At 49.9% G+C, this 274,067-nt stretch overlaps 2 protein-coding genes across 5 annotated transcripts; one reads left to right on the top strand and one right to left on the bottom strand.

The window, feature by feature from the left end:
- Nucleotides 1-18,583: 18,583 nt before the first annotated feature.
- Nucleotides 18,584-123,975, bottom strand: PAX5 (paired box 5). Its single transcript, XM_065656974.1, has 10 exons — nucleotides 123,930-123,975; nucleotides 116,757-116,922; nucleotides 112,247-112,444; nucleotides 108,230-108,294; nucleotides 106,719-106,847; nucleotides 76,396-76,571; nucleotides 57,428-57,484; nucleotides 51,678-51,807; nucleotides 19,001-19,102; nucleotides 18,584-18,690 (listed from the first exon to the last, which is right to left on the bottom strand). Exons 1-10 carry the CDS (start codon nucleotides 123,973-123,975, stop codon nucleotides 18,584-18,586), a joined length of 1,176 nt encoding a protein of 391 aa, XP_065513046.1.
- A 31,823-nt stretch (nucleotides 123,976-155,798) lies between these two features.
- On the top strand, nucleotides 155,799-273,772 carry ZCCHC7 (zinc finger CCHC-type containing 7). Of its 4 annotated transcripts, XM_065656791.1 has the most exons (12): nucleotides 155,799-155,823; nucleotides 156,447-156,486; nucleotides 158,996-159,105; nucleotides 161,149-161,254; nucleotides 162,707-163,411; nucleotides 235,129-235,172; nucleotides 236,398-236,520; nucleotides 236,833-237,003; nucleotides 247,927-247,962; nucleotides 265,334-265,429; nucleotides 272,052-272,169; nucleotides 272,615-273,772. In XM_065656791.1, exons 5-12 carry the CDS (start codon nucleotides 162,724-162,726, stop codon nucleotides 273,028-273,030), a joined length of 1,692 nt encoding a protein of 563 aa, XP_065512863.1. In that variant the 5' UTR covers nucleotides 155,799-155,823; nucleotides 156,447-156,486; nucleotides 158,996-159,105; nucleotides 161,149-161,254; nucleotides 162,707-162,723; the 3' UTR covers nucleotides 273,031-273,772. The 4 variants fall into 4 exon arrangements, with proteins under 4 accessions (XP_065512863.1, XP_065512866.1, XP_065512864.1 ...); XM_065656794.1 differs by lacking the exon at nucleotides 161,149-161,254 and having other exon boundaries at nucleotides 162,723-163,411; XM_065656792.1 differs by lacking the exon at nucleotides 161,149-161,254.
- Nucleotides 273,773-274,067: the final 295 nt, after the last annotated feature.

Raw genomic sequence — 274,067 nt, 5'->3', positions numbered from 1 at the left:
GTGGATGGACCCTCTGCTGCCGGCAGAACAGCACCATCTGCTCTGCAGTGCTGCGTTGTCCACTCTGCAGCATGTTCTCTGGGGATTATCAACTCACCTTTACCAGTCTGTTTGGTTTTAAGGTAAGCTTCCTGCAAGATTCCTTTGTGATATACAGAAAAATTGAAAAGCATGAGCTTAAGAACCAAGAGATGAAGAAAGAGATTTCACAGTGTCTTTCAAACTCCCCTTACTTTAGAGAGCTGTCCCTGCAGGGGATGGGGGGGATGCAGGCATCTCTGTGCACTGCTGCTGGATGTGGGAAACCCTCCTCCGCTGCCAAAAGGCAGGAGGATGGGACAGCCTGGCAGCAGGGACAGCAGACACTGTTAGATGGTGGCTGAGCTGTGGGACAGACACAGAGTCCATTTCTGTCAGCTTTGGGTTTTGGCAGGTGGGACAGGGAGGCAAATTGTTTGCATTCTATTTTTTTTAAACATGGATATTGTAACCACAGAGTAATGTAAGTTGGATGTGGCCTTTGTAGGTTACCTACTCCAAACCCCTGCTCAAAGCAGAGCCAGCTTTGACATGGGCCATGTGCAGCCAAGGTGTGGAAATCTCCCAGGATGGAGATTTCACATCTTCCTTGGGCCCCTGCTCCACAGCTTGGCCACTGTCATTGCTCACCATGCAGAGCACCTGGTTGTGGTCCTGTGAGATAGCACAACAGTAACGAACGTGTCCTTTAGCCTTGTCTTTTTAGGACTGTCTGGCATGCAACAGCAGCAGAAACCAGCAGTCTAGTCACACATGGAACATGCTTGTTACCCAGCTGCTGGTACCCTTGGATTCAAACACAAAATACTAACAAATACCCAGTAAAGAAGTTTCAAATGTCACTTCCAAGTTCAACATGTTCCTCCTGTCGTCAGCATCTCACAAGATCCTGTGAATCATAAGCTCCAGAGCCAGTACAGCTCAACCAGAGCCAGCTACATGAAGTGTTTGCACACTTTTCACTGCATTTTCTTAGATATCAGGCTTTGCATTTGAGATGGGGAGAAGCCACCAGGACAGTGGGGGTGAGCGGTTGTGTCTGTATGATGGCTGCAGATGATACAATATGCAGGTGGTACGATGTGCAGGTGGTACAATGTGCAGGTGGTACGACATGCCTTCCTCCAACCATGACATGATAGTTCCCGTACAAAGGGGAGAGTGACCACAACCCCACGACTGTGCCATCCCTCCTGCTGCTGGTTTTCTTCATTAATTCTGGGTTCTTTTGCCATCCAAGCTTCAGGTTTAGGATAGTGTCTTATATAGCCCTTCCATTTGGCAGAAAATTAAAACATACAAGGAAAAGTGGTGTTTGATAAATGCAAGTGCATGAGGGACAAGAATAGGAGGTGGTGGGATAAAAAACAGAGTCCTGGACAAGAACAGCAACACTTCGTCCATTTCTCACTGGGGTCCTGGGCAAGTTCAAAACTAATTGTCTGTGCTTGTTCCTAAGCTGGGCCCCTGCAGATGAACCCGTGTCCCGCTCCAGCCCAATCTCCCGGCAGGGGCCACAGGTGCCTGTACCTTTACTTTGTGGCAAAAACTTTACTGTAACTTTTAAAAAATAATATTCTCATAGCTTTTGTTTTCTATTGTTTTCTTTTGTGGAAGTAGTCACACGGATCATAAATTTCTTAAGCGAATTCCAATAGCAATCATTACCTGGGTGCCTAAGACATGCTCGACTGATGGGGAGTGGGTCTAACACTGCAGTGAGCCCCACAAATGCACCCAGCACCTGCGTATCATCAGCCAACATCGTGAAATGACAGCTAAATCAAAGGACAGGGCAGCTGCCATATGGGGAGAGGCTGAGATAACTGGGCTTGTTCAGCCTTGAGAAAAGAAGGTTTAGGGGACAACTCATCACCATGTTCCAGTATTTAAAAGGTGGCTACAAAACAGCTGGAGATCCCTTTGTACAAGGAGTCACGTTGAAAAGACATGAGGTGATGGGTACAAGTTATTCCAATTGTACACAAGAGAGAAATTTCTCCCAATGAGTACAACCGGTCATTGGAATAATGTCCTCAGGGAAGCGGTGGATTCCCCACCATTGGACATGTTTAAGACTCAGCTGGACAGGTGCTGAGCCAGCTTGTCTAGATGGTGCTTGTGCCAGGAAAGGTTGGACCAGGTTATCCTTGTGGTCCCTTCCAACCTGGGATTCCATGATTCTATTCAAATGCAGCCTTGAAATCCATCACGCCAAAGTCAGGTGTGCAATAGGGCCAGGCACCAGCTGTGCTGGAGGTGGACACAAACCAAAGGACAGCAGGATAAGTCACTTCTGACCATCCACCAGCACAACGCAAGAGATTGTTTCATGGTCCAGCACCGGGGCAGCATCCCACATAAAGTCAGATGGGGTCAGCGTGAGAGACCTGAGAAAAGCAGGAAAACAGCCTGGCCTCTCTGGTGTATTTTCCCCATGGTAAAGCAAATCTGTCTCTCTGCAGAGAGCCGTCGTGGTGGCTCAGGTGAGAGAGAAATTGGTTTGCAGCCCTGTCTGGAGAGCTGCAGCCTTTGAGACTGACAGGGACTCACTCCCTTAGAAGTCTTCTCCATGCACAGGGGAGCTGTGAAACACTTTTCAGTTAAAACTTGCTTTCACATTAAAAAGTTGTTTCACGTCACTAACATAGTTTTGCAAATTTTTGACAAAATCTTTCAGATAAAAAGACTTTTTTTTAAATCAGAAGTTTTCCAAACAAATCTTATTTTTCTTTTAAATTCAGAGAGATGTTAAGTTTTCAAATTGGGTTCAGTGAGGCTAAAAAAAAATTCAAAAATCTCAACTGGAATATGCACTGCATCTTTGAAATAAAGTCCACAGTAATTCTTATTGTCATTTTTTGTTTTGATTGAACCTTGGATTTTCTTCCAATTCTAACATTTCATTTGCAAACAAGAGAATTGGTGATTTACACTGCTCTAATCTGTAAATATCAGCTGCATTTAGCCTGAGAGACTGGAAAGTCATGGCACACCACGGGTGGAACACCTGTAATCTGCCGGGTCTCCTCCTGTTCCCTCATCTTTTCTTTGTCCACAGAAGTCCCGGAGGAGGAAGGACATGGATAACTCTGCAGAACAACCACACTTGGCCATTAAACAGCCTGCTCTAGACTGAGCAGTCTATGTGCTACAAAAAACAGAAGTGCAAAAGAGGGAAAAATTACCAAAAATACAGCCCTACTCAAACAAAAATGTATATTTCAGAAACAATGTTCCCCCTGGGAAGGAGTTGAGCAGGAAAATATATTATGTATAGCAAAAGCCCATCATGTTCTACCCAAGTTATCTCAGTGAAAATACACAGGTGATAACCAGCTAAGAACCTCAGGATGAGCAGGCAGGATTCACAGGCCAGTCCTCAAAGGGCAGGTTTGGGAAATTTTTCTGCGATTGTGTTACCAGCCCCACTGGAGGCTGCTGGGGGATGATGGCGGGACAGGAGGGGGCTCAGTAACACGCACTCCCGAGCCTGCACTGTGCCAGGGCCGGTGTGGTTTGTGGTTGGAAGGAGCTTCAACCAAAAACAAACTTTTCCCAAGGGGACTGAAAAATGGCATTTTGGAAAACCTCTTCAATGAGCAGTTTTGAAAGAAGAAAGCTGCTTTTCAAAGCACCTGAGATCTTCTGCATCAAAATGTGAAGCTGCTCCTGGTCTCTGGACCCTCACCAGCAATTCATCCATTCCCACAGGAAAAAAGTGAATAAAGCATTAATAAATTGAAAAGGGGAAATGCTTCCTGCACAATTGCTATTTTTCTTTTTTTGAGGATGAAATAGAAGGTAATAGATTTCAGCAAAAGAACAGCCCTCAGAAATTATTTCCAAGTAAAACTTCCCTTACACAGAACAAAATTCTCACTTTTTGATTTTCAACGAGGAAAAAAAAAAAAAAAGACAAACACTGAGTTCTGAGCCCCGAAAGCCTCTACTTGTGTTTTTCAAACACAATATGAAAAAACCGTCAAAAATTTCATCCAGCTGAAGCCAAGACAGAGCCCCTGGAGCTGCCATGTACTGCAAGAGCCTGGCCAACCATGGGCACACAGTCACTCACGGGATCCCAGGTAGTGCTATTAACGCCACACAATTAATTAGATGGTGTCTGTACTGTGCATTGAAAGAACAGCAGTGACATGCAGCGGTTACTGTTAATTGCCATGGCTGTGGTGTAAGCAGCGTTCTGCTCCCACAGCTGAGCACCTGTAACACCCTCCTTGAACAAGCCTGAAATACCTTTTGCTCATCAAAGCTCATTTCTCTCCTAAAAGCAGGAGGGACAACCTGCTGGCTGGAACCTCAAAATGCTTCCTATGCCCTTCATGTTCATTTATAACCTCTTCCACCAGCACACTTACACTCACCAAAAGCACATCCCACTCATGTCTGTAATGCCTTGTAGCCATTGATTAATGCTTCAATGAGTGGTCCAGGTACAACCATCACCTGAACTTTCACACATGTGATTTTGAAATTAAATTAGCCTGTACACTAGCCAATTTTTGCTGCACGTCAGCCAATCAGAAGTTGATTGCAGTTAGGGCTGGAAGGCACTTGGTCACATTCAGACACCGTCCCTCCAAAGTTCCCAGTCCTATCAAGACTGCCAATTAATTCCTAATCAAGGTTGTATATAATTTTATGATCATACAGATTGGGCAGTATTTCCCCCTTATTTTATCTTTATATTAACTAGCATCTGCTCAAAGATTTACAGTTTTATTTGTAATGGTTCTAAGTAGGCTGTCATACTTGAAGAAAACAGTAACATGCAGATTTTTGTAGCACTACCTCATTTCCAAGAAGCTACAAGGCACAGAAATCCCATCAATGACTAATGAGTTGTAGGTTAAGGTGGACGTACCTTGCTGTGAAGTCACTGTACTATTCTCGACCCGTGCTGCCTGCCATAAAATTTTAATGTTGCTTCTGACATATTTATGAAATACCTCACCTAGTCTTTGCAAGATGACAAAAAGATTTACATCTGCAATTACTGCAAGCACATAGGTTTTAGCTATGCACTTTAAACTTCTGTACACAAAGGTATTTAACTTTAATACAACAAAGGTAGGTGGTGCCACAGAGCAACCATATTGGTACTGCATTAGGAGAGATTTATCTCCCTGTACCAGGAGGACAACTGCCCAACTCATCTGCATAGAAGATGGCATTGCAACTAATGACGATGAGGAATCTGCCCTTTTCCTCTCCCAGCTCCCTCCTGCAGAGTCACCTGCCCTCCCCACCAGCCACCAGGAACCCGGACAGGCCCAGCACAGCCAGTGACACCAACCCAAACCAGTGACATGAGCCACACGCGGGGCCACGGTTGCCGCAGGGCCAGGGATGCCAGAGATGCCGCAGCTCCTGGCTCTCCCCAAGCCCAGTCTGTGGGGCTGCCCACGACCTTCGCAAAGCCCCACTTCACCCAGCGCCCAGGCAAGGCAAGGGACATGGGGTGGATGAGGGTCATGGAGTGGTTCCATCCACACAGGGCACCGCTTGCTCCTGCCCCTGTGCCAGGCTCTCCGGCCTGGCACCATTTCATCTTCTCTGCCGTGGACTGAGCAGCTGGTAGTGCAGGTGGGATGAGAAGGAAAACTTCTGTCTTGCAGAAAATATCAAGCTAAATAACATGGATTCATTCCACATGGGTGCAAAAAGTGCCAAGAAGTATTTTGTTGGATGGAATTCTCCAAACTATGTAACGGAAATGTTGTATTTGGTTCAGATGAAAATATTCCACACCATGCTTTTTCCTGACTTTGGTATTTTTTTTAGAACTTCTGTCTTCATGATGATAATGTAATGTGTAGTTACTTCCAGGAATTATACAATAATTTAGCTAGTAGCAGAATTAGGTAGAATGTTACAAGCCGTAATAATGTAGCTACACTGTGGAAATTGTGAAGTCTGGAAACTGAATGTTTTGGTAGCTTGATGAAGGCAGGTTGCTGCAGAAACAGAGCAGTCTTCAATTATCTGCAAACACAGGTGTGAACAGGGGCAGGAAAGCATCTGCAGAGCTGAGGGAGCATCCTCCCACACCAACATCTTCTCAGGCATCCCACCGGTGTCCCAATCCTCAGTGACCACATCAGACCACACCAGGGACCAGCCACAGCTCTGCTGGGACAGGGCAGCAGCTCCGGTGACACGAGGCCCAGTCGGGTCCTGCCTGTTCTGCTGAGTTGGCATCACTTTGATGGACCAAAAAGCATCTTGTTCTGGTGCAAACCCTCTGCGTGGATGAGCACTCCCAGCTGAGACACCCAAAACCTCAGCACCTTAGCCCTTCTGTCTGCAAGACCAGCTTTTGAGCCGGACTCCAGGTCTCAGCCACTCTGGACTATGGCTTTAGCATGTCAGCAGGGTCTGCTTTCCCCCTCTGGTTCTTTCTGTCATTGAGGGGAGCTTGCGCAAGCTCGAAAATACAGAGACACAGCCCCAGCAGAGATGCTGGTTTTTCTTTCTGACACCGTACACAATGCAAATGAATGCCTGAGTGACAGAAGACAGATAATTTCTCACTTGATTTTCATGGCACTGCTTTAGTTTTACACCACATCCACGTTACAGTCATCCTTTTAATGCAGAGAAAATACGTGTCAGCTGATCTCAGGTCAGTCTCCGGGAGCACAGCAGCTCAGTCCTCTGGCAGGTTGGCTGCTCTGCTGGCAAATGCTTTGTAGCCAAAGACATTTCCAAGCAGAGCTGCAGACACTTAGCCTGGCCTGATTCGGCTGAGCCAGCCAAAAATTGTGCTGAGGAAGAGAACATGTGGTGAGGAAGGGAAGACAGACGGAGTGTTTTATCCCGCGCAGAGCAGGCTGATGCTTGAAGACACGGTGGCTGCCATGACACATCCCCCAAGGGGACTTGTGGCTCCCCACGCATTCCTACAGCCCCAGGCACATCTCCACAGGACCAGGCCCCTTGCTGAGGGCTCGCATTACGTTTCCTGACTTCAGTAAATGTGCAAGATCAAAGACTAGACAGCCTGGGCTGAGGTGGCTCCTTTGTACTGAAGGAAGCTGGTAGAAGGAGGAGAAGATGGGGCAGCACCATCACCTGCTGCCCAGTGCCTGTCACCAACACAGTAAGCAGCCTTTGTCCTACCTGGGCAGTGCTCACCCCACCCCCAAGCCCATGCACACCTCTCCATGTCAGTAAAACATATGTGTAGGCTTGGAAGTTAGTTATTCTGTGGAAAACCTCCTGTGTGGCAAAGCAACCGTTGCTGCTGCTACCCGAGACTGATGGGATTTCATGTACCTGCTGCTAAGCGGACATCGAGCGGGGACCGGAGTGCTGATTTTAGTCCTTTTATGTAGGAATTAAGAGAGTTACATTTAAATTTCCCAACTTACTCTGCAGTCCTTGCAGAGCCTAATCCCAAATCTACTGTGGTCATAGGTGACATGATTGATTAACAATCAATGTACCCTGTGCCACATGTGCTGCTAGAAATAAGTGAATGCATGTTTCTGGGGACTTCTCACTTCCCCACCCAGGCTGTCCCTCTTCTCCTGGTGCAGCCAGGCAGCCCATGAGCAGGGCAGGCATGAGACACATCCTCAGACCCTTCCCACCTGCACCTTCTGTGCAGGGGTTGTGCACACACAACAATTTTCCAGCACAAACACCAACTCCTACAGTTTGATGGCCCCCATTTTAAAATGTGTTTTCAGAGGAAAGTTCTGCTGTGGAAACGGGGCAGTCCTTGGAGCACCTTCCATTTTTGCTAAGGTGTGTCATTCATTTTTTTTACTAAATTTGCCTTTCCATTAACCCATTTTGTTTCTTTTTCTCTGATCTTATTACATTGCGTCATACTGCACTGCAATTTATTTTAGTGTCTTGGCATTTTTGCTTGTTTTGATAAAGTCAAAAAGAGAGAGAATACTTAGTTCTCAAAATATTTCATTTCAATTTTTGCCATAGACATCAGTTCTGTTATTGTAGTTTACTGCAGGACAGATATTTTATTTTCAAACAGTGCTAACTGCAAGCAAGCTCCCTCCAGCAATCAACACACAGAAATCAAGTCTACAGTCTCAGAAAACAAGGCCAGTGAGCAGTAAAAATGCTAAATTCAGAAGTAAATCTCTACAGGAGAATGGCTACGAACTCCCCCCACCCAAACCTCTGCACGGGTCATCCTGCAGCAGTAAATGGGGGTTTGGGGTGCAGGGGTGCCTGGGGGGTGCTGGGAGGTTGGGGTGCCTGGGGGGTGTGGGGAATGGGGGTGCCAGGGGGTGCGGCTGTGCCTGGACACAGGTCCACGTCTCCAGCGTTCCCTTGGCCATGCAAACACTGGAAGCAGGAGACAGCCAGTTCACCACAGGACAACTTGGCAAATGCTTCCTAATGCCATGAAGTTGGGCAGATATTGATTCCCCCAGTCTCTCGCTCAGAGCCAGACACACCTTTCAGTATATGCAGAAACCCAGGCTCAGGATGCAGGTGAGAAGCCACCTCCAAACTGTGCTGAGTGTGGGGAGCAGACGAGCCAGCCAGAGCCAAACGCCTGGGAGAAACGAAATGCATCCTCCCCAGGACCCATCACACAAGGACAAACTTGGCAGCTGGGCTGCAAAGCTGGGATGTGATGGCAACACAGGCTCTGCTCTCCCATCAGTGCCACTGGCTGCTGCCATCGGGGTGACGCCAGGCGCTCCTGGCGCAGTGCAGTGCAGGCAGCATCGTGCAGGAGCACAGCGGCCACATCACTCTCCTGCTTGCGGACACAGAGGTCATGAGATGCTTTCCACTCTTCTTACTTTGGGGATCTCAGTTCTTGCTCACAGTCAAACACAGTTTGTCAGGAAACTGCCTGATTGATTTTGGTGGTAGGGCCTGGCTCCTGCATGCACCCAGCACACGAGGGCAGAGCCACTCCAGCACCCAAACCATCACCAGCAGCTGTGACAGACGCTGGGCACACCAGAGTGCTCAAAGCTCAGGGAACTTGCTGTTCATAACCACCATGCTTCTGTAAACTCACATTTTTTTAAACTCTGAGTACTGACATAAAACAAGGAGACATAAGTGTAGAGAAAGCTGAATGCTCAGAAATCATATCACATTTTGTGTGCTCTCACATCGCTGCTACACTGGTCTGAGAAACCTCATCACAAGCAAGGGGGTTGGGCTCAGCCCTGCAAGCACGAGCCAGATCGGGTCAGCGCTGGTCACTTCTCTGCACCTTGGAGGCAGCACCTGCGCACGGCCCAGGACCAGGCTCTGGGTGCTCTGCTCTGCTAATCCGAAGTACAGCTTTCCAAAACATCAGCTAAATTAGACCTCATGGCTCCCTAATTACAGTTAGCTTTTTCCTATTGTGTTTCCACCAACGGACTGCCATCAATAACAACAAAGCCAGAGCAGACAGGAAAGGACTTGTGGAGGACCAGGGATGCAGCCGCACGCCTCACCCGTGGCATGCTGCATGCCGGCTGGACACTGAGCTCCAACCGCCGGCACATCATGGGGCACATCGCCTGGGGGCTGCTATCACCGCTTGTTTTGAGAGCCAGGCAGACAACAATCTGTGAGGAAACCCTTTGTAAAGCAGTTCCTGCCTTCCCGGAGGGGGAGGACAGTGGTGCACTCCCCAGGTCCTGTGCAGAGGGGACACTCCAGGTGCCTGGAGGAGACCTGGGAGCTGCCTTGATGGGGGCAAATGGACTTTGCGCAGGGCAAACTCTGCCAACCATGACAGGCAGTTCCCAGCACCAGGTCCTACAGGGCTAATGCAAGCGATGAGCAGAGGGTGAGCTGTTTCATCTGCAAGCTCCTCATCGTTAAATTCCTGGCTCTGGGTATTTGGGGCAGAGATTCATGTTCATTGTTGCTGTCAATGTGATGAATCCCAAACACAACTGGCTTTCAGGAGGCAGAAAAATGTTTAGTAACATAAAAAATCCAATAACGGCAACAAAATGCTTTTTAAATTCTCACTGTTGCTTTTATAACCAGCAGCATTGCTTAAAGGTGGGCAGAGCATCAGACCCGTAATACTGAATGATCCATCACCAGGGAACAGCGTCTGTGTTCAGCTGCCACCAGTGTCCCTGTGCAAGCACCTCAGCAAGCTGCAGAGAGACAGGAGGGGAAGGGTCTCGTGGTTCCCCCTGGGCACAGGATGGACCCCCCTGCCACTGGCTGATGCCTCCAGCCCTCTCCTCCCTGCCCAGTGGTGGGGGTGGCTGCAGTGCTGGGGGCAGTGTCCCTCGATGCCAACCACACGCTGCATTGCCCAGCATAGCATCCTGCATGGTGATGGTCCACAAGATCCATAACCACAGCCAAGCCAGCAGCCCCGGGCTGGGCTCCAGAGGGAATGACCACAAACCCCAGCTTCCACTCCTCAGCACTAAACAGCCTCAGAAGTCATGAATTGGCCACAAATAGCTGCTTAACTTGGCAATTCCCATCTGAACAGACTAATCCCCTGTCCCACGGGCGGGCAGCATTGCTTGGCTGCTGGAGCCCCAAACCCCGGTACCATGCCATGGTGTGGAGGGGATGGTTTCAGTATTGAGGTCTGGCTGGAAACAGCACCACCAGCCCCACAGCCCTCGACATTGCTGCATGCCACTGCCTGCTGACGCAACTGATTGATTTGACTGAAGGTAGCCAAACTGTCACTCAGGAGGTGCCCCCTTGGTACCTCTTCTGGCTGGATCTACTTGAGGGTGGGATTGCCTGAGCCGCTCCTGTCAGGGATTTCAAAGGGAACAAGCAGCTGAACGCGGATCTGACAGCTCAGCCACTGAATTAGGGCTATTTGCATGCTAATTTCCACCGTGCTTAACTCACTGCCAGACCTGGTGCGAGAAGCAGCCTCTGCATGTTTGGAACAATGCTTGACTGATCTAGCTGCGTTAACGAGCAAATTATGGTAATTTTGTTATTACAAATGCATAGAAATTTCCAAAGAGTGGAGCAATACAATATGTTTTCTCTCCTCCTCCTCACTCCTAAATACGGACCCTTTTGTTTATACACACTTCGCCTTGCTTACTTGTGTTTAGATATGCACAGCATCTCACCTCAATAGGAGAAGGCAGAAATTATGGCCAGAGCAGAGGGAGCCCGCAGAGCAGACGGGACCGGCTTTGCTGTGCATGGGACACTTGGGACCCTGTCCCCAGCTGGTGTGCAGCAGCAGAGCCTCAGTGGTCAGGGGTTGGGACTAACTGACCCCAGTTGAGGACTAGGTCTGTAAGGGGAAAGTGGGTTTAGGAACAGCAGATCTAGAGGCTGTTGGCTTCCCAACAAATCACCTTCTTGCCCTCTCTAGTGTAATTTCTAAATCAATTTAATGAAATAATATGTGACAACATCATATTGAAAACAATATAAATTTCATCTATATTCTGTGCAAGCGTGGTAATTACATTCCTGAGAGATGAACACCAAAACATTTCTGCAGGCTTCCAAGATGCTGGCAGACCCTCATTCAAAATGTACATGAGCAGTGGATAAACATGTACCATTTACTTAACTGCTTCATTATTAATTAAGGGAACCATTTGTCAGTCGATTTGCAGTCTGATATTGCCTCACGACAATTGTGATGGCACATCACTTGCTCCATCATATGTGGTGAAACTTCTCTGGGATTTGTCTTCCAAGATTACAGGAGGGTGGAGCAGCCCTAGAGGTGGGATGAAACAGTAAATTCGCTTAACCAGAAAATGCCAAATGTCAATATTTCAGTCCTTTGGTGGTGGGTCTTTTCTGGCTCTGGCAGTGGAAGCTGTGGGTGCTTCTGTGAGCATCTGCAGGGTGAAGGGGTGATCCAGGTGACAGCTGGGTTTGAGCTATGTGAGCTGCAAAAAGTCACAATAATGGCACAAAAAAAATGCATGCCCATAATCCGAGCAGAGATACATGTCCCTGTTGTAGCAGCAGCATGAAGCAGGGAGGGCAGACAGCAAATGGACTTAAGAGTCACCTCCAGGCTCTAAGGAGGTAACTTGTAAATGTTCCACTTCATCAAAGAAATGTTAGGGTTTATTTCTCAGTTGCTTTAAGTCTTTCTAGGATAAAGTACCTCATTTTACTCTTACTGGCCACAATGGCATCACTGTCCAAGTAACCCAGCAGTTCCAGCTTTTGGCTGTGCGTCAGAGGAAGACACAGTTGAAGCTCTACCACCGATGCCCTCTGTCATCAAACATACCGTAATTCACTTTCTCTGCCTCTCCTTTTAAGTCATTTGCCTCCCGGTTACCTTGCTTGCAAATATTTACTGCTGCATGTCAGGAGGTTATAAAATGCTATCACAAAACTTTGGCAAAGGCAGAGCCAGAACAAATAACATGAACACAGGAAAATAGCTATGAATAAAGACTTCAGAGTGCTGGAGTAGGGACCAAGCCCCACCAGTCCCTACAGGCTTTATTCCAGAGCTCAGACAGCTGAACTGCTGTGTCCCAGTCCCACTGTGACGTGGGGCTCACGGTCCTGCTTCCCCATGACCCTCACTGCCCACTGGGCTCCGGAGGGGTGAGGGACAGTCCTCTCCTGTCCGTCACAGCTCAGGTGGGAGAAACAGCCCTGACCTGGAAAGTTACAATCTCACTTCTCCTCCACATTAATATCTGTTAGCCACAAGGAAAAAATGCTCTTGGAAACCATGTGTTTTGTTTCCCAACACCATCTCCTTCCATTTTGCATGTTAGAACTAGCATCTTCTCCAAGATAAAAGATTGCTAATGACACTGTTGCTATTTTTTTATGCTTTTCTTTTCAAAGCCCCATTTTGAATGTCACTGTTTTCAGGTCCCTTTAGTCGGGTAATTGCACATAGACTTCATATAAAGGAAATTCATTTGTTCAGGGTCACGGCATGGTTTTTCATTAAAAACAAATTACCGGTGTTCAGAAAGGACATCTGGGTTTCGAGGGTCCCATTAATGACTATATTTTCAGCATCACTATTCCGGACAGTCTACCCTTTCCTGTCACCCAGTGTGCAGGGCCCTCCAGGAGAGGAGGGGACATGGTGAGTGACAGACCGGGGAGAGGAGAACGGGAGGCAGGGCACGGAGTCCATCCCCAGAGATGGGAAGAGGGAAGAGGGGGGTACACAGAAACCAAGGGGGCAGCAGGTGCAGCTGTCCCAGAATTTCTAACGCAAGAATTGGAATATGTATTTAAGTGAACAACCATGGCTACTTGTGCACAACCTCTTTTCCAGCTCAGCCACAGAACCACGAGCCTGCTGGCCAGGGCAAGCAGATGCTGGTTTGCCCAAGTCCCAGCCTGGTCCTTGCTGTCCCGGTCATGGGAACTGCCATGAGCCCCCTGCCCTGGCCAGGACCCAAACAGAACATGGCTCCTGGCACGCAAGCTGCAGCTGCAGCACTGCTCCTTGTGTCACCTCCTCTGTCCTCTGGCTGATGGCCACCAACTGCCCCATACACAGGAGAACACAGACCTTCAGACACATCTCAGGAGTTAATCCCACAGACATGAGAAGTCACCCATGGCAAGAGACATCACCCAGCACTGGAAAGAGTCTGGTGGTGTGTGGAGCAACAGAGGACCAAGAAAAGAGTCCAGGTGAGCTGTGATGGTCCCCATCCCCATGTCAGCCCCCAGCCCACACAGGAGGAGGCGCAGAGCTGGAGAGATAGTCCAGCCTCCCAAAGGTGAGGGAAATACAGCAAAGCTGTGCTATTTGTGACCAGCAGACCATTGCTGTAGCAGCTGCACTCCCTTTCAAACACTTCACCTAAAAAAAGGGTCTGGGTTCCCTACATAGGTCATGGAGTAAAAGCCCTGAAAATGTTGCATTTCCCAGGGGTGTGCTCCCAACCAGCTGCTGCTAAGCTCCTAAGGCCAAATCTGCAAATGTGGGGTAAAGAGAGCAAAGAGAGCAAAAGTTGCAAGCAGAAGACAGCATCACCTCCATTAGAAGAGTCAACCAGCCCTGGGAATGACTCTTTGGAAAGGAGTCAGCAAAGGGGGATGGCACCAGGCTCCAGGCTGCAAGGACTGGGTGGGATGGAGAAGATGTCGCTTGCTTCTGCCTGCTCTTCCCAGGAGTCAAAGGGAAGGCTGCTGGGGAAACACTGCTCTGCTTTTCCAAAGTGACAGCACATTAGGGGCACGATCACAGTGTGAACAAATAATAGCAATAATATCAAATGGAAACCAGGAGATAATTCCTGCATACAGCATCTCATTAACCTGTGGGATCCTGTGCCCAGAGGTAGTACTGAGACCACAAATCTAGTAGGAATCAATAGTGGATTAAACCTCTAAATAGATAATGAGAATGACAGAGACCTACACTAGACAAAATAAACATTCGTAAGGGATATAAACTTTCCTGCTTCAAGGTATAAACCAGTAGACAATGAGGATTAAAGAGAAGTGTCCACTTTGGGCTCTGGGAGCTGCTGTGTCACCTGCCCCAGTTGAGGATGGCAGCTCCCCAGCTTCCTATGACAGATGCCAACTAATGCTGCTGATCTCCTGCCTACTCCCAGCACACCCAGGAATATCCACCAAAAGTCACAACTTTATGCTGTGTCCACCCACCTTCCCCCTCTCAGGCCCAGTCTCTGGTGGAGGAAGGAGCTAAGATCTGGGCACGGAGTCGGGGTAGACGGGGATGCTGAGCTGGGGTCTGGGAGCTGGTGCTGCCAGGGCTGCGGAGGGGCGAGACCCTGCTTACAAGTGGGACAGGGAACATGGAGGGAGATTTCTCCCAGCACCTGTGTAGACACTAGGCAATGTCCTGTGATGGGGGGGAGAAGTGCCCCCACAGCTCCCTCCAGCCTCCGAGGGGGATTCATGGCTCTGTGGTTAAACAGTGGTTGGGGTCTAGGGCAGAGCTGTCCCATCTGTGCACCTGCATGGACTGCTGGAATCACTGCTTTCCAGAGAGGGACCTGTTCTCCTCTTAACAGCTTATGGACTCCATGTCTGCTCACAGAATCAGGCAGAAGCATATGAACTCCTGATTCTGCAGCACATTTTCAGTGGTGCCATAATCGAAACATTGAGTTATAGAATTAGGGGGCATTTCAAGATGGAATGGGCTCCAGGATGCTTGGGGCTTCATCCAGCCTGGCCTTGAAAACCCTCAAGGATGAAGACTGTGCAGCCTCTCTGAGCAACCTCTTCCACCACTGGAGCCTCCTCACGGAGGAAAAGTTTGAAGCTTTTCCTCATACCTAGCTTACAACTTGCTTGTTTCAACTTATGCCCATAGCCTCTTTGTGCTGGTGGCCCAAAACTGCACTATTCCCACTGTAAATCCATGAGTGCCACCTGAGAGTACAATCCCTTCCCTCCAGCTCCTGGCCCTGATGCTGCTGGTTGTCCTCGCTCCAGTGCACTCCACAGGATGACACTCTGCTCCCCGTCTGCCCGCATCCGCTCCAGCCGTCAGTCAGTCCTCAGTCTGTTGCAAAGTGTTCCCTTCCCTGATGAAGGTTTTTATGTTCACTCTTGTTGGATTTCATATTCCTTCCCAAGCCTACCTGGATGCCTCCAGGTGACAGCCCTACCCTGGAGCACACTGACGGCACTCCTCAGTGTGGGATCATCTGAAAACCTGAGGAGGTGGATGAAGAAGACAAACAGGACAGACCCATGGTCAGACCCTGCAGCACCATACATGCTACCGGCATCCAGCTGGAGCATGGCATCAGCCACCACCTCCAAGCTTGACCACCCAGCCAGTTGTTTTCCCATCCATGTGCCCATCCGTCTGCACTGCAGCATTTTCCTTGTGTCCTGTGCGACCAGAGCACTGTGGTCTGCTGGGACTGCAGCACCTCTCGTAGAACTCCTCTCTGGTCACATTTATAGAGTGACAGCTACCAAAAGGCAGCAGAAGTGTGCAGGGTCTTCCATCTGCAGAGGAACATGTTTACAGGAGCATTGAGTGATGACAGATCACAGAATCACAGAATGTCAGGGATTGGAAGGGACCTCGAAAGCTCTTCCAGTCCAATCCCCCTGCCAGAGGAGGAACACTCAGATGAGGTTACACAGGAAGGCATCCAGGCGGGTTTTGAATGTCTCCAGAGAGGGAGACTACACAACCTCCCTGGGCAGCCTGTTCCAGTGTTCTGATCTCAGTTCATAAGCTCTGGCCTGAAATCAAAGTCACATGTTTGTTTGGTTGGTTCCTTTAGAGAAAAGTATTTGATTAATTTATGCTCTAGGCCAAAGCAGACATTCATGAGCCACATAAAAAAGGAAATTCCCTATTGATATACAAGTCCCTGTTTTTGCAGAGAAGGAAGAGAGGACGTGGCAGCGGTGCAGTGAGATGCCCTGTGTGCGTCCTTGCCCTGGGGAGCAGCAGGGCAGGAGCAGGGCTGGCGGCGAAGAAGCCTTTCCTGTTCAGGTGAAGAGCGGGGAGCTGGAGGAGAGATAAGCACAGAGCGAGCAGCGGAATCTGCACACCTCCTGTGTCCAGTGTCCAGCCTGTTGATGCCTGGGAGCTGGAGCATGTCCCCTGCCCTGCAGCCCAGCTGCAGACCCACAGACACGGGACAGATGGGGACAGCGCAGCCAGGGACGGGTTGCTCATAGCAGCAGCAGCGATAGCAGCAGCAACAAGCATGCGACAAAACACAGCCCATGTCTTATCGTGTATACATTTCTCCCACGTCTCTAAGCACTTAACTCACACAATTACTTAATTATGGCAGAAATTCATGGCTGATTATTAAAAATCTTATCAAGGAAGCACATTTCTAGCACAGGCTCTGAAAACTCTGATGAGGCAGCAGCAGGTTGTGAAACGAATCCCTGAGACCTGGTACAACACACACGCTCCCTTGCTTGGGCGATTTCAGAACAAGTGGGGACGTGTCAACGGTACCAGACCAGACCTGTCACCTGACGCTGGGTTCTGGGTCAGCCCCTCAAGAACTGTGGCACTTTTCCCAGGGAGGCTCTGAAACTGGTCCTGCAAAGGGCAGGAGTCAAAGAATTGAGAAGGTATTTTGGATGCTGGTTAGCAAATTCCCACTTAAATGAGGAGAACCTACAGGAATTGCAGCTGACCTTCACACTAGCTGGAGCAGAAGGTTGTTATTAAAGGAACCAGTGAGAGCAACAGTGCAGTTATTCAATATAATAGGTCACACAAGCCTATGTGTAGTTAAAAATAAAATCTATTACCCCAGAAAATCAGCTCAGATGACTCTACATCACCGAATCCTCACTGCATCTCCTCTGGCCCTCCAGTTTTGCCACTTCACCCTGGCAGCTGCCCCTGAACAGTCGGTAACCCCTGATGTATTGGTTTCCCAGTACCCCAAAAGAGAAGGAAGAGCAAGTATTTGCCTCAGCTGGGGAAAGAACTGGGGGTCACAGTCAGGTTTTCAGAGAAAGGTGCTCTAAAAGAACATGGTAGATTCCCATAAGGTCTCTAAAGGCCTCTAAATGTATGTGTTTGCCAGGAATGACGCATCAGATGGTCACCCACAGCAGGAGGATGCCCCTGGGGTGAGGAGGAGCTCAGGACATCAGTAAGGAGCCAGCCCAGGAGGGACCAGGCAAGGAAGGGACTGGTCGGGCAGGATGTCACACCCCCGGACACAGAGACGACTGACCCCTGCTGCTCCAGGCCTTACATTGCAATTACAACTTGAGGTCGAGCTGGAGAGCTGATGTGAGTTCAAATCTTCACCTGATGCCATGGCTGTGCCACGGCAGCCAGGCAGGCCTGGCGCGTACCGATAGCAGTGTCCACATGTGTGTGTCCATGAGAAACAGCAGGACGAAAGGACAAAACGTCATGCTCTTTTCAAACAAGACTTGCTTTCAGGTGTTCACCTTTCATCCTCACTCCACACACACTGCATCTGGTACCCTCACAGCAGCTCTTTCGGACATTACATTTTGTGGGTAGAAATTGCTTTCTACACAAACTATGATCTAACGTCCGTAGCTAGTTTCTAACTCTAATACATACATTAAATGGCTGATTTTTTTCTTAACTCCTTAGAATCATAGAAGTATCCTTAGCAATCTCATAAAATGCAATTTGCAAAACATAAAGCTGGTGACAAAGATTTACCCCAAAAGAGCCTGGATATCAAATTACTGTCACCAACTCACACTTCCTATTACAAGCATTTTTTTCTAATTCACCACCTCCCAGAGCCATGTGATTACACACAAAATTCTACTTTAAAGGGTTTTTCCTCAGTAACCCTCTGACCCTCCTGAGTCCAAAGAGCTGGCTCAAAGAGCCTTATGGGCTTGGAAAGCAATAGGAGAAAGAAAGAGAATCTTCAAGTTATCAACACTTTTAAAATCATACAATACTTATGGGCCAGATTCATAACTTTTATCATAGGTATTTGGGCCTCAGAACACCATTTTCCCTCATGACCAGCACCTTCCGCTCCCACTGGCCACACAGAAAGTACTATCCATACCACCCGCCATTTCTCACCGCGACACTCCAAAAAGGGAAGGAAATTACAGAAATACAGCATCCTGAGGACACCTCGCTGTCCCCCAGGAGTCAGCTGGGTGGGCACAGTTTTTCACAGAGGAACGTTGAGGTCAGGATGTGTCCAGCCCCAAGGGCCAGTGACCTCCCCACGGGACATGGCAGGAGGGACACAGTACCTGGAGAAAACAGGCGGGCTGGAGCAAAGCCAGTGTCACACGGGCAGAGCCTGGCACAGCCCAAAACAGGGGATCCCCCAGCTGCATGGGCAGAGGCTGCGGCCCTGTCGCATCCCGGTGTGAGGGACATGCCCTGGCTGTCTCCAGGCTATGTCACCTCCATGCTGTGCCTGGTCCCAGGGCCCCCCCACCCCTCCTACCAGCGCTGCGGCCTTCACGCAGCCTCCAAGCACTATGCTTTCCTCATGAAATGCTGTCTTTTTCCTTTCCTTTTATTTTATTTTTCCCCCTCCTTGTTTCGAAGACTCACCAGGCACCATTCCTGTCAGCGCTGGAGCAGAGTAGCTGCCCTGTCCGGCCGGGGGGACGTGCGGGGGGTATCCTGGGAGGGTTGTGCTCGCCAGCTCACGACCTGAGGAATCAAACCAACAAATCACCGCGTGAGCATCACGACGAGCGGACACGGGTTCACATCTCCCCGAGCGCCCGGAACACAGCCATGCATTTGTCATCGCCGCTTTGCGAGGACCACCGTGGGATTTCCAGGCTGGCAGGGAGGGGAGGGACAGTTTTCTTTCTCTATGAGCTGCCACAAAGCTCCAATGAAGTGAGAGACAGGAAGGGGAAGAGCAGAGCTCTGCAGGGAGGAGAACGCACCCGCCTGAACTCTGGCTGCTCATCCCTATTCCCAGGTTCCTCCAAAGCTCAGATTTGTAAAGTCAGAAACAGTGAAATGTGAAATAACACTGATCTTAATGACACTTTCCCAGAAAACTCTCCAGAAAATCACAGTGCATTGGCTGATGGTTTGCAGAGATCTAAATAGAAAGTGGGACATTGTTTCTATCTCTTATTAAAGCCACTTACAAGAAAGGAACCAACACTGGAAATTAAGACATGAAGTCAGTTTAAAATATAGTTTGCTGGGGTGCCAGAAGAAGGGATCAGATTCACAGACAGCCTGATGTAGCACTCTTTACTTAGATGGCAGAAACACCTCTTTTTATTCAAGTACCCACAGGTCTTACATGGAAATAACCCCGCAGAAAGCCAGCAATGGCACCTCCCTCATTTCCCTCTGCCCCTGGACCAGGGTCACCTCTCTTCACCCCCTCCCGGATGCAGCTCCCGGGGACACGTCGCTGCTGCGGAGCCAAGACGGGAGATGCAAACAGCACAGCTTGAAAGTGATGTCCCAGACCTGCCCGGACCCTTCTCCTGCGTGGGGGCCCCAGGACAGACCCCGTCCCCGTAGGCTGTTGTGGCAGGAGTTCAGGTAAATCACTGTCTGCTGTGGCCACAGGTGGTCTGACAGGAGAAAGGAATGCTCCTCTGATCCCACCAGGAAGGATCCATCCCTCACCACAGAGGGAACACTGGAACCCACCTATGGTCTTCTGCACTCCCACGGCATCCTTGGGCAGATCACTTATACAAAGATAAGTTGCTTCCCAAGAGCCCTCAGGTGCATGATAGCACCTACCCTGGGACACCACAGACGGGTCTGCAGCAGGACACAAGCGCTTCCATCGCCTCCTGGAGAGCACCACACTGCCCTGGCTACAGCTCTGCTGCGGGGATCTGCTCGATCCACCACGCCAGCAGCTCTGCCATCCTGCCAAGTGGCTCCGTCAGAGGCCGGGGGAGCGAGGGGACCCTCCTGGCAGGGCTGGCCCCTCTGGCCACACTGCAGGCTCGGGGGCAGCAGCAGCATGCAGCATTGGGCTCTCAGACACAAAGCATGTGTTTCGGGAGAGAAAGGGACCCCGGCTGCAGGGATCTACAGCCCCCCAGGGGTGGTCCCTGCCCCTCTGATTCCTGCACGGCAGCAACCACCCCGGCTCCAGCTGGCTCCAAGACATTGTTGGCCCAAAACAGCTCGTTATCCAGAAAAAAATCACTATGAGTGCAGGTCCCTTCATCAAAATATGGCATGTCAGATCAACAAGAAAAGTTACGTGACTTTGTTGACTTTAGCACCACTGACAAGAAGAAATGCACAGATTCTCATGTTCAAATTGTTTTCCAGAGGCATTTGATTTTATGACAGTGTTTTTCTCAAGTCTCTAGAGCTTGGAGAGGTTGAAACTAAAGGTTTTCCCATGAGCCAAAACCATTTTTTGAATTTTGCTTGGCAGAGATTTTGAGCCATGACTTAATTTCAAACAGACCTAAAAATAAAATTTTAAAATCTTTCTTTTTTTGTTATCATCGAAGAAATGAGTCCTCATCTGATGAGTCAGGAGACAGGAATGTGAGTTATTGCAAATTGCTGCTCACCACCCCCGGGTCACGGCCACGAAGGCCACTTTCCCCACCACCCCGCCAGGCAAAGGGGTCGGAGTTGGAACGCTGCAGTGATCTCTCAGCACGTGCCCCACTTTCCTCGGTGCTCCGCATCCACAAATCGGGATGCGCGCCGTTCCTCTCAGGCCCTTCCTACAGAATATTTATGGTGCATCCACATCCTGAAAGAATTTAAGGTTCAAAACAATTGATTAATTTGCTCTCCAGTTCTACGGGGAAGCCAGATCCCTTATGGAAGGGCATCATGAATTCTAATTATTCAATGCAGGCAGAAAATGGCTCTTTTAGATTAAAATGTTCTCCCCTCGTCTGCTTCCTTCTCTCTGGCACAAAATTAAACTCTGATTATGACACCTTAACAGCCTGGGGAAAGCAAAAGTATCTGTGATCTACTTAAATTTGGTTGCAGAGCAAAGCTGACCTGCAGCACTGGCAGGGAGCACCCGACTAAGGGTTGTCTCTAATGCAGAAAAGCATCTCACGATCTGACATCTGTGCTGGTACCACCATCCAGGAGCCCTCCACAGACCCCAGAAGGGACATCACAACTCTTCCCTTCCTCGACAGTGTGGTGTCACCATGGACTGGCCTAATGCCACGCCTCCTGAAGGTGCTAGGACGGTGGGCGACATCCCCATCCTGACCTATCCCACACTGACTGTGCCCCACTCCTCACTTTCCAATAGCTATTAAAAAAAGCACCATTGCCCTACAACTTATTTCAATGTATTGAAATATTAAAACATTTTTCACTTTTCCCAAAGCTACTGTCACACCCAGCATGGTTAGGATCACTGTCAAGGGCACTGAGCAATGTAGCCACCACTGAAGACACCAAGAAAAGCAAGACCTCAGCTCCTCCCTAAGTGAAGACAACACAACTCATGGTCTGTTCTTCAGATCTGGTCTGCTTTCCACCACATTTCATTTCTAAATTCACTGTTCTGGCATCTGCTGACAAATCTTCACAGCAGGGTCACCACAGCCAGGACAGGGGCAGGAGCTGGGAGGTGGCCAAGGGGGGCTGGCAAAGGACACAACTGAACGTGCTGCAGCCCCACCTCATCCTCTTAATTGCATGGAATGTGCTTCCCCCCAAAAAGAGTGGAGTATTACTGTCCTCTATGGCATTCTCCCCCAGTATTGGCAAGCTTCAATTGCACTGAAATTATTGATTTCAGACAAACACTAATAACCTTGGCACAAAGACAGGCAGAGAAGCAGACTCTGCCCCAGGGTGTTCCCACCCTGCTCTTTCAGGCAAAGCAGCCAAGAGGAAATGAACATCTGTATTTCAGCAGTGGGCCACGGAGACAGACAAAGGTCCTTCAGGACACACTTTTTCCTGATCATCTTTGGTCTGGGCTTTTTTAAGGTTATTCCGGATTGCTAAAGTTGGAGATGGGGTACAAGCAACTGCAGGCAGAGCTGACTCGCTGCTTGGCCCACTGGGCTGGTGTTGTGCAGGACAGGCCAGCTCCAGCCTACAGGCATGCTCAACTAGAGCAGAGCTCAGCAGGACTTTCCAAGAACAACTTCTGCCAATGCTATGAGGCTGCTGCCTAAAGCTTCACCTACCCAAATACCTCACTGGGTCTTGCCTGGAGTGGCATCCCCATGGGGAGTCTGGTAGCCCCAGAAGTGCTGGTACCTTCAGCAGTATCTGCTGGCCTGCAGCTGGCATGCCTTGGTGACAGGGGGGACACATGGTAGCTCTTGTGCCCATTGAGCTTGGAAGACGCAGCGGGAGAAGAAGACTCTGCCTTCTCCTTCGCCCCACCACCTCCTCTAGGCCACCTCACCAAGCTCCTCCACATCACTGGAGAGCATCTCCAAGGGGTGCACCAGCAAGGCAGCTCAGACCCATCACTCGTCCAGCTCCCAAAGGAGAGGGGACCTTAGGGCAGAGGGTCTAGGTGACCTGTGTGAGGGAGGTGCATTCAAAACACACACCATACACCATGCTTGTGTTACTGAAGGCAGAATAGGCGCATGTTCTTCAGGCAGGATGTGGTGAGATTGGCAATGTCCTTCTCAGAATGGGAAGCACATCCCTTTCCCCATCACAGCCAGATCCGGATCAAGCTCTATCTCCTCCATAGGTGACCTTGCCACAGATGCTTCCCACCACACCACAGGAGTGAAGCTCCATCCCCTCACCCTCAGCAGCACCTGGGATACCCCAGGCATAGGCTGCAAAGGCCAGAAGGTGAGGATTTGGAGCTTTCAGCTGGAGTCAACATATTCTGGAGGCTCAGGAGAGCATCCAGCTGCCATGTGTGATGCTGAGAAAATGGGCTGCCACTGTATAAGCATGCCGTGCTGCTCGTGCCACCATTCACCAAGACTGCAACTAAGTCAGAGACTAGTCTGATGGAGACAGGATAAAAATCGTATTAACACCACAAGTTGTGTTTGGACAAAAAAAAAGGTGGGGACAGCATAGGCATGGGCATTGTGTGTCCCCATGGGAGCTCACACCTGTCCGTGCCACAGACCCAGGCCTCTGCCAGGCTCTGAGCAGCTGAAGCACTTTGCAAGACAGAGCGTCTGCACAGCACCATCACTGAAATACTGCAAGGGTTGCGACACCCCGTTCTGCTCCAAGGAAAGCGCTCAGCCTGGAGCCCCAGTTCTCTGCAGAGCCCCAACAAGACCATGTGCAGTCACCGCTGTCATGGCACTGCCAGTGCCGCAGGGTTCAGTTGCGGCTCCGGGGCTCCCCAGTGCAGAACCCGCATTGCAGAGCCTCCCTGCACAGGCCTGTGGGCTGCCTGCACTGAGAGGGAGCACATCTGACTGGGAACACCCAACACCGTGACAGAAAGGCCCACCCGGAGAGGGGCTGGGGCTTGGGACCGTGCGGCTGGACAGCGAAGGGGTGGGCAGCACCAGCACCCGGTTGGCATCAGGGAGCCGAGCCAGCGCCTCTGTTACAGCCACTCCTGCATTCACACAGTCATCACAAGCTCTCACAGAGAGGAAAGGTTGCACATCAATTTCAGTTTTAGGCATATCTCTGTCAGAATTTATCCTGCATTACTCCAAAAAACAAAATATGATGATGCCGAATAACAACAATATCAACTGGCACGGCGGGGCTGGAGGGCACAGCCACGTGTCAAAGTGCTTGGCTCTGCACACACAAGATACGCAATAAATGTCCGTCTCTCCATTCACCAGGAGCTGGCAGCGTGCTCACACTGAAAGCAAATTATAATTTAAAAAAAAAAAGTGCAAAGAAGTAATTTTCTTCCATAAAAGAAATTATTTTGCAGCCAGCTGCAGTAGAGGTCGGCAACCTCCCCGAGCAGACATGGCAAGCAGCGCTCGGGCACCAGCAAATGCCCCTGCTCCAGCACAGGCTGCCCAGTCCGGCTGGGCAAACAGCTGTGTGTGCCAGCAAGGGATGCTCCTGGCTCCAAACCATGGTGGAAAAAAATGAGGGAGTGGTTTGGAAACATTCTTTGGTTCACCTACCTTTAAAGAAAAAAATCAAAAGGGGGCAAAGAGTGTTTCCAAGTGTTTCTTTGTATACTACTGTGTGTAAACTTGAATCCAATTAACTTCAGATTTAACTACTAATGAAATTATCTCATTTTGCTATCAGCTCAGCTCTCATCCATGGCAGTAATTAACCACTGGGGGTTGTCATTCCCAGACACATGACACGAGGACTTCCCCAAGCTCAGGTGCTTCAAACCCTTGCAGAATTCATTACCCTGACAGTGTGAAAACCCTTCACTTTCAATACCACAGGGCACCAACATGTTTTTTTTCCCTTTATCTAACTGATTGCCGGTAACAGTGTGAAAGAAATGAACCCACTGGAGAGGTAATTAATTACTGCAAAGGATACATTAGAAAATGCAGGGGTCCAGGTGGTGGGGAGGGGGCTCACTGAGCCCCTTTGCTGCTGCCTCAGAACCAGCCACTGCCATGGTGGGGTCAGTGATTCTCCCCTCCAAGACGAGCAGCACCGAGGGAAACCGAACCCCCACCCGCTGCCCCGCACGTACCGCAGACGTGAAACTGCTGTCAGCTTGGAGCGTGGTCAGTGGTCGGCTGTGCAGGGTTAACGGGTGATCCCTCCGATCCAAAGGGTCAACACAACAGGTTGGCAGCACCGGGTCAGCCAGCCTGGCAGTGCTGGCAGGTCCCCGCTCCCATTGCCAGCATCACCGCAAGGTGTCAGCCCGTCTGAAATGGCCACCCAAGGCAGCATGCACCCCACATCATGCCCAGCATCAGGGTGCTCCACCAGCAAAGACCAGCGGCTCCCTAGGGTGCATCTCACACACACACCCCCTCTCCACCCCTGCCCAAAGCCCCCCCAGCTCCCTTGCAGAGGCTGCTGCTTCACCTGACTCTGCGAGTCTTTACAGAAAACAATTTTTTACAATGTAGGTTTATGCAAAGCGAAGTGGAGATGAAGGGATGCCACCACAGGGGCACAATGTGACCTGCCCATGGGACTGCTGAGGAGTGGGGCAGATGCTTCCAGCAGCCCTGCGTCCACATGTGCCAGGAATCCTGATGTTTCACATGGGGATGCTGTGTCACAACAGTGCACCAGCAGAACAGGAAAACCCTTCCAAAAGGCAGCCAAGTGGGATGGATTGGACTTGGCTTTCGGCTGCACTCCCTCAGAAACGGCCTCACATGGTCTCAGATCCCACAGTGCGATGGGAGCTCCAGCTCCTGGACCTGGCACATGGCACCACCTCCAAGTGCCCACAAACGCTGGTGGCAGAGAAAGGGCCCTGCACTGGTGCTGCTCTGCTGCCAGGTCCACAGGAACCATCACCCTGTCCCTGGGAGTCAGCATGCATCACTCTATCGATGGGCTTTGGCAGCGTCCCCGCCATGCCAGGCACAGGCTGCCCCAGCAGTGAGAGAGCGGTGCCTTACAGACAGGGATGCATTGCTTCACACCAGAAAAAGAAAAACAAAAGCAAAAAAAAGAGTGGTAGAGGTGGTGTTTTGGAAGCCACTTCATCTCTGGGAAGCAAACCCAAATTTCCAGCCTGTTTCAGTCAAACCTCTTACCAGAATTGACTTTTCTTCTCAAAATTCCGGCTCCTGCTTAGAAAAGCTCTTCCCTTCCCCAGGGAAGACTGTGATAATGCTAACCCTGTTGTTTCAATCATTAACCTGAAGAAAATATTTTGGCCAAATGCACAACCCTATTAGCAAGAAAAGCACCTGACAAGCTCCATCACCCAGCTCCAGCTCCCCCGCTGCCTTGGGACACACATGTCACACCCAGGGTCTGCCCAGGGCAGAGGCACAGGGCAGTGAAGCACCCCAAACCAGAGACGAGCATGTCTGGAAAGTATCTGGTTTTGTTGTGTACAAAACACTGCTCCACACTCAGCACCGCAGCAGCACAGCATCTCCATCATTACTGCTTTGGATTCAGAGAAACTGGACATGGCTCCGGCATTCAGTCCTGCCCGAATACAGCTCAGACTTTGCATCCCGCCAACGCAACTCATTGATGCATCTCCTCAATGCATCCCACCGATGACCATGGGATTGCATCTCGCCCCGTTATGCCAGGAGAGGAGTCAGTGCCGACAGAGGACCCCGACATCGAAACACCGCTGCTGGTGAATAACTTCCCTCCTGTGCTTATCTGGCTCTATTTGCGGACATCAAACCTAGTGCGGGATGCTTACTGCAATGAGTTACTTCTCCTGCACCTAATTAGAGGCAGATAAAACAGTGGTAACACACAGCTCACCTGTAATGATTTTGCTGACTCGATTATTCTTCTGACAATTAGCTCTGGCTGCCAAAGCCTCACAGGAATGTCAAAGTCTACTTCCTACAAAGCAGGTAATGTCACAGGTGTGACCATGAAATCAATAATGAGGCATAGCTCTTGCAGAGGGCATCCAGGTCAGATGGAACAGCCCTTAAATTAAACATTGATAAGCAGAACACAATTATCCATCATGTTTAAGTGCCTGCGTGAAATTAGCAGCCAGGGAATGGGATCAGTGGGGGAAAGATTAGTGGAGGAGGTATTGAAATGCGCAGTGTCCACCGTGACTGGGGCTGCAAGGGCTTGTGACAGCAGCACAGTAATCTGCCATCAAAGCCATAAAATTCAGATTAAGCACACTGCACTGAAACAGGGGTTGCAGATGTGGGCCTATTTTCCTCCTCCTCTGCAAGGCAGTGGCAGATGTCTGAAGGAGCCCAGGGCTGCCCTTCATAGCAGGTGCGTCTGCTACTCTTCCCATTGACACAACTATACTTTTGATATAGAGGCATGGCAGGGAAAAGAAAAAGGAAGGAAGAATGTTACTTTCTGGTAGAGAAAAAATGCAGTGGAAAAGTAGAGATGAATATTCCAGTCTGTTTTCTCTGTAAATTCTAAGCAAGACTCCAGGAACTGCAGAGTCCTTTGCCCTCACTCTCATGTCTTCTGGACAACCTCTTTCGGCTGCTGCTCTGTAAAACTCCTGTGCATCTTCCTTGCAGCCATGGAGTTTTTGCACATTATGAACAACTCAACAGTCCAGCTTTGCTGGGTTTTTAGGGTTGCTACTATGAGAAAGCTTTGTCTGCACACTTGAGCTGAGCTGCACTGTCATCCACCTTGATCTTCAAAGTCTACCTGGGTCTTTCCCCACCCATAACACAAGCAAGGTTAGAATTCCCTGGTTTGACTCCTCATTTAACACACACACAAAGTATTGGAAGAGACATCTGCGTGGAGTCCGGGAAAAAATACCATAAGTGGACAATGTCTCCGGCAGAACCCACCCCTGCCCTAATTCTTGTATGGTCAACAATTGGCCATGTATTATACAAAAATGCATCAGCATAATTTAACCTTTCCCTGTGTCCTGCTAAGTGAAACCTTCACGCCTCGCAAGATCTCTCTTCATCCAGCTCAGCACGGGCAGTGCAGCAGGCACGGCGTGGTTGTGTCTCAGGTGTGCAGCCACATGTGTGGAGGGATGTGGGCAGCGTGGGCATGGCGGCAGAGAGAGGGAGAGGGTCCCACTACACTCCAGGTGCACAACACTGACTGCAGAGAGGACAACTATCCATTGCTGGCACTGCATCTGTGAAGGAGGCACCAAGAGGAATGGAGGGCAGATGGAGGTGAGCATGAGAAGGATGAAACCTTGTGGGAGGACATGCAGGGGTCTGGAGGCATTTTATCAACACATCCATTAAATTCTTTCTGTGGGGTCCTTCCCCTCCTACACCTGCCTGGAGAACAGCAGAGGAGCAGCAGGGCCGGAGCAGCTTTGGGATTGTGCTGCAGCTGGAGCAGCACCCGCAGGAGAGGGTCCTCTGGGCTCTGCCTGGCACAGCCTGCAAGTCCACATGGGCACTTGACCCTGCACGGCTCCTGCAGGCTCAAAACCTGTGAGCACCTCTCTGTCACTAAGGAGAAAAGTCACTCCCACAGGAGGTATGAACGGGCAGCTGCTGGTACACCCCATCCATGGCTAGGGCCATGGTACTGCCAGCACCACCACAGACTTTGCTCGCGCATGGAGAGACACGGGAAAAGTGTGCTCTGGTGCCGTATCACTGCAGAAATACCCAGCCCAGCAGCACTAGGCAAGCACACGGCTTCCTGAGGTGGCCAAGCTGTGGTGTCCATGCTGGGGGTGCACACAGCAGGCCCGGTGCAGGAGCCAAGTGCAGCACAAAGCAGGGTCCTGGCTGGGGGTCTCACCGTCCCCCAGCACCACTTGGCTCCATCACAGGTGTGTGTACCCTCACTGACGCTGCCCCTCACTGAAAGACACTGTAGGCTTTAACCAGGGCTTCCAGTTCTCTCGACTCAGCATTGGCAATGTGGGATTGTTGTCATCGCATCATTTTCTTCTGCTCAAAATCAGAGGAAGAAGAAAGAAGAGGAAAGCAAAGCAAGCAGGGGCCAGCATGCCCAGCTGCATGGCTTGGGATCAGGGCTGTGGGCAGCACACAGCAGAGCACAGCCTTCAGGTTCACCTTTCTGCCAGAGCCAGACAAGACCTTTTTAAATAAAATATTTTCATTAAGAGATAGAAATGCCAAAAACCATTTGAACTGTGGAAACCTGGAGTTTATGCAAGTAGAGAGGCTGTTCAGTTGGGCATTTTAACTCCAAAAGCTTCTAGGAAAAGCTTCAAAGGTACTAGAACATCTGATTTTCCATAACTCTTAAAAAAAAAAAAAGACTTCCCTTTTTCAAGACTGGAATGACTCCTCTACATAAAATGTAAACTACTGACAGCAGATACAAAAAGTGGTCCAAATAAAAACAATAGGTGCACACTGCTCTGGGCAGTTTTTGCCTTGTTTAGTACTTTCAGTTGTTAAACCTTATTTGGATTTTTTCAAACCAGAAAATAGATCTGAAAAAAAAGTTAAAAACCTGAATATTTTTTCAAGACAGGAAAATCCATTCCCTGCCTCCAGTCTTTCATTCTGAGTACAACTAAGAATGCGTATTCTTATTCGGCAGCAGTGGGGACTGCAGGGCTCTGCCTCAGCCCAGGGAGGCTGGACCCCCGTGTGCTCAGCCCAAGATGGGGTTATCCTCCCGAGTAGCCAAAAAGGACTATGGGAGCATGAGGACCTGCCAGCCTGAGCACGGCAAAGCCCCCGCCGGCTCCTGGTCCAGGGCTCGGTCTCTCTGCCAGCATGGAGGAGAAGCACCTTCCCAGACCCTGGGTTTTGGGAGTAGGGGAAGGCGGCTGGTCCTGGCCCCAGCTGGAAGGGTCTGCTGGTGGAGACCTCGAAGCCAGGACCTCAGTGTTCTTAACACTGAGGTTGCCAGAGATGTTTCAGGTCTGGGCACACCTTCATACAGAGATGAAGTGTAAAGGTGAAAACTGGCATCCCCTGTTCCAAGTGACAGCAAGGAGGGGATTGAGGCCTTGCTGAAAACAGCCCAAATTGGCACATCTCACCATTTGCATTTCAACAGCTCATGATGCAAGAGGGAAGAGGCAGCACTGCAGACAATTAGCGTGTGGGAATTGATGAAGCAGCATGAGGCAAGACAAGCAGCTTCCAGGGGCTGTGGAAAGAAACCTGAGTGGGGAAAGGCCTGGAAGGACGGACGTGCAGAGGTGTCCATGGGACCAACGGACACCGGCTTCCCCCAGCTCCGGTCAGACCACAGGTGCCAATTATCCCCATCTGCAGTTTTCACTCTTTCAAAAGGGATTCACTGCACATCAAGTGCTCTGCTCAGCAATCTGCCTTAGTTTGGAAATGACATCAAGTGTTGCCTTCAAAGGCAAAAAACCCCATGTGTCTACTTATCTGAGAGACCAGTTAGCCTCCTCCTGTCAAACAGACGTGTTAAAAGCGAAGAGAAAAGAAACCTCACACAAAAATAATGGGCTTACTACCATGGCAGATCTTAGCCTAGAAAATATGATTTTTCAGACAAGTGCAGTTCATCATGCAGTGTGTTTTACAAGCAGCAATGAAAAGAAACTTTACTTTAAAACAGAAATAATAAAACAAACTTCAAATAGTTCAGAACTTAAAGAAATGCAGAACTTAAATAAATGCAAAAGAAAACAAAAGAAAACAAACCAGCAAACAAAAAAAGAGTCCTTAAACAAAACACCACTTCCTGCTAAAATGCAGAAAGGGGCAGTCTGGCTCTTTTGCTGCTGTGTATAACATACTTCTGCATTTCATATCCCCTCGCATCTGAGGTCTGAACAGCCCTTACACACCTCACAACCACTACCAAATTAAAGATTTTTTTTTTCATTCCATTATTTCTAAAGTGTACTCCAGCCAGCACACTACATGCAATGAATGAAAGAACTAGGAGAATTAAACCACACTATGAAACAGCTTTCTGACGAATAAAGCTATGGAAATTTTAGGCTCCATTTACTTCTCAATCTAATTTTGCCCTCCAATGCACATTATGTCTGAAATGGGATCTCATGTGGTTTGATCAGTGCTCTTAACGCATGCAGAAGCAACATATTCCCTTTATTGTTGTTTCCTTTCTGCAGCACAGCAATACTTCTAATAAGAGCAGCACAGCAGGCTCTGTGAGACCGTCTACAGTAATCACTGTGCTGCTGAAGGTGTGAGATGATCAAGAGGATCAGCAGCTCAAAAAGTTTGTGGTCCAAGGGATCCCTGTTCCCACAAATGCAGAGCTAGCTGTTCAGTACTGCACACTACAAAAACTGTGGGAGCAAAAGAGTTATCACAAGATGCTCAAATAAAACACTTTTTCTTTTTTTTTCTTTTCCAGTGTTTGGATTTTTGCATACACCCAGAAGCTATCTTCTAGCCTGTCTTAGCAACCAAGAGGACTAGAAAGCTAATATCAGTTTGTGAAGAATTACAAACTCCTCTTGCTGTAACAGCACTCCAGACATTTGAGCTACAACAACAACAAAAACAAACACCAGGAGCTGCAAGGTGAAAACAAGAGCATTGGCAGTATTTTACTGTGGAGCCACAGATGCTCCTGAAAACAGGGATGTCTATGAAGAGAGGTGGCTGGCCTCCAACTCCTCGCTCTTCAAGAAATGAAAATCCAGCACATTTCAACCCTTCGCTGCAGCTTCACACCTATTTAGCAAATATTTAGCAGTTAACAAAAGGAACAACCTCTCAGAGGCAGCTCCAAGGAGGACAGGTGGTTCTACACACTCTTTGTTCTCCAGGTCACTCTTTAAGTCCAAAGCTTTCCTTGGGCCAGGGAGTTGCCCTGGGGATGGAGGAGCTGCTGACAAGAGGCAGCACTGTGCCCTTGTAGCCAAGAAGGCCAACAGCAACCTGGGGTGTATTAGAAGGGGGTGGTCAGTAGGTCAGAGAGATTCTCCTGCCCCTCTACTCTGCCCTGGTGAGACCTCATCTGGAATATTGTGTCCAGTTCTGGGCCCCTCAGTTCCAGAAGGACAGGGAACTGCTGGAGAGAGTCCAGCGCAGGGCCACGAAGATGATGGAGGGAGTGGAGCATCTCCCGTGTGAGGAAAGGCTGAGGGAGCTGAGGCTCTTGAGCTTGGAGGAGACTGAGGGGTGACCTCATTAATGTTCATAAATATATAAAGAGTGAGTGTCACGAGGATGGAGCCAGGCTCTTCTTGGTGACAACCAATGATAGGACAAGGAGTAATGGTTTCAAACTGGAACACAAGAGGTTCCACTTAAATCTGAAAAGAAACTTCTTCCCAGTGAGGGTGCCAGAGCCTGGAACAGGCTGCCCAGGGAGATTGTGGAGTCTCCTTCTCTGCAGACATTCAAACCTGCCTGGACGCCTTCCTGTGTAACCTCATCTGGGTGTTCCTGCTCTGGCGGGGGGATTGGACTAGGTGATCTTTCGAGGTCCCTTCCAATCCCTAACATTCTGTGATTCTGTGATCTTTCACCAGGGCTAAGACCTGCAAGATCTGGCCAGAAGACCCTGCTGTCCACAGAAAGTTCAGTTTCAGCAGCCCACGAGTGCACTGGTGTGCAGGCAGCTCCCTGCCTGTACCAGGCAGGACAGCCAGCAGCCTCCTGCGGCAACATCCGGCATGGCCGCAGCATTGGAGGAAAGCTGCGGTGACAACCCCATCACCAGCCTCCACCACCATGGCTCCAACTGGAGAGCACCCACGGATGGTGTGGCCACTGCTGCTCTGTCGTACCGTCCTGCTGGCAGCGGGGCTGCTGCACCTGGGGACACCAGGCTGTGACACCGGCTTGCTGGCCACCGACCCAAAGAGGCCTCATTGGTACCAGCATGGCTCAGAGCATCTCCAGCAGCAGGTGAGGAACAGGGCAGGACAGCCCCCTTCCTCCTCCTCCTCCTGCCAGCCCTGCAGCTGGGGGATGCTGCCCCTGAGGGCCGAGGCGGGGACACACAGAGGGTCCCAGCAGCCACGCAAGCCTGTCCTGGGGGGCCACTGATTCCCTGGTCCCTGCCACGACCCACCGGGCTGGGATGGCACTGGTGGTTCAGGAGCTCTGTGTCTCCCACCCGGCACGGGAGGGCAAGCAGGTGGCCTGGCAGCAGCCAGAGGGACCAAGGCCAGGACACCAGGCAGAAGAGGAGTGGGTTTCCAGACGCTTTGCAAAGGACAGCAGTGACATCCAGAGGGCTTTTGGGAGCAGTGAGAGGTGGAGGAGAAGCCCAGAAGCTGGGCAAATCTGCCTGAGTGTGAATCCTGCCGGCCACAAGCCAGCCATGAAACCCTTTACCAACACCCATCCCAAACACCAGCAATGCGCTGGCAGGTCCCATCGCCATGTAGGTCCCGTCGCCAGCCAGGACTTCAGCACATCCAACCAAGGAGCCAAGAGCCCCCGGCGAGGTGGGGACCAAGGGCTGCCGAAGCTCAGTGTCACCATCTCACCGTCCCCGCTGTGTGACAGACACCTCCAGGGCAGGGCAGCCCCACGCATCAGCACAGCCAGCATAGTCGAGGCCACCAGTGCAACCAGCAGTGGGAAGAGCAGAGCGATTGGCAATCAGTTATTTGGCTTGCTGGATAAGCACCACCTTCCACCAGTCTGTATTGCAGAGACATTAAACCCATGCTGAAATCTTCCATCTCACAAGAATCAATATTTATGATCTGCATCTGGAATTAATCTGAGATAGAGACATTTCCAGCTTAAGGATCATTGCTAATGTCATCAGCAGTTTTCTGTTTCTCACAGGAAAAATATTTACACCCTAGATTTTAACATCTTAATTAGGGCTCGACAAAGTCCGGATTGACAACCCAAGTGTGATTTTTCTGATATTTCAATAATGTTATTTTTATCCTGGAATAAGATGAAAAGCTGAAATCAGGCATTTTACCTGGTTTCTGTGATAGAAAAAGTGAAGCTGTGGAAATGTTGACATACTTGGGTTTTGGTATTTTTCCATCAAAATATCTTTAATTGTCAAGATGGAAATATTTTATTCTCTTTAGTTGAAAGAACCTGAAACACCTCATCTGAAATCACTTTAAGACAAAATTGCATTTTTCATCTGCCCTGTGAAGCAGCAGGACCAAGTTCCTGTTTCCAAGTCCCATCTTCTTCCCTGCTGCCTGGTGGGCAGAGAGCATCTCCTGTAAGGTCGCCAGGTGTGTAGCTTAGCTGATGTGCCAGGTAGTTCAGTAAACAGTAAATATATGGATTACTTTATGGAGAGTGTCCTCCAGCGACTTCAGTCCAGAGGACAGAATGAGATATGGAAGTACAACTCACACGTAGCATGAAACACAGGAAAAGCTCTAATACTGTGCTGGAAATACTTCATCTTGGCCCAGGAAAGTATTGGGTTGACCAAAAATGCTCCAATGTGATTTTTCCATCAAAAAACGTGGCCGCCCTGTGGGACCACACGGCTGCTTTGCCGCCTTTTCCTTGTGCCTCACCCCAGCACCTGCAGAGCCCAACACACATGTTGAAGGACGAGGTGTGTCTGGCAGTGTTTCATGCTCTGGTGTGTTTGCACTTTCCCCAGCACAACAAGGCCCAACACCAAATGTGGCACCCTGGCATCCTGGCAGGAGCCACCTCAGCCTCTTCTCCTGGCCAAAGTGGGTGACTGTGGGGTCCTCAACGCCAACAGATGCCATTTGCGCCAATGCTGGTTGGTCTGGGGTTCATGGCTGGACCCAGCTGCTGAGCAAGCAATGCAGGCACCAAGCCGCCCTGCCTGCGCTCTGCCTGCGCCCCACCTATGCTCTGCCTGTGCTCTGCCTGCGCCCTGCCTGTGCTCTGCCTGTGCTCTGCCTGCACCCCTGCCTGTGCTCTGTCTGTGCCCTGCCGGTGCTCTGCCTGCACCCCTGCCTGTGCTCTCTGTGCCCTGCCGGTGCTCTGCCTGCACCCTGCCTGTGCTCTGCCTGTGCCCTGCCTGTGCTCTGCCTGCGCTCTGCCTGCGCCCTGCCTGCACCCTGCCTGTGCTCTGCCTGCGCTCTGCCTGCGCCCTGCCTGCACCCTGCCTGTGCTCTGCTGGTGCCCCGCCAGCACCCTGCCGGCACCCTGCCTGTGCTCTGCCTGCACCCTGCCGGTGCCCTGCCTGCACCCTGCCTGTGCTCTTCCTGCGCTCTGCCAGTGCCCTGCCTGTGCTCTGCCTGCGCCCTGCCTGTGCTCTGCCTGTGCTCTGCCTGCACCCCTGCCTGTGCTCTGTCTGTGCCCTGCCGGTGCTCTGCCTGCACCCTGCCTGTGCTCTGCCTGTGCCCTGCCTGTGCTCTGCCTGCGCTCTGCCTGCGCCCTGCCTGCGCCCTGCCTGTGCTCTGCCTGCGCCCTGCCTGCACCCTGCCTGTGCTCTGCTGGTGCCCCGCCGGCACCCTGCCGGCACCCTGCCTGTGCTCTGCCTGCACCCTGCCGGTGCCCTGCCTGCACCCTGCCTGTGCTCTTCCTGCGCTCTGCCGGTGCCCTGCCTGTGCTCTGCCTGCGCCCTGCCTGTGCTCTGCCTGCGCCCTGCCCGCTCTTTGCCACCAGCGAGGCGTCTCTCTGACACTGGCAAAGGAAAAGCATTGCCAGCTGCCAGCAGCATCAGCTGTAGAAGGCAGCACCATGTTGCTTCTGCTGCAAAAAACACAGGTGACAAGGGCACCAAAGTCACTAAAATGCAGTCAAAAATGCAGTTAGGATACCTACACATTAAACAACATGTCTTTTTGAGGGCTCTTGCACGTTAAAAGCAGCTGACAGGATTTTGCTCCCAAACCACAGTGGGTTTCCCCTTCTGCCACATTCAGAGGGGACCAGCCCAGTTCTGCCAGCGCAGGACCAGGACTGGGGGATGCTCCGGTGGCCCAGGGCTGGGCTGTGAGCATCTCCCCTGCGCCGGGAGCTAGGGGTGCGCAGGGCTTGGCCCAGCCCCTGGCCACCACCTTCAGCACAGGAGCTGCCAGTTCATCCCCCTGCCCACTCCCCTCTGAGCAGCAGAGCTGAGAACAAGAAGCAGCGACAAAAAAGAGGGGTCGGAGAGTGGCCAGAGCAGGTCCCTGGCCCACAGTGCCCGTCATGGCATCAGGATTTATAACTGTATTAAATGGCATGACAGTCGGCCACAATAAATCAGCTCCTCTTCTCCCCAAATCACAGACAATAAAAGCTTTGGCAGTGAAAGTCATTCATCATCATAAAGACTTGAGACATTCCAGCCATCAATTTCACTCACATCCTTAATATACTGGAGAGGAGTGCTGGAGTTTTAGGGGGGAAAAAGGAGAGTGAGAGAAGAAAGGGAAAAATAATTAAAAGAAAACATGAAGAAAGATTGGACTGGAATAATTACAAGGGTCATGGAAAGGAGTCGCTTCAGGACAGCACTTCTGATGACGGCGCAGAGCTGCCCTGCTCTCCACGGAGTATGTGTGATGCTGAGCAAGGCTGCAGGACATCTCTGCCCCCTGAGGGGTCCCCTGGGACCACGTCCTGGAGGGGCGACCAAATGCCACACTGCCTGTCCCCCCCCCAGCCCCACCTCCCTGCGTGGTGTCACCACCAGGTCCCCGCTGCCTGTGACATACTTGTGCTGCCAAGGTGACAGGTCCAGAGCAGGACTGGGGGACGGAGGTGGGCCCAGGGGCTGGCGCTGTGCTGGCAGCGGGGACAGTGCCGCAGCCACCGCTGGGGCTGGGGGCCACCATGAGTCCCCACAGTGGGAAGGGGGTGGTGTGCAGTCCCCCAGGTCTGTGGCAGCCAAAGGAACTTGGAGCAGCCACCACAGGGAGGGAGGACCTCGATGAGGATTTGCAGGCAGGGCAATGCAGGGGAAAGCACGGAGGTGGCCCTGCTGTCTGTGAACCCTCGGGTGACAGTGGCATTGCATCGCTCGAAGGGGCCAAGCCCGGGGACCAGCCTGGCTGCCCAGCACGTGCTACCAGAACGTGGCTCCCCCAGCAACAGGAGCCACAGGTGAAGGGAGATGAGACATGGTGGATGAGCTCAGGGTGGGCTGGCTTGAAGGGCAGCAGAGGTCATGGCACAGGGGTCTCCATCGGGGCTCTCAGGGCCACCTCCTGCTCCTCAGCCACTACCACCTCAACAAGCTGAGGTTTGAGACGAGCCCACACCATGCTCAAAGGAACTGGTAAGTCCACTTCACCACCGCTTCAGTAGCAGAGCCACTAGCCATAACGCCCCCGAGGAGAGTCACAGAGCTACTCTATCCATGTCACACTATGGCTAACCAATATCCCACTTATGTCTCAAGACCTTAAGAGCTCTTACCATTAAAACCTGGGCTGATGAGACTTGCAGATGGTGAACACCCCAGAAAGAGTATAGACAAGAGTACAGACAGCTCTCCTGAGCCATGAGCACACAAAGCAGCCTGCAGCAGTGCATCCCTGAGCCTGATAAGCAGCAATGAACACTTATACAATGGACATGGGTGGTCCTGGTCATGAGGAGATGATGCTACCTCTGCAAGACCTGATGTGCCTCCTCCAGCCTTGAGGATCCTCACAGCAAGAGGCTGTGGCAGCTGCCTGCACCTCTCATGCAATGGAGAAGGCAGTCGGGCTTGGCGATGCCAATATCACTGCACAAACATCTGCTGCAGAGTGCGCATGGGTTACTCCAGGGTGAAAAAAACTGGGGGGATGCTTCAGGACAGGATGTGGGAGGTGTGTGTGGTATCTCCCAGGGTCACCTCAGCAGCTGCAGGCAAAGGCACACAGAGCAGAGGCACAGCTCTGCATCCCTGCACACTACACACTTATGTATGGTGTGTGATGTGTGTCCCATGTGTCCCTGTCACACAGTTTATCACCAGTAACCACTTGTTCATGTGACAGTTGCCCTTTGCTTGCCAGAGAACGGCCAGCGCAGCTCTGCAGGGAGTGACCAGCGGCATGACCTGGCACACTCAGGCTCAGCGAAGCCCTGGCTGGCACAGTCAGGTCACGTTTTGTTCTGTTCCAGTGTCTGTCCGACCAGCTTGGCCGTGTCCGCACCAGCGGGACTAAGCCGGACTAGGACGCATTTGGTTCTGGCTGTGCTAGCTGGCACACGCAGGCCAAGCAGTTCAAGAATGATTCTGCCTGGCAGGGAACAGCCACCAGATCTGTTCAAGACTGCATCAGTGTCTGGGAAGAGTTTCTGTCCATTTTCCATCTTTATTAGAATATTAACAAGGAGAGAAAGAGCAAAAACAAGCCCTCTGTTTAGAACCAAAGAACAGATTTGCTGACAAAGGGAGTCTCATACACGTTCCCAAATATCCCACACCTCTTATGGATTTTGCAATTATTGCAGCTGCAGCAACATTTGCTGGCTTCCCACCATGCTCTTGCAAACCCTCCATCCTTCTGCAGAGCCTCAAGCCCCAAGGGTCCAGGACCAGCCTTGCCATGGAGGATGCTGACCTCTTGGGAGGAAACAGGTCCGGACCCTCAACTGCCAGGAACGAAACCTGCTGGGGAGGTGACAACTCACATATGTCCCCTCTGTAGAGGGATACTACTGATGCACAAGCCTTTTTATAGGAATTAGTGCTCAAAAAAGGTACAGCATAACCACAGGGCTGAGTTCAAGGAATTTAGATTGTTGCAAAGAATGTACGATGAAAAGAAGGAAAACTCCAGTGGGACCCAGATGCTCCTTTCATGCTCTCACTGAATTAACTTTTCAGCCACATCTGTGTGGAAATCCCCAGTCAGGTGTCAAGTCTGTGGCAGCACAGGCAGTCCCTGTCCCTGCTGATTCTCACAGGATTTCCGCAAGCGATATTCCTCACTGTTGGTAGATGTGCCAGTTTCATCAAGCTGCTCAAAACCAGCAACTTGTATTTTGAAGAATGCCAGTGACATTTCCTTTTTTCCACTGCCTTTTGCTTTTTGCATTTTCTTTTTTGTTCATTACTGCTCAACATTTTTATGAGAAATGACATCAAAACCTGAAATTCACACATTTTTGGCCTTATGTGATATGAAGTAATAAATTAACAACAGTCCATTACAAAAAAGCCCCAAATCATTTTATAAAATTCTCTGTTCATTGATAGCACAGTGTTTTCCAGGACCAGAATAACAGAAAGAGCTCTTTCAAATAAGATAGTAGGGAAAATAAACAAGATCTTTCCTTCCTACTCTAGGACAGAAACTGTTCCCCGTCACCTCAAATGTGCTACAACATCAGTAAAACATCTGGATCCTTTGGCTTTCTCTCCCCTGGCTCAGCAATTGGCACTTTCGTCCTTTCCCAACCGGGAAGAGCAAGGAGCCATCAGTGGAACAGAGCTGTCAGAGCTCCGGCAGCACCAGCTCAGCCCCAGATGTGGCCCTATGCCGAAGCCACCTCTGATGGCCTCCCGGAGACCACAGCATGACACTGGGGACCCCGTCCCCTCTGATGGCTTCCTGGAGACAACAGCATGACACTGGGGACCCCGTCCCCTCTGATGGCCCCCTGGAGACCACAGCATGACACTGGGGACCTTGTCCCCTCTGATGGCCCCCTGGAGACCACAGCATGACACTGGGGACCTTGTCCCCTCAAGCTCCACAGGGCTCCTCGGAGATGAGCCTGTTGAGAATCGCAGAATCACACTGAATGGTTGGGGTTGGAAGGTACCTCTGGAGATCATCTAGTCCAACCCAACTGCTAAAGCAGGTTCACCTATGCTGCTCAGCACTGGCGGCAGCGTCACCCACCAGGCTTCGTTCTGACGCGATTATGGACACTTTACACTTTGCAGCTATTCCTTCTTGAGTCCTCCTAAACTTCTCCTAGATTTCTCCTAGATTACATAAAAAAAAGAAAAAAGGCATGTTCCCATTACTAGGTGATGGTATGACAGCATGAACTGATGGCAGACAGCAAGTGTCCTCATGGCATGCTCTCCACCACCCAGCGGTGTGCACAGCCTTCCAATGGTCTGTTTTACCATTCTCGCGACTCAAACCACCAGTCTGACAACTCACTGTCCCCTGTGTAAATAACTCGAACCTCCCACATGGTCAAGTATCAGATGAGAAGTAACTCATATTTGGTCAACTAAGGCCACCTATCATCAGTGACGCAGCAAGTTTGGGGATGTCTTCAACCACTGTCATCAAAACAATTACCTTGTCCTGGAAACGACATCTGTAGCCTGGCTCGGACTACCACTGGACTTTATTTTTGTGCCGTGCATATGCACAGATGCCAACACGTCCCTCTACCCACCTGGAAATATCGTGTTAGTGGATTGCACAGACACTCTTAGATGTTTAACTGTTGTTGCAGGCCAAAAAAAGCAATTTAGGAAACACTTATGCTAACTGGAGCGGGGTTTTTGTTTTTGTTTTTTTTCTTAATTTATTATTTCCAATCGGAGATCTATGTCAGATTTACAGCATTTCTCTGGCAGCAAAAAATGCCGTCTGTGGTCTGAACTGGCGGTTGATGCCCTCGATCAGCGGGCTGCCCTGCCAGCTCTGCACCAGAGCCCCCACAGCCCCACACAGCAAGTGTCCCCAGGACACCGACACCAGTGAGAGATGCTGCAGCTGCAACCAGAAAGGTGTTTTCTACCCATTAGTGCAGAGCTGGTTTGACGCCCTTTTTTATCAGGGTATTTTGGACGAAGGTGAGCATGAGATGCTGCTCAGGGCATCTGCAGAATAAGCCCCAGCCCCACCGCAATCAGGACCAGCACAGGGGCACTAGAACCCGCTTGTCTTAATCCTCCTGCCACGGCTGCTCCATTTAAAATTGTATTTATTATCCATACCACAGCGGTACCAGGGGTGGGGGGAAACAGATTTAATTAATTAACGATTGCAAAATCCTTAAGTAAAAGATGCTATGTAAATGCAAATTGTTATTATACATGCTTTGCACCAAAACATGTTTACCATAGTTAAATTCAACATTTAAATCCACAGTCAAACTCCCAGCAGAGTCAAGCTGTACATCATCAAAAGAGGCAGTTAATAGCCTGGGTCTTAGTGGGGTACAAGTGGCCTCGTTTGCTTTCTCAAATGCGCTTGTTCTTTTTTAATGGCAAGATAAGAATTCATAAAAATGGAAAAATTCAACAGTGTTTCAGCTAGACTCTGTCCTGTCATTAAAAATGACACTTTTGTTTTTCAGATTGGCTGCCTTTCCACAGGAGTTTATGTGGCCTTTTTTCAAGTCTTTAACATGACAGGGCCTATTGGGAGTGACGAATAGATTATTGGAAAATGCATCTGCACTTTTATCTATTAAATGTAGAGACTAAGCTGTAAATCTAGCCTTATGCTACACTAGAAACCAGCTATCTACCAACACCAATTTGCACTTCAAAACAGTCCCACAGAAATTAAAGTATAATTTGGTGATAATGTTTAAACACTGATCAACATTTCCACGTAGAGACAGATTACATGACCAAAACATAATGGCCTCAGAAAAAGACTTATTCTTGCTATTAAAATTAGCCAACAAAAATTTTAACAAAGCATTTTTCCAGAAGAAAAAGCAATTCTGAAAACAAAATAATCAAAATCCTTTCATTCAGCTAGTGAAAACACAGCTGTAAGACTGCCACTTGCCAATATTTCAGCAAACATCAGCTGTATAATTATACCACCCAGGACCCCCTTCAACCCTTCCTCTCCATGTGCAAGTCTGTCCCACTCATACAGGTCTGGCTTATCCAAGTGCTCCTTGACTCCTCAATAGTCACCGGAAAGAAACAGGCACCCTCTGATGAGGATTCTTAATTTTATATCAAAAAATTCACAGGATAAGTCACCTTTTGCAAGTGCTTTCTCCCTTCCACCTAGAGATCTCACTGCTGTCATGACCAGCCACTGACCTCCTAAATGGTGAGAAATCAGTGAAGAGATTCCATTGCTACCTCATTCTTAAAATGCACAGTAGCACATGCATTTAAGGGACAAATAGTGCTTCCTAATGAAACCAGGCTCTTTCATTATGGTCAGCAGGACCTGAGTTTAGACCTAAATTCACAACAATAAACAAACTACACCTGCAGAATCAACTAGATAGAAGATTTGGGGGTTGATTTTTCTTTTTACCACAGCAATACACAAATTAAAATAAACATCCTCATTTTCCCCCAGGAATCACCAAAGGCAGATTTCCCAATCCTTTTCCCAGAACTACTAACGCAATTTTGGACCTCACATCAATGAAACATTGACCGTCTACCACATTTTTGCATCTCTAAAATAATAGTTGTCTTCACTGTGAATACCAGGTGTGCAAGAAAGAGTGAAAAGTCCTATTTCATGACGTATTCCTCAAAGGTATGTATTGGGAGCTTTATTTTTGCTTCTGAGCTTCACATTATTGTTTCTATTGGACATTAAAAGTACTTAGTTGTCTCAGACCATCATCAAAAATGGTCCATAAAAGGCAGATCAACTAAGGCTTAGGCCAAAAAAGAAGCATCCCTTTCTTGGCTCCTTCCAGCACCCGTTCCAGAGAGCACACCGGTGCTGAAGAAGGAAGAGCACTGGTCATCAGTTAAACTTCTGTCTTGGCAATAGCAAGGAGAACGTAAAGCTTGGAAAGATGCGGTGGCTCATTCTGGGGGGATGAGCGCTCAGAATCCAGCCAAGTCTTGGCAGAAAGGGGCCTTTTCCTTCAGGGTCCACCTGGACCTTCACCAAAGGGTTCAGCCTGTGGCCGTTTCCCATCTTATCTATCCACACTGATTAAACACTACACAGAAATGTACACACCTCACCGCACACCACTCCTGCAGCTTCTTACTAAGACTAAACTCTTTATTTCTCTGGTGTACCCCTAAGACATCTAATTTCCAATCCATAAAAAGAAATAGGCCAGATTCCAAGCTGCTTAGACAACCCCAATATCCTCTCTTCTCCAGAGGGACACAGCCTTACAGTGTTCATCGGAGAGCTTGAGTCAGGTCAAGAATCTCAGGGAAAGCATTTGAGAACTGGCATGTTTTCTGGGTGAGCAGAGAACAAGGGATGAGAAAGGATGGGGTTGGGAGAGGAAGTGAAAAAACCACACACAAAGCAAACAAGGGAAAGCAGCAAAGCAAACATCTTTTCTTGCATGTTTTGGTGTATCTAAAGACTGTTCCTTTAAACACATATATAGATAGGGGAAAATAAATGGATGAGAAAGCTTCCTCACCCACCTGCCCCACTTTCAAGCACATTCCAGGACAGGCAGACCTTCAGAAGGTACCAGTGGTCCCAGCTCCATGGACTGCAAACTGCCCAAGAGCCAACCTGGGCACAATCCCAGGAATGTGGAAGCACCATCCCTACCACAGAAACACAAAGCAGCTGAGGTCAGAAAGCAACTCTGGAGCTCACCTAGCACAACTCTCTTGCTCAGAGCAGAGTCACCTAAAGCAAATTGCCCAGGACCATGTCAAATCGGGTTTTGGACTTCTCCAAGGAGGGACACTCGACAGCCTCTCTGAGCAACCCGTGCCAGCGTTTGACCACCCTCACAGAAGAAAAGGTTTCTTCTCATGTGTAAGAGGAGTTTCCCATGTTTCAGTTTGTGCCCCTGGCCTCTTGCCCAGTCACTGGCAGCACTGAGAAGAGCCTGAGTCCCCATCAGCATTGATGCATCCAGCTAAGGTTCCTTCTGCGAGCCTCCTCTTCCCAAGTGCAAACTCTCACAGCTCTTGCAGGCTCACCATCACCACTTCCAAGCTTGCATACAGAGCTTCTGGCCCCCTTCTCTGAATCCTTCTGCGTGAACAGACGCATCTTCTGGGTGGTCCTGCTCTTGTTCTCTGTTAGGTGCACTCCAGTCCTGTTGCTTGCATAGGACCCCTCCTTAGCATCACTCAAAAAGTGCTTGATCCTTCCTAATCAGGAGGCTGGAGAACAAAGCTCAAAGCACCTTCTGATCAGGATTACCACAATCGAATGTGTTATGACACACTCAAATGTGGGTTATGCAAAAAGCAGATGTCTAATCCAAACTCAATGCCTAAGCTTTAGTCTACGGAGAGGGGATGGCATCTTGAAACTCCTCCACCCAAAGGCTGGCGTCTGGGGTTGTTCAGAATAATCTTTCTCCATCCACAGGTTGGGAAGGATCTGGAGCTATCCTTCTGGAGGTGATCTGCATCCTACATACCACTTGTTTTCTTGTTAAAAAAAACCCAAGAAGTTATTTCAGATTGTATTGAGCTAAATGCTAAATAGTATTGGTGTTTAATCCTGGCCAGAGATCAGCTTCAGACTTTAGGGGAGCGCTTCTTCCTCCTTGTTTTTGGAGGCATCAGAATCCATGCTGTCTGCAAACACTGACCTGCTCGGGAACAATCTGGTTTTGGCAGGGCTTCCAGTTCAGCTGCCTTGTCACCATCTCATGCCTAGCTTCAGAAGTGACCAAAAATATCTGCCATTTAACAAACCCTGGTGAAACAGAGGCTCACAGATTTCAGTCATAGCACGATGGGACAAATGAAGCAGGAGGAGGAGTCAGGAAACAGACTTCTGTGAGATTGAGTCCTCCTAAGGGAACATATGCTGAGCAGCCAGCTGAGGACGGTGTGTTACAGCAGAACAGCAGCAAGAAATGGCTTGTCTTTTGACATGCATTTAACCCTTTTTAGCATTTTCGTTTTCTAACTATGAAAATTTGACAAAATATGCAGAAATATGGAAGGTTAAACATATCCCTGCTACCTGCATTAGCCACAGGCCTGTGCCACCCATGAAGAAATAACCGTCTGGCATAATATACAATACCTAAGGTGCTGGATTCACCCACACTAAAGAAAATGCTGATCTTTCCAAGAGTGGAGGAGTCTGCCCAGCCTGGTGCACTTGTCCTATATTCCCTATGTTCAGTTCAGCCCGTAGTTTAGGATTGGTTATACCCGGTGCTGAGTCTGGCAATGCCAGACAGAGCAGGTGACCAAGATGACAGCCTTTGAGAGTGTCTCTCCTTCCCCATCCCTCCAGATGACAAATGGACTCTGCTCCTGTTGTTCTGTTTCTTCTCACCTTTTTGCTGTGCATACAAAATGTGCAGGAAAGCCAATGCATTTGGCTCTACTGGACCATTGTTTCCAAGGCTGACCCCATGAAGGAGCACAGAAGGTAATACTTCTTCTGTGGTGTGGTTACATGGTTGAGTGTGGAGGATAAGGACAACCTGTCTGTATTTGGCAGAGTCTCCATCTCTCCTGCACGGGTGTGCAAGCTGCGAAATGCACTGCAGCCTCCTCATCAGTACAGTTGCAGCAGGACGCGTGCATCAGGCTGGAAGCCAGCACATCCAAGAGTGTCCTGGCAGCGACGAGGAAAGGCAGGCAAGCAAAGGGCAATGGAGATGTCCTGGCATGGAAGAGGACCAGGCCCCCCCATTCCAACATCTGCCAGAGGAACAAAACCAAAGACCGCTGCCAATGCTTGCCCTGCGCTGCCTCTCCTAACAGAGCGACACAGAGTTCACATCAGACCCCACTGCGGTGAGAGGCGATTCTGGGGCTCTGGGTGTGCTGGTGACCATGCTCCTGGCTCTGCCAACACCAACCGTCCCTGTGGCTGGCACAACTGGGTCTGCCACGCGTCACTCCGTCCGCCCAGCGCCACAGCAAGGAGCACGCAGAGATGTCAGTTTAGTGTGACTTTGTTCTCTCAAAGTGATACTGACCACGCTGAAATCAGCAAGCCAGAGCTGGGAAAATGCATCTGCAGGCAATTAGTAACAATCACGGGCTGCTTGGAAACTGCTGACTGCAGCAGTAACGAGCTGGGCACCTGTCACCAGCTTGTAAATGGAGAGAGCACTCATGGACCGTGGCAGCAAGCAGTAAGGGAATCAGGTTTTTTTAAAACTTAATATTTAATGTAGCATAAAAACAATGGAGAGAAATCAAGTGGTTCTCTAATCAGAGGTTTGGCTCATGGTCCATAATAAAACAGAGTTCTCACAGGTACTGAGAACTGTCACTAAATTTTTCCTTAGACATACTCTAGCAGCAAGTGCCAGCATGAAAGCCAATGTTTAAGCAACACTTTCATCTTCAAAAAGTATCCCAAATGTTTTGATCTACCAGCTTGCTAAGAAATAGAAATCTTACATTTTCTACCAATAGATCATAGAGGATCTTTTGCATCTCAACTCTCAATACTGTTTTGCTGCCCACACCACAGAGCAGCAACAAGAACAAGGGAAAGACTGTGATCATAATTCACTTAGGGCCTTCCTTCTCAGTTTTATTTGCATTAAATTCTTTTATGATCTGTCTTACAGACTTAAGACAGAAAAAATGAACTAGATTTAGGTCGCTTTAAAAATGGCAGCCCAGGAAGTCTCCAGACTTTGTCATAAAAACTGATTAAGCTTGAATGGCAGATACCAGCTATCAAAAGGACTTTAGTATTCTTAGCTCAAACCCCTGCATGTCATATTTCAAGTTCTTCACTCCCAGAAATGTGTCTTTTCTGCCCTATTCCTACCAATAGCTGCACCCTGTTGAAGCACCATCCATCACACATTGACTGTTCTGCTTCACACACCAGGGGAGTCCCTGGTACAAACGTTTCCCACCAACAGACTTTTCTGGTTACTACCACTCACTTCCAGTGTTTTAAGCAGCTCTTGTTCTCATGACAGTGAAGGTGTTACAAAAGTGTTTATAATCTTGAATGTGAACTGAGAAATGAGGTCAACCTCTCAAGCCATTAGCACCACCAGACACAGACTTTGGAAATTTTGTGGAGCTTTGTCCAGCCAGCCCTCACTTTTACAGCTGAAAACACACCTAGCTGGCATGACCAAAACAAGTTGTCCCCCAAGTCTTTCAGTCTCCTGCTCTCAGTTTGCTTGGACACATCACAGTATAGCCTGTCTGGAGAGAGGAAGAGTAGGAAAACTCAAAAAAGGATGCAGAAATTAAAAGCAACCCAGCCTTCTGCATCTCAAGAAAAGACTGGAGTTCAGGTTGGCCATTCTGTCTCCAATGTGGAGCAGTTTGCAGGAGAAATACCACCACGGATCTGCAGGGTTTGGGTTCTTGCCTGCCAGACAAGGAGCCAAGCAAGGCCCAGGACATGGCTCTGGCAGGACTTCTCTCATGAGTCCGTTTCTGACCACCAAAGTGGGGCTGAGACAAAGTAAACTTTCTTTCAGGTGTCAACTGCCTTGTCTACCGCCTGCCCCCAGCCACCCACTCTTGACCAAACTTAGGAACATTAAACCACAGAATTTCACCATAGCTTTGGGCAGACCACAGACAACAAAAAAGTTCCTGTGTGCCAGAAGACAAGCCGTTGGGGAAGGAGGCCAGCCTGGCTGAATAGAGAGCTGTGGCTGGAACTTGGGAATAGAAGGGGAGTTTGTGACCTTTGGAAGAAGAGGCAGTCTACTCTAGAGGAATACAAGGATGCCCTGAAGTTATGCAGAGAGAAAATTAGGAGGGCCAAAGCCCAACTAGAGCCAAGCCTGACTGCTGCTGTAAAAGGGAAAAAAAATGCTTCTACAAATATATCAGCAACAAAAGGAGAGCTAAGGAGAATCTCCACCCTCTTGTGGTTGCAGGGGGAGCACAGTGATATGGAATAAGAGAAAGGTTGAGGTGCTAAATGCCTTCTTTGCCTCAGTCTTTAATAGTAAGACCAGTTGAGCTCCAGCACACAGCCTCCTGACCCAGAAGACAGGGACAGGGAGCAGAATGAAGCCCCATAATCCAAGGGGAAATGGTTGGTGACCTGCTACACCACTTGAACACCCACAAGTATATGGGGCCAGGGAGAATCCACCCAATGGTGCTGATGAGGCTGGCAGAGGTGATCACCAAGCCACATTCAACTATTTCTCAGCAGTTCTGGCTAAGTGGGGACATCGCGGTTGACTAGAAGTTGGCAAATGTGACACCCATCTACAGGAAGGGCTGGAAGGAGGATCTGGGGAATTACAGGTCTGTCAGTCTGACCCCGGTGTGGGGGAAGTTCATGGAGCAGATCATCCTGAGTGCCATCACATGGCACATACAGGACAACCAAGCCATCAGGCCCAGTCAGCATGGGTTTATGAAAGGCAGGTCCTGCTTGATCAACCTGATCTGCTTCTATAACAAGTTCACCCACTTAGTGGATGAGGGAAAGGCTGTGGATATTGTCCACCTGGACTTTAGTAAAGTCGTAAGTGGTGTTCCCTAGGGCTCAGTATTAGGGCCAGTTCCATTTAATGAAGGATCCTTCCATTATGAAGGATCTAGATGAGGGGATCGAGTGCACCCACAGTAAGTCTGCAAATGACACCAAGTTTGGTGAGAGTGTTGATCTGCTGGAGGGTAGGAAGGCTCTACAGAGGGATCTGGAGCAGCTGGATTGTTGGGCTGAGGCCAATTGTCTGAGGTTCAACAAGACCAAGTGCCAGGTCCTGCACTTGGGTCACAACAACCCCATGAACACTACAGGCTCAGAAGAGTGGCTGCAAAGTGCCTGGTGGAAAAGGATCTGGGGCTGTTGGTGACAGCGGCTGAACATGAACCAGCATGTGCCCTCAAATCCTGGGGTCAGTTTTAGGCCACTCACGCCAAGAAAGCCCTTGAGGTGCTGGAGCGAGTTGAGAGAAGGGAACGGAGCTGGGGAAGGGGCTGCAGCACAAGTGTGATGGGAGCGGCTGAGGGACTTGATGGGTTCAGCCTGGAGAACAGGAGCTGAGGGGAGACCTTCTGATCTCTGAACTGCCTGAAAGGAGCTTGGAGCCAGGGGGGGTCAGGCTCTGCTCCCAAGGAACAAGCGCCAGGACCAGAGCAAATGACCTCAAGTTGTGCCAGGGGAGGCTGAGGTTGGATCTTGGGAACAATTTCTTCCCCAAAGGGCTGTCAGGCATTGGAACAGGCTGCCCAGGGCAGTGGTGGAGATGAGGTTCTCAGGGACATGGGGCAGTGACAGGGCTGGGTTAACAGTTGGACTTGATGATCTGGAGGTTCTCTTCCAACCTACATGATTCTATGATTCCCATAAGGCAAGGTATGTGATGTGTCAGCAAACGTTTGTTGGATCTCATGCTCATAACCACCATTGTTTGTCACTACATTGTTCCTTAAAATTTTCAGTGATATCTAGTACAGATGAATGGCCAGTAGCAATATGCAGCTCTTGGTTACAAGGGAAAAGGGGCCAATAAATGCGCCTCCTCTTCTGAACCCTCTGTCCCACTACAAAAACAGGGTGAAAAAAGAGATGTGACTGACAAAGTGAGTTAATTCTTGGGAGAAAACGGAGAAGTTTGTCCAGAGCTATGGTGAGAAATGCGCCACCAAGTGCACCGTAACTTACATGCAATGCACATTACAAAGTATGGCTTGCACTTAAATCTTCTTGCTCAACAGTCTGCATGTCCCCTCAGCTCATTAGGAAAGCCTCAGGGTGACTCGGTTGTGTCATATATGGCCTCTATAGTGCTATAGGACCCAGATCGTGCTGGGGGCTTCTGGGCGCTCCCAGAGCATGAGCAGCAGAGAACAGTTGCTAGGGGTGTTAGAAAAGGAAAAGGGAGGATGTCAGGCAACCTCCTCCAAAAATATATCAAAAGACACAGGTTTTTAAAGGGTTTTGATATGCTTGTGTAAATCTAAGTTTTATGAATGCAGGTGTTAGAAAACCCTACAGCAATATCAAATTAAAGATATAAATACCTCCTGCCTTGTAAAATGTGTTCTGTTATAGCCCTCACCCTGTCACATTTAAGAACAATGGCAGGTTTTTTCTAGGCTTGCTACTCATAAAGCCTGCTCCACAGTTTTGATGAGAACTAATAAATTTAACATTTGGAACTTTTGCTCAAGTGTAGGTTATGTCACAGGGAGAATCCACATGATCCATAGCAAGCTCTGCAGCATCTTTTCTGTAGCCACTTTTGCTGTAACAAACTTCATCAGTCAACTCACCAAATTCCAAGGAAGTAGTAACATAAGAAGTGCTTAAACCAGCATAAAAGAGAAAGATCTGCTGGAGCATCAAATTAAACAACAGCTTTTGGCTGAGTCTGACGGTGGCCAGGTGCAAATCTTGGACAAGCAGTTCCTCGGGAGACAGAAGCAAGGAAGCACTCAGCCCCTCTGTCACCTGCCTTCCAGGCTTCCAGTCCTCCAACATGCAGCTCTTGCTGGCTGGTTTCACCAGCTCTTACCAGCTCCTGCCCCGCGCTGGGAGCTGCGGGTGCTGCCAGGCAAGAGAGCCCTGGGCAGTGACGCTGACGGCCCTGTGGCACAGATGCGTCTGCTGGGCTGCGCTGGCCACAGAGAACACAAGTGTCCCCAACGGCATCATGCATGTCACAGGGCTCTAATGGCATCACGTGTGTCATGGCACCCTAATGGCATCGTGTGTGTCACAGGGACATGGGCTCGGATGAGCCAGAGAAACCCTAGCAGATGAATGAAGGGCAGCTGGACACCCGTGATGTGCCAGTCAGCTGGGTCCTTTGCAATGAGCAGCAGCTTCAAAGAAAGCTGCAGGGTGCTCTGTAGCAAACAATTACAGAATAATTTGCCTTGGGAGACACTTCTTAGACTTTCATAGGTTGAACATGTGGCTTATGACCCCAAACAAGATGGTTCATATTCCTTCGTATACATGGACATGCTTTCTCTCCCTACCTGTTCTAAGCCACAAATATCCCTAACTCCCTCTTTCTGTCCATCCACCCACCTCCAGACACCTTTCTCATCTATGACTCTACCTCTTGAGCCACCCACCCATTACCTGAGAGTTACTTCAATGTCTGTCCCCTCCCACTTTGAAGTAAACACAGATTTCCTTACGGTTCATGTAACTGTTATTTCATTTGAATACTCCTAAACTTTTGCCAAGAAAAGCCAGAGACTGGGTTGGGTTAAAATACTTCAGTAATAACATTTGTTTTCAAAACTGCTCACCTGCTAGATGAGATGGTATTGCTTTCAAGATACAATATTACTATACTAAAAACAGTATTGCCTTCCATTTTAGCAACAAAATAGAAAAGTAAATCCAATCTTTAGCAAAATAGAGAAAATCCAGTGATGAAATCTGCACGAGTTATATACAAGGACAGAAGTAATACGCAGAGGTAACACGCATAGGAAACACAGAGCCTTGAATTTTAAAATCCCTTTTTCCTGATTCTCACAACTGCTTTGAGACATAATTTTGTCATTTTCTTACCATTTGGGCAGTCTCCTTCCAGATGATGTGGTCAGTCCCAAATAACTAGATGACCACAGTATTTTTCAAATTCTACCTGTTCCTTAACTGCCGCCCCATGCCTGCCACATAAATGCAGATGATGCTGCATTCCTTGAACAAACAACATTTCTTTTTCATTTAAATGCTGAGCCCTGGTGCACAATTAAAATTCCAGAATGGTATAAAATAAATGACATTTGTAGAAATCAAAAGCATCCAAAATTCAGGCTAGTCTGAACTGTCATAAAAATCCCATCCAGTCAAACATGCCAGGCGCCTTTATGAAAAACAAGCAACAAAGCCCAAAAGCAGCAGGAAGCATTCTGCTTTTCTGCTGCATCTCGGTATTTGGGATGCAGGTTTGGGGTGGTGGGGCAGACCCCTTCCTGGACAGGGGAGATGGATGTTAGCTCTGTTGGCTCCAAGCAAACACAACTGATTTATACACACCATGCACTTGACTGTCAACAGAGCTGCTATAAAATCGCAGTTTAAAAGACTTTTTGAGCAAATGACTCCACATCTCACACAGCTCCTCCATAAAGGTCATCGCCCTGCAATGTGCACACACACACACTCCACACCACTTATGAGTGCTGGAAAATTCCTCACCTGTGACAATGGGGTAGGACTGAGGCCCGGGAACACTGGCTCCCAAATCTGCAGAAGTAGGGCTGGTTATATTGGCCTTCATGTCATCTAATCCACCAGCTAACGATGCCATGGCTGAGTATTCAGTTGCCTGGAAAAAGAAACAGAAGGTATTTTAGCGATAATAAATGTACTATTCAAGAGCTTTTGCCTGTATGACAAAAAGCAGATGCAATGTAGAACTCAAAAAGTCCCTTTTTCAGTCTGTTTTAAAGCAAATACCCATTTGCACAGGGCCATTAAGCATTCAAAATGCTCAATAAGTGGGTCTGGGCTTATCACTGGTGTTCTTGGAAAACACAAAAATGGGCTTTCTTTATGAAACCAAAGTCAAACACACCAATACATAACAAAACTTTCCTTAAAGAGGTAATCTTGTAGAGTAACAGGAGCTGTAACTTCTGAGTGCAAGTTACTTGCTTATTAGAGAAAAAATGCTCCTGTCAGTTAGAATCATAGAATCACAGAATCACAGGACGGTTTGTGTCGAAGGGACCTTCAAATCTCCCCCAGTGCCACCCCTGCCATGAGCAGGGACATCTTCACCAGCTCAGGTTGCTCAGAGCCCCGTCCCGCCTGGCCTGGGATGTCTCCAGGGATGGTTCATCCACCACCTCTCTCGCCAGCCTGGGACAGGCCCTCACCACCCTCAGGGCCAACAACTTCTTCCTCATGTCCGGCCTGAATCTCTCTCCTTTAGTTTAAAACTATCACCCCTTGTCCTGTCACAACAGGCCCTGCTCAAAAGTCTGTCCCCATCTTTCTTATGAGCCCCTTTTAAGTCCGGAAAGGCCACACTAAGGTGTCCCTAGAGCTTCTCTTCTCCAGACTGAACACCCCAACTCTCTCAGCCTGTTAACCTGAACTCTCCTTATTTCCGTGGTGGCACCTGAAGAGACAGGCTCTAATGAGCAAGTGGGAACAGGCTGTCCCATTCCTCCCCTCTTTTCTTGGGAATGCTGCATTTCCTCATTATCTCATAAGAAATAATGTGTACATAAAGTGTTTGCTTAATGGAGGGATTTGTAGCCAACTGTTCCTAAATCCAAATTATCTAAAAACAGTTTGTAAGGATGCTCTTTCATCTCATGGTAATTTTTAATCTCATTAGCCAAAGCTAAGGTAAATGAGCACAGGTTCCTCAGAAATCAGACTGTTTCTGTCTTATAATCCTGCAAAAGTCCACATAGCTCTGGCAATCTACAGCAGGTGAGGCCAATACTTATATCAAGTAGGACTTTCACATACATGGCAGAAAGCTTATCTTCATTTGCCTTTTTTCCATGATTTCTTACTGTCAGGATCATTCATACAAAACTGGGAAGTTTCCTTTCAAAGTTCTTCCTTCCCTGTTGCTGTGTGCACTTCAGGTTTTCATCCCTTATTTGTGAGATTGTAATCATGCACACAACAGCCAGAGGATGACGACTTTAAGGGAAGAAGAGCAACAGGAACAGACAAACTGAACTACTCCAAGGCTGATCCCTGCTGCGTCTCTGCACACCAAGCCAATGCAGCAGCTGTCCAGAGTTGAAGTAATGAATGGGGAACCCAGGGCCTTGTGATTTTTTTTTTAAGTCACCAAATAAAAAACTTTTTTTTTTTTTAAGGAAACAAAAGCTATGATGACTGAACATATGTTTCTCCCTTCCTTGCAAGTTTCTTGGAAGTGTCCAAGAGGCCAGCACACAATCTGGTATTTACCACGAGCTCAGTACTTTGGGTCAGATACGGTTTAGATGGATAACTCCATATCAGGAGGTTTGTATTAACACACATGTGTTTCTTCTGAGGATGAAACCTGCCTGAGGCACCAGTACACCCTGTCACCTTGAAGCATCCCCCATACACAGCTCTTTCAGATGAGCATGTTAAATGCATTTTGACAGTGACAGCTGCTGCCACCCTGTTCCTTCACCCAGCCCATGGATCAGCAATCCAGGGTGCTCTGGACCAAAGGCTTCTCAGCCAGCACCTGTCTCCTGTGCTCCTCTCCAGCCTCTGCATTAAACTTCTATTCCTCAGCCTTTCCACCTTATTCCTCCTCCAGCAACTTCTGTGCCCTCATCTTTCCCACATCCTCATGCAAACAGACACTTTCTTCTAGCACCACTGCCTCAAAGACACAGATGCCCACATTTTCAATGCTCCTGGGAATCTGGAGAGGTCCCAGATGACTGGAAGCTGGAAAATGTTGTCCCAATCTATGAGAAGGGCAAGAGAGATGACTGTGGCAACTACAGGCCTGTCAGCCTCACTTCTGTGCCTGGCAAAATTATGGACAAGATTGTTCTGGGAGTTATTGAAAAACATCTGAACAACAATGCAGTCATTGGTCCCAGCCAGCATAGGTTCATGAGGGGAAAATCTTGCCTGATCAACTCAGTTCCATTCTACGACAAGGTTACCCGCCTAGTTGACCAAGGGAAGCCTGTTGACGTGATATTTTTGGATTTCAGTAAAGCCTTTGATAATGTCTCGCACAGGATCCTCCTGGTCAAGATGTCGCGCACACAGCCGGGTAAACACTCAGTGCAGTGAGTGAGCAATTGGCTGACAGGCCAGGCTCAAAGGGTTCATGTTGGACTGGTGACCAGTCGCTAGCGGGTTCCACAGGGATCCATCTTAGGGCCAGCACTCTGCAATGCCTTTATAAGTGACTTAGACTCAGGACTTGAGGGATTACTTAGTAAGTTTGCTGATGACACAAAATTGGGAGGAGCTGTTGACACTTGCAAGGGCAGAGAGGCCCCCCAGAGGAATCTGGATAAATTGGAGAACTGGGCAATCACCAACTGCGTGAAGTTCAACAAGGGCGAGTGCCAGATTTTGCACCTGGGACACAGCAACCCTGGCTGTACAGACAGACTGGAGGACGAGGTGCTGGAGAGCAGCTCTGCAGAGAGGGATCTGGGGGTTCTGGTCAACAGCAAATTGCACATGAGCCAACAGTGTCCCAGCCGCCAAGAGGGACCCGTGTCCTGGTGCATCCAGCACAGCACGGCCAGCCGGGCAGGGAGGGGATTGTCCCGCTCTGCTCTGCGCTGGGGCAGCCTCACCTGGAGCATTCACTGCGTGCAGGGCTGGGGACACAGGATAAAAAGGAGATAAAGCTACTGGAGAGTGTCCAGAAGAGGCTACGAAGTTGGTGAAGGGTTTGGAGGGGAAGCCGTGTGAGGAGCGGCTGAAGTCCCTGGGTTTGTTCAGCCTGGAGAAGAGGAGACTGAGGGCAGAGCTCATGGGGCTGCAGCTTCCTCAGCAGGGGAGCAGGAGGGACAGGGCTGAGCTCTTCTCTCTGGTGACAGTGACAGAACCCAGGGAATGTCAGGAAGATGTGCCGGGTGAGGGTCAGTTGGACATGAGGAAAAGATTCTTCACCCAGAGGGTGCTGGACACTGGAACAGGCTCCCCAGGGAGGTGTCACGGCCCCAACCTGACAGTGTTCAAGAAAGAGACCAGACAATGTCGTCAAACACATGGTGTGAACTGTGGAGTTGTCCTGTGCAGGGACAGGAGTTGGACTCAATGATCCATGTGGGTCCCTTCCAACTCAGGACATTCTACGATTCTATGATCTCTACTTCAGCTCTGCCTTGTGCTTGGGCAGGACTGCCACAGGAGTATCCCTCCTCTGTGGAGGATGCCAGCAATGGTCCCAGCCCTTCTCCTCTCTACAAGTGCAACTAAAGCTGCTGCTGCTCATTCTACATGCCACCAAGGTACATATTTCAGCCACCCCACACCACTCCATGTTATCTGACATCCTACGTGCACATGGGGACATGCACATGCTGTGGCACCATGGGGCGTTTTAGCTTCCCAAAGCCCTGATCTGACCAGATACCAAGGAAAAACAGCACAGCTGCAGACCTGCAGAGCTGTCCCAAGCAGCTGGTGAAGCACGAGCCATGTGAGACAGGCTGGTAGCACAGTGCAGGAAAGAGCTGTGCTTGTGCATTGCTGTTTGGTGCCTGTGATGTCTGGAGAAGAGCACACATCACTCCTCGGGGAAGGACACCTCATTTCACCCCTGCTGCTCTAAGAAAGCCGCAGCCACACCATATCCAGACTAGAAAATCTCTTTGTATCTTCCCACAGCATGTGGATCCACCGCTCCCCATGGGCAGCGTGTGACTTCCAGCTTATGAAGCAGGAGCTGGACACCAGCTGTTCAGGAGGAAGCATCCAGCTTTGCCACAGACTGGGTCACGTGTGGGGCTGGGGCAGGGGGTGCATGTCCAAATCCTGCAGCCAATATGTGGCTTTAGGGGCTTGTCGCTACTTGCACCGAGACCAGATCGAGTGTCTGTCCACAAACTCCAGAGATGGGGGCCTGGGGCAGGCTGCAGATGTCAAAACACCACCGCTTGCTTCCTTCTGCGGTCCATGGACCTTACGCAGGAGGAAGTAGGATGAGATCTCATACCTGAACTCTAATGATCTGAGAGCACCATGTCAACAAACTGCAAGCTTGGCCCTTCAAGCTCAGAGGGACTGACCAGTTTCAGTCTCAGAGGGAAGCAGCTGTCAGGGTGCAGCACACCCTGCCAGGGCCAGGACGGTGGTACCTGAGCCCTCCACACCGCCTTGCCTGGGGTGATGCAGGGATGTGCAGCAGCATGACCCAAACCATGGGACCAGGGGGACTGGGAGCATCATGGCTGCCTGGAATGGTGTGGAGGGAGACCCCATGGTCAGGCAGCACTGCCACAGGGCTCCAGGAGACATAGGCATGAGAAATGGAGATTTGGGGTCCCTCCCAGCTTTCGGTTCCAGCAGCATGCTGCAGGCAGGAGCCGCATCGCTTTTGTAATGTCCCAGCAACTTTTCCTGGAGGTAAGAAGAGTGGAATTTTCAGGGATTTTCATGCTGCTTTCCTGTTCCCATGGCAAAACTCTGCCCACAGCCCTCCTCAGAGCCACCAGCAATTAGCCACCAGCAGTCACATCAGCCATGCAGTGACCACCGTCACTGCACCAGCACCTGGCAGAGCGAGCCCAGGCCATGGGGCAGCCCCAGCAGCTGCTGATACCCCACCTCCTTGCACAGCCCTAGGGGAGGAGGGAGCCCCCGTGTCACCCCCATCTCTGCAGTCACAGTTCCCACAGCAAAGCAGTGGAGACATGGCAAGGGCAGCAAAATACTGCGCAGAGCTGTGGGCAGAGAAGGAAAAATGCCACTGCGAACGGTGTCCATCACCACCCTGCTGCATGTAGGAAAGGGTCAGCAGAGGCACCTTCTGTCCCCAATGGAGTGGAGACCTGGGAGTGTGGAGCAGAAGAGCCTCCATTCCCGAACCGACCAGCAGGTGCTGCCTGCAGCCCCCTCATCCCCATGCAGAGGCTGGGGGATCACAGCACTCTTGAAGAAGTAGCCGTGTCTCCTCTGCCCGCTCCCCCGGGCAGAGCCCATCCTTCCAGATGCCCTGTCCGAGAGGAGAGAAAACCCTGGGAGGAGGTGGCGCTGGTGGAGCAGCCCCTCACCTCGCAGACCCACCAAGACCCTCCCCAGGAGCCTCTCCAGCCACTCGGTGAGACAGCAGAAGGGGTCTCAGGTTTGGCTCCTCCACTGGTGCGATGGTGCTGCTGCCAGCCCGGAGCAGCCTGGGGTGGCCAAGCATGACCAGGGTCCCTCCCCATGCAGGGGGAGCCCGACCTGCTGCTCGGTAGGTGAAAAAGCAAGAGTCGGGTGTTCAGTACCCTAGAAATTACCTGAAAAATGACTGCCTGCGGTTGTACCACGCACTGTCTCATCAGCATGGAGCACCACTGCCATAGCATGGAGGAGAGAAAACACAGACATGTGAAATGAGGAATATATAAAGGAGAGACCGAGAAGGACAAACTGAAAGGAGGGTCAAGACAGGGTCTCCTGTGCTCCCTCTGCCCCATCCCACTTGTCCTGGGTGGATGGGAACCCTGGCAGAGGTCAGGGCTGGCCCCAGCAGGCTTGGCCTGCCTGGGGGAACGCATGGGGGCGCAGGAGGGGAGTCTCTGTGCCCATGGGCAGCAGCACAGCCCATGACAGGCAGCAGGGTCTGCTCAGTGCTTTTCCTGCCAGCCATCCCTGCAGAGGGCATGTGGGAAGGTTTCTGCACTGGGAGAAGTTTCACGTCCACTTCCAGTGCAAAAGCTTTTTTTTAAATATTACCCCCCAGAGAGGAGGAAGTGATGGGCAGATGAAGGGAAAAGGAGTGCAGGAGTGTTTCGGTACCATTTCCAAACAATTCACGTAGCATGGGAAGGGGCAGTCTCTGCCGTCTCCTACTACACTGTAGTGAAGTGGTGAGACAGGCCATCACCAGCTTCACCCTGCACCTTTCCCAGGGAAGATGCCTGAAAATAATCCACCGAAACATCAACCCACCCTACACCTATAACAATTTTCTCTTCAAGATTTACCTGGAATTTTATCCCAAGGTGGCAGACAAAAACGGACACACAGTGGGGAATAAGACCACTTCCTAAACCAGCCTGGTTCTGGGTGCTGGTGTGGGAAACTGAGGAGGTCCCAGGGCTGGGACAGGCCCTGCGGCCGTGCTGCAACCGGGCGGTGTGGGAAACATGCGTCCCGTCCTGCCTCATCCTTTCCAGACACAGACCCCCCGCCCCCTCGAGGGACTGTGCCGAGCAAAGGCAGAGCAGAGGCGTCTGCTGCGCAGGGCAAGCGGCTGTTACCAGGAGCCAGCTGGTGCCCACGGGACGCACACGTGTTGCTTTTTGCGTGTGCTTGGTTTTCCAGACCACACCTGCAGAACCCTGGGCAGGCACGATGCGGAGCCTCTCGTGGCTCCTGCTGCTGCCACAGCCACCTGGGCCTGCAACACCACCGGCAGCCACGGTGACGGGGCTCACAGCATCATGGCAACGCACCGGCCAGGGCCGCGGGACTCGAACAGACCTGCACAGGCTGTGCCAGCTTCCCTGCCAACAGCCACGGCGCTCCCAGCACTCTGGGAGGCTGACAAGATAATGTCTCTAACATTGTGGCAAAAACAGCTCTGTAACATCCAGCCACAAGAGATGGGACAAGGACCAGGAGATGGGACAATGACAAGGTGAATTGCGATTTATATTTCAAAGACAAGCTAAAGAGCCATGAAGTCTGGCTTGCTGACACAGGAGGTGGGGGATGTGTTGAAGGGCATGTAGCCCCGTGTCTGATAGGCCCAGCATGGCAATAAGGGAGAAGACCCCAGACTGCCAAGATCTTCAAGGTGGCTGAGACCCTTCGGGACTCTTCCATCTTTCACAATCACCCCCCAGTGACGCCTGCACAACAGATCAAAGATTATGCAAGCAAGCAATCCAGGGGACTATAAGAAGCCCACTTACACAAGCACTGGGTCCTGAGGACAACTGCGCCCACCAGCCTCACCGCAGGGACTGAACGAGACACCGGAGAACACTGCACATCGCTGGACGTGAGACTACAAATCCCATCAGACACAAAGCAGAGCTATAAGATGGTGAAATATCTCTCCTTTCTTTCCTATACTTCTATTCTTTTGCTTTCCTTGCTATAACTCATATAGTAACATAAGATTTACAGCCCCACATGTGCTGCAAACTTTTTATGTTTACCAATTCAACCTAAATCACGTAAATCTTTCTGCCACCAAATCATTTGCCCATTGGGCCAATCTGCAAAATAAAACCCTCTTGTTTATGGACCTTAAGTATCCTGTATACTCTTTTACACCCAAGGAGACCAACAAATCTGAGTCACCTCTCCCCTCCACCCACACCTCTGGGTGGGATGTGAGTAGCGCCTGCGCTACCAAAAAACAATGAAAACAGCACTTCTCCTCTTTTAAACCAGGTGTTAATCTTAGATCTCTGAAAGGCACAGTGGTGTCCCCTGGGTCACGACCACCAAAACCCGTGCTCGCCCCTCATGCAGCAGCATGAAAGACCTCACACCTCACGTCTGCAAGTCATCACATAGCAATATTTTCAAATTAATAAATAAAGGCAGAAGTGGCGCGCACTAGGCAGGCTGTCCACAGACAAAGGGAAGAAATTTGTAACATTGGATATGGTTCGAAGAGTTTAATCCAAAGCAGCTCTAATTAATCTCCCCAGGCTTTCAGAAACCCAGCGCCACTCGCAGCTGCACAGGCACTGGTGCTGCTCTGCCTGAAATTTTATGGGAATGGAAAACCCATCCGAATACCCTCCTCAGCCTCGGATCCAGATGGGAAAGGCATCTGAAAACCAATATATCAAAGCCTCAGCAGTGCTGCCACCAGCCATCCCTCCATTCCATAATTTACATCCCGTTCCCTGTGCTACCCACCGTGGCCACCAAAAACAATCCCGCTTTGGAATAAAAGCTATTGCCACAGCTAATTGGGCCTGAGCCCCAGTTTCTCTTTGTTTTTGGCAACGTTGGGCTCTTTGCTGTCTCACAGGGCATGGGAGTTTGATTTCAGTGCTATAACCTTTTTTCCTCCATTTAAACTAAATACTTATGAATTTCACTTTCACAAATTATATATGTTTTTTAAAAATTAACAGCTGTGCTTTGTTTTAGCCCAAATCCAATTAGGATTGTGCACATCCCCAGAGATTCCTCTGAAGACAGTGGGAATTAACTAGTGCACCCTGCCATGAACACATTTACCCTCATACTTCAGAATAACTGACCTGGTTTTGACCCAATCTTCAGATTATCTGCATGTGGGAAGCGACATGCTACATTTTACACTTCCACAGTGCAATCCATAAGCAGACGCAGTCGTTCTCGGATTTTCCAAAGGGACCCCCAAATCCAATCTAAATGCGTAGAATTTACCTGTTGTCTTTCTTTTATACGTATAAATGGCTGCATTTCCATTCGCTCTTTGTTTCTCATTTTCATTTTGTTCTAATATCTGCATGTAAATGTCTGAAAATAGCATCTGTAATTGAAGATTATGAAGTATAGCCAGCTCCTGACAGGCTGCTAAGGAAGATGGATTATCCTCATTTTTCTGTAAATTTTGTCAATTTTGGAATTCATAAGCTATCAACACTGATCAAAATGTGACCGCACAGCTGTGTCAAAGCGGACAGCGCGGCGGCAGCGCGGCAGCAGCGCGGCTGCCGGGGAGGACGGGGGCACGCGCTGCGGGAATCGTCCTGCCAGCGCCCCGCACTGACACCCCACACCCCTCAAAAAATTCAAATAAATAAATTGAAAGTACACAAATTCTCTGGTGCGCTGATTCACATCACAAAGCATAATTTATTGCATGTTCTCCCTTTTTATTTATCCCTAAGTAGTAAACACGATTTCCATTCAGGGGGTTCGTTATGTTCCACTCCTACCAGACAATCACGGCACACTTGAGGCAATTGTTTAGCCTCTTCCTCTCAATTTTCCCATTACTGGGAGTAAGTACTGTTGGGACTCTTTAATAGCCCGACTGCAGCCCATATCAATAACAGATGAGGTTTAATCGTCCAACACAAAAATTATTTAGGCTCAGTAAGGACATTCAATGTCATTTGCATAATGGCATTTCTATCCTGAGCACCTAACCCATCGTGCATAAACAAGGCCCCGGGACCATAAATAATAATAAATCATGACGTCCACGCTCCTCTTGCTGTAATAGGAGCCTCTCTTCGTAGAAATTATTTCAGCAGGAAATGGGCACTGTAATTTTAAAGACATGTGGCATTGCATAGGCCAGTAAATCACACCCATGCACACACACGCACACGCGCTGCAACAAGGCTGCCGTGGTGAACAACACCCCACGAAACACACCACAGAAAACGGCCTGGTTTGCTGCTGAAGTGGTTCCTTTTTCCTGTTATTATTATTTCCTTTCGGAGCCAGCAGATGAAACAAAAGCAAAGTCTGCACAGCATGTGTGGTGTCCGGGCATGTGTGCGCAGGGACGACGGACTCACAACCCTGCACGTGCCCGCGCAGCCGCCCCCATGCCACTGTCCCTGGATGGCTCCAGGAGGGTCTGCGGGAGGACAGCAGGGACCTGCAGACACTCGCAGGTGTTTCCAGCCGAGGTCTCCACCAGCTACCACCACCCCCATCACCTGGCCTGCAAAGGAGGCTGGTGGATTCTTCCCACTGGCTTGCGAGCAGAAGCCTGCAAAGAAAAGGCCAGTACAAGGGAGGCAAATGGAGATGTACGTCCTGGAGAGCGGAGGTGGCCATACAGATTTCAGCCTCATCAGGCCAACAAGTGCCTGGATGAGAAGCAGCAGCACAGCGGTGGTGAGAGCTGGTCTCTGCTGCTGCCAGGATGGAAACATTTCACCATCACACATTGATCCTCACCAGCTCCTTCCTCCGACAGTGCAAACCCTCCTCAGTTTCCTCCAGGACACAAAACGGAGCGAGGACTCACCCCAGGTCCCAGCTGCCTCACCAGGACTGCCCGGGCTCCAGCCGTGCTGCCACAGCCCCTCCATCTGCCCTTCCCCAGCCCCTCCATCTGCCCTTCCACGGCCCCTCCATCTGCCCTTCCACAGCCCCTCTGTCCACCTTTTCACCACTTCCATGCCAGGACCTCACAGTTCGGTTTACTGAGGAAAGCAGAAATTGCACAACAAATTCTGCAGGAGCCTCTTTGCAGTGCCAGCATTGCAGGTCTGCTGCGCCACCGCCAGCCACACAGGCATCTCCTCCCCGAAATGGCACCTCCTTCCCCAAACAGCATCTCCCTGGCCCCTCCAGCCTGTCTTCTCCCAGCCCTCTTCCTCCTCCTTCTTCTTCTTGCATGGGCAGCTCCTGCTTGCTGCTCGCCACCCATCTCTGGGGACCATCTCCTCCTGTCCTCCCGCATCTCCTCTCACCGCAGCATGAATGAACCGACCACCTCACAGCCCTGCCAGCAGCCTCCACCATCAGACACACAGTGCCAGAAGAAAGGGGCACCCAATTAAAATAAAGCATAAGGCACCCAATTGAAATAAAGCATATGACACCTAATTAAAATAAAGCATAAGACACTGAATTAAAATAAAGCATGAGACACGCAGCTGAAATAAAGCATAACACACCCCAGCCTGGTGGAAAAAGCACTTCGCTTTTTGTAAATCCAGCACATAACCACTTTGTGACACTCATTGCCACAAGGTATGGCTATAAAAATGCTGTTTCTCAGGACACAAAGTGGTCGTTTCACCCCCAGCCATAACAATTTCAGCCACAGGAGGGAAAATGGACAATTCTCCATCGCGGTGGCTCCACTGCTGCCACTGGAGCACCTGATGTGTGTGAGCAGGGATGAAAACATAACCAGCATACAGTCAAGTATTTCCCTATGGAGAAACACGAAACAGAAGTATGAAGGCACACTGGGAATGTGTGTAAGGCTTACATCAAAATTGCCACATCTTCAATCCATCCTGCCAATGGCTCCTGACACTTGAGAAGTCTTGAGCAAGTTCCCAAGAACAACATTTGTATTTCTGCAATGCTTTCAGCAAAGGCATTTCACAAACACCGCCTGAGAATTCTTTCATCATACTTTCTCTATCATCTCATGTATTGTGCACAGTAAGCTGGTTTCCATGCAGTGCTCCATGGAAAATACTCCGTGCAGTGTTTTTCCCCTTTTCTAATTAGCCAAAACCCACTGACAACCAAACTCAGCCAGCAGTGGGTCCCAAGCACGGCAGCTTCAGGACAAGGTGCTGGTATAGGAGGGTCTGTCCCCATGGAGAGCAGGCAGGAGAGCATCACCCACCCCCAGACATCCGCTTCTGCACCCACACACCCCATCCACCCTGCCCACCCGCAGATCAGGGGAACAGGCTCCTCAGCTTTAGAAAAAGCAACCAGAAACATCAGAAATTGTCTGCACATGGCTATAGAAAATGCAGCAAAATAGAGGCAGGCTGACCAAAGAGTAGGGTACCTATAGGCTACTTATGGGGTACCTATAGGGTGGTGGTTCCAGGTAAAGAGGCATCCACAGTCTGTTGCTGCTGGAGGTTCTGCACCTCCTCGCTACCACAAAAGGCTCCAGCAAGGGACCTTCTACACGGAAAAATCATCAAAGATGACAGGTTTCAGTGAAACATTTCACTTTTTATCTAAACATTCTCTGTTGGAAAGACAGTTCAACCAGACACATTTGCTGTTGCAATAATAATCATTTTGTGGCTAAAACAGCAGCTGCGCTGGAGACTCCCAGGCGCTGCACACGCAGTGACATGTCACCACAAGGAAACGGCGCCAAACACGGGGACACACGCTACTGGTGTGAACCCAGCATCCCCTCAGCCCCACAGACACCCCCATTGTTATGCCAGAAGTGTATTTGGAGTCATATTTTCAAACTTTTGTCTACAGTGACAAGAAACAGAGAACAACCATCTGTATGAATGAAAACACGGATGTGGGATCTGTACCTTCAGAAAAAACTCCCACTGGTGAAAAGCCTCACAATTTGGCAGTGCTTGAAAAGCACTCATCGGCCACATAATTTGATGACAATTTCTTGTCTACCTTAATTTATCCATTATTTAATTGAGCATTTTAATTGTTTAGACAGGTGTCAATAAGTGGTCAAACACCCTGAGCCAAACAGGGTGTTTGACGAGCGCAGCCTCCCTGCCTGGCTCAACTCCACAGCTCCCATTTCAGAACAGCACCCGCTGCCTGCAGCACCTCCTTCTCCCCCAGCCCCGGGAAGTCTCTGTACCTGACTCGTCTGGGCTGACCCAGACCTCAGGTCAGCTCTGAGCCTGGCGGGCACTTGTGCAGCACAGAGAATGAGCAGAGGAAACCCCTGCTTCTGCGAGGCTGTCCTTATTCAATTATATTTTCAAGGTGAGAGGAGTAGGGCTGAAACCATCCCCTACATGTTAAGCCGCTCTCTTAGCGTAAGAGTTTCCTTCCTTTCAGATTTAATTATTTTTTTTCATTTCAGCAGCAAATTCTGCTGCCACCAGAATCTTAAGCAGCCACTATTCATATGAGCAGAGAGGAATTCTGAAACCAGACCTTTTTTTTCTGGAAGTGGCTTAGCTCCACAATTGCTTTTTGTCATCACACAACTGCTTCTGTAGGTTGTTTCATTCACCTCTTCCTGAACCAATAGCTAAACTATAGCGTTCTTCAGAAAACCCAGCATTTGCACTGAGCAGCCTCAGGTACTTCATCCCCGACGGCTCTCCATCTCATCCTGGACACAGTGTGAATCAGGCACCACTCTCCCACTCCAACCACACTTTTCACATTTCCCATCACAGCTGTGCAAAGTTTCCTTAAGTCACATCATAACAGCTGGAATGAATGGCAGGTAGTTGGACATCATGGTCACAGGATATTCCGGGTTGGAAGGAAGCTCCAGAGGTCACTCAGAGCAGGGCCAGCCATGGGACCAGGCTACATCCCTCAGGGCTTCATCCAGCTGGGTCTTGAAAACCACCATGGATGGAGACTGCACAACTTCTGAGGTCAAACTCTGCCCTGCCTGCCTATCCCTGGGGAAGAACTGCTCCTCTGGGCCCTGTCACTGCTCATGGCCCTGTCTCTTGTGTGTGTGAAGAGCTTGTGTCCTTCTAAGATGCTTTAGCACATCAAGATCTACATGTATTCACTAGCTGTGTAGGGACCATACTTTGAGAAACCCATCCTTGTTGATTAAAGTGATGGACAGATTTAGAGAAAGCCTACAGAATGAGTGTAAAACAGCAGCGATTTCCAAACCAAAGGGTGGAAATTGCATTTGAAACTATTCAAAGCCTGCGGGATCCAGACCTTTAACAGGGACCAAGAGAAGTCTTGTTCCATTCTTCAAATGCCAGTGCAAGTCCTTCCGCTCACTCACAATGTGAGCAGGCCAGACATTAAATAAATCAATGGGCAAGTGTGTTTACTCACAGATTTGTTTCTCTCTCTCTTGCAGGGCTAACAGAGACAAAAGGAGGTTGGTCTGTTTTGCTATGACATAATCTTGGCCAACTGCGCCATTACACAATGTTGTCTTTTTCCACAGAGAAAACCAGCCTCAGGACAACTCCAGATATATTTTCCTATGCAAGTGGAGCATCATGTACATACAAGCTGTAAAGTGCACGGATGACTCCCATATTATTTTTCAAAGGGACAAAGACTACATGAGCAATTATAATTCTGGTCATCTTACTCATATATTACACTGTGATGTGATATTGAAAATCTGACACGTGGCCAGTAAATCACTGCTCTCCTTCAGCTCTCAGGCAGAGTCCACTCTTTGACTGGCTACTGTCTGTGACTTTCTGTAACGAGAAACTTTCCATCAGCTGTTGGTGACATGAAACCTTGGAAGACTCCACTGAAGACAAACATGGATTTTTATTTAAAACTTGTGATGGGATGGACCTGGTTTACCTCTCTAAACCGAAAAAAATATCTGTTGATCACAAGACACATGATGAACAAAGAGATACAATTACTCAAAACCAGCTCCCAAATTGCAAGGAAATGTGGACACTCCTGGCAGATAACAAGAGAAGAAAGCTTTTCTTAAATTTGCCACCTCTGTACCATGCCTAGGGAAGCCGTGGCAAGTCTCCTGGATGAGAACACCCACTGCCTCTGCAGAACTTTGTGTTCCATTGTCGTCACTAAGCAACAAGTGTAAAGATGGTGTAAAGTGCTGAGACAAAACGTGGTGACTGGCAAAGCATCCCTTGCTGGAGTTACCCAGCAGAAATGGTGCTGAGGTTGCAATTTCCAAATGCTGTTTCTCTAGACCCTTAGGGGAAAAATCACACTACACTCCTGCCCCACGGCCTTTCAGTCCCCAAAGAGTCCCAGGGTGCCCGGACGCCAGGGAGCTGCTCTGCACAGGGAGATGGATCTTGGCTCCCACGGCTCAGACGTGCACACGGGAGCGCTGGGCACACCACCAGGATGCCAGGACCAGCAGCCAGTGACACACCAGCCACGGCATCCTCAGCGCTGCTGACCACACCACACATCACCGGCACCTCCTTCACATGAGCCTGTGCACAACTAGGGAGCCTGCCCTGTGGCAAAAACATCCTGCATTGCATCTATATAGAGCAAAGAGAAAAGAGACAAGGACAAAGGACATGCCAGAGCTACAGGCACAGCAAGTCTGGCCTTTCCTTTAACTCAGCAATTTGTATTTTCACATACGGTCATACCTGAGAGCAGTCGGGAGGAAAAAAGGGGATGTTAAAAACCAGGAATGCATTGCAACTCCTGAAGGCGTTGCCCACCGTTTTGGGATTCCCCCTTCCTGCCCCGGAAGGGGAGGAGGTGACAGGGGTTCTCCGGGTAGGAGACAGACCCATGTTCTGCCCCACCAGAGCCAGACATGGTCCCCACGAAAAGCCACATGAGCCAGAGGGACAAGCCCCTGTGAGCCTGACGTGATGAACCCGGGGAAGCAGCACCAGCACAAACCCATCGTGGGGCCTCTCCAACCAAACAGCAAGCACTGGGGAGCTCTAGTCTTCCGAAAGCACCCAGAAATACCTGAGACCCAGGCGCTGCTGCTCTCTCCCCACTTGGTTTCATTGCACTGATTTGGCCACATGCTGCTGGGAGGAGAGGGAATAAGCAGGTGTGGCCCAGGGGCTCTTTATTCTTTGGTTTTTGGTCCATTTCTTCAGGCTCTGACTCACTGCAGCATGGATGAGACAGAGAGACCCAGAAGGACAAGATACAGTCCGTGGTTTCCTTGCAAGGACACCAAGTACCCGCAGGCTCAATTCCAGGCCCCGCTCACACAGGCACCCCCAGGTGTCCATGCAAGCTGCAGGGTGCTCTTTGCCAAGATGATGCTGATGCAGACAGACGTTAGCAGGATACATGGCTCCTGTCATGCTACTTCCCCAGAAAATTCCCTGCCACTACGGTCCCACTGTCACACAAAATACCAGGTGTCATACAACAGTCTGCTGTGACTGTCACCACCCAACGTGACATGTCACAACAAGGCAGCACACACGGGGAATTTTGTGCAGTCTTCAGAAGCTCTTGCACAGAAAAAACCCAACACGTGTAAGGGAGGGCAGAGCGGCAAGGATGCAAATGTGAGATATCGGCCCAACAAGCTGTGCTTTCTGCTGCTACTCTAGAAGAATCACAGAATGATTTTGGTTGGAAGGGACCTTTAGAGATCATCCAGTTCCACCTCCCTGCCATGAGCAGGGACACCTCCCATCAGACCAGGTTGCTCAAAGCCCTGTCCAACCTGGTCTTGAACACTTACACAGCTCCTCCAGGCAGCCTGTCCCAGGACCTCATCACCCTCATGGGGCAGAATTTCTGCTTTATATCTAAATCTAAATCTCCCTTCTTTCTATTTAAAGCCATCACCCCTTGTCCTGTCACTACCTGCCCTTGTAAAAAATCCCTCTACAGCTTTCTCGTACGTCACCTCTAGGTACTGGAGGCTGCTATAAAGTCTCCCTGGAGTCCTCTCTAAGCTGAACACTAACTCTCAGCCTGTCCTCATACAGGAGGTGCTCCAGCCTCTGAGTATCTTCCTGGCCCTTCTCTGGACTCACTCCAACAGGTCATAGAATCATGGAATGTCCACAAGGATCATCGAGTCCAATTCCTGTCCCTGCACAGGACAACTCCACAGTTCACACCATGTGTTTGACGGCTTGTCTGGTCTCTTTCTTGAACACTGTCAGGTTGGGGCCGGGACACCTCCCTGGGGAGCCTGTTCCAGTGTTCAGCACCCTCTGGGTGAAGAACCTTTTCCTCATGTCCAACTGACCCTCCCTTGGCACATCTCCCTGCCATTCCCTGGGTTCTGTCACTGTCACCAGAGAGAAGAGCTCAGCCCTGCCCCTCCTGCTCCCCTGCTGAGGAAGCTGCAGCCCCATGAGCTCTGCCCTCAGTCTCCTGTTCTCCAGGCTGAACAAACCAGGGACTTCAGCCGCTCCTCACACGGCTTCCCCTCCAAACCCTTCACCAACTTCGTAGCCTCTTCTGGACACTCTCCAGTAGCTTTATCTCCTTTTTATCCTGTGTCCCCAGCCCTGCACGCAGTGAATGCTCCAGGTGAGGCCGCCCCAGCGCAGAGCAGAGCGGGACAATCCCCTCCCTGCCCGGCTGGCCGTGCTGTGCTGGATGCACCAGGACACGGGTCCCTCTTGGCGGCTGGGACACTGTTGGCTCATGAGCAACTTGCCGTTGACCAGAACCCCCAGATCCCTCTCCGCAGAGCTGCTCTCCAGCACCTCGTCCTCCAGTCTGTCTGTACAGCCAGGGTTGCCGTGTCCCAGGTGCAAAATCTGGCACTTGCCCTTGTTGAACTTCACGCAGTTGGTGATTGCCCAGTTCTCCAATTTATCCAAATCCCTCTGCAGGGCCTCTCTGCCCTTGCAAGTGTCAACAGCTCCTCCCAATTTTGTGTCATCAGCAAACTTACTAAGTAATCCCTCAAGTCCTGAGTCTAAGTCACTTATAAAGGTATTGCAGAGTGCTGGCCCTAAGATGGATCCCTGTGGAACCCGCTAGTGACTGGCCGCCAGCATGGTCCATGTCCTTTTCATGTTGGGAGACTCGGGGCTGGACACAGCACTGGGTGTGGGGGTCTCACCAGAGCAGAGTAGAGGGAGAGAATCATTTTTTACTCATAAAAGTTGATTTTCAGCAGGAAGAAACACTATGGCAGGTTTCTCTTCTCCTTCTTGACCATAAAACAGAGCAGAGCCAAAGGAGAAGGTGCCGCAACCCCCTGCCCATCCCTCCAACCCCAGCAGCACAAGGGAAGGACAGAGGGTGCAGAGAAAAAACTCTGTCCCGGGGAGGCTTCAGCCCCTCTGGGCAGCATGGACACCTCGCTGGTCGGTACAACCTGTGCTGCAGGTGCAGCCACGTTCCTCACTGCCATTACCTGTCAGCAGCAGAGTCCCAGATCCAGGGAATCAACACAACAGCTGCAGGCAAGGGCCAGTGCTGTGTGCCACCAAGCGGCCCGAGCACAGCTGGGTCATCACAGAGGGGGCAAGCACCAAAATCCCCTCCAGCGCCAGCAGCTCCAAATCCCACACCCGTGGGTGGGGGCGCTTCACCCTGCTCCCCGCGCCGAGCCCCGGCTACCACAGCCCCGCTGCTGCCCGGGAGGGGACATGTCCCTCAGGAGGCGACAGGTCCCTCAGGGGTGGGGGGACAGGGGAGCTCTGCACAGCTCAACCCCCCAGCCCCACGCAGGGGTCACGGGCGCCCGGGCCACCAGCTGCTGTCCCTTGGCCACCCTGCCCGCCCAGGCTCCGCGCCCTTTCCATTCGTAGGGTATTGATCTGCTGGCAGCAATGGGCTGGATAATTAGCCAGGAATTAGGGTTTCTATTACAGCCAGGAGGCCGCCCCAGCTGATTTATCACCTGAATAATTTACTGTGATTGAAAGGAAATTAAAATGAACTCCATTTGACAACTGTGCACTTTTATGGGCTTTAGTGAAGACTCAAAAGCCAAATTAATAGCCTGGTGTTGTTTAATAGTCTACCGAGAGTAAATATGGGAAGGTTTTTCCTCTCCTGATGTGCTCTTAGGCTGGATTTTAGAGTTGTTTTTTTTCCCCTCCCACCAATAAAACCAGAGAGTGTATCAGAGGGGGTTTCAGCTGGAAGCCGTGCAGCTGTAGAACCGCAGAACGGCCCGTGCTCGGGGCTCCGCGCTGGGTGCTCACCCCACCGGCCCCGTTCTGCAGGCAGAGGGGACTCGGTGCGGGCAAACGGGGGGAGCCCCCGCTCCCCGACAGCAAACGGCATCGACCCCCCCCCCGCTGGCGGGAGACGAGGGACCGGCAGACGGGACGGGCCCGGGGGTAACGCAGCTCCCGCAACCTCGTCCCACGCCTCGGTCCTCGCCCCGAGACCCCCAGCAGCGCCACGTCAGCCGACGGCGCGTACCGCTGCGGCGGAGGGGGCGGGCGCGGCACAGGCAGCCCCGTCCCCAAACAAGCAGCCCTGTCCCCAGAACAGGCAGCCCTGCCCCAGAACAAGCCGCCCTATCGGGCCCGCTGCCCCTGCCTGCTGCCAGGAGGTGTCTCTAGAACTGGCAGATCCATCCTGAATTCCTCTGTTCAATTTTTTCTTTTTTTCTCTTTTTTTTTCCTCCCAGTTTTAGTATTTGTGTCCATTTGTCAAGCCATGTGTCGTTGTTTTATTTTCCTTTTTAATTCACTCTTTATTTACACAGTGTGTCACACAAGGCATGGGTAAGAGCTTGCATTTAAATGCTCAAATCACTTCTGCAGGTGGCAGATCAAGAAAATATTTTATTCTGCATATTCAAATATAGCCATGAGTTCTCACAGCTACTGGACAACATAAAGTTTTGGGAAAATACAAGCAAATATTAGCTCTGCATTTCTCAGTGCAAGTCTCAGGGTATTTTAAGAAGAACCTCAGCATCCTCTGTCCACCCAAAGGTGTCCCTCAGGAAAAAATGTATTATTCACACTCTGGGGACCAGGACCAAGCACATGGTTCATTCCTTCCTTCTGCTTCTCCAATAACTGCACTTGGGGAGTGACTGAGTCACACTTAAAACACAGAGACGGGTCATACTTTCTGGCTTTATCTTGGACTCTCCCTGTTACTGCTGAAGATCAAAGCCAGGTATTGTAAGGAGGACTGTCCTACAAACACACCATCCAACACAGCTCCTTACAGTGAAAAAAACAGATTCCACTTTCAAGGGAATGAGAGAGAAATAATGAGAGAGAGGCAGATACTCGGACAGAAAGTAAAACTTGAAGAATTTCGAAAGGACTCACACCCCTCTCTTGGTGAGTTCAGAGAACTTCATCACAACTCTCTCCAAAACAGAGGGCAATCAGTTTCTAACTTTGTGCAATTTTTCCATTTTTTCAATTTATTAGTAATTTTTTCAGGTTCATTAGTTATCCAAATTTCGTCTGTCTGTGCTTTCCTCCAGGTGCAGACTTACCTACACTGCATATCATAAATAAATATATTAGTATACCTTTGCCAGGTTACTGGTTTCAACTTAAGCCCAGAATATACCTAGGCCCATTTTATTCAGAAATTAATCCAAGAACTGATACGTGGTTTAGTTCTAGCTGAAAGCCATGGGAAAGCATCAGCAAGTGCCCGGGAATTATCTGCTATTAGTGGCAAACAGTTCTCTTCTAAGTCAGTGACCTACTGAGTGCTGAATCTGGTCACATCATGTTATGCCTCATTATGGCCCTGATCTAAAGTCTATTGAAGTCAATAGAAATATTCCTCTTGGCTTCAATGAGTATTCGATTGGACTCATGTGTGGAGCTGAAAATACAAGAGAATCCATTTCTGTTGTGAACAGAAATCCAGCATAGATAATTATCTTCTTTATTCTGGGGAAATTAATGCACTACCTTCCCTGTCAAGCTGATCTTGCTGTATATTCTTCATCCTAGTTTTCCTCTGTAGAGACACTAATCCCGCTCTCACTGCCACCAAAAGCAGAGCAGTTTGTGAGCCCCAGGCTCGCCTCCTGCCCCCATCCAGCCCCTGGGTCACAGCTGTTTCCCAGGCCTGGATCTCCAGGAACATCTCTGGTCCATGCTTCAACTGGCAAATGCATCTGAGTCAACGTTTCATACAGCCGGTGCCATGGGGTCCGCCAGCCCAATACGGCTTCCCAGGGAAGCAGGGGGGCAGAGCTCCTCCATGTCTCGAGCAGGAATCAGGGCAAACCACTGGTGGACAATCAGCCACGCAGAGGGGTTTGCTGGGTACGGACAGCACCCTAGCACCTCCAGCTGGATGCTCCTCATGGACTGGGCACTGCAAAATTACACCGGCCAGTGCAGCAGCTCTGTGCACGGGAACATGGGTGAGCATTCTGGAGAAAGTCAGTGCAGTGAACATGAGCGATGGGGTTTGCACAGCTCCAGGGCAGGCAGGGAGCATGGCTTGGTGACCGGGGAAGTCTGGATGTCGGCTGCACAAGCAGGACCAGCAGCATTGCCCATGGACAGGGGCCGCACTGCAGAGCCTGCACTGCAGGGAGCAGCAGGACCCCACACACACAGCAAGGGGCACAGAGAGGAGAGCAGGAGCTGCTGCGTTCCAGGTGGTTGATGCTGTGAAGGCTTGCCTCCTCCAAGACCTCAGGATTACGTGACATTCAACTGTGGGCCCTGTCCCAGCCCATGGAAGAGCTGCACAGTGCTGGTGGCAGCAGCCATGAGCAGAACGGCAGTGTGATGGTGGTGTTGCAAGCACACCACTATGTGCATTTCAAAATCTGTGCCCAGAAATACGTGAAATCAGTTTGCCATGAACATTTGCAGCCAGTGCAAAACGATCACAGGTTGTTTGCGAAACATGAGCTCAAAAGGGCACAAACGTGAGGGAAAGGCATTCTTTTTGTACATGAATTCATGTTTATAGCAGGTTTCTGTCAGGGGGGAGGCAGGCCAGGGTGCTTCTAGCGTACTGACTTTATGCCTTGGTTACTCCCCCATAACATACAGATGCAAGAGGACTCTAATCCATTTGCACCACCAATCTTCAGGCTTCCCAGCTGCTGGACCTCACCTGCTGTTGAACATTTCTCATGCTGTACACGTGCAGGTATCGCACACCTGTGCTGCAGAGCACACACCTACGTACACGCAGCTGTGCTGCCAGTGTTAGGTCACAAAATGAGGCACATAACAGGAGTTGCCTTGCTTCTACCCCCAATGCAGACAGTCAGACACAGTCTTCAATTATATGAACCTACAGTGGGATCCCTGCCTCACCCAGTGCATGCGATGGGCAGTGTTTATGAACAGAGCACCTCTGATATTTTATCTTCCCATCACTGTCCAGCAGTTGCCTTCCTTCTCTCTCAGCATTGTATGAGCCCTTCCACAAAGAGAGGTGTTTTTTCCCTGTGGGTCTCTCTATAGAAGACACAGCTTACAGCAGATATGAAAACTCAGATGATGCTTGTCAAAAGCACAACATATTTTGAGGTGAGAAATAAGTCGTGAGTCTCCATTTTATACAGGTGAACTAAGGGAAACATTTAGCATGGAACAGTAAAGGAAATGAGCTGGAAGAACTCAATGTAAAGCTTTGGCAGTGGTGAGCAAGCACTCCCACGTAGTCCGTCAATGCATTGACCTGTGTGAGGGACCGTGCACCCTTTCCAATAGGCAAGCCCAGCTTTTGTCCAGAAAATGCAGCAGGAGGACTTTAGACAGCAGGAGGCAGCATCCAGCTGGGGACCAAACATGCTGAGGCTGCCAACAAACAAGGGGGAAGACTTCAAGAGGAGCCTCAAAACGGGAAGAAAAAGGAACTTCCTTGTCTAAAGACAGCAGTTCTACTAAAATACCTGGAGCTCTCTCAGCTGAACAGCACAGGGACATCAACAGCTTTTTGTGCCCAAGTAAAATTAGTGATATTGAGCTGGCTGCTCCTGGACCATGTTTCTAATAAAACAGATAAACAGTGGGTCAGCAGATCCTCTAGAATTCTCTCCACACCTTCTCTCTAGGAGGAGAAGCATCTTTTTCTTATTTCCCTCTACAGAAATAGCTCACGACTCCACATGTCCACTGCCAGCTTAGCTCCCCACGCAGGAGTCTGGGCTCTCTGGTTTACTACAAAGATCTGTTTCAGGGACAACTCTGGTTTTCCAAGTCAGATCATTGATGTTCTCAAAATTTTCTTTCTCATTGATTTCTTTGGCCTCGCTAACTGATCCAGCCAGCTTCTCCGCTTTGGTTAAGTATCATGACAGCTTTGCTTGACTCACCGAAGAGGTAAACCTGACTGCTCCGGCAAGCAGTGGAGTTCATACTGCATCCTTGCCAACCAGAACTAATCATATGGATCACATGTGTTCATGTCGAAAGTTACACTTTCCACACCATCAAAAAGCAGAAGCCAACCCAAAACAGCCATGAGCCCTTAACCATGACACAGCCTTCCAAAAGCAAATGTTAATGCTCTAGCCTATATAAAAGCAGACAAATACAAGCTCCATTTTAAATTAAACTTTAAAATGCCTAGGCAAGGCAGTTCTGCTAGGCACCTTTTGTACATCATAATATCACATTTCTCAGCACCAATTTGACTCCCCAGAGCATGCAGAGAGTACCCTGTTAACCAAATAGGGGCATATATCCAATCTTAACTCTCTAGCAGCACAACCATTCTGATTATAGCTGCTCACACGGACCCAGGGAGATCCCTACTCCACCAACAGCCAGATATCCCATGTTTGACAACAGGGGTAATGCTTCAGCAGCATCCTCATTCCATTCTTCCTATTAAACCAGCAAGACTTTATCTCTGGATAAACGTGCACTGCTGAGCTGTGTCCCCTGAGCTGTGGTTCTGCATGACTCTGAGACTTCAGGACACAGAAACAAAAAAACGATCTTCTTCCATCACTGCTCACTTTGTAATGACTCTTTCAGGTGTATAAAAGTTTCTCAGGGACAGAGCTAATGCCACACGATTTCCGAGTGACCAGTGCTGCGAGGCTGGCGGTAGCAGTGAGCACAATGTCCTCTCCCCGCCACAGGTGTTGGGACAGGACAGCCACCATCTAGTGGTACACGAAGGCCATGTCACCTTCCAGACACACCGGCCTCCATCTTTCTTAATGAGCATTTTAAAAAATCACATTGACCTCAGCATCTTCCCCATCTTTTTTCCAGCTTGAGTTCAGATCTGCAGAGTTCCTCAGAAAACACAAACCAGGGAAACCACAAAACCAGCAGAAGCTGGTGAAAATCAACAGACTCTACGAATGAAATAAAATACGACAGATGTGAGCTTAAAGGCATGAGCAATTTCTACTCTACCATATGACTTTCAGCATAAGTAAGTAATTTTTCAAAGATTTATACCAATACATGTTCCTTAAACTGGAGCCAAAACAGTCGTAGGCTGCCATGTGATAATCTCCAGTGGCCCTCAAATGTATGGATTCCTCCAAAGGAAATCAGTGTTTGTCTGCAGTTTGAGAAGTCCATCCACCTTGCTAAAAAGCAGATCTAATATTAAGAACACTGAAGATTAATGGCCAAATACATCATTAAGTAGTAAGCTAAACTGATGATGATGCTGACAGCAATATATTCATTTCTACCTCCCTCTCAGCAGCTAAATTAAAGACTGCTGCCCAGGAAGAACACAGAGAGACAGAGCTCATCAGTTTTTGCATGTGCTTCTGTATTGCGCTTGCAAAAATGGAACTTACCCAAAAAATTACTGCCAAGTCCTTCTCAAACACGCTGCTAATCTGTAGGTGCAACTAATTTACCTTCACATGCTAATTGGGTGTTTCTCTCAGCAAATGGCCAATTACATGCCTAATAAGCCATTTCTGGATACAAAAATCTAATTCGTGTGCACAATCACGCTAACTATGAACCAAAACTAGGCATTGGGTTTTGCAAGTCTTCTCCTTGTTACCTGCATAGCCTGCTTTCGATGTAACAAAAGCATCACAAGCTGTGATGCTCTTTAAGGACTCATTTGATGTAACTGGTCCAGATCAGGTGTAATTTCATAACCAAACACTTGCTAATGTTTACACAACAAGTGTTTTCCTTCATGTCTTTCATGGCTAACATGCACTTGGCTGAAGAGCTTAGTACAACACCTGTTTCTCTGTGTTTTTCTACTGAGACTCTGAGATGTGTTTGGTGATGTCCAGCAAACAGACCTCTGCCAGCAGAAAGCATATCAGGAAAACATTGAACATTTGCAATAGTACCTGCTCTGGTTTGATGGGCTCACTGGTTGTGAAAATGTCGGAATAATGTTGTCTCTCAAAGACTCGATCCAATACTTCTAGCTGCTGCTGGGTGAAAAGGTCTCCTCGCATCTGTTTTCGAAGAAAATCTCTGCCTGGGAGAGAATGGCCATTTGGTACTGGAGATTCCTGAATACCTTTCAAAGAGGAGAGAAAAGACAGAGAATAAGTAGTCATCACAATGATGAGATCTACAGAGGAGTGTCTCATTTTATCCCTTCCATTAATATGGGTACCCATATGGTGACACCATGAGGACTCTGAGAGGAGGTTACAAGCAAGACATATTGCCAGAAGATGCTCTGACCAATCTTCCATTACAGCCAACCCTCAACGCAATTTACCATAAAGGATTTCACACCTAATTTAAAGGCAGGACAAATGATAACAGTCACATCTTTTCTCACATCACTTCTACTGCACCACCTGAGAACCTGTCTGGTTGGTGGTTCTGGATGCAGGAGGACATGGGATGGTAAGTACATGACCAGTTAGGCACAGTCAGCTGGGGTCACCTCCAGCAGATCCAGACACTTTATCCCTTCCCGCAGAACCTGCAAGTTGTGCTCAGCTCCACTCATGTCAGCCTGGAGCTGTGGTGGCCCTGTCTCAGGCAGCAGGACCCTCTGTCTAGCAGCAGCTGCCCAGACGACCCCATACAGACAACCCCAGCACCGGGGCAGCCCTGGTGCCCCACAAGGGGTATGTCCCTGGGGCTGATCCACGGCTGCAGCACCCGTGCACAGCTGGTCCCGCACTCCACTGGCTCACGGTGCCACTGTGCTGGCATCACACCGTGTGTTCCTTGCGCCTATCAGTGTGACGAAACCCTGGGCTCCAAGGCACATGTTCTTCCATCTCTCCCCTTTGGCAGAGATTTTTAGCAGAAGTCATAAGTGACTGCTCATGGCTGAAAAGCCATGAGACAAGTTTGAGAAATATTTAGATTGGCAGTTCAAAAAGACATGTGCAATACAGGGGCTTGTTTCAATTTGCTTTTTGCAGATTCACAGTGGTTTTCTACTTTTCCTTCACCTGTCAGTGCTAGAAATGTATATTTTTTATGCACTGAAAGCTGAGGTCTGCAGTATTCCCAGGACTCCAGGAGGTGGAACTCCAAGAACAACAGTACATATCAGATTTCTTCTCCAGATGGCAACACGGCACTAGACAGAGGGAGGAAGCATTTTAAAAATAGAATCTTGCTGCCAAGATAGTTTTGAGGAGCAGAATTCAAATGCATTGTTCACAGGATGCTCATGAGTGCTGCAGTAGGTTACTGTCCAAGCAGTCTGCAGAGCACAGCATCAGTCAGACCTTCCCTGGCAGATTCTGCATCAAGTTCTGATGGCAAGTACAGAGGAGATCTATGCAAAGACACCGCGCTGCTGTGGACACCATTTCTGTCCCCAGACACGTACTGCCCATCACTGACCGGTGATGCCAGGCAGAGGGCATTTTTCACTAAGGACCATTGATCCAAGATCATCCTTCAGCACAGCTGGATTTTGCAGGAAGTGCTGTGTATCCAGAAAACCAGCATACTCTAAGGCAGTTCTCTCAAACCAGGGGAAGAACACCCAGAAATACTTTTGCAACCTAGGTCACTCTTTGTAACAAATTGCTTACACTGAACGGCCATTTCATGTTAGCCATCAATGCTGGGACTTTGTTCTAGATTTTAATTCAGCAATTTACGCAACAACAGCTTTATATAATATTTACCTGTTGAAACAAAGTCATGCAACTTGAATCAAGAGGGCCATGTTGGCTTTTGTAAAATGCAAGAATCAGTTTGTTCCACACAGGAGAAAAGCCCTGAACTGTCCTCTGAAGAGATAGCCTAAACACATGTACAGAGCTTTGAAAAAGTACAAAAGGATATAAGAGAGCAGTGTATCTTTAAATCTTTTCCTTTTTTTTCTTTTTTTTTTTTTACTATTCTAAATCAAATAATATCTAGTAGACCTAGTGCTGGGTTTAGTCAACCATGGCTTATAAAATTAAAATTCTGGTTGCTAGCTGCATGGTAGCAAGAGGCCAGGGAGACCCTGTCTCTGGAGCATGGAAATGCTGGCTTTAAGTTCCAGGTTAAACTAATGTTATTCGCAATTTGTCATCAAAGGTAAAGCTTTATGCAGTTTTGGTCTAAAGAGGGTGATGAAATGGAATGAAACAACCCAAGACATGGAATGACCTGGAAAATGTTCTTGGCGATGCTGGTACAGTTTGTGTGTTGTTTATACACCCAGAGATCAGGTGTATAACGAGAACCCATCGTATGCAAATACAGAGCAGCTGACCTGCATTCTGCCAGCAGCGCTGGTGTTACAGAGCATTTGCTCCAGATGTTTTGGGGGTGAACAGGTTTGGAGAGGAGCCAGCGAAGGTGACAGCTGGCCAGCAGCCTCGGCTGGGGCCACAATGGGGAGAGCGTTGTGCTGGAGCTGGGCTCACACCCCGTCCTGCAGCACGAGCTCCAGAGCAGCGGTTTGGGACGGGCACGGATGGAGACATGGCCAAGAGCCCAGGGCACTGTCTGGCCACAGCCACCCCCACTGCCCTCCTCCCAGGGACGTTGAGGGCGGGGACCTCCTGGGCACCTGCCACCAAAGCATCTCCAGAAATCTGAGGAAGAGCAGATCTCCCTCTGCAAGGGAAATCCTCAAACACCGCACCGGGGGGACCCAGGCGCAAGCCAGAGGATGAGGTGCCTTGCCGCACGGCACTGGGCACTGTTCCCTGCGTCATTCCCACGGCTCTGTCTGCCACGGTCCCTGTATGCTGTCCCGAGGAGCTGAGACAGGATCAGCCTCTGAGATGGGATCAGCCCCTGAGGTGGGATCAGCCTCTGGGCCACGCTTCCCAGCACAGCCATACTGGGCTGAGATGCAGGAGCAGCGCGGGCAGGGTTTGCTGCTGGGAGAACCCGGGCAGGAGGGGGCAGGGCTGGGACCACCAGGACGGCTGTCACTGCCCAGGGGATCCAGCGACTTGGTGAGAGGGGCCTGGGAACCACTCAAAACTCACTCGCCCTCAATATCACTCCTGCTCTGCATCCCGTGAATGAAGGAATAGCTTGTTCTTTTGCACTGTGCTCCCCACAGTCAGATTAACTGCTGCATTTCACTGCACCAGTCCAGGAATTTCTATACACTGCACATGACACCCAAAAGTTCGTTAAGGTCTTTGGGATGCGTTTGGCTGCTAGGCATTATATAAATGTGAGATAATTACCATTAACATCATGCATTGTTTGAATACACTAGAATATCTTGGATAATTAAAATACTGTTGGCAGGTTTGAAACACTTTGGTTTATAAATAGGCTCCAGGGAGTGGTAAAAACATTTTTCATATAATCAATGCATCCACCTAGGAGTGCTATGTTTTGTTGACAGTAGCACTACATGTGTACCTACCTACTCTGCAAAACAATTAGTTCCCAGTCCAGCGGCATCTTTCCAGAAATGCTAATAAAAAGCACAGATATAATACTCCTCTTAATGCAAAAAAGGACATTCTTCTCAGACAAATGTGTCATCCCTTTTCTCTACTAGATTATATAGATGGGACAAGATGGTGACATTTGACCACAACATCCTGAACTACCTCTGATGCAACACACTTCCCTCCCAGCACAAGACCAGAAGCACTGGGGCTGAGGGATGTGCCATCAGCCTCAGTGATGTGCCATCAGCCTCAGGGATGCACCGGCAGCCCATGCATCGTGATCTGCCCTGATGCCCCAGGGACAGCCGAGCCTGCTGCTCTGCCAGCACCAAGCCCCAGCGGGTGCTGGACCTGCTCCAGCTGCCTCCTCGTGTCTGATGCAGATCCTTCCAGCATCCAGCCCCACTCCAGACACCGTCTGGGCTCCTCAGGAGTGTACCCCTCAGTGCGTGATCCAGCATGGGGTTTGTAGCTGAAGGACTTGCTGTGTCAAGTATGGCTTTGCCTGGGGCAGACCCCAGTGACACCCCTCAGTTCCAAATTCACAGGCCGGGACTTGCTGTGTGCAGGGAAAAGCAATCATTTCTCATTCTGAACTTCTTCCCTGTTTGCATCTTACTCAGAAGAAGGACCTGTGGTTTCATAAGAAAAGCCAGGCGCAGTTCTAAAGAACCCAGCTCAGTCAGCTGGAGGCTCACGTGGTGTTAATATCACACATGAGCAAAGGTTTCCTGTGGTTGACCAGGGTCTGAACAGCCTGGGAAGAGTCAGACACAGAACAGATCCACCTCTGAGGGATACCGTGCGTGGTCTTGCTGACAAAAGGCTGCCTAAATTGCATGGCTATCACCCAGAAGTATGGCATCTACACTAATTAAGAGGACATTATTTTCTGGGGACCTAAGCAAATGGCAAGATCAGCTCAAGGAATTTGATAATTGTAGTTTCATTTTTTTTAAAAATGATACTTTTAGAGTTAAATACTCATCTATGACATGTTTTCTGAAACAGCAGGAGAGTATCTGAAATTGGTAAAATCCACCTTAAAAAGATTTTTTTGTGATTCTCACCACATTTGATTTAAGATAGGGTTTTGTTTATACCTTTCTAAGACTATGGGCCACAATAAAGAGAACAAAGGACCCTAGACTCTATCTTCACAAAACACCAGAGTGAGTTTGAAAGCCCTAGAGCTTAACATGAGAAAAAAGCAAGAGATCAAATACAGCTTGTCTTTTTCTATTCAGGGAGGTCCAACAGCAAAATTTAATGATTATATTATGAAGTGTCCCTGGGAAACAGCCTGGGACAGCCCCTGCCCTGGTCCGATGAAGGATCTCAGCCAGGTGACAGCAGCTGAGAAATTGGTGACATCCACAAATTCTACTGGAATAATATTTCCAGTGTTATTAATAATAACGATATACCATGAAGTGCACACCACCGTGGTACATTGGTCTGATGTGACACTCTTCTGAAGAAAAAGAGAATCTTCTGGTTTCTTTTTTTAAACAATATGGTTTTATAGGGTTAATCAAGGAAGTAAATAGCTAGTACTATGAACAGCCCATATTCATTAAGGACATGGTTTCTGTCTCTAATTTGTACTGTCCAACTTCATTACCTGGTATCATACCTAATTAATCCACCTTATAGGGAAATGCAGGCTAATTAGGAAGGGTGTTATTCACCACATTTAAAACATTATGAAGCAAATGAAATATTACCAGGAGGCAAAAAGGTGATTTGTTTCCTTGTAGCATGCCTGTAAATTAGTCCAGAGAAGATAAAGACTTTGTTTAATTACCATTCGGAAGGCTTTGTTTAAAACATAAACTGAATTTTCATGCCACCTTCTTGGGATTGCATACATTTGGCAGTCAGCAGCTTCACAGTCTTCCCAGTAGTTTCAGAACCACATACATGGTGAGAAATCTTTACGTTTACACTCTTAGGGTTTTCTAAGCACTGTTATTTATTTTTTCAAAGGACAGTATCACTAAAGAGAAGCTTTGTATTTTGAAGTGTATATAGCTGATCATCGCACAAATATTTTCAAGAGAAATCACTATATTTCATGAAGATGGGTATGGGTTTTGCTGTAGATCAAAGTGAAAAAGAGAGGAAAAAAAGATAAATCATCAGAGATCCAAAAATACTTTTCATTTGGAGAAGATATCAGGCCATTTCGATGGCACTGATAGAGTCTCTGCTCTGTCTCCATTACCCACTGAAGGCAGCCGGAGTCAGGAGCTGACTACGCTAGATTATATTCCCTATAAGATGGTCACCAATATATATATATATGATCTTCAACCTCTATTGATTGACCAATTTCACAAGCAAAGACTGGTGAAATGAAGCTGAAATGAACATCATGCTTTAACTCATTGAACCCATCAGGCCTGAGTTAATCTCACTGCCCACTGTCTCTGATAGAATTCAATTGATCAATCATGTTTCGGTGATAGTACCATTTCAGTGGCTTATTGCTTCTTCATTTCAAGGCTTGACCTGTTAGATATACTTGGACCAGCTCTGCTCCTCCTGGAGACACAGAGACCAGCATCTGCTGATGACAGCGCATTGTCCTGCCTCCGGCTTGGAAAAACTCGGAGGTTTTTGATGAACACTCCCACCTTCACACTGTGTTTTTGCAGATATTTCACCAATTTCAGAGGTGGGATGGGTGTGAGGACACAAGGAGCCTGAGTGGCCCGAGCCCCCTGCCCTCTGGTCAGCGACTGCCCCATCCCACCCCGCACCATTCCCGCTTGGACAAGTAGCAAAAATACCCGTTTTGTGGCACTGCAGCCCCCAGGTACAGCACAAGCTGCAAACTGGCCTCAGTGCACATCGTGGGCATGTGGTGACATTGACCCAGGGAATGGCCCAGCATGTCTGCAGATGCTGTGGCAGTGGGGCTGGCCAGCAGTCAGTGCTGGATGCTGGGGGCTGTTCGGTGTTTTCCTACAGGCTGTGTGAACACATGGCCAGCCCAGGGACACCCCCATGCCTCCAGCCTCCCCACCATGCTGCCCTGTGCTCCTGCACACCCAGCGCTGCTGGACCCGAGGGACATTCGAGCTCTGCTGCCACCTTGGTCCACCTGCCCTCATCCCAGCCAGAGGCTGGGAGCCTTCACCCCATGCATGGTCTTGCGAAGCAGGTGACATCTCCCTGGCTCCCAGCAGTGAACCCCCACCGTGCCACTCCTGGCAGCACTGTCAGCTGTGCAGGGCACATCTGGCCAGCAGCTGCCCCGACACCCACTGCTGCATCTGCACCGGCTCCAGGAAGTGGAAGAAGCAGGATGGAAGTAGCAGAGCTGCAACGTTGTCTGTCAGTGCTGCTCTTCCTAAAATGCTCTGCAGCAGGGCAACCAGCACTTCAACCAGCAACCTCTGGTCTAGCGCTGAGAAGTGATGGAGTTCCTCTCCACTGTGAGAATGTTTGTCTCTGCTCTCTAGGGCAGCTGGCGGTCCTCCCTGATGTACCAGCTGCAGCCAGGCTGCATACCCACATGATGTACGAGCTGGAGCCACAGGGTGGCACCCAGGGTGCAACTCCATAGCTGCAAAGCTGGCTAGAGGCATCGCCAAAAAACGGGGTTATTTAACAGCACGGATTTCCCATGAGATTACAGCTCATCTCCTCCTACAGTGATTTAAATCCTGCAGTAGTCACACAGAAATTCTATTATATATCTCCTAGTTTGTGCTAGGAGAGCCATGCAGTCACCACCATCCCACACTTCCCTTCAGAGTGGTCAGCAAAGGTGTGGTGGGACCTCGCACCTCGGCAGCCCGAATGCTGATGAACCTGGCAGCCTGCACATCTGAACAAACACTTGTGCAAATAGTGCCACTGAGTGGAGCTGGGTCGCTTGTGCACCCGCAAGGCTGTCGGCAGGATGGGTTTGCCCACGCGTTGCACGCACAGAACATGGCCTCGGTGGTGGAGGCAGATGGTGCCAGCGGTTGCGGGGACTCCAGCCAGTCAGAGCACCACGGGCAGCCCTGGCCGTGCTCTGCTGCCCAGCGGCTGCTGCAAGGGCCGCCGGGGGACCCCGGTGCCCGGGGCTCTCTGGATCCTCCCTGCAACACTGGCTGCATGTGTGCCCACCCCAGAGGGGTCTCAGCCCACAGGATCAGCGATCTGCTGAACGGCATAGGTCGTCCTGCCCGTCCCAAACCTGTGAGCGCCAGCCCCAGGCAGCACCCTCGGGAAGCCACCAGCCCCGCCACCAGGCAGAGCTCATCCCGGAGAACAATAGAATGTCCTGAGCTGGAAGGACCCACATGGATCATCAAGTCCAGCTCCTGTCCCTGTACAGGACAACCCCACAGTTCACACCATGTGTCTGAGGATGTTGTCCTGTCTCTTTTCATAGATTCAGAGAATGAGGACAGCAGCTCAAGGGACGGGTGGAGCTGCTCTGGGTTTTGTGATTGCTCTTATGCTGCAGTTTTATGTTTAAAAAGCAGCAAAAATAATGTCAGTGATTATTCCCCACCTTGGTGGGGAATCCAGACATGCAGAGATGAGTCAGGAGGATGGAGCAGCAGCCCGAGCCCGGCTCACACCCCACGGGTCCATCTGGCACCCCGGGGCTGCGGGTGCCTGGACAAGCCCCGGGGCAGTGGGACCCCGCGTGCAGCTGCTGCAAAACATGCCAATGGGCTGGTATTTCTATGGCTTCTGTAATATTAGAGGGAGATATAACTGCAGTAGCTATAGATATAAAATAAGTCACGACAAGTTTATTAACAAATGATTGCGAGAAACTGATTCTTTCCCTAATCCATTTTTGTAAGCTGTGTTCAGCAGCAAGCTGTGGAGACCCGTACTTTATTTCATGTACCCCCAATTCAAAGTGTGTTTTTAAGTGGCTCTCAAAAGCTCATTGCAGCTATTTTAACACAGTTTATACCTACTTCCATACCATGCCATAACACATCCTTTCATCATTTCTTTCAAAAAATCATTGCTAGGTATGCCTGGGCGACAGGAACAAAAGCAGGTTGATGATGAAATTGTGCCCTGTGTAGCTTTGGAAATGCCAAACTGGCCTCTGGTTATGACCGTCTGGGAGAGGATTTATAGCTCTGAAAAATACCAGGAGAATGAAATCTGACAGCCAGAGGAACAGCAGTGGTGGGACACACAGACGCAGCCTGGCGGGGTCTGTGCAAAGAGGAGTGACCCCTTGGTACAACAGCCCTGGGTACCAGCACAGAGAACAGACCTGCAGGAGCCAGCGGGAAGTTTGCACAGCACGAGCAGCTGCCATTGCACAACCTGCAACAGAATCAGCCTGCATGACCCCATCAGAGACTGACAAACCCCTGCCCTTCCCAGGAACTGACATTCAACGAGGAAAATACAGGCTACTCAATTGCCAACAGCCAAAACTAATCTTTCCATGCAAGCTTAAAACAGCACAGCAAAACTTCCACCTAACAACCCGAATACTTTACAAAGCGCTATCTGGGAAACTTACCTGGAGAAGATTACAGCGGTGACGAGCTCACCCACATCCCACCCGAAGCCCCAGTTCAGCAGCGCCAGGAGCGCTGCGGTCCCGGCAGGGTGACCGCTGGCGCACCACGGGTCCACTGCGCTGCCAAACACCACGGCAGAGCTCCTCAGGCAGAGGACTCCCAGGCAGCGATGCTGCTCCTCCTAAACTGCACTTTCCCAGCAAAACTTTCAAACAGGAACACCAAACGGTGACAAGACCGCATTTACCACACGCAAAGGAGAGAGAGGGAAAGTCTGCAGAGGATGCAGCTCGCACCACCAGCAGCGTGGCTGCAGTCTGCAGAGGGATGTCGTGCACCATCCAACAAGTGGGAGGTGTCAGTCCATGTTCTCCATCCAATTATCCGCAAACAGCGCTCACAGAAAGCTGCTAATACCTACAGATTTTCTTGTGCCTAAATTAAATAAAGCCTCATTTTACAAAACCAAGAACTGTGATCTCAAGCCTGCAAATGTGCCTGCCTGCAATGAAGCAAAGAAGTATCTGGATTGCATTCAACAGAATGGCTTACACACCTAGTGCAAAACAGAGGAATAAAACATTGCTATAGAATATAATATAATATGCATCTATAGATTTTTACAGGTCACAGGAAGTGCAAGTTTAACAGTATTTCACATATTTATCCACATGGATTATTCAAGCAAAATTAGCTTGTAAGGATCCTCCACATCTGTGTAATGCAGATTTTTACACCTCAAAAATTTCCATTCGCTTCTGACATCCAAGAACTGCATCTGTACATCAACCTTCCTTCAGCTGCACTTTCTGTCCGCCTGAACGTCGGTGTGGTTTCCTGCACTGACTCCAAGTGTCCCTGGGCCTGTGTCCGCCACTGCATTTTGTGCTTAAACATCCCCCGGCGCAGTGGCCGGGCCGTGGTGCTGCCGGACACGCTGCCATCACTGCTGGCTGTGCCGCATCCACCAGCGGAGCACAGTGTGTCCCTGCGCTCTGTCCTCCTCCCAGCAGACAGCTGAACGATGGAGAAGGCCCATCACACCAGCTCCCAAAGGGGATACTGAGGTGGTTTCTGGATCCCGTGGAAGGTGGCGGCTGCCATTAGCAGAGATGGGACCGTGGTGAGACAATGCCCAGTCTCTCCTGCGAGGGCTCTCCAGGTCCACCCCCTCTGGCAGATGCCCCCACCACTGCCCGGGGGGACAGCACCAGCGGGGGGTCCTCCCGGCTGCCACCCACCCTGTGTGGGGAATCCCCTGGTGTCTCCAGCCCCAGCATCCTCCTCAAGGTGAAGGGGGACACAACGCTGCTACCACCACCCTGGCTCTCACAGCCGCCGTTCGAGAGGTGCTGTGCACGAGGAGGGAACATGCAGCAAAACCCCGTGCACCAACACTCCCGGCCTCAGCCCCGCTGAGAGCAGACATGGACGCAGCCGCGCACTCCGCGGTGGGGACGGGTGGAGGCAGCGACCCGCTGCCCCAGCACCCTCCTCACTCCTGCTGCACTGTGCCCGTCACAGGGGCAAGGGTCTCGAATGGGAATTCGGCTGCCACCATTTCTGACACCCACCTAGTTTCACACTGAAGAGGAGGAGGAGGAGGAGAGGGCACATGGGGAGCAGCCTGCAGCCTCTGGCAGGTGGGCTGAGACCCTTTCACAGCAGCACCAGCGCTCAGCTGTCCTCTGCGGGTGGCTGCGGCACCATCCCCTGGCAGTGCCCAGCAGACACAGAACCGCCTTCACCCTGTGCCCGGCTCCATCCCCAGCGTCCTGTCCAGCCCAGCGTGGCTGGGAAGGGGCAGAGGTGCCCACAGCACACGTGGGGACATGGGCAGTGGTCACACTGGCTGGTTTAGCTGAAGAGGCAGTTAAACACGAGGTTTGTTTTTATTATCACTATTTTAGCTTTCTAAACGGATTCATGCTTCCACACTCTTGGTTTTTTTTAAACAGCAGAACAGAAGAGGATAAAAAGTTGCTGGCCCAAAGAAAATTATATCTCCCTGTACGTATTTGTAGCTTATGGCTCTGCTTTAAATGTTCTGATGCACTGGACACAGAATAAAATTAATCAGCCAGGATTTTACTTTTAAGGAAAAACAGTGTAGCTCTTTGCTAATTACCATAATTAATTAGTGTCATCTAAACATTAATTATTTACCCTGCAGTAAACTCAGCAATTTACAGTACAACTCCCCTGACACTGTGCTTATCACATGGATGCCCTTATTAAGCAAGTATGGGAGAATCTCACTGCATGAGCCTCTACTATTTCAAAACCTGCTTTCCTTCAGAGGGAGGCTGAGTGGGCCACTTTTTGGGCTGCATCATGGGAATTCTGCCAGCCAGTGAGTCTGTTCCTGCAGCCTCACTTGAGACAAACACAAAGGGAACAGCCCCATGACACGGCTGAGGCTGCCCTCGTGTCTGCGCCGGTCTTTCCAAACTCAACTATTCCCCTCCCATCTAATGCAGTAACTCCTCCAGGAAAAAAAACGTATAGATATAGAGATATAGAGATACAGAGATATGGAGATATAGAGATACAGAGATATGGAGATATAGAGATATAGAGATACAGAGATATATGGCTAGAGCTTGGCAAATAATTCTTCAAGACTGCTGGATCTGAATGTTATCCCTCTCCTCCCAACAGCCAGCTGTTGGCAAACCAGACGTTTCTCTGAACTGGTGGCTCAAGCGGCCGCCCAGCGTGGCAGACACGGGTCTCGCCCCTCTGGGTTTGCTCAGTGCCACAGCAGCTATGGTCAGGGGATGTGACTCTGACTGCACAACCCACCTGCAGTGACAGGGAAATTTTTGAGGCTTTTTCTTCTATAGGAAAAGACGGATTGACTGAAACTGAATTTTGTTCCCAAGTGGGGATCATTTCTGAAGAACTGCGTGACACAAACCCTGACTGGGGAAAATCCTGAATGTGTTGAGAGAGCCCATCCTGAGACTTTGGAATGGAAGATATTTTAGCTTTCCAGTTCAAAATAATTTTAGTGTTTGAATATAAGGTAATCAGATTATGTAGAATCACAGAAATATAGAGGTTGGAAAAGACCCTTAAGATCACCAAGTCCAAACACAAATCCAACACTACCAACTCCACCTCCAAACCACATCGCTAAGCACCACATCTACACATTTTTTAAATACCCTCACTGGTGGTAACTCCACCACTGCTCTGGGCAGCCTGTCCCAATGCCTGACAACCGTTTCTGGGAAGAAACTTTTTCAAATATCCAATGTAAACGTCCTCTGGCACAACTTGAGGCCATTTCCTCTCATCCTATCATCAATCTATATATCTGTATCTACCTATCTATACACATGCACAAGTTTTAAACACAAAGTAGCCTCCATTCCTCACACCTGACCAGGCCTGGGCACCAGCCCCCCTTGCCCACCACATTCCCCCATTTCAGGAGCAGCCTCCGGCCCAGGGGGCCCCCGCTGCAGTGTCCCAGGTTACGGCACTGCTGCCCGTGCTGGCAGTGCAGCTCATCGCACAGACCACATGACGCTTTCTGGGGAATTCTTGTCATTGCTAGTGCAAATGTACGTAACCCAAGAGACGGGACTGCCACTCCGCATAACTGGGGCAACAGAACATGTGTTTTAAAAATAACAGTGTTTTAGGTGTAAACAAACTCTCCAAGTTATTTTCTATGACTTGTGCAAGGCATGATGATTCTTCAATGTAGCTTTTGTCTAAAACACTTTTCAAAACAAAAAAAAATAATTTGGGGGGTTAATCAGTAGGCTTTTTAAGTTAAATTAGTTATGATTAATCAGAAACTGAAAATATCTCCAACTTTGCACTTTGTGATGAACAACAGATAGTTCAGTAAAAGACAAGCACTTTTTCTTTACAGAATCTCTAGGAGGGGTTCCTTATGATTTTTGGTGGTTTTACTTCCCCAGCTCTTCTCTTGACTGTATTCCCTTTAGGAAGAAAGGACACACACTCAGGTTCCCTGCTGCCTAAGCCTTTTCTTCGTTACATATGTACGCATACATACACACATAAAAGCCTACACATAGCTACGGGTTCTTCACAAAGCATGCTCTGCAAAGCCGCGACCTTCCCACACCCCAGCCAAAGCTAAAGCCAACAAGATTAAACCATGCACATTTCACAGAAATGACTGGTTTGCATCACTGCTGACAGCTGAAATCTCTGAAAGAGACTTTTTTTTTAGAAAAAGAAGAGAAAGAAAGATAACTTGTAATGTGCGAAGCTGACTGCTACAGCTGCAGGGCTGGCACAGGGCAGTGCCGGGGGGTGGGTGCAAAGCAGGGGGTCAGGCAGCAGGGCCGTCACCCACCCGTGGGACACGGGGTCCCCAGCAGCACCCCAGCGCCATCACTGATTCTGTCTCCCCATCACGCCGTGGCAGCTCTGCCCGCAGCTGCAGAGGGTCTGCTCCACCACCACTGCTGGGATGAGCCGGGACGACCCCGGCATCACACCCAGCATCACCCGCTGTCCGCCAAGACCCCACCACCACCCCGGGGCTGCCCACGGCACCCACGGCCCCCACACTGCTGGAACACGGGCACCAGTCATTACCGCAATGGTCTCAATTGTTCTCAGCGGTGCTCCAGCAAATAAAGCCATTAATTATGGTCTCTCCCTCAGCCGCCGTTGGCTGGAGCGGCAATCAATGCGCAACCCCTCATTGCCTGCTCTCGGGGAGCGGAGACAGATGCCATAAAAATGATGGGCAGCCCGCGCCGAGCCTGCCAGCGGTGGAGCAGCCGGTGCCCACCAGCAGCCACCACGCTGCTGCCACACGTGACGCCGTATTTATTTGGCCTGCTACAGCTGTGGGGGAAGGCATCCCATTAGGTGATTATTTTTATCTTATAACGTCAATTTACTTATACTGATTGGCTTCCTGGTGCCAAATATCAATTAAATTGCAAATGCCCACTGAAGCTTATTTTCTGTTTCTTTCTCTTTCCCCTCATTTCCCTTCTCTCTTTCTCTCTCCCCTTCTTTTTCTTAAAGAGAGAGAGAGAGAGAGAACCCTATGTTCGAACATAATTTAATTTATTTCTCTTTCCATATCTCAAAGGAAAATCTATATCTCCCCCTGGAAGGCCATTTGCCCTCTGTTATTGGGAGCTGAGGTATCACAGCACAGGGCAATTTGTTTCAACTGACTATCGGCAGCCCATCAGGACTCTCCCAGACCTCTGCCATCTCAATGCAATTGTATCTGGTATTGCCATTTATGATTTGTTTTTAATAGCTGCCAGAACCCACCAGACAGCCAGGTTTCGGTTCTCACATGGTGGCCTGCCCCACTCCCTCCCGCAGTGGCCACGATGCTGCTCGGCTGCTGACAGAGAAGTTCGCTCACACCCGGCCGGGACCCTCATCAGCACTGCCCCAAACAGCAGTGTTGGGAGCTGGGGGATGGCCGGAGCTGCTGGAGGTGACACACAGCCCATGACGGGCTGTGACACGTGGGGAGCAGGAGCCCGTGCGAGGCTGCGCTGGGCTGTCCCCACCTCGCAATGGGACAGGGCTGCATCTGTGCATGCCCACCGCCCCTTCCCACCATGGGCACCCGGTCTCCTCCACCTGGGGAAAGGTCCAACCCCGATGTGGCACCTGCTGGCTCTGGTGCACCAAAGCAATGGCTAAGAGACCTTCTCCTCACTGCTGTGACCCTCCAGAGCCAGTGATGACTGCCAGCACAAGACTCCAAAACATCCCACAAGAAAACTGATGCCCCATCTGACGCCCCATCACAATGTCGCACCACACCTCTGCCTGTGCCTGGGGCAAGAGGGAAAGGGGGTGGGACCAAGTCACACTGATGGCACTGGAGGGCTGGAAGATGAGCATCAGTGACAAAAACCAATGTCCTTGGCAGCCAGAGATCAACAGCAATGGTGGGATCTGAAGGGTGACCAGGGAGGCAAAGCGGAGCAGAAGTGCAGTCAGAACAAACAGGCAAACACTGATCAGTGATCAAGAGATGAAGTCCCTCAGCTGCAGAGCACCCGTGGACAGGACCCAACCCACCTGCCCTTCCCTGACCACCCCACCTTCCCACAGAGCGTGTGGCATCACCCAGGGAAAAACAGGGGTCAGCAGCAGCCCATGAAAACGGCCCAACAAATCAGTCACAACCTCTCTGGATGCAGAGGGAGCCCTCGCTGAGGCATTATCACTCTGTGTTGTGCACATACACTGGCTGAGGAGGACGGGGCACACAGAGGTACACGTGAGAGCAAACACATCCCCATGCACGCATGTTCCTCCAGCTGAGCATGGTACCACCAAAAGAGAACAGATCGTACAAGAATGAAAACAGACGCAGCTTTAGCTGTCAGGCCACCACTTCTCTTTTGTGCTCAGAGGTGTCAGTGAGGACCATGCTCCCACCAGCCGGCACAAGAGATGCTGCCATGGCTGCCGCGGACAGCGGCTCCTCCAAGGGCAAGACGGGCTCCTTGGGACACTGAGATGAGCCAGCACAGTGCATGCTCATGAGGGTGGCCCTGAACAGGGTCTCCACAAACCTGACTCCAAGCCTTGGCTCTTCCACAGTGCCACTGGCAAGACTTTTCCAGCCCCTGGTGCCTCAGTTTCCCCACTGGTGGAGACACTAACTGAACATGTAATGTAGTAAAGATCTCCTGTTTGCAAAGTCCTTCCCATTATAAACTGCCTGCAATGCATCCAAAAATCATCTGGCACCTTAGAAGAAGTCAGGTGTGTTCATTCTGGGCTGGCCAGCTACCAGGACAGCGTGTGCGATTATCTCCATGACAATGTTTTGGACAGAAGCTGTACAGGTTTAGCTAAGGCTGATTTAAAAACCTGGGCCCATGTATTTGAATGACATATTCAGAAAGCAAGAGAATGAGCTACAAGGAACACACCAGTGTGCATATACATACCTAGGACTATCTACACACATATATATACACTATATGTATACACATGCATAGTGGCCATCTACATTCCACCTGTCCATCCATATAGCTATTCCCTATGTAGCAATACTCATAAAAAATATCAAGGGTAATAGGAAAGACCTCTGTACCCTTTGCAATGGTGATTATTGACTGGTTCATTCAGTGCCTGATGGAGATAGCGTGATTGCCTGGGATGTACCTCACAGGTTTCTAAACAGAAGGCTCCAGAATCAATTTTGTGGTAACTGGTTAGATGTGACCAGCTTACAAACTCAGCATGGGCATCAGGAAGCAAAATCAAGCGGCACCATTACTTTTTTTTAAATATCAGAGCTGAGGAAAGCTTCCCGGCTGGGAGAGCCACAGGACAGAACAGAGACTAACGATTTTGGCTGGTTTTCATCTCCAAGGTGACAAACGGGTGCGCAGCAGCATGGTGCTGTGGCTGGTGGCGCAAGGTGATGCTGAAGCTCACAGTTTGCGCAGGAAGATTTGTGTCTCTCCTGAAGAGAGGGCAGCACCGGGAGCTTCAGCAGAGTGGGATGGGTTTGGCTGGTCGTGCTGCTTCCACCGGAGTGCAAGGGACAGCACCACCAGCATCTCCCCCAGCATCGGAGCCCCCACCCCACTGGGACACTCTGCTCTGCAGGAGGGAGCCTGGGAGAAGGAGGGAGGACACGAGCATCCCGCGTCCTTGGTGGCCACCATCGACCAGGGGTTCCTGCCCCAGCAGTGGCCAGGGAAAACACACATGGTACCCCACTGCCAAACAAATTTTACACTCAGAGCAGTGGAGTGGCACCAGTTTCATACTGAGGAGCCAAGTCACTGACTCAACGGCTCCATTTTCGTCCACAGCATCCTAGCGAGGAGCGTACTCAGGACCTTACCTTGGCTGTGAGGAGGCTCTGGAAGGGTGACCTGGCAAACAGGACAGGACCAAGGGGTCCCAGACATTCACACTGATTTCACACACCGAACACTAACTTCCCAGGGAACCACAAACAGATTTCTCAGTATCTCCATGCTCTGACCTCCTTCTTTAAAGTAAACTGGCCCACTAAGGTGCTGTGGTGGTCAAACCACCAGGCATCACACACCTCTGCAACAAGGACCATGTGGGCGTAAGAGATGGAGAATGGGTAAACTGAAGAGTTACGCAAATTCAAAACTCAAAAACGCACACCTGAACAGTTAAAAAAATACCTTCCTTGGATTCAGGCATGTCTACAATTATGTTCCTCCCACCCTGGACCACTTGCACCAAGCCTTGGCCACTCTCCTCATTGCCAGCCAAGGCCAGATGGATCAGGACTGTTCTTTGTCCCTGCAACTGGGACTAGGCAGGAGAAGACAGGGTCTGTTGTTCTGCAAAACCTCACTCATCCAGAAACGCCACCTCCCGCATCCTACTGCCAGGGAGGAAACCTGGGTAAGAACGGGGAGAGAACAGCGGGGGGCCAGTTCTCAGGGAAGCAACTAGAAAACCAAGGAATCAGAGAAGGAAAAACCCACTACATGACTATTTCTTATTAGTCGACTTACAGAAAAAAAAGTCAGGCACTGTCAAGCATGAAATCTTATTGGGACAATAGAGATGGAATTGCCACTTCTGACAGTAATGTTTACAAGGGCATCATGTGTCGATGCCACACAGCATGAAACCAGCAGCCCCGTCTAGCTCTGTGAATTGTAACAAGAGACAAAATGTCCCATTTGGGACAGGTAGGAATTGTACCGCCAAAAATAACCACTCAGGTGTAAAATCCATTACAGGCAGATGGGAGGAGAAGCAGAGGAGCCCCGTTGACACGGCGGGAGGCTCCTGAGCTCTGTCCAGCCTCAGGAACACGGTCTCTGAGCAGGGGAGATGACCTGCTGGTCGGTCATCGCTGCCCTTCACCCCCAGCCGAGGAGGAGCCGAGCAGAGACAGGAACGCGTCCCCCCCTGCACTGCCAGGGTCCAACCCCACAGCAGTGGGCAGCACCAAAGGGTTTCCATCTAACACATAAGACACTGTGCCTGCTGCCGGTGTTCAGGCATGCACCTCGATACGTCACATCAGGCCGTCAAGAAATCCGTACCACACCTGCAAGATCTGAATTTTTCACAAGCTCCACACAACAAAATCTGTCTGACTCAGAGGAACTGTACTCAGGGCAGCCAGGAGGTTTAGCCCGCTGTGCCCTGTGACAACTGCTCATTACGAGACCTTCCAAATGAAGAAATCTGACATGCGAACAGCCCAGAGACAGCAGCTACAGAAAATTATTTTCCAAGGAAAGTGAAAACAGAAGGAATACTTTGACCACAAAGTTCAAAAGTAATTGCTCAGAATTAAAAGGGGTTGGGGTTGAAGCATATTTAGTCGATATAGGATGTTCTGGTGTCTTCACCTGAAATGGCCAGCCACCACAAAGTCTTCGATGTGCACACTTGTGCACCAAGCACAGCTCCTCCCTTGGGGCTGCACCTTCTCTTTCTCATGATGCAGCGAAATGGGCAAAAATGCATCCCGGCCATCAGAAGTTGTGGTGTGGAAACACAACCAGCTCACACAGGCTCCCGCAGGGCAACGCAACAGCCCACCAGGGAAACCCAGCACCCCACCAGTCACTGCTGCAACCAGGCCAGTCTAAGCTCTGCCATATGAGATGGCCACCACTCAACCAAAGTCAGTCTTCGAGATGTCTCCCTACTGCAAGTCTGCTTTTTAGATAGCATTCTTCACTTTTTGACAAAAAGTTGATGTGATTTTTGTAAAGCATCTGGAAGAAGCACCTTCCCTTAGTGATGGCATCGTTTCCCACAAGAACAGCATCCCTACAGCACCTGGCCTGCTCTGCCCATGACCATCCCTGACGTTCAGTCCAACAAGGGACATCTTTTCTCTGGCTCTGTGCCTGTTTGCAGGAGTACCACGGTGACGAAGTTGCAGAAGGTTTCCGAACAAAGCGCTGGCAACAGCGGCAGCTCCTTACCCAGCCTGTGACCGGAGAAATTCAGCGTACAGCTGACGCAGCATCCAGCCGCATCACTGCTTGGACACCCCGGTACGCAGCTGCAGGGAAGCTGGTTTATGAAGACGAAGCGTCAGTGTGATCAGAAAGCCACCGTGTCTCACTAGTGTCAGTACCTGACAGATTTCCAATACCCTGACCTCTGCAGTAGACATCTCTTTTGCCATGCTAAAAACCAGCTGATCTGTGCCCAGCTGAGAGGAGATTTTAACTGGATTTCCCTCCAACACGGAGCCTGGGGAGGAACCTCAGCTAAACTTCCTTCTGACCTGCACCTGTAACATGAAACTGCAGCAGCAAAGGAAAATCAGTCTCACGCTAGAGACATAACCTTGAAGTAATTACCCTAAGCATGCCTTAACTACAACTCTCTCTCAGCAGATTCTCAGAGGAAGTACAACATGGGAAAACTGTACACACAAGTTCTCTAGGCATCTGCCAGAAGAAAAGGTGTTGGTTGCTTTCAGAAGACCAAGCACTTGGAATCACTCTTCCCATCTCTGAATTCATGGGCATCAACACACGGATGGTCTGTGTGCCAGAAGTGAGAACACACGAAAGCAAGGAAGCAGCTGTGCAGGAACCTCAGTGTACGCACCAGTCCCCACAGCTGAGGTTCATGAAGGAAAGAGAGGAAGCAAAGTCTGTGGCTCTAAAGCTGACTCCAAGGAAAAGCTTTTGCAAAGTCGCCCCACAGCTCCTGGCAGAGTGTGTCAGCTCGAGCGCTGTGCTCGCTGCTGCCGGGCAGGAGAGCCGGAGTGCAGGGAAACAAACCATGGACTGCCCAGGCAGCTGTCCAGAGACAGAAAAAAAGCCTGGCTGAACATAACATGGGGAAACAAGCTGAAGATCATCTTCCTGCGGAAGTTCAGCAAAACATCAGTGGAATAATTCATCTATCAGACATGGATGTGTTATTGGGGCAAGCAGGGACACGCATCTCTGGATTTTCCCAACTAGGTCTTTTTCCATCTACAAAGTCTGCTCAAGCAAAAAAAGAACAAAAGAAGGATTCAGCTCTCTGTGCAGCACATCTGGATGTCCTGCTGCCTGCTGCTGAGGGCTGCCGGGTGTATGGGAGCCCTGGGAGCAGCTACCATGGTATGGGGCGCGCTCAGACCGAGCACCGCTGCTGCAGGCACCAGCTCCTGCCCCACACACCGGCTCCGCTGGAGCCGCGGCACATGCTGCAGAAGACACCTTCCCCTATTTCCACCTGCAGTTCCACGGCAGAAAAAGCCCTGCTCCGGGGTTTTCTGCTCCAGCACGGCACACAGCGAGTAAACCGCTGTCCTTATCAAGTGCTACAGCTCTCTCCAAGCTCTGCTGTATCCTGGGCACCATGCCATGACAAATTTGTGAACGTGCTCTTCTTAGGCACATCCAGACAACACAGACAACCTGCAGGTATGAGTCCAAGACTCATGTGCAAACTCAGTATGAGCACCCAGTCATGCAATTAGCTAAAAAACACACAAAGTGCAAAATGCAGTCACCAAGTCTGGTGCAAATAATTCCACAGCCTGTGTTGCACTGCCTTCCAACATTTGTTGAATAATGGGAGAGATTCGTAAATAATGGGACTGTTATGCAAATGCTAGGAGAGGCCAAAATGGGCAGGATTCAGCCAATACTGTGGTACTGCCTTTAGCAATAAATAAGCCTTGGCATAAAGGCCATGCCAGACAAAACAGAACTGGAGAAAACCCCCAGTCTCAGGACACCCCCACTTTCTGCATCTCACTAGTTTCATGCTGTCTGCTTACTGGGAACTTCCCAACTGGCAACAACAGCAATTACAGCTTAAAATATTAACTCTGGCTTCCCAAAGCACCAATAGAAAATGTAGTTTTCCACTATCCTTCAGGATTTCAGGAGTTTGTCATTTCAGCCAAGAAAATAATTCTGACTTTAAAATCCCAGTAAGATCAAATCGAACCTTGCACCAACTGCAACAGCAGCAGATTTCAGTCCTACGTGATAATTCTGGTACTAGCACTGCGTTTTGTGCAGCCATGGAGAAGTCAGCAAACCTGCCACCACCCGCAGGAGAGCCCAGGCTGCTGCTCCCAGGAAGAAGAGCAGACCCGAGAGGTGGGACGGAGATCCTGGCCGACCCACCTGACACAGAAATACATGATACTCAGAGAGTTCCTGCTACTGTGGAGTTGACAAACCATTTACTTAATGCCATGGCATCAGACATTCCATGTGGGAACAGCCCCTGTGTCTCTCCAAACACCATTTGCAACTGGTCAAATCTCCCTCTTGCAGGGCGAACGCGCTGAGCTGGATGCAGCTCCCAGAGCTCCCTACACCCTGGAAAATGGAACATTTATTTTACCAGTGCAGACATATTCTGACACACCTGAGCAAGGCAGATCTGCGCTCAGGGAAAAAAGGAGAAAATCCAGCATAATGCATCACAACACATCACAACCCTCCTCTCACAGAAACACCTCACTCAAGCACGTCGTTTGAAAGGAAAATCACAAAAATAACCAGTACACCAACAAAAACCCAAACAACAATCCTTTCTCTTGGATTTTTTTTCTTCAGCCATCTGAAAGATCACTATCATCACTTACAACATGGAAAGCTAATTGTGAAAGTCTGTGAATAATACAATATATCTATCCCAAGGCAAAACTTTTATCACCTCTATCTGTATATATATATGTAGCTGATGGAGACATTAGAGGTATGTACTTACATGATATATATAGATACGTATGTACAAACGCACACTGTAACTGCAGCTCAGTATTTCCTCCTCTCTGGATGCTACCAATTTCTCAATAAAATCAGAAGGATTCATCTTGCTCATCACCTTTCTGTTTTATTTTATATTATATACATATATATAATTTATAACAAACATTCATCAACAATGACAAGTCTTGTTTTTCCACAAAACAGCTTTTTCTTTGGAAAATATATTCCAGCAAAAGAATCTTGGCCAGCCCCAGTACTGGCACCATCAGAATGATTTGACAAGACATCTACCCGTTAACTGGATTTTAGCTAAACCTATATGAAGAGGTTATTCCTTGAAAAGCATCTAGCACTCGACAGCTCCTGATGAGAACAGCTGGAGCTACAGCAGGGCTGTAAGGAGTGCTGGAAGTCTGGGCTTTTCATTAACACAGCTTGAGGAGCAGCCCCGCTCTGCCGACGCCGGCTCAAACCCACAGGGTTTCACCCCAGAGCGGGAGGAGAGCTCTCTGGAAAACAGGGGCCTCAGGGACCGCATTAGGGGAAAAGTGACAAACACGCTTGACGTGCGCACCAGACAGCCGGTCACCACTCGCTCGGAAAGGGCAGCTGCACCGGCGGGGAGTTTCCTGCACGGAGCTGTGAACGCGTGAAACCACCCACGGGCAAGCATTGCCAGCGCCGGGGCAGAGCCAGCCCGCCCCTCCGCACGCCCCTGCGAGGGCACGGGGACGTCCAGCCGCTGCCGCTGCCTGGTCATGCCCCGCAGCACGGGGACCCCGGAGGGGTCGTCCACTGGCAGCGATACCGGCAGCACCAGGGTGCTGGCAGCCGCATGGGCAGCACACCACAGCCCAGGGTACCGCAGGGATGCTGGGGAGAGCACGGAGGCTGCAGGGGCGAGGAATGCTCCTGCTGTCCCACAGAGCTGAAGGGATTTCTCCCAGATGCAGAACCCAGCCCAAGGCTCCACCACCCGGCTGGGCAGAGTTTGGTCCTTCTCTTCTCAGAGACGTCGTCCATCCTCGGCCGTGCTCACAGGAACCCACTACCGGCACATGTCAGAACAGCACGATCTGGCTGCTGAAATGGCTTTTTGTTTCATCTTCATGAATTCAGATGTGCAGAACTTTCTCAGAAGCACAGAGCAAACCTACCTCATTTTAACACTGCCATAGCTGAGAGCTGAACTGACCCACATTTACTATGTTTTCACTAGAACTTCATGAGGACTGTTCTCAAAGAGAAATCCTGTTCCAGCTGAGCTCCACTTGTTAATGTCCAGGATGACCGGCTCAGCACCAATAACCCCACAGATGGAGGAACCCCCGAGGGTTTAAGTCAGACAAAATGGAGGAGTCAAACTCCTCCAGACACCCACCACCATCCGTAGGTGACACCATCACTGCTGGTGTCAAGCCACCACCATCCACTGGTGACAGTGTCATTACTCGTGTCAAACCAGGACCATCCATGGATGACACTGTCACTGATGGTGTCAAACTGCCCGCACGGCCAGAGGCTGCTGCCACTTCAGCATATTCACAGTTCCCTGTGTAAGTTGCACAAAAGGTTAAATGCTAAGACTGAAACAAAACAATATCACTAGTGTTGTGCAAAATACTATCCAAGGACTCAGAAAAAAAGTTTTCAATTAAATAATTTTTTTTTTTTAAAAAGAAAAAAAAAAAAAAAAAAAGAAAGAAAAACACCACCAAGCCACAGATTGCATTCGATATAGCACAGATGAAGCCATAACTGCAACATAACTACCAAAGTCTGGCTCAAACTCTATGTAAAAGGATGAAGTGTCTGTGTGCTGAGGGAAAACATTCTCTTTGGAGGAGCTAACGAACCGATGGGACAAGCAGCTCACCCCGCTCCACAATACCGGGCAAGGATCCCTGAATGCAGAGGACAATCTGCATCAGCAGGAGAAATTCAAATCAGCGGTTGCTGACCCTGCAAAACCTCATTTCCTTCAAAGGCTTCATCTCATTATAGTCACTGGAGTTATCCCCAGGAGTAAAGACAACTCCAGTGAGCAAGCACTGCTGAGGGGGGCCTAGAAATTATTAAACTCCAGCACCTCCCTGGGACTCCGGGGGGATTTCTTTCCCTTTAACCTTTGCGTGGACTTGGGTGACTCCACCTGCTCCACCTGACCACTTGCAGTACGGAGGGGTTGGTTTCTGATTTTTTATGCACTTTTGCACCACCTTTCTGGCTGTCGCTGACCTGGCAGCGGGTTCTGCGCCCTCATACCCCAGCTTGGGCACATCGCGGTGCAGCTGGAGCGCAGCCAGTCCCCTCCAGTCCCCCTTCCCCACTCGTCGCTGCCCAGACTTACCGTTTGGCACTTTGGCATTATAAAGTACAAGTTTCTATCAGCAAGTGATTTTTTTTTTTCTCCCCATAACCTGCTGCTTTTTTCCCCTCACAGTCTGTTTTTGACTGTTTCCTTCACGGTTCAGATCCCCAAAGGCTTCAGTCCTTTGCACATCACTTGCATGGTGCAGAAGACCCCAAGGAATTGCTGAAGGGGACAATATGGATCTCCACCACATACTGTCAAGCTGAGGTCCTTATCTGAGGCGAGGGGAGTTGGTACTTCTGCCAACACAGGACCTTGATGGAGGTTAATTTCTGCACAGAACTCTAAACCCGCTGGCTGCAAAGTCTATTTTACTCTTGCTGATGCCCTGGAGCATGGACCAACAAATAAACATGTCTGGGGGCTCCTTCAGCTCCTGCACTCCCATACCAGCAACAATTCAATGCCCCATGGTCCCCATCAGCACTGTGACCCCTCATTAGCAAGTCCTCTCTCAGAGGGATGCTCATATCCCCACAGGCTAAAAGTGCCTACAGCTATTCAGGGCTCCAAGGGGTAAATCTGGAGTGGGAGGACATCCCAACCACAAGAGAGGGAAGGGCTTTTACTCTGGAGCAGTGTTTCACCAGAGGTGTCCTGGATGAGTGGGACCCAGAGAGCAGGTTCTGGCTGCCAGCAAGAGGGTCCCATGCATGACCAGAGGAGTCCCACATTCCAGCCCTCCAAGACAGAATAATAAAGAACCTTCACAGTCAGGGAAGATACCATGAGATCTACTTTGTGTTTTTGAAGACTTGAAAAGCCACGGCCATGCCTGTGACACAGTTGCTCAGCGACAGGGCGGGAGCTGCCTGATGGCAGGACAGATGGAAGGCAAGAGCAGGACAGTGGGACCGGGGACAGAATGGGCAGATGTTTGTCTCAGCCACGAGAAGACAGAGCAGGGGATGTCCCTGGACATGACTCGTGCCACTTGAATACACTGCAGGTGACAGGCAGAGCTCAGATGGGGACAGAGCTGTGGACATCACACTGACCACACTCAGCAGATCCAGGTACCAGCTGTGGTTCGGTGCTCAATGTCTAAAGAAGTGGAGTTAAATCAAAGGGGAAAAACACTTCACAAGCTTTCCCAGCAATCTCTTAGAGTAGATGCCATGGAAGACACCTTGTCCTTCAGCCACAAGAGGTGACCAGAGGCCCCAGCAGCACCCCCTCAGTGCTGTGCTCCCTCCTGAGGCTGCCAACCATCTGCCATGCAGCCTCCAAGCATCGATGCCCACAGCCTCGCAAGTGTCTGCCTAGCTGTGAGTGCAGCTTCTTGTTTCTGCCCACTGGGAAAACACAGATCATGGGCCTGGTATGGAGAAAAGACACAAAATGCAGAAATATTGTCTGTATTCTTAGTCCTCACACATGTTCAGTGATGCCTGCTTTGCTTTTCCTGGTCTCTCCCCTTAGACACGTCACTGACTCAGTGAGCCCACGTCCACACTTGTCAGTGAAAACCCTTTTTTGGCCACTCTCCAGGGCAGGCGTCTCCCACAGCTCCGGCACCCTCGGAACTGCGCCCGGCGCTGCAGCCGGCTGCATGGGTCGGAGCTGCTTGGGTGCCCAGACGTGCCTAATTGGAGGCATCCCTGCATGAAAAACTGGTGATTGCAACCTCAGATGGTTTTATAGGCGTTGGAATGCACTCACCCCCAGTTTACTTTCATTCCCATTAGCGTCTCTGCCCCTCTTGGAGGCTTATCCTCCCAGACAGAAGGCTGCGACCCAAATGCCTTTAAATGTACCAAGTCTAGCTTTAAAGGAAAGGCCTTTTTCTGAGAGTTCGGTTGAGAAAACAAAGCACAAGCACCTCCATCATCACACCAGATGCTGGCAGCAACGTAGGCTTATATTTGGTGAGAATGGAAAGAAAACAACTGGTATGAGTGAAGGTCTCCTGTCATGATGGTTTCAATTCCCCAAATGCTTCCACTGCCGAGAAGACTAAACCAGTGAATTTGAAATACGATTTGTGCAGCTGTTCAGTGCAGGTATTTAAATCTGTCAAGCCCCTTCTGCAGAGACTTGCACCCTGCCTGGTGCTGTGCTGAGGGTGTCCTGCTCAATTCTGCTGCTGCGGTGCTGACGGTGTTTCCTGGCCGGTGCCGGGGCTGAGCTGGCAGTTTGCAGTGAGGCACTCGTTGCTGCATGTAGCCTTTTGCTCTGACCAGCTGCATCTACATGAGGGAAGAAAACAGGCCAAGCGGTCTAGCACAGCCCATGTCCCTGCCAGGAAACACTCTTATCATTGGTGCCATCACGGCTGCACCAGAGCTGAGCAGCGTGGTGATGTCTCCTCATGCCATCCCCTGTGCCAGCGGACACTGGTGGAGAGGACACCCCCTTGCACACACCAAAATCATGCTGGGGCAGTGTTAACCATAGCAAGATGGGCCAGCCAACATTCATGCCTGTGCACCAACAGTCTCTAGTTCGGCAACACAGACATAATGTTAGTGACACAAGAGGCATCCTGGACTTACAGACCATCTACTGTATGCAAGCAGATTTCAGCCTGGCTTGGCTGCGGCTCATGTTTGCAAACTGCACCTATTACCTGTCAGTATCAGAGATTTCTGAGTGTTCCAGTCAGAAGTGAGGGCATGAGTATATTTTTGCATCAGTCAGGCTGTGGGGTTTGGAGTGGGCTAAGCTGCTAAAAGTGTCTGCTGGTGCAGAATCAGGCAGCTGGTAGAAGACTAACAACTAGGCGTGCAGTTCCCCATCAAAATATGCAGTATTTGCTCCAAAGGTGATCATTCCCATGTAGGGAAATGGTTTTGCATAAAGCAAGGAAGAGGCACGAGAATGGAGATTCATGTAATTCCTCCAGTCCCTGTTCATAAAACCCCGGGAGCCGGTGACATCTCTGTGCGGGTGTGGGACTGACCCACTGTCCCAGGCCAGCCCTGCCAGCGGCTGCTGGAGCAGAGCATGAGTCACTGCTGCACGTGCCCGAGGCCAAACTCACGCACAGACCGGACGTGCTCAGAATGAGCAGCTCAAGCCCTCCTGGACTGGCAAACAGGCTCAGCACAAGGCACGAGGCTGTTCCTCCACCCAGCTTGTCCCTGCAGCAGCCAGCACCATCCCCACTATGCTCCCCTCGCCCCAGGGAGGTGAACACACTCAAACAGGGGCAGCAGACACAGCCACCCCTTACAGAGCACAGGGCTCTCGTGGAAGGAGTCCTGGATTGTGCCTTTGACAGAGATGCTTCTCTCCTGCAGAGACAGCACCAGGAGATCTCAGATGAGAGCAACATCCGTGCCTCTGGCACGTGTGCCTGCTTCAGCATCCCTCTCAGCTGGGACGGCACGAACATGCCAGGAGTGTCACTGTGCTGGGCTTACGCTCTTCAGCTGCTCCCCCATGCCTGCAGAACTCTGCAGCACAGGATGGAAACCAGGGCTGGGGAAAGAGGAGCACAGGGAGAAGGAGGGGCGGGCTCACGGCTGCTTGGCTGATTTGGCCCTTCTCCATCCTTTCACAGGATCCTCAAATCCTCCTCCAGAGCACGCACAGCCCAGTGACATCCCACACCCCCAAAACGTGCCCTGCATGCCGTCTCTGGCCCGGGCTTCTCTGCTCCTGCCTGGGGACACAGCTCCCTTCCACGCTCCTCTAACTGCTCACCAAGGACTACCAAATCACGCTTCAGAAAGCTTTGACTTTCAGACAGGGGATGCTCAGCACTTCCCAAAAGTGCAGACCCTGTCAAATGAGCATTGCAGGACCATCACCAGCTACCCGACCAGCTTCAGGCAGAGTGATGAAACCAGCCCCGCACCAGCGGCAGCTGCACGCGAGCACAGAGCATCCACCCCTCAGACTCAGGGTCTGCGCCCACCCTCAGCTCCCCTGAAGCACACCCTGTTCGATAGAAGGCGGCTCAGCAAGATCATTCTGCACATCGCTGTCACCCACCTGCTCCTCAGCAGCTGTTTCTGAGCTGCAGGGCTGGGCGAATGTGCAGCCACGGAACTCAAAGGAGACAATCTGCAGGCAAAACAGTGAGATTGCTGCCCAGCGGCTCTGCTGCTGTGGCGACCGGCTGTATCTCTCTGTCTTGTTACAGAGCAGCCTGCTTCTCATGTCAGCCTCAAGTAGCATGTCCTTTAACCACAAGTGAAAGCAACTGATCCCCCACCAAGGTACATCTGCTCAAAGTCCATATTACAACAGGGAAAAAATGACACCTTCAGCTATATAAACCAATAAAGACTGTCTGATTTGGTTTGCTCCTGTTGCTACCCAGCAAGCTCCCCACTGGGTTAAAGACTGGTGACATCTGCTAAAAAAACGTCAAGAGTGAGGAGAACAAAACTGGGTAATGAATCATACCAAGCGCTCAATGCAGCTGGAAGCCGGAAGGACGAGTCCACCCCAGTTTGCTCCCCAGCCGAGGGGACCTGGGACCACCAACGGGCACCACAGAGCCTGCGGCTCCAGGAGACGCACACGGGCAGGTACAGCAAGGGCACACACCTCCCACAGCTGCTGAGAAACAGCAAACGTGTCAAAGGACGTGATGCAAGCAGCTTGCTGAGGAGGGAGGCTCTCTCCGGCTCTCCAAAGTCGGGAAATATTAAAGTTAACTCTGCCCCCTTGTGCATCTGCATCATGATACAGGCCATAATTAGACTACATGCTTCTCTTCTGCACATTAGTGGCTTCGCATCATGATCCACCTCCTCATCACCTGCAGTGTGGAGCCTCGGACGCCTCCGCGAGCGCCTTGTGCCCACCCCTGCAGAGGGACCTTGTGCTGCGCAGGGCGGGGAGGGGTTATTGATGCTCCGGGGATCCCTCAAACACACAAAGATGTTGAAGTATCTTTTTATGCCTCTCCAAATCTGCAGCTCTGAGCCTATTATAAAAGCAGTTTAAATGGTCTGCTGAGGACAGCATTACTGTCCAGCTCATGAGCTTGAAAAACATGACTCATCCTGCCAAAATGATGGGGGTTGTTTTAGAAATCATGTGCTGTCTTCTAAATGTGAACTGGCAAAAGCTGGGGAATTTCTCACCTCTGCTCCTGATCTTTCCAAGGAAATATTTAATTCTTTTCTCTACAATTAAACCAGAGTCTTCTGTAATCACAGGCACCCGATAACCAGTGCTTCATGACAGAGCTGTAACAGAGCCATGTGGTTTCAACACATATGGCCTCTCACCTGGCATGGCTGGTGAAATACAAAATTTCTTCCCTACCTCCTTTAATACACATGTTTAGCTATGCAGCTGTGGCCTTGATTTGTAAAAAAGAAATCAGATGTACAATTGCGGAGTTAACTAACAACAGCATATACAGCAGCTACCTGAACACAGAGTTTCATACTCCCACCACTGGACCAGTCCCCACATGGCTGAAACCAACCCAATAAACCTCTTGCAGTTTTTCCCCTGACTTTGGTAAAACCACACACTGATCTGCGAGCTGACCGGCTACTTCCACCGGCACAACCACAAACACTGGAGCCTGTTTGTGCAGCTCAGGTGCCAGGCTTGAGGTCTTGGTCTCAACTCCTCTCTGTAAACCATTAGTAAATGAAAGGGATGCTCTAGATTAAAGGCACTTTTGTAAGACACCAATGCAGAATTTCTCCTTTTCACCTACACTCTACCCCAAACATCCTTCTCTCCAAAGCAGTGTGTTCTTTAGGAAAGCACCCAGGACACAGAATGAAACAGGACCACAAACCTTGCAGCAGACCCAAGGAGCCCCGGCAATGTCCAACCGCAACCTGACCATGCTTGTTTCCACGCCCTGGGCCAACAAAAGCCCCAGCACTGGGAGAGACAGGCAGAGATGCAGCATCGCAGACAGCTCTGCTGTTAATTTTCTGTCTCTTTGTGGCTGGGGACACCTCTCTGACATTTCATATTTCGGGTGGCCACACTCAACATGATGACTCTTCCCCTTTTCACTGACGGGAGGAAAATGTCCCCCAAGCAGTAGGAGGGTCTGGGTAAAAAACTGTGACACACCCCCAGTGCTTTCTGAGACACCAGAGAAACCCCTGCTCCTTGAACAGGTTCTGTCTGTAGCCACCATGTCACTCCGATGACCCCCAGGTAGGCTGTGACCTTGGCAAAGGCCTGCCGAATTGGGACCAAATCCCACCGTGGCTGATGGCCATGGGGGGTACCTGCAGCTCCATCACACCACATGCAGGAGCATCCTCCCAGCCCCATCCCACCCTGGTTGCATGCTGGCACACCACCCCCACCAAAAACAGCTCCTGGTACCTTCATCCCGCTTGCGCTTGTTGCTCTCGGTGCCAGGGGAGGCAATTCCCAGGATCCCACTGATGGAGTAGGATGAGCCGGCAGAGTCGGTGCTGACAGAGGACACCTGGGTCACGGAGCCCGTGGAGGCTGTAAGGCAAAGCCAGGCAGTCAGCGGGCAGGACAGGGCGAAGGACAGCCAGCACAACAGCCACCAGCCCCACGGTGTGACTGCAGCACTGGGGCTCTGCTGCCCCGCAGCCTCTTGGCCACCCAGCCCAGCCCACAGCAGCCAGGGCACAATCGCCCCTCGGCTCCATCACAAGGGGCCAGGGCGAGCACTGTGGGATGGTGATGCTCTGCCTTTAGCGGTCGGTCACCTATCCTGATCGAGACGTGGTGGGAAGGCACATTGCCCGGGACAGCGGACCCCATCAGGGGACACAGCAGTCCATGTCACCAGCAAGGGGGTGGAGCTGGCTGGGGGCAGACAGGCTGGCAGCAAGGTCCCACGGCACAGGGACCATGGGACCAGAGCAGCACCCACTTGCCAAGCCACCAGCCTCTAGCCCCTGGGACCAGGGGATGGCCGGCTGTGGGACACCCAGTTGAATGGACAGACACCCCTGAAGCCAGTGCAGCAAACAGACCGATGCTGTTCCTCCTCAGAGGCTTCCAGGGACGCTCAGGGCAAGGGCTGCAGATCGGATTCTCTGACAAGCCCGCAAAGTTAGCACAGATCAGCGGCCACACTCTGCCCCAGGGTACCAGCCCACCTTTGCCGGGGGGTCACCAAGCATCCCCCCGTTTCACAGGTGACAGCATGCAGACAGAGAGGGACCAAGGCCCCCACGCACCTTCCTTCTGCCTATGGAGCAAGGGCTAACCCGCACTCCGGCAGCTTCCACACAACAAGGACAAAGAGCAGCCCCAAGCGAGCCCCTCCCTCCCCGCTGCAGCCCCCCGAGACCCCACCAGCCTCGGGAAGGGCTGGGGAGGCCGCAGCAGCTGGGCTGCTCCCCAGGACCCTGCAGGGACAGCATCGTTGCTCTGCACTTGAATTAAAGTTTGGGAAAGTTTTGCTACCTCTTCACTCAAGACTGCAAGTGCATAAAGAATTATGGCAAGGATGGTTGATAGATGAAAAAAACACATTCAAAACTACTTACTGACTAATGATGCAGAAAATGTTATGAATAAGTATCCCTTTCTTGATTTATTACTTTAATTATCTGACATTCTATAGACCCCCATTAGTGGGGTTTTTTTGGTTTAGATTTCAATTTTCTGTCTCATGGTGAAAGCTATTTATCATAATAATCAGTAAAATTCAAAACCTTTTAGCAGTATTTATAAAATTCATTTGCTATGTTCAGCCCTTGGAGAATGACAAAGAAGGCGCATTAGCACGTGTGCTGAAGTGTTTTATGCAGAATTATCTGTCCATAAGGATGATTAAAAGTTCTTTAGAATATTTGTAATCCATTATGCTATGTTTTTTATATATTTTTTTTTAAAAAAGTTTCCCTTACCTATGCTGTGACTGGAGGCTGGGACTTGCTGATTGGGCGGCTGCTGCACCTTCGTCCGTATGATCCTGTACGTAGTTGAAAAGAAATGACTACTTAGCATAAAGAATGCATTTGCAGGGGGCACAAACACTATTTTTTCTGTTCAGGACACATACGGCAACACAAAAATGTTTTTCTGCACATTATCCCCTCATCATCCACTGAAAGACGGGAAGTTCGCGGGTGGATCCAGGACCACATTTTTGCCTTCAGCCCATGCCATCAGGGACACTCGGGTGACTGACTCCTACATACTCCTCGGGAAGCTGTAGAATCTGGTGCTTCGGTCCCTTCAAGGACCCAGTCCTCACCACCCAGGAAAGAGATATCCATCGCTATTTGGGCACCCATTGGACCCAGCACCCCTCCTCAGGGCGCTGGACATGTCTGGGTCCAGACGTCCCAGCAGGCTGTGATCTGCACCCTTGGGTGCTGGGCGTATCGACAAGGTTGTCCCTAGACCGCCCCAGGTACAGCACTCACACAGCTAAAGAACTTGGACACCTCAGAAAAGGATCTGCTTAGCCAAATCAGTATGAAATCAAAAATGTGTTGGATTAAACGCTAATCTTAAAAGCTGAATAACTACATCATCATCACTGGGGACACTGTCTGCTCTGTTTTATAATGATGTCAATCAGGAAAAGTTCAGAGGTGTGGGGAAACTAGAAGGCATGTGCTGTGCTGCAGGACAGAGGGCAGCTGCTAAGAAGAGCTGGGGAGTTGCTCTACCAGGTGCTCACCTGCCGATGCACTGTGAAAAAAGAAAATATGGGGTCTGAAACGTCTCCAGAGATAACACAGCTCTGCCACTGACTGCAGCGGAATTGGAATGTGCTTGCAGGAGGCAGGTTGTTGCTCAGCACACATCTCCCTGCCCAGTGTGTTCCTGCCCAACTGTAATGCTGCAGTGAGCGCAGCTGCTCTCTTTACCCAGAAAACTCTGCTGCCCTTTCTGGAGAAATGCCACAAATTTGGAATAGGGAAGAGGAGGAGAGGCATGAGATGGAGCTGGTGCGTGGATGCATTCATGGGAACAAACAGGAGTTGCTTGCTTGAAAGTCGCTCCATGAGCCGGCACAGAACCGCCTCCGGTGACACGTGGCCCCATCCCAAAACAGGACACACAGCCGTCCCCTGCCCTCCAGACCCTCTGCTGAGCCCGGGGAGGCTGGAAGGGACGAGGTCTGTCAGTAAACCAGCTTTTGGCTGCCAGCTCCTGGGGGAAGCTGCTGCTGCTGGACATGTCCCGCAGCTGGTCCTCGGCAGCCAGTGCAGTGTGGCGGCAGAGGGACCAGCGAGCAGCTCCGGCAAAGCCCCGGGACCCGGCTGAAGCAGGACTGCAAGTAACCCCTGCAAAAGGCCTCCCCGCGCCGTGGGGAGGGAAAGGTGTCCAGCGCCTTCTGACACATAAATGTCTTCATCTCCGGAGGGACGGAGGAGTGGAGCACTCTGAAGCAGCTGGGCAGCTCTCGGCTTATTTGAGCAAAACTAATCGCAATGATTAATTAAGCCTTAATCACACAGAGTTGCTCCTGCCGCGGAAGAGTGGCCTATTATTAATATTAATTAATGTTATTAATTAATAATAATAGTTATTATTCACTCATATACGGGGGCAACAGCTCAAATTCATCTGCTAAATAGCACACTCGGCAGCGGGGATGTGCTGAGCATGTCTGTCCCCACAGTCCCACTGAAGGGAACAGCCCCACTGGAGGGAACAGCCGCCATGAAGGGAACCAGACAGCCCCAGGCGATCCCCTCGCCCTGGGGAGGCTGGGATGGGAGCAGCACGGCCACTCTGTCCTCCCTGAGCTGCTGGGTTTCACCCTCCTGCAGCAGGACGGGAACCACACGACGATATCGCGTGGGTTCAGGTCTGCAGTGACAGGGCAGCTCCTGATTTGCACCTCAGCAGTGAATCAGGGCATTGTGAGCAGAGATCTGAGTCCTTGGTGTGCAACATCCCTATCAGCAAAGCCTTGAAGTATATGCTTCATTTTAAATATAGGGATAAAACCCACAGACTTCAACGTGGGACTGAAGGGATTTAGCATTAAAGCCAAGTGTTTTGATGTGAATTCCAGGTTTCTTGTCGTGATAGTTTGGTCTGGATTTTCAGGATGTGCTCCTAGGCTGGCAAAAACACCTGTCTGGGTAAACAGATTAACTCGAAAAGATTGTGTGCATTTCTAAAAAGGCATTTCACACCTTTAAGAAAAGGAAAATAACTTAGCCACAGTTGCAAGTAGGTGAGAAATAATGAGATTCATGGCCAAAAAACTTGGTGGCAGATCATGAAATGGGTTCCTGGTATAATGGCAGTAGGTGTGTGCACATTATCAGTGTGGAAACACGCAAGGACACGGCAAGAGGTAGATGTGGAAACCAGCTCAAAACATGACTGGAAGCTACTTAATCTCGCTTTTTCCTAGAGCTACGACTGCCTTTTTGGTAGTTTTTTTGAGTAAGCTTGAAGCCCTGCTACACAAACACAGGACTGCTCACAGCGACGATGCTCCTCACGTGGCCAGGCTCCAGCTGACTTGTGTGGAAGCAGAGCTTGCCCTTAGTTATCTGAGGTCAGTCAGACTGATATTTTCCTTCAGTTTTCCTGGTGTCTATATTATTTCTCAAATCCTTTTTAAAACTGAAAATGCCATGTCTGTGGGGCAACCGAATGCTGCTCAGGAGCCTCAGCCCGTCAGGGTCTCCCAGGCAGCAGCAAAGGCTGCGCGTGAACTGACCCATTTTTGCTTTTAAACACGGAAACATCTGCCTCGGCACTCGGTTCGGCGGGGAGAGACACCACGCTCCGTCAGCGCCGGGGAAGCCACTCCGGCTACTCAAGCGGCAACTCCATGAATGCAAATCAGGTTGGGATAGCCAATAAAAGAATATTGCATCAATTTATTTCACGTCCATGGACACAGATGGGACTTTATAGCTAGCTGCATTCAAAGAATTTGCATGCAATCGCACAAGTGAAAACCATCTCACCAGCGTGGTGAAGTGGAAGCCCAGCACAGAGCAAACCCCCGAGCGAAAATGGAAGGACTCTGCTTGCCAGGGGGATGGGTGTGCATGAGTCTGCCCAAGTGCTCTGCCTTCCAAGTATTAATCCCTTATTATTGGTCTGGCAGGCTGGAGACATAAGAGAGTATTTCACCGGGTTTTTTCAACACCATCTTTACACATCCTTCGACTCAGAAGTGGGGGTGTACAGGAGGTGTAACTCAGACAGCAGTAGGTTACTACAGCTCCAGACCCCTCTTCGAGCCCAGTCCTGCCCAGCAAGATTGGGAAAAAATTCCCAAACAAGGGACTGAGGCTGCAAATGAGATTGTCCTGCATTTTTACACAAGCAATTCAAGGCCATTTAAGTGCACCCATGTAATGAGCAGACAGCTGAGGCACTCGAAAGCTACCGACTGAATTCCCTGGGTGATATTCACACTGACAGTAGCAAGCAGCAGCCAGCACAGTTCTGGGTCAAATTCAGCAAGACCAAGCAGGAGTCAGGAGGACAGAAGCAGCACCTTAGGCCATGCCTGGGTCCCCTCCAGGCCCCAGGACTCCGCTTTTCCCAGGTGACTGCTCCCCAACTCGACGGCCATCTGAGCTTTCCCCCCCACCAAACACCCACCCCATCGAGGAGAACCGAGGCCTCATGCAGAGCAAACAGGCAGGATAGTTACCAGCAAGGACGGCAACTTACAGCCTGGGAAAAGGGGAAAGGACAGGAGAGAAGCGAAGGCTGGCAGCAGAACCTGCCCACCCCTAAGACATGCTCACAGCTTGCGACGTTTCGGCCGCCGAGTGAGCCCGCAGCTGCTCCCCAGCCCCAAACCCATCATGGAAACACGTGCAAGCTGCATTTCTTGCAAAAAGCCTGAAACACGCAGTGCGAAAAAATGAGGATTCAGCAACAGTGCTTCCGAGAAGCATTCCTCCCCAGGACAGACAGGTCTTTACCTGTTAATCGAACTGACGCTGGGCACCGTGTCGTTGTCGCACACTCGCTCAGCAAGGAGTCTGTCCCTGATCTCCCAGGCAAACATGGTGGGATTTTGGCGTTTGTATTCTGCAATTTTTTCAACGACTTTGGGTGTGGCAACCTTTGGTTTTGATCCTCCAATCACTCCAGGTTTAATACTCCCGGTTTCGTAATACCTGGGACAACATCCAAAACAAAGCTTTAGTTATCACGAATAGACAGAGAACAGGCTTTGAGATTTATAGGGAACATAATTTCAAGGCAACCAAACCCCAGCAAATCCTGAGATACATCTTAACTTTCACATACACATTTTCTGCCTATGTAGTGCTTTACCACCTAATAGCTTAACTTATAGTAATTGGAATTGGGCCTCAGGATACAATATATATTTTTCTGTAATAGCAAGACAAAAGAAACAAGGCAAGATTAAAGGGCATGCCGGGATCCAAAATTAACTGAAAATGTGTGTTATTAATCAGCAGTACTGGCAATAATAGAAACAAATCACACCAAAGACCACTTTTTGCCGTGGACTCTTTTGTAGTAAATTACTGTTTCTACAGAAATTCTCTGTCATTAATATCTATGGCTTGATACCATTTCATAGTGAAATGAAGGCTAAGTATTTTATTTTATTTGCACCTCTGGAATAAATATGCTGGGACAGCTTTTTCCCATGCAATGGTTTTAATATGCATATTATGGTTTTAATAGTTAATATTTTTCATAATGTATTTTTTTAACATTATGGTTTTTGTAGTTTTAACTGTGAATTTCAAGGAAGACAGAGCTGCCCATGTTCTGGAGGGGTCCAGCCACTGTGGGGCTGGTTCCTCTGATCAGCCCTGTTGCCTTTCCTAGGGTGCAGCACCTTCACCCACACCAGCAGCTCTGCTGATGCCACGCCAGGGAAGGCAGGAGGCTGGACCGCTAAACTGACAGAAATCTGCCAGATTTCTTCAGATGTGAATCACAGAAGAGCAACTGCTTTTAGTAGCATTGCAACAATATATCATGGCTGAGACCCCCGGCCCCACAAGTCTGCTTTTAATAAATGAAGCCTCAAACGTACTGCTAAGAGAAGCCGTATCTTATCCATCGAGGGCTGGAACATGGACCCAGAATGAGACAGTGCTTGTCTGTGCTGCGCTGTCAGGGCGCGCAACGCACAAGACACACTTCCCAGCCATGCACTTCTTTCTATCTCGTGAATTTTCTCGTGACCGAATGAAAAATAAACCCTGTGCCAACCTGCAGCAACTGCCCCAACTGCCCTGAGCCAGCACGTCCTCCCCGTGCCGCGCAGACCCCAGCTCGCGCCGCGCTGCGCTCTCGGCAGCTCAGACCTGCCCACTCGGTGCTCCCTGACCGTATTTCCAGCAGGGAGCTCAGAAACAACTCCCAGGTAAGAACGAAAGACTGCTTGTTAATGTATTTTCCATGCAGCTACTTGACATACCCATTATATTAAAAAAAAAAAAAAAATCCCAAATCTTTCTGATGTGAGCAGAACACAAACAGGCTGGCCAGCCGAAGTCTGCCTCACTGTAACACGCAACCGTGTTCATCAAATTTCTGCCAGGCTATCGGTTTTCAGTCTTTCTGCAAGAGCTCCATGTGCAAGGCCTAAAATTCCTTTAAAGAGACTGACACCATGTTGTTTATACATCTTTTCAGATATTCTGGATACAGGTGTGGACTCAGATGGACCAGTCTCCGTGAGACATTTAAGCAATATTAGTAATGGCAAGCGTCAAGTGTCAGAGATGGATTAACCCTCCTGGTGTCCCTGAACGCAGTCTAGAAGTGAGCTTTAGGGCAGGGGGTAAAATTCAGCTCCTCCCACGCTTCCCAAGGCCATGACAAAATGATGGCAAACATGGACCACAAGCCTGCTAAGACCTTGCATCTCTGTCCTCAAAACCTTCGCTGCTGGCACCTCTCCTGAGAGAAGGGTGTAGAAGGAAGCCAGACAACACCATGAATGCTGCCAAACAAAAAGTCACAATTCCCTCAGTTCCAGCCAAAACTATGCATTTTACAAGCATTCCTTAGTGTTTTTCTGCAATGGTGCCTCACCGCACCATCACACGGTGCTGGTGGTGCCGGCGGAGCAGAAGGGCAGGCGCAGCTTGGCAGCCGCGGCCACGCAGACCAGACGGTGCATCTCACGGTGGGAGAGCTGCGATGGCAGCGGCGAGCTCAGCGTGGCACAAAGCCCTGGTGCCCAAACGTCCTGACCACTGCCTGCCCTCCTGGAGCCCTGCCCGGGACACATACGCCAATGGAAAGACTCGTCGTGTGGGAGGGTGCAGGGTTGTGCCCCGGCCCCTTTCCCTGGGCAGCGGGACAGCTCGGTGTGACAGGGACAGCCCTGGCCCAGCGCCACTGACGCCTCCCTCCCCTTCACCCGAGCAATGGACCTGGGTGCAGGCAACGGGCCTGCAGATGCGCCGGCATCCCTGGCGCCCGTCTCCATCTTAAAGGCAGGGACAGTGGCTGCCGGCTTCATGTCGTGCACATCAGCTCCCGGCCTTCCGCTCCCAGCAAGTTGCTGATGCAGGTGAAGAGGGGGGCCCCCCGCAGTCCCCTCCTCCAAGGGGTGAGGGGTTCACCTGCACTGCAACTGCTGCGTACCTGCCTCTGGATGTTTTCTAACTCTGTATCGAGGACTGAAAGAAATCTGATCGTAACATTCCAAATGTAAGGATTTATTTCAAGCATTCCCACTTTTCACACACTTAGACATGAAAAAACACACACACACAGAGCTGCAATTACAGTGACATTTTACCCACTGCAATTATTAGTTATGAAAATAATGAACTATGAAATTCCAATTTATTGTTGACAACTTTAAAGACAAAGCTCTGGAGCCTCTCTTAACTGTACAGGGGAAATATATCTAATGGTAAAGCTATTCAAACTATCAAAAGTAAAACCATCAGGCATCTGCCTGGTAGGTAAATAAATGGCCCCTTCCTTAGCTGTGCATTGCTCGTGATGGGAACTGGTGGCAATTCTGCTGCAGCAAAGAGCATCACCAGCCAATCCACGCCAGCCTGTGCCGACGGCGGATGCAAAGCGATAACCAAGTGAAACTGTCCGTGGTGGGCAGGCAGGTCTCACATACAGCCTGCGGAAAGATCTCCTCTCTAAAATAGTAAAGGTATCACTGTCCTCAAACCTACACCAGCGGGAATGCGTGTAGTTCGCAGGGGAACACATCTCCCTGCAACCAGGCGATCCAACCCAGGGATGCTGAGCGCGACCTAGAATCACTGTGCATGGCTGTGGAGACCGTGTCCACCGGTTAAGGCAAGAGTAGGTAAGCGAGATCCAAAATAACGCCAAGAGCTACAAAACCAGGGGCTGTGACTTTGCCAAGTCAGTCTGGTTCTGGACATTTCAACAGCAACTGAGAGATCGTAAATGCTGCTAATCCAAGCAGATCCTCTGTGTGATACTACAAAAAAAGATCGCCTTGACAGTTTTTGCAGCTATGCTATGTCCGGGAAAGTAAATTCGTTTAAAATTGGAAAAGAAAAAGATGGTAAAAATATAAACACCAGAAGTCTAAACAATTAACTGTGAAGGTTTAGTAAATAGTTCAAGAAATAACTTTTCCAGATTATCAAGAAAAACATATTCTAAGGAAAAAAAAATCCTTAATATAAGTTGCTCAATTCTCTCAGAATACCTGGAGTTCAAAACCATTTTAACACTATAATTTATAAAAATTATGTTTAGATTTGTTCCTAAGATACAAAGAAGCAAGGATGGTATTTTTTACCTGAATCTATGTCAAATTTTAAAATGAAATCAGGGAATTATAAGCATTCAAAGTTCAATTTCCTGTTGCCATAGTGGTTCAAGCAGCTCTAGCCTGAACAGAGTGCTAACTCGCAAAATAGCCAAAATTAATATGGTTAATAGTTACTTATGGTATTCTGTGCTCTAATTAAGAACGTGTTCCAGCACAAGAGTAGAAGAAAGGCATTGAATTAAACAATGGGACAGATTTCAGAATAGTCTACGTGAATGAACACACGGCAATGTTGATGCAATATATAATGAGATTATTTCTAAAAGAGACTCTTTTTCAGAAAGCAAAATGAGTAACTTCCACAACTTCTATTTTTTTTTTCCATTTTACTGAAGGTGGCTCCTGGATTCCTCTACTTGTTCAGAACAGACAGGTGAGGGACATATGCCATATATACAGCAAATACACCCCACACGACAATTTGTTCCTTGCATTAGAATTACCTACAAGAAACTGTGAAAGGGGCAAACCAGATGTGCGAATACTGGCACATTTTTCCCATGTCAGGCATATGAAACCATGAGTGGTCAGGAAACCCCTGTGCTCACTGGACTGATTTCCTGAGGTTTCTACTATTCTCCGATTGTTTGCGGCCTTCAGTTAAGGGTCTGACACTGACACTTTTGACAGACACAGAAGATGCGTTGTCCCCCCTTTACCTGCCAAGTATTTTGCTGACGCAGCCGTGGCTGACGCGGAGCTGCCGGGAGATGTCACACGGTCGGACCCCTTGGTGGGCAAGCTCCACGATCCTTTGGCGAACGACATCTGGGAGGGGGCGGCCGTTCACAAAAACACCCCCCAGCTGATTCACGCCTCCATGTCCTGAAAAACACAGGGAAGGGGGAGAAGGGCAGGAGAAGGAGATCTGTGTGAGAGTTTCGGATGTTTCTGCAAGGCAGAACCCCCAGCCCAGCACTCCCCGGCACTGGGCATCACCCCCCCAGAGCCAGACCAGCCTCCAGCTGCTTTTCCCTGGGACCTGCAGCCCAGAGGTGGCCACGGCCACACTGCCACAACACCACTCATCAGAGGGGAGGACTCTCCTGCAGGAAGGCAAATCGGGCCCCTGGGAGACAATGGCCATGGGAAACTACGCAGCAATGCCCGGGCCACCCTCCTCCCAGAGCCAGTGGCCACTGTTGCCTGACTGCAAACTCCAGGGACAGGCCTGGTGCTGTCCCGTTGAGAAGAGGCTGCTCACGAGCCTCTGCCTGAGAATCGCACTGAAAACAAGGCTGGGTGATCACTCAGCCTACACACTATTTGTGTCTAAGCACAGAACAGGATACCTGAAATTAAATATGTGTTCACTTTGTTGTTTGGGTTTTGTTGTTGTTTGGTTTGTTGGGGTTTTTTTTTCAAATGCCTTGATTTAATCAAGAAAAAAAAAAAGGGATGATTTCTGCTCTTACAATTTACAGCAGTCTTGGTAGATATTATCATCCCACAAATGAAACACAAACATCCAGGCAAGTCCAGTATATTGTTCCTTTTCTAGCAGATTTGCACTGTTCACCTTTAGCAAGGTGAATCATATATCTGGTGCGAAACAGGAACCACTTGGATAAATAGTAGTGAAACTGTGTAAACCTCATGAACGTGTAATAATCCCATGTACTGAGTGAGGAAATATAATTAACCCTCGTGTTGTTAATCATCCAAACCATAGAGGAGTGGAGAAATTGGAAACAAGCAATAGGGGCAGTACAGATTGCCAATTCTGGAACAAAAATAATACAGAAAATCTCTCTATTTGCACACGACTTGAACAGTACTGAATAAGATGACAAGCCAAATGCCTCCGTAGTTTGTTTGTTTGTTTGTTTTTTGTTTGGCGTGGTTTTTTAATATTATATAGAGCTATTTTTATTTAAATCTAGTCATTTCTCCATTGATAAACTGTTGTCAAACTTTGCAAACACCTTCTAAAACTGTCAGGACACATAATGAATCGACACAAAATATGTGATTGCTAAAGCCAAAGCCTGTGACAAGCAGACAAATGTCTGCGCTGCGTTCCTGGCCGCAGACCCCCGGGTACGGACCCCCGGCCATGGGGCTGCCCGGGGATGGTGCTTGTGGCCGCTGTGGGGACAACTTGGTGGCTGAGGCACAAGGAGCGACCCCGCAACGCTGCGGTGAACGAGACCTGGGGCTTCTCATGTATTAGCGGCTTTAATCGTACAAAACCAATACACGGTGCATTCAATATGAACAGAAAGATCCTGCGGTGATGAGAGAAGGGGGGGGGAAGAGAGAAAAAAAAGGAAAGGAAAGGAAAGGAAAGGAAAGGAAAGGAAAGGAAAGGAAAGGAAAGGAAAGGAAAGGAAAGGAAAGGAAAGGAAAGGAAAGGAAAGGAAAGGAAAGGAAAGGAGATAGGAAGGAAGAAAGGAGGAAAGGAGGAAGGAAAGAAAGAAAGAAAGAAGGAAAGAAAGAAGGAAAGAAGGAAAGGAAGGAAAGAAGGAAAGAAGGAAAGAAGGAAGGAAAGAAGGAAAGAAGGAAAGAAGGAAGGAAAGAAGGAAAGCAAGAAGGAAAGGGAGAAAGAGAGAGAAAGAAAAAAAGAGAGAAAGAAAGACAGACATGCGTTTCCTTAGGGCAAGGGTTGATTCGCACCCGAAGCCAGTTCCCAGGACCAGGAGGCCGGCAGATTCCGGGCCTGCCCAGGCCGAGAGCATCCGACCCCGCAGCCGCCGGGGGAACAAAGGCTGGGGCTGCCGCCGTCCCCCCGCCGCGCCAGGGGACCCCTCCCCAAACCTGCCACCGTCTCGGGAAGCGGTTCCGGCGCCGAGCCCGGCTCCCTGCCCGCCCAGGGTCCCTCTCCGCCGGCTGCCGCGCTCCCTGGACTGCTGCGGGCACAAACGGACGCCGGGGGCCCCGTCGGGCCGGGGGGCTGCGGGAGGAGGGGAGAGATATTGCTCTGGCCGCCGGCCCGGTGCGGGGTTGGGGGAGCGAAGCCCGTGTCCCAATCCGCAGCCTGGAGACCCCGCAGGGAGCGGGAACGGGGCGAGACGAGGGGCTCTTTCGGGGGAGGGATCCCTGGCCAGGTAGCCGGTGCGGGGTCCGCGGGCCCTACCAGAAGCCTCGGGCAGCGGCGGGAAGGGAAGCAGTGCGGGAGGAGGACGAGGCGGCCCGAGCGGTCCGGTCCCGAGCAGCCGCCGGTACCGAGCAGCAGCCCCGGCGATCAGGGCCGCCCCGATTGCCCCCGCCCGCCTCGACGCCCATGAGGCCCGGGACGGCGGCGGTCCGGGGCTCTGCCCACGCGGGACGGGGAAGCCGCAGGGCCCGTGGCGGCGGTACAAGGGGCCGAGGTCCCCTCGGGATCGCCCCGTCCCCGGCCGCCGTGCCCTCGGCTGCGCCGCGGGCCCCCCTCCCCGCGCCGGCCGCAGCCTCCGCCGCTGCCCGGTTTCCCCGTTCTCCTCCCCCGCGTTTCACCGGCGTCGTGTCGCCCCCGCCCCGGGGCAGCAGCAAGTCTGGAGATCGTTTGGGGCCGAATGGCCCCGGGGGCTCCCCCTCTGCGGCCGGCGGCCAGACCGAAGGCATCGGGATTTTGGTTTTTGGGATTTTTTTTCCCCTTCTCTTTCGCCCTGAAATTCCTGCGGAAGGTATCGATTTTCCACGGCTGCGAATGATGGGGGGCGTCGTTGGAACCCGCCGCGGCTTCTCCCGCCCGGGGTGCGCAGCCCCCCGCGGGAAGCCCGTCCTCCGTGGGTAACGGGTCCAAGAGCGCCACGTCCCGCTCCCCCTCCGCACATCCCCGCGTCCCGCACCGCCGGCTTTCTGCCCTTAAAGTTCGCCTTTAAAAGACGTGGTTTGATTCAACGATGAGAGAGAAATAAACGCGGGTTTAAAACGCCGCGTTGTCACGGGAAGAAAAGTCCGTTTTCACGGGTGGGCGCGTAGAAGCGCATTACCGACTGCCGCCCCCCGCTTCGGACACCTCCAAAACCGTGTGACGAGCAGAGCGAGGGGGGAGCGGGCAGACAAACAGCGGGAGAAAGGAAGACGAATAGAGGGGTGTTTCCAGTTCTAGCGCTGGATGGTTTCTTTGGATCGTTTATTTTGAAAACAATTTTCTTTTAGCTAAAGGGCTGTGGTGCACCAGGAAATGAGATTAGTTCTACCTTAAATTTCTTCGCAATCTCTCGCCGTAATGCAGCGTTTAACTCACCGTGAGAGAAGATGTCATTTCACATAACACTGTGCTAATGGATAAGTCTTCCCCGACCTCTCAAGCACAACAAATCTGAGTCAAGCCCAGCGCCCACGACCTGTTAACTTAACCAGTTCTGCTGCCCGCTCGTCTTCTGCCGCGCTGCCCGGCGCGGAGCTCGCAAGAACCGTTTTGCCTTTCTTTGATGGTTAGAAAGAAAAAAAAATCTTCCCCCCAGCCCCGCGCCCTTCGTATTTGTTTGCCTTTTATATTTTTCGTTGTTTTTAACTAACGAATATCAAAATGTTGAAATAGAGTGAAATATCGTATAGCAAACTTTTCTGTTCGTCAGAAATACCTGGTGGCTTTCTTCACAGAGATTTATGTGCGGGAAAAAAAATATATACATATACACATATATCTACATACATAAGCGTGCGTGCATATATACAGATAGATATACACATATGGTTAAGTATGTGTGTATATCTACGTGTATATTTAAACACATATTTGCATCGGCTCTTTCTCTACGGGAAAAAACGCGGACAAGCCCGCTACCCCGCAGCATCCCGCCGCCGTCTGTCCATTCGCAAAACCATCCCCGCGGCGCGGCCGCTCTTCCCGAAGGGGCACGAAAGTCCCGGCGGTCGCGGGCGGCCGGCCCGGGCCGGGGGGAGACGCGGCAGAGCAGCCCCGGAACCGGCGGCAGCCCGGGCTGCCGTTTATCCGGACCCCTCGGTGACCCGGAGCGGGCGGGAGGAGCCGGCCCGGAGGCGCCGTCCGCGATCGCGCAGGGCCCGTCGCGGCCGTGTCAGAGAAGTTGAACTATCAGCCTACTTACTATGCATTGCTGCAAACGGGTCGTGCTTACAGTGTATTTCCATCGGAGCGGTCCGGGCCGGGGCGGCCACGCTGAGCTGATCTCGATTCGCCGGCAGCGCTCGGGATTGAGGCTGGGGGAGGAGACCCGAGGAAACAGCCGGAGAATAAAAAAAAAAAAAAAAAAAAAAAAGGGAGGGGGAGGCAAAAAAAGCCCCACGAAGAGTCCCGCCCCGAGCGGGGCTGTGGTATCCGACAGCGGCGGCCGAGCGCGGCGCCGAGCGCCTCTGGCAATGTCCGGTCACTCCTTCGCGGGGGCGAGCAACGGCCGCCCCGGGCTGCGCTCTGCCCACGGCCGCTCCCCGGATGGCGGTTAACCGGCTCCCGGCTCTGGGGCGGTGCTGAGCGCGGAGCGGCGGGTGGCTCGGTCCGGCGGGCCGGAGCCCACCGCCCTCTCCCCGACGGCTCTTTGTGCTGGCGGCGCCGGCGGCTGCGCGGCGACGGCCGGGACGGACGGCAGCGCTGGCGGACGCCCCGTCCGCGGGGCTCGGTCCCGGAGCGGCGGCGCGCTCCGGCTGTGCCGCCCCCCGCCGCGCCGCTCACAGCAACTCGCGGAGCCGGGTGGGGCGGCAGCGAGCGAGGGGAGCGGCGGGGGAAGGTGTGCGAGAGGGCGGGGAGCGGGGCGGGGGCCGGGCTCGCCTCGCCTCGCCGCGGCCCCGCGGGACCGGGCCGCCCCGTCAGCGGCCGCCGTCCGACCTGCGGCGCCGCCGCGGCGCGCCCATCGCCGCCGCCGCCCGCCGGGCCGCGGGGCCGCAGCCGCCCCCTCCCGCCCGCCGCCGGGTGCCGGGGCGCTGCCTGGCTCGGGCCGTGCGCCCGGCGCGCTGCCGGCCCGCGGCGGGCGGCGGGGGTTGTGGCGGGCGGAGGGGGCGGGGGCGGGGGCGGGCCGGCGGGGGCGCGCGGGGCGGGGCGGGGGCGCGCCGGCTGCCGCGGGCACCGCCCCGGGACCGCGCCCGCGATCGCCGGCCCCGCCGCGCCCCGCGTTCCGGCTGCGCGGCCCAGCGCGCCCGCGGAGGAGGCGCGGCGGGCGGCGCTTCAGCACCGCGCGGCTGGACAGCGGCGGCGGCAGCGGGCGGGGCCCGCCCGTCACTCAGCGCCCCGGCCAATCGCAAAAGTTAACTTGCCGGCGCCCGGCATTGGCCGCCGGGCGGTGCCGCTGCCTATTGGCGGGCTCCGGGCCAATGGGGGTGGGGGGCGTGGCCGCACGCCCTCAGAGGGCGGGGCGCGGCCACGCGAGACCGTGGGGGGCGCGCTGGGGAGCGGGGGCCCGGGGCGGGGGATCCCCCACGGCTCGCGGGTCCGGGGACGCGGGTCACCCGCCGGCCCGACCGGGCAGCCGGGGTCCACTGGTCCCCCCGACGTCTGGACAGTGCGTCCCGGGCCGTGGTTCCCCTACGCGAGCGCGGGCAGTGGGTGCGGGCGCGGAGGGGCGCCGGTCGGATCCGGGTCCGTGCCTCCGCCCGCCCGCGCAGTCCACGGTCGCGGAGGGACTCGGCGGCCCCGCGTAGTGCTCGCTATGGGGCGGGAGCCACAGCGTCCACGGCCGACGTGATCCCATTCCAGCCACTGGTTCACGGCGCGGGGCCCAGGCCGGGGCTCGTGGTCGGGCGGGGCCGTCGGGATGGTCCCCGCCGCTGCGCCCGTCCCGCCACGGGTGAGCGTGAGGGCACGGCGGAGCCGAGCCACGTCCCCCGCCCGCGGCCGCGCTGCCCGTCTGCCGCCCCGCAGAGGGGATGGGGCCGCGGGGGCAGCTCTGCTCCCCGCCCCATGGCCTCCCGCCCCGCTGAGCCCGTCACCCGCGCCCTCGGGGCCCTGGCTGCGGCAGGGCCTTGCCGGGACCCCCCTCGGCGGCGGGGCACAGGCGGCCGCTGCAGCCGCCCAGGCGGCGCGGGGCGGGTGAGTTTTCGTTGAACGTGAAACTGCCGGGCGCGGCTGCGGGGCCGGGACGGGGGCGGCGAGGGCCGGTTCCCGCTCAACCCCGCAGCCAAGACCCGCGCCGTCGGGCCGGTCGCCCCACTCCACCGCTTGGCATCTCAGGCCTGGAGAGAGTTTGGGAGGGGGGGCGCAGGGATCGGGGCCACGCCGGCCCACGCGGAAGGGGGAGAGCGGGGGGGCAGGGTCGGCACTTCTCCCTGTCTGGCCTTCATCCCGCCTTCACCCCGCTCCTCCTCCTCTCCAGGACATCGCGGGTGGGGCGCCCCCCGCCCTATACCCCGCAGGGATGCAGCGGCACCGCGGTGCCCGCGGCCGGCGGCGGCGGAGGCCTCGGGGCGCCGAGCTGTGCCCGCCGGCCCGGTGCGGCGCGCCGCCATGAAATGCTTTATCGATTAAACGATTATTCAGGCGATTTAACTAATAAAAGGCCCCATCGATCGCTTCGGAATTGCATTCCGCCACCGAGCCGCCTCCGCGCCCACACTCGCCACCGGTCCCACGGACACGTCGCCGCCACGCTCCCCGCGGGGACATAGGACACGGCTCGCCGCGGCCTCTCGCCGGTACTCGGTCCCGGTCCCTTCGCCCTCCCGGTCACAGCCGTAGGGCCGACGAACACACGGGCAGCACCGGCGGTAGCGCGGGAACCCACCGCCGGACACGGAGGTCTCGGCAGCCCCCGCGCCGCCCCGAAGGCCCCACGGGGAGCCAGCCCCGCCGCCCGCCCCGGTCCCGGAGCGGCTCCTCCGCACCCGACTCTGCCCCACGCCGAGGCCCACGCGTGACGGGCCGCGGCGATGGGTCTCGGCGTCCCCCGCGGCAGCCTGGTCGCCGGGCTCCCCGCGGAGCCCAGCCCGGGTCCTACCTGTGCGGCCGGCCCGGGGGGTCGCGTAGGTTTTCTCCAACTCCATCACGGCTTTTCAGGACTTCGGGAACGGACAGAGAGAAAAGTTTCCACGTCGTGTTGTTATCGCCTTCCTTTTCCTTTTTTTTTTTTTTTTTTTTTTTTGCGTGTCTTTTCTCTTCTTTTTTCGGTTTGTTTTCTCTTTATTTCTCCTTTTCTTTTATTTTCTTTTCCTTTCTTTTTTTCTTTTCTTTTCTTTTCTTCTCTTCTCTTCTCTTTTCTTCTCTTTTCTTCTCTTTTCCTCTCTTTTCCTCTCTTTTCTTCTCTTTTCTTTTTTTCTCTTCTTTTTTCTTTCTTTTTCTTCTTTTCCTTTTTTCTTTCTTTTTTTTTATTTTTTTAGAGGCTCTCGCAGGTTGGAATAATTCAACTCTTCCGCTCCCCGCCGAGCTTTTGCAGCTGATCACTGAGCTGAAACTAAACGTTTTAGGTGGAAAAAAGCCTCTGAAGGAACCGTGAAATGATTAAGAAACTAAAGAGCTCCTCGCCATGTGAGATCATGTCCTGTTCTCTAAAACATCACAAGATGTCCCCAGACGCAGCCAAAACCCAAGAAAACTCTGACATCTGTTGTAGCAGGAATCAAAGTTTGCTCGCAACCAGCCGCCCCCGAGCGCTCCGTCGGCTGCTACAGAGCGGCGGCAGCGGCACCGGCAGCGGCACCGGCAGCGGCACCTGCCCGCTCTGCCTCCGCCAGCCCCAGCCCGTCACCAACTTTTCAGCAGAACCGACTTCCCCTTCCCGAGCTGGGGGGTGACGCCGCAGCCCTGGGGCCGCGCTCCCCGACGGGCCGGGCCGCCGCGGGGGCGGGACGGGGACTCGCCTGCCAGTGCCTGGGGGGCGGCGGAGGGGGGCCCAGCGCCCCGCATCACCCCCGGTCCTGCCCTTCGCCCCTGCGAACAGCCCTTAGGCCGGAGCCGAGCCCGGGGGATCGGGAGCGAGCGGCCCGATGGAGATGGTGTGGGGGTCTGAGCTGCTCTTTCCCGGCCCGGGGGATCCCCTCGGGCTCCCCCGGCACGTCCCGTGTGCACGGCGGCTTCCCGCTGGTACCGAGCCGCGGCTGCAGACCCACGGCCGCGTCCTGCAGGCCTCGGCGACGCGAGTGAGGGCGGGGAGAGGGGAGGGGGCGAATTCACGAGGCCTCGATCGCTCCCGTATTTATTTTTCAGCAGAGGCGACTGGGGAAAAAACAAAACAAAACAAATGGCTCTCCCCTTCCCAAAGGAAAAAATAAACATCAGCGCCGGGGAGTCTCCCGCGAAACCGAGCCCGGAGAAAGGTCCTGCCTGCGGCGCTTTGCCTGCCCTCGCCGACCGGCGCCTGCAGCTGTGGGTTTTCCCTCACCCGCTCCCACCCGAGCGCGGCCTCCGGCGCCGCTGCCCGATCCATCTTCCACGGAACCCTCCCAGACATGTAATCAGTCCTCGGGCGGGGGACGAGAGTGGGTTCTGCTCCCGTGAAACCGGGCTGCCCCACCGGAGCCGCGGCCCGGTGCCGATCGGCCGCGGGCAGAGGAGAAGAGCGGGGGTCTGGCGGGGGCGACCCCCGCTGCCTGCGGCACAGCGGGCAGGGGCCGCTCCTCTCGGGCCGGGTCCTGCCGGGGTCTGGGGACGCGAGGCCGGTAAAGGGGCTCCCAGCCGCCTCTCCCGGCGCAGCCCCTCTCCCCGGACCCTTCTGGGAGTTGACATGGTCGCCACTCTGTTTCCAAAACCTCCCTTTTCCCTCCCACCCATCCCTCCGCTTCGGACGCCGTTGCATCCAAAGATCGGCAGCCCGGCTGCTTCGGACGGCTCTGCAGCTGGGCCGGGGCCGGGCCCACCGGGACCCTGGCCGCCTGGCTCTGTCCCGCCAGCAGCGCGGTTGGAGAGAGGCCGGCTCCTGCCTCTCGTTCTTTTGCTTCCCTTTTCACCAACGTTTATTCGCTCTCATTTGCTTACACAAAAATAACCGGCGGCCAGAGCCTGCTTTCCGCGATGGGAGCCACCGTGCGAACAACCGCCCTGGGATGGTTCTTCCCTGTGGCGCTGCCCTGGGGAGAGGCAGCCCCACATAAACCAGCAAAATGAAGACCAGACCCCCCATCCCTCCAGATGCTCTCCTCGCGTCTCTCGGACATGCCGGCCCACGGCCCCGGCAGCAACGAGGAGCCCGGGAGCGCTTCTATGACAGCGCGCAGGGAAAAGAACGAAAAGCACTTTATTGTCCTAAAACCAGACCGCGGGGCTCCCGCCTTCCCTCCCGCGTCGGCAATGGAGCCCGAGGAGGAGCGTGGGGAGATGGCGAAGGGGCTGCAGCGGGGTCCCGGCCCGGCAGAACGGGCACGGCCCCGAACGGCTGCCAGCGCGGCCGGCGGTACAGGGACGCGCACGGGGCCACCCGCGTGTGCACCGCGGGGTGCGCAGCCCTGCGCGATGTGCGGCCCCGCGGGGTGCGCAGCCCTGAGCGGTGTGCAGCCCTGCGGGATTTACAGCCCGGCGCGACGTGCAACCCCGCGGCATGTGCGGCCCTGTGAGATGTGCACCCGCCGACTCGCCTCCCCGCCTGCGAGCAGGGGGGCCTTGGCCCGGCCCGCAATCCGGCCCGTTGGCCCCGGGGACCGCGGCATCCCGGGGCTGTGCGCGGTCTGGCCCCGCGGCCGCTCCGGCACAGCCCCGGCGCCGCTCGGGCATCCCCGCAAGCGCGTTAACGAAAACAGCGCGGAGGGCTCCGCGGAGGCGGCCTGCTCTGGGGTGCAAAGTTTGGGGTGAGGCCTGCACTGCACCCCGAGGAGCGGGGCTGCGGGACCGCATGCTGCTCGCAGCAGCGGGGCTGCGCTCCGCGGGACAGCGCGGGCGGGAGCCGACCCCCACGGGGCCCCATCCCGCGCCTTTGGTGCGCCGTGACCGGGCAGCCGAGCCCCACGGACCCCCGGAAAAAGCCCCTGCCGTTCCCACGCGGGGAAACGCTTCTGGTGTCAGCGGAGCTGGAAAGAGCCGGGATCCGGCCGCTCCGGTGGGCGCTACTTGGAACGGTCGCTGGAAAACGACTCCCGATGCTCCCAGGAGCAACTTCTGCCGGGGCGCAAAATCGCATCGTGGCTGAAGTCCCCAGGTCAGGGACGCTCGGGAATCTACCGCAAAGCCACGGGTGCCTCTGAGCGTTCCGGACCGTTTTTCAGAGTGCTGCTGAGCTTTCTGTACGCGGCAAGAGGCAGACAAAAATACAGTGAAGAGATGAAACGGTGGCACAGCAGAAACTTGACACTGGTTTAGGAGTTTTCCAAGGACAGTTGTCACTGCCTCCATTCCCTGCAGCAATGAGAACACCATAAACCCGGCCTAAACTGTTGTCCTTTTATCTCTGACGCACAACGGTAGGAAGTGAAAGAATAACCCCCATCCCACAACACTCACACACGTACTGTAAACCCAGGAACTGTTCAAGGGTTGTGGCGAATCATTCTGCAGCCAAAACACCTGGAAGTGCCAGAGCCAAGTGTTGGCATCGCCTTGCTTCCTCGGGTGCCAGCCTGCCCTGCTCCTCAGGCAGCCTCCTTTCCCTGAGGCGTGGTTAATCGTGATTTCAGGGCAGCAGAGAAGCAAAGGGTTACACAGAGTACCCAAAGCCACATGCCACCTCTAAAGTTACTTGTGTTTTCTCCGATTTCTGTAAAATATAACAATACCAAACGTGGAGGAGGAGAAGCCCTGCTCGAAATTATGATGTGCCCTTCAGTCTAGGCAGGATTAGATGGTGAGAGATTCGCTCTTTCAGAAATAGCCACTACTTCTCTGAAGTGCCAGCCTCTTTTTCCTCTGATGCCTATAATTTTATATTCAAAATATGGGAAATCTAGAGGTGATCATGGCCTGGTATGTTTCCAGAGATAAAACTGAATTCTGAGAGGGGTATGCTAATTAGACTGAAGTAATTTTAAAGGTGTTAGATGAGCAGTCCTGTAAAGTTGAGAGCACTTGGGTAGCATAATCTGCTATCCTCAGTGATCTTTAGAGAGCTATCCATGGGAAGCCATCAGGAAATGAGGCTTCAAAGAAGAGAGCGTGGAGAAGGGGCCTCCCATCAGCAGCGGCATTTGCTCCGGTGGTCCATGTGGAAGGAGTGCTCTGTGTCCCCCAGGTGATGATCCAGCAACTGGAGATTAATCAGGAGAGATGTCAACAAACTTAACAGTGCCCCATTTCCCAATCTGGTTGGTCTAGCGAGGGGGCAGAGCTGAGGTGGCGCAGCTGACAAAACCGGTGGGTTTATTTTTGAGAGCATGAGATGCGGGCAGGAAATGCCGAGAGACTTCTCTTTTTCAGTCAATATGCATTATTGCTTTTGCTCTCCCCTCACGTACCACTCGCTGCTGTCTCACGAGTGCTGCCAGTTGTACCCGGAGCTGAGCAGCACGCTGGTGCCCTTGCAAGTGTCTCAGCAGAGAGAGCTGCTGCTGCCCGGCAGCAGTGAGCATCACCACAGGGTGAAACGCCTTTCTGAAAGAGCTGCCCAGAGCTTCACTGTCCCGCACCCTGACGGCTGATCCTCGCCACCCCTTTTTGTGCCTTCGGACCTTTTTTTCTTCAGCCCACAACCATACAATGAGTAGAGCCTGTGTTTTTGGAGATAAATTTGTGCCGAAGCAGAAGACCAATCTAGTTTATCAAAGCAATGAATAGCCTACACCCTGCTTGTACTTATTTTATCAGTCTGGTGTGGAAGGGTTCAGGGCCACAGTGAACGCTTCAGTCCCCTCTTTCAGTCACTTTCGCTGATCTTGAGTGTGGTTATTTTGATAGTTAAAAAGACATGGTTTTAAAAGCCAACTTTGCAGAACTTTCTGCCTGGTGACACGCTTACATGCACAGCTGAAAGTGAGCCAGCATCTGAGGGAGGCCAAGCTATACCAGATGCTGGCTTCTGCCTCTTCCTGAGTGCTCTGTGAGAAACCCCACCGTATCCTCTGAGATTACTGCAGTGACGTGGTAGCATGAGGGCCCAGCCTCCTGGGAGCACAGCATGGCTGGGCTGCAGAGCGCGGGCTTCCCCGGCCCTGCACCACAGCTCTCTGTTCAGCCCCACAGAAGAGCTGACGCAAGGTGCTGCCGGCAGCAGAGCTGGTGTCCTACATCCCGCAAGGCATCTCTGCAGCTCCTAGGGAAGGCAAAGTGCTCATTTTGATGCAGCAGCAGAGGTGGGATGAGTGCTGCTTTCGAGACCAGAATGCAGAGCAAAGAGATGCCCAAGGGCCATGGTGTCTGGGAGTGCAGAGCAGCCCCTGCCTTGCCAAGGCAGCTGCAGGCTGGCCGGGGGAATGTGGGAGAAGGGAAAGGCTGCTGAGCCCTTTGGCACACAGGAGACCCAGCAGCGTGCCTGGGGACCACATCAGTCTGAGCAGAGCACAGAGCAGGAACCACATCTTGGCAGCTGCAGGTCAGGGTGTGGTGAAAAAGCACCCTCGAGGTCTAGCCCTTGTCACTGAGCTTGGACTTTAACAGTGTCCCTGGGCATCTGGCAGATGAGAAGCCCTGAGGGGCAGGTTGTAACCTAACTTCTGCGTTAAGCTTGAAGAACAGCTTGCTTAGTCATAAACAGTGCTTCTCTCTCTCTGACTGCAGCCTCCCATGGATGCTCTGAAAAGAGGGGCCCATGTTGGCTATGCTGCACAGTAACGAAACAAAGGAGGAGGATTTCTTCATCAGAGTTTTAGCTGAAAAGTGATCGACTCAACTACACAATGCCTTCTTTTCCAGTCTCTCTCAAGAAAGTCAAAGACAAAAATTTAAACCCAAGTTCATTCTGTGCTGTAACTTTTGTGTTTGCTGCTATTAAAACGCTGGAAAGGGTCAAATTGATTCCTTTGCTTTGAGAATTGCTGGAAGAAGAGGTAGATTGGAAGACAGGAAGTTAAATCACTGAATAGTTGCTTCCAACAATTGCCAGGGAAGAGGAAAATACAGTTGCTTAAGCGAGCCTTTGCTAGACATAAGTGTCCAGAAAATGCAAGGAGAAGACAGGAGGTTAAGAAATCTGAGACTTTCTCAAGGCTGAAAAGGAGACATACCCAGGATATTAACTGTTACCTTTCCTAGATTAAGTTCCATGTTAATAAACTGATTCTATCCTATTGATTGAAAAGAAAAAAATACGGTGAGTCACAGCCTCCAAATGTAATTAATTAGCTCTAATGAAATAAATGGCCAAGATCAGAAACTGGTCAGCATTTAAAGTCCAGCTCTGTCCAGGATCTCTCTAGATCAGGTGTTTAATACCTGCAGAAACACAGTTCAATATGTTCCTGCTCCTCCTTGGCTAACTGGTTGATCGTTAAGTAAATGCATCTCTCAATCGACATGCTGCCACATACGAAAATAGGTGCTGCTGTAAATCCCAGCTGCCAAAGGATTTTTCATCTTAACATACTTTGCTTTTAACCAGCCTAAGAGATTTCAAATGTTCCCTGGAATATTTATTAGATGCATCACAGCATCTAGCAGGTGTTTTAACTGCCACCTTTCAATGGCTTGCAGAAAGGTTTGCTTCCATACTTTTAGGAGCCATGCCAGTAGATGCAAGAACATTTAAATACACATTTTATCATGCTAATCGCCAGACCCTTTGAGCAAGCCCCATGCTGTTACAACCCAGGAAGTTTTTCATTCACTGTTGCCCTGGGTAAAACCCTGGTTAGACACATGGGTGCTGGTGGTCTGGGCAGTGCAGGGTGGGATGCACAGCCTGGGGTACTGGGCTTGTCTCTTAAATGGGCTGCTGGGACCAGGGCCTGGGGAAAGCAAAGGACGTGCCACAGCAATTTGCCAGATTTTCCTGACTGCAGAACACCACCCAGAGTAAATCAGATGCTCCCCCCACTACTGTGGACAAGTAGATGACCTTTTGACAGAAGAGGCTGAAGTTCTGTAGTTGTTGGGTTTTTTTAATCTCTTCTAATATCTGCACCCGAAAGCACTTCCCAAGGTCCCTACATGGCAGAACAGGTTTGCTTGCAGCAGGTCTGCCTTTCACACAGTGTATGTCATGGCCATGCGGGTCCAGGAACCAGCCACAGCCAAAAGGCAGGTTTGGCATCTTCTTCCACCATCCCCTCTGCACCATAGCTGTCCCTGGGGAGCTGAATCAACTGAAGACAAACCATTTATAACAATCCCGGAGCAGCCTGTGCAATAACTCCCGTAACGGGCCCGTGCTGCGGTGCACAAACACGGATGCTGCAGGCAGGGGACATGGGGACATGCAGCTGGGGAGGGTCTGGGGACAGTGGTGCAGGGTCACCTGTGCCATGCAGGGCTGTGCAGAGAGCTCATGGGGCAGCACCTACAGCCGCCCTTGCTTGGATACCAGGAAGGAGCAAATGATATTGGCTGGGCCTGTGTGGAGGTCGTATGTTTTGGCTGTGATGCTCAATATGGTAATTACGTCTCTTGCCATCTCTGCTCTCGTGCTATTGTTTTGCTGCTCAGGGTTTCCATCAGCAGGGTCCTGGCAGGATGCAGCTGGAATGGTCTCTGATAGACTGGAGATGACCCAGTGGGATGGGCCCTGAGAACCATACCATCACCCAGGCCACCCCAGGGTGGTCAGCCAGCACACGGTTTGGTCAGACAAGCCAAAACCCGTCCTGCAATGCTGCCTCTGCTCAGCACGGATGCTTTTCTAGAGACCTTTTCTTCTGTTTTGCCTTCTGCCAGGGTTCTCACTGGCTGCTCCAGCCCACCCTCCTCCCCACTCGTGTCCACCCGTCCGTGCTCCGCTGCTGCCGCTCACCTGCTGCCTGCGCTGCTGCCCAGCACGGCGCTGGGTGGCACCACCACAAACAGCAGACTAAGGAAAATGTCTGTTGCCCAACAAGTAAAAAAAATAAAAACAAGAAAGAAAAGATTCACCACATCTGTACTTTGTCAGTCATTTTACTCTCGAAGGTCTGGAAGGCTTATCGCCTTTTTATTTCAAGAATCAGCTCCTCTCCTTCTGCTCTCCCTGCACCCAAGCCATTAGCCTCATAGTAACTTATACACCAGCATAAAATAGAATAGAACATTTCTTCCACCTGGAAATGCTCCCGGGCAGTGTTTCAAACCATCAGCCCTTGAAAAATGCTGCAAGAGGCAGCAGCAGCCTCCAGCCTCACAGTGTGAGCAAACCCGCTTGGCCCCGGCACCGCTCGTCCTTCCACCTCTGCTGCTGGCAGAGTTGGGTGCTTCCGTTGTCCTGCGGGACGGAAAGTCGCTGCTCCCCGATGCTGCGTGGGTCGGTGCAGCTCAGGCGGGATCATCCCAGAGCGGCTGCGGGAGGATGCTCCGTGCGGGATGCAGGGACCTCGAACTGCCACAGCCGTGTACAGCGACAGGTCAGGGTGCTTTCAGTCCTTGCCTTCCTTTGAGAACAATTAACACACAAGGTTGTAGGTTTTTCCACTCCTTCGGTATTTTTAGTGTAATTTCTTTTTCTTTATTTGCATTCACTCTAATTCTGCAGGGTAGGGGCTATGTTTAGAGCAGGTGACAGAGCACTGTGCTCTTTATCACACAGTGAATTGTAGTTAACTGGAGATCTTAAAAACAATACAGAAATCTATTTCATTAACTCCAGATACTGCTTACCTCCAATTACACAGCTGTATGAAAATTACTAAGTGTGAAATATAAAAAGGTTGTCTTGTAATTGAAACCTTTTTTTAGTTAAATTTTGAAATCAATAAGAAGAAAATTAAAAAAGAGAAGTGTGATAACACTTAGCCTGTTTGCTCAATATATAGCTATAACTACCATGAAAAGCCATTTACCTTGTGATATGTTCTGCAGGAAAGAAAACTGAAGAATTTCCTTGCTTGCTTTAAAATACAGTATTTCAGCCAAGCGCCAGATCGGGCAACACGTGTGAGCAGAAACACAGGATGCCTCACCAAAAGGACAAAACCGGGGTGAGCGCAGCTGGTGGGCAGCGCTGCTCCATCATCTCACAGTACACGGGGCCTGGACCTGGGGGGAAGAGCCGCAGCCTGCGCTGGCACCGGCTGCTGTCCCGGGGCAGCACCAGCCCTGCGGCACCGTGCTGCCCGCTCAGCTGCTCGAACAGGAAGAAAAGGCTCATTTTCCACTGAAATCTACCCTCTCTCTTTTCTGGGGTTGGAGACCCTAGCGGATTGTCGGTGGGGCTGTGGCTCCGGGGTGCAGCGGTGCCGGTGAGCTGAGCCCTCCTGCTCGGATGGGACGTGCTCCTGTCACTGGGGCTCACAGCAGCCTCGGCAGGACGGAGACTGCAAAGACTAACCCTTGTATCTGGCATCACTAAAGCAGAACAAAACATTCTTTAGGGGAATTTCCTCACTGCTTTTACAGCTCTGCTCTGATATTTACTTCTCTCATTAATGCTGCTATTTTAGTTTTGTCTCTATTTCTTGCCCCATACGACATGCATTATTTTGAAGACAGCAACCAATTTCAGGAGGGGGTGGGGGTCAGAAGTTTTGCGGCAAAGCACACCAGACATTGTTAACCCCTTTTTTCTGCAGACACAGTGCCAGCTGCCCAGCTGGGAGACCTTTCTGGAAACTCAAGGTGTAACAGTGACCTTGCTCCTAGGCAGGGCTGCCTTTCTCTGTTCCCCTCCTTAGCTTCAGGATCAGAGGAACCATCCCGGCCCACAGTCCAACCTCCCCCATGGCACAAAGCAGCTGGAACTTGCCACCATTGTGAAGGAAGATGCCACCAGCTCTTTTCACACTTTAAGGGAAAGTCTGTGCAAGCCTGAGAAGGGAACTATACCAGTACTGGATGGACAGTCAGGGAAATTTATAGGGAAAAGAAAGGACTCTATCTGAAAAATAGAAAGGCTTTGACATGGAAGAGATGGTTCACATATGCCCCCATCCTAGATGGTCATTTGGGTTGGAGGGCAGGGCAAAATGTGCCCTAAGACCTGCCAGATCTGCAAAAAGACCCCAACATGAATCTGTGTGATGAGCAAGACAAAGATCTGTGGGAACTCTCCACTGCTGTTGGCTCACTCTGCTCTTCCAAGTTTTGACACACTTTTTGCTAAAATCTCCACCACTTGGCTCGTGTGACGCTCACCGGGCTGTCAGCTCTCCTTGGAAAAAGCAATACATTTAGTATCTGCGAAACTGCTACTAGAGGTAGCTCCTGAGCATGCAAAGCTAACAGCAGAAAAGAAGGCTTCATACTAAAAGCAAATGCTTCTTATTGTGCTAAATATGTTACAGTTCTGTGGCTGGTGACCTGGCAGTTTTGACTGCTGGGGGTTCTCTTACCAACTCATCCACAGGAGCGGCACTTACACGCAGCAAATGTTTCAACGACTGTCATGGCCGGAGACTTGCGGAGGGAGCACCGGCATCCTGAACGATGCCATGAGCACAACCCGCCCGCGCCTCTCTTCACCGCTCCACCGAGAGGATGGCACCACCAGCACCGTCAGGAGGAGAGGACACGTCACCCACCCACCCACTCTCACTGCCTCGCCAGCAAGAAAATTACATGCTCCAGACAGAACATGAGCAGGACAACTTCTTGCCACCCCAAACCTTCCTCAAACCACACTCACTAACCAGCAAATGTTTTTACCAGAACTACAGGTCTCAACCGCAACCTAGCTCTCCGGTGCACCAGCTACACAAGCTTCACCACTAAAGACACTTACATACAGGCTCCTATTCCTACTCCCAGTATTATTATTTAAAAAAACAAACAAAAAAAACCCCAAACAAACAAACAAACAAACCCAAACCCAAACCAAACCAATACTACTAGTGGGCTTACTCCATCTGTATCTGGGTGTTTTAAGAAGTGGTCATGGTGAGATAGCAGACCTGCAATGCAGGTTCTTGTTCTGTCTAGGTAAGCTGCCTGGATCTCATACTAGTTAATTACATCAACACAGTGAATCCTACCTTGCAGCTGGATGAAATTCAGTTTAACAACTTCATTTGCTCTGGTTCAATACTGATGTTTTAAAATATAAATTCTAGCTGCAAACTACAGTCTTTAATCCAGCCTTCAGAACACGGGCCTGAAATTCTAAAACCACACAAGAAGCGTTTTTCTACTTGCTATATTTGCTATCTGAATATTGCAAATGATTTTAAAAGCAGAGTTGTACATCAGATATCATTTGAAGTAATGAGTATATTTTTCTAATCTTCCCAATGCCAACCTAACAACCCATTTCCAACATCATGCATAATAATTAATTTGTTTTCAGTATAGTAATAAGATTAACAACTTCACATTTACACGGGGTACTGAGTTATGTTCAAATAAAATAAGTTCTAATGAGAAAAATTGGAAGTGGCAGCAAATCAATGTTCCACTCAGCAATCCAGGTTTATGTGTGTTTGTCTATCTTTTCTGCATGTATTTTTGTCAAGATTCCACTGTAAACAAGATAATTTCTTTCGTGTTGGGTTAGCCTGGGTAAATATGTTTAATGAACAACAAATACATCACAAACATTGAAATAAATCTAAATACCTCAGAAAACACCCTGGAAACTATAGGGTGCTTCAACAGATACAGTATACTAAATATGAGAGCACAATGCATGAACTCGCTGCACAGAGAAAGCTGACATTAGGCACAGCTTGATTTCCAAAAAATTTACAAATGCTGTATTTTAAAAGACCCACCCCTATCACATGCATGTATCAAAGATGCTTCTTCATGACAATAACACTGGAAATTTTGCCCATTTTAAGAAAAATATTGAAGCACTGGCAGAAACCACTGAATTCTAACTAAACAAGAAAAAGATTAGAGAGATTTCTAGTTCATTCTAGAAATGGATATTCACAGAAGAGGCAGTGCTAAAACATAGTGCAGTGACTGAACCTAAACCTCCAGGATTTATCCTAACAGTCTGTTTTCTAGGACTCGCACTTAAGCCCGTGCCTCTCAAACAGCACAGTAACAAGGTGACTGACGTTATTTCTGTAAAACATGTGAATGAGTGATTTTACTGGAGCATTTATGTACGAGCACTTACAGCATCCACCTCTCTTCCTGCTAACAGGGAACTCAATTCCTGAGGACCAGCAGGTCCCACCACATTTCACAGAGCGGGGAGCAGCACACAGCCTGGTTGGAAGGCACCTGTAAATCTGAACACAAAAAAACCCTCTCTTACTAGGAAAAACCCCCAGATCTTCCCGGGGCAGGATGCTCATGGAAAGCGAAGACACTGTATTCACCACCACCCAGCAGGGCATATTTCCACACCACGAGCACAGAGATAACTCTGATGAGGAGCGACTGAGGGACCTGGGGGGTTCAGCCTGGAGAACAGGAGCTGAGGGGAGACCTTCTGATCTCTGAACTGCCTGAAAGGAGCTTGGAGCCAGGGGGGTCGGGCTCTGCTCCCAAGGAACAAGCGCCAGGACCAGAGGAAACGGCCTCAAGTTGCGCCAGGGGAGGTTGAGGTTGGATCTGAGGAACAATTTCTTCCCCAAAGGGCTGTCGGGCATTGGAACAGGCTGCCCAGGGCAGTGGTGGAGTCACCATCCCTGGAGGGGTTTAAAAGGTGCATAGATGATGTTCTTAGGGACATGGGTTAGTGTTTAGTGCTAAAGTTGGGTTATGGTTGGACTCGATGGTCTGGAGAGTCTCTTCCAACTGAAATGATTCTATGAGCATATGATTCTATGATAGTTGCTGCATCTCCTCGTCCCAGGCAGGAGCAGGTCAGGGAGAGTGGCTGGGTGTCTCTGGTGGTATCTGCAGCCAGCTGCAGGGGAACGTGTCCTCTGCCACCCACAGTCAAGACCTAAATCCTGGGACCTGTAGACGGGCAGGTCCTGCACATGAAGGACTGAATCCACCACTGTGTGCTCCATCAGCACAAACTGCATTCTCCATCTCCCTGCCAGCATGGGTCCCCACGCCCAGGCAGGTCTGTCCCCTGCCCTGATGGCACAGTGGTGACCTCCCAGCTCCTCACACTGCAGACACCTCTCCTGTCCTCCTGCTGTTCCTGGGGCCATGCTGGTATTTGCCAAAGCTCTGCACATGTTACTCTGTGGAGTGGATCCAGTTGGGGAGGTGGGCAGGGGGTCCAGTGAATGACCCCAGACTCGGGAGGTCTCTGCATGCCTGATGTCCAGCACAGAGGAGGCAGAGATGGGAGCTCTTCACCCAGCTCCTGCGCCAGGAGCTGCAGCCATGCAGCTTTCCCGAACACCAGCAGCTGCTCGGGCACTGTGGGGAGCTGCAAGGAGCGGAGCATCACAGCAAGGCACACCAGGGACACTGGCTGCCAGAAATGTCTCCTGGCCTTGCTGCACAGGTGAGCAGGGTAACAAGGTATGAACAGTGGGTCAGATTTCCAGAATACGCCTTTTGCGGCACACTGTCCTGCCATGACTGTGGTCTTGGCCTGCTGGGTGAGCCAAGAGGGAAAGGATGCATCACAGAATCACAGAATCACAGAATGTGAGGGATTGGAAGGGACCTCGAAAGCTCATCCAGTCCAATCCCCCCGCCGGAGCAGGAACACCCAGATGAGGTTACACAGGAAGGTGTCCAGGCGGGTTTGAATGTCTGCAGAGAAGGAGACCCCACAACCTCCCTGGGCAGCCTGGTCCAGTGTTCCGTCACCCTCACCGGGAAGAAGTTTCTTCTCAAATTTAAGTGGAACCTTTTGTGTTCCAGTTTGAACTCATTACCCCTTGTCTTACCATTGGTTGTCACCGAGAAGAGCCTGGCTCCATCCTCGTGACACTCGCCCTGTGTCACAGCCCACGTGTCCCCTTGGGACATCTGCTTTACTGCAGGAAATGGTGCTTGGGGTCCCTGTGTCTGCTGCCCTTCCACTGGCTGCAGAAAGCCTATGTCTGCCGGCTGTGCCAAGGAACATCACACGGCTGCAGGAGCTGCCGAGGATGAGGATGGGGATGAGGATGAAGATGAGGATGAGGATGAGGGTGAGGATGAGGATAAGGATGATGACGCGGATGAGCACGAGGATGAGGATGAGGATGAGGATGAGAACAAGGACGAGGATGAGGATAAGGATGATGACAAGGACGAGCACGAAGACGAGGATGAGCATGAGGATGAGGATAAGGATGATGACAAGGACAAGCACGAGGACGAGGATGAGCATGAAGATGAGGATAAGGATGATGACAAGGATGAGGATGAGGATGAGGATGAGGATGAGGATGAGGATGAGGATGGCTTGGTGGGGCAGGGTCTGAGGGCACTGTGCAAGGGGCACCGTGGCTGGGCCAGTCCCAGCATTGCCAGCAAGGCCCCAAGACCAGCCTGGCCCCAACTGCTGGCTGGAGAATGGTGAAAATGAAGCAACTATTAATAGCTTGTTTGTATAGTTTCCGGTATACACACGTTTCCTTGCCTAATTATAGGTGATTCAAGCTTCACTGACTAACTAAGCACGGCCGTCACTTCCCATAAGATCTTCAGTTGCTTACACCTTCACCAGATTATAAGTGTTCCGGTTGAAGTTTTCCACACCACGTATATGACTCAGGCTATGGTTTGTTTTGGGGTTTCTTTTTGTGTGTGTGTGTGTGTGTGCGTGTGTTCATTTTCTGGAAGAGCTCTGATAAAAAGTAATTATTTCTCAAGAAAATAACAATTGTTTCTGTAGTCCTACCACAACTTTTTTTCCAAAAGTATGTTGCTTTGGAGCACTACTTTGACCAGTTTTCACCACGAGAACATCACACTTTTGCAGAGGGGTACTCCTCAGGGTTATACATCTATGTTTCCCTGTGGAAAGCCATATATGTGTGAGGACACCGTAAATTGCTGATTCCCAGATGTGATCAGCAGAGATTAGGTAACTGGCTGCTCAAACACTCAATTTCCACCTACATTGAGCAGCATCTTGTCTTCCTTCCTGTCCCTGGACCAGCCACGTGTTAGTTTCATAAGGTCAGTGAGTGGTCTGCTTCAGCCTGGTCTGAACCAGGCGGCCTGGGAAAGTGGTCCCTTCTGCCTCAGCTTTGTCCTCCTACAGAAAAAGGGGAGTTTCAGCAGGTCAACAGAATTTGAGTTCTTTCCTAAATGCCAGTACTTGACATCAAGACCGTCACATTCTGTATACAAAGTGTAGCCCGTCTGCCCATTGACAAGCAGCCAGTCTGTCTCTCCTGCACAGGAAAGACCATGCTGAAGATATTTTCAGAGACATTTTTTGTCTACTAAATGCAGGGGATTTGACTAAACAGGCCCACTGTTTGTTTCCTCCAGCTGCCCCTAGAGACAACCCCTCTCTGTCACCTTGCTCCAGCACTGCCATATGAAACCCTCTACTTGAGCTGTTCTGGACCATCCTGCTCCCAGCAACATGCAACACCTGGACAGGCTTGGTGGCCCTGAAGAGATGAATGATTTGAGCTAATTGCATTGTCGAAATAAGGAGCAGCTCAACAGGACGTTCAACAGCATGTTGAGCTAGGTATCTACTACTTACTTCACTGATGGAATTAGCTAAACTTGTGATGTTTAAAATAGTTCTACACACATCACCATGACCACAATGTTCTCGTGCTGGCAGATGTGTTTACCACCCCCTTTCCCCAGCTTGGGGCGGCTGCAGCCCTGAGCCTCCCGACACGTCCCTGCAGCGCAGCAGCCACCACAGTGACTCCCATTGCCCTGGCGAAGGGCAGAGCTGTGCCTGCCCTGCCACATGCCGCCCTCAGCAACCACCTGCTTTGCCTGGGCTTAATATGTCCCGTTTGCCTCCACAGGAGACATGGTGTTCGCTCCTGCAGTGTCCCTGGGGATGTGCCTCTACAGCAGAGACAAAACACCCCGACGCTGCCACAGCTGGACACCACACAGAGCTGCTCTCACATGGACATCTCACCCCACAGAGAGCTTCTCCACACCCAGCAAACATGATTGCATCCCAGCTTTTCCCATTCATAATGGACACAGATACTGCAAATCCACAGGTCAAGGACCATGCCCAAGTGTTGGAGCCGGGCAGTGCCACCACGAGCCATGCGTGTCCCTCCGGCCGCTCTGCAGGGACCACAGCAGCTCTCCTGCAGGGTTGTCTCTGCAGCAGAAGGCAGGAGGAAAGCAGCAGGGATGGGGCTGGCTGGACATTGTTAACAACACAATTCCTGCTCCATTTGTCCTCCTGAAATGAAAAGTGAAGAAAGAGGCAGTGGGCTGTGAGGTGGCCTGGCAGTTAAAGTTTCTGCATCTGTACTGGCAGCTTTTGGCTCTAGCACTGCCCCGGTGTCACATCTGTGTACAGCACTGCTGAGGCTACTTGTGGTTTGTCTTACCTCCTCGCTGGCCATGCTGGCTGTGTTACCCCTATTTGCTGTTCACTTCGTGCAAGACACCTGGGGTCTGGCGCTGTCAACAGCCAGCTGCTCCTGAACACCATTCAAATCAAAAGTCATGTCCCAAATGCCCAAGGGAATGGTGGCTGAGCTCTGCAGGGTGCTCAGGGGTCAGAGCTGCAGGGCCATCTCATGGCACGGCTCCATTCTCTGTCTTTAGACCCTGCACACAGGGAAAGCAGATCTGTGAGTCTGCAGAGCATGTCTAGAGATTGACACAACCTGGTGATACTGACCCCAGCAGCTCCTGGTGCTGGTCTGCAGCTCGGAGACCAGCGCAGCATGGTCCGGGGTTTCCCTGGGTCCTGGTGAACCTCGCTGCAGCAGCTCATCTCTGTGTGCTGTGTTGCACTGGGCTCAGGCTGGTCTGTCCAGGTGGTCCTGCATGAGCTGCTTTTGCCCCTGTGGCTGCAGAGCAGACAGAGCACCCCAGGCTATTAAATACTGAACGTCTGCAGGAACCGGCATGAGGGCAACCTGACAGCTAGCTCTGCCTTCCCTAATCCTGCATCATCTCCTCTGGCCTGCCCATCCTCAGTGCGAGATGAGCGGTTCTCTGTCTGGAGCTTCTTCCCATGAACAAGCACCATGGAGGCCACCAAGAAGTAAAGACAGTGTAGAAACAGGTTCTGGAATGGCATGGAGTGGGACGGCCAGCTTACTGCCCTGGCCTGGTGCGGGTGTGTGTCCCTCCCGGCTGCTGCCTGATGAGACCTGGCTGTCCTGGAGGCCCTGGCTTGGAGCCCCGACATCACCACCAGCCCCCACATCACCACCAGCCCCCACATCACCACCAGCTCTTCACTGCCAGCTCCTTGCAGAGGCTGCAGTGTGCACTGAGGGGTGGGAGGGCTAGACCTGGTCCATCCTTTCACAGCCACACCTCCTGGGGGGCTGATGTGGGGCATGGAAAAGAGAAGAGGGGTTCACCTTGCTGCAGAGGCAGCTATGGGGTAAGCTGGAAAACCTGCTGGGTTTAACTGGAAATCCTCCTGCACAGGTGGAAGGTAAGCTGGACTGCAAGAGGTCAACCTGCATCTGTTTGGAGCATGCGCTAGAGGATGCCTTCTCTCTGGGACTTGTCTGTGTAGGTGGATCAATGGTAATTTTCCCAGTTTTGTGACAGAACAGGTAAAATCTCCACTGATGCTGTTTCCAGAGTGAGAGCAGGGTGAACAATCGCAAGGATGAATCTCTGGTAGAGCCAGAGATTGCTTGGTAAATCACATGAGAGCGAGCAACGATGCTTATGATACATCCAGAGTCACCCTGGGACGGGCAGCGTAGACTCTGGGGCAGGCAGGGAAGGGGAGAGCGGGTGGAGGGTCTCCCATGGCGACACCGCGCTGGCATGTCCTGTGTTGGGAGGCGAGGGCAGCCCAGCAGTCGCAGGGGTGCCGGGTCAGTCCTGCCCTTCCCTGCTCAGAGACAGGAGTGCAGGGCGAGACACACAGGTTGGAAGGGCTGGAAACCTTGTGGGCACAGGCTGCAAAGGGCATTTTGGTTACCGAGGGCGTTGTTAGCACTGTCCGTGCCTTCCTGGGAGGAGGAATTGGGCAGAGACGGCAGCAGACACATTTAGAGCACAACTCAGGATCTGGAGCAGATGCCAGATAAACCTGAACTGGAAACAAGATGTACAGTTCTGAACAGCGAGGGCACTCACAGCCGGGGTGGTTGACTGAGTAGTGCTGGAAAACTTCAAAGGAAGACAGATTTTGCTGTGTGTTACATTTTCTTCCCCAAATGGGGTGTTTTCATCAATTGCTATGAGAGCTACCAGGAAATCGTTTTACAGGAGCTGCATAGCCTGCATTGTCTGGGTCACAGGTCCTGCTCAGTGCAATTCTTCCCACGTTTTTAAATACCAAAACGGGCAGCATTCAAGGACCAGCCCGTTCCCCCAACAAAGGCTGCGGTCCTGGCGCTTCCCAGGTTTTCTGTGCTGGCCTCCCCCTATCAGCTGCTCGTCTTGCAGCAGGGAGGCAAACTTCACAGAGCTCCTGGAAATCCTGTTCCTGCAAGCATTAAAAATGTCATCGGCCTAGACAGAAAGTCTCCGGGAAAAGCAATGTCAGATGAGACCAAAATCTTGGTGGTAAAACAAATGGTCAGGAATATCACACCAGTGTCTTTGCAAACAAGAGTATTTACCAGCCCATCACCTCAAGCTAAAGTCATTGCTGCTTCTGATCGCCTTTCGCTCAAACCCTCCTAGTAAGGGGAGAGACATGGACCACGTCTTCAGCTGACACGGACTGACTCTACTCCAGATCTGTGCTAATACCCTTGTTAAAACATATGGTCTGACACACACTTAAAGCTAACAAGAAAATAAAAGCCCAGAGTTCAATTTAGTATGTAATTACACTTGCAAAATAAGAAGGAAAAACAAGCTTGCATTAAGCATTGATGTACACATTTTTTTCAAGCACAAGTGACATGTGACATTGCGGATTTGCCCTGTGAGATGTCAGAGTTTAATGAAGTAGGAGAAATCCTGCAGAGAGTAGCACAGGACTTAGATTTCTCCTTATGAGGATTAGCTTCATACCCCTGTTCGGGAAAACAAACATTTTCTTCAGTAAATGGAAGTTGCCCACTAGCGGGGGATTGCCTCTCACAGTCACTGCATGGATTACTTTCTCCTCTGCTGGCCTCCTCATGATGATTAAGCACGTATTTGTATTTGAATGCACAGCCCTGTTGGTAACAAGGCCCTGAGGTCCTTGCAATGATAGCCCACTTCAGGCAGAAGGTCCAGCGTGTCTGCCCTTCTCAGGCAAAACAATTCATGCTCACATTTTCATCTTTTTCTGGAGCTAGTGAAGAGCTGCAGCATTGTGGAGTGCACCGGAGGGAAACCCGTGGTTGTGCAGCAGATCACTACAGCTCACGCCAGTGGCAAACGGCTGCCTTGCCCGTTGCTTCCTGGACCAAACGTGCAAAGCTGATCTTGCCACAGCCTCGGAGCATTGCTGAAGCCATTGTGGAAACTACTTGGCTTTGGTTCATCTCCCAAAAGAGACTCATTCAGCTATTTCATATCAGATTGTCTTCAGCAGTAGAGTCGAGGGACTGCACACAGATTATTCTCCTCTGCTCCCAACACTCTGAGGACAGATGCCACCAGAGGCACAGCAGCTGCTCAAAGGGCTCAGTGGCTGGACGCAGACTGGTGCACCCCATGGACTGGACAGGAGTTATCCGGCCAAATTCCCAGTCACCGTGTTTCCCAGCCAGACTGATGCTCAGGCAGGGAGCTGAGCAGAGGGGTAGGAAGAGAGACACATTCAGTCTGGGGGAAAAGATGGCTTTCTTGGGGCAGCACCTCTTTCCTTGGAAGTCCCTGCTCAACACGTCAGAATCTCCTACAGAAAGAGGAAAGGGATCCATCACCTTCAAAACAAATGGATGACCCGTGGTAGGTGGTATACACTTGCGAGATGTGAACAGCTCAGGCTGAGGGTGCTTGTCCCACTGCACAAACGACAGTGGCGGACGTTCTTCTGGCCATGACAGATTTTGCGCAGGGGCTGCAGAGTCCAGAGCCCGTGGGCGCAGGTTCCTGCGCCAGCCACGCGGCTGGCCCGCTGCACGCCCCGTCAGCAGCCACTGGGCTGCAAAGGTGGGAAATTAAAAGCATAATAAATGACCACTTCGTAGAACAGTGTTGAAACTCTTCTAGCGTTGTATTGTGTCTCTGGCTTGAATCACTCTTTCTAAATTTTGAGTTGCTCTTTTTCTAATCTCACTCCTGTCTCCAGGAGTAAGCTCTGTGCTGAAAACCAAGCCCAAGTGACATCATATTCATTCATGCTAGTGAATTTTTATTAAGAATGTAATCAATTAGCAATTTCTCCAATAACTAACAGAACTAACAAAGCCTATAACTTTTTTCATAGATCTCTGTCTGCCTCATTCACCCCAATAAAGCCAGTTTTCTTCATCTTCTCTTCTGGCTTTCTGTGCAATCTCCTCTTCCTTTCCATTCCTATGTCCCCAGCATTTACCATTTCGCAGCTCCTGTTTCCCCAGCATCCTCTGACAGCACTCCAAACCCATCCTCACCCCCTCTAGCCAGCCCTGAGCAAGAGACGACTTGTGGTCTGGCTGTTCTAAACCACGACCAAGCCAGGACGCCACACAGACCCTTGCTGAGCCAGTTCTGGAGCCATCTGACCAGTGAGGACACGGGTCTGCCTCTCTCTTCTCCACATAGATGTTGTTTTTAATGAAAAGCCTGTGATCTCAATTACTCTTGAGTCCCTCACCACTCTGGTGTGTTTGACTGGAGCTGGTGGCCAGCACAGCACCAGCCTCTGGGAGGGCAGAGAGCAGGACAGGGAAGAGGAGCAAACAATGACTTATTTTTCAGGGAGATCCAGCTAAAAATAGTGCATGGGCTGTTTTCTGCTATACATAGAGAGAAGTCAGGCCCTTGGCCTCCCACCTGATTTCACTGCAAACTGGAATCCTGGCTGAGCTGCTGGCTCCTCCTGTAAACCTGTGGACCCTTGTGGACTCTTGACATACAGTCAGTAACAGGTAACAAAGGAAGTCCTCCTGATGGAAGAACTGCGGTAACGATTTACGGCTTCTTTTTCTCTACAATCAGGTAAAAGCAATGTCAGGGGAGTCACCCCGGTGGCATATCAAAATTTTGACATGAGAAAAGGAAGGGAACAAGGAAGTCAGGCAGGCAGAGCAGAAGTGGGACATCAGGCACATGGTGAGGGAGAAGTGGATGCACCACAGTGCACAGTGAAGTCCAAAGTCCTGCATTCAGGAATTTGTGTGGGCCCATGTGAAAACAAATTGATGAACAAATCTCTCCTGTCTGGGGGTTTACTGAAAAAGAGGCGAAGCACAGTGAGCAGTGGCTCCAGGAGGCAGGTCTGCACGACCTTAAAAGCTCTTTGGACAAACTCTAAGAAATCCAGCAGGAAGTCTGAACATCCTCTTGCTCTAAACCTCTGCCTCCAGGGTCACAGGACGATTTAGGCTAGAAGAGTCCTCTGGGAGTCTCTAGTCCAGCCCTTACAGAGGGTCAGCTCTGAGACCCAAGCAGCATGTTCAGGGCTGTATCCAGCCTGGTCTTGGAAGCTCCCAACAACGGAGTCTGCACGCTCCCTTATATGATTTTGCACCAATATTGGCTTTTGTCACAGCACAGGTCCCTGAGCTGGGGCTGGCAGCAGAGCATAGAGCAGCTGACTTGCCTACAAGCAGGTCACTTGCAAGAGCTCCTCTTTATGTATTTGTGATCAAAAACCCCCCAAATCAAACAATTTCAAGCCTTAGGTGGATCCTTTCTCATGTCCTTCCTCTTCTTTCTCCATGTACATTATGTTTAGGCACATTAAGTCTCCCATAAGGGTCTGCCATTCTTAGAGGGTAATTACCATAGAATAACAAACTTGTAAACTCTGAGCAGATTTGATTTGGAACATGTTGATACATTTGGCACCAGAAACAGGGTCAGTGACTATATTCCCTCTATGCATCTGGTACTTGTTGTTCACTTTCTTCTACCGTGCCAGGAACACAGGTGCTAAAAATTGAACACTATTGCTCTGGATTTATGAGTCCATATTGCATTCAGTGCACAACGTCTTAAACTTAGCTTTCACCTTTCAGTAGTGCTACTAAGTAGAATTATTACTTTTTAAGGTTGTGTCTTTTCCATGTAGCCCCCCAAAAGGAAAGAAATCTTCCAAACAGATCCATGCATAGGCAAAGAATGAAACAGAGAATTTAATCATAATGCTGGTGCATGGCTTTCAGACTGACATCTGTACATTAAGAATATGTAAAAATACCAATTTCATGCTCTGACAACTTATTCTGCATTGATGGGGGATAATGCCATGGGAATGCCAAATGTCAAAGCATTACAGAAAGAAAAGCATTCACACGCTGCCTCCTGGGCCATCACTGGTGGCTCCTTAAGGGAAATTTTCGAGAAAAAGGAGACAAACAGAGACTGGGAACTGCCAAAGGAAAATGTAAATCATGAAGTCAGAGCTAAAAAACTATTGGCAGTGCAGCATCAAGTCTTTGAGCACAGTGTCTTTTCTGGCTCTGAATTGTCCTTCCACCTCTGACAAAAAGAGGAAACTCGCACGTGTTCATTTCAGAAGCTGTAGATAAGCCCAAGATGGTTTTCTACAGAGGACTTGCACATTTCTGCCGTCCATAACGTTTTTTAAATAATGTGCTTTTGGAAATGGCGAATGAAGAGGGCAACCTCTTCCCCTGAGCCCAGGGGCCCCGGAGCGGGGGCAGCAGAAGCGCTGTTCTCCCGCCTCGCCGGGTCCCGCTCTCCCCCACGGGCACAGCCGCGCGGGGGCAGCGCCGGGCGGGGCGGCAGGACCGGCTTTCCCGGGGCTGCGGGGCTGCGCGGAGCCGCCGCGGCCGGTGCGGCGCAGCCTGCGGGGAGCGGGCGCCGACCGGGGGCACCGGCCCCGCACCGCCCCGGGCACCGACCGGGGGCACCGCCCCCGCACGGCTCCGGGCACCGGCCCCGCAGGCCCGAGGGGCTGCAGCAGCCCCGCTTTTCGGCCGCCCGTGTCCGAGCTCGGTGCTCGGCCGGGCCGGGCTCTGCGGTGCCGGTCGTGCGGCACCTCCCGAGCAGAGGGGGTCCCACTGTGTCCCTCGGGGCTTCAGCTCTGCATCGGGGGAGGGATGTTGGGGTTTTTGCCCTGAAAACGCTTAGGATTCTTACTTGCTGGAACTGAGAGAGAGGCAGAATACCGTTGCAATTATTTTGCTCATTTAGTGAGAAAATTAGGATTATTTGGACAGGAAATACTTTCTCTGACAAGGGTCAGCGTGTTGTGAAAGCCGTTCTGACCTCCAGAAACCAATCCCCACGCTGCAGGACACTCACTGGCAGCACTCGAATCTGGAGCCTGGGCACTTACCTGCCCTGCCAGAGAGGGCAGGTGGGCACAAACGACGCGCTTCGGTCATGCCACCGCACAGCATCCCTGGTGTCACCTGCGGCCCTGTCACAATCCACAGATAAACCGCACCGCTATCCCTACGCAGCTCTGCCTTTCCCCTCTCTTCTCCGCCTCCCTCTGCTCCCCAACTGCTTCCTGTTCCCTGCGGCTCTCCCAGGTTCCCGGCTGCGGGTGCCTCTGGTCCTTCGCCCCATTTCACTCTGGCTTCTCCCCACTGACAGCCCTTGCGGCTTCTTCCCAACCTCACGAAGTCCCTCCCCTCGCTCAGCTTGTGTCCCACACCCCCCACATGCTCTCCTGGTCCTCCACTGACTAGCGCAGCTGAAACTGTAATTAACAAGCTATGAAGCACTGTAGAGCTATAGCTCTAAGGAGCTAAATAATTACACTCCCTTCTCCCACTGCTCAGTTTGAAGTGGTAAAGTGGAGCACTGGGAAGAGGAGGAGCAGATCAGGTGGGGGGTGGGAATTTAATTAACTTTGGAAGTGCTCCTGTCCCTGCCGCCCTGGGCTGAGGATGATGATGGGCTGCAGATCAGGAGGTTGTGCAGGTCCAAACGCAGTGTGGCGAAAAATGTCCCTTGGCCTGTGTCCAGACTCAGTGGCGCTGGAAGCCGTGCACAGCTCCCATGCCCTTGTGAAGGTGTCCTGAGTGGGACCATGACAAAGCAGGCCACCGAGCACCCCGAGGTCTGCCAGGGCTCAGCACCTACGATTTTCATGCCTTTCAGTGCAAATTGTTTTGAAAGTGCTGTTCCCGTGACCTGGGCAATGCAGGTTTCTGATGCTGAAATGGGCGATGAAATGGGAAAATGACAACAGTAATGGCAGGTATCTGCTACCTCTTCCCTGTCCTGGCTGAGCTGTTCTCCTCCCACGTTTCCCTCCCCTGCCCTGCCTCTCCTACCTCCTTGCTCAGCATCTCCTGAGCCATTTCGACCCTCCTGCAGCTGCAGCCCATCAGGTTTTGTGCAAGGCCAGTGCGGATGGTGCCACTTGCCCCTGCCCAGCACACTGAGGCAGGTCCACATTTGAACTTCAAGGAGGAGGAGAGGTTCATCATCTCAAAGTTTATGTATTTTACTAGATCAAGACAGATGAAAATGGAGCTCCCAGGCCCAGACGCCCAACATAAAAATTGCTACCCGTTGCAGCTGCTGGATGAAAACAGCACAATTGTCAGGAAACAGCCTAGGCTGGGTCATAGACAACTTCCCTCAGCACAGGTACCCAGAAACAAGTACAACCACCTCACCCAGTGGGGCCAGGTAAAAATAGCATTTGTCGAGATTGGAAAATTAAGCCTGTGCACATTTAATCAGCCTTCAGTCACATTCTCAGTCTTCCAGACTGGAAGAAACATCATAAAGTCTTTGACGTGGCCAAGGGTCCTGTGACTTTCTTCAGTGATGCTCATGGACAGGGCAGGGACGTGGCCAAGGGTCCTGTGACTTTCTTCAGTGATGCTCATGGACAGGGCAGGTCCTCCCAGCTATACGTTCTCACAGGAATGCCAGGCGAAGGGCAGCTCTTGGAGGCCATTTCCTGACATCTAGCAAAGTTAAAAGCAACAGAAACCAGCATCCTGACAGGGGCACCTTATTGATGAGTAACACTGTTGAGACTAATTCTGGATTCCTTCATGCTGCTTCCTACAGCGCTCAGAAACATGCTTTGGAAAGAAGCAAAGGAAAATCGGCGTTTTTCTTGGCCAGGTCCTTTCTGACAGCTCTCCACCCGGTGGCAAAGGCCTCCAGGCTTGCCCAGTGCTCCGAGGAGCTGGAGACCTCTGGAGAGCAAGCAGCCAGGCTTGCACAAAGGCTGCGAACAATGCTGCACATTCTTGGGTGCCACCTGCTGGCATTTGGACTGTAAATTGCCAGTTTATATATCTGGAAAATTTCCCTCTACTTTTTTCTTTCTTAAGCACATAAGGCTTGTGGTGGTAGAACGATGGTCTCCACCAGGATCCTGCCATCTGTGAGACTCAGGGGAGCTGGAGCGTGCCCGTGCAGCTGGCAATGCTGCGGAGTCTCCCTGTCCGCAGCCCACAGAGCTCCCCACGGATGCTGTTGTGCCTGTTTGCTCTGGCGGGGTCTGTGCAGCCCCTGGGTCACTCCCTGAAGAGCGGGCAAGCGGGGAGGGGACAGCGCCACCGGGATCCAGGACAGCACCCTTGGGATGCTTCTCTCCCTGCACAGACAGACTTCTGGGGAGAGCTGGGCAAACCACAGCGGGAAGGTGGCACCGTGGCAGTCACAGCACCGTCACCCACTCCTGCGGGGAACCCACTGGCTGGAGGTCCATGTGGAGGATGCCCATGCTGTGCTGCCCAGACCGTGCAGCCTGGTCTGCGCTGCCCTGACCTGGCAAGAGATGCCTTGAGCAGCCGGCTGCCGTGTCAGAGAGGAAGGAGACAGGGCTGTTTTCAGTCCCACCGCCCTCTGCATCTTTGGAGCCCTGTCCTGGGCTGCAGGAAGGTGCCTCTCTGAACACCTTAGAAAGCTGCAAGCTGTGGAGGGAGAGGGAACGTTCTGCAGGGAGTGCAGCGGGACACAACCGTGCGTGTCTCAGCTCCAGCAACGAGGTGCGAAGCGGGTGCCACCCCCTCATCTCCTGGCCAAGTATGAGCATCAGGACCTGAAGTTCTGTGCTCAGGTCCTCTCCTCTTATGAGCAAGTTGCTGGCACACCAAAGATAGGCTGTTCGGGGAAGGAGATGAACAGTTTGGACCGGCTTCAGGCACATGGCAGGTGGAGTTTATCATTCCTCCTGAGAAACAGCACTCAGAAGCAAAGACAGCAGCAGGACCCAATTAGCTTGAGAGAGAAAGAGTGCAAGGGTGGAATCGCCAGTGCCTGAGGATCACACCTAACGCCCATTGCATTTAATGCAGGCAACTCTGCGTCTCTGCAGCTGCAAGGTACCCCGTAGCACATCTGAAATGGAGCTGTGGCATTTCCATGCTTGGGATGGATGGACTTGGACAATGTCACCTAAAAGCTCTTATAAGGGCTGTTTCTTCAAGGGAAGACAAACAAGAAGAAGGCAAACATGTGGCCTTGCTTTTCCTATGCCATATGAAATCTAGAAATTCAGTGTCACACCTAACCCTCTATGCTTCAGTGCTCTCCTAAAGCCATGACTGCTTTCAAGTCGAGCTCAGTAAAAGCCGTTCTGGCTCCTGATCAGCTCGTCTGCACACAGAATTGGCTGGACTAGAGAAGCTGGAGGAGCTGGAGAAGACATGCAGCTCCCACTGGGTGAGGATCACAGTGAACGCTTTTGGCACAGATCTGCTAGAAAGGTTTGTGCTGGTTTATTCGGACCCATCCACACCCAGAATCACAGAATCGCAGAATGTTAGGGATGGGAAGGGACCTCAAAACATCATCCAGTCCAATCCCCCTGCAAGAGCAGGAACACCTAGATCAGGTTACACAGGAAGGCGTCCAGGCGGGACACCAGAGCAATACAAACCATACTAAGGCCTCCCTCCAAGCGTCCATCACCAGGTAGTCCCATACACACACATACTGCCCAGACTGGGCTCGTTGCTGGTAGTGAGGACGGGAAGCGGCCGCTGTCGGGCTGCAGAGGCGGCTGCCAGCCCTGCCATGTCCCCAGGGCCGTGGCCGCAGGAGGACACGAGTCCGTGGGGAGAGGCGACCGGTGCGGGGCGCGTCAGGGGGAGCCACTGAATTCCACAATGGCGCCACCGAAAACAAACTTTCTTTCAAGGTCGACTTTGGCAAGAATGAGTTCTTGCAAGCATAAAATACCCCTGTAGTCAGTGCTAAACCCAAATCCTCTAATCCTTCTGCTGCTTATTCTAGACATACAGAATTTTGTTTCCTGGAAATGCTCTGATGAAAGGTCCCTGACCTGAGGTCTTTCTCTGAACATGCACTTTACACCATTTCAGCAGCTGCCCCGGGGGGCTGGCAGGGCAGGGCCAGTGCCCACCCCAAACTGCAGCAGCAGCTGGGGGCACCGGGCAGCCCTGGACCCCTCCCTGGGGACAGGGACAGGCCATGGCGGGGACAAGGACCGCCCATGGTGAGGACAGGGACAGGCCAAGGCAGGGACAGGGACAGGGACAAGCCAAGGCTGGGCCGTGGTGCCAGCCTGAGAGCGGGGGTAAGGATCAGCCAGGGCAGGAACCAGGGTGAGACACAGCCCCAGGTCAATACCTTCCATTGGTGTCCTCAGGGCCCTGAGAGTTGTACAATATTTTGCAACTCCAGCTCATCCTTTAATCAGATTAACAGCAAATGTTTTACAGCAATTAATTATCTAGTACACTTGAGAAGGTTTTGTAATAGCCAGAGGCAGCAAAAAGTTTTTGTTTCGAAAAGTATCATGATTAGATCAGGGAAAAGTACCTGTTGCAAGTATCGGTTGTCACAGCTGTGTTTCTGACTCTGGCCAGGGGCTACTTGCTCTCTGCTAGAAGATAAAACCTTCATATAATACTTGTGGGTCATTTTTTTGTCACTTCTTTCTTGACCCAAGGCCTTGAGGATCAGAGAATCAGATCATTTTTACCTTGTGCAGGCCAAGACGTACACGCCTGTGCTGACATTCCCAGAGGCAAAATGCAGGTTGTAATTACATGCCAGTAATGCTGAAAATAGAGTACTAGCAGTGCATTAAGGAAACCCCCGAAGTCTGACAGGCCTACAAAAAATGAAATGAAAAATGAAAGCTCTGCGCTCAGCGGGCGCAGCAGCGCACACGTGTCTGCAGAAGGAGCCGAGGAGCAGGTGAGATGGGAAGCGGGTTGGATGGGGAGAGGAGTGGGGTGGGGAGCGGAGTGGGATGGGGAGCGGGTGGGATGGGGAGAGGGGTGGGACCCATCCCGCTGCTGTGCGACCCCGCTGCTGCTGCAGCTCGTCAGGCATGATGCGCAGATAGAAGCAGCAGCGCACTGTGCAGGCTCTATCATGAGCTTGTTTAGCAGTATTAAATGGGACACGTAACTGTTTTCCTGTGCGAGGGGCTCTCCATGCTGCATGCACGCCAGTCTCAGGGACGGCCAGAGGAGCTGGACCCGGGGCTATGGGGGCCAAGGGCGCTGGTGCAGCACTGAGAGCAATGTGCTGTGTCCCTGTGCCGTGGGTACACGCCAGCGAGGGAAGTCGCTACCAAACATAGAGCTGTGTGGGCCAGCAAGTAGGGCGGGAGGCTCAGGAGCCCAGTGCCAGAGGCCGGTACAGGAGAGACTGGAGCAGAAGAGCTCACGGGACACAGCAGCCTGACCCGCTCAGTGCACAGTCTGTGTGCGGCGCTGGGGACACCAGGGCAGCCACAGCAACCGCACAGGCTGGCGAAAGCTGCTGCACAGTATACATATGTGCATACGTATGCATGCACACATGCATATGTGCATGATTTTCACCAAGGGACAGCATCTGAAGCAGGCAGAGAGGGGAAGCAGACGAGGCCACCAGTGCTGCCTGTGTGTGCACATGCTGTTGTTCCCGTCCCCGCTGATCTGTGTGGCCGCTGCGTGCACATCTGTGTCTCCATGCTCTGCATGTGCGTCTCTGCTTGTGTGCCCACTGCAGACGCACTCAGCCTCATCCTGGCTGCTCCGGGGACCTGGCGTGGCAGCAGCCTCTCCTCTGCGGGGTTCGGCATGGCTCCTTCCCTGCTTGGCTGTTGGCTCTTCCCTGGAGCCAGTGCTTTCCCCAGCTTTCCACGTTGTGCTTTTCCAGTGACTGGTGACTGACCACTGGTGAGTTGTCCCTGCCGCTCTCTGGGGTCTCCGTGTCCAACCTGTGCCCACATTGTCCAAAGACTTTGTTGTCACCCGTTCCCAAGCGCAGCAAGAGACACTGGCTCACGAGCTCAGCACAGTCCAACACCACGAGCTGGGCCAGTGCCAGTGCCCATGATGGTGACAATGGTGCTGCTGGGTCGCCGAGCAGAAACCAACCCCTTCAGCATCGCACCAAGCGAAGAAGAGCAGCAGGTCTTGATAAAACCACTGAGATTTCCATGGAAGTAAGTTCCACCAAGAGCTGTAAGCTGAGAATTACATATCATAATGACAAAATGTTTGAAAACTAAATTTGCACAGAGGTTTGCTTTCAAGAAAAAAGAAAAAATATAGTTACTTGGAAGTCTGTGGTGCATTAAAGAATTAGCTGTTGTTTAAGTAAAAACTGCTTGCTCTTCCTATCGTTGTGAGCATTTGAACTAGAAATCGAAACACACCAAAAAGAAATCACATTAAAATTACCAGCATGCTAGAGGTGGGTTCTAGGGCATCACTGAGAACCTCTCTCAATCAGTTGGGTTTGGTTTCTAAAACATACTTTTACACAAAGGAAATTTTTCCATCAGATGTTGACTTTTGCTCTTTTATATGCTTTTATTTATAGTCATTTTTATTCATTTTCAGTTAGCTGCATGGGAAAATCTTCGAACTGCTGCCATCAGAGCAGCAGGTAAAGCAGTCAGACGCACAAATTGAGCTTAGAGAATGCTGAACAAAACGATACCCAAACCCACTTACAGGTGAAAAATATGAAGCGGGGTTTAACTGAACATTCTAGTTTCAGACAAATCCCCATGCAATTGCATATACTTGAAAATCTGCAACGCTTGTTGTGTCCTCTGGGGTGGAAGAAGTTCATTCTAAAATTCAAAGACAGTAAAACAAGAAAAGTGACTACTTGCTCTGCTTGCTAGACCAGAGTAAAAACTCCTGTATTAGCTAGTCAGGAAAGAGGCAGCTGGTTCACTACAATCCCAGTAAGAAAGGCACTAAGACTCTGTAAAGTATTGCTGAAAATTCTATTTGTTACAGCTAGCACCATAAAGAGAGGACAGCATTGCTAATACTGGGTCCCTTCGGTGCGGGGACCCGCAAGCCATCCAGCACCAAACAGGCTTCCAACCAGCACGCCCAGCAAGTCCCGTCTGGGGAAGGGCTGCCCACTTCGGGCTTTTGGCTGTTACAGGGGTTTTTTAGAAGAAAACAGCCTTAGCCATCATTTGTGCCACCAGACAGGAGTTTTTCATGAGAGCTCCTGGCTGTACCCCTGGACACGGGCACATGCTGCACTCGCCAGGACCGAGCGGGAGCTGCCACGGGCTCCTCTGCGCCGTCCCCTGTGGGACCCTGCGGCCCAGGGACGTGCCCAGCACCGCTCAGCCCTGGCCAGCCCGGCCCGGCTGCCACAGGTGCTCAGCAGCTCTGCCAAACCCAACACTGACCCAGAGCGACCCTTCTCTGAGCTGCTCTGCAACAACACCCGCCGATCCCTCTGCCTTCTCCAAAGCAGTCACTGGTTGGGATTGAAAAATCTGTTTAAACGGTTTATATCTGCCTGGTAGTTCAGACAAGAGGCTCAGATTTTCCAGGCCGTTCCCCAAACCTCACAACATGTTTGTTCCCAGTCTCCGTCACATCCTTGGCAATCCTCAGCAAGTTCTTCTGATGGTTCACCATTATGTCCAAGTCCACTTCTCTGAGGGCAACTCACCTTGGAGCTGCCCAGGCTCTTTGCACCCAAGTGACCAGTTCTTCCTCCGCTGGCTCTGTGCCAGGCAGCCGTGTGCGAGGGCAATTCCTTCCCTTGGCTGGTCTGCAAAGACACCACAGCTTCTTCACCAGCTCTTACCGCCGCACCTGGCACGGCACAGGCACAAGCGCTTTGCTCCCCTCACCGCGGAGCTGCAGCCCCACGGTCCTGCTCACGGAGCCGCAGGACAGAGGACACGGACACTGGGGCGGAGGTGGGGACACCAGTGTGACCGCGGTGCTCCCCGGCAGGAGCTACGGGAAGCGGGGTGAGCTGTGTGCGCCGCGGTGACAGCCCCGCACCCGCGGCTCGCTGCGGGCCGGGCACAGCCCCGCACCGGGAGCAGGGACACGGGGACCCCCGCAGCCCGGGCAGCGCCACGCACCCGAACACGGGACCTTCTCCCCAGCGCCGCAACATCCAGCCCGGAGTCCCCTCCCGGGCCAGGCCCCGAGGCTGCAGCCGCGGCGGCGCTGCCCAGCAGGCCCGGCCGGCGCTGTCCCGGCGGACCGGCATCGCCCGCTGTCCGTGAGCAGCCCGGCAGCAGCGGGGACCCGCGGGGCGCTGACCGCCGGCAGACCGCGGGACGCCGGGCTCGGCGGCTCGGGGAGCGACCAGCGCCCGGCTCTGCCGCTTGCAGCTCCGGCCCGCGGCACGACGGGACCCGGGCCGGCACGACGGGACCCGGGCCGGCAGCACCGCACCAGCCCGGGCCCGCAGCCCCAGCCGCGCGGAGCCGGGACGGGTGGCGGCTCCGGCCCCGCCCCGCTGCGGCCCCGCCCCCCGCCTCGCGCTAAGCCCCGCCCCCTACCGGCCTCCGCGAGACTCTGGACAGCCGGGCCCCGCCCCGCGCACCGCCAGGGGGCGTGGCGAGCCGCCAGGGGGCGTGGCAAGCCGCCCCGCGCCTGCGTGATGGCAGGGCCGCCGTGGGCCGGGGCCGGAAGCACGAGGCCGGTGGGGCGGGGCGCGTGCGCCGCCACTTCCTGCTCGGCGTGTCCCGGCGCGGCCGGCAGTGAGTACGTGACGGCGCCGGCACCGGGCCCGGCCCGACCCCCGGCCCGACCCCCGCGCCCCCGCTCCCGCCGCCAGGGCCGCCTGTCGCCTCCTCGCCCCGGCGGGCGCCGCTCGCTGCCGGCCCGGCGCGTCCCCCGGCTCTTCCGGCCGCCCCGACCCCCTCCGCCTCCCCTGACCGCCGCTCCGCTGCAGCCCCGCGCTGCCGTAGGCCCCGCCCGTGCGGTGCGGCCTGCCCCGGCCGCCCGGCCTGTCTGCCGCGTCCCGGGGCCTCCCCCTCGGAGCGGCGCGGCGGTTCCCGCAGCGCCGGCCGGGCCAGCGCGGCAGCCTGGGGCTCCGGGCATTGGAACAGACGAGCGAGCCCCATGTCCGTGTGTGTCTGCGCTGCCGCGGGCCCGGCGGGCTCAGCTCCGGCCGTGCGGACCTTGAGCCGCCGTCCCTGCTCTCGCCGCTGCTCAGACACTCGGGACCTGCGTTGTGCTCAGATCACCGGGTTAAATTCAGTCGTGATCTAAGAAAAAGCAAAGCTATTAATTTGAGTTAGAATTAAACATGCTTCCAAAATTGCTATAGGGAAAAAGCTTCCAAAAGGCTTGAAGTAAACTTTGAATGTTTTGTTATTTTCCAGGGTTTGGGTGTGGAAGATAGATTCCCGAGATCTCCTGAAGGTATAGCCTGTCACTAGAAAAACATTTCCCTCTTCTCCAAAGCTTTCCTTCTCTCCTTTACACTTATTTGCACCATGTTTAAACAAAGTACAGAAAAAAAACATTGTCAAACACACAGTAAGTCAACACGAGAAAAAATTTTACATCTTGGCATTGAGCAACACAAGTTATCCTTGGAAGAAATATGTGACAAAATTTAGCCAAAAATAACTAATAGCTAATGTCACCGTTAGATCAGCTTTATGGTGCTGTCTGCCTTTTTTCTTGGCTTCTTAAAATTGAGACAACAGGTGCAGAACGTGTTATACTTGTCAGGGTCTACTTTGTGGAAGCCAAGGGGGCTGCATTGGAATTGACCTCGTGGCATTTTTACATGTGTCCCTGTGAGGACATTTCTGCTCCAGATTGAGCACACAGGTGTGTGGAGCGACTCAGGTCTCTTAGAGCTGCACGTCCCACCTTGGCTGGGGCAGGAAAACTCTGACCCACTGTGAGTGCAGCTCGGTTATCCTCGTAAGCCAAAATAAGATCCGTGTTATGTTTGGTACAGAAAGACAATACGGGTGAAGAAAAAAACTGTCTCCTGACACTGACCTGTGATAATAACCGTATATCGTTGGTGTTTTTTTAAAAAAATCTGTTCAGATTTGACATTTGCATACCTTCATAGGGCTGCAAGAAGAACAACAATGTGATTTTCATTTTGGTACTGTGCTTCATAACAATAGTTTTGATTGCTTATCTCTGCCAAAAAAAGATCATGCAACTTCCAATGAAGGGTACACAAGCAGTTACAGGAGCTGACATGAAAGATTTCATTAAACTGCAGTGGAATATTTAAGTTCTCTATCAGTTTCATGTTGGTTGTACCTGTGCAGTATCTTAACAGCCTGAAGTATGGGGCAGTTCATGTATCACCAATATGACCAAACAGAAAACTGAGAAGTGGTCTACTGGTGTCTCCTGCCATTCTGATGTCTGAGCCACTCTTTTGATAGATATTTGTGGTTTTAGGAAGTTGCTGGTAATTTCCTCAGAAGACCTTTCTTTTCCATTTTATTGTTGCTCCTATCTGTAACAGAGTCTGAGAGTGGCGTTACGTTTTGTCTTTACCTCCTAAATCAGCAAAGAGCATGTTTGTTGCTGTATTTTCAATGCAGCCCTTGTCATAAAGTGTTAGATTTGACATTACTGCAAAGATCAAGCAGAGAGCAAGAAAAAGAAGGAAATATTTGGGATTCCCTGATGACTTGTGGTGGGAATAGTACAGTTATTGGAAAAGTCATATTTGCAAAGGATGAAAAAGTAATCTTTTTTGCAAACCGTTTTTTTGTTTGACTTTTAAGAAAAAGCAGAATGCACATTTCAAATGGCAAGAGTGAGGCAGAAGAAGGTTATTGTTTGAGCTCTGGAAGATTTTAGGAGTTGAAAAAGTAAGAGCAGCAGAAGTAATGAAGTGAAGTAGAGGAGAGGAGTTGGTTGGGAGAAACAACTCACGTGGAATGGGAATGGTGTGGGAAAGACTGGCCTGAGCATCCTACTAGCACTTGGGCAAAGCCCCTTCTCACTTATGTGACACCTGTGTGACCCAAACTGCTCTGAAGTTTTGGCTGAAAACTGCTGTGGGTGTTCTGATTAGTGTCCCTGTGCTCTGCCTCCCTTCTGACCATGCTGCTGCCAGATTCTCTTGCTGTATGTAATGCGGGATGTGGGATTTCTTAACGGACTAGGTGGAAAGTGCTGGCCAGTAGTCTTTGTAAATGATTTGGGAATATGATCTCCTGCCATTTCTAACTACAGTCATCTAGAGATTTGTTTGGAAATGGTTAAAAGAAATTCAGATTTCTGTGATTTTTTTTTTTTAGCTCTTTACTGGAACTGTTGTTACTTGGGGCCTACCAGAGAGGCAGTCGGGTACTTTTGAGGGGACTTGTGCTCTGGGTTCGGGTAGGAACGGAATTGCTCCTGACTAAGGGATGAGGTCCTCCCGTGGCCTCGGGTTTGGAGATTTGGGGTTTTCTTAAAAGCAAGGCATGGCAGTACCAGAGTGTGATGCGTCAGTGTGTTTTACTCTCTGCAGCCTGTATCAGATCAGTTACTCTATGCAGGACTATTGTTTTTAATGTGCTTTCGCACTCAGATGTGAGGGATGTCTTTGTTGTAGTCTAGCTGGTAGCAAAACTGACAACTGCCCATAGTCTAAACCTTTCACTGGTGAAACGAAATCTAAATTGCTGAAGACTGGCAGTCAGGTATGCTTTTCTCTATTTGAGTATCAGTGTGAATACAGTAATTCACTCTGGCAATATGAAAAACAGGAGAACTTTGTCTGTCGAGCTCCTCTTCCCTTTCCTAGAGGCAGAGTTTTGTCTGCCTTGGTGCCAAACCCCTCTTGTCTGATGAAGAGAGGGGGTGCAGCTGCCACCTGAGCGTGAGGGTGGTGGGCAGGGGAACTGGGCACCCCCAGACTGTGTGGTGATGCTGACGTTTAGTGTTTCTCGTTTCTCAGGGCCTCCCATACGTGCTGAACAAGAGGAGGAGCCCTTTGTCATCCTGGTGTGTGTGGACCTGAGAGGAGGAGCTGCTGTTCGACCTGAGCTGCTGGGAGGACAGATCAAAGTAAGTGTCGTGTCCTGCTGCCTCTCCCTCCTCTTGCCTTCATTATGACGTGTCCGTGAGTCAGGTCCTTGGGTGCCCTGTGACACCCGTGGCCCAGCAGCCTTGTTGAGCTGCGTGTTTTCAGCAGTGGTCATGTACTTCTTGTAACTTCATCCAGTGGGTGACAGAATGGGAAAGAAAGAGTGCTTGAATTCAGTTGGCTTTTCAAGTATCACTAAAATCGCAGCACGCTTCGGGGGGATTCTTTCATTCCCTACATCACTGAAAGTCTCTTTTCTCACATCATGTAACCACAGATATTGTAGATGTGTTTGACTGGAGCCAGCTCTGCTTTTATTCTCACCCTGTAGATGGGAAGAGGCAAAGACCTATATGAAAGGGTGGCCCTATGGAAAACTGAGAGAAATGCTTAAGTATAGGTGCTTCCTTTGGTCTGTCAGGTGCTTTCTTGTCTTATATTTTTACTGCCTACAACCACAGAGGTAACCAGTGTTTTACTTTTTCCTCCTCTCTGTGGCACCCAAGCCTAAATACAGCTATGAAATAGGTTTATTGTGTCTATTATCACCAAGTGCTATTATCACCACATTCTTCCATACTTTATTTGGCATAATAGATGTTATATTTACCTAAGGACCCAGATGAGAGCGGCAGAGTCTAGCAGATACAGATATTTCCAGGTTATCCCCAGGTTACTGCTGCATGTATTGTGCTGCCAAGCAGAGCTCCGTGTTGGCAGGTGTAAAGGTTTCCAGGAGGTTATAGTCACTGTGTGGACAGGAGAGCTTTTAAAACAGAGTCTGTACCCTCCACTTGGTAAGTGTTAGGACTGTATTTGTATGTTAGAAACCAGCTGTAGGATAGAAATCAGCTTGAGTGTATTAGGAGACTGCAGAGCTGAGAGGTGCTGGGATGAGCTGGGTTCTGTGGGTCTGGGTGAGATCTCAGCGGGCGGTGGATCAAGTCGGGGAGACTGAGTGATGTGTGCAGTGATCTATGCTGAGTGAGTGATCTATGCTGATCGATGTATTCTGAGTGACCCATGCTGACCCACTGGAGGCCCAAACAGAGCAGGGTACGGCGTATGGGTTGTCAATAAGTGTTTGTATTTTCCTGCTTGTGTGCTCATGTTTTATGTGGCCTGGCTTTGTTTGCTTTTGTGGGAAAGGTGTGTTCCCCTGTAGTTTGACTTCAGATATAACAGGAATTCAATTGAGGCTAAATCCATCATGATCAGGGAAGGACTCTTGCAGGGTGTGCACAGAAAGCTGTCATAATGAGAGGCTTTAGGTTCTTTAAATACCATCATCACACAAATTGCTCATGTATAAGGCTCCAAATCAAGATATTTTCACTTGCGTATCCATGTGTGAATTTAAACAGTACTATGCCACTTCCTTCCACAACTAAAAACCTGAACTCCATCTGACAGTTTTAATGCCTGAAAAAGCTTGTTGGCTTCCCTGGGAGTAACTGTAACACAGAAATACAGACAGACTTTTCATATAAAGTATTCACTTTTCCTCTCCTCCATTCATGATGTGGCCATGTAAATGAAATAAAGTATCCCATGAATGAGGCAAAGTAACTTCAGAATGCCTTTGGGAGCGGGTGGGGAACTCTGGAGGAGCCCTTGGGTTGGGATCACAGGACAGGTGAGGTGGGAGGAACCTCTGGCCATTGTCTCGTCCAACCCCCTTGACTCCAAACAGGGTGACCTCAAGCAGTTTGCTCAGGGCCGTGTCCCTCTGGGTTTTGAACATCTTCAAGGATGGAGGGTCTGCAGCCTTCCCAGGCAACAGAATAAAGGAGAGTTTTTTCTTATCTTTAAGTGGAATTTCTTGTATTTTATTTTTTGTGTCTGCTACCTCTTGTCATGGTGCTGGACACCAGTCGGAAGAGCCTGGCTCTGTCTTATTTACTGCCCCCCATCAGGCATTTACGTGTAATGATGGGATCCCTGAGCTGCTTCTTGAGGCCGAGCGGTTGCAGCTGTCCCAGCCTGCCCCATTTGACAGTTTTTCCATCCCTCCATCACTGCAGGGCCCTTTGCTGAGCTCCCTCCAGCACGTCCACCTTGTTCTCGCACTGGGGAGCCCGGAGTTCCTACCCAAGGTGTGGTCCCATCAGCAACAACCAGAGTGGAACGGTAACGTCTGTCAGCCCGCTGGTGCTGCTTGCCGAGAGTCCAGGAGGCATTTTATCCCAAACCTGTGTTGGCTTATGGAATCATGGAATGCTTTGGGTTGGAAGGAACCTCCAAAGCTCCCCCAGTGCCACCCCTGCCATGGGCAGGGACATCTTCACCAGCTCAGGTTGCTCAGAGCCCCGTCCAGCCTGGCCTGGGATGTCTCCAGGGACTGGGCATCCACCACCTCTCTGGACAACCTGGGCCAGGCTCTCAGCACCCCCAGGATCAAAAATCAGAACCAGTCCCATCTCCAGGTCCTTTTTTGCCAGCCTGCTTTCTGGGCAGTGGGTCTCCAGCCTCTCCTTCCCAGGGGCAGGACTTGGCATTTACCTTTGCTGATCTTCATGAGGATCCTTTCTGCCCACATCTCAGCCCATTGAGGTACCTCCGAATAGCAGCACAACCATCCAGGGTATCAACCACTCCTCCTAATTTTACATCATCCACAAACTTGCTGAGGGTTAACTCTGTCCCCTCAGCCAGTTCTTGTAGCCCGTTTGTTTAAAAAGCAGTATGGCTGAGTACATGAGAAGGGAAATGGTGGCTTTAGTCCTAGATCCACCAAAAAGGCCATTAAGTGTTGTAAATAATTATTGCTGAACTGGTAGCAGTACAGAGGTGTCATAGCTGACGTTGAGCTGGGCAGATGCTGTTTGCAGGCACACCTTCCTGAGGTCTAAGACCATTGTAATTGCATTTTCATGGCATTGTAACTCAGTTCATTAAGTCCTGATGGAACAATGTGACACATCAGTTTGTATGAAGGCTGCAGGTTTGTATACTGCCTTTATTATTCTTTCTTTTTTTATGCTGCCGTCAGACCTGAGCTTGTGCCGCGTGTCTGTGTGCTTCTGTACCACAGCCCTAGCGCTTCCCATCACAGGGCTAAGTTCTGAAACACCAGTTCAGGTGACTGCAGCCCAAGTGTAGATAGGCACCGAATACTGGTGAGTGTTCCTTCCCCGCTCTTTCAGGTGTGTATGTAAGATGGTACTTGGTAAAACAAGTTGCAAAGTACCCAGAATTGATACTAGTTGGCGGAACGATCAAAACTGGAATTCAGACACTCATTTGGCTCCCAATCCGTGCAGGTACCCTGGTTTTGAGCCCAGGAAGGTGAGGAGCTGAGGAAGCTGACAGCACATGGAGTACAACTTTCAGAAGCCAAGGTAGTTCAGGTTAAATCAGTAGTTAGGATTAAACAATATGCACCCTCAAGTAGCTTTTGCTGTTATGGATTTGAGCATTGATGGTTGTAGCTGCTAAGTCTGCTCAGTTTCGTCTTCTGCACGCAGAGCTCTGTGTCTGACATTAGCAATTTTACAAAGACCAAAGGTACCATTTGAAAGATAGTTTGTGGCATGCATTCATGGCCATTCTGACACAGCCTTTTGGGTTTTGTTGATACAGGCTATTTGCGTTCCAGAATGTTTGTTGGATATGAAGACGCTGATGATACTGAAGTGTACGAAGATGAACTTTATCGTGAGGAGTCATCCAGCGAGCAGAGCGTTGATAGTGAGGTGGAATTTCATCTCTACAGCCAGATCCATTATTCCCAAAATCTTGGAGAAATAAGCACGCTGGAAATGGATGAAGATGACGATGTTGCAGGAGTTGTGGATCATAGTTCAGTTCTAACTGAGAAATGGTCCAAAGATAAGAAGACCACTGAATTCGTTGATGGTGGTGTTCAGTTTTCAGATGACCCTGAGATCATCGTCTTGTCTGACACACCGGATGAAGACAGTGTTTATAAAAGCAAAGTGAAGAAGTCAACAAGCTCTTTAGCTCGCAGTAGAAGACAAACCCCTCCAGGCTGTTCCACACCACATCACGCCAAAGGTGCGGGATGTAACGCCCTGTATCCCACTGGGTCAGGCACAGACGTTCCAAGGAAAAGGAAAAGTACTGGTGGAAAGCGTAACCCAGGTAGTTCTGCTGGAGTTCATACCATCCAAGATGTGTTCGTAATAGATGACAGCTCGGAGGAGGACAGCCTGATATCCGAAAGTGATAACGTCGAGAGCTGGATGCTTCTGGGAGCCAGTACTGATGACAGAGACAAAGATATAATGCTGAACCTTGAGGGCTGTGCAACTCCGGTCAGCGAAGGTCAGTACTTTTCTTAATCGCTTATTTATTCTTCTGCATGTGGGAGGATTTGTCTGCAACAATACTGATGTCAATGTTTGAAAAGAAAGATAAAAAGAAAGCAAATTGGAGTACATAACAATGGGTGCAAAACTATGATGAAGGAAATAGCCATTTATTTATACCATTTCAATACCATTATTTCAGTAGTGTCATATATGGAAAGAGTGGTTTTGCTGGTAGAAGTTTAGAAGTAATATCAGAACGGTTCATGTTGTGACGTTTACAACTCTCCTGTATTTTTGTATTCTTAAGAGCAAATAAGAAGTTGTGGGCGGGCAGGGGCGGAGTGGGGGTGAAATACAGAGGGAATACAGTGGTTGCTTATTGTAAACAAAGTAAGTAGGAAAAAAAAACCACCACATTTTGAGGACTGAAGGTGTAAAGGAAATCAGAGGTAGGAACTGCATAATGATAAAACGATTGATGAAGAGTGCTGCAGGGTAGGAAGGTGATTGGTGCTCATAACCCAGGGAGTGGTGTCACCACTCGCTCCGTGTGCTGAGGTTTCTGCTCTGCCCCAGCCTGCCCGGCTTGGTGCCCCTGGCACTGCCGCTCCGGCGCTGCCCGGCTTTGCCGTGTGCCGGAGCGGAGGGGACAGCACCGAGCAGTTCTGCAGCTGCTCTCGCAGGAGCCTGGCACTTCTTGCTGTTGGTCTAAAATTTACTGTAACTTCTTGCATGGATTCTGCACTGAATAATTCAGAGAGATTCCCAGCCGCCAAGACTAAGGTCTAACGTTTTGGTATTTTGCAACATATTCTTCCACATTACTGCGCAGAAAGTTAGTACATGTGATGGTTAGTGCGATACTCTAGATATGTGTTTGTAATAATCGTACTATGTAATACATACTTTGTCATCAGCAACTAAAAACTGTTAGATGATTAGCCATGCTTTTTCTTGCCCACTAGTTTCCTGAACAAAGGCAATTTCCAGAAGCAGTGTCCCCTGCCAGTCTGGGAAAGTGCTCGCTGATGAGCAGCTGCCCTGGTGGCAGGGCTCGCCAGGTCACCGCAACTGGGGGCACCTTGGAAACACTGCTTTTTTTTTTTTTCACTTAAAAAGTATACCATAATTTGACTTGGTGTGCGTGTAAATGATGTGGGTTTGGGTGCAGGGAGATGAAGTGTTCTGCAGCGCTGATCTACAGGCTGCTGTTGCTCAGGACGGCTGTGTGAACAGCGCTGCTCTTCACACTGCTGCTGGGCTGATTGAGAGGGGAAAGCTGAGAAATTGTCTTTGCCATATTTTCTGGTAAAATGCCTGTTCCTTGCCTGTAAATTTTATTTTTGCTTGGGCATTGTTCTCGTGTATGTTCTTGCATCGCTGCCCACAGTCCAGCCTGTCACGTGCAGTGATCTCGAGGGTTGGTCACAGACGCCAACGCGCTGGCCCAGCCTCAGGGACTTGAGAACATTCCCCCGTCACAGGGCAGTGACAGAACCCCCAGTTGCCAGGCCAGAACCCCAGACAGCCATGCTGTATTTGGAATTTATGAAATTTTTTTCTCCCTATAATTGTTTTGAAATGCATTTTCTAAGAATTAACTTAAAGTTGCTAAATTTCATTAATACCTTTCTTTTTCTATTTTCATCTCCTGTCTTTCTGTGAAACTAGAGCTAATTAGCATGTTTTTTTCTTAAATTACTCTGCCTGTTGAGGAGCCAGTGTTTGGTGGTGTGTGGTGACTCCTGGCCAGTGATCCAGTTTGTGCATAGCACAGTTAATACATTTTCTGGGTAGAGTATATTTTCTCATAACTGCTGGGCAGGCAAATGACCGGGGGGACATGCGGCCGCGGGGGAGCCGGTGCTGGTGGCACCCGCACAGCCCTCTGCACTTCGGTGTCGCCTTTCTGCGTGTGGATGGGTTCGCAGAAAGTCTCGACCTCTGCATGTTTCTTCCAGTTGTGCACCAGCCGCTGCTGCTGCGTTTGCTGCACTGCGGGCAGAGCGGGGTCTGTGCCGCAGGATCCGTGCCCTGGGCAGAGCAGGGTCCGTGCCGCGGGGTCTGTCCCCTAGGCAGAGCGGGGTCCGTGCTGCGGGGTCTGTGCCGCAGGGTCCGTGCCCTGGGCAGAGCGGGGTCCATGCCGCGAGGTCCGTGCCCTAGGCAGGGTGGGGTCCGTGCCGCGGGGTCCGCGCTGGGTGGGCTCCGGCCAGACCCCTCTTGAGCACGGCACAGTGCCAGGGAATGGCATCCAAGTGGCTACGGTACACCAAAGTTTGGTTCAGCTCTGTTTCTGATGTGGATGGTGATGGAGATCCAGAGACACAGGTTGAAAACAAATCAGTGCTGCATGTATGTGTGTATGTAATGATAAACCAAAACAGCATCAGAACAGTTTTAGGGAACAAAAGTCATCAATCTTCCTTACGTAAAGTAACCGTAATTTCTTTATTGAGCTTACACAGCACTGTATCTCCATTTCTATAAAGGACTTCTTTGCCTAAACGTAAACATAAAAAATTTAAATCCAAAGGAAGAAATGCGTTTTAAAAATATACCTGTTGGCAAATTATCCTCTCAAAGATATTCTCTTCTAATTCATTTAAATAATTTCGAGACATGCACAGTTCTGTTTTCAGGGTTTATAAAGAACGAGACCAAGTATTTAGCTGACTACAGAGTACGTAAATCACTGGTTTAGGGCTTGCTGTACCAGCATGGCTGGACATAGGGTGTAGGGACTGGGGAAGCCCTTTCCCTTTCCCTTCTCCCGCAATACTGCCTCTTACTGTGTAGACGGGACAGACCTCCCGGGTCAGTGTCCTGGCGCGTCTGGTGTCCAGTTTGCTTCACATTAAACAGGAGACTGAAATGTGAGCAATTCTTTGGCTGTGAAAGTAGCCAGTTATGTCAGTCATTTGATGAGTCTGGGACCCAGAAATAGAGATGCTGAGGTTCCATTGGCATCAGAAATCTTCAAAGAAAGGAATTAGGCATATTTCTGTATTCTGTTAACTTCTCTATGTCTTACTTGCCTGCACTGCTCTTGTCTACAGCCTTCTTATAATATTCTCTATAAACAAATAAGACTTTCTTGGTGCCTCCAGTGCAGAGTCTTCTCCCCATGCGGCCCTCTGCTCTCAGTCACCACCATCTGCTGTGACAGAAAGATGTCACTGTGCCTTGGGAAATGAGCTCTGGTTCCCGATGGTAAATCCAGATTTGCCTGTACCTTTTTGTCTTCAGGTGACATCTCAAAAATTATGACTGGTAAACTCTGATGTTCAGTACAGAGCTCAAAACTTCTCCCTTTCCTGCCCTCTTTCCAAGTGGCTTTAGACGCCTTTCACTTTTTATTTTTGCTTGTCTAACACATTAAGCAACACTATATTTGTAACATACCACTTTTCCTCATGCGTCTGCTGGTTTCTCTGCAAACACAGCTGATGGGCAGCCTCTCGTTATTTGGGATATGTAGATGGGTGCTGGTGTTCTTGTTTCACACGGAGGGTACCGGTGCCGGCACTCGCGGTGTCTGCGGTGCCCTGGCCGTGCTGCTGCGTGTGAGGTTGTGCACAGCTCCTGCAGAGCTGAGGGACGGTGACCATCTACCTCTGCATGTCACTTTTCCCCCTGGCCACCTTGGCTTTCCTTGATGGCATTTGAAAAAGCGCACGCTGCCACTGCTGGGTATTTTGCAAAACGGGTCCTGCCTGTTTCACGTGGCATTTAAAAACGAGTAATTCAGAAAATCTCAGTCTTTGGTATCGTTTACCTGATTTTTTAGAATGTTCAGAGTCCAGAAGAAAGTGTGCAAAGAGAATTGTTAGAAACTGTACAGTGCACTAAATGTAGTGAATTTGACTTTAGTGTCAGTCTCCAGGTCTTTGAAGGAGAGCTCTCCCCTCCCACCCCTGTCCTCCACTTTGCAATAAGAGTATATATGATAAGAACGTTAATCTCCTGTAGTTGGAAGTCTTTCATCCATTCTTTCATTAAAAGCTTCCATTTAACATATTTCCACTCCCGTGGAGAGCTGAAATCCTAATCTCTGCATGTTTTTTTTTCCTCATGGCTTTTGGGAAGACAGCTTTCAAAGCTGCAGCGTTGATGTCCGGCCACTAAGTGGTACAAAAAACAATTTATCTTCTCCCAGTTTCATCCTTTGCCCACCCGGTTCCTCCCTTGGAGACAAGGGGCTGATGCAGTCGCACTCTGGGGTTGGTGCGTTGGTGGAGCACAGCCTGTGTTTGGGTTTGAACCCCGGGTTTCTGTACAACACACGCTCTGCAGGTTTGTTCCATGGAATGGGGGATTTGAACCCTGGGTTTCTGTACAACACACGCTCTGCAGGTTTGTTCCATGGAATGGGGGATTTGAACCCTGGGTTTCTGTACAACACAGGCTCTGCAGGTTTGTTCCATGGAATGGGGGATTTGAACCCTGGGTTTCTGTACAACACACGCTCTGCAGGTTTGTTCCATGGAATGGGGGATTTGAACCCTGGGTTTCTGTACAACACACGCTCTGCAGGTTTGTTCCATGGAATGGGGGATTTGAACCCTGGGTTTCTGTACAACACAGGCTCTGCAGGTTTGTTCCATGGAATGGGGGATTTGAACCCTGGGTTTCTGTACAACACATGCTCTGCAGGTTTGTTCCACGGAATGGAGGATTTGAACCCCGGGTTTCTGTACAACACACGCTCTGCAGGTTTGTTCCATGGAATGGGGGATTTGAACCCTGGGTTTCTGTACAACACGCGCTCTGTGGGTTTGTTTCACGGGGTGGGAGCTGCTCGGGTGCAGCTGTGGCTCCGGGGTGACCTCGGACACGAAGCAGGAGCACAGAACTAGAGCTGGGGCTCTGGGGTCTTGCGAGATATTTGTAAATCTGTTTATCACATGACCTAGCTGTCTGAATAGATAAAATAATTTTTGTGTTTCCTAACAGTTTGCCTCTGGAATTTGGTAAAATACAAGTATTTTTCATCTTCTCTGTTGAAATTAGTCATGAAATGAAGCAAGTACCCAAAAGGCAAATCATTTCACTTGACGCATGGGATTTTATGTCCACTTTGCTGTTACTGTCCCGTAAAACTGCCCTGTACAAAAAGGAATAGTGAACAAAAAATTGAATGCAAGCTAGTATTTCCAAAGCATTTTTTCAGTTATTTTGGCATCCATTTTCATCTTGTTTTCCAGGTGGAGAGGTCTTGTTCTGCACTCATGTTTATCCTTAGTAATCAAGTCTCTCATTTAGTCGAAGAAACCATAGTAAAAATGCACCTGTAAAATGAAGGAGGAAAAAGGAGGATTTGAACATTTACTGAATGAAACCATAACAATACATGCCTAAATGAAAAAAAAAATTGAGGGCATTTTAATTTTGCCTCTTTCCTACAAAATGGTGTAGAAAGGCGCTTTCAGCAGCAGTAACTACAGCTTATGGAGTCAAAATGGAAATAGCAGTCTGATAAATTTAGCTTATTTTATGTCTGTCAGCCATGCTCAAAAGGGAAATACCCTTCGTTAACTATTAGTGTTTTAAATGGCTTCTTCTAGATGTATGACTTAATTTTCTCTTGACTCTCTGTGGTACTACAGAAACTTTTCAAAAATCTGGCCACATCTGTATTTTTTTTCTCTCTGTGCTGTTATTCAGATCCCTCAGTGTATTTTTAAATGGTGAAAAGGTGTAAGCTTATTTCTAAAATGACAAAACAGTACAGTAAGTTGTGCTTTTCTTGTTTAATTTACCCATTTCCTTGACAGTTAATTTTCAACTCAACCTTTGCAAGATACAGAATGTTTTTGTTCTAGAGTCTTGGTACTTGTGGGGCCAACATTTTCTACAAAAATATCTACGATAAATTTTTCATTGTGTCAGGCCACAGAAACACTGTTTAAAGTGCCAGACTTCTCTGTAGTTTTTGGATGCCAAAGCTGTGGAACCACAGAGTTCAATTTCAGCGAAAGTTGCTTTCAAAAGTAAAAAAGATTTCCTGGTGAAAATCAGTTTAGCAATTGAAATATTTCTGTTATCAATACATAATGGCGTGTGCTGCATTTCTTAAAAGGAGCAAGGCTGTTTACTGTACAAATTTCAATGTTGAAAAAGCCTTAAAAACCCTGAAGCAGCGTCCATTTGGCAGCAGCTGGGGTGGTGGCTGCGGGGCTGGTGGGGCCTGGTTGGGCCCTCGCCCGGTGCAGCGGCCGCTCCGGGCGCAGCGCGGCAGCTCCGCGGGGCCTGCGCCGGCACAGGACTCGGTGGGGTGAGCTGGGGGAAAAGCAGGACAGACCCCGCCGTGCAAAATCACCGTCCGACAGGCAGTGGCAGCGCTGGGAGCGCTGGTGCAAGCAGAGAGAACTGGTGTGAGTTGGGAGAACTGGTGTGAGCAGGGAGTGCTGGTGTGAGCAGGGAGAGCTGGTGTGAGCAGGGAGAGCTGGTGTGAGCTGGAGGAACTGGTGTGAGCTGGAGGAACTGGTGTGAGCAGGGAGTGCTGGTGTGAGCAGGGAGTGCTGGTGTGAGCAGGGAGAGCTGGTGTGAGCTGGGAGAGCTGGTGTGAGCTGGAGGAACTGGTGTGAGCTGGGACAGCTGGTGTGAGCTGGGAGAACTGGTGTGAGCAGGGAGTGCTGGTGTGAGCTGGGAGAGCTCGTGTGAGCTGGAGGAACTGGTGTGAGCTGGGACAGCTGGTGTGAGCTGGGAGAACTGGTGTGAGCTGGGACAGCTGGTGTGAGCTGGGAGAACTGGTGTGAGCTGGGAGAACTGGTGTGAGCTGGGAGAGCTGGTGTGAGCTGGAGGAACTGGTGTGAGCTGGGAGAACTGGTGTGAGCTGGGAGAGCTGGTGTGAGCTGGGAGTGCTGGTGTGAGCTGGGAGAGCTGGTGTGAGCTGGGACAGCTGGTGTGAGCTGGGACAGCTGGTGTGAGCTGGGAGTGCTGGGAGAGCTGGTGTGAGCTGGGACAGCTGGTGTGAGCTGGGACAGCTAGTGTGAGCAGGAGGAACTGGTGCGAGCAGGGAGTGCTGGTGTGAGCTGGGAGAACTGGTGCGAGCTGGGGGAACTGGTGTGAGCAGGGGGAACTAGGCTGGAGCTCACGCATGGTACTGTACTGGCCATGGCCTGTGGCAAAGCCACGGTGGGGCTGGGAGGCTCTGGCTGTGCCATAGGGGTGCAGGGGCTTCCAGAGAGGGTGGGAGCCCACAGTCCCCGGTGCTGTACCCCAGTGCTGTGCCCTGGCTGCATCCTGGCTGTGCCTGTGGTCCCCAGTGCTGTGCCCTGGCTGCATCCCGGCTGTGCCTGCGGTCCCCGGTGCTGTGCCCCAGCTGTGCTCGTGCCAGGACCCTGCTGAGGGTCCATGGTCCTGCTCCCACCCCTGCCCCTTGCAGAGTGGGCACTTGGGGCTGGGGCTGAGAACCCCTTTGCACCGCAACAAACCCCCTGAGCGGTGCCGGGCCGCACTGGCTGCATGCGCAGTGCAGGCTGGTGTCACAGTGTTTGATTCTGTGTGAATGCATTGCCGAAACCCTCCATCAGCTCACTTTCCTCTGAACTGCGCCCTGCTGAACGCTTGGGCTTTTCCTGTGATCTGGAGGTTTTAGTTGTGCTTCTGTTTGCTGGAACCTTGGCATTACTTAGATGTGATAGGAGTGTTTTGTGCATGAGTTACTGCAGCAGAATGCACCCCGGAGCAGTAATAAGCACTGGGAATCCACCTTCCGTTTGGAAGATACAGCACATGCATATGGATATTTTGATTAAGGAAAAAAACTTAATCTTCTTTACTGTGTAATGTGGATACACTTGAATCTCTTGATTATTTAAGAAAAAAATTAATAAAACTAATAAAGTTCCTCTGGAAATCTGAAGAGATCTGGAGTAAGTGTACCTGCAGCCTGAGCAGGTCCTTTTATCTGCACGGATTTCTCTGCTATTGTGGACCTTAGCTCTAATTTAAATTTCCCATGGCTTTGGATTGCTGACTAGGTTTTCTGCAAGAGTGCCCATGCTTACATGGTCATGTATTCTGGGTGACTTTTTCACTTTTTTTCTCTTTTTTTGCTGTTCTGTTGATTGTTATAAGGGGAATATTTTTCCACTTCTGTCATCAGTTTGATCTTTCTTCCTTGTCCCTGTTTCTTTGGGTTTCTTACAGGTGGGGAAAAACTCTCAAATTGCTATTGAATTTTTGAAGACTGATGGGAAACTGATTTAATCCTTCTGAAGGAGAAGTTCAAGATTTTTAAGTAATTAGAAAATGCAACAGAGAATATACCGAGGACAAAGAATTTAAGGGTTTAAAAAGGGAAAAAGTAAATTTTGAGTTGGACTGCAAAGGGCCATAAATCATGCAGATATGCGTGTGGAATAAGCACAGAAAAAAGTTTATATTAATGAATTTTAAACCAGAATAAAATTCTAGAGAAGGACCAATAAGAGGGATTAAATGAGGTGTTGTTAATGCTTTGTTATGTGTCTCCCTGTTTATAGTAGCACCCAGTGGAAGTGTTTTTGTGTTTGAAGCTGTGGGCAAAGTTGACATTCAGAGGAACGTAGAAGGATAGCATATAGTTCATCTTCTGAGCCCTCAGGCTATAACTGGCACACTTGTAGAGAAACGAGGCCCTTTTCACAGCAGAGAACTTGCTGCTTGCTCTGGCGTGGTGGACTCGCTGTGAAGGTTTGGACGGCACGTGGTTGAACTGCTGTGCTGTCACAGCATGGTCATGTCCTGGGGCTTCTTGATGGAGAACACGGAAAACTTAAACCGTGGTGCCACCACAGTGACCATTCTTGTGAGAGCTGGTTTTCAGTGGATCTCTCCTTCTTTGATCTGGAGGAGAGATGGATGTAGATCCCTAGACTATTTGAATATCTGTGCAAATGCAGGTATGTATAGTCAATGTCTGTGACACAAGCTAATGAGCCCTGAAATGGTTATAATGGTTGTCTTTATACTCTGTTAATGTATATAATTTATATTTCTAGTGTTAGAACTGATAAGCATTGTGTGCCTTCCGTGATCGCATTTCACGTGGGCCGATCCTCCTCCGGTGGCTTTTGCTGGTGAGTGGGGTTGCTGCAGGCAGTGCGTTGGTGCCACTGCCGCGTTGGTGCCAGCCCGGCACTGCTCCCGGGGTGCTGGGACAGCTCTGGGCTCCACCTGTAAACCAAACGGACTCCTCACATCTCCAGAGAGCCTCTGGGCTGGGGAGGCTGCTCTCCTGAGAGCCTGTCGGTGGCTGGTGCTGAGTGGCCCTGGCGCTGCCAGTGAGCGGTGGAGCCCGTCACGGTGGGACAGCGTGGGGATGCTGAGGACCTGGCAGGAGGAGTGTGAGCACCCATGGCCCAGCTTTTCCGCCGAGGGTTTACAGAACAACCACACTGCCCATGGAAGTGCTAGGTTTTGCAGTTGTTGAATTTAGCTGTAAGGTGTTTCTTTTTAAGTGAATTCTTTTAGCACCAGGAAGGTTTCCCTTCTGCCAGACTCAACCTTTGCTCACTTGCTATGATGTTGGTTATTTTTGTCTGTTTTTTCCATTAATACTCTTGCTAATGTCTCTCATTTTACATTGTGTACAGCAGTGCCAAGTACCTTGAATATGTCATGGGAGATAATGACATTGTTAGAAGTGAGAAAATACAAAATGGAAGCTCTGTCTATTCAGCAGAGCTGCTCGTGGTGATGTGGTGATGTATGCCTTATGTTACGAAGCAGTAAAGCCATTGCCCACATGCTGCATAAAACCACATGCACAGAACTGGCTGCCAAGATACGTTTTGTCACCAGTTTGGTGCTAATTCTGAGAGTTCTTTTGCTGTCTTTGTACAGGGTCAGGTTTGATGTGTGGTGGTTGTTTTTGTCCCATTTGGCCACGTTTGGAGTGCAGGTGATGGGAATACATGCGCAGATGCTTACGAGACCTGTTGGACACAGCAGGTTTTGGTGCCAGTCATGAAACAAATCTCTGCTCCAAGCGCAGATTTATCTGCGCGCTGTTGTTGTTGTGTTGTGTGACTGTTTCCATGCATCATGGGGCTGTTTCCCTGTGTCACGCGGGGCTGTTTGCGCGTGTTGTGGGCTGTTTGCGCGTCATGAGGCTGTTTGCGCAAGTTGCGGGGCTGTTTCTGCATGTCGCGGGGCTGTTTCCACGTGTCGCGGGGCTGTTGCGCGTGTCACGGGGCTGTTTCCGCGTGTTGTGGGGCTGTTCGCGCGTGTCCCGGGGCTGTTGCACATGTCGTGGGGCTGTTTCCATGTGTCCCGGGGCTGTTCCGCGTGTCCCAGGGCTGTTTCCATGTGTCGTGGGGCTGTTTCCATGTGTCCCGGGGCTGTTCCGCGTGTCCCAGGGCTGTTTCCATGTGTCATGGGGCTGTTTCCGTGTGTTGCAGGGCTGTTTCCATGTGTCCTGGGGCTGTTTCCCTGTGTCGTGGGGCTGTTCCACGTGTCCTGGGGCTGTTTCCCCATATCGTGGGCTGTTTCCCCATGTTGCGGGGCTGTTTTGCATGTCTCATGGCTGTGTCATGGGCTCGTCCCTCCTCAAGAGTCCCGGAGCACAGAACAGCGACGGCCTGGCCAGGCGTCCCCAGCGCTTCATAAATCTCCTTTAAAACCCCAACAACCAGAGAGTGAGAGGGGCGGGGGGTGGGGGAGAGGCTGCCAGATGCTTTCTTCGGTCTCTTTTTGAAACTCTCTGTGCACAGTGGAACACCAGAGTTTTCTCTGCCCTTTTAAAGCGGAGGCAGCGAAACGCCGGATGTTTTTCGCGCTCTGTGATGACAGTAGTTGTGTTACTGTTGTACACACGTCGCAGTGCAGATGCTGCCTGAAGGTAAGCGCGAGGTCGGTACCTGCACTTTATCGCAGAGGTCTGTGGATTCCCCTGCGGAGCGAGGGGCTCGCATGTGGGAACACACGTGCACACATGTGTAACATATGCACACACGTGTATTATGTATGTATGTTTGTAGACGCGTGTGTGATGCTTCAGCTGTCCATCTGTGTCGTGTTCACGTGTGATATCTGACACGCAGCTTTTCAAAGAAACATAAAGTGAAAAAACTTTCCAACTTTGAACACGGATTTGTGAAGTTCACAACAGCCCTGCGGGGCACCAGCATTTCCAGGCTATGTTCGCTGTGGAGCTGATGTCTGTGTGACTGGTGCACTAAACAAAACTGCTCCCCGAGCTAGGGGACACAGAGCATTCCTGTGTCATTTAACTTCTGGTGCTTCTGGAACTAATGCTGAGTGGGCGTGTGCTGCAGGGATTTGCTCATCAGATTTTTAATTATTATAATTTTGTTTTGACATAAAATTTGAAAGAGCAAAGAGGAGGATTCCTTTAAGGAATCAGTGTCAGAGATCAGAACAGAGGGACAATTCAGTTGTCATTTGTAGTATTTATTGAATGACTTAAGTTGGACACTCCCGACAAGTTGTTCTGCAGGGTTTTTGCAAGTCAATGGTCAGGACAGTTTATTCCCTGTGTTTTTCTGAAATATGTCTGCACTGACCTTTTTTTTAAGGTGGTAGTGATTTAGTTTGTACACTTTTATTTAATTTTCAATGTACCCTTTTAAAAAAATCTTGGAAGCTTTTAGATTTCCACATAGAAGAACCAAATCTTTAAAATGGTCTCTTGCTCCATCCTTTTGTCAAAAAAAAAGCATGAAAACCAGACATAAAGCATTCACTGGTGGGTTTTGTCTTTTTTTTTTTCTCTTTATGAGCAGGAACCCTGTGCAGGTGGAGTGCCACCGTTTTACGTGTCGTTTCTCTAAAACCGGAGTGATCTGGTTACGGCTCGGAGTCACAGTTGGTTGTGTTTTGTCTTCTTAAGCGAGGTGCCCCAGCACAGCCCGGACGAGCGGCCGCTCCGCCGGCTCCGACCCCTCCGGGCGGCCCTGCGGGGGCGCCTCCTATCCCTCGGCCCGGCCCGGCTCTGCGGCGGCGGCTCCGATCTCCCGGCCCGGCGGGAGCGGCTCCGATCCCCCCGGCCCGGCTCTGCGGGAGCGGCTCCGATCCCCCCGGCCCGGCCGAGGGGAGGCGGCTCCGATCCCCCCGGCTCGGCGGGAGCGGCTCCGATCCCCCTGGCCCGGCCGTGCGGGAGCCGCTCCGATCCCCCCGGCCCGGCTCTGCGGGAGCGGCTCCGATCCCCCCGGCCCGGCCCGGCGGGAGCGGCTCCGATCCCCCCGGCTCTGCGGGAGCGGCTCCGATCCCCCTGGCCCGGCCGTGCGGGAGCCGCTCCGATCCCCCCGGCGCAGCTCTGCGGGAGCGGCTCCGCCGCTCCGATCCCCCCGGCCCGGCTCTGCGAGGCCCGGGGGCGGCTCTGAAGGGACGGGGCTCAGCCCGGAGGAGGTCGCGCCGCTGCCCCGTCCCCTCGGCCCTTCCCGGTGTGTCCGCGGGCAGGTCCCGTGTCGGGGCCGCGGTGACGGAGCCGCCGTGTCGCTGCCCTCGGCCGTGCCTCGTTACCGGGTTACAGGTCGGCCGCTGTGCCGAGCGCCAGGTGCCCTCTCATCGGGACGGTCGGTTTGATTTTTTTCTCCTCTGTGCGGTGTTTTCTCACCGGCGCTGGCGGCTCTGCCGGGTCTGCTGCCCTGCTGGGCAATTCCAAACCCAAGCGTTGGGGGTTTACCTTAAAAAATACATTGTGCTGAAAGTGCTCATAAAGTTATTGGTGGTTTACCTTAACAATTACTTTGTGCTGAAAATGCTTATAAAAACTTAAGAAAACTTCAACTTCAGAAAACACTAAAATTGCAAAAATCCTCTTTCCCTGAGGTGTGAGATGAGAAGTTTTTGTGTGAGGTGTGTACCTTAGTGTCCATGTTCAAAGTGCTGTATGTTTTTAAATACAGCTGTCACTTTAATGACGTCTGTCTGTGAGGTAATTTTTTTATGGCACACACGTGTGCATCCTCTAAAGGACAAAAACTGAGAAATACTTTCCCTTGGACCATACACATTTGAAAATCATTCTCCAATGGGCTCAAATAATTAGAAACAACACATGAAATGTTCCAGGTACTTGATGGGGCAGGGAACACAATTGCATCAAATGGAAAAGAGCAGCTGTAGCTGCTTTTCAGCCCATCTTGTCTTAGCTCTGGAAAGGGACATGAAGACCAGTCAGGTCGCTGTCACCCACCTCAGGCTTTGTCACGTGTGGAAAACTGTCACATCCCGCAGGAGTCACTTGGGCTGCGCCGGGGGTGCGTTCACACGGACAGACAGACTGCAGACAGACTGCTCTGCCGCTGAAATTACAGCGACTGCCTTTGTTACTGGGTAGTGATGCTTACATTGGCGACTGCTGTTAAGACTGTGACTTAGTGATGTCTAATGCATTTAGCTAATTTAAAGCCTAGTCAGTTGGTTTGTTTAGTAGCTCACGTTCATCATCACAGAGAATGTGCCTTCAAAGTCATCCCCCCCTCTTTTTTATTCATTTTTATTTCCAAGCTTGACTAATCTTGAGTTGCTTTGTGAAGGAACTTTGAATGAGCAAGCAGGCTCTTTGGGAACTAAATCCTTCCCATAATAAAGTTTTGTAGTCTTGGTTTGTAAAAGAAACTGGAAATTTATTGGTTTTTAAGGATAACTTCATTTAAACTTTTCTTTCTTTTAAATTTTCCAATATTTGATATTTTTCATCAGTAGAACTGAGACCATTTCTCAGTCAGTGTTCATATGTCATCATTCCAGTTTGTGTCTTACAGAGAGGACTTGTGCTCATAGAACAGACGTGAACGACAAATACACCAACCCCTTGTCAGTGGTTCAGCAGCGGCCCCGCTGCCAGAACAAGAACAGCGCTCGGTTCTGGTGCAGGCGCCTTTCCGGGTTTTCTGTGGGCAGGTGCCCAGGACGGCAGTAGGACCATGTCCCAGCGCCGCGGGTCGTGTCAGCGCTGCTCTGGGTGGGTGGATCCCGGCTGGATGAGATCTCAGCTGGGTGGATGCTTGCTGGATGAGATCCCGGCTGGATGGGATCCTAGCTGGGTGGATCCTGGCTGGATGGATCCCAGCCGGATGGGATCCTGGGTGGGTGGATCCCAGCTGGGTGGGTCCCGGGTGGGTGGATCCCTGGCTGCTGGTGTGGGCTCCGCTGACACAGACGTGACCGTCACCCTGGTGTCAGTCTGTGCTCTGCCACCTCCTGCTGCTGGCACTGGCTACAGGGACTCCCCAAAGTGTCCGGGGACGTAACTGCGGCCGAGATGGCCGTCCCGCTGCAGGGGAAGCGGGGAGCTGGTTTAGTATGTCTAGTTAGTAGTCGTATTTTTAAATTGAATACTTAATATCAGCGAGGAAAATAGGAAAGTTACTGTGTCAGCTAATTCAAGGATGAAGAGTAAAATAAAAAAATGCTCTTCCAGTCTGAATGGTAAATTTGAACAGTCAATAAGTTCTTTTCGGTTCTTTTTCCAAAGTTCAACTTCATTGTTGTAATTTTGAAGTTAATTAATTCATTAATAAATAATTCATTAATAAAATGAAATGCCATATAGGATACAATTCTACATGGAATGAATGAAAAATCAGAGTCTGTTTGAACAATTCTCATCAAAGAAAATAAACATTTAGGACAGGAGGTGAAAGGAAGAAAGATCAAAATGACATTGACAAATCAGTATTGGACTGTTCACCTGCCCCCACACTTAAAATACTAAGTTTTACTTATTGACTATTGTCAGTGTGGTTCAGTAAGCAAAAATTATGAAAACTGATGTGAGCATCAGTAGCACCATTGCTGGGGTCACACCAGCGGGTGTTACAGGGGAGCACGTCAGTGCAGTGACCGTGCGGAGCCTCCGTGTTCAGCCGCAGGATGAGCAGCCCAGCCCCGCATTGCTGATGGTGAAAAAAAACACCACTTTTCAGCTTTTTGCCCCAAGTAGTGGAATACAGTTTTTTGTGATAAAAATACAGTTAGTCCTCTGTTTTCTAGTATACTTAAGTGGAACAAGTACAGCAATACAGTACAATGTTTTCAGTGGTGCTTTGTATGTTATCACAGTAATTAAAATCACTAATATTGCTCTTCCCTGGGTGATTCCTGCAGAACGTGTTGTGTCCTGGGCACCGCACATGGTCTGAGTGATGAGTGTGAAACTCGCAGTGATTTCAGAATGTGTTTTAGTTCAGAAGTTAAAGTCATTTTCCCCTTGAAAACCAACAGGGGTGTGATCTGAAAGAGACATCAGGAAAAGGGGGAACGGCTCGTTGTATGCCCACCAGAAGGAGGTGGTGCTTCCTCATCTGCATTTTAGCACTGTGTTTTCCGAACACCTTTTTTTTTTTTCTGAACACATTAATAGAGCAATTTCTATAATATTTATACAAAATGTAGTATAAACATAGAGCTTCAAAATAAGCTTTCACTGTATCTTTCCAGAAACAATTATGCTACCTGTATGCATTTCTAATTTGAACGCACAAATTTCATTTAACAAAACTCATCCCTGTATTTTTATTTACAGCAAGACGCTTACATTTATGCATATATAATATGTCTAATTATACAAGTGTTAAATAAAACATTTTGGTGCATCTATGAAGAGATATTTATTAGTTATTTCTGAAGTCCATACATAAAATAGATAACAGCAATAACAAAAAACTGCAAAACCCACAGTTGTGCTAAGTTGTTAATGCCAGAAACTGCTAATAAAATATTAGCACTAGTAAGTTCAGCTGCAGTCTGTCCTGGACAAAATATCAATGGCTGAAATGTGCCAGAAAACCAGATGAAATAAATTTGCAAAATAATAAGCTTCTGGCATTTAAATAATCTTCTTAAACTGGCAAAAATGGAGAAACCCGATTTCCAATTTTATTTCATTCTCCTTTTCTGAGGCAGAAAGGTGCTTTTGTGTAGGAGATGCTGTTACCGCGGCTGCGGTGGGTGATTTGCAGCTGCAGGAGCCGCGTCCTGGATGTTTCCACCTCTGTCCCTTGTCTGTCAATGGGCCCCGTCGGAGCCGCTGTGGACACGCTGGGACATCTCGTGCAGACCCCGCGGGTAACCATGACCAACTACTAAACCATAACGCTAAAAGTCGTGTTTGCTGTTTCTTTTTAACTCCTTTAACTCCTTTTTTTTTGAGAGAGAGATATTCCTTAAAATAGACAATGATCTTTTAAAAACTATAAATAAATTGGAAGGAAGCAGAAAAAAAATCCTTGTTTCACAGAATCACAGTGTCAGGGACTGGAGAGACCTCAAAAGCTCATCTAGTCCAATCCCCCTGCCAGAGCAGGAACACCCAGATGAGGTTACACAGGAAGGTGTCCAGGCGGGTTGGAATGTCTGCAGAGAAGGAGACTCCACAACCTCCCTGGGCAGCCTGGTCCAGGCTCTGGCACCCTCACCGGGAAGAAGTTTCTTCTCATATTTAAGTGGAACCTCCTGTGTTCCAGTTTGTACCCATTTGACTGCATGTTGTAAAAAATGCAGTAATGGTGACATCTGTCTATAACAGAAGACTCACTTTCCCTTTTTTTTTAATAACAAGTAATAAATTAATCAATAATCCACATAGATTTTGGCACAAGTTATTTTGAAAGCTGAAAAATGACTGAATTTCTCATATATCTATATTGGAGAAATTTAATTTTTCAGCCTTTTTGGTAAAAAGGTTTGTCTTTGGGAAAATGTTTTAGTGTTAATGTGTGGTATCAGGATAACTGTTTTCTTCATTTTGATACTACAGTGCTTTGTGTTTGAATATAAATCAACAATCCAAAGAAAAATAAAAGTCATTGTTGGGCTGTGTTCGCAGCTTAATTTTTCCTGAAAGGTTCTGTGCCTCGCATTTAACAATAGTGGGATGTACCGAATCTGAACGTCTATGGCCCGAGGTCACTGCCAGACGAGACTATAAAGCCAGGGTGTGTTTGAGGGGGTGCAGAGGAATCCACGTGAGGGACAGACAGACGGGGGTCTGGGGACAGACAGACATGGGTCCGGGGCCGCCCTGCGCAGGGACATCCCGTCCCACAGACGCGGGGCATTTGAACACGCTGAATTCCTGCCGTAGTTCACGTTCCCATTTGCAGTTTACTGCACACTTGCAAAGGGTTCAGTTCTCTCTTCACTCCTTTAAAACAAGATCACTGTTGCTTTAGTGCGTTTCAGGAGGGTGGCATTTTAACTGGTTTGTTGGTTGGATCCTTGCTGCTTTGGTCACCGATCATCTTACCCACAAAAAGCCAAAGCTGCTTCAAAGAGAACTCAGAGTGAGTTTTGCTGTGTGTGTGAAAAGGTGCAAACTGGTGATCAAGGTCACAGATCTCCCTAATGTCTAACTTGTCCACTTCCTTGTGCAGTAAATGTAAATGTGCTGATAACAGCCTTGCTTAGTTTAGTTGCTTCTGACAGGTTTCTTGAAGAATTCTGGGGCCAGCAAGGACAGGCTCGCTGTGTGAGCATTGTCCAAACAGCGTCTTTTCTTGGGATGCTCCTCTGCCACTACTGGATCCTATAAGCATCATGATATTTGTTTGCCAAAGCTTGAGTAAATTTTTCCTGAATACTGCTTTCCAGCAAATACTTTGTGCAGCTGTCCTATTTTAATTATGTTTCTCTAGATACGAGTCTTAGAGTGAGCCCTGTGATGATGACAAGGTGCACCACTGCCGCCGTGCACCAGGGCCTGGCGGAGCAAACCACCACAGTGATTGTGGGACGGCTGACGGCTTGTTGGTCCATCCCAAAACTAGAACACTTATTTTTGATCATAGAAGAGGGAAAATATAACTGCCAGTTTCTCTGGCGTGCTCTTCTTTCTTCTACTTTTTCTGATTAAAAATTTATTGACCTCTTTCAAGTTCCACCAGTGAGTTAGAAAATCACCCAAAGTACAGCAAATGGCCTCTAGTTGTCTTGCCAAAAGCTCTTCACATTCATCTTTGAACGTTCAAATTACTTTTCTTGACCTTTTTGCCCTACACCTTTCTGACCCTGAGTAATCTATGGACATAATTTCAAATAATGAGGGACTCCTCTTTGGAATTGCACAGATAACATTTTTAATGGCACATGTGATAGTTTGAGGGATACAGTAAAATTGTTATTTAATTGAAATGCTGTCAATGTCTTTTTTTAAATTATTCGTGCATTTTGAAAGCTATGATGAGGGCTAGAAAGCAACCAGCTGTGTAGGAGACTCAGGGGCCTTAAAGTGTGTGTTAGTGATCACACCAGAAAAAGAAGAAAGGAGAACCACTGTTAAATGCTGTTTTGCAGGCATAGGTTATTTTCTGTGTCTTACGAAAGGGAATCTTGTGACTTGTGTGAATTTGTGAGGTGGTATTGAACATCTCAGTGCTGGCACCAGCGCTGCATTTGGGCTTGGTGCTTGACGTTCGCTGCGAAGAGTTTCTGTCCAGACTGTCAGTCAGTGCCAGTAACTTACTTATTGCATGGGATCTAAGGAGACCCCCAGCCAGCAAAACGCTACCGCCGTTCCAATAGTTCTGAATTCTGGTCCCGTTTTCTGCAGATGTTTTTGACACCCCCTCATGGGGCCAAGGCGGGAGCAGGGCTGGGGGGCAGGAGCTCAGGCTGAGGTCTGTGCACAGGATGCTGGTCGGGTCGGCTCTGTGCTCGGCCTGCCGGTTGAGTCGGCTCTGTCGTTCGGGTTGGCTCTGTGCTCAGCCTGTCGTTCGGGTTGGCTCTGTGCTCAGCCTGCCGCTCAGGTTGGCTCTGTCGGTCAGGTCGGCTCTGCCGCTCAGCCCGTTGGTCAGGTCGGCTCTGTGCTCGGCCTGCCGGTCGGGTCGGCTCTGTCGGTCGGGTCGGCTCTGTGCTCGGCCTGCCGGTCGGGTCGGCTCTGTCGGTCGGGTCGGCTCTGTGCTCGACCCATCGGTCGGGTCGGCTCTGTCGGTCGGGTCGGCTCTGTGCTCGGCCTGCCGGTCGGGTCGGCTCTGTCGGTCGGGTCGGCTCTGTGCTCGACCCATCGGTCGGGTCGGCTCTGTCGGTCGGGTCGGCTCTGTGCTCGACCCATTGGTCGGGTCGGCTCTGTCGGTCGGGTCGGCTCTGTGCTCGACCCATCGGTCGAGTCGACTCTGTCGGTCGGGTCGGCTCTGTCGGTCGGGTCGGCTCTGTGCTCGACCCATCGGTCGGGTCGGCTCTGTCGGTCGGGTCGGCTCTGTGCTTGACCCATCGGTCGGGTCGGCTCTGTCGGTCGGGTCGGCTCTGTGCTCGACCCATCGGTCGGGTCGGCTCTGTCGGTCGGGTTGGCTCTGCCACTCGGCCCCATGGATCCCCCGTACATCGATGGCCACAGTGGCGGGATGGAGGCAGAGGAGGGAGGTGGCTGCCCCAGCACCCCCCGTGAGGCCTCCCCGTGCCTGCTGGAGAGCTGGCGGCCATGGGGCGGCAGAGGAGGAACCTGGGATGGGACAGTGAAGACGCTGCTGTGGCTCCATGGCCAGAGTTCTCCAGGAGCAGCGATCCAGAACAGCCCACACAGCCTGCGGGTGTTTCACGAGTGGTGCCATTTCTGACCCGTCTGAGCACAGGATCTGTGTGCGCAACGACACTTGTGTATTTTGCATTAGGTAAAAGGTGAGGTAACCAAACCAGTAGAAAAGCCTGATGGTCACATAGCACAAGATGTTTTGGAAACCAGGTGCGAGCCTGCTGCCTGTGAAATGCAGCTCAGACCCTGCAGGACTTACATACCCTGAACAGCTCTGCTATAACTGCTGTGCCCCAGGTGAGCTGGCCGCTGGATGCTTGTGTCTGTCTGTCTGTCTGTCTGCACTGCTGTCCCTGAACCCTGTGTGTGGGGTGTTCAGCTGGCGCGGGGCACAAGTGTCCCCTGGCACGGTGTTAGCAAATGTAATTTGTCTGTGTTTTTTTGGTGCTCAGGGTGCATTGTGTATGCAGGGTGCTAATATGTCATGCTTAATAACAGAAGTGGGTTAAATATTAAGACGTATACATTTCATACCTTTATAAAATTATAAATGGGAGAGTTTCCTGCCATTGTTTGGTCAAGTAAATGAAGAAGGCAGCTCACGAAGTCCAGTTGTCAGGCTCAGGTTTTGAACACAAGAGGCCTTCAACGTATGAAGTTTCCTGCATTCGTTCCTGTTTGGAAAAGCAGAAATCCAAGTCAGTAATCTCTCACATGCTGAAAAGGAAGCACATTTGGATGGGACCTCTTCTTACCAAATGGAGATGACCCTGCAGTTTAGGAAATCCCTGCAGGGCCATGGGGTTTTAAGGCTCCAGGGTTGTAATTCAAGGAAATTTGACGATTATGTTACCTCAGTAATTAAAACCCTACAGTGCAAAACTTCTCAGCGCGTTTGTGGTGAGCATCTCTGGAGCAGCACAGAGACTCCTGCAGAAGTAGTGGTGGCATTTAAGACTTGTGAGAAGAAGACATGCGCTATGCAGAAGGCAAATTTTACACTAAACTCAGAGGGAAAGTTAGCATGTGTTATTTTACTCATTTTTTTACTGGATGGACTTTGAGTGCACATTGAAACATTGCATTCCGTCAACAAATCCTGTGTTTAAATAGGAGTTCGGGCTGTTCTCAGAGGCATTTTGGTAGCGTACATGCTGATTTTTGTTCTCCTTTATGGACCAGCCTAATCTGTGCCGTTAGCATGGTGGGGTCAGTGTATGCACAACAGCTGCATGCTCTGGATATTAATAAAACCCATGTCTTCATTTATTAATTTTAGGAAGCCACAGTCCACAGCCTCATCCTCTAGCTCTCTTTGGTACCAGCAATCACTTTATTTAAGATGGTACCTGAGCCCTTCTTGCTCGCACTCTTCTGTAACTCCTTCTGGTAAGATGTACTGCAGGATTCCCAACTTTAGTACAGCCAACGTGGTGTGTAACGTGATAAATCGTGTGGTAAAGGAACAAAATGAGAATGTGAGGTGAGGCTGGGCAGCTCGTACTTTGTCTGTGATCATGATGGGTGTGTTTTTGCTGATGTGGCACAACCCTGGGTGACGCAGGCCTGGGTGCTGCAGCGGTTCGTGTGGCACCCGGTGCCCCCCGGCACACAGGGTCCTCTCCACGGCCCGAAACAGCCAGTGCAACGTGCGCCCGTGTTGTTCCTCGGCACGGCCGTCTGCCCCTTCCACCTTCTGCCAGAGCTGGGCTGCTGGAGCGCGGGGAGAAGAGCAGAAGCTCCTCGGGAACCCACCACCGGCAGTGCCGAGTGCGGGGGCAGAGCTGCGGCCGGGGAGGTTCCCTGGCACAGGCGATGGAGAGAGCAGACGGTGAGAAGAGGGGTGTCTGGTGGGGGCTGGGGATCTGGGCAGTGTCTCTGCAGGCTGCGCCGGGAGGATGGCAGCTCTGCCTGGAGATGGGGTGTCCGGAGCGGCTGCAGCTGCTGCCCAGGGACCAGCACTGTGTGCGGCAGGAGCCTGTGGTCCCACCCCGAGCCAGTGGCCTGGTGGCCATTGGGAATGATTTCAGTGTGACTGTGTGGTCTGTGGAGAGGAGCCGCAGCTCCAGGCTGTGAGCTCTTCTCTCCAGCCCCGGGCTCACCCTGCTCGCCCACCCGGGGAGGCAGCGCCCGCACTCCAGCCCCTGGGGGTGTCCGGTCGCCCCTGCGCCCCAACACAGGCTGCTGGGGGGGCTGCACCCCGGGCCAGAGCTGCCACCTGTGGGACAGGAGCAGCCCCTGCCCTCCAGCCCCTGCTGGCATTCGCTTCAGATCCTGCCCGGGCCTGGCTTGGGAAATACAAGGCAGTTGTGGTAAATCACAGACCTGAGCACGGGCCAGCCTGGAAGGTGAGGGCGCAGAGCCTTGGGGTGTGGGTTTTTTGCCGTGCCATGCCCCTGCTGCTCCTGGGGAGGGTTTGGTGTGTTTTGGAGCAAAAGTTCAGTGTCTCAGTTTGGAGTGAGCTTCAGGGATTCCTCAGGCTGCCTGTCAGGATGCTCATCTGCTGCTTTAAAAGGTCTGCTTATTTAGTGGCAAGGCTTCCTTAATTCTAGCAAAGATGCATAACTTAACGGAGCTAAATACACTAGTTCTATTACTTTTTAAATTAGAAAAGCTATACTAAAACTTTGAAATAGTAAGTGGGTCTTCTGTGATAAACATGACAGAAATTACAAAGGCTCAAACTTATTTCTGGCGCTTCATTTGTCCCTTGCGGTGAGTTCACGCCATGTCCACACAGTCACAAGCCCTGGTAATTCTCCCTTCTGTTCAGTCCATCACTGTCCCCGTCGGACTGATGGTGCAGCGGGTGCTCCCACGAGCACATTCCTCCCACAGCATGACGGGCGCTGGGGTTTCTGTAGCCAGGCTGAAAGAAAACCGTCACCTGCTGCTCATGGATGTGGGGAAAAAGTCACAGAATATAAATTATGTGCACCGTTTTTATTAGTGTAAATAGTGTAATTTTTTGTTGTTCACTTAACATCAGTACCCGGTGAACTGTGTGTTCCTCAAGGTACGCTGTTTACTCAAGGCAAAGTTTGCCTTTCCGATCTTAAGCGCATTACTAAAAACGTTGAAAACAGACTTAACCTTGAAATGGTGAAGTAAGTAGACTGAGGAGCAGAGTTAGGTTCAGGTTTTCAGTGAAACATTTATTTAAAGCTTTCTCTTGGCATCTGTTATTACTGCAAGAGAAAAATCTAGTGCAAGAAAGAAACTTCAGTGCATGTCTTTTTTATCTTATATTTTCAATTATTTCTGAAATCCTGGATACTGTGCTCAAAGTGTGACAGTATAGGTAGGTGACAAATGCACAATTAAAAAATCCAACAGTTTCTTCTGTGTACAGCAGGGTCTAATGTTGGCATGGACTGTTAAATCAGTGAATTGAGTGAAGTTATTATTATTTCATTCTGTATTGCAGAGATCCCCTTAAACCCAGTAAATACTGTTGGATTTAAGAAGTAGAAGTACTACACTACTCTTTACAAAAAGAAAACTCCTGTGGAGACACTGGTGCTGCCAGGGAGGGTGGGAGGAGCTCAGGAGAGCCTGTGCAGCAGACGATGTGCAGGTTTTGCAGCAGACGATGTGCAGGTTTTGCAGCAGACGATGTGCAGGTTTTGCGGCAGGCGATGTGCGGGTTTTGCAGCAGGCGATGTGCAGGTTTTGCGGCAGGCGATGTGCGGGTTTTGCGGCAGGCGATGTGCGGGTTTTGCGGCAGGCGATGTGCGGGTTTTGCTGAACCACTTGCATGGAGCGGTGTTCTTCCAGTCTCAGCTGTAGCTGTGAAGTCAAAGCGGTCACACACTATACGAAACTGTCCTCCAAAATCTTAGGAAGTAATTTTCTGCTGTAGTATAAGAACCAAGCACAGATTCTAGAAGCTAAAAGTCTTAATTAGAGTAAGTCTCCTGTCTTCAGCATGACAGCTGAAGAATGAACCGAAGCTGTGTAGCATGAGTTAGTCTTGCATGGCCTGCTGAATCGTCACCAGTTGTTGGCACAGCAGTAAGTGTGACTGTTCCACCGAAACAGCCGCCGCTTGTTCTTGCTGCGTGTCCGTGTTCGGGACTCGGGTCTCCCCGCAGCACTGAGTGGCTCTGCTGTGGGTGCTCTTGGAGTGACTCTGACCCACGTAGAGTAGCACAGGAGAGAGGGCAATGGGCGGCTTTAGTTTGTGTCCAGGACAGTCTCAGGACGTGCTGATTTCTGGAAAGGTGTAAATGTGGGAGTGGAAGCATGTGGGATAATTTCCAGTTCTCCAGCACAGCAGATCCACGTGCAGGTCTGAGCCAGCAGAGGTTTTCTCCTTTTTAACGGAGGCAACTCAAATCCTGCCCCTGCTGCAGCTCTTTGTGGTTGGCGCAGGATTTCTGGAGCATCTCAAGGGACGTGTCCCACCCCTCCTCTGTTAAAAGAAGCACAGCGTTCTTGTTACTGCCTGGAAATATGAACCAAACCAGCGAGAGCGACCCCTGCGCAGTGAAACACCAGATTTGAGGAGGAATCTGTGTGAAGAGAGAACAGTTCTTACTTTAAATAAATTAATCTTAAAATTTGCTAGCAGTTGCATTTATTTAACTTTGATGTTAATCAAAGTTCATCATTAATGTGTCACTATAATGTTGTACTGTTATTTTCAAAGTTTATTTCCTGATTTAGGGGAGAAACTAATTTTAAGACACATTAAATACCACTAGACTATATGTGAAATTTAATTTTTGCAATATTGCAATACTTGCAGATGTATGAAAGATTAGAAATTAATTGCTTCTCATTTTAAATGAATTTTTAGTTTTCTTGAATATGTGGGCTTACATCACCACAATTTTTACCTTTAAAACATTGAAAGGCTTTGTCAATAATCTTGGCTAACTTCTGTTAAAAGGGAAATTATGTGCAAAAATAATCTTCAATATAGATATTAAGTTAAAGGATAAAATATTTGGAAGTTAAGCAATGCAGTTTTAACATTACATGTTCATCTTTAATAGTGTTACTTTGGTTTTAAATAATTTATCACAAGATTTTGTTGCAAGTTACACCTAAAAAAATTCAAAATAAATGTTATTGTGTGGTAAATCTTGTCTCAAACTTTTAGATGTTTTCCAAATCTCAGTTCTACAAGCTTTATGAGTGGGAGGGAAACTAACGTGAGGTGTAAAGTGTTTAAAGGCTGAGACGTAACACTGAGGTCAACGCACGGGCTGGAGTTGGAGTCAGGGACTAGAACTGAGCCTGAGCTCAGCAGACCTGGACTCTGCCAAGGCCTCGGTGCTGCTGGGTCTGCAGGACACTGAGTGAACGGACAGCTCAGCTTTTCATTTCATTAATAAGTCTGATGGAATTTAAATGTTTGTTGGATGAAATTCTTAATTGGGTCAGTTGCAGATTATTTATTAATTTGCAATACAATGCTACAGTGCTGCCCAAAGATTTGGTCTCAATTGTGTGTGACATGCCGTGCTCTGCGGTGTGGGGACAGTGTGTGACACACTGTGCTCTGCGGTGTCGGGACAGCGTGTGACACGCCATGCTCTGCAGTGTGGGGACAGCATGTGTCACACCGTGCTCTGCAGTGTGGGGACAGCATGTGTCACACCGTGCTCTGCAGTGTGGGGACAGTGTGTGACACGCTGTGCTCTGCGATGTTGGGATAGTGTGTGACACGCCGTGCTCTGCGGTATCGGGACAGCGTGTGACACGCCGTGCTCTGCGGTGTGGGGATGGTGTGTGACATCCTGTGGTGTCGTCGTGGCCACATCGGCACTGGCTGAACTTGTGAGGCCTTAAATCTGAAAGAACCCACAGCCTGTCCCGTGTCTGCTGTCAGCTGTTCGTCCTGAGATAGAACATTGTAGCTACGCATAATTTATATATGTCATGCATAAGGATATATGGATCTCATTTTGAAATTAAGACAAAAGAGATTAGTTTCTGGCCGTTTTGGTAGGAAAGTGTTTTGTGTTTCCGTATCGGGTGTGTATCTGCTCTGTGTGTTGCCCCTGCTCAGGCGGGCGCTGCCTCTATCACAGCAGCGTTCACGTAGTCGAGTGTGTCATCGGTGACCCCCGAGTCAGGCCCGCTCCTGCAGCAGTGAGGAGCCCGTGGTCAAGTGAGGACAGAGGAAATGGAGTAACGGAAAAATCTGTGTTGCATCCCTAAAACATTTCAGATTTTTTTTTTTGTCTTTATTGTGGGAGAAATATGAGAGTTTTTTCGTGTTGTGCCTCAATGACAGTATATCCAGATGTGTGGCTTAGATTGACACGGTGCTGATAGCAGTAACTATGTAAATCTGTATTGCCTTTTTTTGCAGAAAAGAGGTGGAGCTTATTTTTTTTCCCTGCCACTGTTAATAGTGTTTTCCTAAAATATGATGGATTTATAAATATGTTTAACATGCCTTTCCTCTTTTTGTCTTAGTTCTTTGCTCCCAGCTTGCAGGCACAGTGGTGAACAATGAGCTGTGTGGTGTGACAGGTAGATTTCACAATTTACCTGCTGTAATCGTGTGCTGTGTGCTGCCGTTCAATCATCTCGGAATTTTACTTGCCTGATTAGTTGACTGCAGCAGATTTTCAATTTAAATGTGACTTCATCTGCTTGATTAAAAATGTAACAGAACATTATCTGTTGCAAATAAGTTTCAGAAGAAGAGATGATTTTGCCTGTTTAAAAATAACATCTGTTTATATTGGCTGGGAGCAGACGATTAATACCTCTCTAATTTCGAGGTTTACCAGTCCAGCTCACCTGTCTCTTTGCATGGATAGCTGAAATTGATGGCTGTCGGGTATAAACATTTACCTGTTGATGTTTATTTGATGGATTTCTTTTTTAAGGATAATATAGAATCCCATCATTGGGCATTCATTTATTTGCTGCTCATCAAGATGATTGACAGTTTTGCCAGCAACAGAGAAAAAGGCTTTTCCTTCTTGGTACACACAAGAGAAATTTACTGCTAAGTGCTCAGTGCCTTGCAGGAGAGAGCAGATTTCCGAGGTTTTCACCTCCAGCACTGTAGCAGTTGTGCGCAGGGGCTGTGCGTGCCCGGCAGGACGTGGCAGGAGGCGGCCGTGCCACCGTGGCGGGCACGTGTGTGACCCGTGACTGGTGGGCAGGTGTGTGACCCATAACTGGCAGGCAGGTGTGCCACCATGCCGGTGGTACCGCGCTGTTTTGGTGAGGTGACAGCGTGTTGGGGCTGTGGAGCGAGGCCGGGGCAGCTCCTGCCAGCAGGACGGGGCCGGTCGGCTGCAGCCTCGGGCGGGTGTGCCGAACTCAGCCTGCCCGCGGGGACACCGCAGCACTGCGGCAGCCGGGCCCAGCCGCCAGCAGCGGTCCCAGCCACGGCCCTGCCCGGTCCCCTGCCCGCGGCTTGCTGGGGCTGCCATGGTGGCGCAGGCTGCTCCAGGCCACTGGACCTGTGGGCTCTTGCCAGGATGGGACCGCAGGGGCTGCCAGGATGGACAGTTCCTGTAAATGTGATCGATTGGGACCGCGGGTCGCGGGGACAGCTGCAGCCGTGGTCCCTGCGCCGTGTCCAGTTGGCGGGACTGACGCAGCTGGGCCGGGGCTGCCGGTACCGCTGCCCTGGCACACGTGGCAGCTGCCCCAGCGCCTGCTCTGGACACAGATCCCGGGTGGTACTGGGGCAGTACTGAGCAGCAGGAACCAGGTTTGCGCTGTTGGTGACACCAGTTTCTTGTGAGCCTGGGCACGTGGCTGCATGTACTGCCTTGTTCCCAAATCTGTAGCAGAGATTCGGAAGCAGCTGCCCAGCCTTGTGAAGCTCATGTTGTATGAGTGGGGTATTGTTTTGCTTCTACTGGTAAAAAGACAGTTTCTTCAAGTTTGTTTTATTTTGTTTTTTAAATGCAGTAATTAGATACTATGGAAAGATCCAAAGTCATTTCATCTTGCTTCTGTCCTAAAAGGATGAAAAAATAATTATTTCCATGAGAGATCAAGATGTATTTAAATTCATTTCATGTTAAGGTAGCTGAGGAAAACACTGTACAATTTTTGTCCATAAAACCACACGACACGCACGCGGGGCTGGTTGTTGTTGCATCCGCATGTCACCCGCAGGACGGTGCTTGCGGCTCCTGATTTTCAGCCGCTTTGCTGTGGTTGGGGTTAAAATGTGGTGAGTTTGCTGTAAAGCCTGTAGTGGACTGTTCACCGCTGCAGAAAATGAACGCAGTGGTGATCTGCTCTTTTCTCCGGTTCCCTCCTCTGTTTTGTCCGAGGGCAGCCAGTGCAGAAAGCAGCAATGCAGTTTTCCACTGAGATAGCCGGGTATTCTCAGCCCTTCGAGACCCCGTCACGTTGTCCCCACAGCATAAAGTGATGACAGCTCTGCAAAGGGACCGAGTACTGAGGTAAAAGTCTGTGCAGGCGTGGAAAAGCCCTCCCTTCGTGTTCTGTTGTGTTGAGTGAGCCCCTTGTCCTTCCCCTCAACACCACAAGCCAAGAGTCATTTATTTAATAGCTCACCCATGAAGTTACCTTCCTTTTCTCCTGCTGCCAGAACACCCTGGAAAACTCAAGTTGAGTCACAAGTTTGGTTCTTTTCCAGTGCTTTGAAATGTCAAATATGCATTTATGCAAAAATCACAGTATATTTTAAGCATGACCCTCCTATGGCTGAGATTGGTAGCGAAATCCTTCCTGGTAACGGATCCATCCCCAGACACACCTCAGTGTCTGGCACAGGTAACCATGAATTAGCGGAGCAGCCACTGGTGTTCAGCTGCTGCTTCTGCACGTTTTCAGGAATTTTCGGTGGACATAATTGCACATGTGAATTTGTTTATTCTTGTGCTGTTATGTTCTCCTGCAGGCTAGGTTTGTAAAAATACAGCCATGATGTACTCGAGGCCAGTGCGTTTGTCAGTTAAAATCATGAATGCCTCTTATTTTACACCATTGTGAAAATGGCAAACCACATCCAAAGAGCCTGGAAAAAAAAAAGCAGAAAACAACAAACTTTTTTATTGAATTGCCATTTGTTTTGTATTGTTTTGCCCTCTGTATTGTAAATACAGAAGGGTTCTATGTGCTGGGCATGTAAATAAACCTGTTAGGGTTTTTTTTAGTATAGTCTATTTCTCTTTATTATATATGAGTGAAAGGGTTATTGTATTTTTAGATCTAGAAGCTCAAGACTAATCCAGGGTGCGTGGAAAACAAGGGGGTGTACTTCAGAGGATTTGCTGAAGTTTCACTATTGTTGGTCTCAAAACGCGGTTTCAATGGGCCCAGATGACCTCATCTTTCGCTGGCCGCTAATCCACAACCTCCATTTTCACAATGTCTTAGAAAAGTTTATTTAAGGAGACTTGCACTGGAATAATAGGTGACGCTTTGCATAAGTCATAAAGTCAAAGTTAAACAAGTACGTCTATGTTGTACTTTGTATACTTAACACTGAAGAAAAAAGATATAAAATTTTCAGTTTGAATAAATTTTTATAATAATGTTTTAATTTTATTCACAGATGTTAAAACTTAAAGTAGCCTCATACAGCCCATAGCCAGTACTTCAATTTAGAATTTGTGGTTCAATTATAATTTTTTGAAATTTATTTACTTCTTTTTTCAGTCAATGCTATAAAAAACAAAAAAAACCAAAAAAGTGAAATTGTCTTTTGGGGAAATCTTATTCCTCGTGTGCTTATTTTGCTCCTTGAAATGTGTGAGATGCCCTTGCCGCCCGGCGTGGTGGTGGCGGAGGCAGAGCCAGGTCCGCAGCTGCTGGTGCTGGTGCCGGTGCATGTCCCGGGAAGCCTCGTCTGGCCGCGTGCTGGTGCTGGTGTCACGGTGCCGGTGCACATCCCGGGAAGCCTCGTCTGGCTGCGTGCCGGTGCCGGTGTCATGGTGCCAGTGCACATCCCGGGAAGCCTCGTCTGGCTGCGTGCCGGTGCCGGTGTCATGGTGCCGGTGCACATCCCGGGAAGCCTCGTCTGGCTGCGTGCCGGTGCCGGTGTCATGGTGCCAGTGCACATCCCGGGAAGCCTCGTCTGGCTGCGTGCCGGTGCCGGTGTCATGGTGCCGGTGCACATCCCGGGAAGCCTCGTCTGGCTGCGTGCCGGTGCTGGTGTCACGGTGCTGGTGCACGTCCCGGGAGCCTCGTCTGGCTGCGTGCCGGTGCTGGTGTCACAGTGCTGGTGCATGTTCGTCTGGCTGCGTGACAGAAGCGAGCAGAGCCCCATTGTGAAGGGGGAGAAGGTGATGGCTGCGCTGGTTTCCTTCAGGCCTCTCTGCAGTCCTGTGGTCCCTTGGCGAAGATGTGCTGTCACACCATGCCTTTGTGTCACCACAGCCGTGTTGGGAGGACACAACATGTGGGACAAGCTCTTTGCAGGGAGCACCTCCACGTCCTGCTCTGCTGCTCACTCTGGAGCCCCCGACCCGCATCACGGCCGTGAAGGAGCCAGAGGTTCTGGTGTGGGTGCTGCTCCTGCAGCTCCCACAGCCCACCGGAGGTTCTCCTGGTGTGGGTGCTGCTCCTGCAGCTCTGGCAGCCCACCTGAGGTTCTCCTGGTGTGGGTGCTGCTCCTGCACCTCCCGCAGCCCAGTGGAGCCCTCAGCCTGGTCGCTCTTCCATGGGGGTGCAGGGTGCCGGCCGGGGTCGGTGCAGGACAACGTCCTCCTCCCCAACAAGGTCTCTCTGCGAGCACCCAGCCTGCTCGGCAGACGGGAGGCAGGCTTCAGTATCTAGCTGGAATCTAGCTATATGCTAGATAAAACTGCCAGTAAGAAGTAATTAATAAAAGAGAAAAAAGGCAAATCGGACCAGCAAAAACATTTTTATGGTTCTACCCCAGAACATTGTTAGGGTAGCTGAAAAGCAAGAGATGAGCGGGATGTGCAGTTATTTGACCAGTCACAGAGCCAAAAAATAGGACACGGATGTTAAAAAACTGAAGTGGCACCTAATAAACGAAGTCAAATGTTGATCCCCTTACCTGTCACTCACGCTGTTGGACTGGCAGTCAGTATTTAGTGTTTTAGTTCTGCTGGAGCCCAGAGCCATGTGAGGAGGTGAATGACACAGGTCGGCCCATCCTGAGCCTCTTCCCAAATCCCAGACTTGTGTTCCGCAGGCACCCTGGTCCCTCACCTCCCTTTCCTTCCCCGGCCTTTTCATCCCCCTTGCACCCCCTGATGTCAGCCGAGGTCAGAACTGCGGCGGTGTGTGTGCCATGTTGCACTGAGCCCGGGAGCGGGCAGGCGGGTGGAGACAGTGCCATGAAGCCGCTGAGTCACAGAGCTGTGGGACATGGGCTGCCCGACCCCCAGAGCGGCTGCAACAGATGGAGACGGGCGGGAGCGGGAGCTGGACACAGCCAGACAGCCACAGCCAGACACAGCCACAGCCAAACACAGCCACAGCCACAGCCAGACACAGCCACAGCCAGCCACAGCCACAGCCAGACACAGACACAGCCAGACACAGCCACAGCCAAACACAGCCACAGCCACAGCCAGCCACAGCCACAGCCAGCCACAGCCACAGCCAGACACAGACACAGCCAGACACAGCCACAGCCAAACACAGCCACAGCCACAGCCAGACACAGACACAGACACAGCCAGACACAGCCACAGCCAGCCACAGCCACAGCCACAGCCAGACACAGACACAGCCACAGCCAGACACAGCCACAGCCACAGCCAGACACAGACACAGCCAGCCACAGCCAGACACAGCCACAGCCAGCCACAGCCACAGCCACAGCCAGACACAGCCACAGCCGCAGCCAGCCACAGCCACAGCCAGCCACAGCCACAGCCACAGCCAGCCACAGCCACAGCCAGCCACAGCTACAGCCACAGCCAGCCGCAGCCACAGCCAGCCACAGCCACAGCCACAGCCAGACACAGACACAGCCACAGCCAGCCACAGCCACAGCCACAGACACAGCCAGACACAGCCACAGCCAGACACAGCCACAGCCACAGCCAGCCACAGCCACAGCCAGCCACAGCCACAGCCAGCCACAGCCACAACCACAGCCAGCCACAGCCACAGCCAGCCACAGCCACAGCCAGACACAGACACAGCCACAGCCAGCCACAGCCACAGCCAGCCACAGCCACAGCCAGCCACAGCCACAGCCACAGCCAGACACAGACACAGCCACAGCCAGCCACAGCCACAGCCAGCCCGACACAGCCACAGCCAGCCACAGCCACAGCCAGACACAGACACAGCCAGACACAGACACAGACACAGCCAGACACAGCCACAGCCAGCCACAGCCACAGCCAGCCACAGACACAGCCAGACACAGCCAGACACAGCCACAGCCAGCCACAGCCACAGCCAAACACAGCCACAGCCACAGCCAGACACAGCCACAGCCAGCCACAGCCACAGCCAGACACAGCCACAGCTGCAGCCAGCCACAGCCACAGCCAGCCACAGCCACAGCCACAGCCAGCCACAACCACAGCCAGCCACAGCCACAGCCAGCCACAGCCACAGCCAGACACAGACACAGCCAGGCACAGCCACAGGCACAGCCAGGCACAGCCACAGGCACAGCCAGACACAGCCACAGCCAGCCACAGCCACAGCCAGACACAGCCACAGCCACAGCCAGCCACAGCCACAGCCAGACACAGCCACAGCCAGACACAGACACAGCCAGCCACAGCCAGCCACAGCCACAGCCAGACACAGCCACAGCCAAACACAGGCACAGCCAGACACAGCCACAGCCAGCCACAGCCACAGCCACAGCCAGACACAGCCACAGCCACAGCCAGCCACAGCCACAGCCAGCCACAGCCACAGCCAGACACAGCCACAGCCAGACACAGACACAGACACGGCCAGACACAGCCACAGCCAGACACAGACACAGCCAGGCACAGCCAGACACAGCCACAGCCAGACACAGCCACAGCCACAGCCAGCCACAGCCACAGCCAGCCACAGCCACAGCCACAGCCAGCCACAGCCACAGCCAGCCACAGCCACAGCCAGCCACAGCCACAGCCAGACACAGGCACAGCCAGGCACAGCCAGACACAGCCACAGCCAGACACAGACACAGCCAGGCACAGCCAGACACAGACACAGACACAGCCAGATGCAGACACAGCCAGACAGCTGGGGAGCCTGGCAGCTGCCTGTCCTGCCTGCCCTGCCTGCGCTGCCTGCTGTGCCTGTCCTGCCTTTACTGCCTGGCCTGCCTGCCCTGCCCGCTGCTCCTGCCAGCCCGGTCGGGCTGTTGCGGCTCAGGCGGCCGATGTTCCCTTTGCCAGCACCGCGGTCGGTGCTGCATTTGGTGCTGCAGGACAGGGCTGGGCTGTGCGCCTGGGCCCTGCACCCCGTGCCAGCTGGTGTCACCGCAGGGACACCAGCTGTGTGCCCGTCACCTCTCCCATGCGGGAGGATGCACAACGAGAGGCCTGGGGACGACCTGAGACAGTTCTGGCTGCAGCAGAATTGCATTTTCTGTTGAGAAGTGTCTGTGGCCTCCTGGAGAACAAGTAAAAAGCTTCAAACCTGTGGAGTTAAGGAATTCGAGACGAATTTGTTAACTCCGACATTCAGATCATCTTGTTGCAGACTCAAGGGTGCCAAATCCTTCAAATCCTTTTCCCAAAGTTATGTCGACAGGCATGCCTTGTTGTATAAACTGGATTACAGTACAGAGGGCGAGGCGAACACCGTAACAGAATTCATGGCTGCACAACTCCACTGTGGTAGCCCTTGTTAAAGTGTCACTGGCAAAAGGTTCTTCCTTTCATTCATCTTTGTGATACCATTTTTTTCAGTCTACATGAGTAGTATTGCAGTAAATGCTCTAGTAGTTTGAATTTCTTTAGTTGAACTTACTTTTCTGAGTGTCCCAGGTAAGAAGGGCTGTACCATAATAACAGCTGTAGGTGGTTGTTCATACCCTTTTAGTGTTTTGCAGTTTGAACCTGATTAGCAGATGTTTTCCTACAGCGTTTTTCTTCACACACTCCTGTTTTTACTGATGCTAGCTCATTCTGAAGATTAGAAAAGTGATTGTAGCCTTGACGTTTGTTTGAAAGTAATTTTACTTGGTTTTTCTACAAATTTACTGGAAAAAATAGTGTTACTAGGATTTTACAACCCCTTGCTCGTAAAGCAGCGTGCTGTCTCCTGTGTGTGCTATAATCAGAATTGCTGATTTTTACTGTTCAAGGTTTATTTCCTCACTTGGTGTGAAACTATTGTAAAACTTCATGGTTCTTGATAAATAGAATTCTTCAGATGAAATGATGTTACTTCTGCAGTTGGTCAGCAAGTTGCAGCTTTTCAACCTGATGCCTTAAAAACTCACCCCGGAGGCACCAGTGGGGCTTTGTGGCTTCAGAGATTTAGGTTGGTTTCCATGTTATTTATCAGGTATTGGGAAAACTCCTTCATTCATTGCAAAAAAGCAGTTTCTGAGCTCCAGCTTCCCCCATTTTGTGCCACTAGGACAGACAAGATACTTTTTTCCTTTTCACAGACCGGTGCTTGGTGTAGCTCCTGCTGGACGGGGGGTCAGTGGGTTTGGGGCTGGGGGCTGTGGGGGCTAGAGGGGCCAGGAGGCGATGGCCGTGTCGTGAGTGATGGCCGTGTCGTGAGTGATGGCCACGTTGTGGGCGATGACTGTGTTGAGAGCGATGGCCGTGGGTGATGGCCGTGTTGTGGGCGATGGCCTGTTGTGGGCGATGGCCATGTTGTGGGCGATGGCCGTGTTGTGAGTGATGGCCGTGGGCAATGGCCGTGTTGTGGGTGATGGCCGTGTTGTGGGCAATGGCTGTGTTGTGAGTGATGGCTGTGGGCGATGGCTGTGTCATGGGCGATGGCCATGAGTGATGGCCGTGTCGTGAGTGATGGCTGTGTCGTGGGCGATGGCCATGTCGTGGGCGATGGCCGTGGGCGATGGCCGTGTCATGGTCGATGACCATGTCATGAGCAATGGCCGTGTCGTGGGCGATGGCCATGTCGTGGGCAATGGCTGTGTTATGAGCGATGGCCTTGGGCAATGGCCGTGTCGTGGGCGATGGCAGTGAGTGGTGGCCGTGTTGTGAGTGATGGCTGTGTCGTGGGCGATGGCCGTGTCGTGGGTGATGACCGTGTCGTGAGCGATGGCCGTGTCGTGAGCGATGGCCGTGTCATGGGCAATGGCCGTGGGCGATGGCCATGTCATGGGTGATGGCCGTGTTGTGGGCGAAGGCCGTGTTGTGAGCGACGGCCGTGTTGTGGGCGATGGCCGTGTCGTGGGCGGTGGCTGTGTCGCAGGGGGTGGCCATGTCGTGGGCAGTGGCGATGTCGCGGGTGATGGGGATGTTGCGGGCAATTGTGATATCACGGGCGATTGCCATGTCACGAGTGATGGCCATGTCATGAGCGAAGGTGATGCCGTGGGTGGTGGCGATGTCACAGGTGATTGTGATGTTGTGGGTGACATCATGGGTGGTGGCAATGTGGCAGGCGATGGCCGTGTCGTGGGCGACGGTGTTGTTGTGGGTGATGTCAACATCTCGGGCACACGCCACCCGTGTGTTGCCACCCCTGTGCCTCGCCATCTGTCTGTCCATACCCCCAGGCTGCCGGGGAGGGGTCCCAGTCCGTCTGTCTGAGCAGTGGCGTCCCTCTGGCTCTCGCTCCGCGCGAGGACACGTAGCCCAGGGACGGGAGGGGATCACCCCTCCTTTCCAGAGGATTCCCAACACAAAGGGGATCTGCTGCATGTAACAGCTGTGCGAAATGGATTGTCATAAACTTTTTATCCAAAGTGACAGAATTCTTCTGTGCAGTGTAAATTGTGTTACGAAAATGTAAAGTTCATTAACAAGCTGTGTATTTTTTTATCCACTTGAATGTAATTTAGAGATTATATACTGTAATAGGATTTATAGCATTATACTGTTTAATCTTTATGGTTTTACAAACACATTAAGTACAGTTGGCAGAACCTACTGCTTGCCTTCAATGTAAGGGTGCCCTAACATAAGAAAACAAGCAACACACGCTTATCTGCACAACTTTTGTTTATTTTATTGGCATTAGTAGAATTAAATAAATCTCTGTAAGCAGTATAGAATACAAACCTGATGAATTCAGCATCTTACCTTCAAGGATAAGGTGGTCCTGGTTTGAGGGAAATTTGTACTGGATATGGAAGGTATTTGTATCACGTCAGCAAGCTGCTGCGCTTGAGGACGTGTTAAAAAAGCAGCTGTAAAAGTAAGACGTTATGTAGGGAAAAGACAATATTTCTCTTAAACTAAAGGAATAGAAGTTCTTTACTGCCTTGTAGTAGATAAGCTCTAAACTAACTGGTTTACAGTCTAGAGGTATAAGCCAAGTGAAAGAACAGGGCCTGGAGAAGGGCTGGTGGGCGCAGAGGCTTTATCAGTGTTAACATGCTGGTCCACGTCAACCCATCCCTCCTCAGTACCAAACACTGCTGCTATCCCTGTATGCTTTCGTGCTTTCTAAAACACATCTTCTTAGTTCACTTTGTATCCCTTAAAATATCCCGCAAAGATAAGCGTCCGTTTCATGTTACTTAGGACTCAGAACCTCATCTGCCCCTTTCCTGTGCCAAACATAAGAGGCACTTTCCAGTAGAGCTGGTTTGGGGAGCGCTCTCTGTTCCCCATCCTGAGCCTCGGTCAGGGGTCGCTGGTACCGCCGGGGCTCCTGCCCCGTGTTCCTGCTCCTTGATAATTAAGTGCTCATTATGTTTACTTTGTGATGAGTTGCAGTCACTCACGGTGGTTAAAAGAGACATGATGATGCTGTGGTTGTTGTGTTAAGTATGAACCGTCTTCTTTGGGAAAAGGAAAACTTTTGAGCTCTTCCAGCAGTCATTTTGTTGTTACAAATTCTGATAAATGTGTTAGAGAGGAGGTTTCAGAAAACGTGCTGACTCAGCCTAGTGCATAGCCGTTTGGTAATTGCCTTTACCTGAGGACAGTTGTGTGCTGGGGTGAATCTTAAACTGTTAGACATACAATGGTAATGTACAAATATGACTTGTATTCGCGTTCTGTCATTGCTGTATTTTCACAACAATTAATCAGGCATTTCACCCTCAAAGGCTGTAATTTTACACTGATTTTGAGACACAGTGCTGTTTTTTCCCCCATTTACATCTACACTGAACGATCATGGAAATGCTGCTGAAACGCAGGGTATTTTAGAGAGAGGGATGAGTTAAGAATTTCTGTGTGTGGATGACAAGGTGTGTCTTGTTGCTATAAGACACGGTTCCAACATTAATCCGCTGTACTTAGTTCAGAGCAGGTAGTTCTGGCCCGTGCCGGGGCCAGGCTGCTGCCCCTCGCGCGCAGAAAGAAGCAGAACGAGCCTCATCTGTTCTGCTCGGGGGTCTTTTTGTGAAGTGCTGGAAATTGGTGAAATTTGGAACCTGGGGATGACTTGTCTTGTTCTGCCACCCAGAATGGTTTACACCTCATAAGCTTTTGCTTTAAAAAAAAAGAAGTCTAGAAATGTGATTACCCACCTTGCAAAAACCAAAGTCCCAACCATCTCCACTAAGCCCGTGGCAGGGGGTGGGTGTGTGCCGTGACAGCGCAGGGTGCCTGGCCGCCTCCTCCTCCTCACGACATGAGGGTCACAGGCCGGGCTGCAGCTGTGCTCGCCCCGATCGATCCCCAATCAATCCCCCATTGCCCCACGATCGATCCCCGATCGATCGGTCCCCGGCACAGTCTTTGCCAGAGTGGAGGGGCCACAGCAGCGCTGCATGCCGGTGACTCCTCCTGCTCCTGCCCGTATCAGTGTCTTCTCCCCATCGGGGCCTTTCCTGCCGGGGTTGGACGGGCCAAGGCAGAGCAGCCGCACTGGGAAAAAATTACTTGGAGAAAGACATCCAGGAATAAAACCGGCATGTGAACAGCGCAGCCTCAACAAAGATATCCAGTTGTCAGGGGACGTCACCCCATAAACCTACTGAAAATGTCCTTTTCTTTCCTCCATTTCTCCGTATAGCTTTTCTTTATTTTTACACAAAATGTCAACTCTTTAGCATTTGGGTTGTTCCTTAGAATGGGTCTCTTCTTTGTGTAAAATAAGCTTTGAGTGTTTATTTAGATGTTCACTGAAACTGTGTGGAGAGCAGTAATTGTACTAAAGAAGTAATCCATTTAGTCATGGGAAGCTGTACTTAGCCTTTTTTTTCTTTCTTTCTTTTTTTCAGTGTAACAGGCAATTTTAAGGAATTACAACTTAAATTTCTGAATTTAATTTTAATAATTATGTTGATAAACTTGCTTTCACTTCATGGAAAAAAGCATGCCTCTCCTACACTACTGTTTGCTTATTTTCAGAATCAGAATCATTGCCTTCTGTAAAATGGTGTTTTTCTGCTTCCATTCCTTTTATTCTCCAACTTCTAAACAGTCTTCTTGTGAAACAGATGCTTCAAACTATTTTATGGAGTCTGCTAAGTCAGCTTAGGGAATCTTCACATTTAAGCATATAATTGTCTGCTTAGAGCCCTAGACTGGTAAAATAACATATATAGCTTGCCGTACCTATTGTACTTTGCCTTTCATTCGTGTTAAAGCAGTCATGCTTGGCGGTTTTTTGTTGTTTTTCTTTTTTTTTTAAAGTCCCTAAACATGGTGTGGATCTCACTGTACGGTGCTGCTGTCTGTGTTAGAAACGCAGCAGGGAACTGTTTGTGTACTGGCCTTGCAGTGACACCTGAATGGCAGGGAGAAGGAGAAGGAGAAGGAGAAGGAGAAGGAGAAGGAGAGGAGCGGGGGGACGCTGGACATGGGTGTCGGGATTCCTTCGGGGCGCTATCCATGGCTGAATGCTGTGGGGACCATGGGGCCACCATCCCCATGGGGACCAAGGGGTCAGGCAGAAGATGTGCCCAAGCATAAGAGATGTCCCTTCCTCTTCTCTGAAGAGACAGTCATGGTGCACGTGTCCGCGGTCTGTCCCCGGAGGAACACACCTGAGGTTTTATAGAGAATGCTCCAGGTCCGTGGCCATGGAGGGCTGCCCAGGCCTGCCCGTGGCACTGGTGGGGTGGCCCAGCCTGGCTGTGCCGTCCTTCTCGCGTTCCCATCCCGGGATGCTCCGCCAGAGCCGGGTCATCTCGGCAGCGCCGGCACAGCCAGCTCATCTCGGCAGCATCCAGCAGAGCCGGCTCATATCAGCAGAGCCGGCAGAGCCAGGTCATCTCAGCAGAGCCGGCAGAGCCGGCACTGCACGCCCTGCCTGCTCAGTGCCTGCACGCCCAGCTCTGCCCCTCGTGCTGTGCGTCTGTCCATTCCCCACAACCCAAAGGGCTTTTAACAGCGCCGTTTAGTGCAGGTCGTGAAATGAGAGGGAAGGTTGAAATCAACCACATTTGCTTTGCATAAAATTGATGCTCAGTGGAATTTATCTTTTGTCTTCATGCGCTGTCACAGCTTTGTGTTTTGCAGTTTTAGGAAAATGTTTAAAGCAACAGAAAATACATTAGGAATTGCAGCACCCAAAGTGCTTAGAGGTGATCAGATTGCAGCAGTTTTTGAGGTGTTGGATGCTGAAACACGATGGCCAACTTTTCAGTCCTGCCTGTTTTCTCTTTGTACTTCTAAACCGGTGCACAAGTAGAAGAGAATTGTTGAAAGTGTACCCAGGAATGTGTTTATCAGCTAGTATGAAGCTGATGGAGTCAGCGATTTGCCCGCAGCATCCCGGTCCCTTAGAAACGGTGGGTTAAAATGCTTTTACACGAGTCTGGGGGGCTGGACCGGAGCGGCGCGGGGCCAGGGCTGCAGCGGGATGCGCTGGGTGTTCTGCACCACGGGCAGTGCTGGCTCCACAGAATTTCAGCTCAGGTTTTAGCGTCTTCTTGTCAAATATGGTATCATCATACTGTTATGCAAAAGTAGTACATATTTTTTAGCCATACTTGTACATTAAAAGTGTGCTAAACTCGACATATGAGCAGACTACCTGGCAAGAATAGAACAGGTAAAAAGGTAAGACATACCAGGTTATTCGTTAACAGAAATACAATTATTTTTGTTTTATCATCAATGAAGAGCATTGCACTCATTGGTATTTCTTGGTGTTGGAATCTGAATTTTAGGCATTTAAAATTGTATTTATGCTTTTAAATGTTATCATTATACAAAACTAAAATTTGTATATGCATTCAAACATTATGTGTGACACTTCATGGTAATCTCAAGTTCTTTTTAATTGTTCTTGTTAAATGGGGCCTCAAATAGAGACAGTGGGAGGATGATGATGGGGCTCTGTAAAACTCTGTATGTGTGGAGAAGAGGATAATTTAAAAGTTTCTGTTGTCCGTTTGGTGCAAGAGCCCAGGCAGCATCCTGTGAAACTGTGTTGGAAACATCGTCCTCCCTCAGGCTCCACGTCGTCAGGCTGTGTCACTGGTGCCACCAGCGCCAGGGGGCTCGGAGGAGCTGCTGGGGTCCCAGGTTCTGACGGCAGCAGGTGGCAGAACAGAAAAGGCTGTTAACTGTAGAGATACACGATCGCTGCAATTTGACAGTTTTTGCTGTTACTCTGTGGTCTGGCCCCTTTGCATTGGGAAGGGACACGAGTGTATTTGGAGATGGGCGTTTCGGTGGTCCCGGTGGTTCCATGTAGGTTTGCAGTGCAGACAGTCCCTGATGTCCCGCCCCGGTGCCACAGTGGCTCAGCCTGGCACAGCCGCGGCCACGACCGGAGCTGATGGCACGAGATGGTGCGGCTGAAGATCAGGCTGGGGGGTAGTGAGCTGGGGGGAGATGGTGAGATGAGGGGGTGGTGAGCTGGGGGGAGATGGTGAGATGGGGGGGTGGTGAGATGGAGGGAGATGGTGAGATGGGGGGGTGGTGAGCTGGGGGGAGATGGTGAGATGCGGGGGTGGTGAGCTGGGGGGAGATAGGGAGATGGGGGGAAATGGTGAGATGGGGGGGAGATGGCGGAGGTCTCGCAGGCACTGCTGGGGGAGTTCAGACCGAGAGTCCCATCCTGCCACACACCCCTGTTTTATGGCTGGAAGAAGTAGAAGTTGGTGTTCCCTTCAGCGGGCCCTGGGCTGTCCTGTCCCAGACCATCTCTGCTGAAGAGGTTCAGAGCTCCTCCCAGTCCCGTTTGTCCCATGAACCTCTCTTGCCTCTGGGAGGTTTCCTGTGCCTGATGGCAGTTCTTCCTAAAATACCCCTCTGGTTCTAAGTCCAGAGGGCAAGAGGTTGGTTATTCACCCCACATCCGACATGGTGTTTGAGGTTTGCACGTGGGCAGGTGGAGCAGGCGGCTCTGGTGCTGGTGCCACGTCCCGCGGGGGCTGAGCTGCTGGAGCGAGGCCAGGGGGCACAGGGGCTTTGTCGCTTTGTCTGTCGGTCCTGGTGCCGCTGGGGTGGCAGGGCTTCCTTCTCCCCCTTTCCTAAGGCACCTGTTGAGGTTCCTTGCGTGCCTCTCCATGGGCTCATGGATGTTGGGTTTGCTCAGCAGGAGCGAGGAGGCTGAAGGTTTGTGTTGGTGATTACCAGATCCTGGCTGCTGTGTCAGCCATGGCAACAACAACGGGCTAGTCAGAAACTCCAGTTCAGTCACATTCCTAGACAACCCGTGGTACCTGTGCTTTGGGAAGGAAAAGGGCAGACAGGGTGCTCTCACGTGCAGCGGTGATGTCTAAAATCTGTAGCCTATTTTAATATTAAAAAAAAAAAGTCTAAAATTGGTCTCCTAATTAGACTTGGTTTGATTTAAAGACTTAATATGGATTTAGAAGTTCATTTCCTGGGAGCTGTTTTTGACATACCCCACCACCCCTGTCTGCAGCGGCACCTCCTGGGGGGAGTCCCTCGGTGCCCCCGCTGACACCTCTCAGCAAAGCCCAGGGTCTCCTGGGGAGCGCACAGGTGCTCGCGGGCCTCGTCCGGCACCAGGCAGCTGCTTAATTAATCCTTCCTCTGGTCTGGCATGTCCTTCTTTGAGCTGATCTATCTCAGCGGCTTCACCATCCCCATTGCTGGTACTCGGCACAGGACGCAGTGGACTTTTCCAGCAGCTTCAGGAAAATGGTGGCGTGTTCAATAACAGGAACTTCTGACCCAAACTGGAAGCTGTGTCAGAGTCATGGAGAGCGGCTGGAGGGATTTGTCCCCCTGGGGGTCCCGGGGCTCTCCCCGCTGCTCCCCGCTCCTGGAGCAGTGCAAGGGGCACTGGGCTTTACGAGCTGCCCCAACCGGCATCTTTGACCTCAGTCTCGTTTCCAGCGCTGGTGCTGGAACACAGGCTGTGTACATGTGGATAAAAGCAGGGCTACCCGCAGACAAGGGAACCGAATGAAGAAATCCTCCCTTCTCCCCAGTGCAGCAACGCAAGGAGACAGACCTCATCACAAACCCAAGTAATTATTTTCAAAGTCAATTTTTTAAAGTCTGGCTAAGAAGCTAATGACACTTTGGCATTTTGAAGCATCAGCTTAGATGCATGCCCAGAGATGACACCAAAATTTTTCCTTCATATGTTTTTTTTTCTTAAACAGTATTTCCTTTTAAAACTTAATTTCATTATTTTAATGAAGTTTATTGATTCTTTTAGATAGTTCCCTGTGATTTGCTTAACGGAATTACAAAATAAGATGCAGCTGCAGCAGAAAATACATGCAGTAAGGAAGTAGAGAGTGGCCAGAGAAGAGAGTGCCAGAAATGGCTGTGCCAGGGCTGTGTCTGCCGGCCCAGCGGCACCGGGCGGTCTGTGTGCTGGTCTGTCTGTCTGCAGCCTGGAAATAGCACAGGTGATTTGCTGGTTCTCCTGTTTCTTCTCCGTGGCCAGAAAAAAATGCCCAATAGGTTGTAATGTGCTTGAAGTTCACTGGCTCTGACTGCCACCTGTGACCCCTTCCTGAACGCTCAGGATGCCTGAACTTGCAGCCCCTCACATGGTTTGTTTTACCTATTTCAGACATTTGGAAGTTTTACTTTTCGGCAAATGCCAATAGGTGAGTGTGCTGAAAACACTGATTCTTTTTGCTATGTCCTGGTTTTTATTAAGCCTTTATTCCAAAGCAGTTCACCTTGTGATTTGGGTTTTATGTTGAGCAGGAGCCACACGGGCGGTGGCAGAGCTGCAGCCAGCATCCCGCGGTGCTGTTCTGCTGAGAACGGAGGTCATTCTGTTATTTATTCTTCCATTTTCTTAAAAGACAGCAAACTGTAATTGAAACCAAGTTGCAGCAACTTGTTAAACACTTGAGGACCAGCACCCGTTTTTATCCAGCACTGATATTTAGGCTGCAGCTGCTGCAGATAAACGGAGGCCCCAGATGGTGCCTGTCTAATCCTCATGAGAATTCATGTCCTAGAGGCAGCTCTTATCTCTCCAGACCTGACATTGTCTGCAAGTCTGCTATAAGGGGGAATAATATAAACATGCTATGCATGAGTTTCACTTCCTTGAATAACACAAAGACACAGGAAGTTAGTTAGATGTTACAAGAATAGAGTTCACATTACTGAAAGTCTGGCCGTTTCTGTCCCCTGGCAGGTAGCGGTGGTTTGGGGGATGAGGTGCACACTCCAGACATTGTATTGATCATAGTTTGCTGCTGGGAATTGCTCACAGAGATCGTTTTAGAGAACGTGTTTGTGTTTGTTTGCTCTGTCGCTGCTGCCGGTCACCGGTGGCTCCGCTGGTGACGCCGAAGGTGCTGCTGTCACCCTGCCCACGCTGTGCACAGGTGGTGGAACGGTCCGGTTCCTCAGTTTCCCCACAGAAGCACATCCTGGCTTGCTGCGCTCTGTCTGTCCCCCTGACCGGTCCGTGTGTCTGGGACAGAGGGTCCTGCCCGCAGCCCCGGGTGTCCCTGTCGCTCCCTCCCAGGGCCACTCTGCTGCTGTGGAGACGGGATCCTCGTGCACCTTCTGCTCTATTCCTTCCATCTCTGCCTTTAAAAACAGTCTGTGTCAGGCTCTAGATGACTCGACTTTAATTTTAAAAAGTGGTGTTAATCGGTTAATTCCAGCGGGTCCTGCAGGTATTTCTGTTGTGCTGGTGTGTGACTATCTCGCCAGCACTAGGGCTCGTTTCGATCTGCGCAGCTGTTGTAAGGGGACATCTATTCACTGCCTGGATAGGAGGAATTAGAAATGGAATAATTTCACAAGATGTCCTGGCTTCACAAGTTGAAAGTTGCTCACCATCTCCTTCCATGACAATGTGAGCTTGTGAACAAAAGGAGCTGCCAAAAGGAGTGAAATCCGGCAGAGCTGCAGCTTTAACTCCAAGTATGACGGTGCCTCGGGGTGGCCGGGGCTCTGGACTGATTCAAAGGCATCAAAAGTGAAAAAAAAAAAAAAAAAGAAGAACAAAACCAAAAGTTGCCAGAAAGGTATTCATGGAGACAGGTTATCAGAGGTAAGTCTGGGAAGATATAAAGATAAAAGGAATACTTGTTACTGTCAGAAGAGAAAACGGACACTGCTAAAAACCTAGCATGGTTTCTTCTTTAGGGACCAGCATTTCTTGAAAGATGCATATTTACTGAACTTTTCTGTACTCGGTGATAAAAACCGTAACATTGTTCAGCAAGGGAGGAATGGGAATACAGCAGAAAATATAGCCCGATTTATCATCAGTGTCTTGGTATTTATTGAGTTGTTAAGCTTGTGATGATTTTACATTGTGTCTCATTTGTGTTGTGCTATATTGTTCCATCTCATACATGAAAACTTCCAGAGCACTCTTGCTTCTAATATTTATTTCTAGTGCTATATAAGAGCATCTTTTCTTGCCTAATATATTGCTTGCTGCTCTGGAAGTGAAAAATATAACATCTCAGGTGGCTCTGCAAAAACAGTACATCTAAGTCTCTGTAACACTGCAAATGAAGTAATAATTTGGAGGGTTTTCTGCTTTATTTAAAAGAGAATGAACAAAAGTTACTAGACTCTTCATTTGAAAAGAAGCTAAAATCTTTGTAACATTTTTGCCATGTGAAAGAAGAGATCCCACACTAAAATCTTGACAATTTTGGTTTAATTTGGGTCCAGCTGCTCTCAGAAGAGAGAATATGTGCTTTTTTCCATGTTTTAAATAACTGTGTCCCAGCCAATAGCACATTGGTGAGAATGTACATGTATTGAAAGTTTCATTAGTCAGACTTATTTCAGATGAAACTGTTTCATGAGGAACTACTTAACTTTATCTCTCTAGTTTACTTTTGGCAAAAACTGGCAGTAGGCTTTTATAGTGTCTAGTAAGAGCAGTACTAGCAGGCACCTGCCATGGAAGTTGTAATTACACATAATTAAACTGTAATTATCCAATTCCGGGCTGTGTCCTGAAGTTGAAGTTTAGCTGTGTTTTATCTGATGTGTCGATATTGGGTGTTCCTTTGGATGCGCTGCCCAGTCCCAGCACTGCCCAGTCCCAGTCCCAGCACTGCCCAGTCCCAGCACTGCCCAGCAGTCCCAGCACTGCCCAGTCCCAGCACTGCCCAGTCCAAGTGTTGCCCAGTCCCAGTCTCAGCACTGCTCAGTCCCAGCACTGCCCAGTCCCAGCGTTGCCCAGTCCCAGTCCCAGTCCCAGTGCTGCCCAGTCCCAGTGCTGCCCAGTCCCACCACTGCCCAGTCCCAGTCCCAGTGCTGCCCAGTCCCAGAACTGCCCAGTCCCAGTCCCAGTGTTGCCCAGTCCCAGCACTGCCCAGTCCCAGCGCTGCCCAGTCCCAGTCCCAGCACTGCCCAGTCCCAGTGTTGCCCAGTCCCAGCACTGCCCAGTCCCAGTGCTGCCCAGTCCCAGTCCCAGTCCCAGCACTGCCCAGTCCCAGTCCCAGCACTGCCCAGTCCCAGCGCTGCCCAGTCCCAGTCCCAGCACTGCCCAGTCCCAGCGCTGCCCAGCAGTCCCAGCACTGCCCAGTCCCAGTCCCAGCACTGCCCAGTCCAAGCACTGCCCAGTCCCAGTCCCAGCACTGCCCAGTCCCAGCGCTGCCCAGCAGTCCCAGCACTGCCCAGTCCCAGTCCCAGCACTGCCCAGTCCCAGCGCTGCCCAGTCCCAGTCCCAGCACTGCCCAGTCCCAGCACTGCCCAGTCCCAGTCCCAGCACTGCCCAGTCCAAGCACTGCCCAGTCCCAGTCCCAGCACTGCCCAGTCCCAGCGCTGCCCAGCAGTCCCAGCACTGCCCAGTCCCAGTCCCAGCACTGCCCAGTCCCAGCACTGCCCAGTCCCAGTCCCAGCACTGCCCAGTCCCAGCACTGCCCAGTCCCAGTGCTGCCCAGTCCCAGCACTGCCCAGTCCCAGTCCCAGCACTGCCCAGTCCCAGCGCTGCCCAGCAGTCCCAGCACTGCCCAGTCCCAGCACTGCCCAGTCCCAGTCCCAGCACTGCCCAGTCCAAGCACTGCCCAGTCCCAGTCCCAGCACTGCCCAGTCCCAGCGCTGCCCAGCAGTCCCAGCACTGCCCAGTCCCAGCACTGCCCAGTCCCAGTCCCAGCACTGCCCAGTCCAAGCACTGCCCAGTCCCAGTCCCAGCACTGCCCAGTCCCAGCGCTGCCCAGCAGTCCCAGCACTGCCCAGTCCCAGTCCCAGCACTGCCCAGTCCCAGCGCTGCCCAGCAGTCCCAGCACTGCCCAGTCCCAGTCCCAGCACTGCCCAGTCCCAGCACTGCCCAGTCCCAGCGCTGCCCAGTCCCAGCACTGCCCAGTCCCAGTGCTGCCCAGTCCCAGCACTGCCCAGTCCCAGTCCCAGCACTACAGTCCCGGCGCTGCCGCCTGGGGCTCCATCACCAACAGCGCTGCTCTCGGGCCTTCAGCGCCTTTTCCTTCACGTTTTGCCTGTACACGTAAAAAGAAAAAAAATCCCCAAATTTGATTACAGTTGTACAATTTGCTCATTAGCAATTCTACTTGCGTCCTTAAATAATTATTGTTAGCGTTATTTATCCTGGTTTCCTGGGCGCACATTGCGGCATTGCAGGAGCGGTAGGAGCACAACGGGACGATAACCTCTCAAGAGCTGAACATACAAGATAAAAGATGTTTGAGATTAATATGCAAACAATTGAAAAAACAATGGGAACAGAAGGCAAACTGTACCACTTCTTGAAGTTGCCGTTTCTGTGTAACAAAACACTCAAAGGCAAGAAATGTAAATTAAGTTAGCTGTAACTACTGGGAGCACAAACATCATAGAATTTGTATGTTATTAGTATGGAAAGCGAGCCGGGTATAGTGAGGGTTTATTCCCGATGTAATCGTAGAAAATCGGGTGCAATAGGAATGAACTTCCCTGTTTGCACTTGAAAGATTTCTCTGTGTTCCCTTTAATTTTAACGGCATTGATATTCCGTTTGCTTTATGAAACCCTTTATTACAAACAGTTATGAATATGAACATCTCATTTGACTGCTGATGAACAGAGGGGAAAATCTAAATTAAAACTTTAAATACCACTATTTAATTACCCAAATGGCTTTGACTGTGTTAAAGAGTGGCTGGGATTATTCTGTTTTTCAATTTGTTTTAATGCTTCCTTGGTAAAAGCTGATGGATTCCCAGGCCCATTGCTGTCACTGATGAACTATATAAAGATAAATGACATTATGGTAAATTCCACTTAATGACACATTTTTAATTTTCAGAACACAGACATTTTCTGGCTAGTGAATGAAGGCTAATTACCTCAAGATCAGAACAAAATAACTCCTCATTTTGAAAGATAATAGAAAAGAAATGTTGCAGATTAATGATGCTATTTATCTTTAAAAGAAAAAAAATTCTATCTTTATCCTGATAGTGTTGTTCCCTGAGGAACATGGTTATAAAATGAATCTGAAGTCGCAACTTAATAGGTTATTAAAATTATTTGAGTGCGGGCTCCTCTGCTCCAGCCTTTCCATAAATTTAAATTGCAGGTCTGCTGTATTTCTAAAGAAAGCAGCTTGTTTACGAGGCCGCAGGGAGCAGACAGGTTACTGACAAAAGATGCACTTAACCCCATTCTGTGTCTCCTTTTTCAAGCCTGAATGGAACAGATATGTTTCAGAAACAGTCGAGAGCAAAGTTTAAAATGTCTGAATTATGTTACACTGGTGCCTTTTCAACGTGTGTCATTAGAAGGGTAAATGAATAAAGAAAACCAAGGTGAATTTGCAGTGGGGATGTGGCAGTAAACAGCATCGGCTGTCCCACTGACACCGGTGCTGTCCGTGGTGTCACCGAACGCCCGAGTGCCGCACACCCGGCACGGCTGTGGCTGTTCAGCCCCACCACCAACAGCACTTCTGCCGAATTACACGTGTGCCGTGAGAGCCAGTTCCTGTCAGACACTGTGCTTCTGCACATAACTAAGCTTTTCAAGTGTGAAAATCTGATTGAAAAAATAAGTTTTCATTCACAAAAACGTCTGTCATGTAGAGTTGTTGCCCAGTTGTTGCTGGATGCCAGCGGGACATGTGTGTGGCAAAGTGCCAGTGCTGCAGCCCTGTCCCTGACAGTACCACGGCCCTGTCCCCGGTGGTACCACAGCCCTGTCCCCGGTGGTGCCACGGCCCTGTCCCTGGTAGTGCCACAGCCCTGTCCGCAGCCGTACCACAGCCCTGTCCCCAGCGGTACCACAGCCCTGTCCGCAGCCGTGCCACAGCCCTGTCCCCAGCGGTACCACAGCCCTGTCCCCGGTGGTACTACGGCCCTGTTCCCGGTGGTGCCGCGGCCCTGTCCCTGGTAGTGCCACAGCCCTGTCGCCAGCCGTACCGCAGCCCTGTCCCCGGCGGTACCACAGCCCTGTCCCTGGTAGTGCCACAGCCCTGTCTGCAGCCGTACCACAGCCCTGTCCCCAGCCATGCCACAGCCCTGTCCCCAGCTGTACCACAGCCCTGTCCCCAGCGGTACCACGGCCCTGTCCCCGGCGGTACCACAGCCCTGTCCCTGGTAGTGCCACAGCCCTGTCTGCAGCCGTACCACAACCCTGTCCCCAGCCGTGCCACAGCCCTGTCCCCAGCTGTACCACAGCCCTGTCCCCGGCGGTACCACAGCCCTGTCCCTGGTGGTACCACAGCCCTGTCCCCAGCCGTGCCACAGCCCTGTCCCCAGCTGTACCACAGCCCTGTCCCTGGTGGTACCACAGCCCTGTCCCCAGCCGTGCCACAGCCCTGTCCCCAGCTGTACCACAGCCCTGTCCCCGGCGGTACCACAGCCCTGTCCCTGGTGGTACCACAGCCCTGTCCCCAGCCGTGCCACAGCCCTGTCCCCAGCTGTACCACAGCCCTGTCCCTGGTGGTACCACAGCCCTGTCCCCAGCCGTGCCACAGCCCTGTCCCCAGCTGTACCACAGCCCTGTCCCCGGCGGTACCACAGCCCTGTCCCTGGTGGTACCACAGCCCTGTCCCCAGCCGTGCCACAGCCCTGTCCCTGGCGGTGCCACAGCCCTGGCAGGAGCTGAGGGTAACAGGGCTGTCCCCAGCTGGCCAGGCCGTGGGACAGTTCTTGGCGTCTGCAAGGCTCGATGTCACACACGTAACGGGAGATCCTGTTCTTTAGGTTTGGAGATTGTTCTGGAGTCATAGCTGGCTTTTGGGGTTTGTTTTGGGTTTGTGTTGTGTGTTTTGTTTTTTTTCTACTTGTGTTCATGGCAGGAGCGCATTGTTGTTTTCTCTCAACACGCGCCAGCCGCGCCAGTGCTGTTTTGCCACTCAGTCTGCTCCTCCCCTCATTGCCGTGCTGGGGCGACGCCAGGCGCAGTGTCCCCCTGCGCTGTGTCCCCTCTGCCCTGCACATGCTGAGCAGCTCAGTGTTTAAACACAGCCTGCACTTCAGAGAGCTCCTTCCATTTGCAGTGATTTCGGTGCTCGGCACTCAGCCCTTCCCTTCCTGTGTGCCAGGCCCGGGTTTCGTGGAGCAGGAGGCTGCAGGGGGGCTGCTGGACCCCCTGGTCACCCCCTGCTCCCTCTGCTGCTGGACCCCCTGGTCCCCCCGCACTCCCCCTCTGCCTCCGCAGCCGGAGCTGGTCAGGCAGCAGCGGCTGGGACGGCGCTTGGGCAGCACCGTGGAGCTGCCAGCATTGCTTTGCTGCTCCGTCGGTGTGCCCTGTGCCGCGGAACCGCCAAGCTGGGCGCTGTGAGAGGTGGGTGCTGTGCTGGGCTGCGGGCCGAAGGCACCGGGGCCGCCGCGCATCCCCCCAGCACCGGAGCGGGTGGCCCAGCTGTCCCCGCTGTGGGCCCGTGGCCGCCTGCTCCCTGTGCTGGCTGCCAGCTCTGTGGGCAGCACACGTGGCGCCTTCCGAGCCGTGGTGTTGGTACGCTGCAGCGGCTGGTCTGGCGGTGTTGCCCCGTCCGGCTGTGCGCCCAGAGACAGCCGGAGCACTCGGGTGGTGCTGCCCAGCGCCCACGGCCCCTCTGCAGTGGCGGGGCCCAGTCACCGCTGTCCTGCATGCTCCTCTGCGCTCCCATGTGTTCCCTTGTGCTCCCAAATTCTGCCGTGTGCTCCCATGGGATTCCATGCACTCCCACATGCTGCCGTGTGCTCCCTTGTGCTCTTGTGTGTTCTTATGTGCTTCCATGTGTTCCCATGTGCCCCCGTGTGTTCCCTTGTACTCCTGGGTGCTCCCAGCTCTGTCCTGTCTCACCACACAAGTCAGGTGAATCTGCACCCACTTCCACAGGCTTTGTCCTGGTGTCCTGCAGCTCCACAGCACCTCCGCTGTGGTAGCTCAAGCAGAAGCCGCCATTCATAGGGTCACTGAAGGGTTTGGTTTGACAGGGACCTTCAAAGCTCATCAAGTCCAACCCCCTGAATCTCCCTACTTTAGTTTAAAACCATCAACCCCTTGTCCTGTCACAACAGGCCCTGCTCAAAAGTCTGTCCCCATCTTTCTCACGGGCTCCTTTGAAGTGCTGAAAGTTCCTTCTGGCGTTCAGCACCCCCTGCCAGCCTGGAGTCCTCCCCATGCTGGTGCTGCAGGTTGTGCACGTTTGGACCACGGGCCCCGTTACCAGCTGCCTGCTCCTGCCTCTTGGCCCAACCTCCCTCTGCAGGTTCTGGAAACCCCTCCGTGGTGCTCCATACACCATCCAGGGCCTCACACCCTAAAGCCCATGGAGCCCTGCCTGTCCCAGCCACCCTGCTGCCTGCACCCTGGTCTGTGCCTGCACCCCAGTCTGTGCCTGCACCCCGGTCTGTGCCTGCACCCCAGTCTGTGCTGCCTGCACCCCTGGTCTGTGACTGCACCCCAATCTGTGACTGCCCACCCCAGGGCTGTCACTGCCCATGTTGCTTGCCAGGCCCCACTGTCCCCCCTTTCCCCACTGTCCCCCCGTCCCCACTGTCCCCCCTGTCCACACTGTCCCCCTTTCCCCACTCTCCCCCCTGTCCGCACTGTCCCCCCTGTCCCCCCCTGTCTGCACTGTCCCCCCTGTCCCCCCATCTGCACTGTCCCCCTTGTCCCCACTGTCCCCCCTGTCCCCACTGTCCCCCCTGTCCACACTGTCCCCCTTTCCCCACTGTCCCCCCTGTCCGAACTGTCCCCCCTGTCCCCCCCTGTCTGCACTGTCCCCCCTGTCCCCCCATCTGCACTGTCTCCCCTGTCCGCACTGTCCCCCTTTCCCCACTGTCCCCGCTGTCTGCACTGTCCCCCCTGTCCACACTGTCCCACTTTCCCCACTGTCCCCCCGTCCGCACTGTCCCCCCAGTCCCCACTGTCCCCCCGTCCCCACTGTCCCACTTTCCCCACTGTCCCCCTGTCTGCACTGTCCCCCCTTTCCCCACTGTCCCCCCATCCCCACTGTCCACACTGTCCCCCGTGTCCGCACTGTCCCGCCTGTCCCCACTGTCCCCCTGTCCACACTGTCCCCCCTGTCTGCACTGTCCCCCTTGTCCCCACTGTCCCCCCTGTCCCCACTGTCCCCCCGTCCCCCCTGTCTGCACTGTCCCCCCTGTCCCCCCGTCCACACTGTTCCCCCTGTCCCCCCTGTCCCCCTGTCCACACTGTCCCCCCTGTCCCCCCTGTCTGCACTGTCCCCCCGTCCACACTGTCCCCCCTGTCCCCACTGTCCCCCCGTCCCCCCTGTCTGCACTGTTCCCCCTGTCCCCCTTTCCCCACTGTCCCCCCTGTCCGCACTGTCCACGCTGTCCCCACTGTCCCCCCTGTCCCCACTGTCCGTACTGTCCCGCTGGTCCCGCAGCCGGGTCGCTGTGCCCCGTCCCGCGGCTTCGCTGCCCCACGAGCCCCGCACATCCAGAGCTGTTGTCTCTCTGATAACAACAGCACGCAGGGAAGGACAGACCAGAGAGTCTCTAAATAAAAGCAGGCTTTCTCCATGCTTCTTGTTAGTTTCTATAAAAAATCTGTATTTAAATGACCTCTCCAAGTGTAAGAATGCCATCTAACCACTTTGTGTCATTAAATACTTCAAAAATAGTAATCCAAAGGGATTTGTATTATTATTTGTTTTTAGATACAAATTATTGCCACAAATACCTGTATGTAAAATCTGAAGAGAAGACAGATATACAGTCTTAAAAAATGCCTTGATAGCAACTTACACGTTTGTAGTGCTTAATATTGTTTGTTTCAATGTTATGCATGATGGAACATGTGGGGTTACGTGCAGAATAAAGTTTGAGCCCCAGTTAGGTCAGTTACTAGTGTAGTGCAGCACTTTTGATGGTGGCCGTCAGAAAAAACACTTTTAGCATGTCTGGAGTTTTTACTGTATTTTTCATAGTTCTGACTACTTTGTGCATGTTCTTTTTACTCATCTTTTACAGTGACATCCTTGCTCATTGCCTGTGGCTTTCCTTTCTTTTGGATTGTCCATCTGCTTTGGTGACCCGCGGTCCAGTCTTTTGCATTTTTCTACAAAATTGAAACATTTGGTTACCAGCAAGAGAGACAAAAACACAAGGAGAGATCGTCATACACAATTAATACATAGTTCCAAAGTAAAGAATCAAACACAGAACAGTTTTATTTCAATTGAGTTTTAATATTGAGTTTTTAAGCCAGGTTTCATGCCGATAGTGTAAGATTCACCTATGGGTGTTTGTTGCTGTGGATGAATCAGCAGTTCATAAAGCAGTATGTTCTGTATATTCATCTTATTCCAGACAGTGTGATGTGAGCACGTTCTCTGTCCCCAGGGGTCACCGCAGTGGCCAGTGCCGGGGCTGACAGGCCCAGCAGCTCCAGGGGCGCAGGACCGGTGTCCCTGGTGTCCCTGGTGTCCCCGGTGTCCCTGGTGCCCACAGTGTCCCCAATGTCTCTGGTGCCCACGGTGTCCCTGGTGTCCCCGGTGTCCCCGTCCCGGAGCAGCCGGTGGCAGCTCTGCCGGCTGGGGCTCCGGCGGGACCTCGGCAGAACCTCCATGGGCTGCAGCTCAAACGGGAACTGCCCTCATGCTTCTGTGTTTCTTACAGAAGTTCAGCAAATATTTCAGGAGTGGTCACCAGAAAACACAATTGCTTTAAGAGAATGGTTTATTTTCAGAAGGTTTGGGTCATAGTGCTTGCTGAGGATGCTTCATTTTTTGAAATTTTTTGAAAACCAGGTAGCTGGTCTGTCTTGGGGAATTGCCAGTGTTAATATAGTAGATATACATAATTCTATCATCTTGTCCTGCAGAAAATAATAATTTTGCTGCTTCTGATGTTGCCCTTGGTTTCCTGTTTTCACTGAAGGTTTTTGTTGGTAACTGCACATTGTTAGAGAAGAGACCATAGATCGCACCGGTGTGAGGAGGATACTCAGCATTTCCTCAGTAATATTTGTGAGGGAGAAGATATGGCACTTAAGGAATAAAACAAAGCTCTTTCTGACTGACCAGGATAATTTTTTTCACTTTTTTTCACTTTAAGTTTATTTAGGCTTAGAATCATGAGGGTAATCTTGAGAAGGAGCCTCTCATAGGTAGATAGTAATATGAAACCTATGTGTTTTTAATTATGATGCTACATACATGAAATACAAATGGTATGTATCACTTAGGTTTTAATAAATGGTACAACGCTTTGTGATTAAACCCCTACAGCTGTTTTTCCTGATTTTGTTGTATTAGTCTACAGGAGATCAGAGATGTATGTGTCAATATTTTGCCAACATTTCTGATGCATTCTGTGTCCAGAAACAACAACTTACATTTTTGGGTTACATGGCTTTGGGTTTTGTGTTGGACAATTGTCAATACAGCTGACGAGATCTTATTAAAAAAAAAAAAAAAAATTTAGATGATGTTATCCATAGACGTAACTCTTAAAAACAGCTGGCTTCCGTGGCTGTTGTGGCTCATATCTAGCATTAACACATAAATTCTTCCAATTGTACTAATGGAATTCCAGTCCTAGGCAGCAGCATTTTACAGCACCATAGCAAAAAGCAATGTCTGAAACTAGGAGTGTCTCTGAGAAGTTCTTTCACGTTTAAGCAAAAATGTGCTCAGCAAAAAGAAATGTAAATTTAGGAAAATCTCCAATTTCCTATTCTATGCAAAGCTTTGATTTTTTGCTGATTCAGGCAGTAGGGTTGACATTGGAGCTTCTCATTTCATCTCAAATAATCACTTTTTACTTTGGAACAGTCTTTCATTTTTAACAGCACTATCTTCTGAAACAGTCCACTTTGTATGTATGAATCTGTTTTTCTCCAGATAACACAGAAAGTAAAACTATTAGAAACAGGTTCCCATCTATTACTTTCTCGAGTGCATAGAGAAATACTAATTTTCAGTGGTGCCCATTCGGGGACTTTACTGATGTTTTTCGCCCCCCTTTCAAAAAAGACAAAAAGAGGAAGAAGGCAATACATCTGTAGTCTAAATTGACTGTGCCAGATAAAACATTAAATTTCAATAGAAAACGTAAAGGGCACATAGTTAATGTTAATAAAGCTGTCGGTGGAAGACGGGCTGCCGTGGCTGGTGCTGACCCGGGGCTTGGGCACCCATGCGCCATGGGTGGTGGTGGCGGGTCCGGCGGGTCCTGGGAATCCTGCGGATCCTGTGGGTCCTGTGGGTTCTGTGGATCCTGCGGGTTCTGTGGATCCTGTGGGTCCTGCAGGTTCTGTGGATCCTGTGGGTTCTGCGGATCTTGCAGGTCCTGTGGGTCCTGCGGATCCTGCAGGTTCTGCGGGTCTGGCGGGTCTGGTGGGTCCGGGAGCTCAGACCCGGACACGCGGTGCGTCCCCGCTGCGCCATCACCGCAGGAGGGTTCTGAAGGAGGTGGCACAGCCAGGCACACATTCTGGCGCAGGGAGGGTTCTGAAGGAGGTGGCACAGCCAGGCACACGTTCCGGCGCAGGGAGGGTTCTGAAGGAGGTGGCACAGCCAGGCACACGTTCCGGCGCAGGGAGGGTTCTGAAGGAGGTGGCACAGCCAGGCACACGTTCCGGCGCACGGCTGCTCTGGCCTCGTGCGTTCACAGCTGGTGGGACTCAGGCCCCACTGCACTGGGGAGGTGTTTCACCAACACGAGCACAATTTTAACCTTTTGTGTAAGAGAGGGGTTGCTCTGCTACAACAGTACAGTTAACGTATTCTGAAAATTCAGGTGTTCCATGCACAGTGTGCCTTGTCCTCTCCGTTCATCCCGTGCGGGATCCCCCGCATGCTGCCCATGGACAGTGGTGGAACTGACCGCTGGAGCCCGCTGAGCGGCCGTGCTGAGCCAGAGAGCATGCGGTGTTCACCAGCACCATCCGTTCTGGCAGCTGCCATGGCTGATGTGTCCCCATCTCTACCCACGCCGCTCCAGAGGTGCCGAGGTGACTGCAGCCGCAGTTGTGGGCTGTGAACGTTCTGCCCCATGTCCTGCACCAGCCCCACCAGCCAGTCTCATCTCCTACCCTCATCTCAAAAGCTCCTGATTTTCTGTCTCCTCCTGTCGCTGTTTGGTGGCAACTGGAGGATTTTGCTCATTCCACGTGACTTCATCCCGTTTGTGCCTGTTGTAACACAGAACCCATTCTCAGGGTCAGGACCACCAGCTGCCTTTCATTGGTGATGGTCGTGTGTTCACCGCACTGCCAGCCAGCCAGACAGTGTTTGAGGCTCTCCGAGGATGTTTTGGTGACACAGTGAAACATGGAGATTCGCTGTGTACTGAACAGGCAGGAGCACCTGGACAGAGCTGTTGGTAGCAGGTTGGGTGGGGATCATGTGAGGACAGCGGTGCCTCTGCAGACCCAGGACACAGGACAACCCCACAGGTCACACCGTGTGTCTGAGGACGTTGTCCAGTCTCTTCTTGAACACTGTCAGGCTTGGGGCCGGGACACCTCCCTGGGGAGCCTGTTCCAGTGTCCAGCACCTTCTGGGTGAAGAACCTTTTCCTCATGTCCAGCTGACCCTCCCCTAGCACACAGATTTGCCATGTTTTGACATTATCATGGTGCTAAACTGACCTGCTTGCTTCCCTAGCCTAATCTGCCGATTCTGGGGTTAGAAATAAGGCCTGTCCAGAAGTCTTTGGGCTTCTTTTAAAGTTTGTTCTGTGTATGGATTTCCAACTATTGTTTCTCTTTCCTGGTCACTTCTACTATTTATATATATATATCTGTATCTATCTATATATGTATAGATAGAGATGGATAGATAGATAGATAGATAGATTGATTGATTGATTGATTGATTGATTTTTTTTTTCCCCTGGAAACAAAATCCCCGATCATCCCTCTGCAGAAGTCCCTTGTGTTTGGCTCTGGTTCTGCAGCAGCCACAGCGGCACTGCGGCGTGGGGACTCAGGCTGCGATGCCCACGCAGCTCCGCGCTCTGTCGGGGCTCAGGCCGGTCCCTGGGTCCCGCTGCCCCGTCTCCGCAGCCAGGGGGACGGTCTGTTCTGGGGGGATGGAGCAGCTCTCTGGTGCTCCCCGCTCCCCAGTGCCAAAAATTTAGCAAATTAGAACTGTTTATTCTTTTCGACAATGATACTTTGCATATTCCAAAAAGCAGACAGTTTTTTAGTGTATACCTTTGGAAACAATCACCTCTGACATGCCACGTAATTTAGGTTTTCTCCATCTGGTGTTGTTCTTCCCATTCATGTTTTTGTAGCCTGCGGCTTCAAGTTAGCTTGAGTGACTGGAGTTAAGATATTTCACAGGACCCGTCTATAGGAAGCAGTCTGCCTTTAAAGTAACTTCTCAAGGGTTCTTAGTGCTTTTCCTCTGCAAAATTCAGTTTAAAACACATTGGTAGCAAATGTTATATCCGCCATTCTTGCCAAAGTCACGGCCTTGTGTCACGATGCTGAAAGGTATCTCCTCAAAGGATTGTTCTGCAGTAGTTGTTTCTTTCGGAGCAGGCCTCTTGTATAGCTATTTGTTGAACTGTGTACCTACTGAATTAGTCAAAGACCTGGCTAAAACCGTTTTTTTCTTTTCCTCTTTACCCCTCCCCCAAACTTGCTTTTGTTATGTATTGGCTTGCTAATCCTTGTGTTGAGCAGTATCAGACATCACCTTTCTTGGGGGCACTTAGTCCACTCTTCCGCTTTCTTTGTCAAAGGGCTCCCTTAATAGGAGAAGTCAACAGGGAGGACAAAAGGGATTGAAAGTTGTATTTAATCGGGGTCAGAGAGGTGGTGTCGGGAGTGACGGGCCCACAGGCAGCCTGGCCTTTTATGCTTCCCGACGCAGATGGTCCCGGCGCATTCAGCGGAGCAGAGAAAGCTGCGCGGTGAAAGCCATTGTGGGGACATGGTTACAGCTGAGGGGGGTTGCCAGGGGAGACCGGGGTCTCCAGCACCCTGTGATCACCAGGCTGTGCCGCACACCGTCCCCGCATCCCCGCGCCCGCCGCCCTTTTAAAATTTAATGTCATTATTTTTACTGTGAGGCACATAAACTGTGGGGTGATTTGCATTTCTTAATTTCAGAGTAGCCACCTTCTGCAGAATGTACAGCCACTTGCTTGGGAACATATTGCTTTTCTTCCCCTGGGGAACAGTCTAATAATATTTGAACTTATTAAGATAACACTGTGTTTACAGAAACTTCATTTTAAAAAATTTGTCTGAGTGCAAGAAAGAATAGCTGAATTTAAAAAAAAAAAGAAAAAAAAAGGAGGGGTTGTATTTTTCAACATTCCTAAAGCCTGCAGACCTGTGCAAAAGCTTTGGAAACTATGCCCAAAATAGCCCAGGGGGCTTGCTGTAGTACCTTCTGTGGTTTAACAAATAGTGTATTGCAGCAGGTAAAACGTGTTCCTGGCAAAACAGTCGAATGCTGCATTTTTTTTTAAACAGAAACCCTACTGATTTTTTTGTTGAAGATGATCACTGTACCCTGAGTCTCGCAGGAAACACCATCTGAAAGCGCAAATACGAGCGTGAACCCTGAGCAGGAGTGCGAGGGCTCGGCACGGAGCTGGGGGCCGGGCAGGGTTCTGGCCGTCCTTGTGCCGTGTGTCCGTCCCTGTGCCGTGTGTCCGTCCCTGTGCCGTGTGTCCGTCCCTGTGCCGTGTGCCTGTCCCAGCACATCCCCTCAGGCGACTCGAAATCAGGGGATTTAAGTGGAACTTTCATGTACACTTCATAAAATAATTGGAGACTTGACTAAAAAATCAGGCATTTTGGATATTTCAGCACTTTTGTACAATTTAAAATTGCAAATATGATATTTTCCGCTCGTTTGTTTGTTTGTTTGTTTACCGCCGCAGGTCACCAAGACGTTGCAATGTGAGCGGTGGTGTCTGCTGTGGACTCCATGGCCCCGCGTCTCCACACTGCTTGTGTCTGTGTGGTGGCAGGGGGTGCTGTCATCGACAAAAAATACGTGGAAGAATTCTGTGTCATTTTGCTCATGGCACTGTAAGACTGCAACGGAAAGGAAGGGTTTGCAGAATTTTATAATGTCTTGCAAGTTAAAGTATAATCTTCACTATAGTGAAACACAGCAATAATGAAGGCTGGAGGCAGGTATGAAATTCAAAGAGCTTGTCATCAGCGACAGAGGCAAAAGAGAAAACGAGTGTTTCTTCAAATCTGTAGGTACGTTCTTTTCAGGTGACCAGTTAATTTATCATTCTTTGTATTTCCAGGAGAGGGACGCCAGTTGTGCGTTCCCTTCTCAAATTGAGTAGTTGTCCCACACATTTTCTTAGATTCTGGATGTTGCTAGTGAGTGATGTAATCAGGTTGTTTTAAATAGTGTACTTAGATTCATCTGTGTTAAGTAGGTTGCTTTCTGCTTTCATAGTATATTTTAATTCTTTAAAATCCTTTGAAGAGTCTCGCTGTGTAACACACTGCAGATTATCTTTCCCTTATAACTTCCCTTTGCACTTCTGTTATAAAAAAAACACAATCACATTTTTCCCCACTGTGTCGGTGAGCTATTGATCGCATATGAACACAGGAGTAAACTAAAGCAAATGTACAAATAGTGGATTTCAAATACATTGTCTTCACATTTGCTTGAAAATTAATATATGATTTTCAAACTCGTGCAGCAGATGCCAAATACAGGTCTGAGTTCCATCAGACCGGACCCCCCAAATCCCTGATGTACAGAGGGGCGAGCTCTGGTGTCCCGGCACTTCTTTATGGCTTGTGTGTCAAGGGCTTGAAATAAAATCATTTGAGGTTGTTCTCAGCGGGGTCCTGACCAGCACACACATGTGGGAGCGTTTTTGTGCTTCCTGCCTCTCTTGCCTTCATTTTAGGAGCTGAGTATATGGGAAGGATATTGTAAGTCTGGTTTTCAGTTGGTGATGTGGATTTGCATTGTGTTTCTAAACCACGTGCACTCAGCATGGAAACCACACCTGGTGACACTTGAGAACAGCGTGTGTGACCCAGCGGTGGTGCCAGGCCGTGTGGGCTGTGTGCCGGCCATGTGCCGCGTGCCCCCACGCTGCCATCGCCGTCGGCAGGGCCGCGGTCCCGCCACCGCAGCCGTGGTGACCGTGGGCCCTGCGCTGGCAGGTGTTCCACCAGAAACACCTTTGTGCAGCGCGGGGAGCACGTCTAGGGCTGGATCCAGAACCAACGCCAGCCACTCTGCGCCAAAGGCTTTTGGTAGGACCGTGTCTCACAAACCACACCAAGCAAACCCGCTCGGGTGGGTGTTATCCCAAACCAGACGGGGCTCGTCTCTGGAGACGGCCCCATATGCTGGTCCCGTCCACGCTCAGTGACCAGCCAGGGATGGGCGGGTGGACCTGAGGCACCTTCCGTCTCCTCCAAAGCCTGCGTGGTGTTTCCTAAAATTGCCTGTTAAATGCTTCCATCTCATGCAGAGTTTGCTGTGTGTTTCCACCTCCCAGCTCCTCCAGGCCCTCAGACTGGGCTGATCGTCCCCAGCCCGTGGTGGCTCCATGTCCTGGTGCCCAGGGAGGGTGCAGAGCCCGACGTGACGTTCTGTTCTGTTCTTGTCTCCTTCCCTGTGCTCACAGCCTGGCGAAAGGCAGTGGGAGTTAGACAGAGTGTCTGTATTATTTGTTTTTAAAGGGCAACGAGCTACCACACTGCTCAGGAAATTTGGTTGGTTGCACATTTTAAATGAGGCATTGATAATTTTTTTCGGCGATAGGACTAGTTGTTTTTTCTGAGTGTTGCCAGGTAGAAGCAGAATCCGCGTTGCAACCAGCCCTTTAATCGTCGGTTCAGACACCCCTTGCTCTTGTCCAGATGAAGGGGGGAAAACCCAAATCAAAGATTTCAGAAATTATCACCCTGACTTGCAATATGAAAGTATATTCAGTAATTTTGCATAATAGAATCATAACTCTACTGCAGTGACCATTGTAAGGGACTTTCACCTGAGGTGTGTCAGCTAAACCGATGAGATCATTCAGTCGTTATCAGAAAAGAATGACTTAAGACACAACTTCAAATATGTTTCAGCTTAATACAAACGTTTCAGTCCCACAAATGAAGTTATTGCACTGAATTAAATAACTGCATTTAAAAAAATATTAACTGCTTGAAAATCAACATCAAAAATGCTTACATCAAACAAAACATTATAAATTCAATAAAATTATAAATATGAAGTGTATAACAGTTTCCTAAAGGAACAGCAAAAAGTTGAGAGTTGCAGTACTTTAAATTCAGTAGGATTTGTGTTTAGTATGCCTTCCAGTTCTGTTCGTGTCAGGAAAAAGTGCTGTTAAATGCCCTAAAGTGCTGTTTTAAAATAGTTACATGCATCTTAACTACTCAGTACTTCTGTTGTCTGATGTGTTGTCAGCAAAGGCTGCTAAACTCTCAGAATTTAAACGCTCGAAGTCCAGCGGCGCTGGTGCCGCAGCAGTTGTGTCGGCGCAGGCCGGGGCGCTCGGGCACCCCCGCAGCTCCCGCGCTGCTTCGCTCTGGGCTCTTCTTCCTCGATCTCGTGTTTATTCACCCTCGGTTATTTATCTGAATGGACGACTTGCATTATTTTCAATGCTTTCTTTACAGAACAGGATTTTTTGAGTGCAGACTGGCTGCAGTATGGTTATTAGCGCGGTAAGCGCATCCGGCACAAACTATATTTATACTTAATTTCTAAGTAGAAAGTCGAGCACGGGATACATTATCTATGCCTAAAAGCACTACGGTTCTAGTTTAATGCTGTTGAAACTTGGTCAGCAGTGCATTCAGAGCGCAAGTGTTGTATTGTCTGACTGCGGTTCAGCGAAACGGGCCGGCTGCTCCGGCGACACGCCGTGCTGCTGCCAGCGATGGGGCTTCAGAACCGGGCGCCTCCGTCCTTCGTGTCAGTGTTTTGGAGAAAATCACAGTAAAATGCTTTAACCCGTCCTTGGGATCTCAAACAAATTCGGCGCCTGCCTTTCAGACGCGGTGATCCCGCGCTGGGCTGACACACGACGTGTTACCGACCGGCTGGGAAAGGCAGAGCAGGCCCGGCGGTGCGGGGCAGCGGCCGAGGGGAGACACAGACAGTCTGGGAGGAAAACAGGCACAGAGACAGCCCGAGGGGGCAAAAAACAAACTCAGAGACAGCCCGAGGGGGAAAGAAACAAACACAGACACAGCCCGAGGGGGGAACAGGCACAACGCCCACACAATGCCCTCGCGATGCCCACACAGCGCCCACGCGTCCCCGCCGCGGTGCCGGCACCGCAGCCTCCTGTGTCTGAAAACTCGTCGTGTTACAGAACGTAAATTTAGTAGATCTAGGAGAAAGTTGTCATTCCTTACAATAGCGTAATTAAGATATGCATCGCTTTTGGTGGAAGCCAGAAGATTTCTCCTATTGCTGTGGTATCTGTGTAAGGAGGGGAAAAAAAAACAACATAAAAAACGACCACAAACAAAAAACCACGCCAAAAAAAGAAAGGAAAAAAAGAAACATAAACCACAGAGACAAACACTCAAAAGTGTAAATAAACACCTCTTCGGGAGTGTCTGAGGCACTTTTGACCCAGCCATGTTAGTGCCAATTTCGGTTATACCACATCCTCCAGCTTTTCTTCTGAAAGAATGAAAGACAGTGCGTGTACTAAATTTACATGATCCTTTATATGTGGAATCTGGGGATGTGGAAAAAAAGAGCAATGTGAAGACTTCCAATTTTTTCATCCGCTGCAGGCTTTTGTAGAGAAAATAGACCTCACTCTGTTTCATTGGTAAGTCTTTGGCCGCTAGTAAAAAAGCCTGCTATAGTGCAGTGGCCTCCAAACGATTTTGATCACACACACCTATCAGTAAAAAATTTTTGAGCACACTCCCCCCGACATACATATGTTTATTTATTTTTAAATTATATGCATGTAGTAGTGTACTAGTATAGTATGTACATTAGAAACCATATACAAAATAAGAAGCAAAAGCAATGGAAAAAACATTAAGTAAACCCTATTTTAAAAAGATATTTCATCTTATTAATGGTCCAAAAATTCATTTTCGTCTCATGCTGGAGTGGAATGTCTGCACCGCTGTCCAGAGCACCGTGCCACTGTGCAGAGAAACAGGTGAAATCAGGGGCCTTGGGTTCTTTTTTTCCCCGCCTTGCACCACTGAAACATTTTTTTAAAATAAAAATTGAATTCTGTCCATGAGAATTATTGTTTGCCGATGATGAATACAGACCACATTTCCCTTTCCCCACTTTCTCCTTTCTCTGGAAAGAGGACAGAGTGACACCTTTTCTGCTGTGGCCCTTGTTGCAAGGACAAACCTGTTCCAGACAGTAAGAATTAGAAGTTGTTTAGCAAGGCCGCTTCATTTTTCATCAGCTTACAGTTGTGCCTCTTAGTATGGAAATTATGAGTTTCTGGAAAGCTCTGTGTTTTCTGTTGCGAGCAGAACGATAGTGAGAAGCTGTCCATCCGAGCTGTTTTCTGCTCCCAATAAAAAATGCCTTTGTCCTGTGGAACGAGATTCACCAGGAGGTGAGGACTGAAATGGGAAAGTTCACTGTGTTCTGTGCGTTCTTCGCTCTGTGCCCTCAGCACCCAGGGACATGGTCCCAGGGGAAGGAGTCTCGGGGCCTTGGCAGCACGTTCCTGCTGTTCGGTGCTTTTCTTTTCGAGTGTCTGCAGAGCTTCACGTCCTTTGTCAGGACAGCCACCACGCACCGTGGTGCACAGTCAAACCATGGAGAAGGTGTTGAGAGGATCTTTTGGGTTCTTCTGCGGTGATGGTGTTTGTGGACTGAAGAACCTGTCTGTGCGGTCTTAGGGTCTTGAAGCTCAGGGAGGCCAAAATTAGAGCAGAGCGTTGACACCTGAGTTTTGTCCTCTTGAAGTAACGAGGGGCTGTGACACGTCCTCAGCTGCACCAGTGCTTGTGACTGCTGACCACTCAGTGATGTGTTACTGGATCATTTCCACATCTTCGCTTTCCCACCAGAGCGAGTTTAGTGAAGATTTAGCATGGAGAGTGCCCAGGGTGTGGTTTCTGTTCCTCACCAGTGACAAATGAGCAGGTTTGGTGGGACAGACCTTTCATTTATGGGAAATCCACAGGGTGACACTAATTTCTGCTCCTGAATTGCAGAAATATTCCTTTCAGTATGAATACTTTTCAGGAGCCTTGTGCATGTGTTACCTAATCCATCTTTGCCATAATCCTCAGGAAGATAAAAAAAATTAACTCGGTATACATTCAACAGGATTTCACCTGTTCAGGTCCCCATATTGGCTTTAGCTCCACATTCAGCTCTGCTCTCGGAGCAATGCAATCTCCAGATCCTGGTTTCAATCAGGCTTTGTGGGACTCTGCAGGTAACGAGCAGGTAAATGCCTGTTTCGTGTTCTGCTGTAATTTTAGACCACTCTTGGTCACATCTGAGTGCTGTGCTGCCTTGGAAACCTGTGAACCTTGTTGGTAGCATTGCACTCTGGTACCAGGGCATTCACGTTTCCAGCTGTGTCTTCAGAAGTGTTCAGGGTTCTCCTCCTTCATATCTGTGAAGCCGCCACATGATGCGCAGCATTTCGAAACCTTGGAAAGCTGCAGCCACAGCCAAAGTCTGGTTGTGATAACGGTTTATAAATTGCTGCTCTTAAGACCAGCAGGTGTGCCAAACCAGGGTAAAGCCACCATGTCTGGTTGTTGTTGTAGTTTGTTCTCTAGACGTGAAGTTCTTTTGGACACTCCCTGGGGGAGCAGGTGGAAGCACTGAGAGCTGCTCTGGGTGCCCCCTGGGGCTGCCCTGTCCAGACACCGTGTGCGGTTCTGCCCCATTCAGACACCCTGTGTGGTTCTGCCCCATCCCAGAGCTGCTCTTGTTCTTCCCCGCTTGGTGTGTGGGAGCTGGTCTGGCCTCAGGTGGGAAGGAATCGTCAGAACTGTGGTGGTTTAGCTTGTCTTTCTTTGGTTTAGCTTGTCTTTGGTTTAGCTTGTCTTTGCCCCACAGGCCAGGTTATCAGCACAAAGGGAAGCTGAACTGAAATTCTGACCCATACACAAAGACTGATGATTAGCCGGTGTTGAAATCTGATTCTTTTTTTATTTTCCTAGGTTAAAGATTTTTGAAATTTCAGGGCAAAAGTAGAGGCAAGTAAGAGCCCCAGTTAAGCTTTATGTGTTTTGGATATTCACCAACATCACTGTTCTTAGTTCCACATTTTGTCCTGATGACAGAGCCGTGCTGTTTTTCTAGGACACAGCTGATGGTTAATGGTTTGAAGTCTGTGGTTCACTGGAGCACTGATGACTTGTTTCCAAGGAGCCAGGTCTGGGTCTGTCTCTGCCATGGGCAGCACCGGGTGTTGTTGGCACATCTCTGACCTGGTGGCTGTGCCAGATCAGGCACCACGAGCCTCAGCAGAACAAGGCTCCGTGGGTTTGGTTCACTCTTTCATATCTCCTTTGGTCTGTATTGGTGGAAGAAGATGCGATATGTTGCCATAATATACTCCCAAGATGCAACTGTAGATTTGCTGTTAAATGACACTTGAGAGGTGAAACAACAGGTCCTCATCAGCCGTTAATTGGGGACCATTTTAGCCGGGTGTATGAAGGAACCGGCACAGGCCATCGGCACAAGGTGTGTGCCCTGGTGTGGCTGCTGGTGACAGCGCAGGGGCCGCGCTGGTGTCCGGCGGTGTCACAGCGGCCGTGGTGCAGGGCTGTGCTGGCCAAACCTGCACAACAACCATCACGCATGGACAGAGACGGGCTGGGTGTGGTGGAACCGGTGCTACAGAGTCCGCTCTTGGTGAGGAATCCAGAACGTCAGTTCCACGTGCACCAAACCCGCAGAGCCGGTGCCGGACTCGCCGCGGCTCTGCCAGGCCAGGGGAGACCAAGTCCGCACCGAGGACTGGTGTCGGATGGAGGGTGCCGGAAAATGAACATTATTACTCCTATTTTGAAATCATAATTGTATCTCAAAAGCATTTGTTGTTTTGTTTTGTTTTTAATGAATAGCTTAGAACAGGCTAAGGCCATTTTTTGGCAGTAATCTATTCTGAAACTTCCCTTTATTTTATGACTTTGATTTTGATTTTATGCTCTTTTTCACATGTAATTCTGAGCTAGCATTTATTATTTTTCTCTTCACCAAGGATTGCTGGAATCTAAAAGGTATTTAAGACAACTTAATCAAATAGCTAAAAAGGCTTTCTCTTCAATGTAACCTATTATTCCTTTTTCAGTCATATAGGAAATAGTCAAAAAGTGAATTCTTGATGCACTTGATGAGAACAATAGATTTGTGTTCAGTCTTTCCTTCTCTAAATTAGAAATCACAGTATAGACAATGGAATTTCTGAATCATATATTATACCTTATTCTCTGGTGGGAATAAAATGTTCATGTTTGCCTCCTTTTTGCTGTTTAACTTTGACTGCTGTGAACACTAGGAAGAATAACCCTGCAGCTTTTCTTTCTTTTTTTTTTTTTTTTTTTTTTAATCTATTCATTTTATACTTTTCAGACAGATTTTTCCCCGGGGTGAAACAAAGGTTAACTGAAATTTCCTCTGTTGTGTACCTGAACGAATCAGCAGTTTGAGAAGGAAATCCCATTGATGGGCAGAGAGAGTGACAGGCTCTATTTAAAGAATTCCCCCGACTGTGTGGTAGACCAACCATGCCATGAATTTAACTGTTCCTGTGGTCCCCATACTTGTACCCACCGAAAAGAGAGAAAAACTTACTTTGTTCTGCAAATGTTGTGCTAAGCTTTGAAAATCATGAGCCACTGAGTTTTGTGAATTAACATCACGAGCAGTGGTCAAGGCTGAAGGAAGCAGTGTTTATAGCAGGAGACAGAAAACAGACAGAAAATTATGCGTACTTACATAATAGAAAAGGCACACTATGTGTTTGTGTTTTAACATGTGTCTGTGCGTTTTAGCAATTTGGTAGTGTACATATTCCTCAATAATATGATTTATGCAATTATATTTTGCTTTTTTCACTGCACATTTTTATTCCTACTTCGGATGTGAAACATCTAACCCACATGTAGCCGTAAGAGTGTTCAGAATCGCGGCGGTGCTGAGAGGACCCCTGGAAGAAGGTGCAGGGTGGTTGGAAAGTTCGGCTGCACCGGAGGGGCGCGTGGCTGAATGCGGCGCTGGGTGCCCGACTTCTGGCAAAAAGAGGCAGGACAAGCTAACCAACACCTGCGTGGGTTTTGTATTTCTTAATGTCTGCTTTAACTACCAGAAGCACTCATCCCTGCTTGGTTAAGTACTGTTAGTTCATGTGTATTAAACCTCTTGAGCGGTGGGTCCCGTTGAGCCGCAGCCGTCAGACCCTCCGCTGCTGCGCTTGGCTCTTCTCCCCGGGTGACGGCTGCTCCCGTTTGCCTAAAATTACTTTAATAGGTCTTGGGTGTTTTTTTCGCTTAAGCAGGACTGTTCAGAGTGTGTTTTTTCTCTTTTTAAAGTCTTATGTGCTTTTGGCCAATGCTGCCTTTGCTTCCATCAACGTCTTACATTTTAATTAATTTCAACATGGTTTGAGTTTTGTAGTTTGTTCACTGTCATCTTTTCAGTTTTGTGATGCTTTTCTAAAACATCATGCTGGATCAGACAAAGGTTACTGAAGTATTGCAGGTATTTTCTCATTGACAAAAAATGTGCAGATTACTGTGCATATATATATATTAAATATCAAAGGGAGAGGCAGGAGAGTCCTTGCCATGAGAAAATTTCTCAGATCGAACTTCTGTCAATGATTACATTGACTGATTCCTCTGTGGGAGTTTATGGATCTCTTTTAAAGTTGTATTAAAGACATACTGACATGTAATCCATTGTAACAGCACATGTCTTGTTTTAAGTAAATCGCTTTTTTCTCATCAAAGCAAAGTTGAGAAATCCCTGGAAGTGCCTAAGAAAAGCACTGCTGTTGGTTCCATTCCTTTGCACAGGGTTAATTTGAGTAACTGGGTGATGCTGAGCGGGTTTCACCCACCGCGGCTGCTGCGCATCCCCGCGCCCTGGTGCCTGCGCCCTGGTGCCCCTCACGCTGGGATGGAGCTGGAGCTGCCAGACACCAAAAACAGCACACGGGGTCCATGGCTGACCCAGGACGGAGGTCGGGGGCTGTGGAAGGAACGGTGCAGACCTGCAGCACGGACATCGGGAGCGATGGGAGGGATGGAAGTGATGAGGAGCAATAGGGCAATGGAGAGCATGCAGAACGATGGAGCCATGGGGAGTGATGGGGCCATGGGACCCCGTGTCCCAGGGCTGTGCTTGCTGCAGGCGGCTCCAGCAGCGGCTCCGGGCAGCACCAGGAGCACCAGCTCCTGCTCCGTCACCGTCAGTCTGTGCTGGCTGCAGGGCAGACGTTCGCCTCAAAAACTTCTGGTGACAGAGGAGTGTGTGTGGGGTGTATACACACCCCCCATATATCTATATATATCTATATCTATATATATATAAGGGTACTTGGAATACATTCTCCTAGAAGAGAAAGATGTGTAGTGCATCCTAGTCCACAGAAACCTGAATTTCTGTGCTTTGCAAAATCTGATGTAGGGACATGATCTCACATTCTGTTTGGGATGCTGCTTGGTTGTTGTCACCTCCCCTTTGCAGGGCAGGCTGAGCTGGCGCAGAGGACAGGAATCTGTTTTCTCCCCGCTCCAAAGAGTGAAATACAAGTGTGCTTTTGGTGGGGTCGGGATCCTGCCATGCCAGGGCAGCCGTCAGTGCTGCAGCAGACAAGGAAGTTCTGAGCAGTTTGTTGTTTATTCTCAGTTTTTTGTTCAGTGGTAACGGATAGTTCCTCGGGCAGTCTCAGGTCTGGCTGCTGGTTGTGTTGTTCCTCGTCCCCTCGTTTTGATGAGAGGCGGCAGCTGGAGCGCCCGTTGAGCCGTGCTGCGGGTCCGGCTGCACCGCGAGCTGCGCCGGCATTTGTATGTTTGTGCTGCTGGAGGGAAATGTGAATGTCACTGATCTCTCAAAATTTTTCTTTAGAAAAAAGCAAAGCTGTTGGTTGCCATCTATCCTGTTGTAAAGGGGCACAGGACAGCCGAGGTGTAATACGTTATATAGGAAGAACCTTGCACGGAGCTTCCATTTTCACCTAAATGGTATATATTTTGCATCCTCTGCTCTCCCTTCTCATCTTCCCTGTTCTGCACTTTGACAGAACCATTTTGTCAAAGTATAAATACAAGAAGTTTATATGACAAAGTCAGTTGTATTTTTTTTAGTCAAAGTATGGAAATTCATATAATCTTAAATAGGAGATTGCTTTTAACAAATGCAGATGAGAAGGAATAAAAGGACAAAGTTGTTGAAGATGTTCCAGGAGAATTTTATTAAAAATAAAAAGGACTCTTTAAGTGATATAAGTTTTGGGTGTGCAACTTCTCCACAGAAAAAGAGGAAAGTCTTGACAGAGATTACCTGAATAGTTTTTAAACTGCATCCTTCTGAAGAGTACAGATGAAGTGCTCGCAGTGCGATTCCTCAGGCAGAAACTCCCGTGTGTGTCTGAAAAAAGAAGGAAATTCTTCAGTGCTGTACTGGCCTGGCCTCAGGAAACATCAGATGCCAGGTTTCGTTGTGCCCGTCTCTGCTAAATGCCGAAACTTTCAGAAATTAGCACAGGTGTTTTCTGTCTGTGTTTTGACCAAAATCTCCCTCGGGGTGCCGGGGCCCTGGGGCAGTGGGACTGTGAGCTGTACCCCCCAACCTGCCCCGGACCTGGCCCCTCGTCCCTCCAGCTGCGAAATGAGGGTTTGGTGCCAGGGAGCACGGGGCCGAGCGGCGCAACACGGGGGACACGGGACACAGGGACACGGGGACACGGGACACAGGGACGCAGGCCTGCTCGGGGGAACTCGTGTCCACGGGGCCCGTGGGACATGTTGATTCACCCAGGGCAGCGAACGGGGGGAGATGTCTGCAGATCCAGAGCGTTTTGTGATTTATTTCATGATACAGTGCCAGGCAAAATGCTGCGGTCAACAAGGAGAATCGTTGCAGATTTTTCTGTATGTTTTCTGTATGTATATTTTTCTAAAGCAGTATTTCGAGTTGGTTGAGAAGCATAACATTTCCTACGTATTTCAGTCTAAAGAATTTATTGTGAGTAAAAACAAAGTCTTATACAATCTGTTGTGAATGAAACTTAACTTTAAGGTCACCAAATGGATTTAGTGAAGAGAGATTTTGTTGTAATATTTTATTCCGCATTAAAGCTCTTGTATCTATTTTCTGATTTGAGTAGTTTTCATTTCTAGCATCAGGAATATTTGAATCATTATATCATGGTTTTCCCCTGTGAACCGGGGGATTTTGACAGTGAAGAAGAGAAACTTAGTTGGTTTGTCCTCAGGAAGGGTGTGCCTGATGATTAACAGGGGTTAATTCACTGGTAATTTTGATCTGTCACCTGTCGACCATTCTGCATGTGTATTTCTGTGAAACAGTACCAATTGCCAGGGCAGGGGTTTGAATTACAAATATCTTTTTCTTTATGAGTGAATTTCCTTAGCAGGCTTCCAAGTAATAAATAATGCACTTAAATATGTCAGTGCTTTGCTTTACTTTTAATTACTAGACACCAAGAGGCCTAATTTTCCCTTGGGCTCATCCACAAGGCCCCTCCAGTGACCAAGTCAGGTGTGATGCCGTCGCCTCCCTCCTCCCTGCGGGGACGGGGGTCTGGAGCAGCGGCTCAGGGGCGCAGACACGGTGCCACAGCAGCGGGTGATGGTCCCAAGGCTGTGGGTGATGGTCCCACAGCAGCGGGTGATGGTCCCACGGCAGCGGGTGATGGTCCCAAGGCTGTGGGTGATGGTCCTGTGGCAGCGGGCGATGGTCCCAGGGCTGTGGGTGATGGTCCCAAGGCTGTGGGTGATTCTCCTGTGGCAGCGGGTGATGGTCCTACGGCAGAGAGTGATGGTCCCAAGGCTGTGGGTGATGGTCCTGTGGCAGCGGGCGATGGTCCCAGGGCTGTGGGTGATGGTCCCACAGCAGCGGGTGATGGTCCCAAGGCTGTGGGTGATGGTTCTACGGCAGCGGGCGATGGTCCCAAGGCTGTGGGTGATGGTCCCACGGCAGTGGGTGATGGATGGTGTCCTGAGCGATGCTCGTGTGGAGGAGCCGGGGATCCTCTGCTGGGACTCTTGCTGCGTCAGTTCTGTGTGTACCGTGACTTCAGTCTGACACATCGTCCAAATTGCTTTACAAGTAGGCCAGTTAATTCAGTATTAACGTCTCTGTGATGGATGTTAGCAGTGTTGGCATTAGTGAGTGTCAAAAATAAAAATATTTCATGGTGCTGATCAGATTAGAGCAGATAGTACTAGCCCTGACTTCTGGATGAAAACCAGCAGCAAGCAGGTATTGTGCTCTAAAGCACCCACTGGGTGTTTGTGTGGCATGCCTATTGACTTTTTCAGTAAACTAAGGGTTGAACTGATAGTATAGATCATACAATTTTAATTTCTTGTCATTTGCTTTTTGTTGTAGTTGAATAGTACAATCAAAATCAGTTGGATAATTTTTTGTGGTTTGTTTGGGGTATTTTTAGTTTGTAAATGTTGATATTCTTGTGATTTGTGTTCACAACACATGTAGATGCTTCAGGTTTGGATTGTGAGAACAGGATGGCACGCTTTCCATTAAAAAGTCTGCAAACACACAGGGTTAATTTACGCACAAGTTGTAATGGTTACTGTAAAAGAACAGGTAAGGTGAACACCCCTGTTGACATGAATCCTCCCATCATGGTGCACAGCTGTCTCTGCACAGGAGAGAGGTCAACAGCGGTGAACACAGAATTTTTAAACAGCTCTAACTGCATCCTTGTTCTTTTAGCTTATGGCCTTTTATTTCCTTTTTGATGTTTTTACTTCTGCCAGTCCTAGGGCTGTGTGTGATAAGGTTGTGGTGTGACAGCCGATAATTTACTGTGTCGTCCTGATTTATTGCACATTACCAGACCCTGGTTTGAAATAGAGTTACTCGGCTTACAGTCTTAGTTGCTGTGGTTATGCATAAAGTCATTTTGGCATGCAGCAGTCAGGAGGCACTGCTGAAGACACAGATTCTGCAAATTCACAGGGAGAAAAAGGGTATTTTAAGCTGTGGATTGGCTGTGTGTTCTGTGTGCTCCTGTCCGCAGCTCCTGGACCTGAGCCGGGCGCCCTGGGCAGCAGCGCTGACTCGGTGTCTGTACCTGCGCCTGGAGCCACTGCCCTGGGAAAGGCAAACCCTGGCCTGAGCTTATACCCCGGGGCAGGACAAGAGCTGGTGCCAAATAAAGTCCACCCAGCAGCGGGACGTGCTGCTTTTAAGGTGAATCAGGTTTGGTGCCAAGCAGCTCCATAGCTTTCCTGAAGATAGAACTAGTTTACCTGGTTTTGTACATTATCAGTTTCAATGAGTGCAATAAACACAACGTTGAATATATTATAGAAAAATATTAATATATATTAAATGTAATCAGTTTCATTTCTGTTTTTCAGGAGAAGTGGATGTGGACTGGTCCATCTCTAATAAAGACTTAGAGGTAACACAGACAACCAAGTTGTTCCACAATTCTTTGTGTTTATGTTTATCAACAAGCAGAGCGAAGTAAAGGGGATTGAAAGATCCATCTGTAGCTTTTTGTGTGGCACCGTGGGCAGTTTTGTCTCGCAGTGCAGTGGGAGGAGGGTCCCTCGCTGGGGCAGACAGGGGTCCCACCGCAGGCTCTGCCGGGCACTCAGCTCTGCCGCCCGCCCTGCCCGACCAGGAGCCTCAGCGCAGGGTGTCCCTGCACCGGGGCTGCACGGGGCTGTGACCGGGACCCTCCTGCACCAGGGCTGCACGGGGGTGTCACCAGGACGCTCCTGCACCAGGGCTGCACAGGGGTGTCACCGAGACGGACCCTCCTGCACTGGGGCTGCATGTGGATGTCACCAGAACCCTTCTGTGGCACGGGGGTGTCACCAGGACCCTCCCGCTGAGGCCTCCGCATCCCGGAGCATGAGGTTCAGCTCTGGGGCCAACTGCTTCCATTTCTCTTCCCAGCATTCAGTAAAAATTACAAAATCCAGTGACATTAACAAAGACTTTTCCTAAAGAGAAATGGTATTTTTGTTGCTCTTCTGTTCACTTGCCCCAGATTTATTTTTATTTTTTAAAATGGTGGTGTTTCCTAAGCAATAAAGATTGAAGGTAGGTTTTTCAATTCTGTCTGCCTACACAGAAAGTATGTGTGAGGTCACTGGGGGAGAGAGAGTTGTTTCCAGCTTTTCTTTTTTTCCTTCTTTTTCCTTTTTAAATCTTTCTTTACAATTGCAAATGGCAGGTTTGGTCTAGACTTGTATAGCATTGTACTTTGTCCAAGAGGTTTCCTTTAATGTGTGCAAGGGAACGTGTAACTTGCATTTACAATTAATGGTATTTATATTTGTATCCTGGGAAAAATTCCAGTTCGTCATGAAATAGCGTAGTGAGTGAAAGCATCTTGACTAATCAATGGAAAGTAAAACTTCATAACTACAAATTTAAACAGCATAAAAAAGAAAGTCCTGAAGTGGAAGTTTGAACAAGACAGTACTTTTCTTCTAGACAGTGCAGATTTCTCTGTAACAGACTTATCAAGTTGAAACCTAGCTCTGTAAATTGTACTTGTAAAAAGTTAGATTTCTAACTGAACACTACCAGTGGTGACCTTTACAAATTTCTAGTTCTAAGAAACACTAGAGCACAGCATCCCGAGTGTTAAGTATGTTCTCCTCCTGTCCCAGGCGCAGATCTCCAACTACACGGGCGCGCGGCACGGTGTGCGGTACTACAGCGCCGACAAAGCCGTGACCTGCAGGAACTGCGGCAGAGTCGGACACCTGTCCAAGAACTGCCCCACGCCAAAGGTAAACGCCGCACGTTCATCACCGGTAGCAGTTGTTTCCAGTCATCTGTTGTGCTTGCTGTCAGCAGCATCGCCCCAGTGGTTTATTGTTTTCATTGGAAGGTTGTTCCAGGTGGGAGGATAACTTGCACAAGATCTGTCTGTTTCGTGGAGGTCTTTGCTTTTATTGTTCTTGTAATCTCTGCAGTTCCTAGTAAGCAGTAGACATTTATTTGGGGTGGTTTCTTCTTCATTTCCTCTATTGATTTTTAAATTTTCTGTACTCTTTTAAAGCATTCTCACTTGACATAGTTATTTTTTTATGTCTCCATAGAAAGTTCCCCCGTGTTGCCTGTGTGCGGGAAGAGGTCACCTACAAAACAGCTGCCCAGCACGTTTTTGTTTGAACTGCTGCTTGCCCGGCCACTATTACAGGGAGTGTCTTGAGCGAGCCTATTGGAACAAACACTGCAACCGCTGCGACATGAAGGGACATTACGCTGACGTGAGTACAGCCCACGGCAAAGAGCTCCGTCATTTCCAGTTTTGTATCCGTCAAAAAACAAATTTACAACTACCACAGTTCTTTCATATTTTCTTTGATTTTATATAGTTTGTGTTTTTGTAAGCATGTGAAAATATTGTAGTTGGTCCTTATCTAACAGTATCACAGTTTTTGTGAAGAGTGGCTCAAAGAAAACAAACCAGAGCACTGTAAACACTCACTCATTAGCTTGGTTTTGTCCAGTTTAGTGAGGGTGGTGAAAAACATCCTTGTTTCTGTTGAGTGGAAGGTGTAGGATGGTTGAAACTGGGAGACATGGTATGGTGCAAGTACGCCAGCAAGAAGTAAAGAATAGCTCTGATGCTCCAAGAGTTCCAGATACGTGGTTTTTTTACTGCGGTCACATATTCATGAATGAAAATATTATTAGAAGTTTAAACTGATGTCTGGATGGGTTTGAGAGGCATTTATACGTGTGCTGTATTTGACACTGCAAATGTACTTTATGAACAAAATGGAAATGGTACACTTTGTTTATTATGCAAGTACAGATAAATAAAAATTTTGTCTGAGGTTAATTTATAAGGAGGCAGGTCTACAACCACATTCACGTGCCTTAGCTTAGTTTCTGCCTGCTTTTCAGTAGAGTGCTCTATTATTTATGAAAATGCAAGAAGAAAGATAATGATGAAATTAATTGTCTCTCTGCATCCGTATCCCCATGGACAGGCCCATCACTTATACACTCTAAGGGAATTTCTAAAGTAGTGGAACAGTTGCAGAATTGTGCACTCTACTATTAAGAAAAAAGTATTGATATAAACATTTAATGTCTGGAACCTACTGATGTTTGGTCTTCATCCCGCGAGGACCACACTGATGTTTCCATCGTCGCTGCTGTCACTGAAAACCCAGTTTTTCCTGCTCGGGCCAGTGTGGTTCGTACGGGTGGGGGTACCCTGTTCCTGTTGTGAGCCCCCCCCAGTTCCTCATGCACACAATGTTGAACTGCCTCTGTGCCACGGGCACTGCAGACAAATACACATTTAGTGCACATGATAATCTCCATCCTGTACCTAAGAACACAGCGTTTCAGAAACGTTAGCAAGCTTGCATCTGTATTCACAGCAGAAACAGTTCTGTCAGGTGATTGTACAAAACTGCTCCCTTCGTCTTCTAAAAGAACAAATATTCGGTTTATTTCCCACCAGATGCTTGGCTGCATGTTTCAGTGCAGTGGGAGCAACGTTTCCATTTATTTTATGGGGAGATGGACGCCCCGTAACACACACGCATTCTGCTATTAGAATTTACTGAGGATTCAGAATTGTCTTGGATAAATGAATGAGTAACTTTGTCACAAAACCAGGTGTGGAAATATTAAAAATGTTTGTGTACTGTAAGGACACTGCAGTGTGTCAAAGGGCGTCAGATACAGCGTGTTCTCTGCACTGGGGACGAGGTGGGAGGTGAGGTCGTGGGACTTCACTTGGCTGAGACTTTTTATGTCAAAACTTTTAAACAGTACGATTATGGAAACACACTTTTCAGAGCATGATCTCCTTTCTTAAAAATATCGCTTCAATCCTTCTGGGTGCATTTTGAAACAAGTACAAACTGTTTTACTCTTGGCAGTCTGCCCCAAGTTGTTGTTACTGCCAGCGAGGGTTCATTGAGGTAGGAAAGAGGGAGAGAGGTTTACACCAGGGCCGTAGTGACAGGACCAGGGGTGATGGTTTTAAACTAAAGGAGGGAGATTCAGGCCGGACATAAGGAAGAAATTGTTGCCCCTGAGGGTGGTGAGAGCCTGTTCCAGGTTGCCCAGAGAGGTGGTGGATGAAGCATCCCTGGAGACATCCCAGGCCAGGCTGGACGGGGCTCTGAGCAACCTGAGCTGGTGAAGATGTCCCTGCTCATGGCAGGGGTGGCACTGGGGGAGCTGGGAAGGGGACTCCCACCCAAACCATCCTGCGACTCGGTGATTCCACACATTGTGTTTAGTCAGTTCTGCACTAACTGCCAGGAATCGCGGGTGTGAGGAATGTGGTGTCCTGCGCCACCACCGCGTGCTGACAGAAATGTGAAGATTTTGAACAGCAGCATTTGAAGTTATTACAAGCATCATGTAGCCTAAGTAAAACCTTCGATCGGTATTTCAAAATACATCTGTATGTATGAACAGAAGCTTTTTTGTTACAACTTAGAGAATTCACAAACCAGCAACTTTGGTTTTATTTTTTAAGTGTGGTATAATTCACAGCTAGACACCACTGGTTTTTATATTTTTGCTTCCTGGATGCATAATTTCAGGTCAAGTTTCAATGCAGGATGAATTATTCTGGCAAAAAGCATTTGTTATTATTCTTAAGAAAGTGTTGAATGCTATAGCAATTGGAAGTTTGGTAGAAGAATAAAGGAGTTTGGCAAAAGAAGCAAAATTTTCGAGGTTGGTAACTGTATTCAACATGAAAGATCTGTGGAATTACAAGCAGGCGGAAGTATATTGCAATGATGTTATCACTTTATAAGAACAAGTGACACTAGAAAACTACACTTGGAAAGATCTTGCATTTATGTGCTTGTGCATGTGTACAAAGCCCTGACCAGACAGTCTTTAATGTATGTACTTCTCACATAGATACACAGATAGTGCTGAACTGAATTTTCAAAATGTGAACTAGATGAAGGTAATGACTTTGCAGTGGGACACTTAACTCAGTTTGGTAGGTGGTTCAGGTGTGACTGGAACGTGAAGATTTGTCCTCATGTTCCGTAAGTACAGGTAGAAGATTCGCTGTGTCCTTTCTGTGATTTCCCTGGAGCTTTTTGGCAGCAGCAGTTATGCCATAAGGCCTGAAGAGAAAGACAGAAATAGTTTGAGTTTGATACAATCTACTAAAATAAAACACAGATTAAATTTAAAGTGTGATTAAACATACTTTTATCTTTTTTAACCTTGTATGATATTATTGTCGTTGTACATGTCCTGTATGTAGCAATTAACCTTTTATGATTTTTTTTTTCTCAAATTAAACACAGAAAGGTAGGATAAAAGGCTGTGATAACATTAGCATACATTCCTTCTTAATTTTCTATCTAAAGATAACGGCTTAAATGTTTATCTTCCAAATATACCTGTTCAATTACCTTAAACGTTGGGTTTTTGACATTTGGAAATGTTTGAATCTCTTTCTAAATGTGTCCTCCCTAGCTTTATTTCTTCTGTTTGGTCGAAGGACAGAGGTCCTGGGAAGACCTTCTCCTCCCTCTCGCTGAATACAGACGTTTATCTGAATAACCATTCTACCTGGTATTGCTCATGTTCCGTAAACTCGATCCCGTATTGCAGCATCCAGGAATAATCGAGTGTCAGCGGGAGGCTGGACCACACGGCTCAGCAGACGGAAGATGTTCCCTGTGTGTCAGAGCGGGACTGTGTGCTGGACTGTCTGTGTGTCCGTCCTGCTCCCGTGGGACATGTCCTGGTGCCGCACCGAGCGTGAGGAGTTGGGGAAGGAAAACTGGGAGTTCGTTACAGGCTCACCATAGAAAACGATATTTGGGGCATGCAAATGATGCCCAGCAGAGCTGAGAGTTTACTGTTTCTTTTGGTATTTGAATGTTAGAAATTTAAAACTGGTCTTCCTTGTGTAGCTGTACTTTTGCTTAGAGCTATTAAAAACAGGTGCACAGTGCCATTACTTTAAAAAATGTGAACAGCGTATTTCTGCACCCCCTTTCTGGTAAGCAGTTAGACAGAATTGTAATCTTAAGTATCTTTTCTTTGCATCTCTTGCCACCTTTTCTATTTTACACACTTTATGAAGCCAGTTCTCTTATGGTAATATTCTCCTCTGTAGAGAATTAGGACTCCTCTGTCATCCCCAAATTTAAATCCTGCCTAAGTTGTGTAGATGATCGGGAACATCACAGCATGTATTTTTTCCGCTCAGTTAGGCCCACCTTAGGTCACAAAGATTTGTATTCGAAGCTTCCAGGCAGTTCTGTGGCATGACAGGCACGTGGAATTGAGGCTAAAAAAGACTTTCAGTGGCACTTTGCAAGTGAATCACAATCAACAGTAAATATTTCTTCACATCAGAGCAAGAAGCCTGTGAGGCCAGCAGATGATCAAACCATGAAAGGAGTGCTTGGCCAAGATACGGCCATTGCTGGCAACCTAAAAATATTTGTTTCGCATGTGGCATTCACAGGGGAAGAAACTGGGAACACTCCTGCACTGAAATCTTGTTTTGTGGAGGGAATCATCAGAGAACCACTCTGAAATTGGAGAGGGTGTTAGGATTACTGCTAACCTGTGAATTCTAACCCAGTATCAGAACCGGATAACAATTACCCAAAAGCTGCAGAGGAGCTGGAAGGTAAAACAGGCAGATTAGTGACAGCAGTGTGTGACCTTTTGCTTTGCGTTTGGTTGGTAATTTTTGAAAGGGGTCGCAGGGAGAGCTGGGCAGCCAGACCTGCCAGCCTGATGTGTCCACCAAGCAAATTAGCAGCAGCATGTTGGAATGGATATATAAATATGATATACGTGGGAGGATTCAAGATTGCTTTTGTAAAGGAAATCCCACTTCTCAGAAGTCTCTGGAGCTCTTCAAAGGAGAAGGTCGACAAGCATGTGTGTAAACATGATCCAGTTGACATAGTCTACAATTTCCAAAAGGCATTTGACAGAGTTCCTGACCAAAAGCTTTTAAGGAAACTAAACAGGCATGGAATAAGAGGATAAAGGTAGGATATGCTAGTGTGACATGGAAAAGGGTGAACAATAGGGCGACAAGATTTGCTGAGGAGACTGAATTATTTAGAGTGTCAGTGCTGTGAGCCAACTGTGAAGAACTGCCCAAGGACTGTACGAAACCAAGGGAGAGCACAATAAAATGGCAGATGAACTGGAGTGGCAGTAAATGTAAAGTAAAATGCCTGGGATAAAATAATCCCATCTTTGTAAATGGGTTGATGGGCTCTGAGTTTACCATTACTATTCAGGACTGAAATTTTAGAGTTATGAGATACAATCCTTTTTAAAAAAAATCAGTTCATTGTTCAAAAGCTGTGAAAAATCTGGTGAAGCATGAGGAATTATCAGGAAAGCACTGGACACCTGTGTGCAGCTTTGGTCCCTCTCTCTGTGTCCCTCAGCACAGTGGAAACTCTTCAGCCTGGAAGAGAGATGACAGCAGGCAGGATCTGCAAAGAGCTTCAAAATCAGCCACGGGTGATGGGGTCCAGGGGATCCCATTGAGTCCATGACAGTGGTTGGGGACCAACTGGTCATTGTTTCTTCCAGCACAAGAACGAGGGGCATCTGACGAAGGCAGCAGGAGAGGTTCAGAAGAGTCAGAGGGAGGTGACTCTTCATGCAATAGGAGACCTGTGGGACTCTTCACGGAGGTGGGCAGCAGGTGCAGAGTCTGCTCTGGTTCGGGGGGACATGGGAACAGTTCATGGAACAGAAATCCATGGAATGCCATTGGACACACAGGAACATTTGCAGCTTGCACAGTCACTGAGGTGAAACAGCTGAGTGTGCAAGAGCGTTAGGGAAGGGATGCGCCCACAGTTAGAGACCGCACAATCCCACGCAGTGTGGTCGTTATTGTTTTCAGGCAATGTGAACTGATCATAGTAACAGATCCAAATATCTGTGCCTCTGCTAATTGTATTCCGTAAGGAAATACGAGTCCTCCACAGGGCATTTTGTCAAAAACCTGAGTGTGTTTCACCAAGCCGAGTTACAGCCACTGTTCTGTATCTGTGCCTGTTGGGATGTTTCTGCTGTCTGTAGGAGCTGGACGCAAACCACCGGTTTTGATCGGAGCCTGGGGCTAAATGAGTCCAGCGTTCTCCAAAGTTCTCCACAAGACTCTGAAAATGCTACTGCAGCTGTCATAGAGCACATCTTTGTACAATGTTGGGGAAAAGAGTAGATATTCAAAAGAAGTTTTGATTTGTTTTTCCTGGAAGGTTCACTCTCTTTTACTGTGACACAAAGGATGCAGAACAAGCTCCTGTGCACAGGCTGTTTCAGAGTGACTCCCTACGGTCACACAATTGTCCAGAAGTGAACATGAGGCAGCTCAAGGTGCTTCGCGCAGTTTGGTTTGAAAAGGTTTGAAGTTATTTAGAACAGTTTCAGGAAAATACATTTATTATGTTATTTATTATGTTATTTATTATGTTAGGCCGGTCACTTTCCCTGAAACAACCTGGCAAATGTTTGGAGTCATCTTAGGTGGAGTCATGTTGGAAGATGCCCTGTGTTCTTCCTTGGGAAGATCAGAGGAGCAGGTGGCAGAGCTTTTCTCAAGTTTTGAGTTTGGCTGTTTGACCATCTGCTGCTCCACCTGGGAAAGAGCACATCAGCCTCATGCAACATTGTGTGCGTGTATAGGTGTGTATTATATATGTGTGTGTACATATATATACGCTTGTGTATGTATAAGCTGAAAGCCCCTTGCCATGAGTGTCCTGTGTTTGCAGGTTTGGTGGCAGTTAGGTGGATGTCATGAGTCTTGTGGTCTGCAGCCTCACCTGTCAGCTGCAAGGGTGGGAAAGAGCTTCAAAAACAGGGGGATGTGGCAGGGAGGGGACACATGTGTCAGGCAGGACAGTGTCTCCTCCGTGCTTGGCAAAGCCAGCACACGGTGCTCGGTGAGCTGCCTGAGCTCAGCGGGGAGCGGGCGGCTGGCGGAGCTGTGTCCCCAGGGCTGTCCAGCCGCGGTGCCCGTGCCCCCACACCTGCACGCCCTGCACAGCCCTGGCCACGGCCAGGGGCCAGCCAGGACCTTGGACGAGTCTCCTCCCCGTGTCCTGGCACCTCTGACCCGTGGCCACCACCAGCCGCTCCTGGCCGAGGGTCGCTGGCCCTGTCGTGCCGCAGCCCATGCAGTGCTGGCCACGGGGACGCGCCCGCGGGCCCTCGACCCTCCCGGGTGGAAAGCGAGGGGTTTGCCCCTCTCCCTCCTTCCCCAGCAGCATCCCCTGTTTCTCACGCCCGCGGCGAGTCCATGTCCGTCTAATGGTGACTGTGAGCCAACGTTACTGGGAGCTGGTCGGTGCCAGCATTAGCCACTGCGGTCCGGCTGTCTGCATCGGCGGCACGGGAGAGGTCTCGACATCTGCTCGTGCAGGAGCGGTTTTGAAGGGAAGCATTGTGTGTTTTCCGCGGCAGTTCCCATGCGGAGGTGATGAAAAATGTGTGTTTTGGCAAATCTTTTGTTTTATTGTGGTGGCCTGCGGCGGGGCAGCTCCTAGCAGCCGCCGCTTTGACAAAACACCAGAGGATTCTGTTAAAAAGTTGTGTTTAGTAATTGTTGTCGTCGTGTCAGACCATAACTGACTTGGAGCTGAAGGATTTTTGCGAGATGAGTAGCTGTGCCAGCAGGGACCCAAGTCTCCTGGGCCAGCCGCGCTCTCATTAAGATTTGCCGCTAGCCGTGGCGGTGTTCGGCAAGTATGTGACGTGCATGCTGTTATTGTATGCTTGGCTTGTCAGCCTGCAGCTTTCTGACACTCACTTATGTCACTCTTTATTCAGAGAGGAAGAAGCTTTTGATAATTTGACAAGACAAGCTCTTAAACGATCTAGGTCATGGCCTTCACTGTCTGTGATTGTGAACATATTTCCTGAAAGCCCTGTCACTCATCACAGCTACATTTTCTCCCGGGGAGCCGCGGGCCCGTCCCGCTCTCCTGTCAGCGCGTGCATTTTGGTTATTCATACGCCAAATACAGTAGCGGGGTTTTTCCTTCCCTTTTGCGGCGCTCGCATGTTAGCGGGGCTAATCCTGCGCCGGCCGCTCCCAGCAGGGCCGCGTCGAGGGCCCTCTCGGCGCAAGGCAGACGACCGGCCAAGGGAGCGGAAAGGAGGAAAGGCCGCTTAGCGCTGGTTTTGTGTTTGCTCATTGTTGTGGAAATATGAGAACTGGTGGCAAGGGCCTCGTCTATTGAGCACTCGAGTCCTGGTCTGCTGTCAGGGGCTGTTTGAGATTGAGTGTTTTATTTTCTTTGATGTTCACGTTTGAGAATGGGGAAGTGGGAATTAAACAACAGATGCATTAAGCCGTTGTTCTGGTAAAACAATAATTAGCACCTGATAAAATTCAATACGGGTCAAAATGCGCAGTACCCAGCCTTGATTCATCTGGTGTGGCAACCCTGGCCGGATCAGGCTTGGATATGAATAATCACCCTCCCAAATTAACTGAATGTGGCTGCAGCAAGAACGGCGCGGGTTTGGGTAAATTACTGGGCTGCGGTGCCGCGGGCCGGCATGGGCACCGCGGCTCGGCTGCCCCTGTGCCCAGCGTCTGACGCTGGTGGGGCCAGACTGCCGGGGCTGGAAATAAATGCAGTTTTATTTTAATGTAGTTCATCACACCACCGTCATACTCGTATGCCACAAGGGCTTTTCTTTAAACGAGGGCCATTCGTGGTTAAGTACTGTTAAATAAATAAGAAAAATCACAGGTTCGGCAGTTGTCGTATTTGGTTATGCTCTCTTCCATAGCAAACCTCTTTGCTTCATTTGAGAAGCCAGTATTCAGCAGTAATTGTTAATTATATTTTTTGTCGTTCTGTGATAGAAGATACAGACAATAACTCTGGGTTGATGCAAGGTAATAGGACTCCTAGTTAATGGCATCCTTTCTAAAACGCTGTTGTTTAGCCAGGCATCCGTTTTTGACTATTGTATTCAACTTCTGAAGTTCGTAAGTGATCATTGTGATGATGAAAAGTATTACACTGAATCACCATCTGAATGAAGAAATATGCTTGGCCAATTTTCCCTCACCACCACCTTGCTACCTCCCTTAAGTTTTATCACAGCCTCAAAATATCCTCAGAAACGGGGGTGACAAAAGTGGGGCTGTGCCCCTTCCACGGGTTGGTAAGGGCTGTGACAACCCCAGTTTCTTGCTCTCAGTTGCAGATTTTCCCTTTAAGTGATGTCTTTGTGTCCAGAGATTTAAAAAAAAAAAAAAAAAAAAAAAAAAAAAGGAAAAAAAAAGAAAAAAAGCTAAACTACTATTAAAAAATAAAGTAATTTTAAAATTATTTTTATTAAATAGCTGCTCTGTGAGTAAAGGTCATATCACAGAGTGGCATTTTGCCAGTATATGACAACTCATTGATTGCGATTTTTCAACCATATTAGTCTGGGGACACTGTGGTAATCGAAAACTATCCAGAACTAATGTATAAATAACTGCCTGCTACCCCAGTGCTAAACCAGAAAAGTCTTATGTACAGCAGTTTTGAGACAAGGCAACATCTTGGGCAGAGCGTTTCTATACACAGAGTGTTTATGTCTCGCGCCTCCGAATCCTGTGTAAGTTAGTGAGGAAAATCCTTTTGTTTGCACTCAAATGCAGCTCGAGTGTGTTCAAAAACTGTCAAATGTTGTATCTGCTCCCCTGCTAGAGATGTGATGTACCTCACACACTTTCTTTATAGAAATATTAATATAAAACTCAAATATTTACATGTGGTATTTGAGTAAGAGGAGAAATGTCAAACCATTACACAGAACAGATTGTACATTTTTCTCCAGAAAATTGTGTTACTGATGGAATGAATAATAAATAATATAATTTCCATCACGTCCATGAAAAATATACTGTATATGCCATAGGATGACTGTTAAAAACTTGGATAATTTTTTGAGAGATTCAGTTACTAATACTGGTTGTTGGGTGTTTTTTTTTTTTAATTAACATGCTTTGTCAGAATAAAAGAAGGCAAGAATTTAGATGTGAGCAAAAAATTTATTCTAAATCTAAAGAAATGTTAATAGTACTCATTTGCAAGTAGTCATGAGACTTCAATATATTAAATTAGAGCTACAGCATATTATGTAGAAGCCATGGAATAACTAATGCTTCTTCTTAAAATACTGAAAATTGAGATTGGCAAACCAAATTGCTAATTGTACAAATTATTAAGGAGCTATTTTAATTAAAGGGTAAATGTTTTAAGGAAAAGTGAAAGGCCTCCGTTGAAGTAGCGGCACCCACACTCTCTTGGGCGCTGAAATCACTTACAGGCAAATCACCACAATTCTGCGTCTGTTTGTGGCTTCAGGGTCACAGCAGAAGGCAGAGATACTGTGAATTTGTAAAAATATTAAGAACTCTTGAGAAAGTAACCTCTGTCTTACTGATCATTAGCGCATTCTGATTTTCTTTAAAGAAGAAGATCCACATTTTCCTCTTTCCTGCCACTTGTGTGTTCCTCGTGTCTATTGTGTTATTGCTGTGATTAAAAAATCCACCTTGTGAAATTTTTTACGATGGGCTGCACTTACAAGTTTGTGTGCAAGTCTAGCAAGTTTTAAAAAAAAAAAAAGCAAGCCATTGTAAAAATAGAAACATTAAAGCAATCTGTTATGCTTCTTGTTTACAACTCATCTGACATTAGGCTACCGAGGATTATTACATGTAACAATTATATTTTGATTAGTATAGAGATATGTACAAAAATACTAAAATATTTCTATTCCTCTGTGAAAGGGAGGTATGTTGTGATTTAATTTCCAAAACTTTATGTAAATGTAAAATGCCAGCAAATGTAGAATTTACATTAATTTTGTTTGTTTTGCAGTATTAATACTTACTGCAGTTAAGAGCACGCTGGTCTCCCAAACTTCCAGCCTTCAGAGGAGAAGGGGAGAGAGAAAACTGTTACTGGCTTTCTGACAATGGCAGGGAGTGTGTTAAACCAGTGTAAAATTCAATTAAACTGTCTAGCCAGGTTTTTGAAGCTGAAATGCAGACCCTTTCAGTTAAGCTTCTTATTTTCCTGTGACCGACACCGGTGGATACTGTGTTATGCCAAAACCAACAGGCTGTAAAGCACCTTGTTTCATGCTCCTAGCTGATCAATATTTTTATTTTCCAGGCTTGCCCAGAAATATGGAGGCAGTATCACCTAACAGTAAGTAGAAACACCTTTTTTATTTTCTTCTACACCCAGCCTATTTACTCTTCTGTGAACTGCTGACCATAAAATATAGACAAGCATCTTCTGCGAGAAGATAATAAACATCTGAAGAGTTTTTGAACTGAAGAATGCAATGAAACACTGTCAGTATTTTTTAAACATCTTTAGAACTTGTGATTTCATTTTAATACTGTAATCATTAAATGAGTGCCTTGCAGCACTCTCTCCTCTCAGTGACTACATTTACACATTTAAAGAGGGTGAAATTTTAAGTTGAGCTGCATTGCAGAAGCAATAATCCCATCTCAGATATCCCAGATGCTGGTAATTAATCGCTCTGTGTGGCAAAGCTTTCTTTTTAAATCAGTAAAAGGAATCTCAGCTAGAGTAGAGACGTTAATTTAAGAAATACACTTTATAAACTTTTGCAGATAATTTCTAATTGGTAAGGATATAGGTGTAACTTCTTCTTTGGCCTGCATTAGTTGATCTTTAATCACTGAAACAAGAAAACAAAACTTTGTGAACAGTACCAGTGTATTACTTAAGGTTTTTACTCATATGTAAAATAGAGATAAAAATAAAACAAAATGCATATAAATTTGGCTAATATTGAAACTTGGATCAATATTTAACTGATTAAGACAATATTAAATGGATTGGTATCACAAATCTTGAATATATTCATTTATAAAATTATTATACCTAAAAACACTTTTAAAGATCAGGATATTTGCTGTTTATCTGAATCTTTGCTGTCGTTGCTATCCAGATCAACCTTGTACGTATTTAGCAGTTATAGGTAATTAATCACCACTGCCCCTTCAAAACAAAGCAGAAAAGTTTTTCCACTGCTCTTCCTTATGAGTGTTTGGTGTGGGCTTTTACTTTTGAGCAATAAAGGGAATGGACTTTGTAATTTGTTGCCTCCACCTCATCATGGTAGTGGAATGCTATTTTCTGGTTTTGCTTCTAAATTCAATGATTATGAGAAATCTTTGCTTAAAATCTATTCCTTGTGTTTTCTGTATAATGATTTTAAAACAAAGATCTGTTTCGGAATTTCTTCACCATTTCTGGGCATTTACTTTTATTTTAAACAGAATTGGTATAGACTTTTAAAAAACATTATGAGCAAAAGGTGCATTCACACATTCAGGTGTATTTTTATTTGTTTTTTTAAAATTGCGTGAAATAAAATGGTAAACACTGTCTTTCATTATAATCCCTAAGGGTACATGTAAAAACGATTTCTGAAATGTTCATGATATTTGGAATCTAATAATCAAATAGGTGTATTAGATGCAGTAATCTATTGGGTTTTGGTTTTTACTGAGGTATAAGATTTAATTTTATTTTAGTCTTCCTTGATGTTGAAAAGTCATGAAAAAATCAGTTGTAATCAACACTTAGAAAATATTTATTTTTGTAAAAAAGTGGGGGGGAGCTTAAACCTGACAAAGTAGTTACTGGGCAGAATTTGAGGTGTCTGAGGTAGAAAATTTTATCTGTGAATTTTGTAGAAACTGTTCTGAATTTACGCTTTACTTGGCATAAAGCTAACAACATTTGTCAAAACAAGCTCTTGTTATAAAATGTAGTAGTTGCAAATACAAGTGTATTATTAAAAGTACCCATTTGGAAATTCTTCGTGCATTTTAGGGACATTTTGAAATGTGGTCAAATATGGGCATGCGAAGATAAATTGACTTTGAGTCAGACCATCGCTACTGATAAATAATTTTATAGTTTGCAGTGAACTGCAAATTATCTGCAAATAATCCACATTTCTGGTATGTGGGCAATGCTTTGCACGTGTCCATTTTTTTATGGGCAGGCAGGCTCACTTTGACTCATACTTACATTAGTTGTCAGATTAAGCCTGGAACTTAAAAATTTGTGAGGTAAAAGACATGCTTGGTATCTAAAATAAGTTATACCTCAAGAAACTGCATTCTCTGAATTTTTTAAATGTATGAGTCCCAGCTTTTATTATTCTATTTAAATATTCTCTTTTGCACCCAAAGCAGAACAGAATTAAGTAATGTTCTCACAAGAATCAAAACTTCTATGTTAGAATGATGTGTACTATATATATATATACTTATAGAATTGTAACTAAAAAGTCGAGATCTTTTACTCCCATATCAGCATAGTAGTGTTTCACTATAGAAACTGGTTTATAAATTTCCTAGTTTAGAATAAATATTTCTGGACGAACAGGATAACTGTTTAAAGAAAAATAATAGAAGTTTTTTAAAAAGGTATTATTGTGGTGCTGCTGTGCTGCAGAGGCTGCTGACGGTCAGCAAACTGGGGCTGCGGTGAGTTCTGCTCCAGCCCAGGGTACAGACAGGAGATTTAAATTGATTTTGGCAAATTGATCACGAGTGTCACACACGCAGGTACATACAAGCGCAAATAAAACAAGGCATTCAGGTTTGCAATAAAAGACTGCTTTTATGGTGTTTCTTGCAGACAGCCATTACAAAGTTTGTCTAAATGGTTTGCGTTATATAAAGTATTCTTAGTTAATTACTGTGAATGCTTGTGAAAAACCACACAGCCTTCCACCTTTCTCTTTTGTGAAGCTTCTGGTGATTTTATTCATTATCTGGCTCTTTCCTAAGAGATGGACTGCCATCTATTGACTCCGTGTAGCCCCTGCACAGAGCGTGGATTGACTAGAACAATGACTAAATAATAAATCCATTCTGCAGTTATGGATGGTGGTGGGTTTTTGTTTACATTGGCTGTGGTGAGAAATTTTGGCACATTACAAATAATTTGTTGTATGGGCAGAAATGTCTTATTCCAACCAAAACAGACTGCCAGTGCAAGAAATCTTATGAGCAGTTGAAACAGCAAAAAGGATTATAAGCGGAATATTTTAATTTGCCTTTTGATAGGAAAAAAGATTATCATATTGTATTCAATGAAGCTTAAACTTAAAGGCTCTGTGATAATCAAAGCTTTATAACTGGATGAAGTTAGTTTCTTTAAACTTGTTCTTTCAACTCTGTTAACTAAAATTATTCTGAAGAAAACCAATCAAAGTCAGCAGAACAATCCTATTCCCACTGTGGCTTAAAATAATATTTAATAACCTCTTTAAGATGGTGATTTAAAACTTTTACAAATCACTTTCATTGTGCCTGCTCCCTCTGTATTTCTCATGTATCCGAAAAGGGAAATTACGTTTGCTGAAATGTATTTTAAGTTTTTCTTCATATAGGTATCTATTTCCAATAAATACATTGGTTTTGATACCTGCTTATGTTTATCAAAGGAGTTATTATCAATTCAGATACTAACATAAGGACTTCGTTGGCAGATCCAGGATAAACAGTTTTGATCATAGTTTACTGCAGTGTAAATAATAATACATGTGATTTTTTCATAGACAAGGCATTTGGAGGTCTTGTAAAGCTCTTTGTTCTGGATTATTAGGAAGCTAAGCTTACAATTTTGTCTTTCTAAATGCCAGATGCTCCACAAACCCCGAGAAGTGTGGTCTGTGCTCCAAAGGACCAGCACATGCCCTTTGCGTTTTAAGGATATTGGGGTGCTCGTAGCACTGCTTTTTTCGTCCTCGGAGTGCTTGGCTCTTTATCATTCCCTTTCTCTTGCCATTTCAGATTTCAGTTATAAAGGTAGAGACATTTATTAAATATTTTGTACTCAAGTAGAGGCCAGTTTATAGCCCTCTAATTACAAAAAAAAATAAAGAAGTCACTGGAAAAACTTATGAGATTAAGGCACCCTACAATTCTCATTTGTTCAGTTCAGTTTTGTGGTTTCTTAACAAACCAGAATGTTGTCCCTCAGGCTCTGACTCGCTCCCCGGCGGCCGAGCCGCTGGAGAAGGGTCAGGGCAGGCTGGGGTGGGAGCAGCCGTGTCCCCGCAGGCAGCCCGGTGTCCCCGCGCCGGGGCCGGTGCGGTTCTGTGGCACCCATGGTCCTGCTGAGAGACCCGGGGATACGGCGCAGGTCTCCATTGCCGTGAGCAGCCGCGCTTCCACCCAACAGATGACATCACTGCAGAATAAAGAGGAAATTTATTTCCAGCGCGTAGTGACCCGTGTTTTGCTTCAGGCATGAAGCTGCGTGTTGTCCCCATGAGTCCCCAAAGGGTAAGGCGGACCCTGCGTGGTGGCACTCGGGCACCCCAAGGATGTGCGCACAGCCATCTCGATATTTGATATAAGAAGGGGTACATGCTGGCTGCGTGGATGCATGTGTGTGCAGCGTTCATTGTTCAGAGGGACTCATGGTGTGCAAAACGAGCGTGGCCAGGCCAGCGCAGGAACGAGATGTGCATACAATAATCAAATAGGAATTAATGTTGCAAGTATTAGTATCTTCTTCCTTAAATAGCTACAGAGTAGTGATGTGCCATCTCTAAAATGGGCAGAGCGCAATTTTTATTTTTCTGTTCAGTTTTCAGTCTAGATGCATATGTTAAAAAACAAATCCTGCTCAGATGAGGTGTTTTCTTTCAGTGGGGATTGCTCATTTTCAATAACATCTTCCTCGCCCTGCGCTCCAGCAGGAGCAGCTCCTTCCCCCATCCCCTGCCTTCACCGGCCTCATTTATATTAAAGCTCCTAGGCCAAGATGGCCACCAACAGAGTTTTAGAACCATCAGAATTTTTAACTAGCAGAAGCTATCATTTAACATGCTTTTTGACAGTTTGTTAATCTTACTTTTAATCCACTTACATAAAAGAAGGTGAACCAGGAATTGGCTGTTTTGGCCTCTGTGCGTATAAGACATGAAAGGACAATGCATCTTTTGTGTTTAAATTTTGCGCTCGGATTTCTTTGTATGCATTATTAAAATTCCTCATGGCCTGACACTTTTATCCTGAAATGAAAACGTAAGCAGCGTTGCTTAAAGTCCATTTGTAGCCTTTAAAAAAATGTGACTTTCAGAAGGAGGAAATTTAAAGTGTGACTCCTGCAAAAAATATTTAAGCTCGAGAGAGTGAGGACTTGGTTTGCAGAGGAGCTTGGTGGGTCTGTGCGGTGCGGGAGAGGACGGTCCGGCTGTGTTTTCTGGAGCCGGACCCGGCTCCGTGGCTGTGCCGGGGCGGCCATGGCCGCGGCCTGGGCTGCGCCGGGCCTGCCCGACCAGCCTGCACAGCACAGGGCCTGCCTTCCCGTTCAATATCCCAGCCCTTGCACAGTTTCTCTCTGGGTGTTTTAAGGTTATTTTTATTGACTCTAGTGAAAACACCACTTTGTATAAGCGATAGGCAGTGTTTTTTCGTGTTTCGGAAGCACAGCACGGGCCCTGGCGCGGCAGCGGTTGGCAGCCGCTCGGAGGGTGTTTCACAGGGAAGCAGCACAAAAGTGCTGGGTACGGATTTGGGGTGAGGGTGACTCTGCTCCCCTGGGCTGTGGGAAACACGAGCACCCGGGTGTGCCGGAGTCCCCACGCTGGCCCCGAGGAAAGGTGCGTTTGGTGCCTGCATTTGTGAGGGTTCCACTCTCTGAAAGCTGCGCCAGCCTCGTTAGGCAGGGCAACAACCAGCAGGTATTTGTTTTCAATTATCTACTTGCGCTGCTCCAGGCCATGCCCTGCAGCTTTGCCAAGTGCGGTTCTGTGGCAGGGACGCTTCTGAAACGTCTGCCTGCCCCGCACGGGTGTTCTGGTGAAAATGAGCATGTTAGAGCGGCTTTGTGTGCTGTCTAGAAGGTCTCTTGCATTTTATTTTACATTCTCTTTATTTTCCCCTGCGAATTATAATTTGCCCTGCATTATCGTTGTCTTTCAAGTTTCAAATATTTTGAGGCTATCAGAAACCTAACCCCAGAATTTGTGTATGTTGCAAATAAATCGTATTTCACAAAAGATGGTATTCTTTCTGATAATTTTTTTAGCAGGAAACAGAATCTGAGGCCCTGAAATAAGTGTAAGTTGATGACTACAAAGCACATGCTATAGCTTTCAGTAAGAGAGTATGTTAGACAGAGCTCTTTCCCAATTTTTGCTGAAACTGTATTTTAAATATTACAGGAAAGAGAACTAGTTTAACTAACTTTATATAAATATGTACCTTTTAGAATTTGCCTTGTGATGAGAATGTTTGGTTTTATTTAACATCCCGTCCAGCTATGAGTACGGGGTGATGAGGAGTTGTGTGTCGGTTGGGTTGGAACAGGGGGTTCGGCTGGGTGTCCGTGCAGTGCCGTGTGTCCCGCGCGTCCCTTCCCGGCTGTCCCGGTGCCTCTGCTGCGGGGACGGAGCCGCGGGGCCGCCGTGTCCCCGCGGGCTGTGGCTGTCACCTCGGGCTGGGTCTGCAGGGGCCTGGGGCTGTTTTGGGGGCTCTGTCCCCTCCAGCAGCGCCAGCTGCTGCCTCCTCGTCGTGCAGGAGGGTGGGCAGCATGTCTGCTTTCTCCAGCGTTTGCCTCATGCTCTTCCCCATCTGCCTCCCCAGAAAATAAAATAAAACGTGCTTCTAAATTGAGGGTTAAAGACTGATTACATCTTGAGTAGAAATTGCGTTTTGACACAGTTCTGGAAGCAGTCTGGGGCTGGGGGGAAATGGAAAACTTGGCTGACTGAACCAAACAATTTCCACTTCTCTGATTTTGGGCTTCCAGATAGCCTCCTCAAAGTGTTTGTCTTTGAGAAGTGGCATCTTCAGAGAATGCCCGACTTCAATATGCGTGTTACTGTTATGTGAGGAGCTCTGTGTTTTCTGCAAAATCAACACCTTTTGCGCCTGCCTTCACTTGGGAAAAGGAGAAGACCAGGGGACAGAAATCAAAACGGGGTGGAAATGAATATGTTTAAACATTTTGAATGCTTGAACGCGTAGTTAGCTGACTCCCGTGTGGCCAGGCAGCTCTGCGTGGTACGTGCGGTGCCGGCGGTGGCACTGGCAGGACGGGCTGGACAGGGCAGGAGCACACGGCACTGGGCATGGTCACCAACACCGCGCCAAGAGTCCTGTGAGACACAAACATTGTTGGATAAGCAGTTAATTAAACAGAAAACAGGACAACCGTGGTAAGATTCATTGCTGAAATGTCTCCCCATCATACACATAGCTGCAGTTCTTTTAAGGGGAAGGATTAAGATGATCTTTAATGCTTACAGATTTCGTAAAAATTTTCACCTCTCTGTCCTTTAGTTTGAAAAGATGAATTAATATGATCATTTAAATATTTTTTATTATTTCAAGTATTAACCATCTAAATAAGGAAAACAGAGTTTTCAAGCTAGAATGAGTTTTCCAATGCATTTTATAAACAGGCTTTTATTTGAGAGGGGAAAAAAAAAATCTGTGCCCTTTTTCTGCAGTAAATTCTATGTATGAATATTCATGCTAAAGTCCCTGTATTCTTAAAAAGTTATTCCTCTGAACTTGATAAACTGTTTTTTCTCAGGTTTTTTAGAACTTAGAGTCTGTTTAAAAATTCCATAGGAAACCAAAAATTGTCTGTGATCTATCAGACATTTTAAAACATATAAAAATTAGGCTTTCATGTAGGTAACGTAAAGTGTCTTTTAGTGCATTACTATATGGCCAAGTGGAAAAAATGTAAAATGTCAGTTTGCATGTATGTCCTAACTGGGAATGGCATTTTGCTTGTCAAATGTCCACCCAGTAGCTGCTTGTAAATTGTGTGCTTTAGCAGTACTGAAACTGCTTTATTTTAGCCCATGAGTGCCCTGCAGGTCACGGCGTCGCAGGTTGCGCAGCGGTGGGTGCCGCTCTGGGATCGCACACGTCGCTGCAAGTTCGTCCTGCCAGTGATCCCTGTGTCAGGAGCAGCCAGGAGATCAAACCCTTCGACGGTAACTTTCTCAAGTTATGCTTGATCATGTTAATAATCTACGGATTAGGATTCCCTGAAAGTATTCACTGATTTAATTCTGAGAGGGTCTATCATGTCAATAATATTAATACATCTTGTTAGGTCTTGTCATGTGAATAGAAAAGTTACTATCCCCATGACAGAATTATCCTGATTTTTATTTCAAATTTTGAAAAATCAGGCATAAAGGGAATTAAAAAGAAGCAAAGACCCCTATAAAGTGATGAATAGTGCAGAGCCATTTGCCGTCAGTAGGTACTGTTTTGCCGCGATACTGGAGAAGACTGTGAGCAGTGGGTGATTTACATGACATATGCCTATATGCTATGGTACCCACGTATGGCAAAGGACAAAGTTATCCCTCTCAATTTTTGGCTTCAGGGGAATGAAGTCAGGCCTTCAGTTTTCCCTTATTTTTGAGCGTTACATTTGGGTTAAATTAAGATTTGACAAAACGTACTCGACAGCCACGAGCAGGAGTGAAATGGGCACAAGCAGCTGCCCCCACACCTGGGGGCAGTGTGCCACACCTGCCCAGTGTGTCATGGCAGTGGTGCTGCCTGGGGATGCTGCCTGGCGCAGCACGGCGGGGATGCTGCCCAATGTTGGCCAGTGATGCTGCCTGCTGTGTCATGGCAGCGATGCTGCCCGGTGGTGCCGTCTGGTGATGCTGCGCAGTGTGGCACAGCAGCAATGCTGCCTGATGATACTGCACAGTGATTCTGCCCAGTGATGCTGCCCAGTGATTCTGCCCGGTGATACTGCACAGTGATGCTGCGCACTGTGGCACCACAGCAATGCTGCCCGGTGATGCTGCCCGGCGATGCTGCCCAGTGATGCTGCGCACCGTGGCACAGCAGCGATGCCGCCCGGCAGTGCTGCCCAGTGATGCTGTCTGGTGATGCTGCCCAGCAATGCTGCTCAGCAATGCTGTCTGGTGATGCTCTCTGGTGATGCTGTGCACCCTGGAACAGCTGCGGTGCTGCCCAGTGATGCTGCGCACCGTGGCACAGCCGCGGTGCTGCCTGGCGTGGCGCGGTGGCGCGCAGGCAGAGGCACGGCAGAGGCTGAGACAGGAACAAGCAAGACTTGCAGAAGAGGTGCTATTTTTACAGTAGAACAGGTGACAAATTTGCAAGAAATGGACAGTCACTGCCTGGGTTCAAAGTGTCGAGTCCAAAAACTGCTTGTCTTTTTTATTCCTCCCCTCGGACCCACAGTCTCTCTGCCTGTAGTAACTACTCATCTTGTAGCAAACAGAAACTAACTTTATGTTGTTTCTTGACTATGCAGTTAATTCTGTTTCCAAGGTGTATTTGTAACTTCCTTCAGCACTTAAAAGGTGGAGTGGTGAATGCCTGTGCATAAGCATACCAAGCACTGGGGGATTTCTGTGAACCTGAAATATTTTCTGCTTTAAAATTACTTGCACCAGATTTGCACGTGATATCCAGTTTCTGTCTGACTTATTTTGATGGCAGATGAGACCCTGGTCAAATAAATTCTGCCTTTCTGATGATAGTGTGAGGAGGCAAAGAGGGAAAATAATAGGGAAAAAATACTGAAATTCTCAGAAGTTGGTTTGGAGAAAGCAGTTTTGATCCATGTCATATTTATGTGATGTGAGAGAAGTCTGAAATCTCTTGATCCATTTTTAGATGCTGTAGACTCCACGGGAAGTCCCAAATCATATTAAAGTAAAAACTTTATGGAATTGAGACTTATTTAAAGAAACACGTGCAAGAAGGACACAGAAAAGCTTTTGTTTGTTAGTGGTTGTATATATGGTCTCAGACATTTCCTCAAGGACATGCTCTGGATGAATGTCACTCATTATAAAGCTAGGTAAAAATAATTATGGTATTACTAAATAAATATTATGCTCTTAAATTGAGAATACATGAAAAAGTAATGAGGAAACTGATAGACATTAACATGCACGGTTAACATGTTGGTTATGTCAGGAAAGTATTTATTTAAAATTGTCTGTCAGTAAAGGATGCTCTGGATTGAAGTGTAGCTGCTAAGAAGTGTAAGGAAAAAAGCTTCAATTTTTGTTTATTTAGAGTGCACCCCAGCAAAAGCTCGCTGTGACAGACTGGTGCATGGCTCCGTTGGCATCTTGTAGCCCCCAGCAGCACTATGTTTTTTATGAGTTTACTTCAATTTTAGCTGCAATCAGAAATCACGTCAAAGTAAATGTCTGTGAAGAAGCTCCCCCAAGAAAGTTATTTCAATTGTGGCCGTTCCTCGTTCTGTGTCGGGTGGTGAAATGTCGTTAGTGGACGGCATAGGTTAAAGAGAGAGAGAAAGAGATAAAGGAAGCTGTAAATCATCTAGAATGACAGTAAAAATTAAAACCATGGGGTTTGTTGGTCTCCCCGGTGTATTAGCTAATAAATACAACCGTGCTTTAGTTCTGTCCGTCTCCTGGTTTACAGGCTTTGCAAGTGTTTGTGTTCAGATTACGTGTGGCTGCGTGAGCACACGCGGAGCAGGCGCGTCCCCGACACGCAACCAACGCGTGTGTCATACGTGTCCCCGCGCCCCCTCCCACTTCAAAGCTTGTGGTCCTTTCTCCATCCTTGTACTAAAAGGTTTCTTTGTAAGCCAGGCCATTTGTCCATCATTGTCTGGGGTCCAAACAGTGGTAAAATACCCTGTCACCGATCCGGAGTGCGGTGAATGGCAGCTTCTCTCCGGACAATTGGCGGTGGTGCCGAGAAATATTCCTGAGAGGATTATTTAACCTTTCAATTTAGGGGGCACAAAGCCTGGCTGATTAATGAACTTTCTGATGGGCGCTGATAAGCGGATCTATTTCTTTATTTCCTCTAAAAGTGATTCCTTCTCCTGTCCTATATTACTATAATCTTAAACATAAAATGTGGCAAATAGATTAAAAAACAGCACTAAAGAGTTTATCTGGCTGGCAAACTGAAGGAGCTAAATTAAAATTGGTAATGAAAGCAGTGGCTGAGCCCTGTATATGGTTTTTAAATGTGCTGTGTATTTTGAAGGGACTTATTCTCCAGCTTGCCTGGTAATGACTGCTTTTGGTGCACAGTCCGGGGCTGGCTTCTGTTATCCCCCCAAAAAAATGAGTTGTGTTATCTGGATGACTGCAGACACATATGCATCCCCCTTTCTCACTGCATGGGCAGACAAGGTCGATAGCATTACAAGGTATTTGTGGCAGTGCTTGTTTCAGTTTTCAGAGCTGCCAGTTTTCAGCCAGATTTGAATTACAAAAGAAGAAGCTGGCATGAAAATTGAAAGGGTTTATCGGCTAGTCTGAAGCCTCATAGCACATTGCTTATTTATGCAGTCCATTTGCACCAGGAAATGTAAAAAGGAAATACATTTTAAAAATAAGGTCATAAAGACCCAGATATGTTTAAGATGGCAAATAAAATATAGATACCTATAATATCTTTCCAGGAAACGATTTCACTTAATGTTGCACATTACTTCGGAGGAGCATTTATGTTACTGTCATAAATTTGTGCATTTGTGTCACTATATAGATAGTCTCTGGGGATTAAGAAGGAAGTGTTTGCTAACTTACTTTAAAATTAAAATAGAAGAAAGATAGGTTTGTAGTTTGAGAGCTACATTAGAAATAGTTGAAGTTTAATGCACCGTCCTATTTAAATAACATTTTGCATTCCCTGTAAAATTAGCCATGGACGACTGGATAGATGCCACCACCTTTGGAGAAAATTGGGATGCCTTTTAAACCATGAAGATTTTGAGGCATTCAGGGATTGTATTGTTGTTATCCTTACTATCTTGCATATATTCATTTCTTTATGAAGTCAAGATTTTTTTGTCCAGTTTTCAGAAAAGACTTTTTGAATTAATATTTTAGGGGTTTTTTTTCTCTGCTTCTAAGAGTATCAAAAGATTACATTCATTTCTTTTAAATCTAGTATTGTACTTTTTGTCTCTTCCTTTAACGTTTTCACACAGTCGATTGTAGATGCTATTTGCATCTATTTAAAATGCATTATATAAATGTCTTATTTCTGTAGAAAATTACCGCTTCACAGTGCTTGTACTGCAGACCAAACAAGTTAAATTCCTTCTTCTGGGAAAGGCTTTGGTTTTCCTGACTGTGCAATCCAAAACCAAAATTATCTATTGATTTATAATTTAATATGTATCATGTACTTTAAAAAAAAAAAGTTTAGTTAAATCACTGTTTTCTTGGTTATTTCGCTGTGCTTTGTTGGTACCCAAAAGGGTTGAAAGAATGTTATAAGCACATTTAGTAAACTCAATTACAAGGTGTAATTTGTGGCAGGATACTCAGGTGCAACCTGCACAACTCCTGTTGGAAGAGCAAGTTTTTTTAGATGACTGAAAAAATAAAGAAATAAAATTTGGTGAAGAAATTTTTCTATTTATAATTGTTTGGAGTTTGGGAGGTTTAAAAATAAAAAAACTAAATTTGTGAGTTTCTCATTTATTAGCATGCATCAGGCTCAGTATGTTTCTGTCATGAATTTTCATAAGGAGTTTTACTACGTAGCATGTGTGGCTTAATGATGCAATCACCTGATAGACTAGGAAGACTCCAAAGGAGACGTTCCGGTCTGTTGTGTACATAATTCTTGTTGCAAAAATCTGCCTAATTAAAGAATTACCCAATGGAATGCGAGTCTACTGGGTGCATGACATGGTTAAAGAAAATAACAACAACAAAAACCCTTAGTATAATTACGATATTACATGATATCTTATATTGGCAATTTTGAATATAAGGGAATGATGCTAACCTGCCATTGTTTTGGCTGGTGTACAAGTAGATTACGTTAATTTGTAAAGAGAAAATCGATGTATATTTCTCAGCGATAGCGCTGTTGTGACTGTGTCTCTGTCCAGCTGCAGCCTGCAGCCTCAGCGTGCGATGCTTCACCTGGTGATCACCAGAAACGGGCGAAACGTCCCATTCTGCTCCCGGCCTCGCGCTGTGTGCCGCGCCAAGCGAGGATCTGCTGCTTGGGTTGTGTTTGTGTCCTCCGCCTCGCTTCTTCTTTAATCCATCGTTTAATTACGTGTCTTCAGAGTGCAGCAAGAAATAACAGTGCAAATGATGGGGTAGGTGAGGGGTGAGCGCAGTTGGGTGCCAGGTCAGGCCGCTCTGTGCCGGGCCGGCGAGGACGTGCGGGTGGTTTGGGGGGTGAGCAGCCCCAGCCCTGCACCGCACTGCTCGGGGTTTACACGAGTGTTCTCTTGTGTGCTGAAATGGATTTGCCCAAGCTGGTGTTGGATGTGACCAGAAACCCTGAGCGGAGCCATCGGCAAGGCAGCGATGGACACCGATGGACACCAAGGGTCGATGGGGGACACGACCTTTGTTTCACCCGATTACGACTCGGCAGCGCGGGGAACTCTCTGAATGGTGTTGGGCTGCCGGGGCGGCTGCCGGCGCACGCGGCGGGCGGAAGGCGCCTCTCTGAGCGGGCGCTGCGCCGGTCGGGGCCGGCGTGCCACGGGGAGCTGCCAGCGTGGCTGCGCAGCGCCGGCTCGTCATGCGGCACCGTGTCACCAAACGTGCCGCTCCGTGTCACCTGCGTGCGGAGGTCACCGGCACTCGTCCACGCGGGGGTCGCGCGCAGGGTCTCGCCTCTGCTCCTCTGTGCACGTCGCATAATACAGGGAAGCAGAGAAACCTACGCAAATGGAGGCCAGGAGATTTTCCTTAATTAGTGAGATTTAGCCAGATTGCAGATCCTAAGTAGTAATGAGCTTCGTAAAAGCGAGGCCTCGTCGGATCAAAGTCGGTGCAGATAAGGGGAGCTCAAGGTCACAGGGGGAGCTGCCCAGCAGGGCCATTTGCATAAAAAATTACTGTCAGAAATAGGCCAGAGAGGCAGCCCTGGCATTTTGATCTCTTGGCCTTTGTCATGGAGATTCCTAGTTGAGAAGGGAGGAAGGCCAGTGTCCCAGATAATGATTAACTGTTTTAATGGCATTCATTCATTCATTCCGCACTAACTACTCATGCAGAAAAAAGGGTTATGTAAAATGACATTAGAAGAAAAATCATTTGTAATCGTTGCATCAGGCTGCACTTTGAGGAGACATTAGAAGTAAATCCATGGCGTGGTAGGCTTATGCTTTATCTTCTGATATTTACTGAGTTTACTGGTGCATGAAAAGCTTTCAGCAAGAATAGCAGATGGGATGGACCTTTCATAGGTAATGCTATCTACCAGGTTATTACTTCTATATATTGATAGTGAAGTAATCTCCAAGATATCACCCTACAAATATAGATTATTTAAATGTTTGTAACAAAAAAAAAACTATAACATAAAGAAGCTACGTTCATGAATAGTTTATTTTGTACCCATATGGCTAAAGTCGTTAGATGCTTTTTTAAGCCTTAAATAATAAGAAAACAGAAGGTTTGTAGATGTGGGTTTCCTTTTTGTTTGGCTTTGGAAAGGAGTGAAGTTATGTGGAGTTGTAATCTGACCTGCAAGTATTCAGTTTAATTTCTTCCCATAAACGTGACCTTTTCTGTGAACTGAACAAAGGGAGGGGAGGATGCGGAGGGAGGCGGGGGCACCGGCGGGGGCACCGGTGGCGTCTGAGGAGCAGGAGGGTCCAAGAGGCTCCGGCACTGCAGAGCGTCCTGGTGAGGCCGTGGCGCGGTGCTGCTCTCCCGTGGCCGGTGCGCGGTGGGAGTGGTGGCGGTAGCGGTGGCGGTAGCGGTGTTAGCGCAGCAGCAGGCGGTGCAGCCGTGGGGTCACCACAGCACGGCAGGGCTCGGTGACAGGGGTGGTTGGATTCTCCCCGTCTCCCGCCACGTTTGGCTTTGGCACCGCCAGAGGCTGCAGTGAGCACGCTCCATTTCTTGTGAACATCCACGCAGCCGACCTTCATCTCCAAAAGCCCACTTCAACACAGCACAAGGTCTTACTCATCTTCTCTGTAAAAAGTAACAGTGCTTTGAACTCTGTGCAAATTTTAGTGGAGCTTCAATGAAGAACACTAACGATGGCCACAATCATAATTGTTTACATTGGAGGATGACCAGCAGATGAAGGTGTCAGACTCTTCGTCATACAACATCCTGGACTGTAAGGATTGTGTCTCTGGAATAGAACATGTGGTTTGTTACTGTCTTACGGTTACACTGCACCTTGCAAAGACCAAATAGTGTAATCATGTCCTTTCCAGACTGACGGTGTGGTTCATTTTAAGGCCCAGCTGGCGGAAAGCCGAGCAGTAGTGCGGTGGTCCTGGTTTTGTTCCTGGCAGCGGTGTGTGCTGGGGTTCTGGTCGCAGAGCTCTCAGCACACGGGTCTGGCTGCAGGACCTGCTGGGTTCTGTGGCAGCATCCCAGTGTGGGAAAACAGGTTTAATATCAGTAAAATCCTGCGTGGTGGGAGGGCAGAGGAAGGTATCACTAGCAGGATTCATTTCTGCTTTTTAGGAGCCGTGTCCAAAGTGGACATGATTTCTGGGGCCATTCCTCATGCTAAAAACTGACTAGAATACAGGTGATTGATCCAATAAATTAAACCGACAAATTCTTCCTCAAGGGGATTATACAAATATTCGCGTGTTGTTTTGTTTTTTCTTTGCCTGTTCTATGTATTCATGATAAAAGTAATCTGGTATAGTAAGTCAGTTATCTGAAGAGCTCTCACTGTAAGGCATGGATGAGAAATATACAAATTATTTTATAGGTGATGGGTTTTTTCCTTTCCCTGTTTCCGCACCTTTTGTCACACATCACTGTTGGATGTGTCACTCTTCTTAGTCTTCCTTCAGCCTCCTGGTGAGGGAATGTGAATGGGGAACATGAATCTGAAACACGTTTAACCCAGGGCTGAAGATCTTCAACCTGAGGTGACCCTGCAAGTGTGACCAGGTTCATAAGATGGCAGGGGAAGGTTTCTGTTGTTCAGCTGTGGTACAAGCGCTGCTGTCTCTCCTGCAGGGCTGTGCAGGAGAACACTGCCGCTATAACAGAGAACACTGTGGCTATAACAGGAGAACACCATGGCTATAGCAGAGAACACCACGGCTATAACAGGAGAACACCGCGGCTATAAGAAGAGAACACCATGGCTATAGTGGAGAATACCACGGCTATAACAGGAGAACGCCGTGGCTATAACAGGAGAATGCCGCGGCTATAACAGGAGAACACCGCGACTATAGCGGAGAACACCACGGGTATAACAGGAGAACACCGCGGCTGTAACAGGAGAACACCATGGCTATAGCAGAGAACACTGTGGCTATAGCGGAGAACACCACGGGTATAACAGGAGAACACCGCGGCTGTAACAGGAGAACACCATGGCTATAGCAGAGAACACTGCGGCTATAGCAGGAGAACACCGCAGCTATAACAGGAGAACACCGCAGCTATAGCGGAGAACACCATGGGTATAACAGGAGAACGCCATGGCTATAACAGGAGAACATGGCGGCTATAGCAGGAGAACACCACGGCTATAGCAGAAAACACCGCGGCTATAGCGGAGAACACCTCAGCTATAATGGGAGAACACCACGGCTGTAACAGGAGAACACTGCGGCTATAGCGGAGAACACCACGGCCATAGTGGGACAACATGACGATGCGGGTTTGAAGGAAAAGCTGTTCCTGTAATGAGCTTTACAAAGTAGTACTAATTTCTGTGAAATCCAGGCCACTCTTCTGTGCTCTGTTAGCAGCAGGGAGCAGGAAGCACATGCAGTGCTGGCAGCAATACGGTCACTCTTTGCCGTGGTGCTTTTTCACCAGAGCTCGTGCAGCCACTGTTGGTACCTGTGCCTGCTCGGGCACGGCCTCCACGCAACTGCTTCTCGCGGGACGAGCGTGCTTGCGTGTGTGAAGAGGGAAGGAATGCACATGTTCACCTGTTGCGCTTAGCAGAGCTAGGTGAGGGACAGGAACTGATGGAGCCTGCTGAATAACAAACCTGCCCCTGCCCTGCGTGGCCCAGCAGCAGCTACGCCCGGTTCCACGCGTCCTGCTGGAGAACCCAACCTGTGCTGGGAGGGTTGAGGGGTTCTCCTGCCGCCACTGGTGGGAAGGGGCTGGGGAACGCAGGGGTGGAGGCCCCGTGTCTCGTCAGGTCTTTGCCGTGTTGCTTTGAGCAGCACAAATATGCCGTTGCCGCTGGTGGATGCAGAGTCTGGTGGCCCCGTCCCTCCCAGGGAATGGTGGAGCGTCTGTGAGGGTGCTGGAGAAAAGGAGGAGTGGGGAGAGATAAATCAGCAGACTATTTTCTTGCATTCAGAGCTCAAATAGCACGGCCAGGTGGAACAGATACTGGAGATGCCTCTTCCCACCTCATTTGTGATGCTCAGGCTGAACCTTGTTCTGCAAAATTACAGTAATATGAGACACTTGCTTCTTTTTCAAACTTAATATTCCAACAGCAAGCAGGAATGTATTGATTTAAGCATAATAAAATTATATTTTTGTAATTTTAATTTATTTTTAATTCAGCATTCAGAATACTGACAGACCTAATTCTTGCTTATTTCCATCTCTCAGACAAAGCCGGGACCAATCAAGGCAGCCGGTGCCCACCCCGAGCGCTCAGCCTCCGTGTACTGCTACAACTGCTCCCGGGAAGGACATTTTGGATACGTAAGTCTCAGCAGTCTCTGCTCAGTGTTAAATATATCCTTGGGGTAGAAATTCATCTCTGCCACGGTGTGTGGTTGGAGAAGAGAGCTGGAAGAGTCAAGCTAATGCTGCACAAAGGGTTGCTCAGATGAAATGTTTGTGACTTTGCAGCACTGCTGCAATCAGTGGATGCCAACGTATAAAGTGATCTCACTCATGTAATATAAGGATACAGACGAAAAGTTACTATCTCTCCTTTGCAGGTTTATTGATTTGGTTTTTTTAAATCCTAAATCAAAATGAGACTGCCTGGGAGAGAGAATATCCATTGGAAAATAGATGGTTGCTAAACAGAGCGCTTTTTTTCTTTTTTTTTTTTTTCCTGTGGCTCATGGGGTGAAATATTGGTGCCTTACTGCCATGTTCAACATTGTGTAAGATTGTTCACCACAATCTGTCCAACAATTTGAATGCCCATTTTAGGAATTTTCCACTTCTGCCTGCTTTTGATCATCCTTATTTGTAGCCTCTTAGTTTAATTCCACATCTGAATTAAGTTGGACATCTCCCTTCTGTAAGTTGCACAGCCTGGTGCAGGAGGACATCATGAGCCTGGAATGGCTTCGGTAAAACTGGAGGTGTGCTGCATCTTCTAGGAGACCTTGGCTGTTGTTTGTCACCTTTCTCAGCACTTTGATGTGACAGGTGCAGCTCTCCACCTGCAAATACCAACACTAAACAAATTTTAGTTGTTTTCTTTTATGGAATAAGTCCAGGAGGCACAAGTCTTCTAGAAAATGAATGTTACTCATGCATTGGGTGGATTAAGTGTATAGTTTCCTACAGCTCAGAGACAGCAAATTCCCAGCAAATTCCTTCGTTCCCTCCTATGTGCTCTGTGTGTCGACTCCTACAGCTACTGAAGGTGCATCCTTAAACGCTTGCTGCTGTTTTCAGCCAAATAGGTAATCCCTGTGAGGAGCAGTGGGACAGGTGGGGCAGGTTTGCTGAGATCTTCTCGTGGTAGAGCTGGAAGATAAGTGGAAGATTTCTTATGCCAAGCTGTCTTTGGAGACAAGTGAAGATTTTCCTCGTCAAGTGGTGCATTGGAGCCACCGCGTGCGTCCAGGACACGCTCTCCCGCACAGCCGGGCTGGAAGGGCCGGCAATGAGCAGCTGCTGCAGTCCGAGGTCGGTGCGAGCCGAGCGTGTCCAGCAGCCTGGGTCACCCTGGCACAGGGGTGCAGGAGCCCAAACCCTTGTCCTCAGCTGCCCCTCTGCTCCACACAGCGGCACATGTGGCGGCTGTGTCAGACCTCAGCAGTGCAGTCACGCCAGCTGGCTTGTTCTGCTTGGGACTAGAGCTGGTAAAACCCATGAAAGCAGCAGTGAAACTGATCCTGCTAAACAAAACCAGAATAAAGACCCTGCCAGTAATATAGACACTAAAATCTTTTTCCCACTGTACTCAGTGCTCATCAGGCCACACCTGGAACACTGTGTTCAGTTTCGGTTCCCGCTATAGAAAAAGGCTGTGGCCAGGCTGGAGAGGGTCCAGAGAAGGACGACAAAGATGATCCAAGGACGGGGCAGCCGCCATATGGGGAAAGGCTGAGAGACTGTGGCTTGATCATCCTTGAGAACAGAACAGAAGGCTGAGGGGAGACCTCAGCACCGTGTTCCAGTATTTAAAGGTGGCTACAAAGCAGCTGGAGATCCCTTTGTACAAGGAGTCCCATGGAAAAGGTGAGGGGTGATGGGTACAAGTGACTCCTGGGGAGATTCCAGCTGGACAGAAGAGAGAAATTTCTCCCGATGAGAACAACCAGCCACTGCAATAGTGTCCCCAGGGAAGCAAAGGGTTCCCCAACACTGGACACATTTAAAATGGAGCTGGACAGGTGCTGGGCCATCTTGTCTAGACCAGGCTTGTGCCAAGAAAGGTTGGACCAAGTGATCCTTGAGGTCCCTTCCAACCTGGGATTCTGTGATTCTATGATAAAATGAGTATATACAATAAAAACTGAAGTCACAGAACTGAAGAAGACTGATTGCTGGCAAGAGATAAGGAACGTTTTACTAAACTGTCAAAAAATGGTGTTTGAGGGAGGCAGGCATAGATGCACAAAAATACAAATTAATAAATTTATGGGAGGAGCTGATGGTAATTACTTGGATAGAAAATGGTAGGAACTGTATAAAATCATCAAGAGATTAAAGTGACTGAAGGACAACACTTCATGGCTATCACAGTTAAAGAAGATGGTATTTTTACTGTGGTAGAATAAGCAGAAATAGCCTGAGCAATGACTGAATGAAAGTGGAGAAGCCAGTAACACAGAAGGGCAGAAATACCAGATCTTTATATATGCACATAGGAAAACGCCCAGGACACACACCGGATTACGTAATGATAACTGAGTATTTGCCCTCAAATCACTGAACTTCCTGTCCAGCAATGACCGAGGAAATGGGGCTGGAACCCGCGTGTTACCGCGTGTCACCATCCCTGCACCCCGGCGGGCAGGCAGGGCCTGGGGCTGCGCTCAGGGCCTGGGGCCGCGCTCAGGGCCTGGGGCCACGCTCAGCACCTGGGGCTGCACTCAGGGCCTGGGGCCGCGCTCAGGGCCTGAGGCTGCGCTCAGGGCCTGGGGCGGCAGGGCTGCTCTCAGGGCCTGGGGCTGCTCTCAGGGCCTGGGGCCACGCTCAGGGCCTGGGGCCGCGCTCAGGGCCTGGGGCTGAGTTCAGGGCCTGGGGCCACGCTCAGCACCTGGGGCTGCACTCAGGGCCTGGGGCTGAGCTCAGGGCCTGGGGCCGCGCTCAGGGCGTGGGGCTGCACTCAGGGCCTGGGGCTGAGCTCAGGGCCTGGGGCCGCGCTCAGGGCCTGAGGCTGCGCTCAGAGCCTGGGGCTGCAGGGCTGCTCTCAGCGCCTGGGGCCGCGCTCAGCGCCTGGGGCCGCACTCAGGGCCTGGGGCTGCAATCAGGGCCTGGGGCTGCAATCAGGGCCTGGGGCTGCAGTCAGAGCCTGGGGCTGAGCTCAGGGCCTGGGGCCGCACTCAGGGCCTGGGGCTGCACCCAGGGCCTGGGGCTGAGCTCAGGGCCTGGGGCCATGCTCAGCGCCTGGGGCTGAGCTCAGGGCCTGGGGCTGCACTCAGGGCCTGGGGCTGCACCCAGGGCCTGGGGCTGAGCTCAGGGCCTGGGGCCATGCTCAGCGCCTGGGGCTGAGCTCAGGGCCTGGGGCCATGCTCAGCGCCTGGGGCTGAGCTCAGGGCCTGGGGCTGCACTCAGGGCCTGGGGCTGCAGGGCTGCACCCAGGGCCTGGGGCTGCGCTCAGGGCCTGGGGCTGCAGGGCTGCTCTCAGGGCCTGGGGCTGCTCTCAGGGCCTGGGGCCACGCTCAGCGCCTGGGGCCGCACTCAGGACCTGGGGCTGCACCCAGGGCCTGGGGCTGAGCTCAGGGCCTGGGGCTGCGCTCAGGGCCTGGGGCTGCAGGGCTGCTCTCAGCGCCTGGGGCTGCAGGGCTGCTCTCAGCGCCTGGGGCTGAGCTTAGGGCCTGGGGCCGCGGTCACAGCTCTGACAGAGCAGAAATACCTGCATGTAACTTAAGGGGAAAAAAATGGCGGGTTTGTTGATTTTTTTTTAATATAAATATTTGTAAGCAGGAAAAAAATACTTATAATGACAAGCATCTCTTAATTATTTTCTCATTTCTATACCTCAGGCAGTTAAAGCACAGGAATAACAGACTGACCAACATGAAAAAGCTGGTTTTAGTTTTATATAGATGTACCATAATCAGTGCTTCCCACTGCAGTCTGTTTCCTTTCATGTCACTAGTTAATCTAGTTTAGGAACACCTGAAACTCCTTTTCTTTGCTAGAGTTCTGGGTAGACCTTTCCCAAAACCAGAGGCAAGAGCAAAAAAAACTTGCTGAATCCCAGAGCTCACTGTGCAGTGCCAGTAAGGATGTCATTGCACATCGCACATCCCTTTTTGTTGCTTTTAAGAAAGGAAATAGTTAAGACATAAACTGTCAGAGGTTCCAACACCTGGCAGTTATGTTTCCTTAATTTACTGTGTTGTTTATTAAGACAGTAATGTTTTTATGTTAGCTAAGGATTTAATAAGGACAAAAAATCTTATTTGTTTTAATAGTCTTTACATCATAGTTCATTGCATAGCAGTCCACACATCCAAACATTGTGTCTTGTGGTCTATAACAAAGACATGCTCATTTTAAGGGTCATAATCTCAAGGAAAGTTAAGAGAGAGGGCAGGTTACTGAGGGACAGCCCAGTGCATTAGAATCATAGAATCACAGAAATCATTGCATTGTTCAGGCTGCAGCAAGTTCTCATGGCGTCAGGGGTACGGGGCTGCGCGGTGTCCACAGATGCGTGTTGTAGTCACATCGCAGTGTGCCAGTCACACCAGAAATTGGTGTCAGGCTCTGCTCCCCATCCTCTGTGCGAGACCACCAGTGCTGGAGATGTCACAAAAGTGTTAAACAGCACATGGCATACGGCAGCTCCGGGAAGGGAAGGGTACAGCCAAGAGCGTGTTGTACATCTCTGAGCTGGGTTATCAGCACAGAGGAGATGCGGAGCGAAGGAGCAGCACTGGGTGGCCTGTGCGTTTCATTCACTGAGACTTCTCTGTCAGCATATTAACAAAATAAAAATAATTAGCGGACCACATGCCTGCAGAGCCCTAGATCTGATGTGGGATCTTGAGCAGTGCATTTCACAAGTATCACAGAAATGATCATGTCTTTGCATACCCCTGAGTAAAGCCAATCCATGTCATTTGCAGTAACCTCTTTGGCAATGTGTAGAGATAATATTTTAGAATCATAGAATCATTTTGGTTGGAAGAGACCCTCAGGATCATCGAGTCCAATGGTACCCTAACGTAACTCTAGCACTAACCCACGTCCCTAAGAACCTTGTCTGAACACCGCAGTGAGCCTAGCTTACAAGACATTACTAAAACTTTGTGTACAGCTGCGAAAAAATTCCCGTTCCTGAGTCAAGTGTTTGGGAAATAGGCTGACATGGCAGTGATTCCAGAGCCGCCTCTTCCTCACCTCAGCTGAGTTTTGGGGCTGTCTCCTCCTTCCTGCAGCTGCACCGCAGTGTCCTGCAGGACCTGCTTTGGTTGTTTATCTGTGAGAAAACTGCAGTCAGACAGACGGGATGGGTGCATGGGGACAATGCTGCCCGGGCTGGCCCCTTGGCCCACCCCTCCTTCGGGTCTGCCACGTTTGCAGGTCCTCACACCCCAGTGATCCAGGCTCACAGAGCTCCCCAGCAGTCAGAGGGGTTTGTCTTCCAAGGCGATGGGGCACGTGGTTGTGGAGGGGCAGGAGGGACAGCAGGAGCAGGAGGGCCAGTGAGGAGCAGCAGGGACAGCAGGAGCAGGAGGGCCAGCAGGAGCAGGAGGGCCAGTGAGGAGCAGGAGGGACAGCAGGAGCAGGAGGGGACAGCAGGAGCAGGAGGGACAGCAGGAGCAAGAGGCACAGCAGGAGCAAGAGGACAGCAGGAGCAAGAGGACAGCAGGAGCAGCAGGGACAGCAGGAGCAGGAGGGCCAGTGAGGAGCAGCAGGGACAGTGAGGAGCAGGAGGGCCAGCAGGAGCAGGAGGGGACAGCAGGAGCAGGAGGGACAGCAGGAGCAGGAGGGACAGCAGGAGCAGGAGGGGACAGCAGGAGCAGGAGGGACAGCAGAAGCAAGAGGACAGCAGGAGCAGCAGGGACAGCAGGAGCAGGAGGGACAGCAGGAGCAGGAGGACCAGTGAGGAGCAGGGGGACAGCAGGAGCAGCAGGGACAGCAGGAGCAGGAGGGACAGCAGGAGCAGGAGGACCAGTGAGGAGCAGGGGGACAGCAGGGACAGCAGGAGCAGGAGGGACAGCAGGAGCAGGAGGACCAGTGAGGAGCAGGAGGGACAGCAGGAGCAGGAGGGGACAGCAGGAGCAGGAGGGACAGCAGGAGCAGCAGGGACAGCAGGAGCAAGAGGACAGCAGGAGCAGGAGGGACAGCAGGAGCAGGAGGACCAGTGAGGAGCAGGGGGACAGCAGGAGCAGCAGGGACAGCAGGAGCAGGAGGGACAGCAGGAGCAGGAGGACCAGTGAGGAGCAGGAGGGACAGCAGGAGCAGGAGGGGACAGCAGGAGCAGGAGGGACAGCAGGAGCAGCAGGGACAGCAGGAGCAAGAGGACAGCAGGAGCAGGAGGGACAGCAGGAGCAGGAGGACCAGTGAGGAGCAGGGGGACAGCAGGAGCAGCAGGGACAGCAGGAACAGCAGCAGCAGGTGAGGCCGTGGCCCCACGCCCCAGTCTGGCCATGCCCCCATTTGCCTGGTGCTCTCCCGTTCTGTACTCTGCTTCCACCAGAGCCACAGGTAGCGATACCTGCGGGAAGACAGGAGGTTCCTTCCATTTGCTGTGAGAACCACAGCTTGGCTCCTGTAATGCGTGTTTTCTGTGTGCGCAGGAAGGATTATTGGATGGTAATAAAGTTACGGGTGTTCGAGGACTCACTGGCCACATCCTCTGCAGGTGCAGACCAGCACCTGCAAATCCAGCCCATTTCCATTCCATGAAAATCACAACTCAACCATATCTAGTGACTTGAAATGTGTTTTGCAGGAGTGCTCAGAAAGGCGGATGCATGGGAGCATGTTCCCCGCTTCTCCATTTATCTACTACTATGATGATGAATATGATATCAAGAGAAGAGCGAACAGATTAAAAAGGAAGGTTGCAGGTACAGTATATTTAGGGAGATCGCTCCCGCCTTTCAGTTCTTTGAAATATTTTCTTCTGTGCTTGCTGCTTTTAGAAATACTGTGGGATTATTTGCATGTGTTGGGAAAAGCTATAGGGATTTGAACAGGTAGTCTAATGGTAGTAAAAGATTTGTGACTTTATTCATCCGTGTCTATCATGGAAATTTATTGTATCAAAGCCACTAGGTGGGCGTTGTCAGATGTTTTAATTCTCAAAACCCCACTGATACTAAAAATGCTGTGAAGTAGCAGGAAGAGGATTAAACTAATTTGTTAAGGTTCTAGTCTGTTGACAAGAAAAAAACTGTCAGAGATGATAGATTTTTTTCTAACTTCACACATACATAAGGAAAGCTGTGATGGCTCGAGCACTAGGTTTTGGGTTTTCTGTGTGGACACTGACATGCAGTGCTGTGTTCACAGAGCTGCAGGAAGCCGGGCTGCTGCCAGAGCAGCCTGAGACACCACGGCAGGACGAGAAACAGGGCGAGCACAGCCACAAGAGAAAGAGCAAGCCTTGGAAAGAACACAGGAAACGAAACAGAAGTGAGGAGCGTCACAAAAAGCTGAAGATGTCCCGGGCAGAGAAGCCCCGAGAAGAGAAGAGCAGCCGTGGTGCTGAGCTGGGGGAGCGCGTCCCCCGGCGGGGCAAGGGCAGCAGAGCCCGACACGCGGCCCTTGCCCAGGCGCTGCTGGGCAGCAAGGCTGCGCGGGAGCCTCTGGAAGGTGCTAAAAGGAAGAAGAAATGGAAAAAGCAGAAAGATGCTGGTCCTGACATCCATGATAATTTATTTCTCATAAAACAGAGGAGGAAGAAGTCCAAGCAGAAATCCTGGTGATGAGGAAAGGATCAGTAGCACCGGCATTCACTGGCTCCAGCTGCACCTTCTGTTGTTCTTGTCCTTCTCTTAGCACACCGAATTCGAGTCCGTCCCTGAGCCCGGACCCGCGTGTCCCAGACACCCATCACACACCAGCGTCCCCCTCTGCTCCCCAGCCAGAGTGTCCGTCTGTCCGGAACAGCGCGCTGGGCAGGCAGGACCCTGCTCCTGCTGCAGCGTCTGTGCTGTTCTGCCCCAGAATAGGCTGTAAGTTCGGTTTATTTGCTTGATGGGGGGTGGGAGGGAGAACGGGGCCTTGTGGGGTTTGGTGGGTTTGTTTCTTGGCTGGTGCAGCGTTGCTGTGCCCGCGGTGCCCTGGGAGCTGACGCCGGAGACTGTCAGTCAGGAGGAGCGGGGATAGGGGCCAGGGACGTGACGTGAAGCGCGTTCCCCAGGTCTGTTCATTCCTCTCCAGAGCACGGCGGGGGCTCCTTCACTCTGTCCCTCCCAGAGGGGCTGCAGAGTCCTCGCCCTGCGCTCTGGGACCTGACAGCCTCCCGCCTCATGTTCCCATCCGCAGGGTTTACATCTCAGATTAAGTATGTCCTCGTTCCCCTTGATGTGCAAGTTGTTTCGGGAGAAGAGATAGCAGAGTATGAGAAATGTATTTGATTCCAGACTTACTGTGCTAAAATTTAATAATTTTTTAAAATATAGTTATTTTTGTACACTGGAATTGAACAAGTGTGTTATTAAAAGTTTTGTAAGAATAAATGCTTCATCAAAGGAAAAACCCAAATAAAACTTCACATGAGGGATATGAAAAATGTAGGTTTGTTTTACATTTTCTTGCATTACCAACTGTAATTAAAAATGGTGTCTCCTTCACTTTCCTGAGCTGAAACTAAATCACCTCTGGCAAAAGATTTTCTGGTTTTGAAAAGGATATAATCTATATTCTGCTGATTAATGACCTACTGTATTCTCTGCCACTCTTTTTGCTAAGTAACTATGTTGGTAGTAACTAACAGCACAGTGTCATAAAGGTACGTGTC

This window comes from Caloenas nicobarica, chromosome Z (assembly GCF_036013445.1).
Source record: "Caloenas nicobarica isolate bCalNic1 chromosome Z, bCalNic1.hap1, whole genome shotgun sequence".
Lineage (NCBI taxonomy): Eukaryota > Metazoa > Chordata > Aves > Columbiformes > Columbidae > Caloenas > Caloenas nicobarica.
Note: the sequence above shows the minus strand (reverse complement) of the source record. Positions and strands in the feature narration are given on the sequence as shown.

Bases quoted from the DNA above. Each gene is read 5' to 3' on its own strand.
- ZCCHC7 (XM_065656794.1), top strand. From the start codon at position 162,724: ATGTTTGTTGGATATGAAGACGCTGATGATACTGAAGTGTACGAAGAT. The intron at 163,412-235,128 runs GTCAGTACTTTT...TCTGTTTTTCAG, and splicing joins TGCAACTCCGGTCAGCGAAG to GAGAAGTGGATGTGGACTGG. The intron at 236,521-236,832 runs GTAAACGCCGCA...ATGTCTCCATAG, and splicing joins AGAACTGCCCCACGCCAAAG to AAAGTTCCCCCGTGTTGCCT.
- PAX5 (XM_065656974.1), bottom strand. From the start codon at position 123,975: ATGGAGTTGGAGAAAACCTACGCGACCCCCCGGGCCGGCCGCACAG. The intron at 57,485-76,395 runs GTACTATTGCAA...ATGCTATGGCAG, and splicing joins AGCCCATCAAACCAGAGCAG to TGGTGCTCCATGCTGATGAG. The intron at 18,691-19,000 runs GTGAGTCTTCGA...TGTTTTCTCCAG, and splicing joins GCTGACAGGAATGGTGCCTG to GTACTGTGTCCCTCCTGCCA.